Below are 242998 nucleotides of genomic sequence, written 5' to 3'. Positions count from 1 at the left end.
CCTCCGCGGAGTTACAATACCTCCTGCCGCACTAAACACGCGCTCCGATGCCACGCTACTGGCCGGGCATGACAGCCTTTCAAGGGCAAATTCAGCTAGTTGGGGCCAAAGGTCAAGTTTCGTTGCCCAGTAGTCAAGGGGATTGTCTACCTCGGTTGGCAGGGTGCTGTCCAAGTAGGCCTAAGCCTGTTGTTTGAGGTCCTGCTCCAGGTCCACCTGATGCTGCTGCTGCTGCTGCTGCTGCGGCTGGTTAGTAGTATCCTCACTGCGCTGGTGAAGAAAGCTACTCATCATCGACTGCAGACTGAGGCAGCCGCTGCTGGTGGAGCTGCCACTGCTCCTACCACCCCACCCCTCCCCTGCTGCCATGGCAGCGGAACGCGAGCGCACAGGGCCCACAGTGTCTGAGGATGGACGTTGGCGCAGACAGGCAGAGACCAGCTGACTACATAGGTGGTTTTTATAGTACGTTATTTTGGCCTCCCTCTCAGCAGGTGTGAAAAATGCCACCATTTTTGAACGGTAGCGAGGGTCCAACAAGGTGGACAGCCAAAAGTCATCCCTCTGTCTGATGGTTATTATTCGGCTGTCGCTACGCAAGCAAGCGAGCATGCTATGGGCCATTTGTGCCAAGGAATGCGAGGGACTCCCTGCCTCCATCTCCACAGCATACTGCCACGGTGCGTCTGGGTCCTCTGTCTCCTCTTCCTCCTCCTCTACCAGATGCTCCTGCTCCTCCACTCCTGTCCGCTGAGTGGAAAAACCACCCATTTCACTCAATAATTCCTGAGCACCAATGTCCTCCTCTACCTCCTCCTCTTCTTCCTGTCCTGCCCCCACAGGGGTCATGTGGCGTTGAGATCTGTGCGCCATGTCTACCGCACCCTGACCAGCCATTGTTAACAGCATTTGTTCCAGGACGTGCAACAGAGGAATGACGTCGTTCATCCCATAGTCCTGCCGACTCACGAATAGCGTGGCCTCCTCAAAGGGCCTGAGCAAGCGCAGGTGTCACACATGAGCTGCCAATGGCTGACATCTAAGTTACACAGGGAGCACCTTTATCCGCTTTTAACATCAGGAAATCTGTGATGGCCTTTCGCTGTTCGTAAAGGCGGTCTAACATATGTAGGGTTGAATTCCACCTTGTTGCAACGTCACAGCATGAGGAGTCGGTACGGGGGCCCATGGCAGATTACGTGCCTGGCAGCAGCAATGGGAGGCCCGTAATCTGCCAGCACCCTATGTCAAAAAATTCAACACACCAGCAGTGTGAGGAGACCTGAAAGTGGCACATGGCAGAGTGTGGCTATGGAGACAGCAGCAATGGGAGGTCGTACAGGGACCCATGACACACTCTGGACTTGGCAGCAGCATGAGGAGGCGGTATAGGGGCCCATGGCAGATTAGGGGCCTGGCAGCAGCTATGGGAGGCCCGTAATCTGCCAGCACCCTATGTCAAAAAATTCAACACACCAGCAGTGTGAGGAGACCTGAAAGTGGCACATGGCATGAGAGACTGTGGACCTGGCAGCAGCATGAGGAGGCGGTATATAGGGGCCCATGGCAGATTACGGGCCTGGCAGCAGCAATGGGAGGCCCGTAATCTGCCAGCACCCTATGTCAAAAAATTCTACACACCAGCAGTGTGTGAGGAGACCTGAAAGTGGCACATGGCAGAGTGTGGCGATGGAGACAGCAGCAATGGGAGGCCGTACAGGGACCCATGAGAGACTCTGGACCTGGCAGCAGCATGAGGAGGTGGTATATAGGGGCCTATGGCAGATTAGGGGCCTGGCAGCAGCTATGGGAGGCCCGTAATATGCCAGCACCCTATGTCAAAAAATTCTACACACCAGCAGTGTGTGAGGAGACCTGAAAGTGGCACATGGCAGAGTGTGGCGATGGAGACAGCAGCAATGGGAGGCCGTACAGGGACCCATGAGAGACTCTGGACTTGGCAGCAGCATGAGGAGGCGGTATATAGGGGCCCATGGCAGATTAGGGGCCTGGCAGCAGCTATGGGAGGCCCGTAATCTGCCAGCACCCTATGTCAAAAAATTCAACACACCAGCAGTGTGAGGAGACCTGAAAGTGGCACATGGCATGAGAGACTGTGGACCTGGCAGCAGCATGAGGAGGCGGTATAGGGGCCCATGGCAGATTAGGGGCCTGGCAGCAGCTATGGGAGGCCCGTAATCTGCCAGCACCCTATGTCAAAAAATTGAACACACCAGCAGTGTGAGGAGACCTGAAAGTGGCACATGGCAGAGTGTGGCGATGGAGACAGCAGCAATGGGAGGCCGTACAGGGACCCATGAGAGACTCTGGACCTGGCAGCAGCATGAGGAGGCGGTATATAGGGGCCCATGGCAGATTAGGGGCCTGGCAGCAGCTATGGGAGGCCCGTAATCTGCCAGCACCCTATGTCAAAAAATTCTACACACCAGCAGTGTGTGAGGAGACCTGAAAGTGGCACATGGCAGAGTGTGGCGATGGAGACAGCAGCAATGGGAGGCCGTACAGGGACCCATGAGAGACTCTGGACTTGGCAGCAGCATGAGGAGGCGGTATAGGGGCCCATGGCAGATTAGGGGCCTGGCAGCAGCAATGGGAGGCCCGTAATCTGCCAGCACCCTATGTCAAAAAATTCTACACACCAGCAGTGTGTGAGGAGACCTGAAAGTGGCACATGGCAGAGTGTGGCGATGGAGACAGCAGCAATGGGAGGCCGTACAGGGACCCATGAGAGACTCTGGACCTGGCAGCAGCATGAGGAGGCGGTATATAGGGGCCTATGGCAGATTAGGGGCCTGGCAGCAGCTATAGGAGGCCCATAATCTGCCAGCACCCTATGTCAAAAAATTCAACACACCAGCAGTGTGAGGAGACCTGAAAGTGGCACATGGCATGAGACACTGTGGACCTGGCAGCAGCATGAGGAGGCGGTATATAGGGGCCCATGGCAGATTAGGGGCCTGGCAGCAGCTATGGGATGCCCGTAATCTGCCAGCACCCTATGTCAAAAAATTCTACACACCAGCAGTGTGTGAGGAGACCTGAAAGTGGCACATGGCAGAGTGTGGCGATGGAGACAGCAGCAATGGGAGGCCGTACAGGGACCCATGAGAGACTCTGGACCTGGCAGCAGCATGAGGAGGCGGTATATAGGGGCCTATGGCAGATTAGGGGCCTGGCAGCAGCTATAGGAGGCCCGTAATCTGCCAGCACCCTATGTCAAAAAATTCTACACACCAGCAGTGTGTGAGGAGACCTGAAAGTGGCACATGGCAGAGTGTGGCGATGGAGACAGCAGCAATGGGAGGCCGTACAGGGACCCATGAGAGACTCTGGACTTGGCAGCAGCATGAGGAGGCGGTATAGGGGCCCATGGCAGATTAGGGGCCTGGCAGCAGCAATGGGAGGCCCGTAATCTGCCAGCACCCTATGTCAAAAAATTCTACACACCAGCAGTGTGTGAGGAGACCTGAAAGTGGCACATGGCAGAGTGTGGCGATGGAGACAGCAGCAATGGGAGGCCGTACAGGGACCCATGGGAGACTCTGGACCTGGCAGCAGCATGAGGAGGCGGTATATAGGGGCCTATGGCAGATTAGGGGCCTGGCAGCAGCTATAGGAGGCCCGTAATCTGCCAGCACCCTATGTCAAAAAATTCTACACACCAGCAGTGTGTGAGGAGACCTGAAAGTGGCACATGGCAGAGTGTGGCGATGGAGACAGCAGCAATGGGAGGCCGTACAGGGACCCATGAGAGACTCTGGACTTGGCAGCAGCATGAGGAGGCGGTATATAGGGGCCCATGGCAGATTAGGGGCCTGGCAGCAGCTATGGGAGGCCCGTAATCTGCCAGCACCCTATGTCAAAAAATTCTACACACCAGCAGTGTGTGAGGAGACCTGAAAGTGGCACATGGCAGAGTGTGGCGATGGAGACAGCAGCAATGGGAGGCCGTACAGGGACCCATGAGAGACTCTGGACTTGGCAGCAGCATGAGGAGGCGGTATAGGGGCCCATGGCAGATTAGGGGCCTGGCAGCAGCAATGGGAGGCCCGTAATCTGCCAGCACCCTATGTCAAAAAATTCTACACACCAGCAGTGTGTGAGGAGACCTGAAAGTGGCACATGGCAGAGTGTGGCGATGGAGACAGCAGCAATGGGAGGCCGTACAGGGACCCATGAGAGACTCTGGACCTGGCAGCAGCATGAGGAGGCGGTATATAGGGGCCTATGGCAGATTAGGGGCCTGGCAGCAGCTATGGGAGGCCCGTAATCTGCCAGCACCCTATGTCAAAAAATTCTACACACCAGCAGTGTGTGAGGAGACCTGAAAGTGGCACATGGCAGAGTGTGGCGATGGAGACAGCAGCAATGGGAGGCCGTACAGGGACCCATGACAGACTCTGGACCTGGCAGCAGCATGAGGAGGCGGTATATAGGGGCCCATGGCAGATTAGGGGCCTGGCAGCAGCTATGGGAGGCCCGTAATCTGCCAGCACCCTATGTCAAAAAATTCTACACACCAGCAGTGTGTGAGGAGACCTGAAAGTGGCACATGGCAGAGTGTGGCGATGGAGACAGCAGCAATGGGAGGCCGTACAGGGACCCATGAGAGACTCTGGACTTGGCAGCAGCATGAGGAGGCGGTATATAGGGGCCCATGGCAGATTAGGGGCCTGGCAGCAGCTATGGGAGGCCCGTAATCTGCCAGCACCCTATGTCAAAAAATTCTACACACCAGCAGTGTGTGAGGAGACCTGAAAGTGGCACATGGCAGAGTGTGGCGATGGAGACAGCAGCAATGGGAGGCCGTACAGGGACCCATGAGAGACTCTGGACCTGGCAGCAGCATGAGGAGGCGGTATATAGGGGCCTATGGCAGATTAGGGGCCTGGCAGCAGCTATAGGAGGCCCGTAATCTGCCAGCACCCTATGTCAAAAAATTCTACACACCAGCAGTGTGTGAGGAGACCTGAAAGTGGCACATGGCAGAGTGTGGCGATGGAGACAGCAGCAATGGGAGGCCGTACAGGGACCCATGAGAGACTCTGGACTTGGCAGCAGCATGAGGAGGCGGTATATAGGGGCCCATGGCAGATTAGGGGCCTGGCAGCAGCTATGAGAGGCCCGTAATCTGCCAGCACCCTATGTCAAAAAATTCAACACACCAGCAGTGTGAGGAGACCTGAAAGTGGCACATGGCATGAATACGCTGTAGTCCCAACATGGGCCCCCTGGCCACGCTTGACTTTCTGGCCACATAGTCGACATACGGCTACGTTTACTTCCTCGGGCGGCTTGACGAAAAATTGCCACACCGCCGAGTAGGAAACTTTGCCCCCGATACTCCTCACTGGCTGACTGCTGCTTCCTCCGTGCACACCGGCACCACTACTGGCCGTGGTGGTAGGCTGCAGTGGAGCTGGTGCTCTACTCCGTGGCCGTTTGGCTCCACTGACACTGCTTCCACTGACACTGCTGCGACCCTGCTGCTGTCTCCTGGGCAACCCACCGACTGTTTCGCTCACTGCCAAGCTGCCACCCTCTTCTCCTGATGATGCGGAAGAAATTGCCTGATGACGACGAGGCTGCCAAGTGCGATCAACCTCCTCATCATCAAGTAGGGTCTCCGCCTCACTACTAGCCCCCTCGGCTGCGTCTGGGTCAGGAGACAGACCTGTCTCTAGACCGGCTACCGGGCCACTCTCCTCGCCACTACTTCTTCGCCTGGCTGCTGAAAAGGCGGATGTCTCCCCCCGTTCCTGACCGCCCTCTGTTAGCTCTTCCTCACTGTACAGTGGGGCTGAGCCCACAGCATGCGATACTTCGCTTGGTGAGGGAACACCAAAGGACAGGGGCAGGTAGAGGACACGTGATTTCAGTGGGCTTGGTCCCGGGCCATGCCAACTAACGGTTGTGTCTGACGTACCCACCGACCGTTGGCTGTAGGTGTCAGAGGTGACCTGGGAAGAGGAAGACGACCGAGCCAACCAATCGATGACGGCAGGGTTGTCGGTGGAGACACGACCGCAGGATGACACCGGGAGCACTGGCCTCTGGCTGCGAATAGTGCTGCCTCGACCCCTTCCTCTGCTGCCACGTCTGCTCGCTCCTAAAACATTGCCTCCTCTGCCACTCCTCTGCATGTTGTCTGACATACTCTTTAATTAAACGATTCTGTGTCCCTGAGTAACAATTCTGTGTCCCTGAGTAACAATTCTGTGTCTGTGCGAGTAACAATTCTGTGGCCCTAAGTAACAGTTCTGTGGCCCTCAGTAACAATTCTGTGTCCCTGATTAACGTTTCTGTGGCCCCAAGTAACAGTTCTGTGGCCCTCAGTAACAATTCTGTGTCCCTGATTAACGTTTCTGTGGCCCCAAGTAACAGTTCTGTGGCCCTCAGTAACAATTCTGTGTCTGTGCGAGTAACAATTCTGTGTCTGTGCGAGTAACAATTCTGTGGCCCTAAGTAACAGTTCTGTGGCCCTCAGTAACAATTCTGTGTCCCTGATTAACGTTTCTGTGGCCCCAAGTAACAGTTCTGTGGCCCTCAGTAACAATTCTGTGTCTGTGCGAGTAACAATTCTGTGTCTGTGCGAGTAACAATTCTGTGGCCCTAAGTAACAGTTCTGTGGCCCTCAGTAACAGTTCTGTGTCCCTGAGTAACAATTCTGTGTCTGTGCGAGTAAGAATTCTGTGTCTGTGCGAGTAACAATTCTGTGGCCCTAAGTAACAGTTCTGTGGCCCTCAGTAACAGTTCTGTGTCCCTGAGTAACAATTCTGTGTCTGTGCGAGTAACAATTCTGTGTCTGTGCGAGTAACAATTCTGTGTCTGTGCGAGTAACAATTCTGTGGCCCTCAGTAACAGTTCTGTGTCCCTGTGTAACAATTCTGTGTCTGTGCGAGTAACAATTCTGTGGCCCTAAGTAACAGTTCTGTGGCCCTCAGTAACAATTCTGTGTCCCTGATTAACGTTTCTGTGGCCCCAAGTAACAGTTCTGTGGCCCTCAGTAACAATTCTGTGTCTGTGCGAGTAACAATTCTGTGTCTGTGCGAGTAACAATTCTGTGGCCCTAAGTAACAGTTCTGTGGCCCTCAGTAACAGTTCTGTGTCCCTGAGTAACAATTCTGTGTCTGTGCGAGTAAGAATTCTGTGTCTGTGCGAGTAACAATTCTGTGGCCCTAAGTAACAGTTCTGTGGCCCTCAGTAACAGTTCTGTGTCCCTGAGTAACAATTCTGTGTCTGTGCGAGTAACAATTCTGTGTCTGTGCGAGTAACAATTCTGTGGCCCTAAGTAACGGTTCTGTGGCCCTCAGTAACAGTTCTGTGTCCCTGTGTAACAATTCTGTGTCTGTGCGAGTAACAATTCTGTTGCCCTAAGTAACAGTTCTGTGGCCCTCAGTAACAATTCTGTGTCCCTGATTAACGTTTCTGTGGCCCCAAGTAACAGTTCTGTGGCCCTCAGTAACAATTCTGTTTCTGTGCGAGTAACAATTCTGTGGCCCTAAGTAACAGTTCTGTGGCCCTCAGTAACAATTCTGTGTCCCTGATTAACGTTTCTGTGGCCCCAAGTAACAGTTCTGTGGCCCTCAGTAACAATTCTGTGTCTGTGCGAGTAACAATTCTGTGTCTGTGCGAGTAACAATTCTGTGGCCCTAAGTAACAGTTCTGTGGCCCTCAGTAACAATTCTGTGTCCCTGATTAACGTTTCTGTGGCCCCAAGTAACAGTTCTGTGGCCCTCAGTAACAATTCTGTGTCTGTGCGAGTAACAATTCTGTGTCTGTGCGAGTAACAATTCTGTGGCCCTCAGTAACAGTTCTGTGTCCCTGAGTAACAATTCTGTGTCTGTGCGAGTAACAATTCTGTGGCCCTAAGTAACAGTTCTGTGGCCCTCAGTAACAGTTCTGTGTCCCTGAGTAACAATTCTGTGTCTGTGCGAGTAACAATTCTGTGTCTGTGCGAGTAACAATTCTGTGTCTGTGCGAGTAACAATTCTGTGGCCCTAAGTAACGGTTCTGTGGCCCTCAGTAACAGTTCTGTGTCCCTGTGTAACAATTCTGTGTCTGTGCGAGTAACAATTCTGTGGCCCTAAGTAACAGTTCTGTGGCCCTCAGTAACAATTCTGTGTCTGTCCCTGAGTAACAATTCTGTGGCCCTAACTAAAGTTTCTGTGGCCCTAAGTAACAATTCTCTGGCACTCAGTAACAATTCTGTCTGTCCCTGAGTAACAATTCTGTGGCCCTAATAACGTTTCTGTGGCCCTAAGTAACAATTCTCTGGCACTCAGTAACAATTCTGTCTGTCCCTGAGTATGAATTCTGTGGCCCTAACTAGCGTTTCTTTGTCCCTAAGTAACGATTCTGTGGCCCTAATTAACAATTCTGTGTCCCTGAGTAATAGTTCTCTGTCCCTAAGTATCGTTTCTCTGTCCCCAAGTATCGTTTCTGTGGCCCTAACTCTGTCCCTGTCCCTAATACAGAGCGGTCTGCCTCTGTTCAATGACTGCAGGCAAATGAAGAATTCCAAAATGGCCGCTATTTATAGCTCGACCATTACACAGTGCTCGCTGGCTGGCTGCTGATTGGCTGATGCGATCACATGTCGTTGAGGAATGCATTATGGGTCAGCGCGCCTTGTCTGCGCGCCTTCCCAGACATCCCCGCTCCGTCGCCGCACATGTCAGCCGCCATTTTCGGAAAAATTTCGATTCGCGCGTCCGAATTAGGCTATTTTTCGGATTCGGCGCGAATCGAAATTTTTCCGATATTCGACTCGAATTCCACTTCGGCTACTTCGATTCGCTCATCTCTAATTGGAATGATACTCCTTCCCCTGACACCAACAGTATTGCTTCCAAAGACACCAACGATGCAACATACTTCTTTCTTTAGTGTCCTTTCACTAATGCCAATGATGGGGCACTATTCCTCCCATTGACACCAATGATGGGGCACTATTCCTTTCACTGATGCCAATGATGGGGCACTATTCCATCCACTGGCACTAATGATGGGGCACTATTCCTCCCACTGATACCAATGATGGGGCACTACTCCTCCCACTGACACCAATGATGGGGCACTATTCCTTTCACTGACACCAATTATGGGGCACTATTCCTTTCACTGACACCAATTATGGGGCATTATTCCTTTCACTGACACCAATGATGGGGCACTATTCCTTTCACTGATGCCAATGATGGGGCACTATTCCATCCACTGGCACTAATACTGGGGCACTATTCCTCCCACCGGCACCAATGATGGGGTATGATTCTTCCCACCAGCATTAATGATGGGACACTATTCACCCACTGATGCCAATGATGTGGCACTATTCCTCCCACTGACACCAATGATAGGGTACTATTCCACCCACCAACATTAATGGTAGAGCACTATTCCTCTTACTGACACAGATGAATGGGCACTGTTCCTCCCACTGACAACAATGAATGGGAACTATTCCTTCCACTGACACCAATGATAGGGCACTATTCCTTTCAGTGATGCCAATGATGGGGCAATATTCACACTGACACCAATGATGGGGCACTATTCCTTCCACTGACACCAATGATAGGGCACTATTCCTTTCAGTGATGCCAATGATGGAGCACTATTCCTATCACTGATACCAATGATGGGGCACTATTCCTATCACTGATACCAATGATGGGGCACTACTCCTCCCACTGACACCAATGATGAGGCAATATTCCTCCCACTGACACCAATGATGGGGCACTATTCCTCCCACTGATACCAATGATGTGGCACTATTCCTCCTCCTATTGATCACAGGCACTATGTATTTTTTTTTTCATTTTTTTTTTTTCATTTTCACTGACCTCCAAGGCATGAGGCATTTTCAACTCTCACTATAGTCAGAAGGTCAATAAACTGGCCCTTTATTTAGAAAGTTTGGAGACCCCCTGCTCTAGAGGATTCTAGAAGTATAGTGGGAGGAAGAACAGAAAGACAACCTGAATAGTTATGGAGATGTAGCCAATCCCTGGGGAGGTGTGCCCAGTAGATGGCTGGAGAGTCCATAAATAGCCTGAGGTATAGGGCAGGGGATGTTGTATCCTGAGTCCAGTCCTACCAGAGGAGACCCCTGTCATGGGACTCTGCCCCTGAGGACAGGCTGCTATAACTGCTGCCTAGGAGTCATCAAGGTCCTAGCTAAAGCTTGAGCTGGGAGGCCTATTCTAAAAGTCTGGACTGGGAGTTTTCTGGGTCTGGAGAGCTCACCAAGGAGTACCTGCTGGAAACTGAGGGATTATTACCTAGCTGTCCTGTAATATTCTGAGTCTGTGGTTCCCTCAAGCCCGGTGGATAACAGAAGAAGGCAGCCAATAATCCTGTGGCATTGTGAGTAAATGACCCGGGTGTTGTGCCCCAGTTACTGTGTGTAGTTCTCAGTTCTTTAACCCCTTCACGCCTAAGGCTAAAACAATTCTAAATGCCTAAGCACAATTTTGCAACATTGACACGTGTTAGTAAAACTATCCATATCATTACAACTACTTTGTACATCCAGGTGGATTATACCGCGTTTTTTCAGGACAAATTGGGCTTTCATTTGGTGGTAAATGGTAATGGATATCATCTGTTTTTTTTTTTTATTATCAAAGGAAAACTGGCCCAAAATAGTAAAAAGAAATATTTTTTTTATTTAGCTGTGCGTTTCATGTTACTACCCTAACCTACCACCAAAGAACAACCCAAAATAAATTCTCCAGCTCTTGACGATCGCAGCGATACCATATATGTGTGTGTTATTTGTTGTTTGTACCCAGAGTACAGCCCAGACACAATAGTGCGCATTTTGTTTTTGTCTTTTTTTTTTTTTTACCTAAAACACACTGACACTAATGCCACATTTAAAAAAATAAATAAATCCTGACCTTTGACCCCGACCTTTTGACCTTGATCTTTGACCCTGACCTTGACCCAAACACTAACCCTGGCACTGAACTAGATCAAACCTTGATCTAGGTATTTTTTCTTTATTTTTTTATTTTATTTTTTATTATTTATTTATTTTTTACAAAAAATTTTCCCCTCTATGCCAGGAGTTAGAGAGATACAATGTATAATATGATGTATATGATGGTACAATGTATCTCTCACATCTCCATTCATAGAGAGAAAAAAAACAAGGGGGCAGGGCTGTACAGTGACTGATCACTGTGATAGCCAATCATAGGCTATCATAGTGATCATGTGACCCGGAATCGGGAGTCCCGGTTCCCGATCGGGGCTCTCAGTGACACCGCAGTCTTTGTGCTGTGAGCACGCTGTGCAGCTCGCTACCAGCACAAAGACAGGTACGCAAATATGCAGCCCCACGGAAAAATACCCAGTTCCGTGAGGCCGCATATTTGTGTTACGTTGGCGTCAAGGGGTTAAATGATGTCTGGCTCCATGTACAAATTGGGCTAACATTTAATAAACTCCATAACAAGGGGAAAAGGGTTAACAAAGGGATGCAGCAAAAAATTATACAAATTTTCAAAAATTCATATACTGTAATACATACACTACTACTGGCGGCTTGGTACCAGACACCACAGCATACCTGTAGAGGTCTAGTGGCATTCATGCCTTGACCTTGTGTCAAGGTCCTACCTTTTCCCTGAGGTTATGTTACTCCATGTGCTGGCATCCATCTTGGATTTCTGCTGAGCATGGTGGGAATCTTTTATGCCTTCAGGTCTCTGAGGTCCATCCCCCAGAGGGGTGTGGCTGAGTACATATAAGCCTGTGATCCGCACATGCTCTTTGCACTTGTGTCTTTGTCTTGCTACAGCTCTGTGTATACGCTCGTGACTCTTCTGGTATTCTGACTCGGCTTGTGACTAAGACCATTCTCTGTGTTTTCCTTCGATCTGACCTTCCGTTGCTGAACCCGGCCCGTGACCTGTGATTCTCTGTCTACTGTTCTGTACCGTTTTGTCCCGTTGTTGTCGACCCGGCTTGCCTGACTACGCTATTGTCATTCTCACCAGCTACACGCCATTGGTGGCAGCCATTACCGCAACTGGGGTGTCTCGGGGGCCGCGACCTGGTTCCTGGCTGCGTCAAGTCCATCCCCACCATCAGGGGCCCTGGTGAAGGGCAGCCTGGGACTTAGACTCCGCACCCTGAGGGACTTCAGTCTGTTGGTGGTGGTTGTCGTCAGCCAGTGCGTTACCCTGCCACTAGGCCTACCTGTCCGTTCCACAGCCCTGCCCTGACACCTTGATGGGTCAGAACTGTTTTGGTGGAAAAAAGGGGGATCTGCTTAATATTAGGTGGGTGATCATAAAGTTATGGCTGATTGGTGTAAGAGAGAAAAGAACATAAGAAGATAAGATAGTAAAGTTCAACAAACCTGTCCTCAGGAATGTTCTTCATGTCCATGCAGATAAAACAACGAATACTAAGAATCACATTGACGCTGTGCAGTGCCATCCACATAGAATATGTGTTGGCTTGATGTACTTGTCGTTATTCTCATTAAATGCCTCGTAATCTACCATCAAAAGTGCATTCTTGTAGACATCAGGCACTCCTTTTTTTCTATTATTCCAAATCCACATAGAATAAGAACATACTGTAAACCTAGAACCAATTACAACCAGTATACTATGCATTCATAAAGTATTCATACCCCCTTCACTTTTTTCAATGTTGTTATGTTGCAGCCTGATACTACAGTTGTTTAAATTCCTTTTTTTTCTCATTAATCTACACTCAGTACCCCATAATGACAGCTTCCAAGATGGCAGACAGCGCAATGACGTCAGAGGGAGGCTCCTCCAGACACGTTTCGTCATCAACAGATGTCTTCTGGGGCTCCCGCGCTGTCTGCCATCTTGGAAGTGTTTGAAAGTCATTGTGTATTTATAGCTGTCTGCACGATTATTATGTTTGTTTAACCATTAGCCGCCCGGCCAATGGCCATTTGGCGGCTTCAAAAGTGTTGCTGCATTCCGGGTGCACGCCATTTGGCGTGCTCCCGCACGTGCGCAGTTTGCGCTAATGCAGAGCGGCGCAGCAGCGCGGTCTGTCACCGGCCGTGCACCTCAGACACGGCCAATGACAGATCCGAGTACCGGCTCCCGTTGCTGGTACCATGTGACCTGCTGTGACCAATCACAGCAGGTCACATGACAGTTGTATACAATGGATGGCTTCATTCATGCCATCCATTGTATACTACTGCCTAGCTGTGAATGGTCCCAGCTAATCACATGCACATGTCATGTGATTAGCTGTGACCAAATCACAGCTAAGCACAAAAAAAAAAAAAAAGCTGAATGAATCGATTTCATTCAGGTAAATGCTTGCTTATAGCAAAGTAATACTTTGCTATAAGCAAATTGTGTAAAAAAAAAAAAAAAATACTGATCACTTCCCCAAAGTTGTACAATGTTACTATGGTAACATTGTACTACTTTGGTCATAGTAAAATATGAAAAAAAAACTTAAAAAAAATAAAAAAAAATGTAATAAAAAATTAAAAATAATAAAAAATTAAAAAAAAAATGTAAAAAAATATATATATATATTTTTTCATACTGTCACCAGTCAGTGTCCCTGTTCACCGCCATGCCAGTTATATGATGACGCTGTACTGCACTGATGACAGTATGTAAAAAAAAAAATAGTGAAAATAATTTTTTTAATTTTTTCATTTTCCGAAAAATTATGACAAAAAAAATACAACTTCAAAAAACTCGCCATTCCTCTTATGAAGTACGTCGGACTGTCTACTCTGCAAAAAGGGGTCATTTGGGGATATCTGTACTATTCTGACATTCTTGGACCTCAAGAAATTAGATTGGCTGTCAGTGCTTCAGGATTGATCAATAATCAGATCTATACCATAGTTTGTGAACTCTATAACTTTCCTACAAAAAATAATAAATAAATAATACATCCTAATTTGGATTATTTTCACCAAAGACATGTAGCAGAATACATCTCGGCCTAAATTTATGAAGAACAATTATTTATTTGTAAACTTTTATAACAGAAACAAAGAAAAATGTGTTTTTTTTCAAAATTTTTGGTCTTTTTTTGTTAATTTAGCAAAAAATAAAAACCCCAGCGGTGATTAAATACCACCAAAAGAAAGCTCTAGTTGTGTGAAGAAAATGATAAAATTTTAGTTTGGGTACAATGTTGTCTGACCGCGCAATTGTCATTCAAAGTGTGAGAGCGCTGAAACCTGAAAAATGGCCTGGGCAGGAAGGGGGAAAATTGCCCGGTATGGAAGAGGTTAAACAGAATTTTTTCTTTCACACATAGCGCAACATTTAATTGCTATTTAACTTTATTAAGAGAGGATGTCCTCTTAAAGTGTTTGCAGCTTTGTATATTGTGAAAGTGGGGAATTCGCACAGTTGAATTTATTTATTTATTTATTTTTTTCCTTCGCTGATGTGCGTTGATGAGGCTGCACTGATAGGCAATCATAGGCAGCACTGGAGGGCACTGATAGGCAACACTGATGAGCACTGATGATGCAAAATAGATAGGCAGCACCAGGGGCAGACTGACCATTCGAGCATTCGGGCACTGCCCGAGGGCCCATGGTCAGTAGGGGGCCCCATGAAATGCCCCTGGTACCTTTCATAGGCTTTTTTGGATGTGCTTTGAGTGTGGGCAAGGACACAGGGGCCCCATGATCCCCTATTGCCCGGGGGCCCCATGAGTTGTCAGTCCGCCCCTGGGCAGCACTGATGGACACTGATAGGCTGCACTGATGAGGCGGCACTGAAGGGCATTGATAAGAAGGCATTGATCTGCCTGCATTGATATGCGGCACTGATGGGCACAGATAGGCGGCACTGATGGGCACTAATAGGCAGCAGTGACTGGCGGCACTGGCGGGCACAGATTGGCAATGATAGGCAGCACTGGAGGGCACTGATAGGCAACACTGATGAGCACTGATGATGCGAAACAGATAGACAGCACTGATGGACACTGATAGGCTGCACTTATGAGGCGGCACTGGAGGGCATTGATAAGAAGGCACTGATATGCGGCACTGATGGGCACAGATAGCTGGCACTGATTGGCACTAATAGGCAGCAGTGACTGGCGGCTTTGACGGGCACAGATTGGCAATGATAGGCAGCACTGGAGGGCACTGATAGGCAACACTGATGAGCACTGATGATACGACATTGATAGGCAGCACTGATGGACACTGATAGGCTGCACTGATGAGGCAGCACTGGAGGGCATTAGTAAGAAGGCACTGATGTGCCTGCACTGATATGGGGCACTGATGGGCACAGATAGGTGGCACTGATGGGCACTAATAGGCAGCAGTGACTGGCGGCACTGACGGGCACAGATTGGCAGCACTGCTGGGCACAGATTGGCAGCACTGCGGGGCACAGATTGGGGCTGCATTGATAAGCAGGGCACTGATTATTAATGTAGATGAATCCTTTCACAGTTGCTGGTTACTGTGACACTGTGACAGCATGAGGAAAGTACTGCCGATACCCGGCAAGTGCATTTACATGGTGATCAGCCGTGATTGGACACAGCTGATCATGCGGTAAAAGGCCGCTGTGATTGGCCCTTTACCATGTCATGTGATCACAGCGATCACAGAGAGCACCGAGGGCGTGCGAGGAGCACGTGCTGGTAGGATGTCATATGACGCCCTCCCAGAACTGGACAACCGCCCTATAGCCGTCACTCAGCCATAGCACAGGCAAGAAGTGGTTTTGGAATGGAAAGGCCAACAAGTATCGGTGCAATGAACAGGTGTCCACAAGCCTCCCCCCTCCGTCCTCCACCCATTACAGGATACAGTGATGAGTGAAGTCATATGGGGGGAATCAGTGAGGGGTGCAAGGGGCCCAGGAGACTGAAACTTCTGGAAGAGTCCATTTCCATTCAGACTTCAGCAGAAACCTCCACCATCTACACTCTTCATTTCCATTGTTTTATGGTTGCCTAATTTACAGGCTAAAGTTATTTTTTAAACTCTCGCTTAGTCTAGAATCATACAGGGGCGGACTGACAACTCATGGGGACCCCGGGCAATAGGGGGATCATGAGGCCCCTGTGTCCTTGCCCAAACTCAAAAAAGCCTATGAAAAAGGTACCAGGGGCATCTCATGGGGCCCCCTACTGACCCCGGGCCCTCGGGCAGTGTCCGAGTTTCCAAATGGTCAGTCCGCCCCTGGAATCACACCTATGCAATTTGCGTTTGATCCGCTTTTACAGTGCTTTTTGCGATGCATTTTGTGTTTTTGCGCATGCATTTTTGATGCGTTTTGTGTTTTTTTTTTTCTTCTTGTTGCTAGGCAGATTAAAACGCATCAAAAACACACTATTTGCTTTTCTGCAGCATTTCCATTGAAGTCCATAGAACCAAAAACGCAACTTTTTGCATTTAACAAAGTCCCTGACCCTTTCCAAAAAAGGGACCGGGTGAAAACGCAGAGATGTGAACCTGTCCCACAGGAAATTATGTTAAATGGACTGTAGTGCGTTTCTGCAAAATGCAACGCGCTTTAGAAAATGCATAGGTGCATGGGCGGACTGACAACTCATGGGGCCCCCGGGCAATAGGGGATCATGGGGCCCCTTTGTCCTTGCCCAAACTCAAAAAAGCCTATGAAAAAGGTACCAGGGGCATCTCATGGGGCCCCCTACTGACCCCGGGCCCTCGGGCAGTGCCCGAGTTTCCTAATGGTGAGTCCACCCCTGCATAGGTGTGAACCTAGGGTCAGTTACTTTTCTTTCTCTTTTCTGTACATGGAATGTGGCAAGGGCTCACTGCTTGGTATTCGTTGAGGTATGTTGGAGCCACCTAGTGATAAAAATGAATATTGCGCATTGGTTGGATTGGATGTTGATTGTAATTACAAACTAAGTAAACCTTTTGGAAAAAAAAAATACATGCACACATACATGTTTTTTTCAATCTTTGTTTTTTGTTTTGTATATGTGCCTACAAGACAACGCCAGGCTCGCACCAAGGTATGAGCTTTAACCACTTCAAGTCCGGACACTTTCACCCCCTTCCAGTCCAGGCCAATTTTCAGCTTTCAGCGCTATCACACTTTGAATGACAATTGCGCTGTCATGCAACACTGTACCCATATGAATTTTTTTGAATTTTTTTGAGACAGATAAAGCTTTATTTTAATGGTATTTATTCACCGCTGGGATTTTTGTTTTGTTTACTATGTAAATTAAAATGTCCAAAAAATGTGAAATAAAGTGTTTTTCTTATACAATTTCATAAATCTTGGGCAAAATTTATTCCGTTATCTTTTTAGTAAAAAATAAATTACCCAAATTAGTTTATAACCAAAAATTATGATTTTTAAACTTTTTTTTTTACATTTTTATTTTATTTTTTTATATTATTTATTTATTTTACATACTGTCACCCTAGCAGTATAGTGTCACCATACTGACACTGTACTACTTGTGGGGGGTGACGAAGATTCTTTTTTCACACTTATTGCTTTTACACCATAAAGGCTGTAAAAGCAATAATTTCTCCTTCTCTGGCTGCATTCTTGCATCCATTGAGAACTACTGTGTGAGCTGTGATTGGTCACAGCTTGTCACATGGTACAAGGCTGTTGTGAATAGTCTTGTAGGATGTGACCTCTGTGATCATTCACAGATTTCACAGGTAGTAAGCAATGATGTCAGAAGTGACATCTTGCTTACTATTCTGCATGTGATCACTGATTGGCCAATCAGTGATCACATGATCGGGACCTCACACAGAGGTCCCGTCCGACTATCGGTGTTCCACTGTGTCCGGAGAACACAGCGGGCACTGGGTCGCGGTGCTGCGCACTCCCAGGGAGCGTGCACAAGCAGGGGGCGGGGAGGACATTTATAAACAGCCACCCGCCCCTGCACTGCCGAACGTTTATATACAATGGCCGGACGGGAGGTGGTTAAGTTGCAAACTTACAAACTTATGAAATGAAAAGACACCACCTCTACCACCACTACAAGAAAAAGAAAAGAAAAGGCAGGAATAAGCCACTCAACAACCACTTCTATCGTATTATTGTTATCAGGGGCAGACTGACAATTTGGAAACTCGGGCACTGCCCGAGGGCCTGGGGTCAGCAGGGGGCCCCATGAGATGCACGGTACATGGTACCTTTTTCATAGACTTTTTTGAGTGTGGGCGAGGACACAGGGGCCCCATGATCCCCTATTGCCCGGGGGCCCCATGAGTTGTCAGTCCGCCCCTGATTGTTATTATTATTATTCAGGACTTACTGTACTGTGCAAACGTTTTAAGCAGGTGCGAAGGAATGCTGTAAAGTAAGAATGCTTTCAAAAATATATATTTTAACAGGTTTTTTTATCAATTTCCAAAATGCAAAGTGAGCAAACAAAGAAAAATCAAAATCAAATCAAAATTCGGTGTGACTGCCCTTTGGCTTCAAAGCAGCATCAGTTCTTACCAGGGGCTGACTGACAACTCATGGGGCCCCTGGGCAATAGGGGATCATAGGACCCCTGTGTCCTTGCCCACACTCAAAGCACACCCAAAAAAAGCCTATGAAAAAGGTACCAGGGGCATTTCATGGGGCCCCCTACTGACCCCGTGCCCTCGGGCAGGGCCTGAATGCTCAAATGGCCAGTCCACCCCTGGTTCTTACCCTTGCACAAAGTCAGGGATTTTGTAGAAATAGAGTCAGGTGTATGATTAACCAATTATACCAAGAAGGTGCTAATGTCCATCAATTTCAAAGGGAGGTTGAAATTAACTGAAACAGAAACTGCTGTGTAAGAGGCTTAAAACTGGGTGAGGAACAGCCAAACCCTGCTACTAAGGTGAGGTTGTGGAAGACAGTTCATGTCACAGGTCATGGCAAGACGTCTACAAGACATGAGTTAGCTGTACTGCATCAGCAAGGCCTCTCCCAGGCAAAGATGTCAAAGCATACTGGGTTTTTAAGATGTGCTTTTCAAGCTCCTTTGAAGGAGCATAAAGAAACGGCCAACATTGAGGACCGTAGTCACAGTGGTCGGCCAAAGAAACTTAATGCAGCAGATGAAAGACACATCATGCTCACTACCCTTTCACACCAGAAGATGTCCAACAGTGCCATCAGCACAGAACTGGTGGAATCCAGTAAGACCCAGGTACACCCATCCACTGTCCGGAGAAGTCTGGCTGGAAATGGTCTTCATGAAAGAATTGCAGCCAAAAGACCAGACCTCCAACGTGGAGACAAGGCTAAGGGACTCAACTAGGCATGGGAACATAGAACCAGGGTTCAGAAAAATGGCAGCAGGTGCTCTGGACTCTAGAGTCACAATGTGAAATATTTGGCTGTAGCAGAAGGCAGTTTTTTGGCGAAGGGCTGGAGAGCGGCGCAATAATGAGTGTCTGCAGGCAACTGTGAAGCATGGTGGAGGCTCCTTGCAGGTTTGGGCCTGCATTTCTGGAAATGGAGTTGGAAATTTGGTTAGGATCAAAGGTGTCCTCAATGCTGAGAAATACAAGCAGATAGTTATCCATCATCCCATACCATCAGGGAGGCGTGTGATTGGCCCCAAATGTGTTCTGCAGCAACAACCACCCCAAACATTAAAAACTATCTGCCGTGTAAAAAAGAACAACTAGTCCTGGAAGCGATGGTTTGGTCAACACAGAGCCTTGATCTCTCAACAGTCTGTCTGGGATTATATGAAGGATCTGAGGCAGCCTACATCCTCAGAAGATCTGTGGTTGGTTTTCCAAGATGTATGGAACAACCAGAGGCTGACTGACAACTCATGGGCCCCCGAGCAATAGGGGATCATGGGGCCCCTGTGTCCTTGCCCAAACTCAAAAAAGCCTATGAAAAAGGTACCAGGGGCATCTCATGGGGCCCCCTACTGACCACGGGCCCTCGGGCAGTGCCCGAGTTTCCAAATGGTCAGTCCGCCCCTGGGAACAACCTACCTGCCGAGTTCCTTCAAAAACTGTGCGCTAGTCTACCCAGAAGAAATTATGCTGATTTGAGGGCAAAGGGTGGTCACACCAAATATTGATTTTCATCTTTCTTCTGTTCACTGACTTTCCATTTTGTTTATCGATAAAAAAATAAACTATTATCACTTCTATTTCTGAAAACATTCTTAATTTACAGCATTTTTTCACACCTGCCCAAAACATTTGCACAGTAGTGTCTATAGCACCAACAATGTGCGTAGTGCTTTACAATATAAAGGCAGGCAGTACAGTTATAATACAGGTCAATACAGAGGGCATAGGAGGGCCCGGCTCATGGAGCTTCCAATCTAAAGGGAGGGGGAAGTGGTACAAAAGGTAATAGCTGCGGGGGACGATCTGGTGGAGGTGACTCAGTTGGGCATTATTAACTGCCCGAGGGCCCGAAGTCAGTAGGGGGCCCTAGAGATGCCCCTGGTACCTTTCATAGGCTTTTTGGGTGTGGTTTGAGTGTGGGTGAGGACAAAGGGGCCCCATGAGTTGTCAGTCTGCCCCTGATTATTAACCACCAAAAGATGGCTACAGCGTGGTTCTCTAGTTGTGGGAGGGCTTCCATGGAGTTCCTCCCAGAACATCTGGCACGCTCTGTGACCACTGTGTCCTTTGGACACAGCTGATCACAGATTGAGGTAAAGGGCCAATCACAGCTGTCTTTTACCATGTTATAAGCTGTGTCCAATCACAACTGATCACGTGTAAACAAACTTGCTGGTTAGTGGCATTTCCTTTCCTCATACGCTGTGTCTGTGTGATGAATGGACAGCCGAAAACTGGCAAGGCTGACGTGGGACATTTACACTGATAACCAGGAGTATACTTCCCGGCCGCCCGGCCACCCGTTGTTTTATGGTTTGTTTTGGTGGTGGTTGTGCCAGTTGGTGCTGGGGGACGTCTGGCAGAGTGAAAGGTCCTCATTGGTTACTGTGGGCACAAGAAAAGCACTTTGTAGGAACCCATCTGAGGTACGGCTTCCAGTTGTTCTGGTGGGGGTGTGAGATGGGGAAACAGCTCTCATTGTTTGAACACTGTTCGTGTGGAAGTAAATTAATGTTTTAACTGACATTCTGCGGTTTAGCCACAAGATGTCACTGTTTTTCTAACACAGTGTCAGACTGCATAGATATTTGTATATTCATGAAGAGGTGGGGTTTTGCCCTCAGAGTTGAAGTTTAGTGAACAGGAAGAGGAGACTGCAGCCATGTTTTGGACGATGCTGAATGAAGGGGCCGTGTGAGCTGATGAGATTGCTGACAGGAATTCTGATGAGGTTGCTGCCAGGAAGCTGATGAGAGCAGAGGAACTAAGCAACATATACGACAAGACCGCATGCTTGTTGGAGAGACATTTGTTCTGTTCAGAGTCACCAGCGGATACAAAGCAGACCCGGGTCGGTAAGATCGTGCACGCACCTCATTTCAGTGTTGGCGCCCAGAGACTGAGTCCAGGCCTATAGTTAGTTAGTTAGGGTCTCTGTGTCAGGCCACAAGTGTTGTTACTGATTATTGGAAGGACTCCACAACTTATAGTGACATCTCACATTGGAGAGCTGATAAAATCCTACAAACTCAAGCCAGACTGGTGTTTTGCTCAGAAGGAATACTCAGGCACATGCTATAGGATCAGTTATGGGAAAGGGAATACTGTAGATTTGTGTAAGATTGTAAGCTGTTGTGCTGCACCGCAGGCTAGCCCATACCGTACACCCATACACTGATTCCTGCTCTGTAGGGTAATAACAGGTAAAGTGTGGCAGCTTAGCTGTGCCCGCCAGTAGGTAAATTACTACACTTTTTACCTTCATCCATCAGAATGCGCCATGCTGTGCAGCACAAGGGTCTCAGCCTTTGGGCTGGGTGGATGTAAATTTATTGTATGTTTCCAGCATTTGTGGTTGTGTTTATTTGCCACATCTAAGTAAAATTCTGTTGTGGAAAAAGCTGGTGTTGGGGTTGCTTTCCTCGTTCGTGACTTCACTGTATCCTGGGGGGCCCACCCCAGAACACGGCTTACAGGGGTATCTGCAGTGGTGTCTCCAAGTCGGTGGTGTTGCGGCTGGAGGCCTAGTTAACCACTTGCCATCCGGCCGCTGTATATAAATGGCCGGACGGTGGCAGTCCAGGGGCAGGTTGCCGTTCATAAACGGTGCCCGCCATTTTGAACTGTGCGAGCTCCCTGGGAACATGCAGCACTACGATCCGGTGCCCGCAGTGGAACACCAATCGTCGTTCGGGACCTCTGTGCAAGGTCCCGATCATGTGATCACTGATTGGCAAATCAGTGATCACATGCAGAGTAGTAAGCAAGATGTCACTTCTGACATCATTGCTTACTACGTGTGAAATCTGTGAATGATCACAGAGGTCACATGGTACAAGGCTATTCACAAAAGCCTTGTACCATGTGACAAGCTGTAACCAATCACAGATCACACAGTATTTCTCAATGGCTGCAAGAATGCAGCCAGAGAGAAGGAGAAATAATTGCTTTTACAGCCTTTATGGGTGTAAAAGCAATCAGTGTAAAAAATAAATCTTCATCACCCCCCACAAGTAGTACAGTGTTACTATGGTGACACTATACTACTAGGGTGACAGTATGTAAAATAAAACGCATTTTAAAAAAATCATAATATAAAAAAATAAAATAAAAATGTAAAATAATGTTTTTTAAAAATTATAATTTTTGGATATAAACTAATTTGGGTTATTATTTTTTTTACTAAAAAGATAACTGAATACATTTTGGCCAATATTTATGAATAAATATTATTTATTTGCAAGATTTTATAAGAAAAACACTTTTTTTCAAAATTGTTGGACTTTTTCATTTGTATAGCAAAAAAATTAAAATCCCAGTGGTGAATAAATACCACCAAAATAAAGTTTTATCTGTCTAAAAAAAATGCTAAAAAATTCTTATGGGTACAGTGTTGCATGACCGCGCAATTGTCATTCAAAGTGTGACAGCGCTGAAAGCTGAAAGTTGGCCTGGACAGGAAGGGGGTAAATGTGTTCGGACTTGAAGTGGATAATGGTTGTAATAAAAGGCCGTTTTGGGCCATTAACTCCATTTTTCTTGTCTGTGTGGTTACTTAGGTTTAAGGAGGGGGGTAGGTATTGGTTGAGTGGGACTGGATCAAGCCATCTTTGGTCCCCTGGTCATGGCTATTTTCCATCCAAGCAATGATGTATCCAACGTGATGGCCCCCGTCCCTTGTACTTCAGAGTATGAAGGGGCATGCCCATCACTGGTCAGGCAGAGCAGTAAGGCTGAAACAAAGGGAGGTCACACATGGATAAAATGTACCATTTCTGGACTAGATTTTATAATGATGATGAATATTATTATTATTATTATTAACCTCTTCGTGCCGACGCCTCCCGGCCCTTTAAGGTTTTCAGAAGCCAGTGTAAGGAAATATGTCTTATTAACTGGCATCCATTTTTGTATAATGCCTCCATTTCTAGATGTGTGAACAGTTAGTTTTGTTTTTGGAACTTCTCTCTCGTTTCCTTGGACTAGTTTCATTTCTGTAAACGAAACTACCTTATATGGTATCCCTCAACTATTTGCAGTTTCTGTTCTTCACGTAACTATATTGATAAGAATGGAATGTTTCATTGGTCATCCTGAGATTAAGCCACGCCTACTGAGTTCTGTATAACCGTTCTTGTTATGCATTAAACTTTCAGAGATTTAGCTTGCACACTTCGGTGTTGGAGCTTTATTTCTACCAGGCCTGAGGGTGAAAATAACGAGGACAAGGGGGCTACAGACATAGGTTGAATCCTTGCAATCTGGTGTCAGAAGCGGGATTAAAGGCATGGACGGTCAGGTAAGCTGAGCCAGTCTTAATTTTACCTGGATTGTCCCCCTTTATAGACCCAGGGACAGTAGCCCAAGTTTCAGTTTGAGATTGTTGGATCTCACAGAGAGTCTTTGAGGTGGGTCCTCAAAGGAAATTCAGAGGTTTTGGAAACCTCTGGGGAAAAATTGCCTAGGCAGGTATAATTGTGAATTCACAGGAGACCTCGCTTCGGCAGGACATATACTAAAATTGGAACGCTTCACGAATTTGCGTGTCATCCTTGCGCAGGGGCAATGCTAATCTTCTCTGTATTGTTCCAATTGCAGGCGGGGCGGGGTTTTAGGGTCATGTGACCGCCGTGATTCGCCATCACATGAACGGAAAAGGTCCCGATTGAAAGAGGAGATCGGTACCTTTCCTGGAGTCGTGGACATATGTGCTGGAAGCGTGCAGGGCGAGCGTTCTCAGCACATATGTATTTTCTAATTGCACGCAAATATGGCACTTAGTGATCTGGATTGAGACAAGTACACACTATAGAGGGATGTGCTTTGTTCATATTTCATGTCTGAGGTTTACAACCACTTTAATTAGACGCTAGATACAGTAGTTCTCCTCTATACCACACACTTATCAACTTAGTGGATCCAAAGTTGCTCCATGTACCAAGATCTGCAGTTAGAAAATTTAAAAAAAAAGAAAGAATTAAGGATGAGCAGACTTTATATTATTCTGCTTTTATCAGAGAAATCTCACACATAGGTGAACTTTTTTTTTTTTTTTGCTAATTTGATATTGGACCATCATTTTTTTTTCCTTGAGCTCACTAATGTTCTATGCAACTGAAGCCATAGCAGAGTCTGTTTTAATTTAGTGGTGCTGAGCTGCAGTCGTCTTAGCTAGATTGGCAGTTCAGCTTTTTTAAGTTTCTCTTAGACTCTGGTCACTTTCCATCTGCTTCCACTAGGTGTCACTGATGCCTCTGGCTATAGTATGAGAGCTGCACTACCCAGAGCTTGTACTGTATATAGTTATCAACATTTCAAAAAAAGTTTTTAGGGAAACCTTTTTATTCTGTGTCCGGAAAGCCACTTTAGGCAGAGCATGCACTTTAATTAGGGGCAGAGCATTCATTTAATATGGACGTGATTCTATTACAAGCATATCATTAACATATTAAAATATATATATATACAGACACACACTATATTGCCAAAAGTATTGGGTCAGCCCTCCAAATCATGTGATTCAGGTTTTCCAATCCCCTCCATGGACACAGGTGTATACAATCAAGCCCCCAGGCATGCAGACTGCTTCTACAAACATTGGTGAAAGAATGGGTCGCTCTCAGGAGCTCAGTGACTCCAAGCGTGGTCCCGTGATAGGTTGTCACCTGTACAATAAGTCCATCCGTGACATTTCCTGGCTACTAAATATTCCACGCTCAACTGTTAGTGGGATTATAACAAAGTGGAAGCAACTGGGAACAACAGCAACTCAGCCACCAAGTGGTAGGCCACGTCACATGACAGGGCGGGGTCAGCGCATGCTGAAGTGCACAGTGCGCAGAAGTCGCCAACTGTCTGCAGAGTCAATAGCTAAAGACGTCCACACTTGGTGTGGCCTTCAGATGAGCCCAACAACAGTGCGTAGAGAGCTTCATGGAATGGGTTTCCATGGCCGAGCAGCTGCATCCAAGCCTTACATCACCAAGTGCAATGCAAAGCATCAGATGCCGTGGTGTAAAGCACGCCGCCACTGGACTCTAGAGCAGGGGAGACGTGTTCTCTGGAGTGACCAATCACGCTTCTCTGCCTGGCAATCCAATGGACGTGTCTGGGTTTGGCGGTTGCCAGGAGAACGATACTTGCCTGACTGCATTGTGCTAAGTGTAAAGTTCGGGGGAGGGGGATTATGGTGGGGGGTTGTTTTTCAGGAGTTGGGCTTGGCCAACTCCTGAACATATGGTAACATTGTACTACTTTGGTCATAGTGAAATATGAAAAAAAAAAAAAAACTCGCCATGCCTCTTATGAAGTACGTTGGACTGTCTACTTTGCAAAAAGGGGTCATTTGGGGATATCTGTACTGTTCTGACATTTGGGGGATATCTGTACTGTTCTGACATTTGGGGGGATATCTGTACTGTCTGGGGGATATCTGTACTGTTCTGACATTTGTGGGATATCTGTCCTGTCCTGACATTTGGGGGATATCTGTACTGTTCTGACATTTGGGGGATATCTGTACCGTCCTGACATTTGGGGGATATCTGTACTGTCCTGACATTTGGGGGATATCTGTACCGTCCTGACATTTGGGGGATATCTGTACTGTCCTGACATTTGGGGGATATCTGTACTGTTCTGACGTTTGTGGGATATCTGACCTGTCCTGTCCTGGCAAGTACATTTGGGGGATATCTGTACCGTCCTGACATTTGGGGGATATCTGTACTGTCCTGACATTTGGGGGGTATCTGTACTGTCCTGACATTTGGGGATATCTGTACCGTCCTGACATTTGGGGGATATCTGTACTGTCCTGACATTTGGGGATATCTGTTCTGTCCTGACATTTGGGGATATCTGTACCGTCCTGACATTTGGGGGATATCTGTACCGTCCTGACATTTGGGGGATGTCTGTACTGTCCTGACATTTGGGGGATGTCTGTACCGTCCTGACATTTGGGGGATGTCTGCACTGTCCTGACATTTGGGGGATATCTGTACTGTTCTGACATTTGGGGGATGTCTGTACTGTCCTGACATTTGGGGGATATCTGCACTGTCCTGACATTTGGGGGATATCTGTCCTGTCCTGACATTTGGGGGGATATCTGTACCGTCCTGACATTTGGGGGGATATCTGTACTGTCCTGACATTTGGGGGATATCTGTACTATTCTGACATTCTTGGACCTCAAGAAATTAGATTGGCCGTCAGTACTTCAGGATTGATCAATATTCAGATCTATCCCATAGTTTGTGAACTCTATAACTTTCCTACAAACTAAATAATACATCCTAATTTGGGGTATTTTCACCAAAGACATGTAGCAGAATACATCTCGGCCTAAATTTATGAAGAACATTTATTTATTTGCAAACTTTTATAACAGAAACAAAGAAAAATGTGTGTTTTTTTCAAAATTTTTGATCTTTTTTTGTTAATTTAGCAAAAAATAAAATAATAATAATAATTGAATTTGTATTTTTTTTCAAATATTTCTATTTTTTTATTATTTTTTATTACATTTTTTCTTTTTTCTACTATTTTATTTTTCAGCACACTGTGACCAAAGCAATACAATGTTACGGGCAGCACAGCGGCTAAGTGGTTAGCACTTCCACCTGGCAGTACTAGTGTCGTTGGTTCGAATCCCAACCATGGCGCCATCTGCCTGGAGTTTGCATATTGTGCCTGTGTAGGTTTCCTCTGGGTGCTCCGGTTTTCTCCCACACTCCAAAGACATGCTGGTAGGTTAATTGGATCCTGTCTAAATTGTCCCTAGTATGTGTATGTATGAATGTGAGTTAGGGACCTTAGACTGTACGCCCCTTGAGGGTTAGGGACTGATGTGAATGTACAATATATATGTAAAGTGCTGCGTACATTGATGGCGATATATAAGTACCTGAAATAAATAAATGTTACCATAGTAACACTGAACTACTCTGGGCGAGTGATCAGGATTTTTTTTTTGACACATTATGATTCCTAATACTGATGTATTTCATTAATATCTGCAATCATTGTTAGTGAATGAAACGGATTCATTTAGTCTTTTGTTGTGATTAGCTGTGATTGGGCAAAGCTGATCACATGATACAGATGGCTGTAATTGGGCAAAGCTGATCACACGATACAGATGGCTGTGATTGGACAAAGCTGATCACACGATACAGATGGCTGTGATTGGGCAAAGCTGATCACACGATACAGATGGCTGTAATTGGGCAAAGCTGATCACACGATACAGATGGCTGTGATTGGGCAAAGCTGATCACGTGATACAGATGGGCTGTGATTGGCCCTATCTGTATCATGTGATTGCCTTGACCAGTCACAGCTAACAACATAATTGTATACAATGGATGGCATGATGTTGTATACAATTGACATGTGATTGGCTGTGATTGGTCACAGCCGGTCACATGACACTGGCAACAGGCTGGTGTAGTGATATGTCATCACCGGTGACAGATCGTGCCTCATAAACGACAAAATTGGGATCAGTGGCTCTGCCCGTCCAATGGACTTGAATGGGACTGCCTACATGAGGATGGAACACCATGTCACGTGGCCCTCACAATGGTGTCCGCTTAGCTATGCCCATGTGAACAAGGCCTAGCATACATGCATACACACACATGCAGGGGCGGACTGACCATTTGGAAACTCGGGCACTGCCCGAGGGCCCTGGGTCAGTAGGGGGCCCCATGAGATGCCCCTGGTACCTTTTTCATAGGCTTTTTTGAGTTTGGGCAAGGACACAGGGGCCCCATGATCCCCAATTGCCTGGGGGCCCCATGAGTTGTTAGTCCGCCTCTGCACACATGCATACGAAGTGGTATCAAAACGTTTCAAGACCAGTTGTGTAACACGCCAACAGATGGTAGCACAAGGCTGCACACACAGTCACAGGGAGCACCAACCTTCATAAGTCAGTGTGCCAAAAGACATTGTCCTGTGTACACCGGGAGCTGTGCAACTGGTGCTATTCTGGTGACGTGCGTTACCACGTCTGTCGTTTCATCACGGACAGCAAGTGAGAACAAAGAGCAAACGTGAAATTCTGTGTGAAAACTGGGCAAATCTGCCACAGAGACGTTTGACATGATTCGGCCAGTTTACGGCGATGCCGTAATGAGCCATTCGAGGTGTTTTGATCGGCACGCTATGCAAGTTGGAAAAAAGATCCGCACAACCGCCACTGCGCTAAAATCTTCCTCTTTATGGAAACGACCACAAAAAAAATGACATTCAAAGTACAATAGGGTGACACGTTTTGGCTAAAAAGCCTTAGTCATAATCCATGAGATGTGACCCCAAAATGTGAGATGTGACCCCGGAGTTTGTCCAGCAACCAGGCCAGGGATGGGGAATACCACCTTCCACTACCCTGCACCCCCCCCCCCCCACACACATATCACCACCCCCACATTTCACCATCCCCCTTACACACACACACACCCCCACATATCACCACCACCACCCCCCCACACACACACCACCCCCACATATCACCACCACCCCACACACATACACAAACCACCCCCGCATATCACCCCCCCACACACACACACAACACCCACATATCACCCCCCCACACACACACACACACACAACACCCCCACATATCACCCCCCCACACACACACACCACCCCCACATATCACCCCCCCCCACACACACACACACACCACCCCCACATATCACCCCCCCACACACACACACCACCCCCACATATCACCCCCACACACACCACCCCCACATATCACCCCCCCACACACACACCACCCCCACATATCACCCCCCCCACACACACACACCACCCCCACATATCACCCCCCCACACACACACACAACACCCCCACATATCACCCCCCCACACACACACACCACCCCCACATATCACCCCCCCACACACACACACCACCCCCACATATCACCCCCCCACACACACACACCACCCCCACATATCACCCCCCCCACACACACAACACCCCCACATATCACCCCCCCACACACACACACCACCCCCACATATCACCACCCCCCACACACACACCACCCCCACATATCACCCCCCCACACACACACACCACCCCCACATATCACCCCCCTCACACACACACACCACCCCCACATATCACCACCCCCCACACACACACCTCCCCCACATATGACCACCCCCCCCTTACACACACACACCACCCCCACATATCACCCCCCTCACACACACACACCACCCCCACATATCACCACCCCACACACACACACCACCCCCACATATCACCACCACCCCTTACACACACACACCACCCCCACATATCACCCCCCTTACACACACACACCACCCCCACATATCACCACCCCCCCCCCCCCCACACACACACACCACCCCCACATATCACCACCTCCCCACACACACACACCACCCCCACATATCACCACCCCCCACACACACACCACCCCCACATATCACCACCCCTCCCCCCACACACACACACCACCCCCACATATCACCACCCCCCCCCCCACACACACACACCACCCCCACATATCACCACCTCCCCACACACACACACCACCCCCACATATCACCACCCCCCACACACACACCACCCCCACATATCACCACCCCCCCTTACACACACACACCACCCCCACATATCACCACCCCCCTTACACACCACCCCCACATATCACCCCCCTCACACACACACACCACCCCCACATATCACCACCCCCCACACACACACACACACCACCCCCACATATCACCACCCCCCCCCCCACACACACACACCACCCCCACATATCACCACCTCCCCACACACACACACCACCCCCACATATCACCACCCCCCCCCCCCACACACACACACACCACCCCCACATATCACCACCTCCCCACACACACACACCACCCCCACATATCACCACCCCCCCTTACACACACACACCACCCCCACATATCACCCCCCTCACACACACACACCACCCCCACATATCACCACCCCCCCCACACACACACACCACCCCCACATATCACCACCACCCACACACACACCACCCCCACATATCACCACCACCCCCTTACACACACACCCCCCCCACACACACACCACCCCCACATATCACCACCCCCCACACACACACCACCCCCACATATTACCCCCCCCACACACACACACACACCACCCCCACATATCACCACCCCCCCCCCTTACACACACACACCACCCCCACATATGACCCCCCCACACACACACCACCCCCACATATCACCACCACCCCCCCACACACACACCACCCCCACATATCACCACCCCCCCCCCACACACACACACACACCACCCCCACATATCACCACCACCCCCTTACACACACACACAACCCCCACATATCACCCCCCTCACACACACACACCACCCCCACATATCACCACCCCCCACACACACACCACCCCCACATATCACCACCCCCCACACACACACCACCCCCACATATCACCACCACCCCCCCACACACACACACCACCCCCACATATCTCCACCCCCCCCACACACACACACCACCCCCACATATCACCACCCCCCACACACACACCACCCCCACATATTACCCCCCCCCACACACACACACACACCACCCCCACATATCACCACCCCCCCTTACACACACACCACCCCCACATATCACCCCCCCCCCCCACACACACACACCACCCCCACATATCACCACCACCCCCCCACACACACACACCACCCCCACATATCACCCCCCCCCACACACACACACCACCCCCACATATCACCATTGACCCCATTGCTAACGCATGAGGTTGAAATATAATCTATTTGCATTTTGCTTTTCTTATGATCAACATGACAATAAAATTCTTAAATAAAACATTTCCGCTTTCGTTGCATTCCTTATCTTAGTGACCAGTGATATCATCACTGGGTCTCTGTGCTTCCTTATGTAATGCAGGTAGATCACGGCTGGTGGGAGGAGCCAGCAGAGTGCTGTATATAGCTTCCTAAAAACATTTCCATTTTCAATACATACTTTATTTTAGTCCCAGTGATGTCATAACTGGGTCTCTGTGCTTCCCTATGTAATGCAGGTAAATTACAGCTGGTGGGAGGAGCCTGCAGAGTGCTGTACATAGCTACCTAAAAACATTTCCATTTCATACCTTATTTTAGTCTCAGTGATGTCATCACTGGGTCTCTGTGCTTCTCTATGTAATGCAGGCAGATCACGGCTGGTGTGAGGAGCCAGCAGAGTGCTGTACATAGCTACCTAAAAACATTTCCATTTCATACCTTATTTTATTCCCAGTGAGGTCATCACTGGGTCTCTGTGCTTCTCTATGTAATGCAGGTAGATCACGGCTGGTGTGAGGAGCCAGCAGAGTCCTGTATATAGCTTCCTTAAAAACATTTCCATTTTCAATACATACTTTATTTTAGTCTCAGTGATGTCATCACTGGGTCTCTGTGCTTCTCTTTGTAATGCAGCTTCCTATAAACATCACAGCACCCTGCCTCAGTACTCATCTCAGAGAGATGGGAGGAGTTATGCAAATATCAAAATTATATCAGGCTCTACTGTCACAATTCTGGTGGATGGCTAAAGTCGGCTCAGCCTCCTGTTTTTAACCCCCCCCCCAGGTGCCAGTGTGGAATTGCTATTACTGTTTTTCTTCTTATCATTATCATGGCGGACTGACAATTTGGGAACTCGGGCACTGCCAGAGGGCCCGGGGTCAGTAGGGGGCCCCATGAGATGCCCCTGGTACATTTTTCATAGGCTTTTTTGAGTATGATTTGAGTGTGGGCACAGACACAGGGGCCCCATGATCCCCTATTGCCCGGGGGCCCCATGAGTTGTCAGTCCGCCCCTGTTTAGCTCCCATTGATTTCAATGGGGTTCGGAGTCAGCACCCCAACGTTAGTAACTTGCGGCAGCAACAGGGTTAAAAGAAGGCCATTTATAAAGGAAAAAAGTGGCAGTTGGTCCAAAAGAAAAGGCAATCAAGAGTGCTGCCATAACAGGGGCGGACTGACCATTTGGAAACTTGGGCACTGCCCAAGGGCCCGGGGTCAGTAGGGGGCCCCATGAGATGCCCCTGGTACCTTTTTCATAGGCTTTTTTGAGTGTGATTTGAGTGTGGGCAAGGACACAGGGGCCCCATGATCTCCTATTGCCCAGGGGCCCCATGAGTTGTCAGCCCACCCCTGTTCAGCTCCCATTGACTTCAATGTGGTTCGGAGTCAGCACCCGAACGTTAGTAACTTGCGGCAGCGACAGGGTTAAAAGAAGGCCATTTATAAAGGAAGAAAGTGGCAGTTGGTCCAAAAGAAAAGGCAGTCAGGAGTCCTGCCTTAACATCGTCATCCGCTGCGAAAACAGAATCAACCTGAAAAAAAATAAATAAATAAAATCCGGCATTGCAGAGCAGGGAAGAGCAGAGTGGCGGGATGAGATGCAAAGCGCGCCGAAGTTCCTGGCAGCGCGGCGTCCTCAGGAGAATAGATGTAGATATTACTATAGTAACCGGAGTATCTGATTCTCCCGCCGTCACTCACAGGCCGAGCGCAGCGGATGGAGCCGAGCTCACGCTGAATTCAAATGCAAAACACCAATTCTCCTGAAACGCACGAAACGACTCGCAACGCAAATAATGGCTTCTCAGGAATTCGTGACGCCTTCTTCCCATCAGAGACGGAGCTGCTCATCTCATGGAAGTCTAATCGCGGCACGAGCGCTGCGCACGCCACAGACAAACAACCGACCTGTCCTGCCGAGAACAAAAAGAGAAGACGGGGAAGTAAAACAATGGAGACGGAGACAGGACGAACAATTCAACTCAACGAACGATCTGTCATCCAATGATTTGTGAGGATTGAATATGCAAATTAGCGTAGCGAGAAAAGGTGAACGAGGGAGAGCGAGATAAAGGCATCTTCTGCCAAAGAATGATTAGTTTACATTTTTGATTAAATTAAAATATGTATAAAAATATTTTAAAAAATTCAAAAAAAGCAAAAAATAAACAAACAAAAAAAAAAATATATATATATACAGTTGCAAGAAAAAGTATGTGAACCCCTTGGGATTACGTGGAGTTTTGCATGAATTGGGCATAAAATGTGCTCTGAACGTCATCTAAGTCACAACAATAGAAGAACACAGTCTGCTGAACATAATACTACACAAACATTAGATGTTGCCATGGTTTAATTGCACATAACATGTAAACATTCACAGTGCAGGGAGGAAAAAGTATGTGAACCTTTGGACTTAATAACTGGTTGACCCTCCTTTGGCAGCAATAACCTCAACCAAACATTTCCTGTAGTTGCAGATCAGACCTGCACAACGATCTGGAGTAATTTTTGGACCACTCCTCTTCACAAAACTGTTTCAGTGTAGCAATATTCTTGGGATGTCTGGTGTGAATCGCTCTCTTAAGGTCATGCCACAGCATTTCAATGGGGTTGAGGTCAGGACTCTGACTGGGCCACTCCAGAAGGCGTATTCTGTGCTGTTGCAGCCATTGTTTTGTTGAATGACTTGTCTGCTTTGGGTCATTGTCCTGTTGCATCACCCATCCTCTGCGGAGCTTCAGTTGGCGGACAGATGGTCGTACGTTTTCCTGCAAAATGACTTGATAAACTCTGGAATTCATTTTCCCATCAATGACAACAATCCGTCCAGGCCCTGAGGCAGCAAAGCAGCCCCAATCCATGATGCTCCCTCCGCCATGTTTCACAGTGGGGATGAGGTTTTGATGTTGGTGTGCTGTGCCTTTTTTTCTCCACACATAGTGTTGTGTGTTCTTCCCAAACAACTCAATCTTGGTTTCATCTGTCCACAGTATATTTTGCCAGTAGTGCTGTGGAACATCCAGGTGCTCTTTTGCAAACTTCAAACGTGCTGCAATCTTCTTTTTGGACAGCAATGGCTTCCTCCGTGGTGTCCTCCCATGTACTCCATTCTTGTTTAATGTTTTCCTTATTGTAGATGTGTCAACAAAAATGTTAGCATGTGCCAGAGATTTCTGTATGTCTTTAGCTGACACTCTGGGATTCTTCTTTACCTCATGCAGCATTCTGCGCTGTGCTCTTGCAGTCATTTTTACAGGACGACCACGTCTAGGGAGAGTAGCAACAGTGCTAAACTTTCTCCATTTGTAGACAGTCTGTCTTACCGTGGACACATGAACATCAAGGCTCAAGGAGATACTTTTGTAACCCTTTCCAGCTTCATGCAAGTCAACAATTCTTGATCGTAGGTCTTCTGAGAGCTCTTTTCTGCGAGGCATGGTTCACATCAGACAGTGCTTCTTGAAACCAGTAAACCCAAAACAGGTGTGTGTTTTTTAAGGGCAGGACAGCTGTCAGCAACACATCCAATATCATCACACTGATTGGAGTCAAGGTTGGCTCACTTCTGGCTCCAATTAGCTCTGGGAGAAGTCATTAAGCTAGGGCCTCACATACTTTTTCCTCCCTGCACTGTGAATGTTTACATGTTATGTGCAATTAAACCATGGCAACATCTAATGTTTGTGTAGTATTATGTTCAGCAGACCGTGTTCTTCTATTGTTGTGACTTAGATGACGTTCAGAGCACATTTTATGGCTAATTCATGCAAAACTCCACGTAATCCCAAGGGGTTCACATACTTTTTCTTGCAACTGTATATATATATAAACATACATTATATTGCCTAAATGTGCCTAACAACAAAAATACGCTGAACACAGTGAGCCAGAACTAATGCAGGCCATAGACGGGTCGCACCGTTAGTGGGTTAATTGGTCGGCTGTTTTCCGGGGGTTTGGCACATTTTTTTAATCGGTAAAGTTGGGAAATGCGCGGCCGATTTTGACGATCGCCCAATTTTCCCAGCAATGATGGGCAAATCGGCCTATCATTTTACCGATAAAAAATCTGCGCATGAGCCGTGACCTGCAAGAAGAAGAAAAAGAAGAAGAAACAGAAAAAAAAAAGAAGAAAAGAAGTAGAAACAGAAGAAGAAAAAGAAGACGAAAAGAAACAGAAGAAGAGGACGAAAAAGAAGCAGAAAAAGAAAAAAAGAAGAAGAAGAAAAGAAGAAAAAGAAGAAGAATTCCAGTCCGCTATTATATTTTATATAAAAAGTCTTGCGGTTGCAACAATGATGGGCAAATCGGCCGATCGTTTTACCGATAAAAAATCTGCGCATGAGCCGTGACCTGCAAGAAAAGGAAGAAACAGAAGAAGAAAAAGAAAAAGAAGAAGAAACAGAAGAAGAAACAGAAGAAGAAAAAGAAGAAGAAACAAAAGAAGAAGAAAAAGAAGTAGAAGAAACAAAAGAAGAAAAAGAATAATTCCAGTTCGCTATTATATTTTATATAAAAAGTCTTGCGGTTGCAACAATGATGGGCAAATCGGCCGATCGCTTTACCGATAAAAAATCTGCGCATGAGCCGTGACCTGCAAGCAGAAGCAGAAGAAGAAGAGGGAGAAGAGGAAGAAAAAGAAGCAGAAGAAGAAGAAAAAAAGAAAGAATTCCAGTCCGCTATTATATTTTATATAAAAAGTCTTATGGTTGCAACAATGTATCCATTTGTATCCAAATAAAAACACCTGTATCCGAAATGGATACAAATGGATACATTGTTGCAACCGCAAGACTGTTTCATGTCAAATATAATAGTGGAGCTCTCTGCAAGGGACAGAAGTAATTATGGGGTTAAATGCCGGCCGTAGACGGGATGAAAATCAGGCGTTTTTTTTACCGTTGGTGGTAACGTCGGTCGATCAGATGACCGATTTTTTCTTTTTTTTTTTTTGTTAAAATGACCGGTTTTCAACCCGTCTAATGCCTGCGTAAATCTACCCAATCCTAGCACCTCTCCTGGAGGGTGATACATAAATATACACTATGAATTTTAATGGCCCCCCAGTCCTAGTCCGTAGGGTTCAATATTGAGTTGGCCCCGCCCTTTCCACGCACATGACCTTTAATGGCCCCCCAGTCTTAGTCCGTAGGGTTCAATATTGAGTTGGCCCCGCCCTTTCCACGCACATGACCTTTAATGGCCCCCCAGTCTTAGTCCGTAGGGTTCAATATTGAGTTGGCCCCGCCCTTTGCAGCTATAACAACTTCAACTCTTCTGGGAAGGCCGTCCACAAGGTTTAGGAGGGTGTCTATGGGAAGGTTGGACCATTCTTCCAGAAGCACATTTGTCAGGTCAGGCACTGATGTCGGGGGAGGAGGCCTGGCTCACAGTCTCCGCTCTAATTCATCCCAAAGGTGTTCTATGGGGTTGAGGTCAGGACTCTGTGCAGGACAGTCAAGTTCCTCCACCCCAAACTGGCTCCTCCATGTCTTTATGGACCTTGCTTTGTGCACTGGTGCGCAGTCATGTTGGAACAGGAAGGGGCCATCCCCAAACTCTTCCCACAAAGTTGGGAGCATGAAATTGTCCAAAATGTCACCTTAAGAGTTGCCTTCACTGGAATTAGGGGGCCAAGCCCAACCCCTGAAAAACAACCCCACACCATAATCCCCCCTCCACCAAACTTTATACTTGGCACAATGCAGTCAGGCAAGTACTGTTCTCCTGGCAACCGCCAAACCCAGACACGTCCATCGAATTGCCAGACAGAGAAATGTGATTGGTCACTCCAGAGAGTCTTCACTGCTCTAGAGTTCAGTGGCAGCATGCTTTACACCACAGTATCCGACGCTTTGCATTGCACTTGGTGATGTAAGGCTTGGATGCAGCTGCTCGGCCATGGAAACCCATTCCATGAAGCTCTCTACGCACTGTTGTTGGGCTCATCTGAAGGCCACACCAAGTTTGGAGGTCTTTAGCTATTGACTCTGCAGACAGTTGGCGACTTCTGCGCACTGTGCGCTTCAGCATGTGCTGACCCCGCTCTGTCATGTGACGTGGCCTACCACTTGGTGGCTGAGTTGCTGTTGTTCCCAGTTGCTTCCACTTTGTTATAATCCCACTAACAGTTGAGCGTGGAATATTTAGTAGCCAGGAAATGTCATGGATGGACTTATTGCACAGGTGACAACCTATCACGGGACCACGCTTGGAGTCACTGAGCTCCTGAGAGCGACCCATTCTTTCACCAATGTTTGTAGAAGCAGTCTGCATGCCTAGGGGCTTGATTGTATACACCTGTGTCCATGGAGGGGATTGGAACACCTGAATCACATGATTTGGAGGGCGGAGCCAATACTTTTGGTAATATAGTGTACAGTATATGCCAGGGGCGGACTGACCATTCGGGTACTGCGGCACTATTCGAGGGCCCAGGGTCAGTAGGGGGCCCCATGTGATGCCCCTGGTATCTTTCATAGGCTATTTTGGGTGTGGTTTGAGTGTGGGCGAGGACACAGGGGCCCCATGATCCTCTATTGCCCGGGGGCCCCATGAGTTGTCAGTCCACCCCTGATTTATGCTGTATGTGTATATATATATATTTTTCAGGTACTTATATAGCGCCATCAATGTACGCAGTGCTTTACATATATATTGTACATTCACATCAGTCCCTAACCCTCAAGGGGCGTACAATCTAAGGGCCCTAACTCACATTCATACATACACATACTAGGGACAATGTAGACAGGAGCCAATTCACCTACCAGCATGTCTTTGGAGTGTGCGAGGAAACCGGAGTTTCCGGAGGAAACCCATGCAGGCACAGGGAGAACATGCAAACTCCAGGCAGGTGTGTGCATTATAATAACATTAACATTTTTTCATTCAAGCCTATCAAGTGGTAGTCCCCAAACTGCAGCCCAGGTTCCTTGCCTTTATCTGGCATTTCGGACACTATTCCTCCCACTGACACCTATGATGGGGCACTATTCCTCCCACTGACACCAATGATACGGCACTATTCCTTCCACTGATACCAATGATGGGGCACTATTCCTCCCACTGATACCAATGATGGGACACTATTCCTCCCACTGATACCAATGATGGGGCACTATTCCTCCCACTGACACCAATGATACTGCACTATTCTTCCCACTGACACCAATGATGGGACACTATTCCTCCCACTGACACCAATGATGGGGCACTATTCCTCCCACTGATACCAATGATGGGGCACTATTCCTCCCACTGACACCAATGATGGGGCACTATTCCTCCCACTGACACCAATGATGGGGCACTATTCCTCCCACTGATACCAATGACGGGGCACTATTCCTCCCACTGACACCAATGATACGGCACTATTCCTCCCACTGATACCAATGATGGGGCACTATTCCTCCCACTGACACCAATGATGGGGCACTATTCCTCCCACTGACACCAATGATACGGCACTATTCCTCCCACTGACATCAATGACGGGGCACTATTCCTCCCACTGATACCAATGATGGGGCACTATTCCTCCCACTGACACCAATGATGGGGCACTATTCCTCCCACTGATACCAATGACGGGGCACTATTCCTCCCACTGACACCAATGATGGGCACTATTCCTCCCACTGATACCAATGATGGGGCACTATTCCTCCCACTGACACCAATGATGGGGCACTATTCCTCCCACTGACACCAATGATGGGGCACTATTCCTCCCACTGATACCAATGATGGGGCACTATTCCTCCCACTGACACCAATGATGGGGCACTATTCCTCCCACTGACACCAATGATGGGGCACTATTGCAGTACATCCATATGCAGTGTACATGATGTCATTCCCCATCCCACCCTCTCCCAATCCACTAACTGCATTTAGAATGCTTTTGCAGACTCGATATGTGATATCACGACAAAACTGCAGGAAAACTCATGCAAGAACTACTTTAGAAATTGCGCTGCAGCAAATCGCACGTGTTAAGACCCTGACCAGGGGCGGACTGACAACTCATGGGGCCCCCGGGCAATAGGGGATCATCGGGCCCCTGTGTCCTCATCCACACCCAAAAAAGCCTATGAAAAAGCCAATGAAAGTTACCAGGGGCATCTCATGGGGCCCCCTACTGACCCCGGGCCCTCAGGCAGTGTCCGTGTGCTCGAATGGTCAGTCCGCCCCTGACCCTGACAGTCACATTCATTAGGTGCAGTTTCAGGTGCGATTTCAATTCGAGAATCACACCTGAAACCGCAACAGTGTGACTGGGCGTTTAGTCACCGGTCACACCGCCACCTTTTAAAAATCGCACGATTTGTGTGTGATTTCAGCATGATTTCAGGTGCGATTTCTGAAGACCTAATTGCTACTCGTGAAGATTTTCAATGATTTCTTGCAATTTGCAGTGCGGTTTCCATTACATTCTATGTATGTGATATTGCGTCAAAACTACAGAAAAAGTCACGCAAGAACTACTTTATAAAATGTGCTGCAGCAAATCGCACGTGTTAAGACACCGACAATTACATTCATTAGATGCGATTTCAATTCGTGAATTGCACCTGAAACCGCACCATGGTGACCGGGCACTAACAGGCATTGGACCTGCTATAGCTAGATAGTAACAGCGGGGGGCGCCAGTGTCTCAAGCCTAGCTCCGCAGAGCAGCCTTGCCCTTGTTCCATCTCACAAGTAGTAATATAGATAATGCGTCTTGCGCTGCTAAATGGAACCAATGGAAGAAGTCACTGCGACCGACAAGTCCGATCACCCAAGCCTTCTTTTTTATTTTTCCAAAGAAATACTTTATTATTAGAGTAAAGGGAGGTAAAAACCCTAACTGAACATTTATTTTGCTAAGACGCTGTGTACCATAAATGATCGCAGTGAAATGACTTCCAGTAAAGTCGCACGATTTCCAAGTCAGATTTTACTCTGACTTGAGGTGCGACTTCCAAGCAAGGGGTGGACTGACAACTCATGGGGCCCCCGGGCAATAAGGGATCATTGGGTTCCTGTGTCCTTGCCCAAACTCAAAAAAGCCTATGAAAAAGGTACCAGGGGCATCTCATGTTGGTGTCAGTGGCAGGAATAGTGCCTCATTGTTGGTGTCAGTGGCAGGAATAGTGCCTCATTGTTGGTGTCAGTGACAGGAATAGTGCCTCATTGTTGGTGTCAGTGGCAGGAATAGTGCCTCATTGTTGGTGTCAGTGACAGGAATAGTGCCTCATTGTTGGTGTCAGTGACAGGAATAGTGCCTCATTGTTGGTGTCAGTGGCAGGAATAGTGCCTCATTGTTGGTGTCAGTGACAGGAATAGTGCCTCATTGTTGGTGTCAGTGGCAGGAATAGTGCCTCATTGTTGGTGTCAGTGGCAGGAATAGTGCCTCATTGTTGGTGTCAGTGACAGGAATAGTGCCTCATTGTTGGTGTCAGTGACAGGAATAGTGCCTCATTGTTGGGGTCAGTGGCAGGAATAGTGCCTCATTGTTGGTGTCAGTGACAGGAATAGTGCCTCATTGTTGGTGTCAGTGGTAGGAATAGTGCCCCATTGTTGGTGTCAGTGACAGGAATAGTGCCTCATTGTTGGTGTCAGTGACAGGAATAGTGCCTCATTGTTGGTGTCAGTGGAAGGAATAGTGCCTCATTGTTGGTGTCAGAGGCAGGAATAGTGCCTCATTGTTGGTGTCAGTGGCAGGAATAGTGCCTCATTGTTGGTGTCAGAGGCAAGAATAGTGCCTCATTGTTGGTGTCAGTGACAGGAATAGTGCCTCATTGTTGGTGCCAGTGGCAGTGCCTCAAGGGCCAGATAAAGGCAAGCAAAGGGCTGAATCTGGCCCCAGGGCCGCAGTTTGGAGACCACTGCTTTACAGGTTGCTGCTTCTTCAGGCCATATAGGTGCCATGATGGATGTGGTATTTATGAGCAAATGGAATGGCTGCTGGACAACAAAGCCCAACGGACGCAATGTCCGAATCAGGGGCAGACTGACAACCCATGGGGCCCCCAGGCAATAGGGGATCATGGGGCCCCTGTGTCCTTGCCCAAACTCAAAAAAGCCTATGAAAAAGGTACCAGGGGCATCTCATGGGGCCCCCTACTGACCACGGGCCCTCGGGCAGCGCCCGAGTTTCCAAATGGTCAGTCCGCCCTGCTTCCAAGACATCTGCCTAGATGTCTATGCAAGTCGCACCTGAAGCAGTGCATGCGCTGCTCTAGAAATCGGCGCGGCTCCGACCAAGTCAGAATTGCACCGATATGACCGCTTTAATTGCTGACTTGCCGTGCGATTTTCAACTTGCATGGCATGTCAAATCGTAGGGCAAGTCGCACCCAGTATGACCGGGGTGTTAATGACATTTTTCAGGTTGTCGGTAAAAAACTGTGCTCCAGGACAGGGGCAGGCTGACCATTTGGAAACTCAGGCACTGCCCGAGGGCCCGGGGTCAGTAAGGGGCCCCATGAGATGCACCTGGTACCTTTTTCATAGGCTTTTTTGAGTTTGGGCAAGGACACAGGAGCCCCATGATCCCCTATTGCCCGGGGGCCCCATGATTTGTCAGTCTGCCACTGCTCCGGGCTAGTTCATATGAAAAAAAGTCCTCCAGATCCGTTCTGAAATGCGTTTCTGAATGCGCATTTTCACACTTTTTTTACACATTCCAGATGCTTTTTTCCCCCTTTTCTTCACTGTACTGGGGTCCGGTACATTTTTGACGCATTTAGGTGCATTTTTCACACATTTTTTATGTGTTCCAGATGTTGTGTTCTTCTTTTTTCACTATACTAGGGTCTGGTGCGTTTTTTACGAATTTTGATGTGGTTATGTGCATTTCGGAGCATTTTTGATGCGTTTTACCACGTTCCAGTACAGTTCGGTGCAGGAAAAATGCAGCCTGTTCTACTTTTTTGTTCTGGAACCGGAACGCACTGGAACTGCAAGCACTGATGTGAACTATGCCATTGACAACCATGTAACCTACTTTCTGTGCGTTTTGGATGCAGAAAAAGAAGCACCAGAACGCATGTGGTGTGAACTGGCCTTAAATATTGATTTTCTTAGTTTTTAATGTCATTTTTCAGGTTGTCAGTAAAAAAAACGTGCTGCGGGCTAGTTCTCAAGATCCGTTCTGAAATGCGTTCTGAAATGCGTTTCTGAATGCGCATTTTCACACTTTTTTAGCACATTCCAGATGCTTTTTTTCCCTTTTCTTCACTGTACTGGGGTCCGGTGCATTTGTGATGCATTTAGGTGCATTTTTCACACATTTTTTATGTGTTCCAGATGTTTTTTTCAGTTAATGTAAAGCAAAGCCGTAACGCAAAAAATGGCCTGGTCAGTAAGGGGGGGGGGGGGGAATCCTCTGGAGGGCAAGTAGCCAAATGTAATGCTGAGCCTTCGTGATTGAAAGAACTGAAATCTATTACTGAAAGGGGCGGGGCCAAGGACAGGCAGGCTGGGGAGGAAAGTGCTAAATGAAGCTGGACGTCCTCCAGCCAGGAAATGAGGCGGAGGTCTATCTGGCATACTGCAGCTTCTAATGCATATTATGAGAAGCTCACAGTGTGCAGTGAAATCAGAGGAAGCCATTTCAGTCCAGGAGAGGAGCCGCTACAACTGTGCAAGACTGAAGGGGAGGCCGGAGGGAGGATATAAATAAAGAGCACTATTTGTGTGAAGTTTTGTTTTATGGTAGGAAGCTGACTGTGGAATAAACAATGGAAGACATTGTGATGCTGGGAGGAGGAATTGTGGTTGTTTATATTGGATGGCGAAATGTCCAGCCTACACAATGAGACCGAGGAGGGAGAGGAGAGAGAGGCAAGGAGGGAGAGGAGAGAGAGGTGAGGAAGGAGGGGAGGGAGAGGCGAGGAGATAGAGGAGGGAGAGGCGAGGAAGGAGAGGTGAGAAGGGAGAGGAGAGAGAGGAGGGAGAGGCGGGGAGGGAGAGGAGAGGATGGAGAGGTGAGGAGGGACAGGTGAGGAGGAAGAGGAGAGGAGGGAGAGGCGATGAGGAAGAGGTGAGGAGGGAGAGGAGAGGAGGGAGAGGCGAGGAGGGAGAGGCGAGGAGGGAAAGGCGAGGAAGGAGAGGTGAGGAGGGAGAGGCGAGGAGGGAGAGGAGTGAGAGGCAAGGAGGAACAGGAGGCAGAAACAAGGAGGGAGAGGTGAGGAGGGAGAGGAGAGGAGGGAGAGGAGTGAGAGGCAAGGAGGAACAGGAGGCAGAGGCAAGGAGGGAGAGGTGAGGAGGGAGAGATGAGGAGGGAGAGGAAGGAGAGGTGAGGAGGGAGAGGCGAGAAGGGAGAGGAGTGAGAGGCAAGGAGGAACAGGAGGCAGAGGCAAGGAGGGAGAGGTGAGGAGGGAGAGGAGGGAGAGATGAGGAGGGAGAGGAAGGTGAGTTGAGGAGGGAGAGGTGAAGAGGGAGAGGTGAGGAGGGAGAGGAGAGGAGGGAGATGTGCAAAGGTGAGCTGCAGTAAGGTGTTGCAGAGGTAAATTGAGTCAGCTGAGTTGCAACCCACCCCTGCACCTCCCTGCCACAGCTCAGCTCTGCACCCCAGCCACAGCTCACCTCTGCATCCCCCGTCTGCAACTTACCCCTGCACCTCTCTGCCACAGCTCAGCTCTGCACTCCCCAGCCACAGCTCACCTCTGCATCCCCTGTCTGCAACTCACCCCTGCACTCTGTCTGCGGCTCATATCTGCACCCTGTCTGAAAGTCACCTGTCAATTAACCTCTGCAACACCTGTCTGCAGCTCACAACTGTCATCACCCGGCCCTCTCTGTAGTAACCCTCATCCACAACTGCCTGCAGCTCCCCTCTGCACCCCCTGTCCACACCTGGACATTTAGAAAATAAGACCTACCCCGAAAATAAGACCTAGTGTGTTTTTCTGAGCCAAAAAAAATATAAGACAGTGTCTTATTTTCGGGAAACACGGTAGCTTACTAATAGTACTACTGCTGTTGCAAGCACGGACTTTGTCATAGCTAATTCTAAAGTATATCTAAGTCCTTAAGTATCCCACCTAATTCCCTCAACCCTATCAAGGTTCTCCAAAAGTAAAAACAGAAAAAAGGACACCCCTAGACTGGTCATTGAAGAAATATTTGTATGAGCCTATGTGCCTTGCTGTGGGGCAAAGCTTTTGGGGAAGACCTGGACAGTATTCCTGCGGCTCCTATGGGAGTAGTGCTACATACAGTATAATATAATCTATGTTCTTCTGTAGAGTTCTAGGGTAGGTGTTAGCTGCTGTCAGTGTGGCTCTGATTCTAGGATGATTCTCAGGACAGAGCCATCACGGGACAACGAGCAGGAAGCGTGACTGTCCCAGCAGATCCTGAACTGTTGGCAAGTATGCAGAGGAAGAGGATGTGGATAGCTTGGACTGCTATGAATGTTGGAAGAAATTGAGGATTGTGGGAGACGTAGTCCCTATATACTGGAGCTATAGAAAAAAGGAAAGGAGGATTGTTTCCGGGCAGAGAGAGAGACATATGAGGAGGACACTCTGAGAGGCAGGCTGTGCATCAGGTTGCTTGCAGGCTGCTTACTGCCACATCTGGGACAGAGAGAGGGACAGCAGCACCAGGATGCACTATTGGAAGAAAGCAAACTGGCAGAGGCAGTGTGACGTAAAGGATCTGCTACTACTGGCTTGATGCCAGATACCACAGCATACCTTCAGAGATCTAGTGGAGTCCATGCCTCGGTAGGTCACGCTGTTTGGGTGGCAAAAGGGGGGTCTATACTATATATATAGTTAAAAGTACGTGGTCCCCCCTTCCAAATACGAAGACATTTAAGACAACTGTACTTCCAACATTTTGGTAACAGTTTGGAGAAGACCCTTTTCAGTTCCAGCATGACTGTGCCTCTGCACATAAGGCCATCTCCATAGAGACATGGTATGATGAGCCTGGTGTGGAGGAACTTACTGAACACCTTTGGATGAAGTGGAACATCATTTGTGAGCCAGGTCTTCTCATTGAACATCAGTACTTGACATCACGAATGCACTTGTGGTTGAATACTACTACAGCATACAAAGACATATTAGACATTTGTGCTCTTCCAACCTTCTGGAAACAGTTTGGTGAAGGCACTTTTCTGTTCCAGCATGACTGTGCCCATGTGTACAAAGCCAGCTCCATAAAGATATGGTTTGGTGAGTTTGGTATGAAGAAACTTGAATGGTCTGCACAGAGCCCTGACATCAACCCTACTAAATACCTTTGGGATGAACTGGAATGCTAATCGTGATCCAGGTCTTCTCATCCAACATCAGTATCCAACCTTACAAATGCTTTTGTGGTTCAATACTACAGCATACAAAGATATCTAGTAACCATTTGGGGTGGGCACTTTTCTGTTCTAACATGACTGTGCATCTATGTACAAAGTCAGCTCCATAATGACATGGTTTGATGGGTTTGGTATGAAGGAACTTAAATGGTCTACACAAAGCCCTGATGTCAACCCTACTGAAGACCTTAGGTTTGGAAACTGGAAAGCCAATTGTGATCCATGTCTTTTCCTCCAACACTAGTACCTGACCTTACAAATGGTCTTGTGGTTGAATACTACAGTATACAAAAACATATTAAACAATTTCGTAGGTTCAACTTTGGGGTAACAATTTGGGGTTAGTCCTTTTCTAATCCATCTAGCCTGTACAAAAAGCCAGCTCCATAAAGGCATGGTTTGATGCACAGACCCTTCAACCCTACTGAACACCTTTGGCATGAATTGTAATGTCAATTGTGAGCCAAGTCTTCAACATCAGAACCTGACCTCACAAATGCTATTGATGTGTAATTAACTTCAAATTCCTCCAGACATGCTCCAAAATTTGTAAAAAGCCTTTCCAGAAAAGTGGAGGCCATTATAGCCACATGGGAAAGGGAAGGTATTTCCATATTAATGCCCATGGTATTGAAACAAGATGTCCAGCAAGCTCATGAAGGAGTAATGGTCCACAAGCTTTCGATTAATTTTTTATTTAAGGTATGCAAAACAACATAGTAGCATGGCATGACAGACCATGTAGAACAACATCTGATAAAATAAATATGTGAATCCTAAACAAACAAAAGCAGAGGAAGTCTATTCCATAGTTGACAAGGCACCAAGGCAAAGACAGGCAATGTAATTAGCATTTTACAGTAAAGATCTTTGCTATTCGGACAAACATAACCAAAAGTGGGGTGAGAGGAATATTAGGAAACATAGCCAATGTGTACCTACCAGGGGCGGACTGACAACTCATGGGGCCCCCGGGCAATAGGGGATCATGGGGCCCCTGTGTCCTTGCCCACACTCAAAAAAGCCTATAAAAAAGGTACCAGGGGCATTTCATGGGGTCCCCTACTGACCCTGGGCCCTCGGGCAGTGCCGGAGTGCTCAAATGGTCATTCCGCCCCTGGTACCTACTGAGAAAATGGAACAAGCACATAGGTACAAGGTCGCTAGGAGGTGGATCGATTTGATAAGTTTTGATAAGGTTTGATACGTTTGATGCACAGAGCTCTGACCTCAACCCTACTAAAGACCTTTGAGATGAATTGGAGCGTCAAGAGTGAGCCAGGTCTTCTCATCCAACACCAGAACCTGACCTCACGAATGCTCTTGTGGTTTATTTAACCTCAAATTTCCTTAGTTACACTCCAGCCACATGGGGAATGGAGGGTAATTCCATCTTAATGCCCATGATATTGAAACAAGATGTCCAGCAAGCTCATGTAGCAGTGATGGTCAGGTGTCCACAAGCCTTCGGTTATGTAATATCTATTCATGCTGTAAACACATATCTGAAATCCTGTCTTTCTGTATAGGTGGCAGGCAATAATAAATTCTTTTGTTATACATCCTTTCCGCTTCTTATCTACCTAGAGCTGTGCGTATATCCTGTGTTAGTGTCACGCAGCTGTCTTTGTGGGCGGTGATGTAACTTAATGGAAGGCCTCGAAAAACACAATCCTGCCTAAAAGGTATTATTGATAAAATAACACACTGCTTCATGCGAAAAAAAAAGATGCTTTTGTTTCTTGTTTCAAGCAATGTGCATGTAAAATGTATCATCTGGAGAGTTGGCAATCTCGTAATCGGGGTTAGTAGACTGTGTTCTTACCAGACCTATTGAGATGTGTTGTGCCAATCTGTATATGTGAGGGGAGGGGGGTAGAGCCATATTTGAGGACTGAGGACTAAGGTGTCAAGGTTATAGGGGCTGGGAGACCACTTCTTGTTCCATCAATTTTTCAAACATATAGTGTAATCTTCATGCCCAACTCCCGCCAAAACTTTTATTTTTTTATAGAGTGTATTATATTATTACATGTATGTAGATGGTGATGATAATGTACACAACTCTTTACATACTGTACTGTCACATCAGTCCCTGCCCTCAAGGAGCTTACGATGTAAGGTCCCTATCAGGGGCGGACTGACAACTCATGGGGCCCCCAGGCAATAGGGGATCATGGGGCCCCTGTGTCCTTGCCCAAACTCAAAAAAGCCTATGAAAAAGATACCAGGGGCATCTCATGGGGCCCACTACTGACCCCGGGCCCTCGGGCAGTGCCCGAGTTTCCAAATGGTCAGTCCGTCCCTGGTCCCTATCTCACATACTAGGGGCAGCTTAGACAGAAGACAATTAACCTACCAACATGTCTTTGAGTGTGGGATGAAATCTATGCAGGCAAATGGAGAACATGCAAACCCCAGAATTTAACTAATGACCCCAGTGTTACAAGGAGAAGTCACTGTGCCATCACTGAAAACAGTTTTTTGCTTTTATTCCAGTTCTTGTCCTCATAAGGGAGAATTCCTCTCACCTCCTGTCCCAGTGGCTGTCAGAGGAACAGGAAATCATGGGAAATCTCCCAAGTGGAGACACAACAAAAAAAAAATTTTTTAATAGTGTAGCATCTCTCTAGTTAGCCAGAGGAAGTTAGCTAAGTTTTTAGTAGAGGCTGGATAGCAGCCTGGGTATGAGGCATAGGTCCGGACTGAGGGCTCTGCATGTCAGTTCTCTGATACCTCCCCCTGCTCTGGAAGTTTGAGAAGTTTCTAGAAGGCATTGGGTGGGGGTGAGGCGGGGCTGATCTGCATACTTGGGGGACTTTTGTCAATCCCAAAGCAGGAGGCTTGGAATGGGGCCAGGGTAGTCCTTAAGTGTGACTGAGCCTGCTCGGCAGCTGGAAAGTTGGGATGGATGATGGAGTGAGAAGCTGGGATGCAGGAGCCTGGGAGGGGGCCCTGTGGGAAGGGGCCTACCTACAGGCTGAATCTGGAAAAGAGGATCGCTGAACCTCATCGGTCCCCAGAGAGAGGACCGCCTGTAGGGCAGGGAAGGAACCAGCCCAGCAGAAGGCCTGAACACAACCACCTACCCAACAAACCTGCAGGAGAGGAATAGTAATACTGCACCCCCTGGGCCAGACAAGGGGAGAGGGCATTCTGGTGGGAAACCTAACTATCCCCCATCTGGGACTGTGCATTTAGAGCAACAGATTCTGGGACCCCTTGTCCAAGGATTCCCTCAGTATAGTTGGATGAGAAGAGGATTCATCTGGGGTCTGGGGTGGTACATCAGGTGGGCTGGAGAGCTCTTCAAGAAGAGATTTTGCTGTTCTGGACTTGTACATAGTTGTTAAGGAGTTGTTCTCAGTTGCAGTTCCCTTGGGCATCCCACACAAGTTATCAACCCCTCAATAAAATCACAAAAAACTAGCCCAATGACTGCTTACTGTCTCCAGTGTGCAAGGTCTGAAGAAAAATGTGTGTTGCCTGTCTGTGCTGGACCATAAGAGGACCAAAAACTCAGCGACTCCTAAGGGGGTAGTGCTACAGTAGAATGGAGAAGGTTTAGAACAGCCTTTTTAAACCTTTTTTAACACAGAGGAATCCTTAAAATAACTTTCTTGCCCAAGGAGACCCCTGCTGATAATTGTTATATCTACAGCTCAAGGCAAATGTGTCAACACACAGGTATGGTCCACCATTGTCACCATCAGGAAACCTCTCTAAAAATGCCATGCAGCCAGAGAGCATGTAGACAGAAGGTTACAGCAAAGAGGATTCCATTTTTTTATGGTCCTAAACTAACGTCATCTAGTTAGTGTTGACATCTACAGTACTTTTATAAGAGAGGTCAGAGAAGAATCTTTAAGCTTGTTCATAGCTACTCAAATAAGAGTTTGTTTCTCACCCAATCAGGGACACCGAAATTCCTGAACCTTCAAATTATACTGCCACCTACAGGAGGACTGGACACACAAACAAAACAAACCAAAAATAAAACTGTGGGCCAGCCAAGTGAATAATCCCTTCAACTATCAGCATGCCTCATGTTTTTTTTGTCTTAGGAGGACCTAGTAGTACCTTTAGCTCTGCTGCTGACTAACCCATTATTTTGGTAGCACTGTTTTCTTCTTTAATATTTTTCTTCAGTCAAGCCTTTTCTGTATACCACTACTGGAGATTCTCCCTCCAAATGGTAGCTATCTGGACCCCTCTGGACTGGAGATCGTAGGAATAGCCTGGAAGTAACCTTCAAGCACTGGCTTCTGTGTGGGACACTTTACAGACTCAGTTCTGGTAGATGTTGGCTGTGGAACACTTTCCAGGTCCAGAGCTTCCAGCATTGCCATAGTGCTTTCCCTGTCTCTGAAGACTCATTCAATTAGTAGGCTGGTTGGGCTGAGCACCGTCAGCTCACTGTCATCAACTTTTGAGCCCAATCGCCCTTCAAAGTCTGGCATTCCAAGCTTGATGAATACTCAAGCGCATCCTCCTCCACATGAAGGTGTGCCCCCATTTTCCAGATTGAAGAATGTTTGTTAATATTTGGGGAAGCTTGGGCCGATTGCATTCCTGGGTGCAGGAGATGGTGTCCCAGGGCTTCAAACTTGAGTTTTGCTTCCTTCTCCTTCCTCTTTTCCTCTACACAGACTTGCAGATCTTCATCAAGCCCTCTTGGGTCTTCTGGATCAAGATGTTATTGCCCCAGTTCCCGTGGAAGAATGGTTTCAAGGGTTTTACTCCAACCTGTTCACTGTTTCCAAACTGAAAGGGGGCACTAGTCCCATTTTGGACCTTGATTTTTATAGTGGAGTCCAAAAACTCCCAATGGAATCCACCAGAATTGTCATCACTATCTTCTATCAGGGAGACGTCTTTACCTATATGCAAGGCTTTTTTTCTTGTGCAGGTGCAGGTACTCCAACCTCCAAGCACAATCTCTTGTCTCCACCTCCTACCCATCTCCCAGTACCACCCCATTTAGAGAATATAGAACCCCTAACAGCAGCAATAGATCCACCAGAAATAATAGCTCCCAACAGTAACAATTGATCCCCCCAAGGAACAATCAACTCTCACCAGCAACAATAGATCCCCCAGTAGCCAGCACCAATAGGCCCTCCAGCACACCACAACACCCTTTGCCAACACATACATTCAGTGCTGGAGATGCCAGGACTGTGTTCCCCTTCCTTCCCACTGAAAAAAGCCCTGCCTCTATGTATATCAATGATGCTTACTTGCATGTTCCCATTTTTCCAGCACATCAGCAGTTTCTACACTTTGCCGTGGAGCCTTACACTACCAATTCATGGCCCTGCCCTTTGGCCTCTCCAATGCATCTCGAGTGTTCTCCCAGGTGTTGGCCCATTGCTAGCCCTTTCCAGAAGGAAGTGTTTTGTAGTCAATGGAGATAGCTTGCAACAATGCCAACTGATAACAGGCTAGAGGCGAAGAGCACAAAAAGGTATCAGCTCACAAGATTTTGGGATGGTTAAAAGAAGACAGATATAACAAAACACTTTCAATGGTATATTCAAAGCCATCTCCAGCCAAAATACATTTTACATTTGTAGTGTTCAGCCTGCCCTGCAAATGGCAGGACAGAGGTGGATCGAGTAGCCAGTGTGTAAGGGATTTCCGGCAAGAAGAATCGCGATCGGGAACGCGCATGTGCAAAAGAGATCCTGCAGAAGAATTGCCGGTTGTGCGCAGGCGTGCAGGGATGCGCGATCGCGCACATGCACGCACACGTGCACATGCACAGCAAAGATTGGCGCCAGACGGGCTATTTAAGGAGGGCCTCTGCTCAAGTTCAGTGCTGACTGGTCTTCAGCTCCCCCCCTGTGTCCTGCTTGCTTCTGTACGATTCCTTTGTTGCTGACCTGGCTTGTTGCTGATCCGGCTTGATCCTGACCCGACTCTGATTACTCTCCTGCTCCTGGTTCCTGACTTCGGCTCTGCTCCTGACTTTGGCTTTTCCTTCTGATTCTGTATCGCGCTGCTGATGACCCTGGCTATCCTATGACCCTGCTCCTGTCCTGTGTCCTGCTTGCTTCTGTACGATTCCTTTGTTGCTGACCTGGCTTGTTGCTGATCTGGCTTGTTCCTGACCCGAATCTGATTACTCTCCTGCTCCTGTTTCCTGACTTCGGCTCTGCTCCTGACTTTGGCTTTTCCTTCTGATTCTGTATCGCGCTGTTGATGACCCTGGCTATCCTATGACCCTGCTCCTGTCCTGTGTCCTGGCTACCTACCTTGCTCTGCTGCACATCGGGCACTACACAGAACCTGCTCTGTCTGCTATTAAGGTGCTCAAATCAGAGGATACACTGCCTACCAAGGTCACCACCTGCAAGAGCCGCAAGCAACAACCACTGGCGCTCTTGTCCCCCTGGTCCCTAGACTCCTTCTCTTCCAACCTCTTCCAACCTCAGCGGGGTCAGGGCTAGTGACACAAGTGAGGCCGACCTCGTTGATTCAGTCTCCCATCAGGTACGTGACACAATGGTTTTTGTGGAGAGGTCCCCCCCCAACATCTGCATGTGTAATGGGAGCAGGTGCACCATTTAAAACAGAAGGAACATAGGTATGTACAATTCAGAATCTACAGAACCGCAGAGGGGGATTTTTGGAAAATGTTGGGGAAGGGGAACTTACACTTTAAGGTAAGTGAAAACAGGGACTTGTTGAGCTTTTTTTTTTTTACAGTGATCAGATATAGAGGGTGGGAGCAGGGTTACCACGGGGTCCCTTCCAGCCACCCTGACAGGGCCTCCCAAACCATGGGGCTCCATACAGCCAACCTAACCGGGCCCCCCCCCCCCCATCCCCACAAAAAAAACACAGTTTGTTATGCTTCAGTTATGAATGAACACAGTGAGTGATCGATACCGTGTGTTTGTTCAGGAAAGGAAGGGGCTGGTAAATTACTGGAACCGATCCCCTGTATGTCTCTCTGCAACAGATGAAAGCCAGTGGAGGGGGTAAAGGAGAAGAAGCCAGCTTTCAGTTGCTGCAGAGAGAGCCACACAGGGGATTGGTTCCAGTAATTGACCCCTCCCCCCCACCATGCCACTAACCCTACCTTCCCACATCTGATTCACCCAGCTGCCTGGGCCCCACTGCTGGCCTGGGCCCCGTATAGGAGGACTGGTGGTACCCCCTTATCCACGGCCCTGGATGGGAGCAAGGTGATTTCTACCCTGGAGTTAGGCTTTAACAGTCCATAAGGGAGCAAATAGGAGAAATTTATTGTGACCATACCAGATGCCGCTTTAGTCATGCATCCGGTGACTCCTACTACCGGGGTGAAGGTGGAAGAAATAGCTCCTCCAGGCGTTATACAACTTCTAGAAAGAAAAACTCCAACCGCCATGCACCAGTACAGTCCAAGTGCAAGATAGTAAACACGGCTTCAGCCGAGCTCCATCCAGGCTATGCCCCCGACGCGTTTCGCCCTGGTATCAGTCTCCTGCAGTCCCTGTTATACAGCAGAGTCAATCTGTTCATGTGCTGACAAGAAGTATGCTGATAGGAGGAGAGAGCAGAGTGACAGAGAGATGAGTTCATTTCTGTTCTGCTTCTTCTTTCACTATGCAATCATAGGCTGAGGGGCGGGTGCAGGACAACCTTGGCTCAGAGTAAGTGGGTTGAATGATGCTGGCCATCAGACTGAGGACATCTAGTGGCAGAAAAAAATGTAGGGAAAGTCTCTGGATTGCCAGTGAATATTGAAATAAAAGCTCTTAATTTTCATCTTGATATTGGCTAGGGTTCAGCTTTAAGTATATATACACCTTGCATTGCTCAATATCCAATGTCGCGTTCTCTGCCTGAATAAAATACATTCAAAAGAAGAGCTACAATGTTTTCTTCTGATCAATGAAACATTTGATCCCCTCCCAAGATGCAGTTTGTTTGGAATTTTGGGTGTCTGGGGTCTGTTCTCTTCGCCCAGGGCCCAGTTCAATCTTAAAGCAGCCTTGATCTATATATAAACCTTTTATTCTCTCATGATCACCTTGTGAATAGGTGTGACCCCCACTGATTTGCTGCTGTGGAACAAGTGTCCTTGAGGAAGAGGCAGCTAGCGCGATGTTGATTGTGGCTGACGGTCTGAAATAAAAAAAAATGGAAAATTACTGAAATGTTCTCAGCTCGTCTGCAGGGAAGTCAACCGAGGCTCGGTTTGGTCGTGCTCAGAAAACGCCGGTGAAATACGCCACACTTTCGTCATAAGGGGGTCAGTTGATTGAAGTGTCTGAAAGTATATCTAGCACCAAAATATTTTCCTGGCGCCAACTTGGCAGCAAACATGTGGTAGTATGGTGCCTTGAATTGGTGGCAAGAAAGGAAAATTAAATTAATAATTTGATACAATTTTGGGTTTTCTCGGAGCCAACATAGCAGCATACTACCAATGGTATGCTGACACGGATTGGTGTCAAGAAAAGAAAATTACAGTAAGTATTTGATACAATTTTCTGTTTTTATGGTGCCAGCATAACATTATACTACCAAATGAATGCTGCTATGTACTGGTGCCATGGAAGGAAAATTATGGTAAGTATTTGATACAATTTTTGGTATTACTGGCGCCAACATAGCTGCATACTACCATTGGTGACATGGATTGGTGACATGAAAGCTAAATTATAGTAAGTATAAAATGAAAGGAATATTACGATAAGTATTTGATACAATTTTCCCTTTCCCCGGTGCCAACATGGCAGCATACTACCATTGGCAAACTGAAACGGATTGATGTCAAGAAAGGAAAATTACCACCCCACTACAACCACCACACCCAAGCCCCCCCGAAAGAAACCACCAATAAAATTACAAAAAAACCAAGAAAAAAAATTATGGTAAGTATTTGACACAATTTTCCATTTTCCTGGTGCCAACATGGCGGCATACTACCACATGTATGCACATGTATGCTGCTATCAATAGGTGCCAAAAAAGGAATATTACGGTAAGTATTTGATACAATTTTCTGTTTTCTATGGCACTAACATGGCAGCATAAAATCATATGTATGCTACCATGGATTGATGCCAAGAAAATAAAATTATGGTAAATATTTTATACAATTTTCAGTTTTCCTGGTGCCCACATAGCAGCATACTACCATTGGTAAGCTGACATAGATTGGCAACATGAAAGCTAAATTATGGTAAGTATTTGATACAATTCTCTCTATCCCTGGTGCCAACATGGAAGCATACTACCATATGTATGCTGCTATGTATTGGCATTTGATACAACATTTGGTTTTACTGGCGCCAACCTAGCAGTATACTACCATTGGTATGCTGACATAGATTGGTGACATGAAAGGAATATTACGATAAGTATTTGATACAATTTTCCCTTTCCCTGGTGCCAACATGGCAGCATACTACCATTGGTAAGCTGACATGGATTGGCGACAAGAAAGGAAAATTGCCACCCCACCACAACCACCACACCCTAGCCCCCTCCCCCCAATGTGTTTCGTCCTGGTATCAGTCTCCTGCAGTCCCTGTTATACAGCAGAGCCGGAGTATGAGAGTACAAAGCATCACAAGGAGTCAATCTGTTCATGTGCTGACAAGAAGTATGCTGATAGGAGAGAGCATAGTGACAAAGAGATGAGTCCATCACTGTTTTGCTTCTTCTTTCACTATGCAATCACAGGCTGAGGGGCGGGTGTCGGACAACCTGAGGACAGACTGAGGACATCTAGTGGCAGGAAAAATGTAGGGAAAGTCTCTGGATTGCCAGTGAATATTGAAACAAAAGCTCTTAATTTTTATCCTGATACACATCTTGACTACAACCACCACACCCTAGCCCCCCCCCCCGACGTGTTTCGTCCTGGTATCAGTCTCCTGCAGTCCCTGTTATACAGCAGAGCCGGAGTATGAGAGTACAAAGCATCACAAGGAGTCAATCTGTTCATGTGCTGACAAGAAGTATGCTGATAGGAGAGGGCAGGGTGACAAAGAGATAAGTTCATCACTGTTCTGCTTCCTCTTTCACTATGCAATCACAGGCTGAGGGGCGGGTGCAGGACAATCTTGGCTCAGCATAAGTGGGTTGAATGATGTTGGCCATCAGACTGAGGACATCTACTGGCAGGAGAAATGTAGGGAAAGTCTCCGGATTGCCAGTGAATATTGAAACAAAAGCTCTTAATTTGTCTCTTGATACACATCTTGACCACAACCACCACACCCTAGCCCCCCCCCCCCCGAAGAGAACGCTAGCATACACTTGATATGCTGACATGGATTGGCGACATGAAAGCAAAATTATGGTAAGTATTTGATACAATTCTCTCTATCCCTGGTGCCACCGTGGCAGCATACTACCATATGTTTGCTGCTATGTATTGGCAGCAAGGAAAGAAAATTATGGTAAGCATTTGATACAACATTTTACTGGCGCCAACCTAGCAGCTTACTACCATTGGTATGCTGACACGGATTGGCAACATGAAAGGAATATTACGATAAGTATTTGATACAATTTTCCCTTTCCTTGGTGCCAACATGGCGGCATACTACCACATGTATGCTGCTATCGATAGGCACAAAAAAAAAAGAAATATTATGGTAAGTATTTGATACCATTTTCTGTGTTCCATGGTACTAACATGGCAGCACAAAATCATATGTATGCTGTCATGGGTTGGTGCCAAGAAAATAAAATTATGGTAAATATTTGATACAATTTTCAGTTTTCCTGGTGCCCACATAGCAGCATACTACCATTGGTAAGCTGACATAGATTGGCATCAAGAAAGGAAAATTACTACCCCACCACCTCACAACCAAAAACCCCCAAGAAAACCACCAATACATTTAAAAAAAAAAAAACAAGAAAGAAAAATTATAGTAAGTATTTGATACATTTTTCTGTTTTCCTGATGTGAACATCGCAGTATACTACCACATGCACTGTATGCTGCTATGGATTGGCCCCAAGAAAGGAAAATTAAGGTAAGTATTTGGTACAATTTTCCCTTTTCCTGGTGCCAATATGGCAACATACTACCAGATATATGCTGCTATCTATTGGAGCTAAAAAATGAATATTACAGTAAGTATTTGATACAATTTATTGTTTTCCCGGCAATTACATGGCAGCATAAAATCATATGTCATGGATTGGTGCCAGGAAAATAAAATTATGGTACCAAAATCAAAATTTGAACAAGAAAATTATAGTAAGTATTTGATACATTTTTCTGTTTTCCTGAAGTGAACATCGCAGTATACTTCCACATGCACTGTATGCTGCTATGGATTGGCCCCAAGAAAGGAAAATTAAGGTAAGTATTTGGTACAATTTTCCCTTTTCCTGGTGCCAACATGGCAACATACTACCACATATATGCTGCTATCTATTGGTGCTAAAAAATTAATATTACAGTAAGTATTTGATACAATTTATTGTTTTCCCGGCAATTACATGGCAGCATAAAATCATATGTCATGGATTGGCGCCAGGAAAATAAAATTATGGTACCAAAATCTTTTCCTGGCGCCAGCTTGGCAGCAAACATGTGATAGTAGGCTGCCATGGATTGGAGGAAAGAAAGGAAAATTAGAATATTTGATACAATTTTCAGCTTTTTTTGTGCCAGCATAGCAGCATACTACCATTGGTAAGCTGAAAGGCTAACATTGGGGGGTATTTAGAGGTAGAAAAGAAAATGACAATCGCCTGTAAGGGCTCGTTCCCACTTGACTCATTTCTAACGCTTGCCAAACACCCCTACAGAGTTTGACAGGTGTTAGACAGGCGATTGGGAAGCTTTTTTAACGCTTCTCAGATGCTCCCCAAATGCCCTATGTGCGTTTTTGAGGCATTTGATAGGCGTTTTCCAAGCGTTAAAACCCCAGCACAAATGCCTATAATGAAGTTTAATGGTATTAACGCTCTGCAAATGCATCGCAAATGCCTGCCAGGCGTTTGAGTAGCGTCACCGTAGACTTGATTGGGAGGCTTCAACGACTCCTGACTCGACATGAGGCGTCAATTTTGCCGTGACGCAACACTAATGCTTCAGTGTGAACAGCACTGTGTGCTGCCATGTACAGAATTTTCAAAGGCATTTGAGAAGCATTAAAAATGCTTCCCAAATGCCTGTCTGACACCTGCTGAGAAAGCTAGTGTGAACGTAGCCTAAGGCTCAGTTCACACTAGCGTTAAAAGCAGGCGTCTGAGGGGTGTTTTTAATGCTCCTCAAATACCTATGTAAATGATACACATGGCAGCACACAGTGCTGTTCACACTGAAGCGTCAGCGTCACGTCAAAAATGACGCCTCATATCCAGTCAGGAGGAATTGAAGCCTTTCAACGCCTCCCATTCAAGTCTATGGCGACGCTCCTCAAATGCCCTGGCAGGCGTTTGCGGGGCGTTAATACTGTTAAGTTTAATATAGACGTTTGTTGTGTGGTTTTAATGCTTGTAAAACACTTGTGTAACGCTATGGGGGCATTTGGGAAGAAGTCAAGTGTGAACAAGCCCTAATGCAGGCCATAGACGGGTTGCAAATCAGCCGATTTTTGCACCGTTAGTGGGTTAATTGGTCGGCCGTTTTTGGGGCTTTTTGCAAAATTTTTTTATCGGGAATGTTGGAAAATTCACGGACGATTTTGACGATCGGCCGCTTTTCCCGGCAATGATGGGCAAATCGGCCAATCGTTTTACCGATAAAAAATCTGCGCATGAGCCGTGACCTGCAAGAAGAAGAAGAAAAAAAGAAGAAGATGAAAAAGAAGAAGTAGTAGAAGAAGAAGAAGAAAAAGAAGAGGAAGGGGTAAAAGAAGAAGTAGAAGAAGAAAAGAAGAAGAAAAAGAAGAAGAAGCAGAGAAGTAGAAGAAGAAGAAGAAAAGAAGAGGTAGAAGAAAAAAAAGTAGAAGAGGAAGAAAAAGAAGAAGAAGAAGAAGAAGAAAAATAAGAAGGAGAAGAAGAAAAAGAAGAAGTAGAAGAAAAAGAAGAAGCAGAAGAGGAAGGAAAAAGAAGGAGAAGAAGAAAAAGAAGAAGAAAAAAAGAAGATGAAAAAGAAGAAGTAGTAGAAGAAGAAGTAGAAAAAGAAGAAGAAGAGGTAAAAGAAGAAGTAGAAGAAGAAAAGAAGAAGAAAAAGAAGAAGAAGCAGAGAAGTAGAAGAAGAAGAAGAAAAGAAGAAGTAGAAGAAAAAAAAGTAGAAGAGGAAGAAAAAGAAGAAGAAGAAGAAGAAGAAGAAGAAAAATAAGAAGGAGAAGAAGAAAAAGAAGAAGTAGAAAAAAAAGAAGAAGCAGAAGAGGAAGGAAAAAGAAGGAGAAGAAGAAAAGAAGAAGCAGAAAAAGAAGAGGAAAACAAAGAAAAAGAAGAATTCCAGTCCGCTATTATATTTTACATGAAAGTATTGCAGTTGCAACAATGTATCCATTTGTATCCGAATAAAAACATCTGTATCTGAAATGGATACAAATGGATACATTGTTGCAACTGCAATACTTTCATGTAAAATATAATAGCGGAGCTCTCTGCAAGGGACAGAAGTAAGGGTTAAATGCCGACCATACGGGACGAAAGTCGGCTAATTTTTTTACTGTTGGTGGTAACATCGGCCGATTGAACGACTGATTTTTCGTTTTTTTTTTAAATGGCCGATTTTCGACCCATCTATGGCCTGCATTAGGCTGGCTATACATTATACAATTTTCTTGAAATTTTCTGTCCAATTTCTGCCAAACTTCCTTTAGATTTACCTTCAACTATGTAGTGTAAGGGCCGGCCTGATTGGATACAACTGAAAGTGTTGTTTAGGTTTGACCTCCTATTACATGGTTTTTGGTAAATCTAAAGCAAAAATCTCAAGTTGTATAATGTATGGCCAGCCTAAAAGTCCTGTTTTTGGAGTCCTGTGTGCATGAAGCCTAGGGCAAGGTACATTCAGGCGCTGCAAAAATGAAATTGGCCCTTATTGAGCGTTTCTTTTTTTAGTTTTATTTCTGACATCCATTTAAATGGTTGCTGATAAGGCAGAGCAGATCATGATGGATGGAAGCCGGAAGTATGTTAACGGGATAATTGTCCTCATTTAACGTGATTTGGGATCCCTGGTATAGAAATAAATGTTGTTAGATAATTATTATGCATACAGCAGACGCCTCACTGCCCAGGGTCTGGATGATCCCCGTACGAGACAAACCTAATATAACATCCCGCCATGACGGACAGAAGGCGTGCCCCTTCCTATTAGTCTCCCTGCCTCAGTCAAGCATTTAGCTGCAGCAAAAGGGATGTATAGACCCAAATCATATTCCTAATATCGGGTCATCCTTTGTTTTGTCTTTGTACGTGAATACATTATCACTGTTCATCTTGATATGCAGAAAACTACAGAAAAAATAAAGAATAAGCTGTACAGAAGGTGATTGAAGTCGCATGTTACATAGTTAGTTTGGCTGAAAAAAAGACAAAAGTCCATCCAGTTCAACCATTAAAAAAAAAAAAGTTATAATCCTACATCCACAGTCAGGGGTGGACTGACAACTCATGGGGCCCCCAGGCAATAGGGGATCATGGGGCCCCTGTGTCCTTGCCCAAACTCAAAAAAGCCTATGAAAAAGGTACCAGAGGCATCTCATGGGGCCCCCTACTGACCCCGGGCCCTCAATAGGGGATCATGGGGCCCCTGTGTCCTTGTCCAAACTCAAAAAAGCCTATGAAAAAGGTACCAGGGGAATCTCATGGGGCCCCCTACTGACCCCGGGCCCTTGGGCAGTGCCCGAGTTTCCAAATGGTCAGTCCGCCCCTGCCCACAGTTGATCCAGAGGAAGGCAAAAAAACCCAGCAAAGCACGATCCAATTTGCTCCTGCAGGGAAAAAAAATGTTTTTCCTGATCCCCCGAGAGGCAATCAGATATTCCCTGGATCAACGTTACGTATAAATGTTATATCCAGTTCAGGGGTGGACTGACCATTTGGAAACTCGGGCACTGCCCGAGGGCCCAGGGTCAGTAGGGGGCCCCATGAGATTCCCCTGGTACCTTTTTCATAGGCTTTTTTGAGTTTGGACAAGGACACAGGGGCCCCATGATCCCCTATTGAGGGCCCGGGGTCAGTAGGGGGCCCGATGAGATGCCTCTGGTACCTTTTTCATAGGCTTTTTTGAGTTCGGGCAAGGACAGGGCGGCCCCATGATCCCCTATTGCCCAGGGGCCCCATGAGTTGTCAGTCCGCCCCTGCGTATCCCAGAAAGAATCCAGGACTTTTTTAAAACAATCCACTGAGCTGGCCAGAACCAACTCGTGAGGGAGTCTATTCCATGTTGTCACAGCTCTTACTGTGAAGAAACCTTTCCATATTTGGATTTTAAATTTCTTTTCCTCCAGACATAAAGAGCGCCCCCTTGTCCTCTGTGATGACCTCAGGGTGAATAACTACACCGAGTTCACTATATGAACCACTGATGTATTTATACATGGAGATCATATCCCCCCTTATGTATTATACATGGAGATCATATCCCCCCTTATGTATTATACATGGAGATCATATCCCCCCTTATGTATTATACATGGAGATCATATCCCCCCTTATGTATTATACATGGAGATCATATCCCCCCTTATGTATTATACATGGAGATCATATCCCCCCTTATGTATTATACATGGAGATCATATCCCCCCTTATGTATTATACATGGAGATCATATCCCCCCCTTATGTATTATACATGGAGATCATATCCCCCCTTATATATTATACATGGAGATCATATCCCCCCTTATGTATTATACATGGAGATCATATCCCCCCTTATGTATTATACATGGAGATCATATCCCCCCTTATGTATTATACATGGAGATCATATCCCCCTTATGTATTATACATGGAGATCATATCCCCCCTTATGTAATATACATGGAGATCATATCCCCCCTTATGTATTATACATGGAGATCATATCCCCCCCTTATGTATTATACATGGTGATCATATCCCCCCTTATGTATTATACATGGAGATCATATCCCCCCTTATGTATTATACATGGAGATCATATCCCCCCTTATGTATTATACATGGAGATCATATCCCCCCTTATGTATTATACATGGAGATCATATCCCCCTATTATGTATTATACATGGTGATCATATCCCCCTTATGTATTATACATGGAGATCATATCCCTCCTTATGTATTATACATGGAGATCATATCCCCCCTTATGTATTATACATGGTGATCATATCCCCCCTTATGTATTATACATGGTGATCATATCCCCCCCTTATGTATTATACATGGAGATCATATCCCCCCTTATAAATTATACATGGAGATCATATCCCCCCTTATAAATTATACATGGAGATCATATCCCCCCTTATAAATTATACATGGAGATCATATCCCCCCTTATAAATTATACATGGAGATCATATCCCCCCTTATAAATTATACATGGTGATCATATCCCCCTTATGTATTATACATGGAGATCATATCCCCCCTTAATCTCCTCTTCTCAAGAGGAGCATGTAATTCTTATATATATATACACTATATTGCCAAGTATTGGGCCAGCCCTCCAAATCATGTGATTCAGGTGTTCCAATCCCCTCCATGGACACAGGTGTATACAATCAAGCCCCTAGGCATGCAGACTGCTTCTACAAACATTGGTGAAAGAATGGGTCGCTCTCAGGAGCTCAGTGACTCCAAGCGTGGTCCCGTGATAGGTGGTCACCTGTGTAATAAGTCCATCCGTGACATTTCCTGGCTACTAAATATTCCACGCTCAACTGTTAGTGGTATTATAACAAAGTGGAAGCAACTGGAAACAACAGCAACTCAGCCACCAAGTGGTAGGCCACGTCACATGACAGGGCGGGGTCAGCGCATGCTGAAGCGCACAGTGTGCAGAAGTGGCCAACTGTCTGCAGAGTCAATAGCTAAAGATCTCCAAACTTGGTGTGGCCTTCAGATGAGCCCAACTACAGTGCGTAGAGAGCTTCAGGGAATGGGTTTCCATGGCCGAGCAGCTGCATCCAAGCCTTACATCACCAAGTGCAATGCAAAGCGTCGGATGCTGTGGTGTAAAGCATGCCGCCACTGGACTCTAGAGTAGAGGAGATGTATTCTCTGGAGTGACCAATCGCTTCTCTGTCTGGCAATCCGATGGACATGTCTGGGTTTGGCGGTTGCCAGGAGAACAGTACTTGCCTGACTGCATTGTGCCAAGTGTAAAGTTTGGTGGAGGGGGGATTATGGTGTGGGGGTATTTTTCAGGGAGGTTTTTCATTTGGGAGCTATGCACCACCCACATGCAAATGCGTGCCAAACCTGGGAGCCAGGGCCTTCCATAGGCTCTGCCTGACCTAAAAAAGGACGCTAAAGTCACATGGGACAGCAGCATCCAATCGGATAGCTTCCCCAGTGACCCCGGAAGCAATAGAGCAACTATATTCCTCTTGAACTCCTTTCTCACTGCCATGCCGCTGCAGTTAAGTTGCACCTGCAGTGGAGAAAGTAGATTACACCCGCCTACAAGCCTACCCCCACCCCCCAAAGCCCCCTAAATACTTACCTAAGCCCGATCTCAATCCAGCAATGTGCATGAGAGCAGAGGCCCACTCTGTTCTATTCTCACTGAACAGAGAATCAGCAGTGGGAGCCATTGGTTCCTGCTCCTGTCAATCACAGCCAGTGAGGAAGGAGCGGGGGCGGGGCTGAGACACACTTTGTCAATGGACACACATACTCAGCTTGGGAGCAAGCACACAGTAGTGCCCCCAGAGCATGTGGCTTGCTAGGGAGGACACTGGGCAAGGGGGAGGGGCCAGGAACCAAAACCCGAGAAGCGGAGGATTGGGGCTGCTCTGTGCAAAACCATTGCAAATAAATATGTTTGGTTTTTAATTTTATTTATTTCAGTTTTCCATCCTGCTCATTCTCATCGACTGTTGATTTGACCCCACTAATGATTAGAAAATCAGACACCTTCTTAAAGCAAAGATTTTCAAATGAAATTCTACTAGTGTATGGCCAGCTTTAGCGTTCTTAGCCGCCTGGATAGGAGGTGCATTTCTCTTTTCCGCCCGGCCACCCCTTCTATCCATCTCCTGCATGCCCTGTGCTCCTGTATGCCCCCCCCCCCCCGCACGAGGGAGAGTAGAGGCATGGCTGGTTCTGCCCCTCCTCCTCCCGCCCTCTCCTCCTATGTCTGCCCCGCCCCCACACTCCCAGGCAGCCTTGTGTCTTCTCCTCCCCTTCTTCTTTCTTTCTTCCCTTCTTATGTTCTTTCTTTTCTTTTTCTTTTGTTCTTTTTCTCTCGTTCCTGTTTCTTTCTCTTTCTTTCTTTCTTTCTCTCTCTCTCTCTCTCTCTTTCTCTCCTGTCCCCCCCCCCCCCTCTCTCTCTCTCTCTCTCTTTTTCTTTCTCTCTTGTTTCTCTCTTTTTCTTTCTTTCTTTCTCCTCTTTCTCTCATTTTTTTTCTCTTTCTTTTTCTTTCTCTTTCTCTCTCTCTCTTTTTCTTTTTTTCTCCCCTCTCTCTCTCTCTCTTTCTTTCTTTCTTCTCTCTCTCTCTCTATCTTTCTTTCTTTTTTCTCTCTCTCTCCCTCTCTCTCTCTCTCTGTCTGTCTTTCTTTCTTTCTCTCTCTCTCTTTCTTTCCTTCTTTCTTTCTTCTATAAAATTTAATAAAATATAAAACTGTAATAAATTAAATATAAATAAAAACCCACTGACACTAGTGGCGAAACTACTAGGGTTGCAAAGGTCGCTCTTGCAATTGAGCCCTGGCGTTCAGCCACTGGGCTCCAAGGAAAGGGTCCCCGGCTTTGGGCTGTTCAGTCCAAAATGCCTGGGCCTATTTTTTGTCCCAGTCCGGGCCCTGTATCCAGGCGTGACATTAACAAAAAGTGAAATTTGCTATGACCACTTGCGGACCGCCCACCCACAATGTGCTGCGGATGGCAGGCCCATGCAGGTAAAGCGACGTATTGGTACATTGTTGCCTGCTTCTGGGTTTAGAACATGCTCCCCCTCCCGCACCTGCTGATCGGCTGTGTCCAATCACAGCCCAGAGCCCTGTGTTGATGATCAACACAGAACTCTGTACAGAGGGAACAATCTGCTTTGCAGGGAGGAGAAACAAAGAGATCTATTAGTAAAAGCAGCACATTATACACACATTGCTCATTGTTAGGCACACATTCAACACCTTTATCACCCTAGATGTTAACTTCTTCCCAGTCACTTAGTGTCAGATTCTCCGCCGCACTTCCAATCCCATTATAAATTTCTGATCGCTGTCATTGGAAGTATAAAAAAAAAAAAAAAATTTAAAAATCAATAACAAAGTTTGTAGATGCTATGACTTTCACACAAACCAATCAATATACACTTCTTAGGATTTTTTTTAATCAAAGATATGTAGCAGAATACAATTTGGCCAAAATTTATGAATATTTTTTTTTAATTTTTTATTAGATATGTTTTATAGCAGAAAGTAGAAAACATTTTTTTACTCAAAATGTTCTGTATTTTTTCAATTATATTGCACAAAATAAACAACCAAGTGGTGATCAAATACCAACAAAAGAAAGCTCTACTTTGAAATAAATTATACAAATTTCATTTAGGTACAGTGTTGCATGAACGCGCAATTACCAATTAAAGTAGCGCAGTGCTAAATAGGAAATTAATAGCCATGGTCATGAAGGGAGTAAGTCCTTCCAGAGCTGAAGTGGTTAAAAAAAACAAACTACTCTTCTTTATTTACAGGGTGTGATGTTCAGGGACTGTAATTAGCGTAGTTTAGTTTAATTCTTTAAAGGGTCTATTTATTAATGTTTTTACACAAGAATTACACAGCTTACTCCCAAGACTTAAACATTTTTCTAATTGAATACAATTGGAAAAAAAGTGTGAATCTTGGGTGAACATTGGGTGAATCTTGTTTAAAAAAAAAAAAAACATTTTTAACCACTTCCAGTCCAGGCCAATTTTTAGGTTTCAGCATTGTCACACTTTCGGTGGCAATTACTCAGTCATGCAACACTGTGCACTTCTTTATAAATTTAGGTCAAAATTACTTCTGTTACATATTTGGGGTAAAAATAACTCATAACAGTGTATATTATTTAGTCTGTGTGAAAGCTATAGAGTCTACAAACTATGAGATATATATCTGAAAATTGATCAGCTGAGACCCTAAAATGCCAGACGCTGGTATTACTTATGGCAGTAATCAGGACACTGGTGTGGCGGTGATCAGGGTGCTAGTATGGGGTATGGCGGTGATCAGGGTGCTGGTATGGGGTATGGCGGTGATCAGGGTGCTGGTATGGGGTATGGCTGTGATCAGGGTGCTGGTATGGAGTATGGCTGTGATCAGGGTGCTGGTATGGAGTATGGCTGTGATCAGGATGCTGGTATGGAGTATGGGCTGATCAGGACGCTGGTTTGGGGTATGGCGATAATCAGAACGCTGCTATGGGGTTTGGCGGTGATCAGGATGCTGGCATGGCATATGGTGGTGATTGGGGCACTGGTATGGGGTATAACGGTAAACAGGATGCTAGTATGGCATATGGAAGTGATCAGGACGCTGATATGGGGTATGGTGGTGATCAGGATGCTGATATGGGGTATGGTGGTGATCAGGATGTTGGTATGGGGTATGGCGGTGATCAGGATGCCGATATGGGGTATGGTGGTGATCAGGATGCTGATATGGGGTATGGTGGTGATCAGGATGCTGGTATGGGGTATGGCGGTGATCAGGACGCTGGTATGGGGTATGGCGGTGATCAGGACGCTGGTATGGGGTATGGCGGTGATCAGGACGCTGGTATGCCGGTGATCAGGATGCTGGTATGGGGTATGGCAGTGATCAGGACGCTGGTATTGTGGTGATCAGGATGCTGGTATGGGGTATGGCTCTGATCAGGATGCTGGTATGGGGTATGGCGGTGATCAGGATGCTGGTATGGGGTATGGCGGTGATCAGGATGCTGGTATGGAGTATGGTGGTGACCAGGACACTGGTATGGAGTATGGTGGTGATCAGGACACTGGTATGGAGTATGGTGGTGATCAGGATGCTGGTATGGAGTATGGTGGTGATCAGGACACTGGTATGGAGTATGGTGGTGATCAGGACGCTGGCATGGCATATGGCGGTGATCAGGATTCTGGAATGGGGTATGGCAGTGATCCGGATGCTGGTATGGGGTATGTAGGTAATCAGGACATTTGTATGGTGGTATTTTTGTCCACACTGGGACAGGTTACAGAAATGGCTTCATTGTTTATTGTCTCTACACAGGGTAGTGATCAGGGACACTGGGGTGGCTGGCACTGCCGTCTGTGAGTGTAAATGCACTCACTTACCCCACACCAATACCCTGATCATACGTCATACCAGCATCCTGATTACCAGCTTTGCACATCTAGAGAGGGACATTTTTGTCCATTCTTCTTTGTAAAATAGCTCAAGCTCTGTCAGATTGGATGGAGAGCATCTGTAAAAAGCAATTTTTAAGTCTTGCCTCAGATTCTCCATTGGATTTCGGTCTGGACTGTGACTGGGCCATTCTAACACCTGAATATGCTTTGATCTAAACCATTCCATTGTAGCTCTGGCTGGATGTTTCAGGTCGTTGTCCTGCTGGAAGGTGAACCTCCGCCCCGGTCTCAAGTCTTTTGCAGACTCTAACAGGTTTTCTTCTAAGATTGCCCTGTATTTGGCTCCATCCATCTTCCCATCAACTCTGACCAGCTTCCATATTCCTGCTGAAGAAAAGCATCCCCACAACATGATGCTGCCACCACCAAGTTTCATGGTGGTGATGGTGTGTTCAGGGTGATGTGCAGTGTTAGTTTTCCACCACACATAGTGTTTTACTTTCAGGCCAAAAAGTTAAATTTTGGTCTCATCTGACCAGAACCCCTTCTTCCACATGTTTGCTGTGTCGCCCACATGGCTTCTCGCAAACTACAAACAGGACTTCTTATGGCTTTCTTGCAACAATGGCTTTCTTCTTGCCACTCTTCCATAAAGGCCAGATTTGTGGAGCGCACGACTAATAGTTGTCCTGTGGACAGATTCTCCCACCTGAGCTGTGGATCTCTGCAGCTCCTCCAGAGTTCCCATGGGCCTCTTGGCTGCTTCTCTGATGAATGTTCTCCTTGCCCAGTCTGTCAGTTTAGGTGGATGTCCATGTCTTGGTAGGTTTGCCCTTGTGCCATGCTCCTTTTATTTTTGGATGATAGATTGAACAGTGCTCCGTGAGATGTTCAAAGCTTGGGGTATTTTTTTTAACCTAACCCTGCTTTAAACTTTTCCACAGCTTTATTCCTGACCTGTCTAGTGTGTTCACACAAGTGGACTCTATTTACTAATTAGGTAACTTCTGAAGGCAATTGGTTCCACTAGATTTTAGTTAGAGTTATTAGAGTAAAGGAAGCTGAATACAAATGCACATTTTTCAGATATTTATTACTAACATTTTAAAGCCATTTATCATTTTCCTATCACTTCACAATTATGTGCCACTTTGTGTTGGTCTATCACATAAAATCCCAATAAAATACATTTACGGGTTTGGATGTAACATGACAAAATGTGGAAAATTTCAAGGGGTATGAATACTTTTTCAAGGCATTGTAGTTCCAGGTTCAACACTACTTGGCAAACCCAACAGCATGACCCAGTTATCTTTTTTAGTTGTGCATTAGGGTGGTTTTAGCTGTCTTTTTTTTTTCTTTTAGTGAAGAAAACGTAAAACAATGCAGCTAATGAGGGACCATTTTTGACACAACATGTCCAGGACAGTTGAAAGGAGCTTCCATAACCTTCAAGAGTGGTTTAAAGGCCATTTCATTCATAAAAAACATCAAAAGATACCTTAATTTTGTCTTCCCTTTTGACTCCAACACATTCTCCTGATTTTGCAGAATTTGCAAGAAAAAAAAATTGGTAAGCAATGGGTTCAGAGTTCAAAGCTTCTTGTTAATGCTGGTAAAACATCTGGTCGGAAGTATTATTGAGTAGGAAACACTTGCCAATTAACAGTAGATGGGAAGAGTGTTTAGAATCCATTCTCAACTAAAGTTCCTCCAGAGGTTGCTAGGGGTCCTTTGAGCTGTGGCTGACTGACCTCCCATATGATGGTGCCTGCAAAGTTCAAGGGTCAATGCTACTTGGCAAAATCAGCAGCATGACCCAATTATCTTTTTAGCTGTCCATTAACGTGGTTTTAGGTAGGGGTTGCTTGAGCTGTGGCTGATTGACCTACAATACCTTCTGATGGTGCCTTCATAGTTCCAAGGTCAACACTACTTGGCAATCCCAGCAGCATGACCCATGTGCGGTTTTAGGGTATTTTAGCTGTCTTTCTTTTTCTTTCAGAGAAGAAAACGAAAAATAATGCAGCTACTGAGGGGGCATTTTTGACACAACACGTCCAGGAAGGTTGAAAGGAGCTTCCATAACCCTTTGGTTTAAAGGCCATTGCACTTATAAAACAAGCCAAAAGATACCTAAATTTTGTCTTCCCCTTTGAGTGCCAAAATGTCAAAACTTTGCCAAAATCTCCTGATTTTGCAGAAATTTCAGAGAAATGAAAACTCTCAATTTCGTTCACCCCAAGTAAACAAAGGTGGTACCTTCATAATTATCCTCAGCAGGTTAAATAGTGCTGTTACTGATATTCAAATGTCCTAGGCAATATTACTTCTGACTAGATGTTTTACCAGCAGTAACTAGAAGTAACCATTGCTCAGAGCTGGTGGTCTATTGGTGTTTGCAATAAGGGCTTGTCTGTTGACTTTTGGCAAAGCTTCTAGTTAGTGCTGGTAAAACATCTGGTCAGAAGTATTATTGAGTAGGACACACTTGCCACTTGCAGAGGGTAAGAGTGTATAGAATTCATTCTCAACTAGGGTTCCTCAGGAGGTTGCTAGGGGTTCCTTGAGCTGTGGCTGATTGACCTCCCAAACAATGGTACCTGCAAAGTTACCTGCAAAAAAACAAGCAGCATGACCCAGTTATCTTTTTAGCTGTCCACTAGGGTGGTGTTACCTCTACTCTCAGAAGTGGTTTAAAGTGATTCTAAAGGAAAGATTAAAAAAAAAAAATAATAATTATCATGTTGTACTTGTTTTTTGTGAACACAGGGCATCCTCGATCCTCTTCTTTTTGGGTCCCCCACCAGTGGTCCCGGCTCCCCACCCCTGCCGAGTGCCCCCAATAGCAAGCCTCTTGCTATGGGGACACTTGAGCAGGCTCGCACCTGAGTCACGCTCTGTGTCTCTATCCAGATACAGAGCATGTCTCTGCCCCACCCCCTCTCTCTCCTCATTGGCTCACCAGCTGTGATTGACAGCAGTGGAAGCCAATGGCTCCGGCTACTGTGTAAGCCAATGAGGAGAAAGAGACCCCAGGGAGCTGCTGGTCTCATGTGCATAGCTGGATTGAGGTGGGCTCAGGTAAGTATAAGGGGGGCTGGGGGGAAAGCTGCACCCAGAAGGTTTTTTACCTTAATGCATTGAATGCATTAAGGTAAAATAAAAAAATTTGAGCCTTTAGAACCACTTTAAAGCCCATGGAACCCATACAAAACACCATAAACCACACTACTTTTACCTTCCTCTTTGATTCCAACCCATTTTGCCAAAATGTTGACATTTTTCTGATATCTCCTTATTTGAAATTACAAAAAAATGAAAACTCTCATTACCTTCATAATTATCCCAAGAAGGTTAGACAGTGCTGTTACTGATATTCGAATGCAGGGGCGGATTGACCATTTGAAAACTCGGGCACTGCCCGAGGGCCTGGGGTCAGTAGGGGGCCCCATGAGATGCCCCTGGTACCTTTTTCATAGGCTTTTTTGAGTTTGGGCAAGGACACAGGGGCCCCATGATCCCCATTGCCCGGGGGCCCCATGAGTTGTCAGTCCGCCCCTGTTCGAATGTTGACTTTTTGCCAAAGGTCACCTGATAAGCCCTCATTTTCATCTTCATACCCACCCATGTGTGCAGACAGCAGTGACATATGGCTGTCACAGGAAGGGTTCCCCTTCTCTACGCTCTGCAAGATGGCAGTGCCCAGTGGGGCAATAACTGGCTCTCTGGGAACAGATCGGGAAAGAGGTTCAGTTCACTGTTATTGCACCATTGAGCTGCTTATCAGTTAAAAAGTTCACAATTGGTTTTGGTTTCTGTAAAAAACATAGTAAATTAAGGGATTTCTTCAGTGAGAAGAAAAGCGAGTACCTTCCACACACATCAATGCTTTTTGCATATAGAAATCTCATCAATCAGCTGTCCTGCAAACACTGCCAACCTTTTCTCAAGCATCACAGCTCAGCTGATGAGCAGGCTGTGATTGACAACCTGGCTTCACTTCTCTATGCTATGCAAGATGGCACCGTCCAGTAGGGGAATAATTGGTTCTCTGAGGACAGATTGGAGAGTAGTTTTCGTTCACTGTGAATGCGCCATTGAGCTGTTTAAAAGCTGTAAGGTTCATTTTTTGGCATTGGTGTCCAAAAACCTGGCAAATAAAGGGGTTTGTAAATAAGAATTAGAGTTTAGGGAGGGAGTCTAGATTTAAAAATGGCCTTGGAGTAAATTCACAAAACTGAAATCGACCATTTGGCTAAAAAAAAGGGTGCTGCAACAACTCCCATCTGGTCACACAGAATAACATGGACTAGATGTGTTTCCAGCGTACCAAAACACTGGTATAAAAGTGTAGAAGCTTCTCTATGTGATCAAGTAATTATAATAGCTTTTCATTTTGAATAAAACTTGTTGGTGTGCTGGCAACATATCTTATCCTACAGAGAAAAAAAAGTGAGTACATTTTACACTTGACTGCTATTTGTGCCTAGAACCCCTACTAATCAAGTGTGTTTTCAATGCCACCAATCTTGGGTATCAAGGCCCATCTCCATAAACCCAGAGCTGTCCCAGCCTGGCTTTGTAGAGCAGACATTGTCAAACACAATAGACCACCAACTCAGAGCAATGGCAGCTTCAGAGCTTCTTGTCGGTGCTAGTAAAACAGCTGGTTGGAAGCAATATTAAATAGGACACCCTTGCCAATTAACAGAAGGGTATAGGAACCATTTTCAAGCAGGGTTCCTCTGGAAGATGCTAGTATTTCCTTGAGTTGTGGCGGATCGACCTTCTATTTAATTGTGCCTGATCCAGGGCAGGGGCGGACTGACCATTTAGCCACTCGGCACTGCCCGAGGGCCCAGGGTCAGTAGGGGGCCCCATGAGATGCACCTGGTACCTTTCATAGGCTTTTTTGGGTGTGGTTTGAGTGTGGGCGAGCACACAGGGGCCCCATGATTTCCTATTGCCCGGGGGCCCCATGAGTTGTCAGTCCGCCCCTGATCCAGGGTCAACACTACTCTGCAAAACCAGCAGCATGACCCAACTATCTTTTTAACTGTCCATTAGGGTGTCATTCTGACCATCCCTGTACGGAAGGTGAGCATTTTTCCCAATGACCCCCCCAATAATCGGTTTGAACAGGGGTTCCCCAAGATATGAAAAATAAAGAGGAAGGATGAGCCTTCAAGCAAGCCATTTCAACCAGGGTTTTTCCAAAGGTTGCTAGGGGCTTCTGGAGCTATGGTATATTGACCTCCCATGTGAAGGTGCCTACATGGTTCTGGGGCCAATGCCAATTGGAAGAGCCAGGCTTCGGTAAGGGTTGCATTCTTCTTACTGTCCAGACATTTTAGCCATTGACCCCTTAGGAAATGGTTTTAGTAAGGATTCCCCAAGACCTGAAAATTATTTAAGAAGGCTAGTGTTTAAGTTCTCTACTCCATAACTGTACATAATATAAGTCTAATGTAAAAAACAAATTTGCAGTTATTCATTTAGCACTGCCAAAGACGGGTCTACACTACTCTGCAAAACCAGTAGCATGACCCAACTATCTTTTTAACTGTCCATTAGGGTGGCATTCTGACCATCCCTGTAAGGAAGGTGGGCATTTTTCCCAATGACCCCCCCCCCCAATAATTGGTTTTGACAGGGGTTCCCAAAGACATGAAAAATAAAGAGGGAGGCTGAGCCTTCAAGCATGCCATTTCAACCAGGGTTCTTCCAAAGGTTGCTAGGGGCTTCTGGAGCTATGACATATTGACCTCCCATGTGAAGGTGCCTACATGGTTCTGGACCCCATGCCAATTGGAAGAGCCAGGCTTCGGTAAGGGTTGCATTCTTGCTACTGCCCAGACATTTTCCCCATTGATCCCTTAGGAAATGGAATTAGTAAGGGTTCCCCAAGACCTGAAAATTATTTAAGAAAGCTAGTGTTTAAGTTCTCTACTCCATAACTGTACATAATATAAGTCTAATGTAAAAAAAACATTTGCAGTTATTCATTTAGCACTGCCAAAGACGGGTCTACACTACTCTGCAAAACCAGTAGCATGACCCAACTATCTTTTTAACTGTCCATTAGGGTGGCATTCTGACCATCCCTGTAAGGAAGGTGGGCATTTTTCCCAATGACTCCCCAATAATCGGTTTTGACAGGGGTTCCCGAAGACATGAAAAATAAAGAGGGAGGCTGAGCCTTCAAGCAAGCCATTTCAACCAGGGTTCTTCCAAAGGTTGCTAGGGGCTTCTGGAGCTATGGCATATTGACCTCCCATGTGAAGGTGCCTACATGGTTCTGGAGCCCATGCCAACTGGAAGAGCCAAGCTTTGGTAAGGGTTGCATTCTTTGTACTGCCCAGACATTTTTCCCATTGACCCCTTAGGAAATGGAATTAGTAAGGGTTCCCCACGACCTGAAAATTATTTAAGAAGGTAAATGTATAGGTTCTCTACTCCATACCTTTATATAATATAAGCCTGATGTAAAAAAAATTGCAGATTAGACAAAAAACACTGAAAAAGGCCTCTGTTGGTGATTCACAACGTTAATCCCTTCCTGACATTATATACGGCAATGTATCTCATTGAGAAAAACACACAGATGTCCATTGACCATTCCACCTGAGCCGCCTCTTCTCCCCTGCCCTTCCACCAAAGCTTTCAGTAGGAATCATTGTATTATTAAAACATCAACCCCCTTGGAATACCTTATTTTTACATCTAGGCTTCTGTTGCTCACTTGGGTCAAGTGTTACATTTTCATTGCATAGGTATATTAAAAGGATTTTTTTTTTTGTTTTTTGTTTTTTGTGGGAAGGCAGGGAAATACCACAATTCTGGAGCTGCCTGTGGCTAAGCTGTGCTTTGTCTGCATTGCCGGACTTTGCCTTTCATTCATGCTTCCTTCTCTCTCTCCCCCCTCCTCTCCTCTCTGTCTTTTTTTTTCCTATCTTCTATTCAGGAAAAAAAATGTGTGGGTGGGCACTGCAAGCTTACCTATCAATCAAGTTACTGATCTGAAAAAAAAAAAAAAGCAGCAAGGGGAATAGAAGGAGAGAGGGAGAGGGAGAGAGAGAGAGGGGGGGTTTGCAGCAAGGTAGGTGGGTGTACAGAGCCAGCGGTGGGGTAGGATGCTACCAAAGAGAGGGTGTAATAATATACAAGCCAGCATCCTTCCCAGCACAGCTTCAGAATCCGCAGCACTGATTCATAAAAGGATGAATCCCACTCCCAGCCCTGACATATGAGCTTGCTGCGGGAGGCTAGGAAAAGGAAAAATCTTTAGGATCAGAACGTACAACATAAACATTCAGTCTGATAAGGTAACATTGATATTTGTACATATATTTATATATATGAGATTTTTTATTTTTTTTTTGCATGATGTTATCTATGTAAAGGATGCAGCTGTGTATATGTTATAATAGCAACAATGTGTAGACTGCATAGGCGTCTATGGAAGGGGGGCTACTTCATGTAATGCATATTGCAATTATTTAAGTCCATGCAGATGTATTGTATATTGCTGGGAATAAATGTATGCTGGATGATCTATCAATCTATCATTCTATCTATCATTCTTTTTATCTATCCATAATTCTATCTATCCATAACCTAACTAATATATACCTGCCACATGCTCTTCTTTCTTCTACCTATAGCATGGATATGATGCATCTACCGGTCTACCTATCTACCCATCTATCTACCCATCTATCTATCTACCCATCTATCCATCTACCTATCTACCCATCTACCTATCTACCCATCTATCTATCTACCCATCTATCCATCTACCTATCTACCCATCTACCTAGCTATCCATCTATCTACCTACCTATCTATCTATGTAAGCCTCTCTCCTTAACTCATCTCTTTATTCTCCTAACACACATGATCTGCCTTGTTTCTCTCTCTCTCTCCCTATGTTGTGTCTGTTTATCCCTCTACCTATCTATTTTTCTACCTATCTATCTACAGCTCTTCTCTGATAGCTCATATCTACCAACCTCATCTCTCTCTCTCTTTAGTGTTTATTGAATGGTATCTATCATGGTCTCTCTTTATCTGCCATGCATACTGTATGTCTATCCTCTTTCTATCTGTCTTTCTGTTCCCCTCTTATCCTCTCCTGTATATATATATAACCCATTTTATTTTCCTCCCGCTCTCTTCTCCATTCTCTCTCTTTTTCTAATCCCTTTCTAATCTATATAATCCTATTTCTCTCTCCCTTTTTTCTCGCTCTCTCTTCTCCTCTATATTATCTTGCTCTCTTTCCTCTCCCTCTATTTATCTCTCTTCCTTTCCTTCTCTCTCCCTTCTTTATTTTTCTTTCCCTCTTTCTCCATGTATATATCTCTCCTTCCCTCTCTCTCTCTCTTTCCTCTCCCTATCTTTCTCCCTTCCTCTATCTCTCCCCTCTCTCTATCTCTCTCTCCCTTCCTCTCTCTCTCTTTCGCTCTCCTCTCTCTATCACTCTATTTCTCCCTTCCTCTCATTCTCTCATCTCTTTCTCTCTCACTCTTTTCCTCGCTCTCTCCTCTTTTTCTCTCTCTCTCTCTCTTCTCTTTCTATCCGTCTCTATCCCTCTCTTTCTCTCTTCCTTTCTCTCTCTCTCTCTTTCTTTCTCTCTCCATTCCTCTCTCTCTCTCTTTCTCTCTATGTATCTCTCCTCTCTCTCTCTATTCCTCTGTTTCTCCCTTCCTCTCATTCTCTCCTCTCTTTCTCCCTCTCTCACTCTCTCTCTCACTATTTTCCTCTCTCTCTCTCCCCTCTCGCTCTCTTTCTTTCTTTCTTTCTTTCTTTCTTTCTTTCTTTCTTTCTTTCTCTTTCTTTCTCTCTTTCTTTCTTTCTCTCTTTCTCTCTCCACCCCCCTCTCTCTCTTTATCTCTCCTCTCTCTCTATTTCTCCCTTCCTCTCATTCTCTCCTCTCTTTCTCTTTCTCTCCCTCTCACTCTTTTCCTCACTCTCTCCTCTTTCTACCTCTCTCTCTCCCTCCCCCCCCCCTCTCCTTCCTTTCCTCTCTCTCTCTCTCCTCCACTATTTCTCCCTTCCTCTCTTTCTCTCTCTCTTCTCCCTTCTCTCTCTCTTTCTCCTATTCCTCTATTTATCCCTTCCCCTCTCTCTCCTCTCTCTCTCTATTCCTCTATGTCTCCCTTCCTCTCATTCTCACCTCTCTTTCTCTCTCTCACTCTCTCTCGCACTCTTTTCTTTGCTCTCTCCTCTCTCTCTCTTCTCTTTCTATTTCTCTCTTTCCCTCTCTTTCTCTCTCTCTCTTTCTTTCTCTCCCCCCCTCTATCCCTCTTTCATCTCTCGCTCTCTCTCTCTCCTCCTCTCTCTCCTCTCTCTCTTTCCCTCTCTCTGTTTCCCTATCTTCTCCCCCCCCCTCTCTCTCTATTCCTCTATTTCTCCTTTCCTCTCATTCTCTCTCTCTCCCACTCTCTCTCACTCTTTTCCTCGCTCTCTCATCTCTTTCTCTCTCTTCTCTTTCTATCCCTCTATCCCTCTCTTTCCCTCTCTTTCCATCTCTTTCCCTCTCTTTCTCTCTTCCCCTCCCTCTCTCTCTCTCTCTCCTCTCTTTCTATCTCTTTTTTCCCTCTCTTTCCCCCTCTCTCTTGCTCTCTCTCTCTCTCTCTCTCTCTCTCTCTCTCTCTCTTTCTCTCTCTCCCCCCTCCCCCCCTCTCTCTCTTTTACCAATCACCCAAACATACATAAACACACACACATCCATACACCTAGAATCTGACCTCAGTGGATTTCTCAATGGTAATCAAAGGTTGTGAATTATTGATATCAGCCATTTATATTACGGCCCATCTCAGTGCTGTGCATACAGTGAAGTCTTTTTTTTCTCTATATTTGAATGATTTGTTGCTGCCCATCTTCCATTAACATAACAACTAACTCATAAATGACATAATGCATAAAACACAATGGCTGAGATATACGAGATGTACTTCACCAGGCGCTAAATGTGAAGATTGAAGCCGTTGTACCTTGTTGAAGGTTTGTTGCTTGCTCCCCATAGATGAGATGTAACAAGGAGCTAGCAATTGGAAGTGATCAGAATGTGATTTATATAGGTGTTTGTGTATCTCTGTGTATATATATATATATGTATGTTTAGTATATAGAGCTTTAGCTAGCCTATCTCCAGCTACCCACTGAGTATTCTAAACACAGTGTCACCGCAGTGCTCTTACTCGCTGACAAGTAACGCTTGCAGGATCAGAGCAATGATAAGACCAAGAAAAGAATCAATGTTAGTAAATGGACTGAGCGGGCTTTGCTGGTCTTGGTAAATTTGGGGTGCTTGGTATTTCTTTGTCACTTCTAGCTTTTCTGGGGCAGTGGTTCTCAACCACCAGGCCATGGCCTGCTGCTGGTCCGCAGCCTCCTTCCTATCAGGTCTCCAGCCAACTGCAGATCCCCTAACCTCCCATGGTACCTCCAACCTCCCACAGTGTCCCCCTGAACCCCTTAAGATCCGCTCACCCCCACAGTGCTCCCAATTTCTCACAGTGCCACCCTATTTCCTACAATGCCCCCAGCTTGCTGCAGAGCCCCCAACTTTCAACAGTTTTCCACAGTGCCCCTCAACTTCCCACACTGCCACCCAGTCTCCTACAGTGCCCCTCATCCTGCTGCAAATCCTTCAGGCCCCCAAACTCCAACAGTTTCCATCAGTGTCCCGCAACCTCCCACACTGCCACCCAGCCTCCCACAGTGCCTCTCATCCTGCTGAGAAGCCTTGAGGCCCCCCACAGTGCCCCCAATCTCCAACAATTTTCCACAGTTCCCCCCAACCACCCACACTGCCAACCAGCCTCCCACAGTGTCCCTCATCCTGCTCCAAATCCTTCAGTCCCCCAACCTCCAACAGTTTTCATCAATGCCCCCCAACCTCCCACACTGCCACCCAGCCTCCCACAGTGCCTCCCATCCTGCTGCAAATCCTTCAGGCCCTCAACCTCCAACAGTTTCCATCAGTGCCCCCCAACCTCCCACACTGCCACCCAACCTCCCACAGTGCCTCTCATCCTGCTGCAAATCCTTCAGGCCCCCAACCTCCAACAGTTTCCATCAGTGCCCCTCAACCTGCCACACTGCCACCCAGCCTCCCACAGTGCCCCCTATCCTGCTGAGGAGCCTTGAGGCCCCCCACAGTGCCCCCAACCTCCAACAATTTTCACAGTTCCCCCCAATCACCCACACTGCCACCCAGCCTCCCACAATGTCCCTCATCCTGCTGCAAATCCTTCAGGCCCCCAACCTCCAACAGTTTCCATCAGTGCCCCCCAACCTCCCACACTGCCACCCAGCCTCCCACAGTGTCCCTCATCCTGCTGCAAATCCTTCAGGCCCCCAACCTCCAACAGTTTCCATCAGTGCCCCCCAACCTCCCACACTGCCACCCAGCCTCCCACAGTGAGCCCCATCCTGCTGAGGAGCTTTGAGGCCCCTCACAGTACTTCCAAGCTCCAACAGTGTCCCACAGTGCTCCTCAACTCCCACAGTGCTTGCAGGCCATATGAGAGCCCTCAACCCCCCATTGTGTTCTCAACCTGCACCACTGTCCCCTCAAACCCAACAGATTTCCCTTCTATTCCTGTTCTGGTGACCACTCAAAATTTGGGATTTTCTCTTTCATTTTTGGTCATAATGGTAACAAAGGGAAATAGTGAGGGTGAACCACCCTTGTGCTTCCAGGGCTCTGCGCTCCTATTTGTGCACCCAGGACCGGCATGGCAGGTGCCTCCAGATAGAGGGGAGGGAGACCATCGAAAAAAAATAATGAAACGTGATCTGCGCTCCATTTGCTTCAATGGTGGTCAGGAGAGACATCATTTAAAGGACTCCTGATGTCTCATTAAAGGGAACCTGCTATAAGAAAAAAATAGTTTCACATGAGGGGCTTTACTCAGGCTTACCATACGGCGCAGCTCCGCGATCTGTTCTTCTCTTACCTTGTCCTGCGCACCCACGATGTCCCCCCTGCAGTGTCCCCAGCAATGTCCTCCAGCTGATGCCGGCATCTGTTTTCCAGGTTCCGTTCCCTGCGACGTCGGGACGTACGGGGGACGGAACTGGCGGGAAATTTAAAAATGACAAAAAGTGACATTCACTAAATATACTAAAATCACATAGTATAACATTCCTGTATCAAACCATTTCACATACATTTTGTCCCGAGTGCTTTGTCCGGCGCCCTGCCTGCATTTTTATTGTTCTTTCTGCCTGGAAACTGAGAAACGTCCAAAAAGCGTCCCTTTAGGTCAAAAGCGGTTTTAGACCGTCTAGAGAACAGCGATAGTAAATCAGAACCACTTGCAGAATTGAGTGATAATGATACGTGGGGGAAATTCATCATCAGACACTGAAAACGATTCTGCGACTTTGCTCAGCGATGTGCGAACTTGGCGCTCTATTTCACATTTCAGTGTTTTTGGTTTGATTATATTATTGAGTTAAATTTATTATTATATTATTATTTTTTATGGTTATTTATTAAATTATAATTTATGATTTCGTGTTTCAAATTTTATCATCCCCGGGATGTTTACTAGACTCTTGTTCGGACAGATTTCAGTGAGTTATTCCTAAGAATTACAGCCTACAATAAAAAAACGACATATTTCCATGCAAAAAAATGCGCTTTGAGCACAGAAATATGGACATAATCAGACCGCTAGGGAGGTTAAAGAGAATATGAAGGGCTTGATTGACTAAAGGCAAATAGACTGCAATTTGCAAAGTGCAGTTGCTCCAGAGTTTAGTAAATAAGATGAAGCTTCACTTTGCAAAGAATACCAAAGCATGCAAGGAAAATTTTAAAGAAAAAAACAGCATTTTTGCTCGCATTTGATTGGATGATGGAAGTCAGCAGAGCTTCTGCTCATTTACTCAGCTTTGAAGCAATTGCACTTGAAGAGTGCAACTGCACTTTGCAAAGTGCACAATCTAATTGCCTTTGGTGAATCAACCCCCAGAATGTCCAGCTGGGTTCAGATTCCAACATGGTGACCTAAGGCAAGTCTCAATGGAAAAATCATCCTCTATAACTCTCTGGGTGCTCACAGGGACAGGTACTCCTGAAGAGTAACATTTCTATCCTGTTGGTTCTCCAACATTAAGGTCCCATTCTTACCAGACCAATTTGTTGCTCGAAGCTCCAGAATGCTTGAGGAGAAAAAAAAATCAATTATTCTGGTTCACATCTCCACTCCAAGTCGCCTGAAGCCAAATGCCCGAAGCTCAAGAAAGTTCTGGATCAGGGGCAGACTGACCATTCAAGCACTCGGGCCCTGCCCAAGGGCCAGGGGTCAGTAGGGGGCCCCATAAAATACCTCTGGTACCTTTTATAGGCTTTTTTCAGTGTGTTTTGAGTGTAGGCAAGGACACAGGGGCCCCATGATCCCCAATTGCCCGGAGGCCCCATAAGTTGTCAGTCCGACCCTGTTCTGGAGCTTTTTTTTGTCGCTCAAATTGGGCAGATTTGAATGTTTGTGAGCATTTTTAATTCCATGGAAATGAATGGAAATGACCATTTGGCATGTTTTCTATTTGTTGCTTCTTTTTAGAGCGATATTCTGCACAAATGAAAAAAAAAATACGTTAATTAAAAGATTAAATAAATGTTAAATGAATTAAATAAATACACAAATAAATACAAATAATCACAAATTAATAAGAAATACATAAAATAAATACATAAATAATGTGTTATATTAAATAAATAAACAATTAACCCCTAACTTTAACACCCTACCCCTAAAAACAAATATTAAATAAATTAAAAATGATAATAAAATAATTTAAAAAAATAAATGAACACCCTAACAAAAAAAATAATTAATAATAATCTTAATGCTATTTTATATTATTATTATTAGTAGTAGTAGTAGTAATCTTAATGATATTATTAACTACAATAATAATATCATTAAGATTATTAATAATATTACTACTAATAATAATATAATTATTTATAATACTACTAATAATAATATAAAATAGCATTAAGATTATTAATAATAATAATACTACTACTAATAATAATATAATTAATAATAATACTACTACTAATAATAATATAATTAATAATAATACTACTACTAATAATAATATAATTAATAATAATACTACTAATAATAATACTATAAAATAGCATTAAGATTATTATTATTAAGAATAATAAGAATAATAATATTAATAATAATAAAACGTTAAATGAACATCCTAACCCTAACAAGAATACAATGAAATATTAGCCCCTAACTCAAACCCCTACTCCTAACCCTAACACCTAACCTTAACCCTATACCCTTCCCTTACCAAAAAAAAAAAAAAATAATAATAATAAAGGAAAAATAATCAAAAAATTTAATAAAATGGAAAAGCTAAAAATGCTGAAAAAACCTAGCAATAAATGATGAAACGGATGATATTTTTCCCTATTGGCTATTAAAAAACCGCCAAAGCTCAAAAATGCTTTAAAAATGCTGTACAAAAACGGTCACACAAACGCGAAACAAAACGGCAGAAAAAAACACGACGCTCAGGTGTGAATGCAGCCTAAGGATAAAAATCCTATAGAGTCCCATAAACATAAGGGAACCCATGCCCACTCTGCTCCCTAGAAGGGACGGCCAATGTTTCTTACTGTCACCTACATGTCAGATGCTGCCTTCTCTCTTTCTCTCTCCATATGCACAGACCCCTCGAAACAAAGTATGAGATAATTATATCAAATGGCCACCCAAATCTAGCAGGAATTCAGTGCCTATAATAGCCCCAAGCTTCCCCAAGATGGTAACCTGGAGTCCCCTGCAGAGGACAAGCAGTCCTCTGTAGGCTTTCCTCTAGAGCCCAGAGTACAGCAGGTGTCAAATGACCACTCTGTTGCTCTTTTAACAGAGGATCGCCAGGTTGTATCCACATATCCTCATATATAGATCTGTAGGTATATAAGGTATGTGTGTGTATATATATATACAGTTGTGGCCAAAATTATTCAACCCCCACTGAAATTGAGTGTTTTGGCCAGTTTGACATTGCTTTTGATCATTCAGTCATCTTGCTTACATTTACATTAAAGAGGCACTTGTAGGTCAGACAAATATAACATAACAGTTATAATGAAATAACCACAAATGTCTTTTCTGTGCTCACAGCATTATCAGTTTTATTCAACCCCCAAGTGACATTCAATCTTAGTACTTAGTACAGCATCCTTTTACAGTTATAACAGCTTTTAAACGTGAAGCATAGCTTGACACAAGTGTCTTGCAGCGATCTACGGGTATCTTCGCCCATTCTTCATGGGCAAAGGCCTCCAGTTCAGTCACATTCTTAGGCTTGCGCACTGCAACTGCTTTCTTTAAGTCCCACCAGAGGTTCTCAATCGGATTTAAGTCTGGTGACTGCGATGGCCACTCCAAAATGTTCCAGCCTTTCCTCTGCAACCATGCTCTAGTGGACTTGGAGGTATGCTTGGGATCATTGTCCTGTTGAAAGGTCCAACGTCTCCCAAGCCTCAGGTGTGTGACGGACTGCATCACGTTTCCATCCAATATCTCCTGGTACTGAAGAGAATTCATGGTACCTTGCACACGCTGAAGCTTCCCTGTACCTGCAGAAGCAAAACAGCCCCAAAGCATGATTGACCCTCCACCATGCTTCACAGTAGGCAAGGTGTTCTTTTCATCATAGGCCTTGTTCTTCCTCCTCCAAACATAGCGTTGATCCATGGGCCCAAACAGTTCTAATTTTGTTTCATCAGTCCACAGAACACTATCCCACAACTTTTGTGGTTTGTCCACATGGCTTTTGGCATACTGCAGTCGACTCTTCTTATTCTTTGGAGACAGCAAGGGGGTACGCCTGGGAGTTCTGGCACGGAGGCCTTCATTACGCAGTGTGCGTCTTATTGTCTGGGCTGAAACTTCTGTACCCACATCTGACAAATCTTTTCTCAGTTCCTCAGCAGTCACACGGGGACTTCTCTCCACTCTACGCTTCAGGTAGCGCACAGCAGTCGAAGTCAGCATCTTCTTTCTGCCACGACCAGGTAGCGTTTCAACAGTGCCCTTTGCCTTGAATTTGCGAATGATGCTTCCTAAGGTGTCTCTTGGTATGTTTAACATCTTTGCAATCTTCTTATAGCCATTGCCCTTCCTGTGAAGAGAAATCACCTCTTCTCTTGTCTTCCTGGACCATTCTCTTGCCTTCACCATGTTTGTAACCACACCAGTAAATGTCTAGAAGGAGCTGAGTATCACAGTCATTTTAAAGCTGCCTAATTGGTGCTTATTATGCTTGATTGCTGCTCGGTGACATCCACAGGTGTTTTCAATACCTGATGGAAAGCACCTGTATGAACCTCTGTTCTTCAGAGTGGTAGTCTTTAAGGGGTTGAATAATTGTGGCAATGAAGAAACCACATAAGAACCATTTACTACTGTATTACATAAACAATTGATGTCATTTTAGTTGCATTTGGGTAGTTACAACGTCCTTGTAGGATTTGATTCTGAATACAATTCCAAATGTACACTATAGTCCCTAAACCCCTTTACAGCATTGGGGGTTGAATAATTTTGGCCACAACTGTATATATATATATATATATTTTTTTTTTTTAATTAAATTATTTATTCACATGATATGGAACCCTTAATGTCTTCCTGAATTGTAAGTACACTCTCAGTAGTACCAAGACTGTGATTTACTGGTTTGTAATATTTATGGTACATTTATTATTTTTACAATTTTTTTTTTATCATGTCCCTGTACAGTATTTATGCCTTTAAAGTGCACTTTATAGAGTTTTGAACAGATAATAGACTTTTTTTTACTTTTTCTGACCTCCAGAACGGATTAATTGGTTTTCAATGCATTTACGATTTTTTTTTTTTTTAATCATGTTCCTGTACAGTATTTATGCCTTTAAGTGCACTTTATAAAGAGTTTTGACCCCAAAAAAAACTTAATTTTTTTGATCTCTGGAACAGATTAATTGGTTTTCAATGCATTCCTATGGGAAACAGCGTTTTGGTTTACGAATTTTTCGCAATATGAAAAGTTCAGGAGAACAAATTAAATTCTTCTTCTTCTTATTATTATTATTATTATTATTATTATACAGTATTTATAAAGCGCCAATAGTTCGCTCAGCGCTGTACATTACAAAGGGGGACAGAACATGTGACAGAACAATACCAATACAATGTGATACACAAGGGGTTCGAGGGCCCTGCTCTTTCGAGCTTACAATCTAGGAGGGAGGGGGTGGTGGCACAGGAGGAGATAGCTGTGGGGGATGGAGTGGTAGGAAGAGTGGAGGAGGTCGGCAAGTTAGCAGGGGGTGGGGTAGGCTTCCCTAAAGAGATGGGTTTTCAGGGTGCGCCTAAAGGAGAGGAGAGTAGGTGATAATCTGATGGGTTGGGGCAGGGAGTTCCAGAGGATGGGTGACACCCTGGAGAAGTCCTGGAGGCGGGCATGGAAGGAGGAGACCAGGGAACTAGAGAGAAGGAGGTCTTGTGAGGAGCGGAGTGTGCGTGCTGGGCGGTATTTGGATATTAGGTCAGTGATGTAGTGATGTTCTTAAACCGAGGTACGCCTGTATTTGTTTTCATTAATAACCTTCTGGTTTAGTTGCTGATTTATGTTTTTATGTAATTCTTATTGTTTACGAATATTCAGACATTGCGACCGTTGGGCTTTGTTGTCCGCCAGCAACCGTTCAATTTGCCCATAAATACCACATCCATCATGGCACCTATATGGCCTGAAGAAGGAGCAACCTGTAAAGCAGTGGTCTCCAAACTGCGGCCCTGGGGCCAGATTCAGCCCTTTGCTTGCCTTTATCTAGCCCTTGAGGCACTATTCCTGCCACTGACACCAACAATGAGGCACTATTCCTGCCACTGACACCAACAATGAGGCACTGACACCAAGTCAGTCCCCCCCCCCCCCCCAGTGTCAGAATGCCCGCCACAGTCCCGCAGTCTTGCTATAAGTCGCTGATCGCCACCATTACTATATAGAAAAAAAAAATTCCAGTATCTATACCGCCATTTGTAGATGCTATAACTTTCACATAAACCAATTAATTTACACGTACTGGGATTTTTTGTTTTTAGCAAGGACATGGAGCAGAATCCATTTTGGCCTAAATTTATGAGGAAATTAGATTTTTAACATTTTTTTACTGGACATGTTTCATAGCAAAAAGTCAAAAATATTGTTTTTATCTCAAAATTGTCGTCTTTTTTTTTTTTTATAGCGCTAGAAATAAAAAATGCATGAGGGCGATCAAATACCACCGAAAGAAAGTTCCATTTGTGGGAAAAAAAGGAAGTAAATTTAATTTGGGTGCAGAGTCGCATGACTGTGCAATTGTCAGTTAACGTAACGCAGCGCCGTAACGCAAAAAATGGCCTGGTCAGGAAGAAGGGGAAATCCTCTGGAGGGTGAGAGGTTAATGGACCCTAAGGGAAAAGTCTATCAGCAAGATTATGACCTGTAGGTGGGTGGAGCTGGGAACCCGCATGTAGACTTCTCATTAAATGAGCAGTTCTGGATGGACCAGGGGCGGACTGACAACTCATGGGGCCCCCGGGCAATAGGGGATCACGGGTCCCCTGTGTCCTTGCCCAAACTCAAATCACACCCAAAAAAGCCTATAAAAGGTACCAGGGGCATCTCATGGGGCCCCCTACTGACCCTGGGCCCTCGTGCAGTGCCTGAGTGCTCAAATGGTCAGTCCGCCCCTGGGATGGACCTACTGTACATAGAACGAAGGTTATATTTTAATGGATATTCCGATCCTGTTTTGCCCGATTAAACTTTTCTTCTATAATTTTTCCCTGGCAGGAGTATCTAGTTGAATCCAAAGCGCTCAGTTTATACTCTGTCAGGCCTGGTTTAGCTGCCTCCCTGACAAACCAATTTGCAGGTCTCCCCAGGGCAGCCCTGACGAAGTCTTCTTGAAACCTCTGGCCTCCGGCATGTCATCGTTATAGATGCGCTAACCATTGTCCATGTATTTCTGACGAGCAAAAGGGATGGTGACAGAGCGGGTGCAAAAATAAAATGTTGAGACCCGTCTTATAGAAGACCTTTAAAATGAGGCTGGGATATATTTTTTTGGGGGGGTGGCAGGGGTGGTGAGGTCAGGGGGTGGATTTTGATGTCAGCTGAGATAGTTTTTTTGGGGGGTGGGCATGGTGAGGTCGGGGGGCGGGTTTTGAGGTCGGCTGAGATATATTTTTTTGGGGGGTGTGGCGGGGGTGGTGAGGTCAGGGGGGCGTGTTTTGAGGTAGGCTGAGATAGTTTTTTTTGGGGGTGGGGATGGTGAGGTCGGGAGGGTGTGTTTCAAGGTCCGATGAGATTTTTTTTTGGGGTGGGGGGTTTGGGGCAGGGGTGGTGGGGTCGGGGGGGGCGGGTTTCGAGGTCGGCTGAGATATTTTTTTGCGGGGTAGGGCGTGTATCGAGGTCGGCTGAGATAGTTTATTTGGGGGGTGGTTGGGGCATGATTGGTGAAGTGGGGGGGGGGCAGGTTTCGAGGTCGGCTGAGATTTATTTTGGGGGGTGGGTATCGAGGTCGGCTGAGATAGTTTTTTTTGGGGGTGCGGGGGTTACACCTGGTTATCCTGCTAGTAACACTCTTCCTGTCCTAAGGTGACAACTCTCACCCAGCATACTGTACTTATGGGGGAGCAGTGTTGTCATCCTAGGACACCCTCTCCACATGTCCATAACCTGGTGGGAGTTGTTTTGTAATTCAAGAGCTGGGAACACGGTAACTGATAACAGGATCAACAGGTATTACATTGTACTGAGAATGAGGAGCCTGTACAGGTACAGAGATGTACCAGAGTTGCTGGTCTCCCGGGTATGGGGAGTGAGCGTGCGCACCCACCAACACCCGCTGTGATCGTACACAGTGGGAGTTTGTCAGCAGGACAATGATTCATAGCCAGGACTTGCTGATTGACAGCCCAGAGTCCTGTGTTGACAATCAATGCTGGGCTCTCTACAGAGGGAACGATCTCTCTGTTTCTTCCCCTGCAAAGCAGGGAGAAGAAACAAAGAGACTTTTAGTAAAAAACAGCACACATTAAAAAAAATTTACACTTGTTAGGCTCACATTTAACCCCTTGATTACCCGAGATGTTAACCCCTTCCCAGCCAGTGTCATTAGTACAGTGACAGTGTGTAGTATTAGCACTGATCACTTATTAGTGTCACTGGTGATGTCAGTGTCAGTTAGCCAGTTCCCACCCAGTGTCAGTTATTGTCAGATTGCCTATAGTATTATAAAAAAATAAATAAATAAAAATTCCAGTATATCCCACATGGAAGAAAAATATATTTGAAATATATTTTTAAAATATTCTTCCCAAATATATTGACATATATTTAAATGCCACAATTTTGGCCATATTCAATATATTTCAAAATATATTTCAATAAATAAATATTTATATATATATACACTGTATGTTGAATTGCGTTTTTATTACAAAATACATGAAAAATATTTTTTAAAATACATTTCAAATATACTGTATGTCTTTAAACATACATTTTCGGAATGCATTTACAAATATATGCAAAAATATATGTTGAAATTACTTTTTTTATATGTTAAAAAACATCTGAAGAATATATTTTAAAAAAATATATATACATATATATACAGTTGTGGCCAAAATTATTCAACCCCCACTGAAATTGAGTGTTTTGGCCAGTTTGACATTGCTTTTGATCATTCAGTCATCTTGCTTACATTTACATTAAAGAGGCACTTGTAGGTCAGACAAATATAACATAACAGTTATAATGAAATAACCACAAATGTCTTTTCTGTGCTCACAGCATTATCAGTTTTATTCAACCCCCAAGTGACATTCAATCTTAGTACTTAGTACAGCATCCTTTTACAGTTATAACAGCTTTTAAACGTGAAGCATAGCTTGACACAAGTGTCTTGCAGCGATCTACGGGTATCTTCGCCCATTCTTCATGGGCAAAGGCCTCCAGTTCAGTCACATTCTTAGGCTTGCGCACTGCAACTGCTTTCTTTAAGTCCCACCAGAGGTTCTCAATCGGATTTAAGTCTGGTGACTGCGATGGCCACTCCAAAATGTTCCAGCCTTTCCTCTGCAACCATGCTCTAGTGGACTTGGAGGTATGCTTGGGATCATTGTCCTGTTGAAAGGTCCAACGTCTCCCAAGCCTCAGGTGTGTGACGGACTGCATCACGTTTCCATCCAATATCTCCTGGTACTGAAGAGAATTCATGGTACCTTGCACACGCTGAAGCTTCCCTGTACCTGCAGAAGCAAAACAGCCCCAAAGCATGATTGACCCTCCACCATGCTTCACAGTAGGCAAGGTGTTCTTTTCATCATAGGCCTTGTTCTTCCTCCTCCAAACATAGCGTTGATCCATGGGCCCAAACAGTTCTAATTTTGTTTCATCAGTCCACAGAACACTATCCCACAACTTTTGTGGTTTGTCCACATGGCTTTTGGCATACTGCAGTCGACTCTTCTTATTCTTTGGAGACAGCAAGGGGGTACGCCTGGGAGTTCTGGCACGGAGGCCTTCATTACGCAGTGTGCGTCTTATTGTCTGGGCTGAAACTTCTGTACCCACATCTGACAAATCTTTTCTCAGTTCCTCAGCAGTCACACGGGGACTTCTCTCCACTCTACGCTTCAGGTAGCGCACAGCAGTCGAAGTCAGCATCTTCTTTCTGCCACGACCAGGTAGCGTTTCAACAGTGCCCTTTGCCTTGAATTTGCGAATGATGCTTCCTAAGGTGTCTCTTGGTATGTTTAACATCTTTGCAATCTTCTTATAGCCATTGCCCTTCCTGTGAAGAGAAATCACCTCTTCTCTTGTCTTCCTGGACCATTCTCTTGCCTTCACCATGTTTGTAACCACACCAGTAAATGTCTAGAAGGAGCTGAGTATCACAGTCATTTTAAAGCTGCCTAATTGGTGCTTATTATGCTTGATTGCTGCTCGGTGACATCCACAGGTGTTTTCAATACCTGATGGAAAGCACCTGTATGAACCTCTGTTCTTCAGAGTGGTAGTCTTTAAGGGGTTGAATAATTGTGGCAATGAAGAAACCACATAAGAACCATTTACTACTGTATTACATAAACAATTGATGTCATTTTAGTTGCATTTGGGTAGTTACAACGTCCTTGTAGGATTTGATTCTGAATACAATTCCAAATGTACACTATAGTCCCTAAACCCCTTTACAGCATTGGGGGTTGAATAATTTTGGCCACAACTGTATATATATAATTATTTTTTTTACATATAAAAAAGTAATTTTAACATATATAATTCAATATCTATCTATCTATCTAGTTATCTATCTTTTCTATCTATATACATACTGTATGTTGAAATGCCCGGGGGCCCCATGAGTTGTCAGTCCGCCCCTGTCCCTTACAGACCCAAGAGTCCAATCGCTGTGTAGGTGCAGTGTTGGATGGAGTTGGAGCTTACACAGGGTTAATAACTTCCTTTTCTCCCTCATGGTATTGACATTGGTGTATTTAGGTTTTGTGCTGCCCTAGGCAACACAAAAATCATCTGCCCCCACAGACCGGTCAACAACCCCCTCCCCCCCCTGGAGAGAGCCTGACATTGCATTAACCAACAACACCCCTGCCCCCCACCTGGGAAAGCCTTCCACTACCCACAGCCTCTCTCGGATCCCACCTGGTTCCCATGGAGCACGTGTCCCTTCTTTCCCTTCTTTCATCCCTTCTTCTGGTGGGAGGTGCTGCCCCCCTGAAAATTGCCTCCGAAGGCAAGTGCCTTGTTTGCCTTGTAGTAAATACGCCCCTGGCTCAGGGGCGGACTGACCATTTGGAAACTCGGGCCTGGGATTAGTAGGGGGCCCCATGAGATGCCCCTGGTACCTTTTTCATAGGCTTTTTTGAATTTGGGCAAGGACACAGGGGCCCCATGATCCCCTATTGCCCGGGGGCCCCATGACTTGTCAGTCTGCCCCTGCCCTGGCTATTGACCCAGGCCCAATTCCTGCACCCTGGTTGGAAGAAGCGGATGGAGCAATGGTGTGGTAGAGTATGGAAAAGGTGAATATGAGCAGTTGGGGGGTTGAGTGTCTGTTCCTTTAAAACAGTGGTTCTCAACCTGTGGGTCGCGACCCCTTTGGGGGTCGAACAACCCTTTCACAGGGGTCGCCTAAGACCATCGGAAAACACATATTTCCGATGTGTAAAGAGCAGCTACTGTGTAGAAAGCAGCTGCTGTGTTGAAAGCAACTACTCTGTTAAAAGCAGCTACTGTGTTGAAAGCAGCTGCTGTGTTGAAAGCAGCTACTCTGTTAAAAGCAGCTACTGTGTTGAAAGCAGCTACTGTGTTGAAAGCAGCAGTATTGGAGGTAAAACGACACTTCATGAATTATAATTACTGGATAAATAATTTTATGGTTGGGGGTCACCACAACATGAGGAACTGTATTAAAGGGTCGCGGCATTAGGAAGGTTGAGTACCACTGCTTTAAAAGAACCTGTCTCATTACACTGAATGTGCAAAAGTGACAGGCTCTCTTCAAATTGTTATAATATTGCATAAATTGGCATTTTTTGATACCTATGAATAGTTCTACCCACGGGGGCTGCGTGGGCCTGAGCAATCCCATTGAAACTCAGCCTAGGACTTCTACCAGTGGAGTTAGTACCCGGAAATGACTTGCCCATAACCATTGTAACATGTATGGTTGCTAGCCTCCTTGTTTTCTGATTCCATTGTTGACTGTTATATAAGCTGTAAGCCTTTTTTGGAATCTGCAAGCTTCTATATCTGCCTTCAGCTTTACCGCACGTTAAGTTCAGCAAACAAAGACCTCCATTTTTTGCAATCAGCCTCCTGTGCCGACACATTCACTGTCTCTGTTACAGTGCACAGCACATTAACCTCAGCCCGTACGAACATGTATTTTTATCCAAAATCTAACAATAAAAACAATAGTTCAAAGGGCCCCCTTACAGGTAGTTTTATTGTTGATAGCAAAGTGAAGGAAAAGAATATGCCAGCATGTTCTAGAAACTTTTTTAATGGCCTCTCCGGGAATGCTTCCTATATGTGTGGGGAGTTTACCAACTCTTTCCAGCCAATCACAAGGCTGACAGAAAAGAAAGCTATTTGAAGTACTGCTTTACCTGAGAGCTATTGTGCCGGAACTTCGATGCTGACCCAGCTACCATCGGAGCTGCACTTGAATTATCCTTATCTGCTCATAACTTCATAACTCCTGTTTTTTTTTTGGAATTTACTTTTTATTGATTTTCAAAAAGCTAACAGCCAACCAGGGGCGGACTGACAACTCATGGGGCCCCCAGGCAATAGGGGATCATGGGGCCCCTGTGTCCTTGCCCAAACTCAAAAAAGCCTATAAAAAAGGTACCAGGGGCATCTCATGGGGCCCCCTACTGACACCAGACCCTCGGGCAGCGCCAGAGTTTCCAAATAGTCAGTCCGCCCCTGCACTATAGTCACTTTATATTTATTGACTTTACCTGGTAGATACGTCACTACATGACGATTCCCTATTATACCGCTTTATAGCGCTGCATGAGCGCCCACTGCTTACAATTTATTAATATTGTTGCTGATCATTCTCTAGCGCTGCATTTGTTTTTGTATTGACGTAACTCAAATTGTATGACATCCAAGAGTTTGTGTTCTCATAACCAGACCTATTGCAAATCGGAATTCTAGAACACAGTTTTCTACCTCTTCTTGCCAGTACTCATGGGTGTTAGTTTCATACAAGTGCATTGGCAGTGTCTTACAACAAGGAATAATTAAGGAATCTAATGACTTGGTGTGAAGTGTTGCTCCTCACTGCATTACAGCTGCTAATTGCTTTCAAATAGAAAACTGTAAAGGAAAAAAAAAGATTAGCTGTGATAAAGCAGACTGTAAGCTTTAGAAAAGGCGCGGGCCCTGCCATACGGACACAGTAGAGATGTGCCAGAGTTTAAAGGTCCACTGGTGATCAGTGTAGCCAAGGGCGGAGTGACCATTCGAGCACTCAGGCACTGCCCGAGGGCCCGGGGTCAGTAGGGGGTCCCATGAGATGCCCCTGGTACCTTTCATAGGCTTTTTTGGGTGTGGTTTGAGTGTGGGTGAGGACACAGGGGCCCCATAATCCCATATTGTCCGGGGGCCCCATGAATTGTCAGCCCGCCCCTGGTGTAGCCCCATCAGTGTCACCTGCCAGTGCCCATCAATGCCACATATCAGTGCTTATCAGTGCACATCAATGCCACTTATCAGTGCCCATCAGAGCTGCCTTTCAGTGCCGCCTATCAGTGCCATCAATCAGTGCCACCTTTCATTCATTGCCAGTTAGTGCTGCCTATCAGTGCCTGTCAGTGCTGCCTATCAGTGCCCATCAGTACTGCCTATCAGTGTCTGTCAGTGCTGCCTAACAGTTCCAATCAGTGCCACCTAACAGTTCTAGTCAGTGCCACCTATCAGTGCCACCTATCAATGCCCATCAGTGCCATCTATCATTGCCATATATGAATGCTGACTTTCAGTGCCCATCAGTGATGCCTATCAATGCCCACAAGTGATGCCTGTCCATGCCCATCAGCACTGCCTTTCAGTGTCTGTCAGTGTTGCCTAACAGTTCCAAGCAGTGCCACCTAACAGTTTCAATCAGTGCCACCTATTAGTGCTAGTCAGTGCCACCTATCAATGCCCATCAGTGCCACCTATCAGTGCCATATATGAATGGTGCCCATCAGTACTGCCTATCAGTGTCTGTCAGTGCTGCCTAACAGTTCCAATCAGTGCCACCTAACAGTTCCAATCAGTGCCTCCACATCAGTGCCGCCTATCAGTGCCCATCAGTGCCGCCTATCAGTGCCCATCACTGCAGCCTCATTAGTGCACATCAGTGAAGGGGAAAAATTACTTATTTACAAAATTTTATAACAGAAACTAAGAAAAAAAAATTGTATTCAAAATTTTCAGTCTTTTTTATTTTGCTTAGCAAAAAATAAAAACCCCAGTGGTGATAATATGCCACCAAAAGAAAGCTCTGTCTGTCTCAAAAAAAATGATAAAAATTTTGTTTGGGTACAGTGTTGCATGACCGCGCAATTGTCATTCAAAGTGCGACAGCACTGAAATCTGAAAATTGGCCTGGGCAGGAAGGGGGTGGAAGTGCCCGGTAGGCGAGGGGTTAATGATCAAGCTGCAACACTGAAACGTTGTTGCAAGTAAGAAGGTGAGAGATCCTTTCTGTCTTGTAGCCAAAAGAAATGAAATTGAAGTGGGAGGGACCTCCCCCTCCCCTGGGTGAATATCTCTTGCCATCGCTTGTCTCAGGCAAGTTCTGGGAACTAGACACAAGCGCCGGTTACCAAGCAGCAATCTCCTTGCTAGCCATGTTGTCAGATGACCATAGGCGAGTGGAGGCATCCAGTCTGATCTCATAGGTAGTATTCCTCCCATCTCTCTTGCTTGTCTCAGGCAAGTGATTGGAGCCAGAGACAAGTTTCGGTTATCAAGCAGCCATCTCCTTGCTAGCTTAGTTGTCAGACGACCACAGAGGAATGGGGGTACCCTGCCTGACCTTGTAGCTAGGATTCCTCTCATTCACCAGCATTCTTCCATTCTTCTTCCAGTCGCTTGTTTCAGGCAAATGCTTGGTACCAGAGACAAGTGGCAGTTATCAAGCAGCCATCTCCTTGCCTGCTATGTTGTTGGATGATCGGGGAGGGCCTCTCCAATCTTGTGATCTTCCAGCTAGGCTTTCAAAGTATGTAGGATCATGGGACATGTTAATATATGTACTTAATCCTCCAGCGGACAGAGCACTGAAAAAAACTGCAGGGAGAGTTACCCCCCCCCCCCAACCTTGTATTCCTTGTCATTGCTTGTCTCAGGCAAGTGCTTGGAGCTAGATACAAGTGGAAGTTTTAAACAGTCATCTCCTTGCTAGCTATGTTGTTGGATGACCAGGGGGGGGGGGGCTCTCCGATCTTGTGGTCTTGTGGCTAAATACAGGTGGAAGTTATCAAGCAGTCATCTCCTTGCCAGCTATGTTGTTGAACTGCCGGGGGGGAATCGGGGTCCCTCTCCAATCTTGTGGTCTTGTAGCTAAATACAAGTGGAAGTTATCAAGCAGTCATCTCCTTGCCAACTATGTTGTTGGATGCCGGGGGGGGGGGGCCTCTCCGATCTTGTGGTCTTGTGGCTAGATACAAGTGGAAGTTATCAAGTAGTCATCTCCTTGCCAGCTATGTCATTGAACTACCGGGGGGGGGGGGAATTGGGGTCCCTCTCCGATCTTGAGGTATTGTGGCTAAATACAAGTGGAAGTTATCAAGCAGTCATCTCCTTGCCAGCTATGTCATTGAACTACCGGGGGGGGGGGGATTGGGGTCCCTCTCCGATCTTGAGGTATTGTGGCTAAATACAAGTGGAAGTTATCAAGCAGTCATCTCCTTGCCAGCTATGTTGTTGAACTGCCGGGGGGGAATCGGGGTCCCTCTCCAATCTTGTGGTCTTGTAGCTAAATACAAGTGGAAGTTATCAAGCAGTCATCTCCTTGCCAACTATGTTGTTGGATGCCGGGGGGGGGGGGCCTCTCCGATCTTGTGGTCTTGTGGCTAGATACAAGTGGAAGTTATCAAGTAGTCATCTCCTTGCCAGCTATGTCATTGAACTACCGGGGGGTGGGGAATTGGGGTCCCTCTCCGATCTTGAGGTATTGTGGCTAAATACAAGTGGAAGTTATCAAGTAGTCATCTCCTTGCCAGCTATGTTGTTGAACTACCAAGGGGGGGGGGGGAATTGGGGTCCCTCTCCGATCTTGTGGTCTTGTGGCTAGATACAAGTGGAAGTTATTAAGTAGTCATCTCCTTGCCAGCTATGTTGTTGAACTACCGGGTGGGGGGGAATTGGGGTCACTCTCCGATCTTGTGGTCTTGTGGCTAGATACAAATGGATGTTATCAAGCAGTCATCTCCTTGCCAGCTATGTTGTTGGATACGGGGGGGCCTCTCCGATCTTGTGGCTAGATACAAGTGGAAGTTATCAAACAGTCACCTCCTTGGCACCCTCTCTGAACCTGTAGTTAGCATTCCTCCCATCCCTCTGCATTTCTCTTACAGTCACTTTTCTTGGGCAAGTGCTTACAGCCAAAGACAACTGCTGTCCCCTTGCTTGCTACATTGTCGATTGACCACAGGGGAGAGGGGGCACCCTGTCCAACCTCGTAACTAGCATTCCTTCCAACCCTCTGCATTCGTCTTCTTATAGCTTGTCTCAGGCAAATGCTTAAATCCAGAGAAAAGGGCCAGTTATCAAGTAGCCATCTCCTTGCTAGCTAGGTTGTTGGATGGCTGCAATGGGGGGCACCCTCTCCAATCTTGTGGATAGGCTCACAAAGCCTGTAGGAACATGGGACAAATTTATACTGACCATGTACTTCTTCCTCTGGTGGACAGAACACTGAAAAAAATGGAAGTGAGAGTGACCCCTATCTGTCCCTCCACGCATTCCTCTTGCCATTGCTTGTCTCAGGCAAGTGCTTATAGCCAGATACAAGTGCTGGTTATCACTCAGCCAACTCTTTGGTAGCTATGTTTTTTCCCAACCATAGAGGAGAGGAAGCACCCCATCCTACCGCATAGCTATCATTCCTCTCATCCCGCTGCATTCTTCTTTCCATTGCAACTGCTTACATCCAAGGACTACTGCTGTTCATCAAGCATCCATCTCCTTGCTAGCTATGTTTTTGGATGACCACAGGGGAGAGAGGGCACCCTGTCCGACCTCATAACTAGCATTCCTTCCATCCCTCTGCATTCCTCTTCCCATACCTTGTCACAGGCAAGTGCATGTAGTAAATAGTCCTATGTCCCTACATGCTTTGTATGCCTAGCTATGAGGTTGGACAGGGCACCCCTTCTTCCCCTGTGATCTGACAACATAACCAGCAAGGAGATGGTTGCTTGATAACCGGCACTTTTCTCTGGTTGTAAGCACTTGGCTAAGAGAAACTACGGGAAGAGGAATGTAGAGGGATGGAAGGAATGCTGTCTACGAGATGCCCCCCCTACCCTGTGGTCAGCATAGTTAGCAAGGAGATGGCTTCTTGTTGACCATGCTTGTGCCTAGCCCGAAATAATTGAGACATGCCTGAGACAAGCAACGGCAAGAGAAATTTTCTCCAGGAGAAGGTGGTGGTGGTGGTGGTGAGGGGGAGTTAATGCATGTAGTAATTAGTCCTATGTCCCTACATGCTTTGTAAGCCTAGCTATGAGGTTGGACAGGGCACCCCCTCTTCCCATGTGATCGGACAACGTAGCCAGCAAGGAGATAGTTGCTTGATAACCGGCACTTTTCTCTGGTTGTAAGCACTTGGCTAAGAGAAGCTACGGGAAGAGGAATGGGAGGAATGCTGTCTACGAGATGCCTCCTCTACCCTGTGGTCAGCATAGCTAGCAAGGAGATGGCTTCTTGTTGACCATGCTTGTGCCTAGCCTGAAATAATTGAAACATGCCTGAGACAAGCAACGGCAAGAGAAATTTTCTCCAGGAGACAGGGGCGGACTGACAACTCATGGAGCCCCCGGGCAATAAGGGATCATGGGGCCCCTGTGTCCTTGCCCAAACTCAAAAAACCCTATGAAAAAGGTACCAGGGGCATCTCAAGGGGCCCCCTAATGACCCTGGGCCCTCGGACAGTGCCCGAGTTTCCAAATGGTCAGTGCGCCCCTGCCAGGAGAAGGTGATGGTGGTAGTGGTGAGGGGGAGTTAATGCATGTAGTAATTAGTCCTATTTATTTATTTATTTATCGAGTTTATATAGCGCCAAAGGGTTTGCTCAGCGCTGTACAATAGGGGGGGACAATACATGAAACAGTACAGTAACATCAAACAGCACACAAGGGGTAAGAGGGCCCTACTCTTTTGAGCTTACAATCTAGGAGGGAGGGGGTAGAGGTACAGGAGGAAATGGCTGTGGGGGATGGAGTGGTAGGAGGAGGGAAGGGCAGCGGCTGTTAGGTGAGGGTGGGGTAGGCTTCCCTGAAGAGGTGGGTTTTCAGGGAGCGCCTGAAGGTGAGGAGGGAAGGTGACAGTCTGATGGATTGGGGTAGTGAGTTCCAGAGGATGGGGGAGGACCTGGAGAAGTCTTGCAGTCGTGCGTGGGAGGAGGAGACCAGGGAGCAAGATAGAAGGAGGTCCTGTGAAGAGCGAAGGGTACAGGTAGGGTGGTACTTGGGAATCAGGTCGGTGAGGTAGTTAGGGGCAGTGTTGTGAATGGCTTTATAGGTCAGAGTGAGCAGTTTGAATTTAATGCGTTGGGCAATGGGGAGCCAGTGGAGGGAGAGGCAGAGGGGGGTGGCAGAGGTGGAGCGGCTGGTGAGGTGGATGAGTCTGGCAGCTGAGTTCAGGATGGTCTGAAGCGGGGAGAGTTTGCACTGGGGTAGGCCGATGAGGAGGGAGTTGCAGTAGTCCAGGCGTGAGATAATCAGGGAGTGAACGAGTAGTTTAGTGGTGTCTGGGGTAAGGAAGGAGCGTATTTTGGCGATGTTGCGAAGGTGGAGCCTGCATGTATTTGTGAGTGATTTGACATGAGGTTGGAAGGAAAGGTTTGAGTCCAGAATGACGCCAAGGACCTTGGCTTGCGGGGCGGGATTGATGGTGGTGTTGTTGGTAGTGATGGAAAGGATGGGGGGGGGGCACGGGAAGGGGGAAAGACGAGAAGCTCGGTTTTGGAGAGGTTGAGTTTGAGGAAATGGAGCGACATCCAGTCAGAGATGTCGTTTAGGAGGTGAGTGATGCGGGCGGAGAATGTGGGGGTGAGGTGAGGGGTGGATAGGTAGATTTGAGTATCATCAGCATAGAGGTGGTAGTTGAAGCCGTGGGAGTGTATGAGTTTGCCAAGGGAGGAGGTGTAGATGGAGAAGAGAAGGGGTCCAAGGACAGAGCCCTGGGGGACCCCAACAGAGAGGGGGAGGGAAGAGGAGGTGGCGCCGTTGTAGGAAACGCTGAAGGAGCGTTGGGATAGATAGGACGAGAACCAAGAGAGAGCGGAGTCTCTGATGCCAAGGGAGAGTAGTTTATTAAGGAGGAGGGGGTGGTCGACTGTGTCAAAAGCCGCAGAGAGGTCTAGGAGGAGGAGGACAGAGTAGTCGCCTTTGGCTTTGGCGGTTAGTAGATCGTTGGTGATTTTGAGGAGGGCAGTTTCGGTGGAGTGTAGGGGACGGAAGCCGGACTGTAGTGGGTCAAGGAGGTTGTTGTCAGTTAGGTGGGCGCTTAGGCGATCGTAGACCAAGCGCTCAAGGAGCTTGGACATGAGTGGCAGCAGGGAAATTGGTCTGAGGTTGTTGAGGTCAGTGGGGTCCAGGGAGGGCTTTTTGAGTATGGGGGTGATGTGCGCATGTTTTAGGGGGGAGGGGAAGACGCCAGTAGCGAGGGAGAGATTGAAGATGTGGGTAAGGGAGCGGATGAGGGAAGAGGGGGGTGACCGGAGGAGTTGAGAGGGGATAGGGTCCAGGGGGCAGGTAGTGAGGCGGGCTTCTGAGAAGACTCTGGTGACTTCCTCAGTGGTAGTAGGGCTGAAGGAGTGCAGTGATGGGGGGGTTACGGTAGGCAGGGCCTTGGGTGTGGTGGGGGGCAGTGCCGTTGCAAGGTCAGAGGAGGGGAGAGATGAGAGGGTGATGGAAGGGGGGAGGCTAGATGGGGAGGTAGACTGCAAGTTGACTATGTCCTTGCGGATTGCGTCAATTTTGCTATGGAGATGAGTGGCAATCTCGTGGGCGGTAAGTGAGGTACTGAGTGGAGGAGGGGGGGGAGAGAGCAGGGAGTTGAAGGTGGAGAAGAGTCGGCGAGGGCAGTTTGAGAGGGTGCCTACATGCTTTGTAAGCCTAGCTATGAGGTTGGACAGGGCATCTGACAACGTAGCCAGCAAGGAGAGATCTGACAACGTAGCCAGCAAGGAGATGGTTGCTTGATAACCGGCACTTTTCTCTGGTTGTAAGCACTTTGCTAAGACATTCTACTGGATGAGGGATGGAAGGAATGCTGTCTACGAGATACCCCTCATAGCTAGGCTTACAAAGCATGTAGAGACATAGGACTAACTACTACATGCACTAACCCCCCTCCCCTCAAAAAAAATAGAAAAACTGAAGTGCGAGTTCTTCTTTAAGCATTGCCTTGGACCTGCGCTTGCTTTCCGTCACCCCATAGTACAGATGTTTCCACGCTGAAAATATGTGTAGTTTAGCCATCTTCTGTCTTCTAGCCAAAAAGCGTCGTACATGCCTGCCAAGCACAGGCCCTTGTGACAGAAGGCTGCAAAAGACATCATGAGCCCCGGGAAGGAGGCAGCGCAAGCTGCTGATTATACGCTGTGTATGTAAAACACACTAAATTGGGGACTGTCTCCTCCGCTGACAAGAACGACTAAATTCGCTCTGTCAATCACACATGCCCATTAGATGACTAACTCAGCTCCCACACATGACGTGTAGGCAGTGAATGCTCTCATCATTCCATGCCGCTCAGAGCACATACCATCTTCTATTTACCTAGTCGCTGATAAAAATACCCGGGTTATGTCACGCACGCATCCGCTGTTATGTCAAGAGCTGCTGGGATGCTCTTTGCATTCAGAGGGCAGGTGGAATGTGAGCAAGGCTGGACACGGTGCCCATAGCACGCCGCGAAGTCCCCAGACAGCAGGGCGAGCGGTATAGATGACCGCAGCTGTTACCGGAACGGCCGGCCAAGTTTCACACTCAGATGCCTAAAGTGGGACTACGCTGCATCTCAGCACCACAAGCCAAAAACAGGGGCGGACTGACAACTCATGAGGCCCCCCCGGGCAATAGGGGATCATGGGGCCCCTGTGTCCTTGGCCAAACTCAAAAAAAACTGTGAAAAAGGTACCAGGGGCATCTCATGGGGCCCCCTACTGACCCCGGGCCCTCGAGCAGTGCCTGAGTTTCCAAATGGTCAGTCTGCCCCTGGCCAAAAACACTATATAATTCATTTGTAATATTCAAAGCAACCCCCCTCCCCATTCATCCATGTCTACATGCTTTATTTTGTTGAGAAATCACTTTGAACCCCCCAGCATTTCTGGCTGTAACCATCCTGAGTAAGGGCAGGTGCTTCATGTAGCATTTACTTCCTAGAATCCATCTATCCTTGGCTCAGGTATGCGGGCAGGAGTGTGTGCTTAGGCAGAAATGCTAGGGGGGTTCAAAGTGGTTTCTCAACAAAATAAAGCATGGAGACATGGATGCATGGGGGGAGTTTGCTTTGAATATTACAAATGAATTATATAGTGTAGTGGAATCCATCTGTCCTTAGCTCAGGCATGCAGGCAGGAGGGTGTGCTTAGGTAAGAAAACCCCTCATGAAAATGAAGTGGGATGTGTGACATAATTTTGACCTAGGCCAGAAGCCAGGAAGTAACTGAAAAATGGAAAATAAAAAAAAAAGTTAAAACAAGTAAATAGGATATATGTTCCTATATGCACCACTCAAAAACATTAAAGGAACACTTTGCAAACCCATCAGAAAATCTCCCGTTGGGTATCTATGCTGATTGCATTTAAAAAAAAGTCCTGGATTCTTTCTTAGATACACAGAATATAACTGGATATAACATTTATAGGTAACGTTGATCCAGGGAATATCCGATTGCCTCTCGGGGGATCAGGAAGGAATTTTTTTTCCCTGCACGAGTAAATTGGATCGTGCTTTGCTGGGGTTTTTTTTGCCTTCCTCTGGATCAACTGTGGGTGTAGGATTATAACTTTTTTTTTTTTTTAATGGTTGAACTGGATGGACTTTTGTCTTTTTTTCAGCCAGACTAACTATGTAACTATGTAACTGATATGAACGGGATAATGTGTTAGGAACGTAAGGATGCCCCATCGTTTGATGGAAATGAAAATGATTGACCTACAGAGGACTGAATTCAAAGACACCCCGAAAATCAAAGGGAAAAAATTATGCAGCAGGCGAGTTCATTGTGCTGAAATGTCATTGCAGCAACTCAGAATGGTCCTCAGTAGTCTGTGTTGCCCCCACATGCTTGTATGCATGCCTGACAACATCGGAGGAGGCTCCTAATGAGACCACGGATGGTGTCCTGGGGGATTTCTTTCCAGATCTGGACCAGGGCATCACTGAGCTCCTGGACAGTCTGAGGTGCAACCTGGCGGCGTCGGATTGGACTTAAACATGATATCCCAGAGGGGTTCTACTAGATTTAGGACAGGTGAGTGTGGGGGCCATTCAATGGTATCAATGCTGAACCATGTTACAGGCAGCAGAACGTTCTCCACGGCTTCTCCAGACCCTTTCATGTCTGTCACATGTGCTCAGGGTGAACCTGCTCTCATCTGTGAAAAGCACAGGGCGCCAGTGGTGGACCTGCCAATTCCGGTGTTCAATGGCAAATGTCAATCCAGCTCTATGGTGCCGGGCAGTGAGCACAGGGCCCACTAGAGGATATCGGGCCCTAAGGCCACCCTCATGAAGTCTGTTTCTGATTGTTTGGTCAGAGAGATTCACACCAGTGGCCTGCTGGAGGTCATTTTGTAGGGCTCTGGCAGTGCTCATCCTGTTCCTCCTTGCACAAAGGAGCAGATACCGGTCCTGCTGATGGGTTAAGGACCTTCTACGGCCCTGTCCAGCTCTCCTACAGTAACTACCTGTCTCCTGGAACCTCCTCCATGCTCTTGAGACTGTGCTGGGAGACACAGCAAACCTTCTGGTAATGGGACGTATTGATGTGCCATCCTGGAGGAGTTGGACTGCCTGTGCAACCTCTGTAGGGTCCAGTTATGGCCTCATGCTACCAGTAGTGACACTGACCCTAGCCAAATGAAAAACTAGTGAAAAACAGTCAGAAAAAAATCACGCAGAATTTCACTTTTGCTCTTTTGTTCTAACTTGCTGTCCAAGATGAAATAGCAAACGTGGTAACGCACGTGGTCAGCATAGCACCAGTTGTACAGCTCTCAATGTACACAGGACAATGTCTTTTGGCACACTGACTTATGAAAGTCGGTGCTCCCTGTGACTGTACGTGCACCCATGTGCTGCCATCTGTTGGTGTGTTATAACTAGTCCTGAAACTTTTTTGATACCACCTTGTATGTGTATGTATGAATGTGAGATAAGGACCTTAGATTGTAAGCTCCTTGAGAGCAGGGACTGATGTGAATGTACAATATATATATGTAAAGCGCTGTGTAAATTGATGGCGCTATATAAGTACCTGTAATAAATAAAAAAATAAATAAAAATTAGTGTGTTCAGAGTTCAACTTTCTCAGAATTACTGATGGCACTGATGAGGCTGCACTTATGGGCACTGATGAGGCTGCACTGATGACCCCTTATAGGTTCCACTGATGGGCACTGATGAGGCTCCACTGATGGGCATTGATGAGGCTGCACTGATGAGCCCTGATAGGCTCCTCTGATGGGCACTGATGAGGCTGCACTGATGAGCCCTGATAGGCTCCACTAATGGGCACTGATGAGGCTTCACTGATGGGCACTGATGAGGCTCCACTGATGGGCACTGATGAGGCTCCACTGATGGGCATTGATGAGGCTGCACTGAAGGGCGCTGATAAAGCTGTGCTGAAGGGCACTTATGAGGCTGCACTGAAGGGCACTGATGAGGCTCCACTGATGGGCATTGATGAGGCTGCACTGATGAGCCCTGATAGGCTCCACTGATGGGCACTGATGAGGCTCCACTGATAAGCACTGATGAGGCTCCACTGATGGGCATTGATGAGGCTGCACTGATGAGCCCTGATGAGGCTCCACTGATGGGCATTGATGAGGCTGCACTGATGAGCCCTGATAGGCTCCTCTGATGGGCACTGATGAGGCTGCACTGATGAGCCCTGATAAGCTCCACTGATAGCCCTGACATGCTCCACTGATGGGCACTGATGAGGCTGCACAGATGAGCCCTGATAGGCTCCACTTATGGGCACTGATGAGGCGGCACTGATGAGGCTCCTCTGATTCAGGGTTGTACAGAAAATAAGAATACTGGCATCGGTTGCTATTTAGGATGACTGTGAAAGATCGATGACATCATTACTCGTCTCTCCTGTCTAATCCGACCCGTAACTCTCTTTGCATCACCTCTGTTTCCAGGTTTCGGAGGACGGTGTGGAAGCTGTGACTGGCTGGAAGGAGAATCATTCTAAGATATGGGGTTGTGATAAAGATTCTCTTTTCTTCTTCATGGTAAGTGAATGTGTTTTCTTTAACCTCTTAGTGCCTGCGGGTCAAACAAATGTTAACGCCTGAACACAATTTTGCAACTTTGACATGTGTCAGTAAAACCGCACAGATCATCGCAGCCACTTTGTGCATCCAGGTGGATTATACTTTGGTTTTTTTCGGGACAAATTGGGCTTATTTTGGTGATAAATGGTAATAGATATCTCCTGTTTCATTGTTAGGATCAAAGGAAAACTGGCCTAAAACAGTAAAAAAAAAAAAATAGTTGTTTTTTTTTAGCCCCATGCCGCCCAGCCACTGTAGAAATACGGCGGCATGGCGGCACGGCTGGGCAAAAGCACGTTTTAAAACGTGTGTTTTGAAAACAGGTAGGGGGCCCGCGCGAGGCATGCCGCCGCCCTACCTGTCCCCCGGATCACAGCCGCGGATGTCAGTCGCCGGGTCACAGCCAGTCGTTACCGGCTATGTCCCAGCGATCGGCGGCAATCCCTGACAGAGAGCACAGCTGCAGTAGCTGTGCTTTCTGTCAGTTCCCTGACAGCTCCAGGACAAGCTGATCGGGACAGAAGATTTTCTATCTCCCGATCAGCGGTGTTCCCTGCAGTACACCCCCCCCCCCGCCCCCTAGTAAAACACTCCCCTCACACAGTTAACCCTTTCCCTGAATAATAAACTTAACCCCTTCCTCCCCAGTGCCATTAGTACAGTGTCAGTGTATTTTTTTTTGCACTGATCACTGTATTGGTGTTACTGGGGATGTCAGTGACCCCAAGTCAGTACCCCTCAATGTCAGAATGTCCGCCGCAATCCCACCATAAGTCGCTGATCGCCACCATAATTCGCTGATCGCCGCCATTAGTATAAAAAAAAAAAACCTAAAAATCCCAGTATCTTTCCCGCCATTTGTAAACGCTATAACTTCCACGTAAACCAATTATTTTACACATATTTTTTTTTTTCAGCAAAGACATGTCGCAGAATGCATTTTGGCAGAAATTTATGACTAAATTTGATTTTAAAAAATTTTTTTACTGGACATGTTTTATAGAAAAAAGTCCAAAATATTGTTTTTTTTCCTCAAAATTGTCAGCCTTTTTTTTAATAGCGCAAAAAATAAAAACCGCACAGGCGATCAAATACCACCAATAAAAAGCTCAATTTGTGGGGAAAAAAAGGATGTAAATTTCATTTATGTACCGTATTGCATGACCGCGCAATTGTCCGTTAAACTAGCGCAGTGCTGTATAGCAAAAAAATGGCGTAAATTGCAGTATCTATACCATAGTTTGTAGACGCTATAACTTCCACACAAAGCAATCAATATACTTATTGGGATTTTTTTTCCCAAAAACATGGAGCAGAATACATTTTGGCTTAAATTTATAACCAACTTTGAGTTTACTATATATTTTTTATAGCTGAAATTAAAAAATATTGTTTTTCTTCAAAATTTTTGGCCTTTTTTTGTTTATAGCGTGAAAAATAAAAAGCGCACAGGTGATCAAATACCACCGAAAGAAAGCTCTATTTGTGTGAAAAAAAGGACGTAAATTTCGTTTGGGTGCAGCATTGCATGACCGCGCAATTATCAGTTGAATTAGTGCAGCGCCGAGTAGCAAAAAGAGGCCTGGTCATTAAGGGGGGTAAATCCTCAGGAGGGCAAGTGGTTAGGTGTAGCTGTATATTTCATGCTACTACCATAACCTACCTTCAAAGGACAACCCAAAATTCTGCTTTCCTGACGATCGCAGCGATACCATATCAGGGGTGGACTGACAACTCATGGGGCCCCCGGGCAATAGGGGATCATGGGGCCCCTGTGTCCTTGCCCAAACTTAAAAAAGCCTATGAAAAAGGTACCAGGGCCATCTCATGGGGCCCCCTACTGACCCCGGGCCCTCGGGCAGTGCTCGAGTTTCCAAATGGTCAGTCCGCCCCTGTACCATATATGTGTATGTTATTTGTAACTGTAGTAAGGCCCAGAAACAATAGTGCGCATTTTTGTTATCCTACCTACAGCACGCTGACACTAAGACCCCTTTCACATGAGCAAAACGATGGGGTCCGCCAGTCCATTTTCAGGTGGACCTGATCGGTCCATCCATGGACTTTTATGGACCAGGCAATAGTCCGCTGACACCTGCCAGCATCCGATCCGATCCTGTACGCCAAAAACAGACGGATGAGGATACGTTCCCTATCCATTCAGCAGATCGGATGCCAGTCGAGTGGCAGGCAGTCCGTTTTCACCCGACCGTCCCATTGAAATCAGCGGGCAGTGTCTGTGTCTGCTCTCCAGAGACCTGTCATCCGCCTGCTCAGCGGGATCAGCGGAGAGGTTCCCGCTGAACAGGTGGATCACGCTGACAGATCCACCCCGTGTGAAAGGGGTGTTACTGACACTGAAATAAATTTAAAAAAAGCTTTTTTAAAAAAAAAATAATCCTGCCCAAAAATATACTGACTGTGACCTTTGACCCTTACTGGACCCTAACACTAACACTGACTGACCCTAACACTGACCTAGATCCATCCTTGAGCTAGCTATTTTTTCTTTATTTTTTAGTGTTTGCTTTTTTTGTTTTTTGGGGGAGTTTTTGCATACGCTTTTGCTTATTTACATTTTTCTCTGCAATGAGAGAGATACATAGCTACATAGTTTGTCTGCAGAAAAAAAAAGACAAAAGTCCATCCAGTTCAACCAAAAAAACAAAAAGTTATAATCCTACACCCACAGTTGATCCAGGGAAAACCAAAAACCCAGCAAAGCACGATCCAATTTGCTCCTGCAGGGAAACAATTCCTTCCTGATCCCCCGAGAGGCAATCGGATATTCCCTGGATCAACGTTACCTATAAATGTTATATCCAGTTATATTCTGTGTATCCAAGAAAGAATCCAGGACTTTCCTACAGCAATCCACTGAGCTGACCACAACCAACTCTTGAGGGAGTCTATTCCACATTCTCACAGCTCTTACTGTGAAGAAACCTTTCCGTGTTTGGAGATTAAATTTCTTTTCCTCCAGACGTAAAGAGCGCCCCCTTGTCCTCTGTGATGACCTCAGGGGGAATAACTACACCGAGTATATGAACCACTCATGTATTATACATGGAGATCATATCCCCCCTTATGTATTATACATGGAGATCATATCCCCCCTTATGTATTATACATGGAGATCATATCCCCCCTTATGTACAGTGCTAAGTAGGAAAAAAAATGCCCCGGTCATGAAGGAGGTAAAACCTTCCGGAACTGGAGTGATTATGGTCTCTAGTTGGAGTTGATCCAGATAACAGGAAATACATAGTTATTTACTATGATCATCATCTCAATCTAGTGGCCAAAATGCCAGTGATCAGACTGCAACTTTGTAGCAATTTTTAGGATGGGAGGCTGTAGCAGGGGGCTGATCTGTGTCTGACATTTGTGAACACAGCCAACAACTGCATGGGCATTGGAATTTACGTGGCTGTGTCATCAATGAGCATCTCAGTCCGGGAAGTAGATGGGGACCCTGGGTGATGCCCAAATAAAGATGGAACCATCCTTCAGGAAAAAAAATGAAGACATTGTACTGTGATCAGGGGCATTCCTAGGGTTGGTGTCACCCGGTGCGGTAACACTTGGTGACACCCCCTCCGACGATCCCCGAAGAATGGATCGGATCTGCAGATTGAGCATAATGGATCTGAGTCCGATCCATTACGCTCCCCAATCCGCAGATTCGATCCATCCTGCGGGGATCGTCGGCTTTCTTTACAACTTACCTTTTCGTGGAGCGGGTCCGGTGTCACCCCATATAGGTTGCATGCCGACGATCCCCGCAGGGTGGATGGGATCTTCAGATTGAGCATAATGGATTGGACTCCGATCCATTACGCTCCCCAATCCGCAGATCCGGTCCATCCTGCGGGGATCGTCGGCTTTCTTTACAACTTACCTTTTCGTGGAGCGGGTTCGGTGTCACCCCATATAGGTTGCATGCCGACGATCCCCGCAGGATGGATGGGATCTTCAGATTGAGCATAATGGATTGGACTCCGATCCATTACGCTCCCCAATCCGCAGATCCGGTCCATCCTGCGGGGATCGTCGGCTTTCTTTACAACTTACCTTTCCGTGGAGCGGGTCCGGTGTCACCCCGTATAGGTTGCATGCCGACGATCCCCGCAGGATGGATCGGATCTGCGGATTGGGGAGCGTAATGGATCGGAGTCCAATCCGCTATGCTCAATCTGAAGATCCCATCCATCCTGCGGGGATGGTCGGCATGCAACCTATACGGGGTGACACTGGACCCGCTCCACGGAAAGGTAAGTTGTAAAGAAAGCCAATGATCCCCGCAGGATGGACCAGATCTGCGGATTGGGGAGCGTAATGGATCGGACTCAGATCCATTATGCTCAATCTCCAGATTCGATCCATCCTGCGGGGATCGTCGGCTTTCTTTACAATTTACCTTTTCGTGGAGCGGGTCCGGTGTCACCCCGTGCGGTAGGTGTCACCCCCTCACCTGCCTCGGGATGCCATTGACTGTGATCTCTGTGAAAGGTAATAAATACCTGGAAGGGTTACTGATGCAAGATCCACTTTATAGAGGGCAGGGAAATGGGGAATGGGGGGGGCTAGTTAATACCTCTAGAAGCCAATACCGTATTTGCCAACAATATCTCCTCCAGCGATTGTGAGCTCCTCGTTCTACAATTAGCAGACGGAGTGGAAATGAGCCGTAAGTCATGTTACAAAAAAAAAAAAAAGTGTTATAATTATACCTTCCTCTATAGACTGTTAATTTAATGTCATGAAATCTCACATTACTCAGATCACCTCGAAAGCTTTTATTACTTCCAAGTGAGCCTAATGTGAGATTTCAACAGAAAAAAAAAAAACCGAGGGGGATATTTATCCAATATTTATTATTCTTTGTGTAGCACTTTGCGGTGAGACATTCGGGGCTGAACTGGATTTGTCTGTTAAAGTGATTATAAAGCAGGGGCGGACTGACCATTTGGAAACTCGGGCACTGCCCGAGGGCCTGGGGTCAGTAGGGGGCACCATGATATGCCCCTGGTACCTTTTTCATAGGCTTTTTGGGTGTGGTTTGAGTGTGAGCAAGGACACAGGGGCTCCATGGTCCCCTATTACCCGGGGGCCCCATGAGTTGTCAGTCCGCCCCTGCTCGGGTGTGCACTTACCAGTGCTTTATTGTCCTCTGCTTGGGCAGATAAAAAAACAGAAGAGGGCTTTAACTGGTAAGCGTTGATATAAGAAATGAAGGGAGTCCCCATAATTGACTTATTCAGCAACCATGCACCGGGATTTCCCAAAGGTATCCAATCTGATATCACTCCATGCCCAACCATATCATGTGATGAAAAGAAGGAACAAGGCCGGCTCCAATGGTGTAGCACAAATATATTGATTGCTTAAAAAGATGCCCTTACAATGTGTACAACAATATCAAGGCCAAAAAGTAGTATGGAAACAGCGGGGACCGCTTAGGTGCTCTCACCACCTCCGGAACTACCAAGCTCGGATGCCGTTGTGTCACTTCCGGTTACAGACCCGCGTCACTTCCGGTTTGCTGCACCGTCAATGCCTGACGCGTTTCGTCATTTCCTGACTTACTCATAGGGGTCGACCCCTATGAGTATGTTCACCAAAGTTCCCAAATGGTCAGTCCGTCCCTGCACCCGAGTGGGGGCGCACTGTGACCATTATGTTTTTCATCACTGGATTTTTTTTCTATTATTATCACTGGATGTTTCTCTATCACTGAACTTTTTGATTTTTTTCACTGGAAGTTGATTTCAGTACATGGCGGATTTAGATAAGTGACGTTATAGTTAGAGTTACATTTATCATTTAGTTTTTCATATATATATATATCAGGGGCGGACTGACAACTCATGGGGCCCCGGGGCAATAGGGGATCATGGGGCCCCTGTGTCCTTGCCCAAACTCAAAAAAGCCTATGAAAAAGGTACCAGGGGCATCTCATGGGGCCCTCTACTGACCGCGAGCCCTCGGGCAGTGCCTTAGTTTCCAAATGATCAGTCCGCCCGCCCACCCCGATATATATATATATTATTTTTTTATTTTTTTTTTCACACATTATTGTTTTTGGATTATTATGTTTTATTATGTTTGCTATTTTCTATGATTAGTTTAGCACTGTTAAGTGTGTGCCCAACTTTTCACATTATCAATGTGGGTTTAAAATTATTGTTGGATTTATTTATATAGAGGCAGCAAGGGATGTTTAATACCAATATTTCATATATGAATTGATATATTTTATTGAATTCATTTTTTACATCTAGCGCGATTTGGTGTTTTTCACTGTTTTACACTGGGTTTTGATACAGTATATATATATATTCCCTAGTATGTGTATGAATGAATGTGAGTTAGGGACCTTAGATTGTACACCCCTTGAGGGTCAGGGACTGATGTGAATGTACAATATATATGTAAAGCGCAGCGTAAATTGACAGCGCTATATAAGTACCTGAAATAAATAAATATTTATTGAAATATATTTTTAAATATTGAATACGGACAAAATTTTTGTATTTCAAATATATGTCAATATATTTGGGAAGAATATTTTAAAAATATATTTCAAATATATGTCAATATATTTGGGAAGAATATTTTAAAAATATATTTCAGATATATTTTTCCTCCATGTGGGAATATTAGTATTTCAAAGATATGTCAATATATTTGGGAAGAATATTTTAAAAATATATTTCAAATATATTTTTCCTCCATGTGGGTATTTTAGTATTTCAAACATATGTCAATATATTTGGGAAGAATATTTTAAAAATATATTTCAAATATATTTTTCCTCCATGTGGGAATTTTAGTATTTCAAACATATGTCAATATACTTGGGAAGAATATTTAAAAAATATATTTCAAATATATTTTTCCTCCATGTGGGAATTTTAGTATTTCAAAGATATGTCAATATATTTGGGAAGAATATTTTTAATATATATTTTTCTTCCATGTGGGCAGTGCCCCAACCCCTCTATTTTTACAAGTTTTATTAGCAATAAATCACAAAACCCCTCAGACTGTTTATTGGAGCTGGAGAGAATGGACTGTGGCTTGAGTGGACAGGCAGCCTCTACACATTTGGGAAAGAACCAGTTAATATCTGCAGCCCCTGCGGGGGTAGTGCTACGGTAGATTGGCTTTTAATTTTAAGAAGTGCCTTTAGATTTCATTTCCAGTTATCAACATGTCCTGCTCCCAACCCCATCCACTCATCCACACTGCATTGTCACAGAGTGTCCTTGTCCCGGGAAGGTGGAAAATGAGCGTTGTGTCAACACGACACACAAAGCCTCCGAAAGCGTTGTGTGTGCTGAGAAGTGATGGCAAATGACAGGGGTTGTGCCAGGATAAATGCCAAGAAGTGCAGCTTACACTGTGATATTACAAACAGAATATGATGGAGCCAGGTACATGGTCAGAAACAGGGGCGGACTGACCATTTGGGAACTCGGACACTGCCCGAGGTCAGTAGGGGGCCCCATGAGATGCCCCTGGTACCTTTTTCATAGGCTTTTTTGAGTTTTGGCAAGGACACAGGGGCCCCATGATCCCCTATTGCCCGGGGGCCCCATGAGTTGTCAGTCCGCCCCTGCTCAGAAACCTTCAAATCTCACCTTTGCAACTTTGAGGAAATTTTAAGATAAAGTGGATTTTTTTTAATTTTCAAGGGTGCAATACCATGCTGTGCTGACACATGGGAGTCCATTTATTATCTATTTATTTCAGGTACTTATATAGCGCCATCAATGTACGCAGCGCTTTACATATATATTGTACATTCACATCAGTCCCTAACCCTCAAGGGGTGTACAATCTAAGGTCCCTAACTCACATTCATACATACACATATTAGGGCCAATTTAGGCAGGAACCAATTCACCTACCAGCATGTCTTTGGAGTGTGGGAGGAAACTGGAGCACCCAGAGGAAACCCACACAAGCACAGGGAGAACATGCAAACTCCATGCAGGAGGCGCCATGGTTGGGAATTGAACCCATGACCCATTTACTGCAAGGCAGATGTGCTAACCACTAAGCCATTGTGCCACCCCAATAATTTCTTATTATTATACAGGATTTATATATTATTATTATACAGGATTTATGACATCAACAGTTTGCTCAGCGCTTTACAATATAAAGGGAGACAAAACAGCAACAATACAGTTCAATACAAGAAGGTTAGGAGGGCCTGATCCTTGGAGCTTACAATCCAAGAGGGAGGGGCTAGTGGTACAAAAGGTAATAACTGTGGGGGATGGATTGGTAGGAGGAATAGAAGATTCCATTATTAGCTGAGGGATAGGCTTCCCTGAAGAGATAGGTTTTCAGAGATCGCCTAAAAGTGGGCAGAATAGGCGATAGTCTGATAGATTGGGGTAGAAAGTTCCAGAGGATGGGGTAGGCTCCGGAGAAGTCCTGGAGAAGAGCATGGGAGGAGGAGACAAGGGAGCTAGAAGTCATGCGAAGAGCGGAGAGGACAGTTTGGGTGATATTTGGAGACAAGATCGGTGATGTAATTTGGGGCAGAGTTATAAATGGTTTTATATGTGAGTGTTAATGTTTTGAATTTTATTTGTTGGGCAATGGGAAGCCAGTGGAGGGATTGGCAGAGAGCGATGGAGGACACTGATTGGAGGTCAGTGGAGGGATTGGCAGAGAGGGATGGAGGACACTGATTGGAGGTCATTGGAGGGATTGGCAGAGAGGGATGGAGGACACTGAGTGGACGCCAGTGGAGGGATTGGCATAGAGGGGTGGAGGACACTGATTGGAGTTCAGTGGAGGGATTGGCAGAGAGGGATGGAGGACACTGAGTGGAAGCCAGTGGAGGGATTGGCAGAGAGAAACGTGGAGGACACTGAGTTGAGGTCAGTGGAGGGATTGGCAGAGAGGGATGGAGGACACTGATTGGAGGTCAGTGGAGGGATTGGCAGAAAGGGTTGGAGGACACTGAGTGGAGGTCAGTGGAGGGATTGGCAGAGAGGGATGGCAGATATGGAAAGGTTAGTAAAGTGGATGAGTCTGGCAACAGCATTCATGATAGACTGAAGAGGGGATAGCCTGCGATTAGGTCGGCCAATGAGGAGGGAGTTACAACAGTCAATGCGAGAGATAACCAGGGAGGGAAAAAGTTGCTTAGTGGTTTCAGAGGTTAAGAACGGGCGTATCTTGGAGATGTTGCGGAGGTGAAGTCTACAAGATTTGGGGGTGAAAGGACAGATGGGAGTCTAGGATTACACCTAGTACCCTGGCATGAGGGGAGGGACTGATTTACTGTGAGAATGTATCATGGTCAGGGGTTGGGCTTGGAGACCTGTAGCTATAACAATAGAGAGACTCCCACCGACCAGCAGGATATGTACACAAGCAGGTCACTCTGGTAGATGACGGGGGCTTACCCGAGGTACGGGGTCTAAGCACTAATCGGTATTTGTAATGGAACCAACCCCAGACTGCACTTGGGTATTTTCGTTAGACTACCGTTTCCCTGTCCGAACACCGACAACAGGCACTACAGCAGACCATACAAGACTAGATGACATCAGTCTATCTGAACATGGAACTCTTTATTTGAAACTCGAACTGGCTTTTTATACACTCAGGGAACAATCCCCCCTCCCTGCATAATGACACAGGGTGGAGCAATCTACACTTAGCAACGAGAGACACACCAACAGACAGTCCCATCAGGAGGGAGGGCTGCTGGAGACCCCCCCCCCCCACTAAGCTAATACACGTAAACACATAATCCCAGAATAGTTTGCTCCCAAGCAAGACACACGATAGAAAAATGGGATGCAACCACATTGCATTAAACAATCAGCAACCCCCCACCCCACCTATACATGTCTACACAATATTAGGACAGATCACCATGTACCCCTAACAGGCACAGGGTGACTTACACATAAGAGGGATATGGGGAGCTGAGACAGGGGTCTCCCTACCTCTCCAAAGTGACTCCCATTACAGTATTCATCAGAGCTTCTTATGATGGAGGTGGTTTTGCTGCCTGTTAGGACCAGGTTATGGTCCTCAGGATCACCCTACCAATCAAGTGGGATCAAGTGGAAGTGTTGTCAAGGAACAAGCCGGAGGTCGGTAACAAGTGGTTGCAGGTTGGGATCAAGCAGAAGTGTTGTCAAGGAACAAGTCAAAGGTCAGTAATGAGTGGTTGCAGGTTGGGATCGAGTAACACAGTTCTGTGTGGCCAATCATCTTGGTGGATGCAGCTGTTGGTTCTTTTGTCATATGTGTTGGGCTGGCAGAGGTATGCCTTTTGATGTTATGAAGTGTAGACATTAGTTGGGTAATTTCTTTTGAAGAAGTTTCTAGTATGGTTGGATTTATATCGCTCTGCATTTATCAGGGTGGAGCTCCTGTAAGCCAGGACTTCCTGTTTTGTGGTAGGACCTTTGTCACTACAACTTAGAACAGGGTATTTAAGGGAGGAGTGGCTGGGGTTCAAGGTCGAATGAGGAGAACCTGCAAAAAAAAGGATGTAGGACAAGGAGTGTGCACCTACATTTCCCCTTCACGGAAGAATTGAGCCCAGTCATACTGATAGACAGAGTGGAGAACTACGACAGTATGTCCAGAATAGACAGTTGTAGGGTAATGGTTTGGGATGCTGCCATAAGTGATGGCCTCCTCATGTAATCTTTCTAAGGAGTTACATCCAATACTTGGGTAGTGAGGACATTACAACTAGTTCTGCTCAGGATTGTTCTAGTGGTGTTCTAGTAGAGAAGGGATCACCTGCCTGGTGGTGAAAGGAAAGGTCCCCCTAGGTGCACGCACCTCATAACCTGGGCACTCATGACTCATGGGCCTTGGCTGCCCAACGGGACTACTCAAAGACTAAGCCTAAACCACTGCAATGGAGCGGCCTCTCAAAAGTGTGAGAGCATATGATTCCCGACATAGCCCAAAGGCTGACTTGAGTGTGGAACCTGAACAGTGCAGTGAACCAGAGGGATAGTTGCTGGAGTCTCAAACCCATCTTTACAGAGAGTTTCTACTGTAGACCAAGGCCTAGGCATGGGAAGTGGCATGTACATGCATCCAACCAGGGGCGGACTGACAACTCATGGGTCCCCCGGGCAACAGGGGATCATGGGGCCCCTGTGTCTTTGCCCACACTCAAATCACACCCAAAAAAGCCTATGAAAGGTACCACGGACATCTCATGGGGCCCCCTACTGACCCTAGGCCCTCGGGCAGCGCCCGAGTTCCCCAATGGTCAGTCCGCCCCTGCATCCAACTTTTCTTAGTAAAGGAGAACTTTTTTGTAATTTGTTGCTTTTGCTATGGTAGGAGCAGTATTGGATGTCCGTTTCCAACTTATGGAGTGGCAAGTGATCAGTAGACAGTTGTGAGCCCAATTCAAACCTTTTTTACCCCTTTCCATCCCCTCTTTCCTTGACACCTACCATGCAGGTCCTGGTTCTGCAGGTGGGACAGTGGAGCCCAGCAAGCATGGTTAGAGGGGGGCACAATTCTGGGGGTCAGTGAAAGCGTGCAGCCTCTCACTCGCTTTAATCAGAAAGTCGACCTTCAGCTTGTAAAAGTTACGCAATGGACAAGGTTACTAAAACTGTAGAGCGCAAAATCTGGTAGAGCTGTGCATGGGAGCCAATCAGCTTCTAACTTCAGCTTGTTCAATTAAGCTTTGATGAAAAAACCTGGAAGCTGATTGGTTCCTACGCAGAGATGGTCCAGATTTTGCCCTGTGCAGTTTTAGTAAATCAACCCTAATGAGTGCAATGCCCTGCAGGCTTCAGTGCAAAGAATTAGTAAATGCATTCGATTAATGTTAGAGGATTTACTACTTTTTGCAAACAGTAGACTATTGTACATTTGGACTTATAAATTTGAAATATGGTATTTATATATATATATATATCTGGTCTTCCCCCCACCCCGTGCCCCCCCATCCTCTTCATCACTACTAACAACGCCACCATTTCTCCCACACGCCAAAGTCCTGGGTGTCACCCTGGACTCCCACCTCTCCTTTCTACCCCACATCCAACTGCTATCTAGAACTTGCAGGCTCCACCTCCGCAACATCTCCAAGATACGCACATTCCTCACCCCAGACACCAGCAAACAACTCGTACACTCCCTCATCATCTCACGCCTGGACTACTGCAACTCCCTTCTCGCTGGCCTACCCAAACGAATGCTCTCCCCACTCCAGTCGATCCTAAACTCAGCGGCTAGACTCATCCACCTCACCAACCGCTCCACATCTGCCTCCCCCCTCTGCCAATCCCTTCATTGGCTCTGGATTGCCCAACGCATCAAATTCAAACTGCTAACTCTGACCTACAAAGCCATTCACAATGCCGCCCCGAACTACATAACTGACCTGATACCCAAATACTACCTTACCCGTGCCGTTCGCTCCTCACAGGACCTCCTACTCTCTAGCTCCCTGGTCTCCTCCTCCCACGCCCCATTGCAGGACTTCTCCAGGACTTCCCCCATCCTCTGGAACTCCCTACCCCAATCAATCAGACTGTCACCTACCCTCCTCACCTTCAGGCGCACCCTGAAAACCCTCCTCTTCAGGGAAGCCTACCCCAACCTCACCTAACACCCGATCTCACCTAACAACTAACCTCCTCCACTCCTCCCGCTACTCCATCCCCCACAGCCATCTCCTCCTGTGCCACCTTCCCCTCCCTCCTAGATTGTAAGCTCCAAAGAGCAGGGCCCTCGAACCCCTCGTGTATTGTATTGTTACTGTCTTGTCGCATGTTATGTCCCCCTCGCTACTGTACAGTGCTGAGCATACCCTTTGGCGCTATATAAATACTGTATAATAATAATAATTATATATATATATATATATGAAGTGAGTTAATATACAGGCAGTGTCTATCAAGTTTTCAATACTTCCCGGGGTCCAAGGATGAGGTTGCAGTTCAAATGCTGGTTTTCAGAAAATGGAATACGGATGGCGATGGGAATGTGTAGCAGCGATGGAGTGATTCATAGTTTCACCACCGGCATGACTAATTGTGTCTAATTAAGCAGGTGACTGCAGCATTACACATCGGATACATGCGGGGAGCTGCGTGCCGAACACTTACCTGATCTCCACACAAATTGCGTAACTAGAGAGCTAGTTACTTGTGGAAGGAAGGCTATTGGGGGCGTGAAGAATTTTTCAGCAGTTCACAGCCTAATGAAGACAGAGAAATATACAAGTGATAAATATATATACCGTATATACTCGAGTATAAGCCGAGTTTTTCAGCACATTTTTTGTGCTGAAAAACGGCCCCCTCGGCTTATACTCGAGTCAACGTCTGCAGATGACATGCCGTCCCTGTCATCTGGACACACCCCCGGGATCAATCCTCGCCGGTGATTGGCCGCCAGAACTGTAGCTCAGGAGAGGCACACAGGCGCCCAATCACCGGCGAGGAGGTGGAGCTTGGAGAGGAGGAGCCGAGCGGCACCGCGAAGATCGAGCGAGTGAAGAGGAGGAGAGCGGCCGGAGAAGGAAGACATCTGACCGGTAAGTGTGTACCATGGGAGAGGGATGGAGCGAGCGATGGGGCACTATTCCTCCCCCCACTGACACCAATGATGGGGCACTATTCCTCCCCCCACTGACACCAACGATGGGGCACTATTCCTCCCCCCACTGACACCAACGATGGGGCACTATTCCTCCCCCCACTGACACCAACGATGGGGCACTATTCCTCCCCCCACTGACACCAACGATGGGGCACTATTCCTCCCCCCACTGACACCAACGATGGGGCACTATTCCTCCCCCCACTGACACCAACGATGGGGCACTATTCCTCCCCCCACTGACACCAACGATGGGGCACTATTCCTCCCCCCACTGACACCAACGATGGGGCACTATTCCTCCCCCCTCGGCTTATACTCGAGTCAATAGTTTTTCCCAGTTTTTTGTGGTAAAATTAGGTACCTCAGCTTATATTCGGGTCGGCTTATACTCGAGTATATACGGTATATATATATTGCCTAGACAGGGGCGGACAGACCATTAGAGCACTCGGCCACTGCCCGAGGGCCCAGGGTCAGTAGAGAGCCCCATGAAATACCCTTGGCACCTTTTATAGGCTTTTTTGGGTGTGCTTTGAGTGTGGTCAAGGACACAGGGGCCCCATGATCCCCTATTGCCCGGGGGCCCCATGAGCTGTCAGTCCTCCCCTGTGCCTAGAAAAAGTATTCACCTTGGAGGCATTAATGCTTTACTGTCATAGAATGGAAACTATAATCAACAGAAACAAGCTCCTCAACGTTTTCAATTCAAAGCGATAACAGATCTATGTAAAGGAATAAAAAGTAATTACAATAACAAATAAAAATAATACACAGCTGCCTAAAGAGGAACTTCAGCCCCCTTTTGTTTGGCTCTACCACCCCCTCCATTTTCGTCTTTTCTGGCACATGCGCAAATGTGCTGAAGGACTGTCTCTGGCCTCCGGGTTCTGGCAGAAACCTTCGACGCATGTGGGGGAAATTTTCCGTGCATGCGGTTTTGGAACTTCCATAACAGCCCATCTTTGCGCATGCACAGGGAAGCCCAGATATGGATGAAGGTCCACATTAAACTGCAACTGCACTGTATCTGAGCACCACAAACCAAAAATGCTATTTAATTCATTGGTCAAGGCAAACTCCCCCCTTCTATCCATGTCTCCGTAGTTACATAGTTAGTCTGGCTGAAAAAAGACAAAAATCCATCCAGTTCAACCATTATTAAAACAAAAAGTTATGATCCTAAACCCACAGTTGATCCAGAGGAAGACAAAAAAAAACAGCAAAGCACGATCCAATTTGCTCCTGCTGGGAAAAGAATTCCTTCCTGATCCCCCGAGAGGCAATCAGATATTCCCTGGATCAACTTTCCCTATAAATGTTATATCCAGTTATATTCTGTGTATCCAAGAAAGAATCCAGGACTTTCCTACAGCAATCCACTGAGCTGGCCACAACCAACTCTTGAGGGAGTCTAGTCCACATTTTCACAGCTCACACTGTGAAGAAACCTTTCCATGTTTGGAGATTGAATTTATTTTCCTCCAGATGTAGAGAGTTCCCTCATGTCCTCTGTGATGACCTCATATCCCCCCTTAATCTCCTCTTCTCTTCTCTTAAGCTCCATGCTTTAGTTTGCTAATAAAACATTTTGAAAAACACCCCTCTGGCATTTCATCTTGAGTAGATGATACATGTAGCATTTACTTCCTGGAATTCCATCTGCCCTTAGCTCAGGCATTGGCTGAGCTGAGAACCCTCCCTACCCTCCTGAAGACTCCTGGGATGTATGACATCATTTGCCTAGGCATGGAAACCAGGAAGTAACTGAAGAAATGTAAAAAAAAAGGTTAAAACAAGTAAATGTAATGTGCTTTCCTATCTATTTACTAATGCTAGCAGCATAAGGATTAAAAATATTCCATGTTGATTGAGAGAGTGAGGTTCCACTTTAAACATATGCTCCCTTTGTGCCGGTATTTACTAAAAAAGACAGCCTCAGGTCTATACGCATAGGTCTGTATCTGCTGTTCACACCTGGATACTGGGATACTTCCCCTTTCCTCTATACCAGGGGTCTCCAAACTATTCAAACAAAGGGCCTGTATACTGTCCTTCAGACTTTAGGAGGGCTGGCTTAAGGCCAGTGAGGATAGAAAATGTCCTGGCCCCAGCCTCAGTGAGAATAAACATGGCAGCAGGGTTGTTAGTCAGTAGGAATAGTGCCCCATCATTGGTGTCAGTGGGAGGAATAGTGCCCCATCATTGGTGTCAGTGGGAGGAATAGTGCCCCATCATTGGTATCAGTGGGAGGAATAGTGCCCCATCATTGGTATCAGTGGGAGGAATAGTGCCCCATCATTGGTGTCAGTGGGAGGAATAGTGCCCCATCATTGGTGTCAGTGGGAGGAATAGTGCCCCATCATTGGTGTCAGTGGGCGGAATAGTGCTCCCTAATTGGTGTCAGTGGGAGGAATAGTGTCCCATCATTGGCGTCAGTGGGAGGAATAGTGCCCCATCATTGGTGTCAGTGGGAGGAATAGTGCTCCATCATTGGTATCAGTGGGAGGAATAGTGCCCCATCATTGGTGTCAGTGGGAGGAATAGTGCCCCATCATTGGTATCAGTGGGAGGAATAGTGCCCCATCATTGGTATCAGTGGGAGGAATAGTGCCCCATCATTGGTATCAGTGGGAGGAATAGTGCCCCATCATTGGTGTCAGTGGGAGGAATAGAGTCCCATCATTGGTATCAGTGGGAGGAATAGTGTCCCATCATTGGCGTCAGTGGGAGGAATAGTGCCCCATCATTGGCGTCAGTGGGAGGAATAGTGCCCCATCATTGGCGTCAGTGGGAGGAATAGTGCCCCATCATTGGCATCAGTGGGAGGAATAGTGCCCCATCATTGGTGTCAGTGGGAGAAGTAGTGCCCCATCATTGGTATCAGTGGGAGAAGTAGTGCCCCATCACTGGTGTCAGTGGGAGGAATAGTGCCCCATCATTGGTGTCAGTGGGAGGAGTAGTGCCCCATCATTGATATCAGTGGGAGGAATAGTGCCCCATCATTGGTATCAGTGGGAGGAATAGTGCCCCATCATTGGTGTCAGTGGGATGAATAGTGCCCCATCATTGGTGTCAGTGGGAGGAGTAGTGCCCCATCATTGGTATTAGTGGGAGGAGTAGTGCCCCATCATTGGTATCAGTGGGAGGAATAGTGCCCCATCATTGGTATCAGTAGGAGGAATAGTGCCCCATCATTGGTGTCAGTGGGAGGAATAGTGCCCCATCATTGGTATCAGTGGGAAGAATAGTGCCCCATCATTGGTGTCAATGGGAGGAATAGTGCCCCATCATTGATGTCAGTGGGAGGAGTAGTGCCCCATCATTGGTATCAGTGGGAGGAGTAGTGCCCCATCATTGGTGTCAGTGGGAGGAATAGTGCCCCATCATTGATGTCAGTGGGAGGAATAGTGTCCCATCATTGATGTCAGTGGGAGGAGTAGTGCCCCATCATTGGTGTCAGTGGGAGGAATAGTGTCCCATCATTGATGTCAGTGGGAGGAATAGTGCCCCATCATTGGTATCAGTGGGAAGAAGTACTGCCCCATTGTTGGTGTCAGTGGGAGGAATAGTGCTCCAAGGGCCGGATAAAGGGTAGCAAAGGGCCAAATCCAGCCCTCGTGCTGCAGTTTGGAGACTCTTGCTCTATACCGCTGGTTTCCAATCTCAGTCTTCAAGTACCCCCAACAGGTCATGTTTAGAGGATTTCCTTCATCATGCATAGCATCTTTAAATCAATGTCAATGGCTTGATATTTATGATTTTATCTAAGGGATAATCCCAAAACATGACCTGTACTTGAGGACTGAGGTTGGAAACCTCTACTCTATGTAAGGCTAGGCTCACACCTATGCAGGTTGTGTTTGATGCGTTTCTGCATTGCATTTTGCGTTGTGTTTTTGCCAAGTTTTGGATGCATTTTGCGGGGTTTTTTTTTATTTTTTTAATTTTCTTGTTGCTAGGCAGATTTTAAACTCAAAACGCAGCAAAAAGGCAATACATGCTTTACTGCAGCATTCCCATCGAAGTCTATAGAACCAAAAATGCAACTTTTTGTATTAAAAAAAGTCCCTGACCCAAAAAACGCACCGGGTGAAAACGCACAGATGTGAACCTGTCCCATAGGAAGTCATGTGAAATGGACTGTACTGCGTTTCTGCAAAAACATTACAGAAAACGCTTAGGTGTGACCCTGGGGTTAAACTCCTTCGGCTCAGAGACCATGGAGATCGAGTGTGAACATTCTTTTTCGTCCTGATGCACACTGGACGGTTTTGGCTTTTGGCATTTTTTTCCTACAGCTAGTAAACCCCCCAGCATGTTGTCCTATGTGTCCATACAGGCACATATAGGCTTTAACCACTTCCAGTCCGGACACTCTCACCCCCTTCCAGTCCAGGGCAATTTTCAGCTTTCAGCGCTATCAAACTTTGAATGACAATTGCGCGGTCATGCAACACTGTACCCATATGAATTTCTTAGCATTTTTTTGAGACAGATAAAACTTTATTTTGGTGGCATTTATTCACCACTGGGATTTTTATTTTATTTTTTTGCTATATAAATGAAAAAGTTCAAATATTTTGAAAAAAAAAAAGTGTTTTTCTTATAAAATTTTGCAAATAAATACATTTTCTTCATAAATCTTGGCCAAAATGTATTCAGCTATCTTTTTAGTAAAAAAAATAAAATAACCCAAATTAGTTTATAACCAAAAATTATAATTAAAAAAATAATAATAATTTTTTTTTTTTTATATTATTATTTATGTTTTGTTTTCTTAACATACTGTCACCCTAGCAGTACAGTGTCACCATAGTGACACTGTACTACTTGTGGGGGGAGATGAAGATTTTTTTTTTTCTTACACTGATTGCTTTTACCCCCATAAAGGCTGTAAAAGCAATAATTTCTCTTCCTCTCTAGCTGCATTCCTGCATCCATTGAGAAATACTGAGAGCTATGATTGGTCACAGCTTGTCACATGGTACAAGGCTGTTGTGAATAGCCTTGTACCATGTGACCTCTGTGATCATTCACAGATTTCACTTGTAGTAAGCAATGATGTCAGGAAGTGACATCTTGCTTGTTACTATTCATGTGATCACTGATTGGCCAATCAGTGATCACATGATCGGGACCTCACAAGGAGGTCCCTCTGGATACAGCGGTGCCACTCGCTCCCAGGGAGCGCGCACAGGCAGTGAATGCAGAGACTGTTTATGAATGGCAATCCGCTCCTGCACTGCTCCCGTCCGGCCGTTTATGTACATGGGGGGACGGGAAGTGGTTAAATAAGACCCTAACCAAGAATAACTAATTGCGATTTGGGGGTACCAAACCATATAAATCTACATTGGTCATACCAGTATAACCCCGTTCACAAGGATATGAAGAGTAAATTTGTCTCCATCTCCCACTCTTTGTATGTCTCATGCTGGCAGGGAACAGGCTTTTTTTTTCAAGCTGTGGCTGCTTCATAAGGAAAACAAACTGTAAGAATGTATACACCTTTTTGTTCTGATATACCTGGGTGATTAAATGGGTTGTGTTCAGTGGTGGTCCAGGGGCCGACTGACAACTCATGGGGCCCCCGGGCAATAAGGGATCATGGGGCCCCTGTGTCCTTGCCCAAACTCAAAAAAGCCTATGAAAAAGGTACCAGGGGCATCTCATGGGGCCCCCTACTGACCCCGGACCCTCGGGCAGTGCCCGAGTTTCCAAATAGTCAGTCCGCCCCTGGGTGGTACTGTTTCATTTTTGCCGCAGCACATGTACGACTCAGAGTGGATGCATACCCTGGTTCAGGCTGGTGGCTGGTGGTTGGAACAATGGTGTATTTAGGTTTCGTGCTGCCCTAGGCACCACAAAAATTGGCTCCCCCCCCCAAGGAGAGACCCTGACAGAGACCAACACCCCCCTCCCCCACGAAAAGAGGCTGACATTGACCAACAACACCCCAGGCACCCCCCCCCACCCGAGATTGTCTTCCACTACCACCACCCCCTATACACTGGCAATGCCCCCCCCCCCCAGACGCTGTGAGAGAGGAGACACTCGCCTTCACAGCTCTGGACATCCCAAGGAACAAGAGTCAGGCTCTGCATACACCATCAAGCAGCCCGCAGCTTCTCTCAGATCCCACCTGTTCCCCATGCTGCATGTGTCCCTTCTTCCATCCCTTCCTTTGGGGGGCGGTGCTGCGCCCCTGAAAAATGCAGCTGCCCCCCTGAACGATGCTGCTGCCCCCTGAAAAATGCTGCCCTAGGCAAATGCCTTGTTTGCCTTGTGCTAAATACGCCCCTGGGTTGGAAGAAGGTAAAACCGTGACTCAACCGCATGGTTTTACAACCCCCGCCCTGGGGGGGGGTACAAGCAGGGGCGGACTGACCATTCAAGTACTCGGGCACTGCCCGAGGGCCCGGGATCAGTAGGGGGCCCCATGAAATGCCCCTGGCACCTTTTTCATAGGCAAAGACGCAATACACGCTTTTCTGCAGCATGCCCATTGAAGTCTATAGAACCCAAAACGCAACGGTTTGCGTTCAAGAAAGTCCCTGACCCTTTCCAAAAAACATACCGGGTGAAAACGCAGAGATGTGTGACGTGTCCTATAGGAAATCATGTTAAATGGATTGTACTGCAAACAGGGGCGGACTGACCATTCAGGCACTAGGGCACTGCCTGAGGGCCCTGGGTCAGTAGGGGGCCCCATGAGATGCCCCTAGTACCTTTCAAAGGATTTTTTGGGCATGCTTTTTAGTGTGGGCAAGGACACAGGGACCCTATGATCCCCTATTGACCGGGGGCCCCATGAGTTGTCAGTACGCCCTTGGGTACAAGGTCACAGTAATAGGAGATTTGGACCCGTGCGTGTATTACAATGACAGTATTAATCAGAAGTGTCTTTTTTCCGTCTCGGAAAGTTAGGAGGTATGGCTTCTGCGGAAGCAGCTTTTAGATGGAGGATGGGTGGTGTGTGTGGGGGCATATGGTGCCAACGTTTCCGAAACCTCCAGACTCCAGTGATGCAGATCCGGTCCTGCTGTACGGGGTGCAAAAAAAAAAAAAAAGGATGCATACATTATTAGGAGCGGCGTATCTTTCCGTGGTTGGATGCAGTTACACACAATTCTCCAGCCCACACTCCATCTTCCCCACGCAGACTGCGCACATGTCCAGAATTCAAATATATTCCTATGAGTCACCGTGCAGAGGAGAAGGCACAGACAGAGAGAGAAGCATCTCCTGCCTTCCTGTGTGTACGCCGTGAATAGTCCACCACTATGTGAGCATCGTCCTGAACACAGGAAAAGAACATTTATTTTAATCCTCCCATTCATGCCTCCAGCTTGCCATTGTTAGGGATCGTCACCTTCTGCCTATAAAGTTGGCTTTTAAAGACCGCAGAGGCTAGAGAGTGCTGAGCACTGCCACGTCAATCTGTTGTTTTTTTAGTTTTTCTATTTAAAACACGTTTTATTGAAATTTTAAAGGAAAATCTCTAGGTCTATTTTTTTTTAAATATTTTGCTCAGCTATGCATAGATAGCAGCAATAGTCACCTGTTCTTCAGCGCTGCCCCCCCCCCCCCACAGAAACTCCATTGGGGAAGGCACTTTCGTCAACAACAACATACAAAGCCATCCACAACTCTTCCCCAAGCCATCACTAAGCTCATCTCAACATATTACCCAAAGCATCCACTGCGCTCCTCCCAAGACCTCTATCTCTCCATCCCCCTTCTTACTTGCTCACCTCCAGGACTTTTCCTCATCCACCTTCCACTGCGCTCCGCCCAAGACCTCTATCTCTCTATCCCCTTCTTACTTGCTCACCTCCAGGACTTTTCCAGAGCCTTTCTCATCCACCTTAGGCGCACCCTGAAAACCCATCTCTTCAGGGAAGCCTACCCCACCCCCTGCTAACTTGCCGACCTCCTCCACTCCTCCTACCACTCCATCCCCCACAGCTATCTCCTCCTGTGCTACCATCCCCCCCCTCCTAGATTGTAAGCTCGAAAGAGCAGGGCCCTGGATCCCCTCATGTTTTGCATTGTATTGGTATTGTTCTGTCACATGTTCTGTCCCCCTCTGTAATGTACAGCGCTGAGCGAACTATTGGTGCTTTATAAATACTGTATAATAATAATAATATATAGATATACAGTAAATATAGCAATAGCAATATAACTCAACCCGCAACATCTCCAAGATACGCCCGTTCTTAACCTCTGAAACTACTAAGCAACTTATTCCCTCCCTGGTTATCTCTCGCCTTGCCTATTGTAACTCCCTCCTCATTGGCCTACCTAATCGCAGGCTATCCCCTCTTCAGTCTATCATGAATGCTGCTGCCAGACTCATCCACCTTACTAACCGTTCCATATCTGCCATCCCTCTCTGCCAATCCCTCCACTGGCCTCCACTCAGTGTCCTCCACCCCTCTCTGCCAATCCCTCCACTGGCCTCCACTCAGTGTCCTCCACCCCTCTCTGCCAATCCCTCCACTGGCCTCCACTCAGTGTCCTCCACCCCTCTCTGCCAATCCCTCCACTGGCCTCCACTCAGTGTCCTCCACCCTCTCTGCCAATCCCTCCACTGGCCTCCACTCAGTGTCCTCCACCCCTCTCTGCCAATCCCTCCACTGGCCTCCACTCAGTGTCCTCCACCCCTCTCTGCCAATCCCTCCACTGGCTTCCACTCAGTGTCCTCCATCCCTCTCTGCCAATCCTTCCACTGGCCTCCACTCAGTGTCCTCCACCCTCTCTGCCAATCCCTCCACTGGCTTCCACTCAGTGTCCTCCATCCCTCTCTGCCAATCCCTCCACTGTCTTCCACTTCCCATTGCCCAATGGATAAAATTCAAAACATTAACAATCACATATAAAGCCATTTATAACTCTGCCCCAAATTACGTCACCAATCTTGTCTCTAAATATCACCCAAACGATCCTCTCCGCTCCTCCCACGACTTCCTGCTCTCCAGCTCCCTTGTCTCCTCCTCCCATGCTCCTCCTACCAGTCCATCCCCCACAGTTACTACCTTTTGTACCACCAGCCCTTCCCTCTTAGATTGTAAGCTCCAAGGAGCAGGGCCGTCCTATCCCTCTTGTATTGATCTGTATTGTTGCTGTATTGTCTCCTGTTATATTGTAAAGCACTGAGCAAACTGTTGGCGCCATAAATCCTGTATAATAATAATAATAATCCACCTTCCACTTCACTCCTCCCAAGACCTCCTGCTCTCTAGTTCTGTCATCTTCTCCTCCCATGCTTGCCTCCAGGACTTCTCCAGAGCCTGTCTCATCTGCTGTCCACTTCACTCCTCCCAAGACCTCCTGCTCTCTAGTTCTGTCATCTTCTCCTCCCATGCTTGCCTCCAGGACTTCTCCATAGCCTGTCTCATCTGCTGTCCACTTCACTCCTCCCAAGACCTCCTGCTCTCTACCTGTCATCACCTCCTCCCATGCTTGCCTCCAGGACTTCTCCAGAGCCTGTCTCATCTGCCTTCCACTTCACTCCTCCCAAGACCTCCTGCTCTCTAGCTCTGTATCACCTCCTCCTATGCTTGCCTCCAGGATTTCTCCAGAGTCTGTCACATCCACCTTCCACTTCACTCCTCCCAAGACCTCCTGTTCTCTTGGTCCATTGTCACCTCCTCACATGCTTGCTTCCAGGACTTCTCCAGAGCCTCCACTGCTCACTTTCACTTTGCTCCTCTCAAGACCTCCTGCTCTGTAACCTCCTCCTTGTTGCACGCTCACCTCCAGGACTTTTCCAGAGCCTTTCCCATCCACCTTCCACTTTGCTCCTCCCAAGACCTCCTGCTCTCTAGCTCTGTTGTCACCTCCTCACATGTTTGCCTCCAGGACTTCTTCAGAGCCTCCACCATTCACCCTCCACTTTGTTCCTCTCAAGACCTCCTGCTCTGTAACCTCCTCCTTGTTGCACGCTCACCTCCAGGACTTTTCCATAGCCTTTGTTACTTTCAGGACCTCCTGCTCTGCAACCTCCTCCTTGTCGCATGTTTGCCTCCAGGACTTCTCCATAGCCTTTGTTCTTCTCTAGACTTCAAGCTGTCTAGCCTCCTTATCACACACTCACCTCCAGGAGTTCTCCAAAACCTTTCCCATCCAACTTCCACTTTCCTCCTCCCAAGACCTCCTGCTCTCTAGCTCTGTTGTCACCGCTTCCCATGCTTACCTCCAGGACTTCTCCAGAGTCTCTACCATCCACTCTCCACTTTGCTCCTCTCAAGACTTCCTTCTCTCTAGCTCCTTCATCTTCTCATCCCGTGCTTGCCTTCAAGACTTCTCCAGAGCCCTCACCATCCACCCTCCACTTTGCTCTTCTCAAGACCTCCTGCTCTCTAGCTCCCTCGTCACTTCTTTCCATGTTTGCCTTCAGGGCTTTTCCCATCCTCTAGAACTCCCTACCCCAATCTTAAATAGTTACAGTCAGGTTAAAAAAGACACAAATCCATCTATTTTAACCAATACAAAAACAATGCATAAATGGTGTAGTGCAGATCCGGAACTGGTCTGGCTGTTGGGTCCCAGGTTCCATTCCATGCCTGATCTGATGAGTCTCGATTTCCCTAGAAATGGTTGTGCGTGAAAATCCCAGTAGATCAGCAGCTTATGAAATACTCAGACCAGCCCGCCTGGCACCAACAACCATGCCACGTTCAAAGTCACTTAAACCCTCTTTCTTCCCCTGATGCTCGGTTTGAACTTCAGCAAGTCATCTTCACCACGTCTAGATGCCCAAATGCGTTGAGTTGCTGCCATGTGATTGGCTGATTGCAATTTGTGTTAAACAATTGAACAGGTATACCTAATAAAGCGGCCAGTGTGTATGGAAGGTACTTACACAAGTATTAAGAAATTATAATGTGGGGAAGTGAAAACGTTTGGTTTAATTCTGCTTTAAGGACCCTTCCACACTAGACCACGGTGTGACCACTAGGTGTTCGATCTGCTGTGCTTGTCAGTGTATTTTTAGCTAAAACCCTACACTACGCAGTGCATTTGCCTGCACCGAATCGCATGGTGTAACGGAACCGGACCCAGACTGCACTTGGGTATTTCAGTTAGACTCCAGCTTCCCTGTCCGAACACGGATCCCCAGACACCACCGCTGACCAAACAGGATGAGACACACCAGACTTGTATGAAAGACAGGAAATGGACTGCTTTATTTTAACATAGACCAAGATATATACACAGGGCGGGAAAATACAAACAGTAACAGGAAACACATCAGCAAGCCGTCCCACCAGGGGGAAGGGCTGCTGGAAACACCCCCCACCAAGCCAGTACAAACACATTAGAACAATGGGATACACCATGTGGCAGTAGACAATACGCAAACCCATACATCGCATAATAGTTTGCTCTCAAGCAGGCCACACAATAGAAAAATGGGATGCAGCAACCGCACACCAATATTAGAACATTTCACCCTGTACCCAGGGGTGGACTGACAACTCATGGGGCCCCCGGGCAATAGGGGATCATGGGGCCCCTGTGCCCTTACCCAAACTCAAAAAAGCCTATGAAAAAGGTACCAGGGGCATCTCATGGGGCCCCCTACTGACCCCGGGCCCTCGAGCAGTGCCCGAGTTTCCAAATGGTCAGTCCGCCCCTGCCTGTACCCCTAACAGGCACAGGGTGACTTACACATAATGGGAACATGGGGAGCTGAGACAGGGGTCCCCCACCCCCAAAAGTCACTCCCATCACACAATCCAGTTGCAGTGTGCTTTTAAGCATGCAATACGTTTGGTGCAATCCAGTGCGATTTCACCCCATTCATATGATTATCAGGAGTTAGTTTCCTAAACCCCCCCCCCCTTTTGTTGTTCCTATGTGGAAATGTGCAAATTGAGAGTTGATACATGATAAAGATTAATGAGGTGTCCCCAAATGGAAGATTTTCCCTCACCTTCTGTTCTGTTGGCCACTGTAACATTTTGGTTTCTCCATCACTTTCCAACACACAATGATCTGTGGATTCACAATCATATAAAGATCTGAAAAAAAATGGGATTGTGAGGTCTGGGTAAGTAAAAAAGGGATGAGAGTGGCAATGACTTTATGAAATGTATGACCTGGGGCTCAAACATGGGCTTCCACTTTAATGGTCTTTCTGTGTGATTCTAATCGATGTATTCCCCCTTTAGGTCCATCCATGACAGGTCCTTCCCAGCAGATATGGGCTCCGTGGATGAGGCAGATGACCAGCAGAACCTGCAGGCCGGGATGGAGCATTCCCAGGATGTGGCGGGTGATGGGCAGTACAGCTGGGCAGCGCTCTGGAATATATTGACCATCGGGGGCAGTATCTGCCTCCTTGTACTTTCGCAGATACTGGTGAGTCAGCATTGCTCGGGGGCCAATGTCAAATCATAATCAATACAGCCAGAACTATTTTGTTTTGTTTTGTTTTGTTAAAGCAAGGAAGGTCTAGGCCCTCTGTGGGGTTTTCATTGCTGTCTTTGCTTCTAGGTTCCAACCCATCTCCTGCAATTCCCCAAATTATTGTTCCATGACAACCTGGTGTCGGAGGCAGGGCTGCTGTTAGAAACCATGGGGCCCCATACAGCCAACCTGACAGGGCGCCGCTCCCCCCCCCCCCCCCCAAAAAGCAGTTTACAACGCTTTAGTTATGAACGAACACAGTGAGTGATCAGTACCGATCACTCGTTGTGTTCATTCAGGAAAGGAAGGGGGCTGGTAAATGTTACACGCTTACCAGATCCTTCCCCGACTCTCTCCATTCTGAAGCATCTTATTGTGTGTTTGCAGCTACCGGTGGGAAGGAGAGAAGGGAAGGGCGGCAACACCGTGGGGGCACACAGAGGGGCCTGGGCAGTAGGAGGGAAAGGTATGATGCACAGGGAGGGTGATGGGTGAGGTGGGGGAAATTATTGGAACCGATCCCCTGTATGTCTCTCTCTGCAGCAGCTGAAAGCCAATGGGAGGGAAGAGAGAAAGCCAGCTCTAGGCACTGGTACAGTGCACAGGGAGGGTGATGGGTGCGGTGGGGGGGGGGGGGCATTACTGGAATTGATCCCCTGTATAGCTCTCTCTGCGGCAGCTGAAAGCCAGAGGGAGGGAGAGGAGAAGAAGCCAGCTTTCAGCTACTGCAGAGATAGCATTAAGGGTCTGTTCCAGTAACTGCCTCCCCCCACCTCCCATCCCACCCCCTGTGCCGATCACCCTCCCTGCCCACATCTGATTCACCCAGCTGCCTCGGCCCCCCTGCTGGCCTGGGCCCCATGCAGGCGGACCGGTGGTACCCCCTTATCCACGGCCCTGGTCGGAGATGCTGGCTGTCATTCAAGACTGAGGACACCTTGTGGCAGAACAGAATCACTGCATAGACAGCTCAAAGCAATTTGAAAGGTTCCATTGTCGAAAATAGGGTGCGACTTGTCATGCAATTTTGAACTGTCAAATCGCATGACAAATCACTTGGTGTGAAGTAAGGGCTCGTTCACAAGGGCGTCCAAGCAGGGCTGTGCTAATGCATGGGCACGCCTGAGCACTACACAGGGGCTCCAGGTGCGTGGGGGCCCCCATAACAATTTTGTATTACATCAAACTTGTCAACTGTCCTGGATTTGCCAGGACAGTCATGATTTTTACATAGCTGTCCCGGGACGGAACCTGTACTGTGCCCTCCTGATCCCAGTATTGTGCCCTGCTGACCACCCTGTACTGTGCCCTCCTGATCCCAGTATTGTGCCCTCCTGATCCCTGCACTGTGCCCTCCTGATCCCTGCACTGTGCTCTCCTGATCCCAGTATTGTGCCCTCCTGATCCCCCTGTACTGTGCACTCCTGATCCCAGTATTGTGCCCTCCTGATCCCCTGTACTGTGCTCTCCTGATCCCAGTATTGTGCCCTCCTGATCCCCCTGTACTGTGCCCTCCTGATCCCAGTATTGTGTCCTCCTGATCCCCCTGTACTGTACCCTCCTGATCCCAGTATTGTGCCCTCCTGATCCCCCTGTACTGTGCTCTCCTGATCCCAGTATTGTGCCCTCCTGATCCCCCTGTACTGTGCTCTCCTGATCCCAGTATTGTGCCCTCCTGAACCCCCTGTACTGTGCTCTCCTGATCCCAGTATTGTGCCCTCCTGATCCCCCTGTACTGTACCCTCCTGATCCCAGTATTGTGCCCTCCTGATCCCAGTATTGTGCCCTCCTGATCCCAGTACTGTGCCCTCCTGATCCCCCTGTACTGTGTCCTCCTGATCCCAGTATTGTGCCCTCCTGACTCCTCCTGTACTGTGCCCTCCTGATCTCAGTATTATTCCCTCCTGATCCCAGTATTATGCCCTCCTGATCCCAGTATTATGCCCTCCTGATCCCAGTATTATGCTCTCCTGATCCCAGTATTGTGCCCTCCTGACTCCCCCTGTACTGTGCCCTCCTGATCCCAGTATTGTGCCCTCCTGATCCCCCCCTCCCGTACTGTGCACCTTTCACCTTGAGAATAGGTGTATAAATTTGGAGTGGCTGGTACGGGCCCCAGGGCATTACTTTGCCTATGGCCCCATGATGCTGTTAAGACGGCCCTGAACAAGTTGGTGGTAAAACCAGGCAGTTGAGCCTGTTATACCGCCCCTGACTGACCGCCTAAAGAAGGGCATGCAGGGCTGTACATATACTGCGGCAATGATGGTTTGCTTCATTGTCGTATTCGGCAGGCAGTACCGCCACCAAATGAAATCCATTTAAGGGCTCATGTACACTGCAGCTGCTAAACTGAAGTTTTGGAGCAGTTGTGCGTTTTTTTCAGCAGCCCCTGAACTCTCCTTTATGTTTTCCTATGTGCCCATGTACACACAGTCGTTTTCAGTAGTTACAGGCAGTTGAGGTTACAAGCATTTTTTGAAAGCACAAAAATCACGTTCAGGAGTAGAATTTAGTGGCGTTTCAAACGTTTGTAACTGCGTGTGAATGCTTGAAAACACGTGTAAATGGATTTATGCGCATTTGCGTTTAGAAGTGTTTTTGGGCTGGTCCATATCCAGATGCTCCCCGGAGCCTTTTTTCTCCATCAAAAACGCACGCAAAGCATTTTCCATGTATTCGAATGGACCCGGTACACCAGCGCAGTCAGTTCCAGGTTTTGCGTGAAGGAAACAATGGTAGAACGCGCCGCATTATGCTCATGATGGGATCCATAGTGAATACAACCAGAAAACACAGGTCATCTCATCACATACTGCTCTCTCTGCTTCTGCTCTCTCTATTCCTCTCAAAATGTCTGAATAGTTAATAATTTACTATTTTTGGCATTTGGGAGGGTCTCCTGAGGTTATCTTTTAAAAATGCTTCTAAATGCAAACACGCATCACGTGGTAGGTAAAGGTGTTCATGCGCGTCTGCGATTAGAGGCGTTTTTTGACAGGTCCATATCCAGACGCTGCCCAGAGGCTTTTTTCTTCACCAAAAATGCATGCACAGCATGGACCCGTTTTTTTTGTTTTTACGTACTGTCACCCTAGCAGTACAGTGTCACCATGGTGACACTGTACTACTTGTGGGGGGTGATGAAGATTTTTTTTTTTTACACTGATTGCTTTTACACCCATAAAGGCTGTAAAAGCAATCATTTCTCCTTCTCTCTGGCTGCATTCTTGCAGCCATTGAGAACTACTGAGTGAGCTGTGATTGGTCACAGCTTGTCACATGGTACAAGGCTGTTGTGAATAGCCCTGCACCATGTGATCTCTGTGATCATTCACAGATTTCACTAGTAGTAAGCAATGATGTCAGAAGTGACATCTTGCTTACTACTCTGCATGTGATCACTGATTGGCCAATCAGTGATCACATGATCGGGACCTCGCACATCCCGTCCGATGATCGGTGTTTCACTGTGTCCGGAGGACACAGCGGGCACTGAATTGCGGTGCTGCGTGCTCCCAGGGAGCGCACAAGCAGGGGGCGGGGAGGCCGTTTATAAATGGCCACCCACCCCTGCACTGCCACCGTCCGGCCGTTTATATACATGGGCCAGACGGGAGGTGGTTAATGTGCGGCAAATGCACACAGGGCACTTGGGGAGCTTTCCTAACGTACGCGCATCAAATGCAATGAACAACGCGCATTAAAGCTATAGGCGCAATTGTTCAGTATTTTGAGCAAGTGTGAACAAGGCCAAAAAAAAGGAGAAAAAGAAGTACAGGTGTACCTCGGTTTACGAATTTAGTGCGTCCTCCGGGACATTTGGATCGTGCTTTGCTGGGTTTTTTTGCCTTCCTCTGGATCAACTCTGGGTGTAGGATTATAACTTTTTTTTTAATGGTTGCACTGGATGGACTTTTGTCTTTTTTTAGCCAGACTAACTATGTCACCATGTTTCGTATTGCGAAAAATTTGTAAACCGAAACGCGGTTTCCCATAGGAATGCATTGAAAACCAATTAATCCATTCGGGAGGTTAGAAAAAAGTTTTAAAAAGTCGCTGTCACCATAGGTGAATTAAATGTAATTACCGGATTTTTTTTGTTTCTTCACTATAGCTCAGAGAATCAGCTGTCACTTTCCCCTCAGATAAAAGAAACAAAGTTTCCTTTTAGTTTATTTCTCTGAGTTAAAAGAAACAATGTTTCCTTTTAGTTTGTTTCACTGAGTTAAAAGAAACAAAGTTTCCTTTTAGTTTATTTCCCGGAGTTAAAAAGAAACAAAGTTTCCTTTTAGTTTATTTCCTCTAGCTAAAAGAAACAATGTTTCTTTTTAGTTTGTTTCCCCGAGTTGAAAGAAACAAATTTCCTTTTAGTTTGTTTCCTCAAGTTAAAAGAAACAAAGTTTCCTTTTAGTTTATTTCCCCGAGTTAAAAAGAAACAAAGTTTCCTTTTAGTTTATTTCCTCAAGCTAAAAGAAACAATGTTTCTTTTTAGTTTGTTTCCCCGAGTTGAAAGAAACAAAGTTTCCTTTTAGTTTGTTTCCCAAGTTAAAAGAATCCTTTCAATTTATTTCCCCGAGTTAAAAGAAACAATATTTCCTTTTAGTTTATTTCCCCGAGTTAAAAGAAACAATGTTTCCTTTTATTTTATTTCCCCGAGTTAAAAGAAACAATGTTTCCTTTTATTTTACTTCCCCGAGTTAAAAGAAAAAAATTTTCCTTTTAGTTTATTTCCCCGAGTTAAAAGAAACAAAGTTTCATTTTCATTTATTTCCCCGAGTTAATCAACTGTGAGTGTAGGATTATAACTTTTTTTTTTTAATGGTTGCACTGGATGGACTTTTGTCTTTTTTCAGCCAGACTAACTATGTCACCATGTCACTATGTCACCAAACCGAAACCCATCGGAATGCATTGAAAACCAATTAATCCGTTCCGGAGGTTAGAAAAAAGTTTTAAAAAGTTGCTGTCACCATAGGTCAGTGCTGGTTTTTAAATGTAATTACCGGATTTTTTTTGTTTCTTCACTATAGCTTAGAGAATCAGCTGTCATTTTCCCCTCAGTTTAAAGAAACAAAGTTTCCTTTTAGTTTATTTCCTGGAGTTAAAAGAAACAATGTTTCCTTTTAGTTCATTTCCCCGAGTTAAAAGAAACAAAGTTTCATTTTAATTTATTTCCCCGAGTTAAAAAGAAACAAAGTTTCCTTTTAGTTTATTTCCTCGAGCTAAAAGAAACAATGTTTCTTTTAAGTTTGTTTCCCCGAGTTGAAAGAAACAAAGTTTCCTTTTAGTTTATTTCCCTGAGTTAAAAGAAACAAAGTTTCCTTTTAGTTTGTTTCCCCGAGTTAAAAGAAACAAAGTTTCCTTTTAGTATATTCCCAACAAAGTTTCCTTTTAGTTTGTTTCCCTGAGTTAAAAGAAACAAGGTTTCCTTTTAGTATATTCCCCGAGTTAAAAGAAGCAAAGTTTCCTTTTAGTTTATTTCCCAAGTTAAAAGAATCCTTTTAGTTTATTTCCCTGAGTTAAAAGAAACAATGTGTCCTTTTAGTTTATTTCCCCGACTTAAAAGAAACAAAGTTTCATTTTCATTTATTTCCCCGAGTTAAAAGAAACAAAGTTTCCTTTTAGTTTGTTTCCCCGAGTTGAAAGAAACAAAGTTTCCTTTTAGTTTATTTCCCTGAGCTAAAAGAAACAATGTTTCTTTTTAGTTTGTTTCCCCGAGTTGAAAGAAACAAAGTTTCCTTTTAGTTTGTTTCCCCGAGTTAAAAGAAACAAAGTTTCCTTTAGCTAATTCTGTGAGCTAGAGTGAAGAAAAAAAAAAGTCAGCAATTGCATTTAAAAATTGGCACCGACATACACTTCATATTGCGAAAAAAATTCGTAAAAATTTGTAACCCGAGGCATTATTTTCAATGAATTTTCCTTCATAAACCGAAAATGACGTCAACCGAGGCATCCGTAAACCGAGGTACGCCTGCAAATGCTGCGATTCGCTGTAACAACCCACCGCGTTCCCCAACGCGCACGCGTCGTATGACCCATGACGCGCACCTGCTGGCGCGGGCGATCCCCTTCGTCTCCACCACGCTGCGGTCTCTTCTACTATGACTGCGTGTCTGTAATGAAACAATGTCATTTAGTCCAGACTTCTGGGAAATCAGCCCAACAGCTGTGCTGCACGTGAGCGAAGCCCGGCTCTGCCGCCATGTAATTCACTTACGGGAATGTAAGACTACGCCGCCATTAGCAGCGGTGGAGAGATTCCGCGGTGAAATGGGGGGGAGGGGGGGGCAGAAAAGCCGTATCATTTTCCAGAAGATTCGAAATGAGATTTACAAATAGACCATCTGGAGCCTCTAAGGCAACCTGAGATTCAAACAAGATCAGATCCTGACCTGCGAGGGCTGATTGATGTCATTTGTGTGGAGCCGTCCACCTCTCGCCCCAGGTAATACATTGTTCCAGGTCAGCTTCAATTATCAATTATGCGCTGTACATCGGGGGAGGGGGTAATCGTGGAGAGGACTATGTTGTGCTTTCATCTGGGCAGTATAGCCGGGGCCGTGGATAAAGCAAAGTGATAGTGCTTACTTGAACATAAAAAAGCTCAGTTGTCACAATCTCTGGTGGTATCAGTTTCAGAGAACCTTGCAGGACCCGGCTCAGAACCTACAACCTCTGCTGTGTCTGCTGATGTCTCTTCTTGTAGAGAAACCTGGGCTGCTGGACAGCTCCCTGGATAATTCCTTGAATGATCCTGCCTTCAACCTTGTTTGTCTGGAACCCAGGGCTGTGGATAAGAGGGTACCGCCAGTCCTCTTGTATGGGGCCCAGGCCAGCAGGAGGGCCCTGGGTGAATCAGATGTGGGCAGAGAGGGTGACTGGGGGCAATTACTGCATCCAATCCACTGTATGGCTCTCTCTGCAGCAGCTGAAAGCCGGCTTCTTCTCCTCTCCCTCCCACTGGCTTTCAGCCGCTACAGGGGATCGGTTCCAGTAATTGCCCCCCCCCCCCCGCCTGCCACACCCATGATCCTCCCTGTGCACCATACATTTCCCACTCCTACCGAGAATCTGCTGTGTACCCACCACCCACACAGTACTTCCGGCTTCCCTCCGAGGGTGATCGGCACCGCGAGGGAGGATTACTGGAACCAATCCCCTGTATGGCTCTCTCTGCAGCAGCTGAAAGCTGGCTTCTTCTCTTCTCCCTCTCGCTGGCTTTCAGCCGCTGCAGAGGAAGCCATACAGGGGATCGGTTCCACTAATTGCCCCCGCCACACCCAGGATCCTCCCTGTACACCATACATTTCCCCCTCTTACCCAGAATCTGCTGTGTGCCCCCACCCCCACAGTACTTTTGGCTTCCCTCTGAGGGTGATCAGCACAGCGAGGGAGGATTACTGGAACCGATCCCCTGTATAGCTCTCTCTGCAGCAGCTGAATGCTGGCTTCTTCTCCTCTCCCTCCCGCTGGCTTTCAGCCACTGCAGAGGAAGGCAATGCAGGGGATCGGGTACAGTAATTGCCCATCCCCCGACACACCCACGACCCTCCCTGTGCAGCATACATTTCCCCCTCCTACCCAGAATCTGCTGTGTGCCCCCACCCCCACAGTACTTTCGGCTTCCCTCCGAGGGTGATCAGCACCGCAAGGGAGGATTACTGGAACCGATTCCCTGTATGGCTCTCTCTGCAGCAGCTGAAAGCCAGCTTCTTCTCCTCTCCCTCTCGCTGGCTTTCAGCTGCTGCAGAGAAGGCCATAAAGAGGATCGGTTACAGTAATTGCCCACCCCCCGCCACACCCATGACCTTACCTGTGCACTATACATTTCCCCCTTCTACCCAGAATCTGCTGTGTGCCCCCACCCCCACAGTACTTTTGGCTTCCCTCCGAGGGTGATCAGCACCGCAAGGGAGGATTACTGGAACCGATTCCCTGTATGGCTCTCTCTGCAGCAGCTGAAAGACGGCTTCTTCTCCTTTCCCTCTCGCTGTCTTTCAGCCGCTGCAGAGGAAGCCATACAGGGGATCGGTTCCAGTAATTCCCCCCCCCCCACACACCACATCCATGATCCTCCCTGTACACCATACATTTCCCCCTCCTACCCAGAATCTGCTGCGTGCCCCCACCCCCACAGTACTTTCGGCTTCCTTCTGAGGGTGATCGGCACCGCGAGGGAGGATCACTGAAACCGATCGCCTGTATGGCTCTCTCTGCAGCAGCTGAAAGCCGGATTCTTCTCCTCTCCCTCCCGCTGGCTTTCAGCCGCTGCAGAGGAAACCATACAGGGGATCGGTTCCAGTAATGTGTATTATACATACTGCATGTTGAAATATTTATATATGTAATATATGTAGATTTTGAAATAGATTTTGAAATATATTGAATATGGCCCAAATTGTAGTATTTCAAATATATGTCAATATATTTGGGAAGAATATTCTTAAAATATATTTAAAATATATTTTTCTCCCATGTGGGCACCTAGGAAGTTTCCTTTTTGTCCATTTTGCAGTTCGTTTTGCGGTTTTCTACACGCATTTTTGACACGTTTTTACAGCATTTTGCATTTTGTTCAGCTCTTTCTTTTTTTTTTAATGGAATTTTTTTTTTTTGCTGGGCAGAATAAAAATGGAAAATGCAAAATGTGCCAAAAATGCACCACCATGCATTTCAGCAGATTCTCCATTGAAACGCTGCTTTTTGGTTTTAAAGAAGTCCCTGATCCGTTCCAAAAACGCAGCGGCTCAAAAAAGCATCGATGTGAACATGTTCCATAGGAAACTGTGTTTAATGGACTGTAGTGCATTTATGTAAAAAGCAAAAAGCACTAAAAAACGTATTGGTGTGAATGGAGCCTTACCCTTGGTTCACACCTAAGTGTTTTCTGCAGCGTTTTGCTTTTTGCAGTCAGGGGCGGACTGACAACTCATGGGGCCCCTGGGCAATAAGGGATCATGGGGCCCCTGTGTCCTCACCCACACTCAAAACCACGCCCAAAAAATCCTATGAAAGGTACTAGGGGCATCTCATGGGGCCCCCTACTGACCCAGGTCCCTCGGGCAGTGCCTTAGTGCCTGAATGGTCAGTCCGCCCCTGTTTGCAGTACAATCCATTTAACATGATTTCCTATGGGACACGTCACACATCTCTGCGTTTTCACCCGGTATGTTTTTTGGAAAGGGTCAGGGACTTTCTTGAACGCAAAACGTTGCGTTTTGGGTTCTATAGACTTCAATGGGCACGCTGCAGAAAAGCGTGTATTGCGTTTTTGCTACATTTTTGCTGCATTTTTGCCACGTTTTTGATGCCTTTTGCATTTAAAATCTGCCTAGCAACAAGAAACATTTTTAAAAATGAAAAACGCATTAAAAACGTGGCAAAAACACATCAAAAATGCAACGCAGAAATGCCTCAAACGCAACCTGCCTAGGTGTGAACCTAGACTAAGTCAGGAAATGTGTTATTGGCCGATCACCACATGAAAGTAAAGTAATAAAACCTTGAAAAAAAAAAAATGCAGCCGCCGCGTCCACTGATGGTAAGCTATAATTTTTTGGGTTTAGTTATGCTTTAATTTTTTTATTTTTTGTTATTTATTTTCTTAGGATCTAACAACCTTGCAAAATGGATTTTGGAAAATCGAGATGTCTGGTTTTGTGTTGGTGATCATCTTCTTTGTGGCGGCCCTCATCGGTACCATGGTGAGCCATAAATGTATTCTAGTGTCAAGGCCATCGGCACCAGATACACCCACACACGGTCATACTGTCATCACGATGGATAGAAAGACTCAGACCTTGAAAACTTGGTCGGCCAACCAAAATTTTCCCAACACTTCCAAAAACCTTTAATGGCCAACATCGATTGAGTTGCTGCCATGTGATTGGCTGATTAGCAATTTGTGTTGCCAAGCAGTTGAACACATGGACCTAATAAAGTGGCCGGTGAGCGTAGGTGTGATGGCCAGGTGCCTACGAACCTTTTAGTGCCCCTGTTCTTTCTAAACATTGAACCCTCTAACTGGGTTAGGTTTTTTGGTCGGCCAACCAAAACTTTCCAAACACGTCCAAAAACCTTTAATGGCCAATATCGAGAACAGAGGGATATTATTAAAAATGTAAATCACTGTACCTTTAACCACTTGAGCTCCTGAGGATTTACCCCCCTTAATGACCACGCCTCTTTTTGCTACTCGGCGCTGCACTAATTCAACTGATAATTGCGCGGTCATGCAATGCTCCACCCAAACAAAATTTACGTCCTTTTTTTCACACAAATAGAGCTTTCTTTCGGTGTAATTTGATCACCTGTGCGCTTTTTATTTTTCACGCTATAAACAAAAAAAGGCCAAAAATTTTGAAGAAAAACAATATTTTTTACTTTCAGCTTTTAAAAATAAGTAGTAAACTCAAAGTTGGTTATTAATTTAGGCCAAAATGTATTCTGCTCCATGTTTTTGGTAAAAAAAATCCCAATAAGTGTATATTGATTGCTTTGTGTGGAAGTTATAGCGTCTACAAACTATGGTATAAATACTGCAATTTACACCATTTTTCTGCTATACAGCGCTGCGCTAGTTTAACGGACAATTGCGCGGTCATGCAATATGGTACATAAATGAAATTTACATCCTTTTTTTATCACAAATTGAGCTTTCTTTCGGTGGTATTTGATCACCTGTACGGTTTTTATTTTTTGCTCTATAAAAAACAAAAGGCTGATAATTTTGAGGAAAAAAAAACAATATTTTGGACTTTTTGCTATGAAACATGTCCAGTAAAAAAAAAATGCAAAAATCAAATTTAGTCATAAATTTCTGCCAAAATGCATTCTGCGACATGTCTTTGCTAAAAAAAAAAACAATATTTGTAAATTAATTGGTTTACGTGAAAGTTATAGCGTTTACAAATGGCGGGAAAGATACTGGGATTTTTAGGGGTTTTTTTATACTAATAATGGCGGCGATCAGCGAATAATGGCGGCGATCAGTGACTTATGGCAGCGACCAGCAACTTATGGAGGGACTGCGGGACTGCGGCGGACATTCTGAAATTGGGGGGTACTGACTTGGGGTCACTGACATCCCCAAAAACGCTAATACAGTGATTAGTGCAAAAAAAAAAAACACTGACACTGTACTAATGGCAATGGGGAGGAAGGGGTTAACTTTATTTAGCAGGGAAGGGTTATAGGAGTGAGGGGAGTGTTTTACTAGGGGGCGGGGTGTGTACTGGGCGGGACAAGGCTGATCGAGAAAGAGAAACTATTCTTTCTCGATCAGCTCATCCTCGAGCTGACAGGGAACTGAGAGACAGCACAGCTACTGCAGCTGTGCTGTCTGTCACTGTTTGCCGCCGATCGCCGGGACATAGCCGCTAAGGAGCGGCTGTGAGCCGGCAACTGACATCTGCGGCGGTGATCCGCGGGACAGATAGGGCAGCGGCGCGCCTCGCGCGCGCCCCCTATTTGTTTACAAAACACAAGTTTTAAAACGTGGTTTTGCCTGCGAGTGCCGCCCTGCCGCCGTATATGTACAGTGGCTGGGCGGCAAGTGGTTAAAAATGATAAAAAAGTTGGAGTTGCCCGCATATACAATATACGGCCATACATGACAACCCTTTCACATGATGGAGTTCAGTTGTTTCCAGTGATGGGTACGGTTAATACCCCAACATACAAGGAGATTATAGACAATTGAGCTCTTCCTTCCTTGTGGTAACCATTTGGTGAAGACCCTTTTTGGTATCCACCATGACTTGTGTGCCTGGTGTGCAAAGCCAGCTCCATAAAGACACTGATTGATGAATTTGGTGTGGAGGAGCTTGAGTGGCCTGTAGACATTTTCTCGCCAGAAATTCGAATTTAATTTCGGATGCAGTCATTCATTGAAGAATTTCATTTTGGATGTATTCGTTTTGTTGACCCGATTTGTTTTCTGAATTCTTTTTGTATTGTATATTTGTTGGTCCAGGTGGATTAAAACAATTAAAAACCAACAACCATGCCATGTTCAAAGTCACTTTTCTTCCCCATTCTGATGCTCAGTTTGAACTTCAGCAAGTCATCTTAAAAATCCCTTTTTTTCCCCATTCTGATGCTCTTTTGAACTTCAGCAAATCGTCTGAAGAATCCCTTTTCTTCCCCATTCTGATGCTCTTTTGAACTTCAGCAAATCGTCTGAAGAATCCCTTTTCTTCCCCATTCTGATGCTCGGTTTGAACTTCAGCAAGTCGTCTGAAGAATCCCTTTTCTTCCCCATTCTGATGCTCGGTTTGAACTTCAGCAAATCGTCTGAAGAATCCCTTTTCTTCCCCATTCTGATGCTCAGTTTGAACTTCAGCAAGTCGTCTGAAGAATCCCTTTTCTTCCCCATTCTGATGCTCGGTTTGAACTTCAGCAAATCGTCTGAAGAATCGCTTTTCTTCCCCATTCTGTTGCTCTTTTGAACTTCAGCAAATCGTCTGAAGAATCCCTTTTCTTCCCCATTCTGATGCTCGGTTTGAACTTCAGCAAGTTGTCTGAAGAATCCCTTTTCTTCCCCATTCTGATACTCTTTTGAACTTCAGCAAATCGTCTGAAGAATCCCTTTTCTTCCCCATTCTGATACTCTTTTGAACTTCAGCAAATCGTCTGAAGAATCCCTTTTCTTCCCCATTCTGATACTCTTTTGAACTTCAGCAAATCGTCTGAAGAATCCCTTTTCTTCCCCATTCTGATGCTCGGTTTGAACTTCAGCAAGTCGTCTGAAGAATCCCTTTTCTTCCCCATTCTGATGCTCGGTTTGAACTTCAGCAAGTCGTCTGAAGAATCCCTTTTCTTCCCCATTCTGATGCTCGGTTTGAACTTCAGCAAGTCGTCTGAAGAATCCCTTTTCTTCCCCATTCTGATGCTCTTTTGAACTTCAGCAAATCGTCTGAAGAATCCCTTTTCTTCCCCATTCTGATGCTCGGTTTGAACTTCAGCAAGTTGTCTGAAGAATCCCTTTTCTTCCCCATTCTGATGCTCGGTTTGAACTTCAGCAAGTCGTCTTCACCACATCTAGATGCCTAAATACATTGAGTTGCTGCCATGTGATTTGCTGATTAGCAATTTGTGCTGCCAAGGAATTGAACAGGTGAACCTAATAAAGTGGCCGGTGAGTGTAGGTGTGATGGCCAGGTGCCTACGAACCTTTTAGTGCCCCTGTTCTTTCTAAACATTGAACCCTCTAACTGGGCTAGGTTTTAACACTGCCCACATGGAAAAAAAATCTATTTAAAATATATTTCATGGCATTATCTTTTCCTGTCTTCTGGTGAGACTGGCCATCATGCTGGTGGGCTAATATGAGTTTATAGGGTGGGGTCATGGGATAGCATGCAAGTACCAACAATACCACCCACATGGAAGAAAAATATATTTGAAATATATTTTAAAAATATTCTTCCCAAATATATTGACATATATTTAAATGCCACAATTTTGGCAGAGAAGCGTGATTGGTTGCTCCAGAGAACACGTCGTCCATCACAGAAGTCACCCACACAGATAGCACAGAGCAGGGAGCTGAGTGTAATCTGAGACCTGAGCGCAGGGAATGCACCCATTCCCCTCTACAAAATCTCATAGGGAAACACGCACAGCTGAGGCTGTCAATCACAGAAGTCACTCATGCAGATAGCACAGAGCAGGAAGCTGAGTGTAATCTGAGACCTGAGCAGAGGGAATGGACCCATTCCCCTCTACAAAATCTCATAGGGAAACATGCACAGCTGAGGCACAGAAGTCACTCATGCAGATAGCACAGAGCAGGGAGCTGAGAGTAATCTGAGACCTGAGCAGAGGGAAAGCACCTGTTCCCCTCTACAAAATCTCATAGGGAAACACGCACAGCTGAGACTGTCAGTCACAGAAGGCACTCATGCAGATAGCACAGAGCAGGGAGCTGAGTGTAATCTGAGACCTGAGCAGAGGGAATGCACCTGTTCCCCTCTACAAAATCTCATAGGGAAACATGCACAGCTGAGGCTGTCAGTCACAGAAGGCACTCATGCAGATAGCACAGAGCAGGAAGCTGAGTGTAATCTGAGACCTGAGCGGAGGGAATGCACCCATTCCCCTCTACAAAATCTCATAGGGAAACATGCACAGCTGAGGCTGTCCATCACAGAAGTCACTCATGCAGATAGCACAGAGCAGGGAGCTGAGTGTAATCTGAGACCTGAGCGGAGGGAATGCACCCATTCCCCTCTACAAAATCTCATAAGGAAACACGCACAGCTGAGGCTGTCAATCACAGAAGTCACTCATGCAGATAGCAGAGAGAAGGGAGAGCAGGTAGGAACCACACTTTGTAGGGGAGCACTCAAGTGCTTTGGATTGAGGCTAGTGCACACTATAGAGGAATCTGCTTTGTTCATTTTTATTTCAGAGGTTTACAATGACTTTAAGGTAGCTCATTAAAATAAATGGGCTAACAGTGCATCAAACAATGGACACGCAACCATTTTTTGGCAATGCAGCACCCCAAAATGCAACATTGGATCTGCATTGCCATCAGTGCATTGGGGTGCCATTCAAAATAATTGTCACCGTAATGCGCTAACGCATGTAAGCACACAGCAAAGGTGCGATTGGCCCCCAAGCCTTAGATTTGGTCTTTTTTTTAACAGGCTGGGACTTTTAGTTCCTCATCATCAAGATAAACCCAGGTTGCTTGTAGGATAGAGGTACACCGCTGCTGGAAAACAATTCAAGGACACCTTATTATCAGCGGCACATTTTTCTCTCACTCTCGCTCAACAAAGGGACTTGACATCACAGTGTCACAATACTGAGCACTGACTGTTTCCACACTGTTCCCCTGCAATCGCTTTCACCAGCTGAAACATGTCAGACCTCACAAGGCTAAAACACAATCAGACAATAGGCATGTGAACACACGGGAAAACACTGGCTGTTCCGGGCCAAAGATTCTTCCTGCCGCATCCACAAGCGCATCAACAATCACCGCTTTGCCTGCTAACAAAAGGGGCGATACAAGGGGGTTTCTTTACGGTTTGATACATTTTTTTATTTTTTTTGTTTCCTTTTTATGGTTTAAGGTATGGTATCTGAAGTCGCACAGTGAACCGGTCCTTTCGGACGATCGGCGTCAATCCGTGAGCCGGCAGCCCTCCTTCACTTACTCCGAGTGGACGGATGACAAAATCGAGGACTTCATGGATTTTGAGCCCATCCCGGACACCCCCGTTTTCGATTGTCTGATGGATATTAGGGGTGATATGGACCAAGGCACGCTCAGCGTCAAACCTGTGGGCCTCCAGGAAAGGTGATATCTTTATTTTGGATAGGAGATAGAGATTGTTTAGTTTTTTCAACAAGAGACGTTCAACCGGAAAACGATCATTATTTATTATTATTTATTTCAGGTACTTATATAGCGCCGTCAATTTACACAGCGCTTTACAATAAGGGGTGACTTGGAATTTACGCAGCATTCACATCAGTCCCCGCCCCTGAGGAGCGTACAATCTAAGGTCCCTAACCCTCAAGGGGCGTACAATCTAAGATCATTCAGATTTGTGCACTAGGATATTTGGAATAAATTCAATCCTGCAATTACAATACTGCAGTTGGATGAGGGGTAGAATCCCTGGTAGGGAAACCTAACCCTTAATATTTGCCCCAGTAACTATTGTCTACAGGGCAGAAAGTGATGGGCAATGACAAAATCTAGGTATTGCAGGTCCCTTAACCACATGCTGACTGACATATGTACTCACATGGAAGAAAAATATATTTTAAATATATTTTTAAAATACTCTTCCCAAATATATTGCCATATATGTGAAATACTACAATTTTGTCCATATTCAATATATATATATAAATATATACTCACATACATATATATATATATATATACACACATATATATATATATATATATATATATATATATATATATACACATATATATATATATACATATTATATATAAATATATATATATGTGTGTGTGTGTGTATATATATATGTATGTGTGTGTATGTGTATATTTATTTATTTATTTCAGGTACTTATATAGCGCCGTCAATTTACGCAGCGCTTTACATATATATTGTACATTCACATCAGTCCCCGCCCCTGAGGAGCGTACAATCTAAGGTCCCTAACCCTCAAGGGGCATATAATCTAAGATCATTCAGATTTGTGCACTACGATATTTGGAATAAATTCAATCCTGCAATTACAATACTGCAGTTGGATGAGGGTTAGAATCCCTGGTGGGGAAACCTAACCCTTAATATCTGCCCCAGTAACTATTGACTCCAGGGCAGAAAGTGATGGGCAATGACAAAATCTAGGTATTGCAGGTCCCTTAACCACATGCTGACCGACTTATGTACTCACATGGAAGAAAAATATATTTTTAAAATATTCTTCCCAAATATATTGCCATATATGTGAAATACTACAATTTTGTCTGTATTCAATATATATATATATATATATATATATATAAATATATACTCACATACATATATATATATATATATATATATATATACACATACATATATATATATGTGTGTATGTGTATATTTATTCATTTATTTCAGGTACTTATATAGCTCTGTCAATTTACGCATCGCTTTACATGTATATTGTACATTCACATCAGTCCCTAAGTATATATATATATATATATATATGTGTGTGTGTATATATATATATATATATATATATCATTTTTTTAAAATGTATACAATTATTTTTATTTGATATAAATGTATTTTTTACACTTTTTTAATTTAACTTATATACTTATATAGCTTCGTCAATTTACGCATCGCATTACATGTATATTGTACACTCACATCAGTCCCTAAGTATATATATATATATATATATATATACACTGTATATATATGTGTGTGTATATATATATATATATATATATATTTTATTTTTTTTTTATTTTTTTTTTTTATACAATTATTTTTATTTAATTTAAATGTATTTTTTACACTTTTTTAATCTAACTTTATTGCTACCACAACAAGTCTCCTGCTCATACACCTAAATGCAAACACACACATATGAGGTATCACCACAAATGTCTGAGTGCGAGCAATCATTCTCAGGCCATAATTCGCAATTAACTCCAAACTGATAACCGGTAAAGGCTTTTAAAGTGTCACCTATAGGCCATTTTAGGTACTGTAGCTTGTCGCCATTTCATGGATTTGCACACACATTTTAAATCTTGACACGTTTGGTATCTATTTACTTGATGCAACATCATCTTTTATATTGTACCAAAAAAATGTATTGTTTTATGTTGCACTAAAATTCACGTGAATGTACTTTTATACTAAAAACTTCCGTTTGATAAATGGCTGCAGATACATCCTAGATTGTAAGCTCCAAGGATCAGGCCCTCCTAACCAGGGGCGGACTGACCATTTGGAAACTCGGGCACTGCCCGAGGGCCCAGGGTCAGTAGGGGGCCCCATGAGATGCCCCTGGTACCTTTGATAGGCTTTTTTGGGTGTGGTTTGAGTGTGGGTGAGGACACAGGGGCCCCATGATCCCCTATTGCCCGGGGGCCCCATGAGTTGTCAGTCCGCCCCTGCTCCTAACCCTCTTGTATTGAACTGTATTGTTGCTGTATTGTCTCCCGTTATATTGTAAAGTGCTGAGCAAACTGTTGGCGCGATATAAATCCTGTATAATAATAATATCATGTGACATACAAAATTGCAACAGCAATTTTATTCTCTGGGGCTTCTGCTTTTAGAAAATAAATAATGTTTGGGGTTATTAGTAATTGTCTAGCAAATAAATGCGAAAATGTGAAAAATATAAAAATTGCCACCAGGTGGTCAAACCAGGTTTGGATTTGATGCAAACTCAGCGATAGCTTCTTCTACCATCATGCCTATTTTTTATGGAAACTGTGAAACAACTGAAAATATTAGTAATAAGGTCATGAGAATCCTGGAAATGACAATTTGGTTTAGATCTAAGACTAGCTGAGCCTCTTCTAGCCTACAATTGTTGGTGCCACATAGCAGCAGTCCGTATAGCAAATGTGCATGTTGGTGATAGTGACGTACAATAAGTACATAAATGTAATGTTCAATATTTATTATACAGTCGGGTGTCCCTAGGGTTGGTGTCACCCGGTACGGTAACACTTGGTGACACCCCCTCCGACGATCCCTGCAGAATGGATCGGATCTGTGGATTGAGCATAATGGATCGGACTCCGATCTATTATGCACAATCCGCAGATCCGATCCATCCTGTGGGGATCGTCGGCTTGCTTTACTACTTACCTTTTCGTGGAGCGGGTCCGGTGTCACCCCGTGCGGTAGGTGTCACCCGGTGCGGCGCGCACCCCCCGCACCTGCCTAGGGACGCCACTGTATACAGTATAGTATTGTATGTGATGTAGGCTATTGGGTCTTTAGGTATTGTGTTCTTTATGTATTCTGCAGGCGTGGCTCCAACGTGTCCCTGACCCTAGACATGTGCACACCCGGGTGCACAGAGCCCTACGGACATATCATGTCACCCAGGGAGCAGTCCACCCGGGAATATCTCCAAACTGCCGGGAGCATCCTCACCCCCGATGACCTACACGAGAAAGCCCTGGACTCTTTTACTCTTCAGAAGGAGTTCTTTGTAAGTCCATTCATAGAATATCAACAGTAATGCTGAAATGTTTGTCCACGCCAAAATATGTCCTTTCCATCTCTCCTCTTCTCCCTCTGTTCTGCTTTCCTCCCCTCTTCATTTCTGTCCTCCCCCACCTCTGCTCCCTTCTTTTCTTCTTTCCTCTTCAACTCTACCCTGCCCTACCTTCCTCTCCTACTGTCTGTTCTTCTTCCCTGCCCTCCTCTTCTCTGCCCTCCTCTACCCTATTCTATATTCTGCCCTCTTCTACTGTCCTCCCATTTCCTGCCTTCTTTTCCCTTCTTCTCTTCCCCACTCTCCCTACTTCTTCTGCCTTCCTCTCTTTCCCTCCCCTCTTCTCCCCGCTCTCCTCTACCATCCTCCCGTTTCCTGCCTTCTTTCCCCTCTTCCATGATCCCCCCTCCTCTCCTACCTTCCTCTCATTTGTCTCTCCTCTGCCCTTCTTGACCCTCCCATCTCTTCCACCCTCCTGTCTTGCCATCCCATGTTCTGACCTGTTCTCCTGCTTTACCTGCTCTTCTCTGCTCTCTTCTGCCCTTCTCCCCTTTCATTTCCTGCCATATCCTCCAATCTTCCCTGCACTCCCCTGTTCTGCCCCCTCCTGTCCTACCCGTCTCCTCTCTACTTCCCACTCCATCCCTTGTCTCTGCCCACCTTTCTTCTGTCCATCTTCCTTCCTTCCCTCTTCTCTCCTCACTACCTTTACTCTATTCTCCTGTTCCCTTTTTTCTGTCCCTTCTCTTTCTCCCCTCATTCTTCCTTTCTCCTCTCTTCTCATCTTCTCTCTCCCTCTCTCCTCTCTTCCCCTCTTCTCTCTTCCCCTCTTCTCTCTTCCCCTCCTCTCTCTTCCCCTCTTCTCTCTTCCTCTCTCCTCTTCCCTTCTTCTCTCTTCCCCTCTTCTCTCTTCCCCTCTTCTCTCTTCCCCCCTTCTCTCCTCTCTTCCCCACTTCTCTCTCCTCTCTTCCCTCTCCTCTCTTCCCCTCGCCTCTACGCAATTCCCTCTCCTCTTTTTCACCACTAACCTTCCCCCCTTATTCATCCCCCATCCCACCCTCTTCTATCCTCTCCTCGCCTTCCCCTCTTTTATCCTTTCCCCTTCCATCTGGTTCCCCAACCACTCATCCCCACTCCTCTGCTCTCCTTTCAATTCTCTTCTCTCCCATCATTTCTTCCCCCCTCCTTTCTTGTTCCTCCTCTCTCCCCAACCCTCCCCTTTCCTAATTCCTCTCCCTTCCCCTTCATCCACTCCCTCTCCTTCTTCTCTCCACAGCCCTACTATGCCCTCTCTTCTCTCCCCTCCTATCTTCTCTCTTTCTTTCTCCTCCCCTCTTCCTTACCCTTCTATTCACTGACCGTCTTCCCTCCCCATCTCACCTCTCTCTTCCCCTTCAACTGCTCCCTCTTCTTCCTCTCTCCCCAGCCCTCCCCTTCCCTCTTTTCTCTTCTCTTCTCTGCTCTCTTCTCTCCTCTTCTCTGCTCTCTTATCTCCTCTTCTCCTCTCTTCTCTCTTTTCTCTTTTCTTTTCTCTTCTCCAAGGGCGGACTGACAACTCATGGGGCCCCTGGGCAATAGGGGATCATGGGGCCCCTGTGTCCTTGCCCAAACTCAAAAAATCCTATGAAAAAGGTACCAGGGGCATCTCATGGGGCCCCCTACTGACCCCGAGCCCTCAGGCCGTGCCCGAGTTTCCAAATGGTCAGTCCACCCCTTCTCTTCTCTTCTCTCATCTCTCATCTCTCTTCTCTCTTTTCTCTTCTCTCTTTTCTCTTTTCTTTTCTCTTCTCCTTTCCTCTTCTCTTCTCTTCTCCTTTCCTCTTCTCTTCTCCTCTTCTCTTCTCTTCTCCTCTTCTCTTCTCCTCTTCTCTTCTCTTCTCTTCTCTCCTCTCTTCTCTTCTCTTCTCTCCTCCTCTCTTCTTTCTTTTCTCTTTTCTTTTCTCTTCTCTCTTCTGCCAGGGGCAGACTGACAACTCATGGGGCCCCAGGGCAATAGGGGATCATAGGGCCCCTGTGTCCTTGCCCAAACTCAAAAAAGCCTATGAAAAAGGTACCAGGGGCATCTCATGGGACCCCCTACTGACCCCGGGCCCTCGGGCCGTGCCCGAGTTTCCAAATGATCAGTCTGCCCCTTCTCTTCTCTTCTCTCATCTCTCTTCTCTCTTCTCTCTTTTCTCTTCTCTCTTCTCTCTTTTCTCTTCTCTCTTTTCTCTCTCTTCTCTTCTCTTTTCTTCTCTTCTCCTCTCCTCTCCTCTTCTCTTCTCTTCTTCTCTTCTTCTCTTCTCCTTCTCTCTTCTCTACTCTTCTCTCTTCTCTTCTCTTCTCTTTTCTCTTCTCTTCTCCTCTCCCATTCTTCCGAATCCCCCACACATCTTCCATACCTCATTAAAATCACAGGACATCAGGGCTGCCTTGGAGTGTCACGATTTTTGTATCCTGAGATTTTACGTTTTATATGTGAATATTAATTACCTTCTGCTATGAAATGTGTCTGTTTGACAGACAAGTTGCTGGAAAAGAATAGATGAGTGCGATCCTTCTATGGGCTTTTAGGACGTGTTTCGTTTCAGAGGCTCCAAACAATTCCATCATTGTATTTATCGGTGATGAGTTTCTCATCCCAAAGCTGTTCAGATTTTAATTTCTAACATTCCATCATTTTGCAGGAGATCCCCATGAACTTTGTTGACCCAAAGGAATACGAAATTCTCGGCTTAGTCCGAAAAAACAGATACAAAACCATACTCCCAAGTAAGTTCTGACCAGCTGAAGAATGTATTAAAATTGTCAGTTGTTGCTGGTGGGGGAAAATTAGGGGAAATTTATTTTGGTACAAAATAGCCAATTTTGTAAAATTTCAAAAACTTAAAATTTCTCTCATTGGGTTACCTAAAAAAAATATTTTTAATAATTTACTTTATTAAAAAAAAAAATTTTTAAGCGGAGGGTACTTTAATTTCATTGATTTATTTCTCTTTTTTATTCTTTGCTTTTGTTTTGTTTGTTTTTTTTTGTGTGTGTGTGTTTGACGTGCTTATTTTTTGAATACTGTCACTTTTTTTCACTTTCTGTTTTTTTTATTTTCTATAAAATACCATAAAATTTGGAGACTAACAAAGGGCCATATTTTGGCACAAGAACAGGTCCAGGATAGTTGAAAGAAGCTTCAGAAGCCCTTTAAAGCCCCATTGTGCGTTCACTTCAATGAAAAATGGTGATAATTTACTGAAATCTCCTGATTTATACCAGAATTGTGGGGAAATGAAAACTCATTTGATCGATTGCTGTTGAACAAGGACTGCCAAACACTGATCAAAATTCGTCCAGTGCCCGTTGAACCAGCCAGATTTTGATCAGTGTAGGGCCAGGTTTGAATAGTTCCCTACTTAAAGTGTTACTAAACCCACAACAGTAAAATCAGCCTGTATATGCAGTAAAGCACTGTGGAACCTAAGGGGTTAATCATCAGCATTGTGTAAAAAGCCTGTTTGATCCTGTCTTCTCTGATCCCCTTCCCTCTACAGTCCCCAATTCATCTGCTGATATTACAGAGCTCTAGGAGACACTCTGCACATGCTCAGTTTGGTGTGTATTGCTAGAAAGTTTTTTTTGTTTTTTTTTCTTGGGAGGGTGCATGTGATCAGCACAGGGCCAATCAGCACTTTCCAGACAGAGGGTTAGGGGTCCTGAAGCCTCATAGGACAAGCAGAGGAGAATGAAAACTCCTCCTACACGCTTTAACCAGTGCTCTGCTGGGCACTGATAGAAGTCACAAGACTGCTATATGCTGCTGATGAGAAAAGGTATTTAGCAGTTTTACTTACTAAAATAATTGCATCTCCACGTTCTGTGTGCCGTAGGAGACCGGATATAGTGAATGCAGGGTCCGGGGAGACCGGATATAATGAATGCAGGGTCCAGGGAGAGCAGATATAGTGAATCCAGGGTCCGGGGAGACCAGATATAGTGAATGCAGGGTCCGGGGAGACCGGATATAGTGAATGCGGGGTCCGGGGAGACCAGATATAGTGAATGCAGGGTTCAGGGAGACCAGGTATAGTGAATGCAGGGTCTGAGGAGAGCGGATATAGTGAATGCAGGGTCCGGGGAGAGTGGATATAGTGAATGCAGGGTCCTGGGAGACCAGATATAGTGAATGCAGGGTCTGGAGAGACCAGATATAGTGAATGCAGGGTCCTGGGAGAGCAGATATAGTGATTGCAGGGTCCAGGGAGAGCGGATATAGTGAATGCAGGGTCCGGCGAGAGCAGATATAGTGAATGCAGGGTCCGGGGAAACCGGATATAGTGAATGCAGGGTCCGGGGAGAGCGGATATAGTGAATGCAGGGTCTGGGGAGACCAGATATAGTGAATGAGAGGTCCGGGGAGACCAGATATAGTGAATGCGGCGTCTGGGGAGAGCGGATATAGTGAATGCAGGATCCGGGGAGACCAGATGTAGTGAATGCAGGGTTTGGGGAGACCAGATATAGTGAATGCGGGGTCCAGGGAGACCAGATATAGTGAATGCAGGATCCGGGGAGACCAGATATAGTGAATGCAGGATCCGGGGAGACCAGATGTAGTGAATGCAGGGTCCGGGGAGACCAGATATAGTGAATGCAGGGTCCGGGGAGACCGGATATAGTGAATGCAGGGTCCAGGGAGAGCGGATATAGTGAATGCAGGGTCCAGGGAGAGTGGATATAGTGAATGCAGGGTCCAGGGAGACCAGATATGGTGAATGCAGGGTCCGGGGGGACCGGATATAGTGAATGCAGGGTCCGGGGAGACCAGATATAGTGAATGCATGGTCCGGGGAGACCAGATATAGTGAATGCAGGGTCCGGGGAGACCGGATATAGTGAATGCAGAGTCCGGGGAGACCGGATATAGTGAATGCGGGGTCCGTGGAGAGCGGATATAGTGAATGCAGGGTCCAGGGAGAGCGGATACAGTGAATGCAGGGTCCAGGGAGAGCGGATATAGTGAATGCAGGGTCCAGGGAGAGTGGATATAGTGAATGCAGGGTCTGGGGAGACCGGATATAGTGAATGCAGGGTCCGGGGAGACCAGATATAGTGAATGCGGGGTCTGGGGAGACCGGATATAGTGAATGCAGGGTCCAGAGGGAGCGGATATAGTGAATGCAGGGTCCGGGGAGACCGGATATAGTGAATGCAGGGTCCAGGGAGAGCGGATATAGTGAATGCAGGGTCCAGGGAGAGCGGATATAGTGAATGCAGGGTCCAGGGAGAGTGGATATAGTGAATGCAGGGTCTGGGGAGACCAGATATAGCGAATGCAGGGTCCAGGGAGACCAGATATAGTGAATGCAGGGTCCGGGGAGACCAGATATAGTGAATGCAGGGTCCAGGGAGACCAGATATAGTGAATGCAGGGTCCGGGGAGACCGGATATAGTGAATGCAGGGTCTGGAGTTTGGCAACTTTTATCCTAATCAACCCTAATTAACTTCTTACTCCCGTTAGCTATTTTCCTCAATTTATTTTTTAAATTTTTATTTCTGTATATTACTGTTTTTCTGTTTGATATTTCATTTTTTTTTTTTAATTTCCTTCATTTTGTTTGTTATTTTTTTCAGTGTCACATAAAAAGAAAATGTGCAGAATTCAAGAAACAAAGGTTTTTTTTTTTCCTTTACCAGAAACATCATTTAGTGTCATTTCAAATGATAGAATAAAATGTATACTTTTACTGTAAAACTACTTTTTTTTGCAATAAGTCTTATTAAGAATGCATTTTTTCACAATTTTTTTTTACGTCTTTATATTATTTAGATAGTATGCCTATAGATTACATAGAAAATAAAATCTTTTTGGCAGGGCTTTTTTTCTCAGAGAATAGGTGCAGGTACTTCTCCCTTCCAAGTCACCCCTTATCTCCGCCCCTACCCACCTCTGAGCACCATCCTTTGGTTCCATCCCGTACTTACCTTTGGGCACCATCCTTTGGTTCCACCCTCTACCCACTTTTGAGCACCGTCCTTTGATTCTGCCCCCTACCCACCTTTGAGCACCGTCCTTTGGTTCCACCCCCTACCCACCTCCGTGCACTGTCCTTTGGTTCCACCCTCTTCCCACCTCCGAGCACTGTCCTTTGGTTCCATCCTGTACCCACCTTTGAGCACCATCCTTTGGTTCCACCCCCTACCCACCTCCGAGCACTGTCCTTTGGTTCCACCCCCTACCCACCTCCGAGCACCATCCTTTGGTTCCACCCCGTACCCACCTTTGAGCACCATCCTTTCGTTCCACCCCCTACCCACCTCCGAGCACTGTCCTTTGGTTCCACCCCCTACCCACCTCTGAGCACCGTCCTTTGGTTCCACCCCGTACCCACCTTTGAGCACCATCCTTTCGTTCCACCCTCTACCCACCTTTGAGCACCGTCCTTTGGTTTCACCCCCTACCCACCTCCGAGCACTGTCCTTTGGTTCCACCCCCTACCCACCTCTGAGCACCATCCTTTGGTTCCACCTCCTACCCACCTTTGAACACCGTCCTTTGGTTCCACCTCCTACCCAACTTTGAGCACCGTCCTTTGGTTACACCCCCTACCCACATCTGAGCGCAGTTCTTTGGTTACACCCTCTACCCACCTCCGATCACTGTCCTTTGGTTCCACCCCCTACCCACCTCCGATCACTGTCCTTTTTTCCACCCCCTACCCACCTCCGATCACTGTCCTTTGGTTCCACCCCCTACCCACCTTTGAGCACCGTCCTTCGGTTCCACTCCCTACCCACCTCCGAGCACCATCCTTTTGTTACACCCCCTACCCACCTCCGAGCACCGTCCTTTGGTTGCACCTAACTCTCAGTACCACCCTTTTTAGAGAATACAGAACCAAAATATAATTTTGTGGTGCTAAGTAATTTCTTCGGAATTTGTTAATGATAAAAAGAAAAGAAGTAAAATAGATTCCCTGCAGCCAGCAACAATAGACCCTCACCACAACAAAATACACCCCCCAATATCAATAGATCCACCCCAGCAACAATAGACCCTCACCACAACAAAATACCCCCCCCATATCAATAGATCCACCCCAGCAACAATAGACCCCCACCAGCAACAATCGATCTCCCAGCAGCCAGCATCAACAGACCCTCCAGCAGCCAGCAACAATAGACCTCACCCTCAACAGTAGATCCCTCCCAGCAACAAATGACCCCCCCCTCCCCCAGCAACATAAGACCCACAGCAAAAACAATAGATCTCCCAGCAGCCAACAATAGACTCCACCACCCCTCACGACTACATGCGTTCTGGTTCTGGAGGTGCCAAAACTGCATTCCCCTGCGTTCCCGCTGAAAAAAAGCCCTACTTTTCGGCAAGACAAGATTGCAGAAGAAAATCTAGGATATCTCTCCAAAAAACAATGTACAGTATGGATTACTTTGTTATCTAAAGTAATAGCAAAGTTATCACCGATTAAACAGGCCCAAGGCAGAAATGTACAAATTGCTCTGGTCCATTGGGGGGTGTACAGGTACAGCAGCTGACATCGTTGGTGGTGGGGAACCAGAGCATTCAAAGGCTTCCCCATCAAACACAAGACTCCATTCACCTAATGGGATTTGAAACCAGCACCACAGCGCTGAAAAAGTACAGTGCTAAAAAAAAATACACCACAGTGTTTTTGTTTTGTTTTGTTTTTTTACTTTTTTCAGATCCACAAACCAGAGTGTGCCTTATATCACCAGACCAAGAGGACGACCCTCTGAGTTCCTACATAAATGCCAATTACATTCGAGTGAGTACCATCCAGATCTTTTTGTTTTAAGAAAGCAGTGAATGTTTTCAATGATATGTCTGGGAGAAAGTTAACCTCTTCAATACTGGCCACTTTTGCTCCCCCTTTCAGATTATCCTCAGCTTCCATCCCCCAACCTGGAAGCAGAACCTCCTTTCTGCTGCTCCCTCCCAGGCTACACAGCAACACCTCTCAGCAATCCATCTTCCACCCAACTCCCCTGCTAGCATAGCTCTCTCATATTTATGGGCTAGTCTACCACACTACCAGTGCCTCTTAGCCTGGGATTGATCAGACACTCATGAATATGCACCCTTCTGCCTACTGGCTTCTGGAAGTTTCCATGGACCTCCAGAGCATGGTGGAGGCAAAAGAGCCCCAACCTGATGAGTCATCCACTTTGACTTCAAACTGAACCCACAGTATTTGAGGCTCGTTCACTACCATGAGCCAAAAATAAATTTACACTAGCACCACCTAGTGGGTGCTACATTTCCTTCCTTCCTTCCTTCCTTCCTTCCTTCCTTCCTTTCCTTTCCTTTCTTTTCTTTTCTTTCTTTCCTTTCTTTTCTTTCCTTTCTTTTCTTTCCTTTCTTTTCTTTCCTTTCATTTCCTTTCTTTCTTTTCTTTCCTTTCTTTTCTTTCCTTTCTTTCCTTTATTTTCTTTCCTTTCTTTCCTTTCTTTTCTTTCCTTTCTTTCCTTTTTTTCCTTTCTTTTCTTTTCTTTCCTTTCTTTCCTTTCCTTTTTTCCCTTTCTTTTCTTTCCTTTCCTTTCCTTTCTTTTCTTTCCTTTCTTTCCTTTCCTTTCTTTTCTTTCCTTTCTTTTCTTTCCTTTCTTTCCTTTTTTTTCCTTTCTTTCCTTTCTTTTCTTTTCTTTCCTTTCTTTCCTTTCCTTTTTTCCCTTTCTTTTCTTTCCTTTCCTTTCCTTTCTTTTCTTTCCTTTCTTTCCTTTCTTTTCTTTCCTTTCTTTCCTTTCTTTTCTTTCTTTTCTTTCTTTTCTTTCCTTTCTTTTCTTTCTTTTCTTTCCTTTATTTTCTTTCCTTTCTTTCTTTCCTTTCTTTCCTTTCCTTTCTTTCCTTTCTTTCCTTTCTTTTCTTTCTTTCTTCCTTTCTTTCTTTCTCCCTCCTCAGCTCCAGCCTGGAAGTAGAACCCCCTTTCCCCGTGATCCCCACGTCTCACAACTCCATCTTCCACCCAATCACCATACATCCCTGCTGGCCAGGCTCTCTCATATTTTTGGGTCTGTCTGCCACATGTCCAGGCCTCCTGCCTGGGATTGGTCAGACTCCCATAAATATGTGGATTTTAGTCTCTACCCCTCTGCTCACTAACTTCCAGATTCTTCTGGAAGACTCCAGAACCAGGGAGAAGTACCAGAGACCTGACCTGAGAGCCCTCCAGCCTGGACGAAAGTAACCAAAACAGACATGCTCACTTCACTACTGTGAGCCAAACTAAATGAAACTCTCTGGCACCCCTAGAGGGCAACACACACAGTTACATTGGTCCAGCTTAATCCCAGTGCCAGCTGGAAATCACTGTATTAGGCACCACTACTGCAGTGATTGCCGCTAGCTTCTAGATCAAGTACTGGGGGGCAGCCCTGCTGCATTGTGAACACAGGAGACTGCCCACTCGGCATGGGGAACATTTTGCTTTTTCTCAGTATGTGCAAAACATTCTCTGATTTGAAAAAAGTAAAGGTTGTGATGTCTCTCTCCTCCCTCTCTGCCTCATCCAATCATAATTTGACCTGGTATCAACTTTTGCAGTCCTTGTACAGCAGAACTCTTACTGAGGGAGGAAGAAGCAGCACACGCAGACGTGCTGTAGTGCTCGTGTGCTAGCAAAGGGCTTGCTAATAGCAGGAGAGAGTAGAGAGACAGAGGGATGAGCTCATCAGCCTGCTGCTCCTCCTTTCACTGTCCAGTTACTTTCTGGGGGGAAGTCCTGTAAGTGTTAGTTAAAGGATAAGTTCAGCTTTTGACAAAAATAATAAATGTATATTTTTTGCAGGTAAAAAAATTTGCATTTATAATTTTTTTGTTGCAGGACCCTGTAAAGCAGGGGTCCTCAAACATGCGGCCCACCGTGGACATTTATCCGGCCCGCCGGGCAGGGGCGTATCTGCTGCGAGGCAAGGGACTAGGGTTTGGCAGGTCGGGAGAGCTCGGCAGGGCTCGGGCGGGAGGCAGGAGGGCGGGATCAGCAATTCTAGAACAGGGGGAAGGTGGGCTCAGCTTATGAACCCGCACCACTCCCCTGGCCTCTCTGCAGCCAGCCGGAGGGCGGAGCCTAGAGCTGACCATGAAGAAGGGGAGCAAGAGACGAGACTCCATTGCTGAATGTCGGGTATCATGGCCACGGACCCTAGATAAGTGCAATAGATGATCGATCTCCTCCCTCTCTCTGTCCCCCCTCTCTCCTCTCTCCCTCCCCCCTCATCTCTCCCCCCCTTCCTCTCTCTCTCTCCCCTTTCTCTCCTCTCTCCCTCCCCCCTCCTCTCTCTCCCCCCTTCCTTTCTCTCTCTCCCCCCTCCTCTCTCTCCCCCCCCCTCCTCTCTCTCTCCCCCCTACCCCCCTCCTCTCTCTCCCCCCTCCTCTCACCCCCCTCTCGCCCCCCTCCTCTCTCTCCCCCCCTCCTCTCTCCCCCCTCCTCTCTCTCTCCCCCTCCCCCTCTCTCTCCCCCCCCTCCTCTCTCTCTATCCCCCCCTCCTCTCTCTCTCTCTTCCCTCCTTATCTCTCCCCCCCCCCCCTCTCTCTTTATATTGTACACAGATCTGACCCAACAAGGTGTCCTGCATTTACCATATATTTCGCTCCATAAGACACACTTGGGGGGAAATGTCTGTGCGTCTTATGGAGCGGCCGGCCCAGTATTCCCACCGCCGTTGTATGTCCGCAGTCTCTGGTAATTCCCTGTACTGTGTCTGCAGTCTCTGGTCATCTCCTGTACTATGTCCGCAGTCTCTGGTCATCTCCTGTACTGTGTCCGCAGTCTCTGGTCATCTCCTGTACTATATCCGCAGTCTCTGGTCATCCCCTGTACTGTGTCTGCAGTCTCTGGTCATCTCCTGTACTGTCCGCAGTCTCTGGTCATCTCCTGTACTGTGTCCGCAATCTCTGGTCATCTCCTGTTCTATGTCCGCAGTCTCTGGTCATCTCCTGTACTGTGTCTGCAGTCTCTGGTCATCTCCTGTACTATGTCTGCAGTCTCTGGTCATCTCCTGTACTGTGTCCGCAGTCTCTGGTCATCTCCTGTACTATGTCTGCAGTCTCTGGTCATCTCCTGTACTGTGTCCGCAGTCTCTGGTCATCTCCTGTACTGTGTCCGCAGTCTCTGGTCATCTCCTGTACTGTGTCCGCAGTCTCTGGTCATCTCCTGTACTGTGTCCGCAGTCTCTGGTCATCTCCTGTACTGTGTCCGCAGTCTCTGGTCATCTCCTGTACTGTGTCCGCAGTCTCTGGTCATCTCCTGTACTGTGTCCGCAGTCTCTGGTCATCTCCTGTACTATGTCTGCAGTCTCTGGTCATCTCCTGTACTGTGTCCGCAGTCTCTGGTCATCTCCTGTACTGTGTCCGCAGTCTCTGGTCATCTCCTGTACTGTGTCCGCAGTCTCTGGTCATCTCCTGTACTGTGTCCGCAGTCTCTGGTCATCTCCTGTACTGTGTCCGCAGTCTCTGGTCATCTCCTGTACTGTGTCCGCAGTCTCTGGTCATCTCCTGTACTGTGTCCGCAGTCTCTGGTCATCTCCTGTACTGTGTCCGCAGTCTCTGGTCATCTCCTGTACTATGTCCGCAGTCTCTGGTCATCTCCTGTACTATGTCCGCAGTCTCTGGTCATCTCCTGTACTGTGTCCGCAGTCTCTGGTCATCTCCTGTATTGTGTCTGCAGTCTCTGGTCATCTCCTGTACTGTGTCTGCAGTCTCTGGTCATCTCCTGTACTATGTCAGCAGTCTCTGGTCATCACCTGTACTGTGTCCGCAGTCTCTGGTCATCTCCTGTACTGTGTCCGCAGTCTCTGGTCATCTCCTGTACTGTGTCTGCAGTCTCTGGTCATCTCCTGTACTGTGTCCGCAGTCTCTGGTCATCTCCTGTACTGTGTCTGCAGTCTCTGGTCATCTCCTGTACTATGTCCGCAGTCTCTGGTCATCACCTGTACTGTGTCCGCATTTGTTCATAGTTTTTTTTTTTTAAACTATAGTCCGGCCCTCCAACGGTCTGAGGGACAGTGAACTGGCCCCCTGTTTAAAAAGTTTGAGGACCCCTGCTGTAAAGCATTGCACCAGAGATCAGCAGGCTACGTATGTATAATTACCACCCTACCCGTAATCTTCGCTCCTCACAAGACCTCCTACTTTCTAGCTCCCTGGTCTCCACCTCCCACGCCCGACTGCAAGACTTCTCCAGGACTTCCCCCATCCTCTGGAACTCACTCCCCCAATCCATCAGACTGTCACCTACCCTCCTCACCTTTAGGCGCTCCCTGAAAACCCATCTCTTCAGGGAAGCCTACCCGCACTCACCTAACAGCCGATCCCCACCACTCCATCCCCCACAGCCACTTCCTCCTGTACCACTATCCCCTCCCTCCTAGATTGTAAGCTCGAAAGAGCAGGGCCCTTGAATCCCTCATGTTCTGTTTTGTTACTGTATTATCTCATGTACTGTCCCCCACTATAATGTACAGTGCTGAGCAAACCTTTTAGCGCTATATAAACACTATATAATAATAATAATAATAATTATGTATTTAGATGTTTGCCTTGAGTTTATTACAATGCTGCCCGGATGAAAAGCATCTCATGTTCCACCTGCTGGTGACAAATGTTATTGCATTTTTCAGCATTGCCTTTAGAACTCTTGGTCCTTGACTTTCTCTTTATTGCTGTGGACAATGTTACTAATGGTTCTGCTTTGTGTCATAGGGTTACGACGAAGAGGAGAAGGTTTACATTGCCACTCAGGGACCCACAGTGAACACTGTTGGAGATTTCTGGAAGATGGTCTGGCAGGAACGTTCCCCCATTATCGTCATGATCACCAACATCGAGGAAGTCAATGAGGTGCCTCATTTTCTTATTTTCTTCTACTTATAATTCTGCTTTTTTTGCTTTTGTGAGCCATAAAGTGACTTCTAGTGTAAACCAGCCATTCTCATCCAGGGTTCTGTAGACCCTTAGGGTTCCTCAAGAGGTTGCTAGGAGCACCTTGAGCAGTTGAGGATCATTTTCCTGCCTGACAGCTGTTGTGTGGTTCCGACACCAATGTTACTTGGCACAGCCAGAAAGTTTAAATTGCCACTTAGGGACCCACAGTGAACACCATTGGAGATTTCTGGAAGGTGGTCTGGCAGGAACATTCCCCCATTATAGTCATGATCACCAACATTGAGAAAGTCAACGAGGTGCCTCATTTTCGTATTTTCTTCTACTTTCGACAATCCAGCTTTTTTCGCTTTCGTGAGCCATAAAATGACTTCTAGCGTAAACCAGCCGTTCTCATTCAGGGTTTTGTAGACTCTTAGGGTTCCTCTAGAGCAGGGGTAGGCAACCTGCGGCTCTCTAGCTGTTGTGGAACTACATTTCCCATGAGGCATTGCAACATTACAAAACTTACAGTTACAGCTATGACTTGCAGAGGCATGATGGAACTTGTAGTCCTGCAACAGCTGGAGAGCCACAGGTTGCCTACCCCTGCTCTAGAGGTTGCTAGGATCGCCTTGAACAGCAGAGGATCATTTTCCTGCCTGACAGCTCTTGTGTGGTTTTGACACCAATGTTACTTGGCACAGCCAGAAAGTTTAAATTGCCACTCAGGGACCCACAGTGAACACCGTTGGTGATTTCTGGAAGATGGTGTGGCGGTTATGTTCCCCGATTATTTTCATGATCACCAACATTGAGAAAGTCAACGAGGTACCTCATTTTCGTATTTTCTTCTACTTTCGACAATCCAGTTTTTTTCGCTTTCGTGAGCCATAAAATGACTTCTAGCGTAAACCAGCCGTTCTCATTCAGGGTTTTGTAGACTCTTAGGGTTCCTCTAGAGCAGTGATGGCGAACCTTTTTGAGCCCGAGTGCCCAAACTGCAACCCAAAACCAACTTATTTCTTTCAAAGTGCCAACACTGCAATGAAACCTGAATATCGAGCTTTTGGTTTAGAAAAAACAACTCGTACAGTAGTGCAAACTAATTAACAGTACAGGGATGACCAGAGACTGCGGACACAGTACAGGGATGACCAGAGACTGCGGACACAGTACAGGGATGACCAGAGACTGCGGACACAGTACAGGGATGACCAGAGACTGCGGACAGTACAGGGATGACCAGAGACTGTGGACAGTACAGGGATGACCAGAGACTGCGGACACAGTACAGGGATGACCAGAGACTGCGGACACAGTACAGGGATGACCAGAGACTGCGGACACAGTACAGGGATGACCAGAGACTGCGGACAGTACAGGGATGACCAGAGACTGCGGACAGTACAGGAGATGACCAGAGACTGCGGACACAGTACAGGAGATGACCAGAGACTGCGGACACAGTACAGGGGATGACCAGAGACTGCGGACACAGTACAGGAGATGACCAGAGACTGCGGACACAGTACAGGAGATGACCAGAGACTGCGAACAGTACAGGGATGACCAGAGACTGCGGACAGTACAGGGATGACCAGAGACTGCGGACACAGTACAGGGATGACCAGAGACTGCAGACACAGTATAGGGATGACCAGAGACTGCAGACACAGTACAGGGATGACCAGAGACTGCAGACACAGTACAGGAGATGACCAGAGACTGCGGACAGTACAGGGATGACCAGAGACTGCGGACACAGTACAGGAGATGACCAGAGACTGCAGACACAGTACAGGGATGACCAGAGACTGCGGACACAGTACAGGGATGACCAGAGACTGCGGACAGTACAGGAGATGACCAGAGACTGCGGACAGTACAGGAAATGACCAGAGACTGCGGACACAGTACAGGAGATGACCAGAGACTGCAGACACAGTACAGGAGATGACCAGAGACTGCGAACAGTACAGGAGATGACCAGAGACTGCGGACAGTACAGGGATGACCAGAGACTGCAGACACAGTACAGGGATGACCAGAGACTGCGGACAGTACAGGGATGACCAGAGACTGCGGACACAGTACAGGAGATGACCAGAGACTGCGGACACAGTACAGGGATGACCAGTGACTGCGGACACAGTACAGGGATGACCAGAGACTGCGGAAAGTACAGGAGATGACCAGAGACTGCGGACAGTACAGGGATGACCAGAGACTGCGGACAGTACAGGAGATGACCAGTGACTGCGGACAGTACAGGGATGACCAGTGACTGCGGACAGTACAGGGATGACCAGAGACTGCAGACACAGTACAGGGATGACCAGAGACTGCGGACACAGTACAGGGATGACCAGAGACTGCGGACACAGTACAGGAGATGACCAGAGACTGCGGACACAGTACAGGAATGACCAGAGACTGCGGACACAGTACAGGAGATGACCAAAGACTGCGGACAGCACAGGGATGACCAGAGACTGCGGACAGTACAGGAGATGACCAGAGACTGCGGACAGTACAGGGGATGACCAGAGACTGCGGACAGCACAGGGATGACCAGAGACTGCGGACAGCACAGGGATGACCAGAGACTGCGGACAGTACAGGAGATGACCAGAGACTGCGGACAGCACAGGGATGACCAGAGACTGCGGACAGCACAGGGATGACCAGAGACTGCGGACAGTACAGAGATGACTGCTGACCTTTGGGGAGGGAGGGGGAGCGGGTACCTGAATTTGACAGGTACCCGCTCTTACTTCCGCAGAGTTTTTTTTTTATCTTACCTGTTCCTTTATCCAGCCGCGCGCTGTCTTCCCGGCTTCTGTAGTGTGGGCGCTCGTCGGACAGCCGGATGCCCAGTGCGCATGCGCGAGAAGCGCTGCGCTTTGTGATTGGTCCGGCGGCTTCTTGTGCATGTGCACTTGGGACCCGGCTGTCACGCACACTACAGCCGGGAAGACAGCGCGCCGCTGGATTCTCCTGGCATGCCCACAGATAAGGCTCGGCGTGCCGGCTGTGGCACGCGTGCCACGGGTTCGCCATCACTGCTCTAGAGGTTGCTAGGATCGCCTTGAGCAGCAGAGGATCATTTTCCTGCCTGACAGCTCTTGTGTGGTTTTGACACCAATGTTACTTGGCACAGCCAGAAAGTTTAAATTGCCACTCAGGGACCCACAGTGAACACCGTTGGTGAGTTCTGGAAGATGGTGTGGCGGTTATGTTCCCCGATTATTTTCATGATCACCAACATTGAGAAAGTCAATGAGGTACCTCATTTTCTTCTACGTCTGATAATCCACATTTCATTTTGTGAGCCATAGTGGTGAACTATGAGTATAAATTGACTTCTAGCGTAAACCAGTCTTTCTGTACCAGGGTTCTATAGACCCTTATGGTTCCTCCAGAGGTTGCTAGGAGCTTGCAGTAGGGGATTACTTTCCTTCCTGACAGCTCTTGTATGGTTCTGATACCATTGATACTTGGCACAGCCAGAAACTTAGAACCAGTGATTATCAAGATAAAGGGAAGCCACACTGACCACCAACTTCCAGTGTAAAAGCGAATACATGCAACTGCTATCCCTAACAGCCGGGAGGGCAGACCATCTGGGAGGGGTGATGCGGGTAGTGCAGGAAGGCCTAGACAGATGGTGGTAGTAGGGGATTCAATGATCAGAAAGACTGATAGAATAATTTGTCACCAGGATCACCTCAACTGAATGGTTTACTGTCTCCCTGGTGCCAGGGTTCGGCATGTGGTGGACCAGGTTGATAAATTACTGGGACGGGTTGGGCATGACCCAGCTGTCTTGGTTCATGTTGGTACCAATGACAGAATACATGGAAAGTAGAGGCTCCTTAAGACTCAATTTAAAGAACTAGGCTGCGAGTTGAAGGGAAGGACCTCCAAGGTGATATTCTGTGAAATATTACCTGTGCCATGCGCAACTCAGGAGAGACGGGGAGGTTAGAGGATTCAATGCATGGCTGAAGACCTAAGAGGGAAGGATTTGAGTTTCTAGAGCACTGGGCTGACTTTCATTGGGTTGCAACCTATATACTAGAGATGGTCTGCGCCTAAATGGATCCATATCCCCTATTAGGAGACTGGGAGGTCTGATCCAGGAGAGCCTGTTGCTGGTCATCAACACTTATGATAACAAAGTGTATCTGACCGCCTTAACCGGGGTCAATCTTTTCTGGTGAGTAAGCAATTCACCTATTGTCTGCACGTGGTAAAAGAGCACATTTTTTTTGGTCTACGGGTTTACATCTTCATGGGACTGTCATTATAATGTTCACTATATATTGTTTTCTGTATAGGAACATCACTTGATAGATGATATTGAGAGTCCACTGTATTATTCATATGTTTTTATCTTTTGATACACAATCATTATAGCGCCTACCTATTCACGTATTCATTTGGTCAAGTGCATTTCACTTTTTAGGGGCATCTTTTACTTCTTTTTGCCTGGCTCAATGCGTGCAAACACTTATTTTTATTTGGTTATTTAGCTATTTGAGCACCACGATAATTCAACTACTTATATTACTCTAAAGGAACTGCTTTAGGCCTCCATAAGTGCTGCTTTCCCTTAGGAATGAATCGGGTCTAGGTGCACATGTGTAGTATGAAGTGGAATCAGCCAGGAACTTATTGGAGGAACCTTCTCATTTATCCAGGTCATGGTATGGCTAGTAGTAGTCACAACTGGACTTGTTCTGTAAAGTTGATTACACTTCGTAGCTTCTTCAAGTCATTTCTTGGAACTAAAGTGGCTTGTAGAGACTAGAAAATGTCTTCAACATTTTAGAATAAGTTCATCTCGGTGTGACTAACTACCGCTAACTATTATCTCAGGTGGGCTGCACTCTGGGGCTGGGGGAATGGAATACAGGAATACTTCCTGCACTATCTTTGTTGCTTGTTTCTGGACTCACTCTATCTTATCAATATCACTTTGTAAGTTAGGTCTCCAAAACTGAACACTATATTCTCAATTGGGACTAATGCTCTATTAAGTGGAATGAGGATGTCCATACACTTTGGCTCCAATATCTTTATGGTCTCCCAAAGGTACACATTTGAGCTGGGTAAAATAAACACAATGGTTTCATTTCTTCTTGTTAGGCCATAGTTATACTGGTCTGAATAGCAAGGGAGTACTTACTGCAAGGCCTTGGGTGGCATTTTCCAGGGGGGCCGACCCCCTTAAAAAGGGATGCCGGTTCTCCTGGATTCCGGAGCTGGGCAGAGCGGAGTGATGGGAGCTGTGGAAGCAGCCATGAGCCACTGTTATGGTCAGTCTATCTCCAGGAGGGGTCACAGGGGCCCACGGTGTGAGGTGGCGGGTCGCCGGTGATGGGTCTGGTGGGCAACGGAGGATTTTTTTGTGTTGTTGAGTGCAGAACAAATTCTGCTGGACAGCCTTTTGGCTAGTTATGTAATCCTCTACCTAGCATCCTGGTGTCTTCAACCTTGGCTTAGCCTTAGTTTCAGGAGTAAAAAGGTAAATGAACCCAACAGCTAAAATTGTTTCCTAGAATCTTGTCAACCAACTTTTATATTTCTGCATTGGCTGCTGACCTATTGTCTTCTATTTTGTGCCATCTCCCCTAGAAATGTACAGAATACTGGCCAGAGAAACAGGCTATATATGAAGGAATAGAAGTGATAGTGAAAGACATCATCCCAGAAGATGACTATGTACTAAGAATCATGACTTTAAAGGTGAGGAAAACGCATTGGGTAGGACAACATCAACAGAGGTCAACAAAGCCAGGAAAAAGAAGAGAAGTAATATTTGATAGGATGAGTCAATTTATCAGTGGTGGCTTCTTCTGCAAATTCTCTCCACTAGTGTTTGGAAATAGCACCTTCGCTACTTTTGCAAGGCAAAAACAGGATTACTTTTATGGCATACACCTACTCATATTCCCTTGACTCCCTCACTAGAGGTTAGGCCACCAGAAGACAAGAGAAGAAATCCTATATAAGCCCCAAGTTGCTGAGGACTCTTCCCACCCATGTACCTGGAAGTATGCTGTATTTTTCTTGATGGCATTAGGTTGCCTGAAAGTCTGTCTTTTGAGTCTAGGGTGCCTAGAACAGTCACGTGGCTTGAAGATTAGTGTAGTGCCAACCCGCTTTGGTTGCGAAAGCCTCCCCCTTTTTCATGCCTTCAAATCTATGGAGTGTATGTAAAATTGGAAGGTGTTCATTAGACTGGGGTGTCAGCGTATCCTCTTGGAGAAGGACATGGCAGCCATAGTCATCCATACTCTCCTCCACAAAGATACATTGATACCTCAGTTTCATTTAACCCCAAAACAGGAGAATTAATGAACATTGTCTGGTTTTCATTATACTCCATAAACCCTACACAAAGGGAATGTCCTTTTTTCCTGAAACACGGTATTCTTAATAAATACTTTATACTAACTAATCAAGTTACATGAACATTCTTGCTTGGCGTTCCTAGTTCTGTGCTTTAAAATGGATTATCTAGTTGTGGGCGAGGTCAACTCACACAGGGTCTTTTCTTTCTCTCCTCCTTCTCTGGCTTATGCACTCACTAATACCCTGGACAAGGAGGGTCCAGTTCATGTGAATTCGACATTAAAGAGGCACACTGAGTTAGAAGTGAGCCATACACCCAGCACAACTGTATCACAATGTGAGGCCCTGCTAAGAGAGCCACACTGTCCCATGATAGATACACCTGTATGCAGGGGCGGACTGACAACTCATGGGGCCCCCGGGCAATAGGGGATCATGGGGCCCCTGTGTCCTTGCCCAAGCTCAAAAAAACCTTTGAAAAAGGTACCAGGGGCATCTCATGGGGCCCCCTACTGACCCCGGGCCCTCGGGCAGTTGCCGAGTTTCCAAATGGTCAGTCCGCCCCTGCCTGTATGGAATGTGACATTTATGGAAGGTGACACCGTGGAGCCTATGTCCTAAGTCTAGCTTCCCTATCACCTCACGCCCAGTGATAGCCTGTGGTTTTCCTTGTACTTGAATGAACCCTCTTGCATACACAACTTGTTCTGTATAACTCCTCCTGTACCTGCAGCTAGACCCCTAAGGCCTCCGCCGCATAGATTTGGTCCCGGTCCACTGGGGCTCTGGCCGCTGGGGAGGGAGGCAGGAAAGTGCTTCCCTCGCTATGCAGAAGATCCATCACCCCTGCCAGTACTGTACTCATAACATTCTCTTGGGGCTGGTTTCCCTTAGCAATGGCATGTTCTCCACGTCACCTCATGTGTGTATGTGTGCAACAGGCTCTGCATATGCCATGTACCACCATGCACCCCTTTGTAGTGACTTCAGACCATGCATTTAAATGATTAACGACATTACTGAAATACTGCAACATTACAGTCCAAGGTGCACATCAGTCCCACTCTGACTAGCTACTCCCAAACTGCTCAGGTATACCTTTCCAGGTAGTAATCCATGTATGGGAGAGTCCTTAGTAGGTAGATTCTCTTGGAGGGTGCTTTTGGATTGCTCTTTCTTACATCCTTATGGCGGGCCTCTTGTTCCTCTTCCCATGTGGCCAATTGGATGTCTCCCTGAGCAGAGCCTTCCCCCCTATCAGTCCCACTCTGACTAGCCACTCCCAGGCTGCCCAAGTATACCTTTCCAGGTAGTATTCCATGTATGAGAGAGCCCTTAGTAGGTAGTTTCCCTTGGAGGGTGTTTCCGGGTTGCCCTTGGTTACATCCTTAAGCCAGGCTTCTTGTTTCTTTTCCCATGCAACCACCCGGATGGCTCCCTGAGCAGAGCCTTCCTCCTATCAGTCCCACTCTGACTAGCCACTCCCAGGCTGCCCAGGTATACCTTTCCAGGTAGTATTCCATGTATGGGAGAGTCCTTAGTAGGTAGATTCCCTTGGAGGGTGTTTCTGGGTTGCTCTTGGTTACATCTTTATGGCGGGCCTCTTGTTTCTCTTCCCATGCGGCCACACGGATGGCTGGCTCCCTCAGCAGAGCCTTCCCCCCTATCAGTCCCACTCTGACTAGCCACTCCCAGGCTGCCCAGGTATACCTTTCCAGGTAGTATTCCATGTATGGGAGAGTCCTTAGTAGGTAGATTCCCTTGGAGGGTGTTTCTGGGTTGCTCTTGGTTACATCCTTATGGTGGGCCTCTTGTTTCTCTTCCCATGCTGTGACACAGACGGCTCCCTAAGCAGAGCCTTCCCCCTATCAGTCCCACTCTGACTAGCCACTCCCAGGCTGCCCAGGTATACCTTTCCAGGTAGTATTCCATGTATGGGAGAGTCGTTAGTAGGTAGAATCCCTTGGAGGGTGTTTTTGGGTTGCTCTTGGTTACATCCTTATGGCTGGCCTCTTGTTTCTCTTCCCATGCGGCGACACAGACGGCTCCCTATGCAGAGCCTTCCCCCTATCAGTCCCACTCTGACTACCCACTCCCAGGCTGCCCAGGTATACCTTTCCAGATAGTATTCCACGTATGGGAGAGTCCTTAGTAGGTAGTTTCCCTTGGAGGGTGTTTCCGGGTTGCTCTTGGTTACATCCTTAAGCCGGGCTTCTTGTTTCTTTTCCCATGCAACCACCCGGATAACTCCCTGAGCAGAGCCTTCCTCCTATCAGTCCCACTCTGACTAGCCACTCCCAGGCTGCCCAGGTATACCTTTCCAGGAAGAATTCCATGTATGGGAGAGTCCTTAGTAGGTAGATTCCCTTGGAGGGTGTTTCTGGGTTGCTCTTGGTTACATCCTTATGGCAGGCCTCTTGTTTCTCTTCCCATGCGGCCACATGGACGGCTCCCTGAGCAGAGCCTTTCCTCTATATATATATATATATATGCAACACAGGGAACATGGTAAAGTCCAGAAAACCCGGGGAAATTGCAGAACCTGAGTTAACCCCATCCTGCACATCCTAGAATCCCTGTCAAACAGTAGCAGCACTTGTAAGCACCTCCTTACATGTTGTATGGTGCACTTACCAGTGCCAAAGAGGTAGCAGTTAAAGACTTAAAGCAGGTGTCTATACATTGAACCTCCACTGCAGGGTGGTCTCCTCAAAAGAAGACCACCTCTCTATGCAAATGAATAAAATTTCAACCTTCCCCGGTTCAGCACCAGCTTATATCCATTAGATTTCCTCACTAGTCTGGAAAAGAGGGAGTTATTAAAACACAAAGAGAATCTAATTGTCCTACATAGGCAGTATAATCTAAGGTGACAAGAACAAAGTGTAAAGGAAAAGGAAATATTACCACAACACATGTAAGCAGGGGCGGACTGACAACTCATGGGGCCCCCGGGCAATAGGGGATCATGGGGCCCCTGTCTCCTTGCCCACACTCAAAAAAGCTTATGAAAAAGGTACCAGGGGCATCTCATGGGGCCCCCTACTGACCCCGGGCCCTCGGGTAGTGCCCGAGTTTCCAAATGGTCAGTCCGCCTCTGCATGTAAGGTTAGGTTACATATGTTATTTTTGTGATGCTCTTTACCAAAATGTAACATCTTTATTATTGCCATTGGCCTAGAGTGGTGAGGAAGAACGGACCCTAAAGCATTTCTGGTACACCTCATGGCCAGATCAGAAGACACCAGATCAGGCTCCACCTCTCTTGAAACTGGTGCAGGATGTGGAGGAGGCCAGGCAGAAGGCAGATTATGATGTCGGACCTGTCATTGTACACTGCAGGTATGTAGGTAAAGGTAGGCCCCATATTCTGCATGCTGTGCTGATTCTAGGAAATGCCGTAAAATACCTTTTTCTCTGAAAGAAAGTACTGCTTGCTGCTCTCACCCTGAAGTGTTCTGTTCTGGCAGAGCAGAGTAACAGCCACACCCCTCAGCAGAGGAAGGAAGGGGAAGTGTGTGACCTAATATGTTACTGATTGGTGGGTGTCAGTCTGGAGGAATGAGCTTTCCTAAGCAGGCTGTATTTTCATGTAGACCATCCTAGGTAACACCCACATGTGAAGCTGAGCCTGAATAATTGAATGAAATCAAATCCATTGAATAAAAGGGGAGGGCCTAGGACCACCAGGCTGAAGAGGAAGGAGCTAGATGATACTGGAAATTCTTCAACCAGAAAATGAAGCGTGCTCTGCCTGACTTGCCGAAGCTTCTAATGCACATTGTGAGAAGCTCACAGTGTGCAGTGAAATCAGAGTAAGCAATCTTAGGCTGGCCATACACTATACAATTTTCTGTCCAATGTCTGCCCAATTTCTTTTCGGTTTACCTTCAACAGTGTAGTGCAAGGGCCTGCCTAATTGGATACAATTGAAAGTGTTGTTTAGGTTTGACCTCATATTGTATGTTTTTTTGTAAGTCTTAAGCAAAATGCTCTAGAAAATTGTATAATGTATGGCCAGCCTTAGTCCTGTAGAGGGGCCGGTACAACTGTGCAAGACTGAAGGGAAGGCTGGAGGTCAACTTTAAGGCCCCATGTACACTGCAGCTGATAAACTCACGTTCAGGAGCTGTTCAGCATTTTTTTCAGCCCCTGAACTCCCCCTAATGTTCTCCTATGTATCCATGTACACATCTTCGTTTACAGCCGTTTACAGGCAGTTGAGTTTACAGTAATTTTTTTGAATACAGAAAACTTGCGTTCAGCAGTCGATTTTATCAGCGTTTCAAAAGCAAAACGCTTGTAAATGCGGCTAAACGCAGCAAATTGCGTTTATAAGCGTTTGTGTTTGAATTTTTTTTTTTAACTCTTCCAGTTCCCGATGCTGTCCAGAGCCTTTTTTCATCATGAAAAATGCTTGCAAAGCGTTTTCAAGGTACTCAAATAGACAAAACACTGAACACAGGATGTTCCTACCAAGCTTGTCACACATTGTAATGACCAATTCACACCGTAGACCTCTCCCACCTTTGGAAACAAAAGATATGTTAAGGACCATTCACACCTCAGACCTCTCCCACCTTTGGAAACAAAAGATATGTTAATGACCATTCACACCTCAAATTCCTCATGAAGACCCCCTACCAGGTGGCCTTAGTGACTCCCTCCACCAGACACCTTTCCCACCCTTGGAAACAAAAGAAATGTTAATGACCAATTCACACCTCAGACCTCTCCCACCTTTGGAAACAAAAGATATGTTAATGACCATTCACACCTTAGACCTCTCCCACCTTTGGAAACAAAAGATATGTTAATAACCATTCACACCTCAGACCTCTCCCACCCTTGGAAACAAAAGATATGTTAATGACCATTCACACCTCAAATTCCTCATGAAGACCCCCTGCCAGGTGGCCTTAGTGACTCCCTCCACCAGACACCTTTCCCACCCTTGGAAACAAAATAAATGTTAATGAGCAACTCACACCTAATTATCTCAACACATACTGCCATCTCTGCTTCTACTCTCTGTATTTCTCTGAAACAGTCTGAAATAGTTAATAATTTACCACTTTTCAGTGCGTTCGTGAATGCAAACGTTTTTTAACCTATATTTTCCAGCATAAATATAAATATAAAAAAACAGCGCAAATTTAGATCATTAATCAATATAATAAATCATATAAAATAAGTGCATAAATTATTCGTGTTTCCCCTTAATATTAAACAAAAACACCCAAAAGTCCATGTGCTAAAGACATAATTGAATTGTAGAAGTAAAAATGCAAATAAAAATAAAAATAAAAGTGCCAACTTCTTTTCTTCAGAAAATACTTTCACCTTCCACCAGTGCACACACCAACATCGAATACACTCACCAGAACTTGGTGAGTAAAAGACCTTTTAGGGAATTTTTAGGGATCCTAAACCCTTTGGTGCCACGCTAGGGAAAATCTTCACCCTCCGAATAGACTCCACCATCCAACCAAAAGAAAAAAACTCACATAGCATAATATTGTCACACAATAGTAACTTTTACCAAATGGAGATTAAGGCCACTCACATGTTAAACACTTGCTAAAGGCATGTTTATTATGTATAACAGGCTTCAGTTCCAGCAGATATACAAACTTTTCCTTCCAGGACTCTCACATCCACAATGGAACAAAGACAGAACTCCTCTTAGACCAAACAGTGAACCAAGATGGCCGCTGGAACGCACCGCTCAGCGTGCGTTCCACTCACCGGAAATTACGTCAGGCGCATGGAGTGTGGACCGGAAATGCGTCAACGCGTTTCGCCCCTCCCATAGGGCGTTATCAAGACACCCATCTTCCGTCCTCACTCACTTAAATATCAATGTAATACCCTCCCCTCCGATTTAATTGGTCAGACCACCTCCCAGGATAATTTCAGAGGCTGCTCCTCCCACTACAAGACGTGAGAGACCTTTACAAGATGCCAATCCACATAACAACAACATGAATTCTAACAATTGATATAAACAATTCAAATAAAAACAATATCTTTATAATTTAATATAATTCATATTAACAAATGTATATCTATCTAAAAACAAATTACAAAATAAAATAAATTAAAATAAAAATGAAAATAAAAATAAAAATAAATAAAAATAAAAATAAAAATAAATAAAAATAAAAATGAAAATAAAAATAAAAATAATAATAAAATAAAATAAAAATAAAAATAAATATAAATAAAAATAATAATAAAAAGTAATAAAAATATAAAAATATAAAATAGTTTTTAAACACTAACTATCATGTGATAGCTCGTTTGTTACCTATTTGTTAGAATGTCCATGTCATCTTCAATACGTAGGGAGAACATCGAGAAAACTGTCAGTGAGACTAGGGGAACATATTAGAAATATTAAAAAAGGTTATAAGTATCATAGTCTTTCCCACCGTTTTAGAATTTATCATAATAGGGATCCATCTTGTTTGAAATTCTGTGGGATTGATCGAGTTTTAGCACCTTGGAGGGGAGGAGATAGGGTCAAGTCCATCTCACAGAATGAAACGAGATGGATCCTAAAATTGGGTTCCTTGTCGCCCAGGGGGTTGAACTCAGATATAGATATCAACTGTTTCCTGTCAGATTGGTAAGAGTAGAGGAGTTAGTGTTTAAAAACTATTTTATATTTTTATTTTTATTACTTTTTATTATTATTTTTATTTATATTTATTTTTATTTTTATTTATTTTTATTTTTATTTTATTTTATTATTATTTTTATTTTTATTTTTATTTTCATTTTTATTTATTTTTATTTATATTTATTTTTATTTTTATTTTCATTTTTATTTTAATTTATTTTATTTTGTAATTTGTTTTTAGATAGATATACATTTGTTAATATGAATTATATTAAATTATAAAGATATTGTTTTTATTTGAATTGTTTATATCAGTTGTTAGAATTCATGTTGTTGTTATGTGGATTGGCATCTTGTAAAGGTCTCTCACGTCTTGTAGTGGGAGGAGCAGCCTCTGAAATTATCCTGGGAGGTGGTCTGACCAATTAAATCGGAGGGGAGGGTATTACATTGATATTTAAGTGAGTGAGGACGGGAGATGGGTGTCTTGATAACGCCCTATGGGAGGGGCGAAACGCGTTGACGCATTTCCGGTCCACACTCCATGCGCCTGACGTCATTTCCGGTGAGTGGAACGCACGCTGAGCGGTGCGTTCCAGCGGCCATCTTGGTTCACTGTTTGGTCTAAGAGGAGTTCTGTCTTTGTTCCATTGTGGATGTGAGAGTCCTGGAAGGAAAAGTTTGTATATCTGCTGGAACTGAAGCCTGTTATACATAATAAACATGCCTTTAGCAAGTGTTTAACATGTGAGTGGCCTTAATCTCCATGTGGTAAAAGTTACTATTGTGTGACAATATTATGCTATGTGAGTTTTTTTCTTTTGGTTGGATGGTGGAGTCTATTCGGAGGGTGAAGATTTTCCCTAGCGTGGCACCAAAGGGTTTAGGATCCCTAAAAATTCCCTAAAAGGTCTTTTACTCACCAAGTTCTGGTGAGTGTATTCGATGTTGGTGTGTGCACTGGTGGAAGGTGAAAGTATTTTCTGAAGAAAAGAAGTTTGCACTTTTATTTTTATTTTTGTTTTTATTTGCATTTTTACTTCTACAATTCAATTATGTCTTTAGCACATGGACTTTTGGGTGTTTTTGTTTAATATTAAGGGGAAACACGAATAATTTATTCACTTATTTTATATGATTTATTATATTGATTAATGATCTAAATTTGCGCTGTTTTTTTATATTTATATTGTTTGTGTTTTCACGATTGGCACAGCAGCATTTTTAGAGTGTTATTTGGAAAGTTTTGGCGCAGGAATAAGTTTTCTTGTATATATATTTTCCAGCAGTCAGTTTCCATCGTTCAGAAGTGTCCCGTGTACATGGGGCCTAAGCAGAATTTTAGCCAACATTTATTGAGTGGCGGGCCGACTGGGGGAAGGGTTAGAATCTTTCTCAAGCTTTATATTGCTTTCTGTGTCAGGTAATAACTATCAGGGATTTTAACTTTTTCCCCAATTCATCTTAACTGGAAATAATTTGCTTTACGTTGGGCTTTAATTGTGTATTATAGATGATTAAAGATGATTTTATCCAGTGCTCTCTTTATTATTTTAATACATCTAGAAAATTGCCTTTGGCTATCTGTGTTCTAAGCAGCCTAAAAAGCGTTCTCCATCTACGGCTGGAGCTCTGTACTTTCTATAGATTATTATGCCCTAATAGGCTTCACTCCAATCGCCACTAAATTGTAGATCATCTTATCATTTCTCTGCACTGGAAACGTAAAGGAGATGTTCCCATTCCTGGTTCAAACAGGCAGTAAATTTTGTTCTACCTTCACACACTTTTAGACTGAATTCAGACTGTCGTGGTGCATTAGCGCACATTCATTAACATGCGAAGCAGTAAGGCAGCCCATTGAATTTGAATAGGTCCGCAAAGCAGCACAATGCACAGTGGTGTCCCTAGGTGGGTGCTAGGGGGTGCGGGCCGCACAAGGTGACACCTATCACACCATCATAGGGGTGTGACACCAAAATTAAAAAAATGTAATTTCAACAGAGCAGAAATTATATTTGGGCCGGACCTCTCCACGCGCTTTGCAAGGCGGTGGCGCCAAATTCTATATTGATTAGACTAAACAAATAATAAGCGGGATTAAGGAACAGGAAGGAACTTCACATGTGATCGAATCTAACGTCCAGACAACAAATCGCAAGGAACATAAATGCCCAAGTCATGTGATTATGTCATCAGAGGCCTGGAGCCAATCAGCTTCAGTGAAGAACTTCGACCTCGAACAAGCGCGTGACCAGAATTGAAATTCGTAGGATCTAAGCGATGAGTTTTTAATAAAAAAGGGCTTTTGCTGTTTGGATGCTTTTCGATTGGAGATTGGACAATTGTTGGTATTATTATGGTCTGGTAGACTCAGGTACAGGAGGACTTGGAGGAGGTCCATGGAGAAGTCTGGAGGGGTGACACCATAGTTTTACCGCACTGGGTGTCACCAACCCTAGGGATGCCACTGACAATGCAGGATTTCATTTGGAATATTTTGTTCAATGTATTGTACCTCACTGATCAGACGGTTCATAACTTTGCGCTGTGGAAAGCTAACATGCACGTGCGTTGTGCACTGGGTACGTTCAGAATTATTGGTACTGCAATCAATCACACTTTGTTTTTTGTCCTACCGCAATGTAACAAATTTAAATCAGAATATATGGTTCTGTCTCCGTCGGGTCAGGCTTGGACACCAGTGGCTATAGCAGTAAAGAGACTCCCACCAACCAGCAAGATAGGTTGTCTGAACCTGGGCCTTCTGCGGTGAGTGGCAATGTTTCTTCTTGCTGAGCCACCTGGAATGCTGGACAGTTCCCTTGACAATTATTTGAATGATCCTACCTTGACCTTGTTTGTCATGAACCTTGAACCCCTTGTTCCTCCCATGAACTTCCTGATATAAGCCATGTCTCTGCACTTCCTGTTTGCCAAATTATTGTGCTCTCCAGCCAGTATCTTGCTTTTTGCCTTCTCAGCTGTTATCCATATTTTATTACCATTCGTTATTGACCCTTAGCTTGTTCTCGACTACTCTTCTGCCTGATCCCAACCTGCGACTGCTCCTTACCGACCTTGGCTTGTTCTCGACTACTCTTCTGCCTGATCCCAACCTGCGACTGCTCCTTACCGACCTTGGCTTGTTCTCGACTACGCTTCTGCCTGATCCCAACCTGCGACTGCTCCTTACCGACCTTGGCTTGTTCTCGACTACGCTTCTGCCTGATCCCAACCTGCGACCGCTCCTTACCGACCTTGGCTTGTTCTCGACTATGCTTCTGCCTGATCCCAACCTGCGACCGCTCCTTACCGACCTTGGCTTGTTCCCGACTACGCTTCTGCCTGATCCCAACCTGCGACCGCTCCTTACCGACCTTGGCTTGTTCCCGACTACGCTTCTGCCTGATACCAACCTGTGACCGCTCCTTACCGACCTTGGCATGTTCTCGACTACTCTTCTGCCTGATCCCAACCTGCGACCGCTCCTTACCGACCTTGGCTTGTTCTCGACTACTCTTCTGCCTGATCCCAACCTGCGACCGCTCCTTACCGACCTTGGCTTGTTCTCGACTACTCTTCTGCCTGATCCCAACCTGCGACCGCTCCTTACCGACCTTGGCTTGTTCTCCACTACTCTTCTGCCTGATCCCAACCTGCGACCGCTCCTTACCGACCTTGGCTTGTTCTCGACTACTCTTCTGCCTGATCTAAACATGTGACTGCTCCTTACCGACCTTGGCTTGTTCTCCACTACTCTTCTGCCTGATCCCAACATGTGACTGCTCCTTACCGACCTTGGCTTGTTCTCCACTACACTTCTGCCTGATCCCAACCTGTGACTGCTCCGTACCGACCTTGGCTTGTTCTCGACTACTCTTCTGCCTGATCCCAACCTGCGACTGCTCCTTACAGACCTTGGCTTGTTCTCCACTACACTTCTGCCTGATCCCAACCTGCGACTGCTCCTTACCAGCCCTGGCTTGTTTACCGACCACTCTTCTGTTTGATCCTTACCTGCTTATACGCTACTGGACCTCCGCTTGCTCACATCCTGGTGGGGTGATTCTGAGGACCACAACCTGGTGCTAACATGCAGCGAAATCCATCTCCACCATCAGGAGCTCTGGTGAGCACTGGTTAGTACTTAGACCCTGCACCTCAGACGAACCCACCTTCTGCCACGGTGTCCTGCCTGTGTACCTATCCTGCTAGTTTCAGTGTGATCCTCTCCACTGCTATAGCAACTGGTCTTCAAGCCTGACCCCTGATCGTGACATAGATATATAAGCAGTTCACCCCGGCCAATGAGAAGGGCTCATCAATGGTGTAGAGTCTATGAACTAACGGTATTCACCAGAGCTCCTGTTGGTGGAGATGGATTTTGCTGTGTGTCAGTACCAGGTCACGGTCCTAAGGATCGCCCCACCAGAAGGTGAGCAAGCCGGGGTCCAGTAGCAGATATAGCAGGAGCGTAGTCGGTAAACAAGCCAAAGGTCAGTAACAAGTGCTTGCAGGTTGGGATCAGACAGAAGCTAAGTCGATAAACAAACCAAAGGTCGGTAACGAGAGGTAGCAAAGATATGGATGGCAACAGGAGAGACAAGAGCAGGATATTGACTGGAGAGATCACTTTCTTCTGGCAAACAGGAAGTGCAAAGGAATGGCTTTAATAGGAAGTTCAGGGGAGGAGCAAAATGGTTCAAGCAGGCTGCTGTTAGAAACCATGGGGCCCCATACAGCCAACCTGACAGGCCTCCCCCCCAAAAAAAACACCATGATTCAGTTATAAATGAACACAGTGAGCGGTCAGTACTGATCACTCATTGTGTTCATTCATGAATTGAAGGAACTGGTAAATGTGACATATTTACTGGACCCTTCCCCCACTCTCCAGCCTGAAGGATCCTATTGTGTGCTTGCATCTGCCAGTGGGAAGGAGAAGAGAAAAGCCGACAGCACTGTGTGAGTGGGGGTACAAAGGGGGGCCTGGGGGGAAACATATGATCCACAGGGAGGGTGATGGGTGAGGTTGGGATATTACTTTAACTGATCCCCTGTATGTCTCTCTCTGCAGCAGCTGAAAGCCAATGGGAGGGAGAGGAGAAAAAGCCAGCTCTAGGCTGCTGCAGAGAGAGCCATACAGGGGATCGGTTCTAGTAATCCTCCCTCATGGTGCCAATCATCCTCTGTAAGGGACCGCCCGGCGGTACCACTAGCACTCCACTGGTCGGATGTTCCCAGCGCACGGAGTCTAAGCCCCAGGGTACTTGTTCACCAGGGCCCCTGATGGTGGGGATGGACTTGGAGCACCCTAGGACCAGGTCGTGACTACTGAGGACACCCGTCAGTGGTAGGGGTATTCGCCAGGGGCTCCCACGGGAGAGAGCCAGGTATGAGGAGGTCTGGAGACCCCGTAGAGAGGGACGGATGGATGGATGGATGGATGGCTGAGCAGGAGCAGGGTCATACAAGCCGGGTCGGTAACTATGAGGACGGTGCGGTACAGAACAGCGGGCAGAGAATAGTCGGGTCACACGCCAGGTCAGCAACAGCAGGTCAGATCCAATAGGGGGCATTCAGGAGAGAGGTCAGGCAAGCAAGGGTCAAAACAGGAGAAAACAGCAAGGTCAGGGCACAATCCGGGTCAGCAACTTACTTCAGACAGGTTCACAGGTTCACAGGATACAAAAGACCAAAAGGCACTGAATGACAGCTCAGGGCCGTTTAAATATCCCGCCCTGCGCTGTCATTGGTGCCAGGCGCGCGCCCGCGGTCACCACTGCGCATGCGCAAACCTGATTGCCGCGGTCGGCCAAGTCCCGGCGCTCGCGTACAGGGAGGTGTACTGCGCCTGCGCCGGGACCAGCGGCGCGGCGATCTCCGACATTGCCCCCCCCCTACGGGCAACCTCCGGATGCCCACCCGATCTCTCCACCACGGGTGATCACGAAGAAACTCCCGGACTAGTCTAGGTGCGTGGACATTATGAGCCGGTTCCCAGGAATTGTCCTCAGGACCATAGCCCTTCCACTTAATTAGGAATTGGGTCTGGCCCCCCCTTCTTCGGCACTTAAGGATCGTTTCCACCTCAAATTCCTCTTGTCCTTCGACCGTTATGGCCTCAGGGGGTCTGGATTCTCGTTCTGGGAAGGCATCTGGGATCACTGGCTTCAGCAGAGATACATGGAAAACTGGATGAATTCTGAACGTGGCCGGAAGGATCAGCTCATATGCCACTTCGTTGACCATCCGCTTTACCTGAAAAGGCCCCACAAATTTAGGTCCCAATTTTTTCGAGGGACAAAGCATCTTTAAGTTGGTTGTGGCCAACCACACCTTCTGCCCAGGCCGCAACGCCAAATCCCCTCTTCGTTTCTTGTTAAACTCCTTCTTATTGTCCTCTTGGGCCCGAGCGATGGCTTCCTGGAGTAATTTGTTATTGACGGAGAAGAAGGTCAACGCATCCTGCGTGGCTGGAACTGGGCATTCAGAGACCAAGTCAGGGAGAAAGACAGGGTGAAACCCATAATTCGAAAAGAATGGGGACTGCCCCGTTGCCGAATGGCTTGCGTTGTTATAAGCGAACTCCGCCAGGGGTAAAAGAGACAGCCAATCATCCTGCAGGAAAGACGTGTAGCAACGCAAGTATTGCTCCAGGGTCTGGTTCGTCCTCTCGGTCTGACCGTTGGTCTGAGGGTGGAACGCGGAGGAGAGGGACAACTTGATGTCCAGGGCCTTGCACAGAGCCCTCCAAAACTTAGATGTAAACTGGACCCCTCGATCAGAGACGATGTCCTTGGGTACTCCATGAAGTCTAACGATCTCCCGGATAAATATTCGCGCCGTCTCAGTTGCTGACGGAGTCTTCCTTAGTGGCACGAAGTGAGCCATCTTGGATAGGCGATCAATAACCACCAGAATTGCTGTGTGGTCTTGTGACGGTGGGAGCTCGACTATGAAGTCCATCGCGATCTTCTGCCAAGGCCGTTCGGGAATCGGCAAAGGTCGCAACAGCCCCCAGGCTTTGCTCCTTGACGGTTTGCTCTTCTGGCAGATGGTACAGGATCTCACGTAGCGCTTGCAATCCTTAGCCATGTTTGGCCACCAAAACGAGCGCCGGAGAAGCTCCAGAGTCTTGACTGGGCCAAAGTGACCCGCCAGCGGGTGATCGTGGCAATGCCCCAAAACCAGGGTCCGGACTTCCTCAGGTACCACGATAGAATCCTCCTTCCACAGGAGTCCCCCTTTGTTCTGGAGGGATACCCCAACTGGGGTTGGTGTGGCCGTAGATGCTTCTATTAACTTGGAGCGAAGGTCCGTCTGGAGCGCCAAGAAGTTCCCTGAGGACAAGATAGTGTCGGGTACCAGTTCTTCTTCGGAGTCCTCAAACATACGAGATAGCGCGTCAGGCTTCGTATTTTTAGATCCGGGCCTGTAAGTAATATGAAAATTGAATCTGGAAAAGAACAGGGCCCATCTTGCCTGCCGTGGGCGTAGACGCTTGGCAGTCCTCAGATATTCCAGATTCTTGTGGTCTGTGAAAATCAATATAGGGTGTGAGGCACCTTCCAGCAGGTATCTCCATTCTTCTAGCGCTGCTTTGATAGCCAGCAGCTCTCGATCCCCGATATCGTAATTCTTTTCTGCTGGGGTGAGTTTCCTCGAGAAGAATGCTACGGGATGGAGTAACTCTTTGGTGCCTTTCCGCTGAGACAGGATGGATCCTACCGCATTCTCCGATGCATCTACCTCCAAGATGTAGGGCAGGGCCGCGTCCGGGTGGCCCAGGATGGGTGCCGAGGTAAACAGCTTTTTCAGAGCTTCGAAAGCTTTTTGAGCCTCTGGTGTCCATTTGAACCGGGTTCCAAGTTTGGTTAGTTGGGTAATGGGGGAGACCAGACCCGAGAAGTTCTTGATGAACTTCCGATAAAAGTTCGCGAACCCTATAAACCGTTGGACACCTTTCTTGTCCGTGGGTTCAGGCCAATCTAAAATTGCAGAGACCTTCTGGGGGTCCATCGCGACCCCCGCAGTGGAGATAATCAGGCCTAGAAACGTGATGCTAGTTTGCTCAAAGCAACATTTCTCCGCTTTAGCATATAACCCATGCTGCCGCAATCGCCCCAAAACTTTCGCCACATGTATCCTATGATCCTCTAGAGAGGGTGAAAAAATTAGTATGTCGTCCAAGTAGACGATAACGAAGACATCCAAAAAATCCCTGAAGATGTCGTTCACAAAGTGTTGGAAGGTGGCTGGTGCATTGCACAGCCCAAATGGCATGACCAAGTATTCAAAGTGGCCAAACCGGGTACGGAAAGCCGTTTTCCACTCGTCCCCCTCTCTTATGCGTACCAGGTTATAGGCCCCCCTTAAATCAAGCTTTGTGAAAATAGCCGCAGCCTTTAGGCTCTGAAACAGTTCTGGTACCAATGGCAATGGGTAACGATTTTTTATCGTGACCCTGTTCAACTCCCGGTAGTCAATACAAGGCCTCAGGGTTTTGTCTTTTTTCTCCACGAAGAAGATTCCCGCTCCTGCTGGAGAAGTGGAGGGGCGGATGAACCCCTTCTGGAGGCTGTCCTCGATATATTCCTTCAGGGCCCCCAATTCAAGCTCAGATAGGGGGAAAATACGCCCAAAAGGGATTTCAGAGCCTGGTAACAGGTCGATTGGACAGTCATACGGGCGGTGGGGGGGCAGAGTGTCGGCTCCCCACTTACTGAACACATCCAGGAACCCATGATAGGCTGTGGGAATAACCTGTTTCAAGTCGGAGTCTCCTTCGGAGCAAAGGAGAACTCGGGGCCCCACGGGGCCCGAAGTGCGACAATGTTCCCGACAGTATGGGGAAGGGAACGAGATTGACCCGGTCTCCCAGTCAATCTGGGGGTTATGGGCCCGTAACCATGGGAGCCCCAGAATGACTGGGAAAAGAGGTGATGCAATAGCGTCCAGGCGGAGGAACTCCTGGTGCTGGTTGGCAATGATAGTGGCAATGGGGGGAGTTTCCTGATTAACCACCCCCGATTTTATCTGGGAACCATCAGCCAAAAAGATGTTGAAGCCCTTCTGTCTGTGTTGGAGAGGGATGCCCTGTTGGTGAGCAAACTCTAGATCCAGGAAACAGCTGCATGCCCCCGAATCAACTATGGCTGTCACCTCCACGATCTTTCCTGGAAGCTGAAAGGAGAGGGGCACTACTAAGTATTGCGAAGGACAGGTATTGCTAATAGACAAGGAAGAAAAACGGGTGCACTTACTCATTTTTTGAGGGCAGGATCGCACCATATGACCAGCTTCACCGCAGTAAAAGCAGAGGTTCTGGGCTCGTCTGCGCTGGCGTTCCTCCGGTGATAATTTAGGCCGTGCCAGACCTAGCTGCATAGGTTCCGGAACATCTCCTGGAGGTGGGTTCTGGATGCTTTGTCGGGTTGGTGGGCTGGGGCCTAGGAATGGACCCCAGGTATTTCCGCGACCCTGGCCGGACCTCTCAAGCCTGCGTTCCCGCAGTCTTCGGTCAATCTTAATTGTCAGGGCAATAAGGTCTTCTAGAGACTCGGGAACCTCCACCCGGGCCAGCTCATCTTTCAAGGGATCGGAGAGTCCCATACGGAACTGGTGCAATAGAGCGAACTCATTCCAGCGTGTGTCCCCCATCCACCGCCTGAAATCAGAGGCGTATTCCTCTGCCGCCCGCCGGCCCTGTCGGAGCGCATATAAGGTCGCTTCGGCAGAGGCTGCCCGCTGTGGGTCATCATACAAGATGGCCATTGCTTCAAAGAAACTATTGACCGATCCCAGGTGAGGATCATTGTTTCCCCTTAGCCGGTGGGCCCAATCCTGGGGTTCCCCCTGTAGGAGTGAAATAATGAATCCTACCTTCACGTTTTCGGTCAGGAAGGTACGGGGTTGTAGCTCAAAGAACAAGAGACAGGAGTCGCGGAATGACCGAAAGCGTGTGCGGTCCCCGTGAAAACGCTCCGGTAGGGGTACTCGGGGTTCTACCATAGGGAGCGGGGCGGAAGCCCCTGAGACTGGCTCCTGAGCTACCAGGGCCGGGGGTGCAGTAACCGGGGCCTGTGGGGCAGGATCAGAAATAGAGCCAGTCTGGATGCGATTCTCCAGCTGCATGCATCTGTCCTGCAGGACCGTTACGGCCTGCGTCAAATTAGCTAGGTGCCTGCAAATTTCCTCTAACGGGGAGGGCCCTCCTCTAGGCTCAGTCATGGCCTTTTGGTACTGTAAGGGACCGCCCGGCAGTACCACTAGCACTCCACTGGTCGGATGTTCCCAGCGCACGGAGTCTAAGCCCCAGGGTACTTGTTCACCAGGGCCCCTGATGGTGGGGATGGACTTGGAGCACCCTAGGACCAGGTCGTGACTACTGAGGACACCCGTCAGTGGTAGGGGTATTCGCCAGGGGCTCCCACGGGAGAGAGCCAGGTATGAGGAGGTCTGGAGACCCCGTAGAGAGGGACGGATGGATGGATGGATGGCTGAGCAGGAGCAGGGTCATACAAGCCGGGTCGGTAACTATGAGGACGGTGCGGTACAGAACAGCGGGCAGAGAATAGTCGGGTCACACGCCAGGTCAGCAACAGCAGGTCAGATCCAATAGGGGGCATTCAGGAGAGAGGTCAGGCAAGCAAGGGTCAAAACAGGAGAAAACAGCAAGGTCAGGGCACAATCCGGGTCAGCAACTTACTTCAGACAGGTTCACAGGTTCACAGGATACAAAAGACCAAAAGGCACTGAATGACAGCTCAGGGCCGTTTAAATATCCCGCCCTGCGCTGTCATTGGTGCCAGGCGCGCGCCCGCGGTCACCACTGCGCATGCGCAAACCTGATTGCCGCGGTCGGCCAAGTCCCGGCGCTCGCGTACAGGGAGGTGTACTGCGCCTGCGCCGGGACCAGCGGCGCGGCGATCTCCGACATCCTCCCTGCCCACATCTCATTCACCCAACTGCCTGAGCCCCCCTGATGGCCTGGGCCCCATACAGGAGGGCTGGTGGTACCCACTTATCCACAGTTCTGGGTTCAAGACAAGCAAGGCAGGATCATTCAAGGAATTATCCAGGGAGCTGTCCAGCAGCCCAGGTTTCTCAACAAGAAGAGACATCACCAGAAACAGCAGAGGTTGCAGGTTCTGAGCCGGGTCCTGCAAGGTTCTGTTGAACATAAAAAAGCTCAGTTGTCACAAGCTCTTGTGGTTTCAGTTTAAGTAAGCACTATCACTTTTCCTATACAAGACAAAGTAAAAGTGTCCCTTTAATGCCAACTCACACCAACCACCTCACCATGGCACTCCCACCATTCCTTTCCTTTTGAAAACAACACCAAAATACCCAGTGTTGGATGGTGTCAGAGTTGAGGGGAAGCAGGGCCATCACCCCTTCTGTCACGATGTAGAGCTTTGGTCTATCTGTCCCATGGGAGAAGGTCAAGTGTTTCCCTCATACCTAGAAATACCAGGTATTTGTCACAGAGAAGAGTGGTTGCGTATCACTAAAACGTTGAGTATCAGTGGGCAGGGGTTAGTCTTTTGACAGGCAAAGTCACTTTGCCCTGAATAGCAGCGCTGTGCAGGAGGCCATCTCTGATTACACATTATGAGGAACCCTAAAGAGATGAGCTGTATCAGTAGAAGACCATGCTAGGCTTCAGAAAATGTAGCTCCAGTTGGCACAGAATCTCCAGCATTAGAATTGACTGAAGACTGGAAAACCTTAGACTGATCTAATGAATCTTGATTTGCTGTAACATACACCATACAGAGGTGAGAATCTGGAAGATGGCAAGGTCAGAATTTGTCAGATAGCATGTTCAGAACTTGGTGGTTGGCAGGATCGAAATCTGGCAGTTCCAGTTTTTCCAATTCACCAGGTCAGAGTCTGGCAAATGGTGGGATCAGAGTCTGGGGTATCACTGGGTCCAAATTTAATAAATTAACAAGGTCAAAATCTGGCAGTTGGCAGGATCAGAGTTTGGCGGGTGCAGGGTCAGAATGTAGTGCTTATACATAGTTGTATAGTTAGTCTGGCTGAAAAAAGACAAAAGTCCATCCAGTTCAACCAAAACAGGATAGAGTTGAAATCTGGCAGATGGGAGGTTGACAATTTGGTGGATAAAAGGGTCAGAATTTGGTCAATAAAAGGATCAAAATCTGGTCAATAAAAGGTCAGTGTCAGTAGTTGGTGTACACAGCAGGAACCCCTTGGATGAGGTAAAATACGAAGCTGCACCATGAACGTGTGGTCAACAAATCTAGGGGAACTAGACTGCTTAGGTAATACTAGTTCTGTACCTAAGCACCTTGTTTGGTCCATCTCTAGAACAATTTAGGCCAAAATGAGGTCCTACCTGGCACCATATAGGTGTATCCTATAAAGTTGGTTCTGAGTATATATGGCTTTGTATACATTCAACCCAACAATCTGGTTTATCTTTGCAGCAACAACACACAATTCCATTCTAGCCTCTTTCATCTGGTAAACTAGTCAAATCCAACCGGAACATGACGAGTTTCCACTAACGGGTATGTTGTGTCTTGCAGTGCGGGGATTGGAAGAACCGGCTGTTTTATCGCTACCACAATCCTGTGTAAGCAGCTGAAGAACGAGGGAACGGTGGACATTCTGCGGACCACCTGCCAGCTACGGTTAGACAGGTAAGAAAATCTTCTTCAATTCATTTCTTATCAAAGGATACTCTAATTCCGTGGTTCTCAACCTGTGGGTCGTGACCCCTTTGGGGGTGGAATGACCCTTTCACAGGGGTCCCCTAAGACCATCAGAAAACATATATTTCCGATGTGTAAAGATCCAGCTACTGTGTAGAAAGCAGCTGCTGTGTTGAAAGCGGCTACTCTGTTAAAAGCAGCTACTGTGTTGAAAGCAGCAGTATTGGAGGTAAAACGACACTCATGAATTATAATTACTGGGTAAATAATTTTATGGTTGGGGGTCACCACAACATGAGGAACTGTATTAAAGGGTCACGGCATTAGGAAGGTTGGGAACCACTGCTCTAATTAGAAAAAAGGTCATCATGAGTCCTGCTCCCAACAGTTTATGTAACCATTGTTCTTTTTCCGCCGTCCAGCACCCAATCTCACCTTCATATTTTTTACATTTTAATATTATTACGTCCGTAAAAATATTATTGAAAGTTGTGATATCAGCTTGTTCTATAAAATAGATTGGTTAGCATAAAACTATTAAGGCAGGGCTTAACATTTCAAGTCTAGACCTACTAGCCAGGCACAAACCTTACTCTCCACCAGTTGCCCCACCCAACCTTTCCCAGGTCTGCCTCCAACCCTACCCCGGCCCGTCCCCCAACCCCGCCCCCAGCCCTGCCCCCAAACCACGCCCCCTTAAAGTTTATGAAATTAAATTTTTCTTTAGAATAAAGAGTCCAAAATATAAAACTGTACACAGTAATGTATATCCCCCCTCCCCTGTACTCCATTATAGTGATAGGACATGTATACAGTAATGTATATCCCCCCTCCCCTGTACTCCATTATAGTGATAGGACATGTATACAGTAATGTATATCCCCCCTCCCCTGTACTCCATTATAGTGATAGGACATGTACACAGTAATGTATATCCCCCCTCCCCTGTACTCCATTATAGTGATAGGACATGTACACAGTAATGTATATCCCCCCTCCCCTGTACTCCATTATAGTGATAGGACATGTACACAGTAATGTATATCCCCCCTCCCCTGTACTCCATTATAGTGATAGGACATGTATACAGTAATGTATATCCCCCCTCCCCTGTACTCCATTATAGTGATATGACCTGTATACAGTAATGTATATCCCCCCTCCCCTGTACTCCATTATAGTGATAGGACATGTACACAGTAATGTATATCCCCCCTCCCCTGTACTCCATTATAGTGATAGGACATGTATACAGTAATGTATATCCCCCCTCCCCTGTACTCCATTATAGTGATAGGACATGTACACAGTAATGTATATCCCCCCTCCCCTGTACTCCATTATAGTGATAGGACATGTATACAGTAATGTATATCCCCCCTCCCCTGTACTCCATTATAGTGATAGGACATGTACACAGTAATGTATATCCCCCCTCCCCTGTACTCCATTATAGTGATAGGACATGTATACAGTACTTACTCCTCGAGTTCCCCCCGGTGGTGGAAAGGGTGTCTCCTCTCAGCGGAGGAGAGCAGACCTCTCCTGCACCTGTCCCCTGCTGAAGAAGCCGGAAACCGGAAGTTGGAAACCAAAACTCGGCTTCACAATGAGGCTTGGAGCGCAGTCGCTCCATCATCTGTGCACGCCGCTAGAGAATTTCTCCTCGCATTTGGCGAGCGGTCGAGCAGCTTTTTCAAGCCCTGTATTAAGGCATATTTAAAATAAAAATGATACTGCTTAAAAAAAAAAAAAAACTTTTTAATTCTTCTGTTGACAATAATATACAAAGTGGTATCAAAAAGGTTCGAGAATAGTTTTGTAACATGCAACAGATGACAGCACAAGGTTGCTGCTCGCACAGTCACAGGGAGCACCAACCTTCATAAATTAGTATGCCAAAAGACATTGTCCTATGTACATTGGGAGCTGCGCAACTGGTGCTATTCTGACTACGTGCGTTACCACGTCTGCTATTTCATCATGAACAGCAAGTTAGAACAAAGAGCAAATGTGAAATTCTGCATGAAACCCGTACACCCAATGTTGTGGATTGTTCTCTGACAATCACCGTGCACAAGTTGCTGAATGTTTTTGACATTTTTGAGGGCTGAGCTCGTTGAAGGTCTTCCTGATCTCTCAATGATGTTGTTCCACTCTTGAAGCGAGCATGCCACTCAAAACACCTCGAACGATTCATTGCAGCATCGCCGCAAACTTGACGAATCATGTCAAACATCTGTGTGGCAGATTTTCCCAGTTTCACGCAGAATTTCACGTTTGCGCTTTGTTCTAACTTGCTGTCCATGATGAAACAGTAGGTGTGGTAACGTATGTGGTCAGAATCAGGGGCGGACTGACCATTTGGAAACTCAGGCACTGCCTGAGAGCCCGGGGTCAGTAGGGGGCCCCATGAGATGCCCCTGGTACCTTTTTCATAGGCTTTTTTGAGTTTGGGCAACGACACAGGGGTCCCATGATCCCCTATTGCCCGGGGGTCCCATGAGTTGTCATTCCGCCCCTGGTCAGAATAGCACCAGTTGCACAGCTTCCGGTGTACACAGGACAATGTCTTTTGGCACACTTACTTATGAAGGTTGGTGCTCCCTGTGACTGTGTGTACAGTCTTGTGCTGCCATCTGTTGGCATGTTATAAAAACCGTTCTCAAAATTTTTCGATACCACCCTATATTATGTCAGCTTTAGATTGATGTATATTCTACAGTAAAAATGTTAATGGAAACACAGACAATAGCAGGGGCGGACTGACCATTTGGAAACTCGGGCACTGCCCAAGGGCCCGGGGTCAGTAGGGGACCCCATGAGATGCCCCTGGTACCTTTTTCATAGGCCTTTTTGAGTTTGGGCAAGGACACAGGGGCTCATGATCCCCTATTGCCCGGGGGCCCCATGAGTTGTCAGTCCGCCACTGGTCAGAATAGCACCAGTTGCACAGCTCCCGGTGTACACAGGACAATGTCTTTTGGCACACTTACTTATGAAGGTTGGTGCTCCCTGTGACTGTGTGTACAGTCTTGTGCTGCCATCTGTTGGCATGTTATAAAAACCGGTCTCAAAATTTTTTGATACCACCCTATATTATGTCAGCTTTAGATTGATGTATATTCTACAGTAAAAATGTTAATGTAAACACAGACAATAGCAGGGGCGGACTGACCATTTGGAAACTTGGGCACTGCCCAAGGGCCCGGGGTCAGTAGGGGACCCCATGAGATGCCCCTGGTACCTTTTTCATAGGCTTTTTTGAGTTTGGGCAAGGACACAGGGGCTCATGATCCCCTATTGCCCGGGGGCCCCATGAGTTGTCAGTCCGCCACTGGACAATAGTATTGGTTCATTAATGTTTGAAAGCACAATATTGATTGAGAGGCCACCTTAAGCACACCCTCAAGGGAACCATATTGGTACTTGGTCTTCACCAAAATGGTTCTCTTGAAACTGTTCTAAAATGATTGTCTGAATACCTGAACAGTGCATCTGGTAGGATGCAGTCTTGGCAATATTCCACCTAGTTCCCTCAATTTTTCACTCAACTTCCGTGTTGCCAGCAAGACTATCACAGCTTTAATTTCATCCAATCTAGCAGAAATCACCCAAAATTAGAATAGTTTATGAACAGCTTTAGTTTACATTCATTCTAAGGAGGAAGAGCTTTACAGGTGTTTTACCTCCTGTCAAGAACCTCTGACCACTGAGCCTGAAAGGGTGAGAGTTCTCCGTTCCTGATGAAGCAGTCAGCCGACCATGCAGTGTATGGAGCCTTGGGTGTCTAATCCCACCTCTCCTGCCACAATATAACTTCCTGTGGCAAACACTCTTCTTTTGATCCAAAATGTTTTTTTGTTGGCCTGGTGTCACGTCTCAGTTGTCCTACCATGTTCCTACCACCAATTGGTGGCTCTTTGGTTTGTTCATTCACATGGAATGCCCATACGTTTCAGCTGTGATGGACACGACACAACATATCGATAGTCCTTATCTTTTCTTTCTTCCTTTCTTTAATTTTTTTCTTCCTTCCTTCTTTTTTTTTGAAAAAAAAATATATGAATGATATGTTGTAATTATGTGAAGCACCAAAACACTGTACAGTATACCTTGTAGGCACCTGCAAGCACTTAGTATTTCTATGTTCAAATCTGGGTCTGGTTTACTTGGAAGGATGAATATTTTTCCTTTAATGAGAAGCCATCTACCATATTCATAGCATGATCTTGATAATATAACATGCAGGCTTATGTTTTCTTGTGCTATACATTATCTTTAATATAATATTGATCTTTTGGCATTTAGTGGGTGATGCTGTTGTCATGAAGGGGTATCTGAACGGGCCAGTGGGCATAGCATGGTGCCATGCTGACCCAACGTTGGAAGCAATGGTTGAGTTGACCACAGCCATTCACTCCAGGAGCTTATGTGTCCACCAGGGGTGGAATGACAACTCATGGGGCTCCCGGGCAATAAGGGATCATGGGGCCCCTGTGTCCTTGCCCAAACTCAAAAAAGCCTATGAAAAAGGTACCAGGGGCATGTCATGGGGCCCCCTAGTGACCCCAGGCCTTCGGGCAGTGCCCAAGTTTCCAAATGGTCAGTCCGCCCCTGGTGTCCACTAACCATGTGAACATAGACTAGAACTACTGCTCTGGGCTCCCACTGCCAAAAGTATACCATACTTGGCATCAGGGGCGGACTGACAACTCATAGGGCCCCCAGGCAATAGGGGATCATGAGGCCCCTGTGTCCTTGCCCACACTCGAAGCACACCCAAAAAAGCCTATAAAAGGTACCAGGGGCATTTCATGGGGCCCCCTACTGACCCCGGGCCCTCGGGCAATGCCCAAGTGCTCGAATGGTCAGTCGGCCCCTGCTTGGCATATTCACTTAACAAAGGGAAAAATCAGGGAGTCAATCATGGTTTACAAAGTCATTTGTGAATAATGAACCCTCAGAACTCCAAGTTTTCTGACGCTCTAACGAGTTAAAAAAAGGTGATGTCTACGTAAAGGCAAAACTTTTTTTTTTCTTAGTTTTGGATAGAATGTGGAAGACTTAGACCTTCTACCAGGTTTTTATTGTGGCCAATGTCCCCATTGGGAAGACCCACCCCCCTGTTTGTCTTGATGAATGAGTAAAATGTGTATCTGCTCAACCCCATTGCTCTGCCTTTTCCAAAAAGGGAAACGCTGGTTCAAAAAAATATTTAGTTCATTCACACTTCGAATAACGCAAATCTAGCGCCCGGTTCAGAGTTCCAATCCTTTATTGTATATAGGCTGTTGTGGGATTCTTTGGAGCTACAGTTATAGCTACCTGTCCAGTTCAAAAGCACATATGGCAGTATAGGAGATCAGACACCAGGTGTATGCCGGAACTGTCTCGATTTTATTGGATGATTGACATGTAGACATGTGTGATTCGTTTTGTCTTGATTCGTTTTTTTGGAGATTCGAATGTAGCCAAATTTCCTAATGGACATAGAAATGAATAGCAAGGAATCTGAAAAGTTATAACGAAAATACCGAATGCATTTGTTTCATTTGTTTCATTCAGATGAAGTCACATTTTCTAATTCATTGTAAAGAATAGCTCGATGTTAAGGAGCGGGCGGCCGCCGTGTTCTTAACAACCATGACTTATCTCCTGTCAGCGGGATTCCCCACTGACAGCAGAATGTAAACAAACAAGTGACGGCATTAAAACATTTTGTCTGAATGACACTGATGCTGAGTGGCCAACCTCCTGTATTCACAATGCAGCCACTCGGCATGAGACCCAAAGACTAGCGGAGATCACTGAAGTAGCGGCTTAGAAAGTGATTTCTATCTTATAAAACATAAACTTCAGCCCATGGGCTTGATGTGGCCCTTTGATTGCCTTTATCCATCCCTTGAGGCACCATTCATCCACTAACACCAATGATGGGGCACCATTCCTCCCACAGATACCAATGATGGGGCACCTTTCTTTCCATAGACACCAATGATGAGGCACCATTCCTCCCACTGACACCAATGATGAGGCACCATTCCTCCCACTAACACCAATGATGGGACATTATTTCTTCCAATGACATCAATGATGAGGCACCATTACTCCCACAGACACCAATGATGGGGCACCATTCCTCCCGCTGATACCAATGATAAGGCACCATTCCTCCCACTGATACCAATGATGGGGCACTATTCCTCCCGCTGATACCAATGATGGGGCACTATTCCTCCCACTGATACCAATAATAGGGCACTACTCCTCCCACTAATACCAATGATGGGGCACTATTCCTCCCACTGATACCAATGATGGGGCACAACTCCTCCCACTGATACCAATGATGGGGCACTACTCCTCCCACTGATACCAATGATGGGGCACAACTCCTCCCACTGATACCAATGATGGGGCACTATTCCTCCCACTGATACCAATGATGGGGCACTATTCCTCCCACTGATACCAATGATGGGGCACTACTCCTCCCACTGATACCAATGATGGGGCACTATTCCTCCCACTGATACCAATGATGGGGCACAACTCCTCCCACTGATACCAATGATGGGGCACAACTCCTCCCACTGATACCAATGATGGGGCACTACTCCTCCCACTGATACCAATGATGGGGCACTATTCCTCCCACTGATACCAATGATGGGGCACAACTCCTCCCACTGATACCAATGATGGGGCACTACTCCTCCCACTGATACCAATGATGGGGCACAACTCCTCCCACTGATACCAATGATGGGGCACTATTCCTCCCACTGATACCAATGATGGTGCACTACTCCACCCACTGATACCAATGATGGTGCACTACTCCACCCACTGATACCAATGATGGTGCACCACTCCTCCCACTGATACCAATGATGGGGCACCACTCCTCCCACTGATACCAATGATAGGGCACTACTCCTCCCACTGATACCAATGATGGGGCACTACTCCTCTTACTGATACCAATGATGGGGCACAACTCCTCCCACTGATACCAATGATGGGGCACCACTCCTCCCACTGATATCAATGATGGGGGCACTATTCCTCCCACTGATATCAATGATAGGGCACCACTCCTCGCACTGATACCAATGATGGGGCCCTATTCCTCCCACTGATACCAATGATAGGGCACTACTCCTCCCACTGATACCAATGATGGGGCACAACTCCTCCCACTGATACCAATAATGGGGCACTATTCCTCCCACTGATACCAATGATGGGGCACCACTCCTCCCACTGATACCAATGATAGGGCACTACTCCTCCCACTGATACCAATGATGGGGCACTACTCCTCTTACTGATACCAATGATGGGGCACAACTCCTCCCACTGATACCAATGATGGGGCACCACTCCTCCCACTGATATCAATGATAGGGCACCACTCCTCGCACTGATACCAATGATGGGGCACTATTCCTCCCACTGATACCAATGATGGGGCACTATTCCTCCCACTGATACCAATGATGGGGCACTATTCCTCCCACTGATACCAATGATGGAGCACTATTCCACCCACTGATACCAATGATGGACACTATTCCTCCCACTGACACCAATGATGGACACTATTCCTCCCACTGACACCAATGATGAAGCACCATTCCTCCCACAGACACCAATGATAAGGCACCATTCCTCTCAATGACACCAACGATGGGGCACCACTCATCCCACTGATACCACATTCCTCTCAATGACACCAACAATGTGGCACCACTCATCCCACTGATACCAATGATGAGGCACTATTCCTCCCCTAACTACTAACAATAGAGCACAATCTCTCCCACTGATATCAATGATAGGGCACTACTCCTCCCACTAATACCAATGATGGGGCACTACTCCTCCCACTCATACCAGTGATGAGGCACTATTCCTCCCCTAACTAACAACAATAGAGCACAATCTCTCCCACCAATACCACCAAATGAGCACGATTCCTCCCACTAAAACCAATGATGAGGCATTGTTTACTTCCACTGATGCCAAGGTGTTTTCTAATCCCTTTGGCCATAGTCTGACCTCCTAAAGCCTGAAGAACATCTAATTGGCTTATAACGTTTGGAAACCCCTGTTCTAGAGGGATCCCACAGGTATGGTATATACATAGTTCCATTGGTCCAAGCTGTACCAATGTAAATATGTAAAAATATAACATACCTGGAATTCTTCTGGAAACATTTGCCGGTTAGATAGAGTTCCCCAAATACCGCAGGAAATATGGGACATATTTTACTTACCGTGTTACCTATTTGTTTTCCTTTCTAGGGGAGGAATGATTCAAACCAGCGAACAGTATCAGTTTGTCCACCATGTCCTGAGCTTGTTTGTCAAACAAAACTGCTGCAACGTAGAGGAATAGGCCTGGACTTTCTACGTGATCCCACTTGGAAAACAAAACTTCAAATGCGTCCAGTGTAGCTATACAACGAACGGTAACTCTACGGCCTAAACAGAGACTTTTTATGTTCTATTTTAAGGGCAGGTCTGAAAGACCATCTTTATCTCACTGACGTCAACGTTTTGGACCCGACAAACGCCTTTGAGTTTCGACGTTATTTCATGACATGGGACATTAGCTCACCAAAAACTATTTCTACTGTAAATAGAAAATCAGATCCGTTTGTAAAAAGACACTATAGAGAAATGAAAAAAAAAAACAAAAAAAAAAAACATTTTGTGCATTTAAGTTTTACTATTTTTCTGGGAGTAAGAAAAAAAAAAGAATAATTATAACTTGCTTTTGTCTGCAGTGTTGAACTTTCCAACATTGAGCAGTCACGTAACGTCTTTATGCCGATAAAGTACTTTTTTGCCTTTTTCTGAACCGTTTTTACATTTTTAACTACCGAATACTGTGTCACATGATTCACCGACAATTCAAACCTCCGTATCAAGAGTTCAGTTGTCTCATGCGGCGTTGCGCTTATTACCTCATCTTGTAAAGGAAGGATAATGTTTTGGCGGGGGTCCTTTTAGGGAGATACGCCCTTAATCCTCTCAAATGTTGGAGGTTTGTGTTTATACAGCAAAAAAAAAATGAAAAAGTAAAAAAAAAAAGCATTATTCTATACTAAGTGTTGTTTACAAAATATTATATGAGCTTTTTTAAAAAAAACTTTCGGTTGAGGCGTGACAGACAAAAGTGGTCAGTGAAATGGCATTAATCTTCGTCAAGGATTTTAACGCACTACACTATATGGCCAAAGGTATGTGGTTACCCCCCTCCCAATTATTGAGTTCCGGTGTTTCCAGTGAAGGGTACGATTTATGCTACAGCATACAAAGACATTTTACCTTGTGGGAACAGTTTTGGGGAAGGTCGATTCTCTGTTCCAACATGACTGTGCCCTTGTGCGCAAAGTTCCAGAAAGACATGGTTTGGCCAGTTTGGTGTGGAGGAACTGAAGTGACCTGCACAAAGCCCTGACCTCAACATCACTGAACACCAAGTATGAGCCAGGGTCTTCCTGTCCATTATCAGTACCCGACCTAACAAATATTGAGCACAAATTCCCAAGGACACACTCCAAAATCTTGTGGAAAGCCTGCCCAGAAGGGTAGAGGCTGTTATAGCCGTAACGAGGGGCCAACTCATAATTCACGCCCATGATTTTGGAATAGGATGTGCAACAAGCTCATTGGGTTCATAAAGGTATGATGGTCAGGTGTCCATGTTTGGCTGTATAGTGTACGTTTATAACTAAAGAAATGCACAAAATGTTAGTAACCAATATTAACAGTTCCACTACTAATCACGAGTTCTTTCTTTGGTTGGGTAGTCTCAATTTTCCAGTACTAACTGGGACTTTTCAAAGTGGGTGTGTTTTGTGCCAATAATGGCAAGTTGAGGTTGAGCCTTCAACATGCTAAATGTTTGTCGTAAACATTTAGCATAGTAAGCAGCTTCTGAATTATGAAAACTGATTGCCATGAGCCAGGGGTGGACTGACAACTCATGGGGACCCGGGCAATAGAGGATCATGGAGCTCCTGTGTCCTTGCCCAAACTCAAAAAAGCCTATGAAAAAGGTACCAGGGGCATCTCATGGGGCCCCCTACTGACCCCGGGCCCTCGGGCAGTGCCAGAGTTTCCAAATGGTCAGTCCACCCCTGGCCATGAGCCTACATGCCATGATGGGCTCAAGGTAAAATGTTGTTGTTTGATCAGATGGAACTTTATGGAGGATCTGGTCAGTGTTTGGAGGACTTGGGGAGAAGCTTGCAGTAGAACTTGGTCAGGCAATGAATATTTACATATTCTTAACAAGCAGTAAATTATTATTATTATTATTATTATACAGTATTTATAAAGCACCAATAGTTCACTCAGCACTGTACATTACAGAGGGGGACAGAACATGTGACAGAACAATACCAATACAACGCAAAACATGAGGGGATTGAGGGCCCTGCTCTTTCGAGCTGACAATCTAGGAGGGAGGGGGTGGTGGCACAGGAGGAGATAGCTGTGGGGGATGAGGTGGTAGGAAGAGTGGAGGAGGTCGGCAAGTTAGCAGGGGGTGGGGTAGGCTTCCCTGAAGAGATGGGTTTTCAGTAAATAAGCCTTAAAATAATTCCTCACTGACCTCTGTCATTTCAGCCACTGTGAAGCAATTTATCCTCAAATTTCACAGCAGAAAAAATGAAACATGGGCTCCTGTTCCCGCTCCTCCACACTGCCTTCCCCCTCTTCCTGTGAATTGTGTTTACAAAAGGTATTGACTGAGAGGGGAGAACTAAACTACATTGAGAAAATGAGATGTTCTAGATTCAAACTTTGAGGATGAATTACTTTAGAGTGCCTGCAGCTTCAGAGGTCAGTGATAGTGTGAGGGACCGCCGAGCGGCACCACTAGCACTCCACTGGTCAGGCGTGCCCAGAGCGCGGAGTCTAAGCCCCAGGGTACTTGTTCACCAGGGCCCCTGATGGTGGGGATGGACTTGTAGTACCCCGAGACCAGGTCGCCTCTACTGAGCACACCTGTCAGTGGTAGGGGTGTTCGCCAGGGGCTCCAACCAGGGAGAGCCAGATGTGAGGAGGTCGGGTGACCCCGATGGGATGGATGGATGGATGGCTGAGCAAGTGCGTAGTCAGACAGGCCGAGTCGGTAAAGTAGAGGACGGTAAGGTACAAGGGAGCAGGCAGAGAATCGTCGGGTCACACGCCAAGTCAGCAACAGGAGGTCAGATCTAATGGGGGGCATCCAGGGAGAGAGGTCAGGCAAGCAAGGGTCTGGGCAGGAGAAATCAGCAGGTCAATAAACAATCCGGGTCAATAAACTTACTAGGCACAGGTGCAGGATCACAGGGAGCAGGTAAGACCAGAAGGCAAAGAAATGACAGCTCAGGGACCTTTAAATATCCCGCCCTGCACTGCCATTGGTGCCCAGCGTAGTGCCCGTGTACAGGGCGGAGCAGTGCGCCTGCGCCGGGACCATCGCGGCAGGGATCGAGGAGATCCCTGACATTGCCCCCCCCTATGGGCAACCTCCGGATGCCCACCCGATCTCTCCACCACGGGTGATCACAAAGAAACCTCCGGACAAGTCTAGGTGCATGGACATTATGGGCTGGTTCCCACGAATTGTCCTCAGGGCCGTAGCCCTTCCACTTGATGAGAAATTGGGTCTGGCCCCCCCTTCGTCGGCACTTCAAGATTGCCTCCACCTCGAATTCTTTTTCCTCTTCAACCGTTACGGCCTCCGGGGGCCTGGATTCCCGTTCCGGGAAGGCATCAGGGGCTACTGGTTTCAACAGGGACACGTGGAAGACAGGGTGGATCTTGAGTGTCTCAGGGAGAACAAGTTCATAGGCCACTTCACTGACCATCCGCTTGATGCAAAAAGGGCCTATAAATTTAGGTCCCAACTTTTTTGACGGGCAGAGCATCTTCAAGTTTGACGTAGCCAGCCAAACCTTCTCTCCGGGCTGCAACACCAGGTCCCCTCTTCGCTTCCTATTAAACGCCCTCTTATAGTCTTCTTGGGCCTGACGGATGGCTTCCTGTAGTTTCTTATTGTTGGAGGTGAAGAAGGTCAGTGCATCCTGTGTCGCTGGAATCGGGCATTCCGGGACTAAGTCCGGGAGGAAGACAGGATGAAACCCATAGTTGGCGAAGAACGGGGACTGCCCAGTTGCTGAATGGCAAGCGTTGTTGTACGCGAATTCTGCCAAAGGGAGCAGTGGCACCCAGTCGTCCTGAGAGAATGATGTGTAGCATCGCAGGTATTGTTCCAGGGTCTGATTGGTCCTTTCGGTCTGACCATTGGTCTGAGGGTGAAATGCCGAGGAAAGGGACAGCTTGATATCCAGGGCTTTGCACAACGCCCTCCAAAACCGCGAGGTAAACTGCACCCCTCGGTCTGAGACGATGTCTTCGGGAACCCCATGCAGTCTAACGATCTCTCGAATAAAGACTTGCGCCGTCTCGGCTGCTGATGGAGTCTTCCGTAAAGGGATGAAATGGGCCATCTTGGATAAGCGGTCCACGACCACGAGAATTGCTGTGTGGTCCAGTGAGGGTGGAAGCTCGACTATGAAGTCCATAGAGATTTTCTGCCAGGGCCGTTCAGGGATGGGCAATGGACGTAGCAGGCCCCACGCCTTATTTCTTGAAGGCTTGTTCCGCTGGCAGATGGCACAGGAGCCCACGTAGTTCTTACAATCCTTGGCCATGTCCGGCCACCAGAAGGAACGTCGGAGAAGTTCCAGGGTCTTGACCGGCCCAAAATGTCCTGCCAGTGGATGGTCATGGCAATGTCCCAAGACTAAGGTTCGGGCATCCTCCGGCACCACAATCCGGTCCTCCCTCCATAGGAGTCCCTCCTTGTTCTGGAGGGGGGCCCCATCGGAGGTAGACATCGCTGTGGACGCTCTCAGGATCTCGGAGCGAAGGTTCGTCTGGAGAGCCAAGAAATTTCCTGCAGGAAGAATAGTGTCGGGTACTGGGATCTCCTTGGTGTCCTCGTACATGCGCGACAACGCGTCAGGCTTCGTGTTTTTCGAGCCGGGCCTGTATGTGATGTGGAACTGGAACCTCGAGAAAAACAATGCCCATCTTGCTTGTCGTGGGCGTAGACGTTTGGCCGTCCTCAGATATTCCAGGTTCTTGTGGTCTGTGAATATCAGGATGGGATGGGAGGCACCTTCCAGCAGGTACCTCCATTCTTCTAAAGCGGTTTTGATAGCCAGTAGTTCGCGATCCCCAATGTCGTAGTTCCTCTCCGCAGGGGTAAGTTTCCGTGAGAAGAATGCTACTGGGTGAAGTAATTCCTTGGCGCCCTTCCGCTGGGAAAGGATGGAATTAACCGCGTTTTCTGATGCATCTACTTCTAAGATGTAGGGCAGGGAGGCGTCGGGATGACCCAGAATGGGTGCCGAGGTAAATAACCTTTTTAGTGCTTCAAAAGCTTCCTGTGCCTCGGGCGTCCATCTGAATCGCGTCCCAAGCTTAGTTAACTGAGTGATGGGGGAGACTAGACCCGAGAAGTTATTGATGAACTTCCGGTAGAAATTTGCGAACCCAATAAAACGTTGGACGCTTTTCCTGTCCGTGGGTTCAGGCCAATCTAGGATCGCTGAGACCTTCTGAGGGTCCATTGCGACCCCCGTGGTGGAGATAATCAGACCCAGAAATGTAACGCTAGCCTGTTCAAAGCAGCATTTCTCTGCTTTAGCGTACAACCCGTGCTGCCGCAACCGCCCCAACACCTTTGTTACATGTACCCTGTGCTCCCCCAGGAAGGATGAGAAAATCAAAATGTCATCTAGGTAGACGATGACAAAGATGTCCAGGAAGTCCCTAAAGATGTCGTTTACAAAGTGCTGGAAGGTGACTGGCGCATTGCACAACCCGAAAGGCATGACCAGGTATTCAAAGTGGCCGAAACGGGTGCGGAAGGCCGTCTTCCACTCATCCCCCTCCCTTATGCGAACCAAATTGTAGGCTCCCCTTAAGTCCAGCTTGGTAAATACTACTGCAGCTTTTAAGCTCTGGAATAATTCAGGTACCAGTGGTAACGGGTAACGATTTTTAATGGTGACCCTATTCAGCTCCTGATAGTCAATACATGGCCTCAAAGTCTTGTCCTTCTTTTCTACAAAGAAGATCCCTGCACCTGCTGGGGAAGTGGAGGGACGGATGAATCCCTTTCGGAGGCTGTCCTCAATATAGTCCTTCAGGGCCCCTAATTCTAGCTCAGAAAGGGGAAAAATTCGCCCGAACGGAATTTCAGAACCGGGCAACAGATCAATAGGACAGTCATATGGGCGGTGGGGGGGTAGAGCATCTGCTCCCCGTTCACTGAACACATCAAGAAACTTATGATAGGCTGCAGGAATCACTTGTTTTAGACTGTCATCCCCTTCAGAGCACAGGAGGACCTGGGGGACCTCCGGGCCTGAAGTTCGACACAGTTCCCGACAATATGGGGAAGGGAACGAGACAACCCCAGTTTCCCAGTCAATTCGGGGGTTATGGGCCCGCAACCAAGGGAGCCCCAGAATGACTGGGAAAAGGGGTGATGCAATAGCATCCAGGCGGAGGAGTTCCCGGTGCTGACCGGCAATGGAAGTCACAATGGAAGGGGTCTCCTGGTTAACTACTCCTGACTTTATCCGGGAACCATCAGCCAAAAAGATGTGAAACCCCTTCTCCTTTGGGCGGAGGGGGATACCCTGCTGGTGAGCAAAATTGATATCCACAAAACAGCTGCATGCCCCCGAATCAACTATGGCCGTCACCTCCACGGTCCTTTCTGAAAGCTGAAAGGAGAGGGGAACAACTAAGTACTGGGACGGATTCGTATTGCCAACAGATAAAGAAGATGAGGTGAACTTACTCAATTTCTGCGGGCAGGAACGCACCATGTGACCAGCTTCGCCGCAGTACAGACACAGATTCTGGGAGCGTCTGCGCTGGCGTTCCTCAGGCGATAGTTTAGGCCGTGCCAGGCCTAGCTGCATGGGTTCGGGAGCATCTTCAAACGGCAGGTTCTGGATGCTTGGCCTAGTATGTTGACCGGATCCCTGAAATGACCCCCAGGGATTTCCGCGACCCTGACCAGACCTCTCCAATCTGCGCTCCCGTAGCCTACGGTCAATTTTAATGGTGAGTGCAATCAAGTCCTCTAATGTCTCGGGCACCTCCACCCGGGCGAGCTCGTCTTTCAGAGCCTCAGAAAGGCCCATACGAAACTGGTGCACAAGTGCGAACTCGTTCCAACGAGTGTCACCCATCCAGCGCCTAAAGTCAGAGGCGTATTCCTCAGCCGCCCGCCGACCTTGTCGGAGTGCGTATAATGTGGCCTCGGCCGAGGCCGCCCGTTGTGGGTCATCATATAAGATGGCCATGGCGTTAAAGAAGCTGTCGACCGTAACCAGGTGAGGGTCATTGTTTCCCATTAGTCGGTGGGCCCAGTCTTGGGGTTCACCCTGCAACAGGGAGACAACAAACCCCACTTTCACCGATTCTGTCAAAAAGGTCCGTGGCTGCAGTTCAAAATAGAGCAGACAGGAGTCACGGAATGACCGAAAGCGTGTGCGATCCCCATGGAAGCGCTCGGGTAAGGGTACTCGGGGTTCCGCCATAGGGAGTGATGTGGGAGGCCCAGGAGCCGGCTCGTGGGCTGCTGCGACTGGTGGTGCAGGAGCCGGGGCCTGTGAAACAGGAACAGATATGGTGCAGGCCTGAAACCGATTCTCGATCTGCAGACATCTGTCCTGTAATGTGTTTACTGCTTGCGTCAGGGTAGCCAGGTGCCTGCAAACCTCGTCCAACGGGGAGAGTCCTCCTCGAGGCTCAGTCATGGCCTTCTGGTACTGTGAGGGACCGCCGAGCGGCACCACTAGCACTCCACTGGTCAGGCGTGCCCAGAGCGCGGAGTCTAAGCCCCAGGGTACTTGTTCAGCAGGGCCCCTGATGGTGGGGATGGACTTGTAGTACCCCGAGACCAGGTCGCCTCTACTGAGCACACCTGTCAGTGGTAGGGGTGTTCGCCAGGGGCTCCAACCAGGGAGAGCCAGATGTGAGGAGGTTGGGTGACCCCGATGGGATGGATGGATGGATGGATGGCTGAGCAAGTGCGTAGTCAGACAGGCCGAGTCGGTAAAGTAGAGGACGGTAAGGTACAAGGGAGCAGGCAGAGAATCGTCAGGTCACACGCCAGGTCAGCAACAGGAGGTCAGATCTAATGGGGGGCATCCAGGGAGAGAGGTCAGGCAAGCAAGGGTCTGGGCAGGAGAAATCAGCAGGTCAATAAACAATCCGGGTCAATAAACTTACTAGGCACAGGTGCAGGATCACAGGGAGCAGGTAAGACCAGAAGACAAAGAAATGACAGCTCAGGGACCTTTAAATATCCCGCCCTGCGCTGCCATTGGTGCCCAGCGGGCGGCCGCGGCTTCTACTGCGCATGCGCGAACTCGAACGCCGCGGCCGGCCCGGACCTAGTGCCCGTGTACAGGGCGGAGCAGTGCGCCTGCGCCGGGACCATCGCGGCAGGGATCGAGGAGATCCCTGACAGATAGCTTATTTAAAGTTAATTTTTGCTTCTTAGGATCTGTAAATATGTGATTGTCCATAGCCTGGCCACAGTTCTACTTTAGCAGTGTTCTGATTTTAAATGTAAACCTTGTGAACCACAATTCTCAAAGCCTTATGAATATAGAATATATGACTCACAGGTATATCCAGGGCTGTCTAAATGATAAAGGTGTCAGTTCCTCAATGGCTCAAGTGTTATCACTCATCCTCAATGTCCACACATCCTTAAGGTCCACAAAACAGGTCTGCTGATAGACATGCCTCCCACTGCTCACTGAATAATTGAACAGCTGCTTTAGATGACCTTTATGAGGTCAATAGCTGGTTCCAAGGCTTCAGGCAATGAAAAATTGGTTCCTGACAAGCAGTCCTTATATCTTATGATGACATTATTTTGCCAGCATATACAATACAAAAGGGTAGTTTTGCACATTTTTCTTTGTCTGAAAGCAGCTGAATTTATCAGCTCATCATCAGTCATCAGCTGAACCTCTCTGTAAAGAGCACCTGTAGTATTGGAAAATAGTCTGTGCCGCAAGGAAGTGGGTAAAAAATTATAGGAACCATCTATTCAATTTTTTTTTAAGGTTTACAGAGTGTTTTAAAAAGTTGATGTTAAGCCCAAACTACTGGTCCAATTGACCTAGCGTCGGTACTACCTAAGCCCCCTCCATACACTCCATTTGCAAGTAATTAAAAAAACACACAAGAGGGTGCCCCCTCCTTGAGCATTACCGTGACAAACGAGTTTTATTATATACAGTCAGGTCCATAAATATTGGGACATCGACACAATTCTAACATTTTTGGCTCTATACACCACCACAATGGATTTGAAATGAAACGAACAAGATGTGCTTTAACTGCAGACTGTCAGCTTTAATTTGAGGGTATTTACATCCAAATCAGGTGAACGGTGTAGGAATTACAACAGTTTGCATATGTGCCTCCCACTTGTTAAGGGACCAAAAGTAATGGGACAATTGGCTTCTCAGCTGTTCCATGGCCAGGTGTGTGTTATTCCCTCATTATCCCAATTACAATGAGCAGATAAAAAGGTCCAGAGTTCATTTGCATTTGGAATCTGTTGCTGTCAACTCTCAAGATGAGATCCAAAGAGCTGTCACTATCAGTGAAGCAAGCCATCATTAGGCTGAAAAAAAAAAAAAAACCCATCAGAGAGATAGCAAAAACATTAGGCGTGGCCAAAACAACTGTTTGGAACATTCTTAAAAAGAAGGAACGCACCGGTGAGCTCAGCAACACCAAAAGACCCGGAAGACCACGGAAAACAACTGTTGTTGTGGATGACCGAAGAATTCTTTCCCTGGTGAAGAAAACACCCTTCATAACAGTTGGCCAGATCAAGAACACTCTCCAGGAGGTAGGTGTATGAGTGTCAAAGTCAACAATCAAGAGAAGACTTCACCAGAGTGAATACAGAGGGTTCACCACAAGATGGAAACCATTGGTGAGCCTCAAAAACAGGAAGGCCAGATTAGAGTTTGCCAAACGACATGTAAAAAAGCCTTCACAGTTCTGGAACAACATCCTATGGACAGATGAGACCGATATCAACTTGTACCAGAGTGATGGGAAGAGAAGAGTATGGAGAAGGAAAGGAACTGCTCATGATCCTAAGCATACCACCTCATCAGTGAAGCATGGTGGTGGTAGTGTCATGGCGTGGGCATGTATGGCTGCCAATGGAACTGGTTCTCTTGTATTTATTGATGATGTGACTGCTGACAAAAGCAGCTGGATGAATTCTGAAGTGTTTCGGGAATATTATCTGCTCATATTCAGCCAAATGCTTCACAACTCATTGGACGCTTCACAGTGCAGATGGACAATGACCCAAAGCAGACTGCAAAAGCAACCAAAGAGTTTTTTAAGGGAAAGAAGTGGAATGTTATGCAATGGCCAAGTCAATCACCTGACCTGAATCCGATTGAGCATGCATTTCACTTGGTGAAGACAAAACTGAAGGGAAAATGCCCCAAGAACAAGCAGGAACTGAAGACAGTTGCAGTAGAGGCCTGGCAGAGCATCACCAGGGATGAAACCCAGCGTATGGTGATGTCTATGCGTTCCAGACTTCAGGCTGTAATTGACTGCAAAGGATTTGCAACCAAGTATTAAAAAGTGAAAGTTTGATTTATGATTATTATTCTGTCCCATTACTTTTGGTCCCTTAACAAGTGGGAGGCACATATGCAAACTGTTGTAATTCCTACACCGTTCACCTGATTTGGATGTAAATACCCTCAAATTAAAGCTGACAATCTGCAGTTAAAGCACATCTTGTTCATTTCATTTCAAATCCATTGTGGTGGTGTATAGAGCCAAAAATGTTAGAATTGTGTCGATGTCCCAATATTTATGGACCTGACTGTACAAAAGACTCTATGGAAGGGAGCAAGGCTCCTGAAACACGTCAGCGTCTATATCAGCAGGTTCCAGGATGGGATCCCATGATCCGACACTGTTACATGCCTGATTGCACAGTTGGTTTGTGAGTACCCATTTGTCTTTTGTATATAATAAAACTTGTTTTTTATTATTATTATTATACAGGATTTATATAGCGCCAACAGTTTTCTTAGCACTTTACAATATAACAGGAGACAATACAGCAACAATACAGTTCAATACAAGAGGGAAAGGAGGGCCCTACTCCTTGGAGCTTACAATCTAGGAGATCACAGTAATTGCTCGAGCAGTGTGTGCCCTTGTGTGTTTTTTTTAGTGTTTTGAGGATTTCCCGATCTGAGGAGGGCTACACCGACCAGAGAAACTTTCGCCATGAATTTGTACCCAGCATCCTGATTTGAGCGCTGATGTGATTTGCATGGTTTGACTACTCCATTTGCAAGTGGCTGCTGTTAAAGATGGGTATGGAGTCATATTCTAAGTTTGAAGGATTATTAAAGCTTTGCATCTTTGTCCACAGGCTGTTCTACTATTGCTTCCAGAGCAACAGGGAAATGGTTTAGATGCAAACTGAGTTATCCTTAAAGGGAAAAGCACACCCATTTTGTTAAGCCCTACCATCTATCCTGCCAAAAAAAGAAAGTTGGATAATATGTGTGGTAGTGGTTAGTCACCTTAAACTACTTATTCTGTAATGTTGCCTCTTTAGTTCTGAGGCTGGTCTGAAGGTTCCCATTTACCCAGATCATGGTATATCTAGTAGTAGTCGATCACATTCAACTGAACTTGAGCTGTAATGTTGGAGATGTTTTGTAGCCTATCTAAGCCACATCATCATTTCTGTTGAGTTTCGGGAACATATCCCAACATTTATATCCACACAGATTTGGCTGTCACCTAAATCCAATCACCATGTGTCCAGGCAGATTGTCCAAGAACATGATGAAAGGTGTCAAAGTTTGTGAAGCCACCCTGCTTGATTTCCTGTAATTATTTGAGCTGTAATGTTGGAGATGTTTTGTAGCCTATCTCAGCCACTTCATCATTTCTGTTGAGTTTCGGGAACATATCCCAACATTTATATCCTCACAGATTTGGCTGTCACCTAAATCCAATCACCATGTGTCCAGGCAGATTGTCCAAGAACATGATGAAAGGTGTCAAAGTTTGTGAAGCCACCCTGCTTTAGTTCCTGTAATTATTTGAGCTGTAATGTTGGAGATGTTTTGTAGCCTATCTCAGCCACTTCATCATTTCTGTTGAGTTTCGGGAACATATCGCAACATTTATATCCACACAGATTTGGCTGTCACCTAAATCCAATCACCATGTGTCCAGGCAGATTGTCCAAGAACATGATGAAAGGTGTCAAAGTTTGTGAAGCCACCCTGCTTTAGTTCCTGTAATTATTTGAGCTGTAATGTTGGAGATGTTTTGTAGCCTATCTCAACCACTTCATCATTTCTGTTGAGTTTCGGGAACATATCCCAACATTTATATCCACACAGATTTGGCTGTCACCTAAATCCAATCACCGTGTGTCCAGGCAGATTGTCCAAGAACATGATGAAAGGTGTCAAAGTTTGTGAAGCCACCCTGCTTTAGTTCCTGTAATTATTTGAGCTGTAATGTTGGAGATGTTTTGTAGCCTATCTAAGCCACTTCATCATTTCTGTTGAGTTTCGGGAACATATCCCAACATTTATATCCACACAGATTTGGCTGTCACCTAAATCCAATCACCATGTGTCCAGGCCAATTGTCCAAGAACATGATGAGAGGTGTCAACGTTTGTGAAGCCACCCTGCTTTAGTTCCATAAAATCTAGGACAGGTGTTCATTGTTTCTGCCATATGGATGAAGGTGTGAAGTTTCACCATATCGCCAGGATAAAGATCCTCAAATATTATTATATGTGGGTGACAAATGGTGTTGAAAGAGTTCCAGTTTGATGTAGATGGTCTCCTTGACACTTTTTGCCAACTAGTTGTCCTATATTGACCAAAATATCAAGGTATGTTGTCCACATACTGAGGAAGCTACTTAAATGAGTGGGAAAATGTCAACATTCCAGTTGAAAGTGCTAAGTTCTATTAGCTATACCATGACCCAAATGAATGAGAACCTTCACAGACATTGGATGGTGTGATCAGGAAGCATTATTTAGCATATAGAGTCATATATATAGGTTATTGTGAAACCCAGTCTTGGGACCTGTTCAGACCTTTGCATTACAGTCATGGCCGAAATTGTTGGCACCCTTGATATTTTTCCTGAAAATCAAGTATTTCACACAAAAAAGGTATTGCATTAACACATGTTTTGCTATACACATGTTTATTCCCTTTGTATGTATTGGAACAAATATAAAACAGAGGCAGAAAAGCAAATATGACATAATGTCACACAAAACCCCAAAAATGGGCTGGACAAAAGTATTGGCACCCTTAACTTAATATTTGGTTGCACACCCTTTGGAAAACATAACTGAAATCAGTCGCTTCCTATAACCATCAATAAGCTTCTGACACCTCTCACCCGGAATTTTGGACCACTCTTCCTTTGCAAACAGCTCCAGGTCTCTCTTATTGGAAGGACACCTTTTCCCAACAGCAATTTTAAGATCTCTCCACAGGTGTTCAATGGGATTTAGATCTGGGCTCATTGCTGGCCACTTCAGAACTCTCCAGCGCTTCTTTGCCATCCATTTCTGAGTGCTTTTTGACGTATGTTTGGGGTCATTGTCCTGCTGGAAGACCCAGGATCTTGGACGCAAACCCAGCTTTCTGACACTGGGCCCTACAGTGCGACCCAAAATCCTTTGGTAATCCTCAGATTTCATGATGCCTTGCACACAGTCAAGGCACCCAGTGCCAGAGGCAGCAAAACAACCCCAAAACATCATTGAACCTCCACCATATTTTACCGTAGGTACTGTGTTTTGTTCTTTGTAGGCCTCATTCCGTTTTCGGTAAACAGTAGAATGATGTGCTTTACCGAAAAGCTCTATCTTGGTCTCATCTGTCCACAAGACGTTTTCCCAGAAGGCTTTTGGCTTACTCAAGTACATTTTGGCAAACTGTAGTCTTGCTTTTTTATGTCTCTGTGTCAGCAGTGGGGTCCTCCTGGGTCTCCTGCCATAGCGTTTCATTTCATTTAAATGTCGACGGATAGTTCGCGCTGACACTGATGCTCCCTGAGCCTGCAGGACAGCTTGAATGTCTTTGGAACATGTTTGGGGCTGCTTATCCACCATCCGGACTATTCTGCGTTGCAATCTTTCATCAATTTTCCTCATCCGTCCACGACCAGGGAGATTAGCTACAGTGCCATGGGTTGCAAACTTCTTGATAATGTTGCGCACTGTGGACAAAGGCAAATCTAGTTCTCTGGAGATGGACTTGTAACCTTGAGATTGTTGATATTTTGCCACAATTTTGGTTCTCAGGTCCTCAGACAGTTCTCGTCTCCTCTTTCTGTTGTCCATGCTTAGTGTGGCACAGACAGACACACAATGCAAAGGTTAAGTGAACGTCTCTCCTTTTTATCTGCTTTCAGGTGTGATTTCTATATTGCCCACACCTGTTACTTGCCCCAGGTGAGTTTACAGGAGCATCACATGCTTGTAACATTCTTATTTATCCGCAGTTGTGAAAGGGTGCCAATACTTTTGTCCAGCCCATTTTTGGAGGTTTGTGTGACATTATGTCGAATTTGCTTTCTTTCCTCCCTTTTTTTGTTTTGTCCCAATACACACAAAGGGAATAAACATGTGTATAGCAAAACATGTGTTAATGCAATACGTTTCGTGAGAAATACATGATTTCCTGGAGAAATATCAAGGGTGCCAACAATTTCGGCCATGACTGTATATCTTTCTGGAAAAATGTAAAAATGTAAATGTACCTATTTTTGCCTATTTTTTAAAAGAGTCTCGGCACTGCAGAAATGTAGCTGAAGAGCATATGGCCCAAGTGTGCCTGCAGCAGTGTGAGACTCTTTGATCTTGTGCGAAGCCGTGGTGTCACTTCATTAAAGTGAAACTATGGGCAAAATTAAAAATTGCAATCTGTCAGTAGCAATAACATGGCGGAGTTTGTGCTTTGTATGCCCCAATGTGACAAAGTTGATCCTGCTAGTAGTTCTGTTCGTTTTTTACTTCCTGTAACAGGCTTAACAGTTCAGCAAAATTGGCAGTTACAGGGGTTGGGACAAACCATATAACAATGGCAGGGGTGCTTACAGCAGTCAGGTTTTATTCACATGGCTTAATGGACAACTTAAAGGGGAACTTCACCTTAAAAGGGTCCTCCTTCCCCCCTGCTCTACTGTTGTAAACTTTTTTTTGGGAAATGGGGGGAGGGCGGGTACCAGGTTTGACAGGTACCCATTCCCTTTTCTGGTTGGATCTCTGTGGTGGATCCACTGGAAATTCTCCCTCCCTTCCTTCCTGCAACCTTCTGAGACACCTCCCAAAAGAAAGCGGGACCATTCAGGCATGTGTAGTGGGAAGCCGAGGACCAGGGGCGAACTGACCATTTGGAATCTCGGGCACTGCCCGAGGGCCCGGCGTCAGTAGGGGGCCCCATGAGATGCCCCTGGTACCTTTTTCATAGGCTTTTTTGAGTTTGGGGGCAAGGACACAGGGGCCCCATGATCCCCTATTGCCCGAGGGCCCCATGAGTTGTCAGTCCGCCCCTGCTGAGGACCCGAATATCGGTGAAGATCTGGCTCAGGTGAGAATGGCACTGGATCCCTGGCCAGGTAAGTTAGGTTTTACTATAGGTCAGCCCCTACTGTATTTTTAGCTGCTGACTTTTAAGTTTTTGGGGGGGAAACCGAAGGTTCTCTTTACTTTTCTGTGAATTTTTCTTTATTAAATCCTCTCACCCCCCTGAGAGCAGACAGCCTTACCTTCAGCCCAAATCCAGCAATCTGTGTCCTTGCCCAAACTCAAAAAAGCCTATGAAAAAGGTACCAGGGGCATCTCATGGGGCCCCCTACTGACCACGGGCCCTCGGGCAGTGCCCAAGTTTCCAAATGGTCAGTCCTCCCCTGCTTACCGCTGACCTGGCTCCTGTTCGTTCTTCATATGTGTGCCACAGCCTGTTAATTTCCATGGGGAGAGCTATATTCTGAGCCAGTTCTGGGGGCTTCCACAAGCACAGGGCACACATGCACTGAATGAGGAGGAACTAGCCAGCTCTGTGTCATTGGTAAGCAGGGATGAGCTTGGGTTCATTCATGGGTTTGGTCCAAACCCAAAAGCTAGCTGTCATTGTTGGGCCAACTGGTGGTGGGAGATGGCCACATGGACATACAAGGCTTTATTGAAGGACTTCATCAAAGGAGAAGTTGCCTTTAAAACCTTTTTAACAAAAGTTAGGCCGCATTCAACAAACATGAGTGTTTTGTAGCTCCAAGCTTCAAAACACCCAACATCCAGAATCCCATGTAATTCAATGGTGACTGTTCACAGCTGAGTGTGGTGTCTCTTGAAAGTGGACCTTCACCCTCCCACGGCACTCTCCTCCTCTCCGTCCAGCGCTGTTTTTTTGGCTTCAAAGACTCAGCCCACCCCTCCAACTTCCGCAATTCGCCTAGGCGAATGACACAGTGACTCCTGGGCTGCACGACGTGCAGTCCCTTTTAGTAAGGAGGTGGGGGTGGACCCGGAAGAGCTGTCAGCTGTCACAGGCAACATGGCGGCGCCAAACCCGTGCAGCGGCTGCAGAGATCTCAGCAGCTCAACGCCGGATCTGCTGGCTAGGTGAGTATGATTACTGTGCAGAAGACAGTAAAAGGTAAACTGGGGGAGGGGAAAGGGTGAAGTTCCTCTTGAAACTAAAGGCTTGTAGCTTGAAAAAATACATGAGCTTCTTTCAGCTACAAGGTTTAAGTGTTTGTGGTATGGCCGGATCTAGGGGGGTGCTGAGGTGGGCTTTGCCCCCCCAGAATTTAGTTGTGCCCTCCCAAAGCCAACTCTAACCTGCCACTATGCTGCTCTAAATTGACACAATACCACCCTAATCTGACACTATACTGATCTCAGTTATGCATTGTGTGGGAAGGAAGAGATCTGCTACCTGTGCCCAGGTCGTGTGCAGTGCAGGGATGGGAGAAGGAGCTGTGTCCCTGTCCTTTGCCCCACCAGCACTGACCCCCCTCCTCTGCCCCACCAGCACTGACCCCCCTCCTCTGCCCCGCCTGCGCTGACCCCCCTCCTCTGCCCTGCCAGCGGTGACCCCTGTCTTCTGCCCTGCCAGCGGGGACCCCTGTCTTCTGGTCTGCCAGCAGTGAACTCCGTCCTCTACCCTGCCAGAAGTGACCCCTGTCCTCTGCGCCGCCTGCGCTGACCCCCATCCTCTGCCCTGCCAGCAGTGACCCCTGTCCTCTGCCCTGCCAGCAGTGATCCCTGTCCTCTGCGCCGCCTGCGCTGACCCCCATCCTCTGCCCTGCCAGCAGTGACCCCTGTCCTCTGCCCTGCCAGCAGTGACCCCTGTCCTCTGCCCTGCCAGCGGTAACCCCTGTCTTCTGCCCTGCCAGCAGTAACCCCTGTCCTCTGCCCTGCCATTGGTGACCCCTGTCCTCTACCCTGCCAGCAATGACCACTGTCCTCTGCCCTGCCAGCGGTGACCCCCGTCCTCTGCCCTGCCAGCGGTGACCCCCGTCCTCTGCCCTGCCAGCGGTGACTCCTGTCCTCTGCCCTGCCAGCGGTAACCCGTCTTCTGCCCTGCCAGCGGTGACCCCTGTCCTCTGCCCTGCCAGCGGTGACCCCTGTCCTCTGCCCTGCCAGCGGTGACCCCTGCCCTCTGCCCTGCCATCGGTGACCCCTGTCCTCTGCCCTGCCAGCGGTGACCCCTGCCCTCTGCCCTGCCATCGGTGACCCCTGTCCTCTGCCCTGCCAGCGGTGACCCCTGTCCTCTGCCCTGCCAGCGGTGACCCCTGTCCTCTGCCCTGCCAGCGGTGACCCCTGTCCTCTGCCCTGCCAGCGGTGACCCCTGCCCTCTGCCCTGCCAGCGGTGACTCCTGTCCTCTGCCCTGCCAGCAGTGACCCCCGTCCTCTGCCCCGCCTGCGCTGACCCCCATCCTCTGCCCTGCCAGCAGTGACCCCTGTCCTCTGCCCTGCCAGCAGTGACCCCTGTCCTCTGCTCCACCAGCAGTGACCCCTGTCCTCTGTCCTGCTAGCAATGAACCCTGTCCTCTACCCTGTAAATCCAACTAGGAAATGGGGGGAAGTTCAAGCAGAAAGTTTACAGTCCCCTAAAAAACATATGCCAGTCTAAGACTACCCTGGGGTGACAATGCTACTGTGTGATTCCACTGCAGCGTTGTCACTCTATTACAGGAAGTGGAAAAATAAAGGATGTACTGGCGGGATCAACAGATAACAAAACTATATGACAGGCTCACGAAAGCAAAACTCTGTGTTCATGCTAATGACTGACTCAGGCCCCATGCACACTGGGCCTTTTCTGCTCCGAGCGCCAGAACTCCTGGCAGGAGAAAAGCTGCTTAAAAACATGCATGTGCATTTAGGCAAGCATTTGAGTTACAGGATTTCATTGTCCAGAATATTGATTTATTCTGGCTATGGGAACACATTAACAATCAAACGGGCCATTAAGGCTACGTTCACACTGATCCGTATTTGCCTTTTTGCCTCGTTTTTACTGCTCTTTGAGCATTTTTTAAAGGACACGTGACTTAGCCCGGGTTCACATACATGCGGTGCGGTATATCACATGCGATTTGTGTGCGGTGCGATCAGAGCTGTACATTTTGTACGGCTCGAATCGCACCGCATCCGCACCAAAAACATGCAACACCCTTTTTTTGGTCCGCACTAGAATCTGATCACATGGGTATTCACACCTCTGCTATCCGATTCTGCACATCGCACCGCATTTTGCGGACCAATTTCAGGGTTTTGCTAACTTAACATACACACCCGCAGCGGTTTGCATGAACGAGGTGCGGTTCTGATGCGGTGCGGGATTCGCACTGAAAATGCTGCAAATTCCACATTGCATCAGTGTGAACCAGGGCTCAAAAACTGCACCAAAAATGCTTCTCGGAGGTGTTTTTCAGGCGTTTTCCAATTATTTCAATGGGAAGAGACATTTTTGGGGCATTTTTTTTTTTCACTGAACAAGCATGGTCCAAAGATGCTGCAAGCTGGAGTTTTTACACCGCAACATAAGCACAACCAGAGGCGTCCCTAGGGTTGGTGTCACCCGGTGCGATAACACTTGGTGACACCCCCTCCGACGATCCCCGCAGAATGGATTGGATCTGCGGATTGAGCATAATGGATCCGACTCTGATCCATCCTGCTCCCCTATCCGCGGATCCGATCCATCCTGCGGGGATCGTCGGCTTTCTTTACAACTTACCTTTTCATGGAGCGGGTCCGGTGTCACCCCGTATAGGTTGCATGCCGACGATCCCCGCAGGATGGATGGGATCAGGGGCGGACTGACAACTCATGGGGCCCCCGGGCAATAGGGGATCATGGGGCCTCTGTGTCCTTGCCCACGCTCAAAGCACACCTAAAAAAGCCTACAAAAAGGTACCAGGGGCATTTCATGGGGCCCCCTACTGACCCCGGGCCCTCGGGCAGTGCCCGAATGCTCAAATGATCAGTCCGCCCCTGGATGGGATCTAAGGATTGGGGAGCATAATGGATCGGAGTCCGATCCATTGTGCTCATTCCGCAGATCCAATCCATCCTGCGGGGATCGTCAAAGGGGATGTCACCAAGTGTTGGCACCGGGTGACACCAACCCTAGGGACGCCCCTGGAATTAATTATTCTTGGACCCAGTTCTAGGCACCTGGCTGTTGCTGCTCAGACCAGGGTAGTCCATTAGTTACAAAAAATGGCCACTGCCCCAGTCTATAACTGGCCTTCACAGCAGAGGCGTCCCTAGGGTTGGTGTCACCCGGTGCGGTAACACTTGGTGACACCCCCTCCGACGATCCCTGCAGAATGGATCGGATCTGCGGATTGAGCATAATGGATAGGACTCCGATCCATTATGCTCCCCAATCCGCAGATCCCATCCATCCTGTGGGGATCGTCGGCATGCAACCTATATGGGGTGAAACCTACCACACGGGGTGACACTGGACCCTCTCCACGAAAAGGTAAGTTGTAAAGAAGGCCGACAATCCCCGCAGGATGGATTGGATCTGCGGATTGGGGAGCATAATGGATCGCACTCCAATCCAATATGCTCAATCTGCAGATCCGATCCATCCTGCGGGGATTGTCGGCCTTCTTTACAACTTACCTTTTCGTGGAGCGGGTCCAGTGTCACCCCGTGTGGTAGGTGTCACCCGGTGTGGGCCGCACCCCCCGCACCTGCCTCGGGACGCCACTGAGCACAATGCCCCATTTTAGAAACATACATAGAAACACATAGGGAAGCATTTTTCTTGAGCTTTTCCAGGGGCTTTTTTAATGCAAAAGCGCTTCAAACACTCCTCAGTGTGAAAGTAACCTTAGGCTCCTGTTTTGTTTGTTTTTATCAGCCTATAAATGATCCTCTTGGAAAGTACGTTTAAAAAAACAAAAAAGAAACCGCATGTAGAAGCGGCATTTTTTTGAAGTCCTGTGTGCATGAGCCTTGAATCTTAGATGCCATGTTTTACTTTGCCCAGAGTTCCACTTTAACCCGGGATATCTATGTCACAGCCCTCTGTCCTGCATTTAGCCTCAAGAAGGATCTCGAATACATAAACTGCCATGGTGTGCCTCCCTCTTCTCTCATTGTTAGCATCTGTTTTACTTGAACTAAATGTGATTCTTCATATGATAAATACTAGAGATGTATTAGATGATGAAGCTTTTTATGATACGCGGAGCTCATCCACTTCCATTTCCATCCGCTCTCAGCTTCCATCTCCCTTTAAATGCACTATATTGCCCAACGTATTGGGCCCGCCCTCCAAATCATGTGATTCAGGTGTTCCAATCCCCTCCATGGCCCCAGGTGTATACAATCAAGCCCCTAGGCATGCAGGCTGCTTCTACAAACATTGGTGAAAGAATGGGTCGCTCTCAGGAGCTCAGTGACTCCAAGCGTGGTCCCGTGATAGGTGGTCACCTGGGCAATAAGTCCATCCGTGACATTTCCTGGCTACTAAATATTCCACGCTCAACTGTTAGTGGGATTATAACAAAGTGGAAGCAACTGGGAACAACAGCAACTCAGCCACCAAGTGGTAGGCCACGTCACATGACAGGGCGGGGTCAGCGCATGCTGAAGCGCACAGTGCGCAGAAGTCGCCAACTGTCTGCAGAGTCAATAGCTAAAGACCTCCAAGCTTGGTGTGGCCTTCAGATTAGCACAACAACAGTGTGTAGAGAGCTTCATGGAATGGGTTTCCATGGCCGAGCAGCTGCATCCAAGCCTTCCATCACCAAGTGCAATGCAAAGCGTTGGATGCCGTGGTGTAAAGCACGCCGCCACTGGGCTCTAGAGAAGGGGAGACGTGTTCTCTGGAGGGACCAATCATGCTTCTCTGTCTGGCAATCCGATGGACATGTCTGGGTTTGGCGGTTGCCCGGAGAACAGTACTTGCCTGACTGCATTGTGCCAAGTGTATAGTTTGGTGGAGGGGGGATTATGGTGTGGGGGTGTTTTTCAGGGGTTGGTCTTGGCCCCCTAGTTCCAGTGAAGGGAACTCTTAAGGCGACATTTTAGACAATTTCTTGCCCCCAACTTTGTGGGAGGAGTTTGGGGATGGCCCCTTCCTGTTCCAACATGACTGCGCACCAGTGCACAAAGCAAGGTCCATAAAGACATTGAGGAGCCAGTTTGGGGTGGAGGAACTTGACTGGCCTGCACAGAGTCCTGACCTCAACCCCATAGAACACCTTTGGGATGAATTAGAGCGGAGACTGTGAGCCAGGCCTCCTCCCCCGACATCAGTGCCTGACCTGACAAATGTGCTTCTGGAAGAATGGTCCAACCTTCCCATAGACCCCCTCCTAAACCTTGTGGACGGCCTTCCCAGAAGAGTTGAAGCTGTTATAGCTGCAAAGGGCGGGGCCAACTCAATATTGAACCCTACGGACCAAGACTGGGAGGCCATTACAGGTCATGTGTGTGGAAAGGGCGGGGCCAACTCAATATTGAACCCTACGGACTAAGACTGGGGGGCCATTAAAGGTCATGTGCGTGGAAAGGCCAGCAGCCCAATACGTTTGGCAATATAGTGTATTATTTCATTGAAGTCATTGTGGACAAATTGCAGGTGGCAGCTACTTAAAGGATCATTTTTTTAAATGCAATGTAATAAAGAATGATTTCACCTCTATATTAATACATTATAATAAATATAATAATACAATTGCCTATTTTTATTTCATTGTATCCCGAATCTCTGAGGGAAATTCCCACTCTTCTGTTTCTAAAAAGGAAAAAAAAATTTGTTGCCAAATTGCTACTTTTTTACCTAACTAACTTTAAAGTGGAACTCCTCTTCAGGGGAATCCTTTACAATCCGAAGAATCTTTTCTGTGTTCCTAAAGTAATATTAGGGCCGGTTCACACTCCATGCGGTCTAGTGCGCTTTATTTCTGCATCCATAATTCACAGAAAGTAGGTTATATTATAATTATACAGTATTTATAAAGCGCCAATAGTTCACTCAGCGCTGTACATTACAAAGGGAGACAATACATGCGACCAGGGGCGGACTGACCATTTGGAAACTCGGGCACTGCCTGAGGGCCCGGGGTCAGTAGGGGGCCCCATGAGTTGCCCCTGGTACCTTTTTCATAGGCTTTTTTGAGTTTGGGCAAGGACACAGGGGCCCCATGATCCCCTATTGCCCGGGGGCCCCATGAGTTGTCAGTCCGCCCCTGCATGCGACAGAACAATAACAATACAATGTGACACACGAGGGGTTCGAGGGCCCTGCTCCTTCGAGCTTACAATCTAGGAGATGGTTGCCAATGGCATAGTTCACACCAGTGATTGCGGTTCCAGTGCTTTCCGGGTGCAGAGAAAAAAATAGAACATGCTGCATTTTTTCTGCACAGAACTGTACTGGAATGTGGTAAAATGCATCAAAAATGTACCAAAAATGCAAAAGACCCCAGTACAGTGAAAAAAAAAAACAGGAAGAGGAAGAAATATGTATTTTATTTCCTCTCATGATCTTCCCATGATCCTCTTCTGGTCACACGCATCATAAATGCATCAAAAACACATCAAAAACACACCAGAATGTGTCAAAAACACACCAAAATGCATCAAAAATGCTGCATTTTTCCTGCACAGAACTGTACTGAAACGCTGTAAAATACATAAAAAAACACATCAAAACACACTAAAGACACACCGGACTCCAGTACAGTGAACAAAAAAACGGGAAGAGGAAGAAATATGTATTTTATTTTCTCCCATGATCTTCCCATAATCCTCTTCTGGTCACACGCAGCAAAAACGCATCAAAAACACACCAGAACACGTCAAAAACACACCAAAATGCATAAAAAAATGCTGGATATTTCCTGCACAGAACTGTACTGGAATGTTATAAAATACCTAAAAAACGCATCAAAACACACAAAAGACACACCGGACCCCAGTACAGTGGAAAAAAAACAGGAAGAGGAAGAAATATGTATTTTATTTCCTCCCATGATCTTCCCATGATCCTCTTCTGGTCACACGTGTCAAAAACGCATAAAAAACACACCAGAATGCGTCAAAAACACACCAAAATGCATAAAAAATGCAATATTTTTCCTGCACAGAACTGTACTGGAACGTGATAAAATGCATCAAAAACGCAAAGGACCCCAGTACAGTGAAAAAAACGGGAAGGTGAAGGAATATGTAGTTTAATTCTTCCCATGATCTTCTTCTGGTCACACGCATCAAAAACACATCAAAAACACATTAAAAAACCACCAGAACATGTCAAAAATGCTGCATTTTTCCTGCACAGAACTGTACTGGAACAATGTAAAATACATCAAAAATGCATCAAAACACACAAAAGACACACCGGACCCCAGTACAGTGAAAAAAAAACAGGAAGAGGAAGAAATATGTATTTTATTTCTTCCCATGATCCTCTTCTGGTCACATGTGTCAAAAACACATAAAAAACACAATAGAATGTGTCAAAAAAACACCAAAATGCATAAAAAATGTACCAAAAAACGCAGAAGACCCCAGTGCAGTGAAAGAAAAAACACAGGAAGAAGAAGTATTATATATTGTATTTCCTCCCATGATCTTCCCATGATCCTCTTCTGGTCACATACATCAAAAATGCACCAAAAACACACCAGAACGCGTCAAAAACACACCAAAATGCATAAAAAATGCTGCATTTTTCCTGCACAGAACTGTACTGGAACATTGTAAAATACATCAAAAACGCATCAAAACACATCAAGGACACAGAAGACCCCAGTACAGTGAAAAAAAAAACGGAAGAGGAAAAAATATGTATTTTATTTCTTCCCATGATTCTCTTCTGGTCATATGCATCAAAAACGCATCAGAAACACCAGAATGCGTCAAAAACACACCAAAATGCATAAAAAATGCTGCATTTTTCCTGCACAGAACTGTACTGGAACGTGGTAAAATGCACCAAAAATGCAGAGGACCCCAGTACAGTGAAAAAAACAGGAAGATGAAGGAATATGTAGTTTATTTCCTCCCATGATCTTCCCATGATCCTCTTCTGGTCACAGGCGTCAAAATCACATGAAAAACACACCAGAATGCGTAAAATATGCTGCATTTTTCCTGCACAGAACTGTACTGGAACGCTGTAAAATATGTCAAAAACGCATCAAAAACACCAGAATGCTTCAAAAACGCACCGGAAAGCATCAAAAACACACCGGAAAGTGTCAAAAACACGTATGCACCCGGAGTGCATATTGTAGTGTGAACCGGCCCTAATTTTTTTTTGGTTCGTTTGTTTGCTTTTTAATAATCTACATGTTATACTTACCAATAATTTTGCACAGAGCAGTCCCGATCCTCCTCTTCTTGAGTCCCCCACCGGCTCTCCTGGCTCCTTGACCAGTGCCCCCAACAGCAAGCTACTTGCTGAGGGTACACCGGTGCATGCTCACTCCTGAGTCCCGCTATATGCATCCATACGACACATAGAGCAGCGGATCCCCCTGCTGTGTCCCAGCCAATGAGGAAGAAGAGACCCGGGAAAGCCGACGCTCCCATGCACATGGCTGGATTGCGACGAGGCTCAGGTAAGTGTTGGAGGGGGGATGGGGGGGGCGCTGTACACAGAAAGTGTTTTTATTCATAGGATGCATGAAGATAAAAAAAAAACCTTTCAGCCTTCACAACCAAATTTAAAGCCCATGAGACTCAGTTTAGAGCTGAAGTGTCATATTTTGTCTTCCTTGGTTCAGCCCTCTTCCCTTTTATCAATGTGATAATGATTATTGATTCTTTCATGACATACCTTATTTTAGACCCAGTGATATTACCACTGGGTCACCGTGCTTCTCTATGCAATGCAACTCGTTAGGGTGGCGGACCACACTGGACTGGCTCGATCGGTCACTGGCCAATGATGGGCGGTAGAGTGGGCAAGGAGAGAAGGTTTCACTTCCAATGAATTGTGCCCAACTTGGGAGAAGGGGACGGCTAGCCCTTTTTGGGGCCTGGGCTGCTACCTCTGGGTACGGCCTTAAGGTGGTTTCCACATGTGAACTAGGAAGAGTAGGCAATAAGGAGCGCCCGGGTCCAGTGAATAGATGTTGGAAGGTAAGCTTGAAGGCGTTTATTGGGAATTGTAACAAGTTTGACCAGCCAACGTGTTTCAGGAGGGGGAACAAAGACTCCTCCTTATTCAGGGATATTTAACAAACACAGAGTGTACAAATTACAGTCAGGTCCATAAATATTGGGACATCGACACAATTCTAACATTTTTGGCTCTATACACCACCACAATGGATTTGAAATGAAATGAACAAGATGTGCTTTAACTGCAGACTGGCAGCGTTAATGTGAGGGTATTTACATCCAAATCAAGTGAACGGTGTAGGAATTACAACAGTTTGCATATGTGCCTCCCACTTGTTAAGGGACCAAAAGTAATGGGACAACTGGCTTCTCAGCTGTTCCATGGCCAGGTGTGTGTTATTCCCTCATTATCACAATTACAATGAGCAGATAAAGGTCCAGAGTTCATTTCAAGTGTGCTATTTGCATTTGGAATCTGTTGCTGTCAACTCTCAAGATGAGATCCAAAGAGCTGTCACTATCAGTGAAGCAAGCCATCATTAGGCTGAAAAAACAAAACAAACCCATCAGAGAGATAGCAAAAACATTAGGTGTGGCCAAAACAACTGTTTGGAACATTCTTAAAAAGAAGGAACGCACCGGTGAGCTCAGCAACACCAAAAGACCCGGAAGACCACGGAAAACAACTGTGGTGGATGAGCGAAGAATTCTTCCCCTGGTGAAGAAAACACCCTTCACAACAGTTGGCCAGATCAAGAACACTCTCCAGGAGGTAGGTGTATGTGTGTCAAAGTCAACAATCAAGAGAAGACTTCACCAGAGTGAATACAGAGGGTTCACCACAAGATGGAAACCATTGGTGAGCCTCAAAAACAGGAAGGCCAGATTAGAGTTTGCCAAACGACATGTAAAAAAGCCTTCACAGTTCTGGAACAACATCCTATGGACAGATGAGACCAACATCAACTTGTACCAGAGTGATGGGAAGAGAAGAGTATGGAGAAGGAAAGGAACTGCTCATGATCCTAAGCATACCACCTCATCAGTGATCATGGTGGTGGTAGTGTCATGGCGTGGGCATGTATGGCTGCCAATGGAACTGCTTCTCTTGTATTTATTGATGATGTGACTGCTGACAGAAGCAGCCGGATGAATTCTGAAGTGTTTCGGGAATATTATCGGCTCATATTCAGCCAAATGCTTCACAACTCATTGGACGCTTCACAGTGCAGATGGACAATGACCCAAAGCAGACTGCAAAAGCAACCAAAGAGTTTTCTAAGGGAAAGAAGTGGAATGTTCTGCAATGGCCAAGTCAATCACCTGACCTGAATCCGATTGAGCATTTCACTTGCTGAAGACAAAACTGAAGGGAAAATGCCCCAAGAACAAGCAGGAACTGAAGACAGTTGCAGTAGAGGCCTGGCAGAGCATCACCAGGGATGAAACCCAGCGTCTGGTGATGTCTATGCGCTCCACACTTCAGGCTGTCATTGACTGCAAAGGATTTGCAACCAAGTATTAAAAAGTGATAGTTTGATTTATGATTATTATTCTGTCCCATTACTTTTGGTCCCTTAACAAGTGGGAGGCACATATGCAAACTGTTGTAATTCCTACACCGTTCACCTGATTTGGATGTAAATACCCTCAAATAAAAGCTGACAGTCTGCAGTTAAAGCACATCTTGTTCGTTTCATTTCAAATCCATTGTGGTGGTGTATAGAGCCAAAAATGTTAGAATTGTGTCTATGTCCCAATATTTATGGACCTGACTGTATATAAAAATATACAGAAATGAAAAGAAGGTATCCCATTGAAAGAAGGAGGAGTCTTTGTACCCCGAAACGCATTGGATTGTCCAGTAAATATAAGTTGGAAGGTAAGCTTGAAGGCGTTTATTGGAAATTGTAAAAAGTTTGACAAGCCAACGCGTTTCAGGAGCACAAAGGCTCCTCCTTTTTCAAGGCTAGTTACCAAACATACAGGTGTACAAATTTAAAAAATATATATAGAAATGGAAAAAAGATAACCTTTTGAAAGAAGGAGGAGTCTTTGTACCCCGAAACGCATTGGCTTGTCCTTGTCCAGAAATAGAAGTTGTAAGGTAAGTTTAAAGGCGTTTATTGGGAATTGTAACAAGTTTGATCAACCAACGCGTTTCGGGAGGGGGAACAAAGACTCCTCCTTCTTCAGGGCTATTTAACAAACACAAAGTGTACAAATTATATAAAAATATACAGAAATGAAAAGAAGGTATCCCATTGAAAGAAGGAGGAGTCTTTGTACCCCAAAACGCGTTGGCTTGTCCAGTGAATAGAAGTTGGAAGCTAAGCTTGAAGGCGTTTATTGGGAATTGTTTGACAATCCAACACATTTCGGGAGGGGGCACAAAGGCTCCTCTTCCTTCAGGGCTATATAACAAACACAGAGTGTACAAATGTAAAAAATATATACAGAAATGAAAAAAAAGATAACCATTTGAGAGAAGGGGGAGTCTTTGTACCCCGAAACGCATTGGCTTGTCCTTGTTCAGAAATAAGGAGCGCCTGGTGTCCAGCAAGTAGAAGTTGGACGGTAAGCGTGAAGGCGTTTATTGGGAATTGTAACAAGTTTTACCAACCAATGCGTTTCGGGAGGGGGAACAAAGACTCCTCCTTATTCAGGGCTATTTACCAAACACAGAGGTGTACAAATTATATAAAAATATATAGAAAGGTAACATTTTGAAAGAAGGAGGAATCTTTGTACCCCGAAACGCATTGGCTTGTCCAGTGAGTAGAAGTTGGAAGGTAAGCTTGAAGGCGTTTATTGGAAATTGTAACAAGCTTGACCAGCCAATGCATTTCAGGAGGGGGAACAAAGACTCCTCCTTCTTCAGGGCTATTTAACAAACACAGAGTGTACAAATTATATAAAAATATATATAAATGAAAAGAAAATAACGCTTTAAAAGAAGGAGGGAGTCTTTGTACCCCGAAACGCATTGGCTTGTCTAGTGAATAGAAGTTGGAAGGTTAACTTTGAAGGCATTTATTGGGAATTGTAACAAGTTTGATCAACCAACACGTTTGGGGAGGGGGAACAAAGACTTCTCCTTCTTCAGGGCTATTTAACAAACACAGAGGTGTACAAATTATATAAAAATATATAGAAAAGAAGGTAACCTTTTGAAAGAAGGGGGAGTCTTTTTACCCCCAAAACGCATTGGCTTGTTCTTGTCCAGAAATAGGAGTTATAAGGTAAGTTTAAAGGCGTTTATTGGGAATTTTAATCCAACGCGTTTCAGATGGAACAAAGACTCCTCCTTCTTCAGACAAACACAGAGGTGCACAAATTATATAAAACTAGATAAAAATGGAAAAAGATAACCTTTTGAAAGAAGGAGGAGTCTTTGTACCCCGAAATGCATTGGCTTGTCCAGTGAATAGAAGTTGGAAGGTTAACTTTGAAGGCGTTTATTGGGAATTGTAACAAGTTTGACCAACCGACACGTTTCGGGAGGGGAAACAAAGACTCCTCCTTCTTCAGGGCTATATCACAAACACAGAGTGAACAAATTTAAAAAAAAATACAGAAATGGAAAAAAGATAACCTTTTGAAAGAAGGGGGAGACTTTGTACCCCGAAACGCATTGGCTTGCCCTTGTCCAGAAATAGGAGTTATAAGGTAAGTTTAAAGGCGTTTATTGGGAATTGTTTTCCAACGCGTTTCGGATGGAACAAAGATTCCGCCTTCTTCATTCAAACACAGAGGTGTACAAATTATATAAAACCAGATAAAAATGGAAAAAAGATAACCTTCGAAAGAAGGAGGGAGTCTTTGTACCCCGAAAAGCATTGGCTTGTCCAGTGAATAGAAGTTGGAAGATTAACTTTGAAGGCGTTTATTGGGAATTGTAACAAGTTTGACCAACCGACACGTTTCGGGAGGGGGAACAAAGACTCCTCCTTCTTCAGGGCTATTTGACAAACACAGAGTGTACAAACTTTAAAAAAATATACAGAAATGGAAAAAGGATAACCTTTTGAAAGAAGGAGGAGTCTTTGTACCCTGAAACGCATTGGCTTGCCCTTGTCCAGAAATAGGAGTTGTAAGGTAAGTATAAAGGCTTTTATTGGGAATTGCCTCCAACGCGTTTCGGATGGCACAAAGACTCCTTCTTCAGAGCTATTTGACGAACACAGAGGTGTAAAAATTATATAAAACTAGATAAAAATGGAAAAAAGATAACCTTTTGAAAGAAGGAGGGAGTCTTTGTACCCCGAAACGCATTGGCTTGTCCAGTGAATAGAAGTTGGAAGGTAAGCTTGAAGGCGTTTATTGGGAATTGTAACAAGTTTGACCCTCCAACGCATTTCAGGAACACCTATTCACCTTCGCCATTACCCGGATTTGCGCTTCAACCCGATCAAGTGAGGTTTGCCATTTCTCGCCATTTATTGGGAATATCATAAAAACGATGAAATGGTCTTGAATTCTGAATATTTGTCCGCCATCTATTACCACCATCCACGCCTGGCCCATCGCCAACTACAAGACCCGCGTTGGTTTTCTAGCCAATGATTTTCCTCCGTACAGGTAAGACCTGTGTGTAAATAACATCATCCATGTGACCTGAGGGGGGGGGGGGGAGGAGTATTCTCATGGTTTTTTTAAATGATTTAAAGGACAATCCCAGCCGTAGAAATGACACAACATGGCACAGCATGGACATTTATAGCATTTTTATGACTCTGGTCGATCGATCATCTCCGAGATGTTTTCATTGTCATTTTTAACGCTGTACGTTGATGTGGATTTTGCATCAAATAAAGGCAGATTTTGGAAACTTGCGTTTTTGATGTGTTCTGTATTTGACAGATGACAGGGAAAAAAATGCTAATTTTCAGCTGGATTTTGGCCATTGTTTAAAAATTATGGCATAGGGGTTCCCCTCAAAATCCATACCAGACCTGAAGGGCTTGGTAAGGATGGGGAGGGGACCTCACGCATTTTCTTAACTTCCACTTTACTCTTCTACTCTACAGTGACCAAAATTCCAGTCTAGACTTTGAAATACCACCCCCCCCTTCCATCGCCACCCAGCTATGCTACCGCTGGGACCTTGATGACCCTCCAGCAACAGTACGATAACCCCCCTCAGGCCGGGGTTCCTCTTGCAGGATGGTACCCACGTCTATCTCCACTTCTGCTTCAGGCTTCAGACTATTTATGGGCTCTCCAACCACCTACTGGGCACCTTCCCCAGGGATTGGCTGGGCCCCCCATGAATATTCAGACTGCCCTTCTGCTACGGTTGTGGGGAAGAGGCCCTTGTCCCCATCATAACGGGGACAAGGTGCTGTGGGGGGGGGGGGGCCCTGCCCCAAGCACCCCCCCCATGTGGAGGGCATTTGGCCTGGTATGATTCGGGGGGCGCTTGCTCATCTCCCCCTTTTCTTTCCCTATCAAGCGTCAAGCTCAGATAAAGGTCTGGTATAGCTTTTAGGGGGGATCCCCACGCCATTTTTTGTTTAAATTTTGGCATGGGGGTTCCCCTCAAAATCCATACCAGACCCGAAGGGCTTGATATAGATGGGGACCCCTCGCGGTTTCTTAAAAACATTTTTTAATTGTTGGGCAATGCGTGGTGCACCTTTAATCCTTTTAATTTTTTTTTGATTCCCCACCTGTTATAAAATGACATCCAATCCATAATTAATAAGGCGCTTACATTCAGCGAGCGAGAAACTGTTGAGAAGAGGGAGCGAGCTTGTTGTGTGTCGCTGTCACATGTCGGCGTACGCAGGAGATGGGCAGATGGTGTTTGAATTGTGACTCATTTTTCCAGCAAAACTGACAGCAGTAGAATCTGGAATGCGCGCCGTGTTTGGAAGCAGATGATGATCTCTCGACTCCCAATCCTGCCCTCCGCATGTTCTATTAAAGGGGACCTGACATCAGATATACACCGATCAGCCATAACATTACGACCACCCACCATGGACTCCTACTAGACCTCTGAAGGTCCACGGTGGTGTCTGACACCAAGACATCAGTAGAACACCCTTTAAGTCCTGGGAGGTGGGGCCTCCACATCCCACATGGAAAAAATATATATTTGAAATATATTTTAAAAATATTCTTCCCAAATATATTGACATATATTTGAAATACTACAATTTTGGCCGTATTCAATATATTTCAAGAAATATATATATATATATTGCATGTTGAAATGCATTTTTATTACAAAATATATGAAAAATATTCTTAAAAATACATTTCAAATATACTGCATGTCTTTAAAAATACAAATCTACATTTTTGGAATGTATTTACAAATATTTGTTAAAATATATGTTAAAATTACTTTTTTACATGTTAAAAAAAAAATCGGTGCGACTTTGGCTTTAACCAAGGATGATTTTTTGTGCTGTACAAAGTCGCATTCGAGTCGCACGCAAGTCGTATTTATAAAATTCAGGTGTGACTTTCATGCAACTCGGAAGGGTTTTATATTGAAGTCTACGGCCCTCAAGTCTCATGAAAGTTGGACCAAAGTAGTGCAGGAACTGCAAAGTGAAGATATGAATGGTACTCATTGGAAAACATGGGGTGTGACTTGTCATGGACCCCAAAGTCACATGACAAGTCGCACAAGTGTGAAGGGGCTCTAAATCCCACCCACTTTCAGGCGCCATTGTAACGAGATCATCAATATTATTTGCGTTACCTGTCAGTGGTCATAATGTTCTGGCCGGTCGGTGTGTATTCCATGTGTCAGTGCATGCATAGTAGGTAACATGTCGGTGGTCATAATGTTCTGGCCGGTCGGTGTGTATTCCATGTGTCAGTGCATGCATAGTAGGTAACATGTCGGTGGTCATAATGTTCTGGCCGGTCGCTGTGTATTCCATGTGTCAGTGCATGCACAGTAGGTAACATGTCGGTGGTCATAATGTTCTGGCCGGTCGCTGTGTATTCCCTGCGTCAGTGCATGCACAGTAGCGAACATGTCGGTGGTCATAATGTTCTGGCCGGTCGCTGTGTATTCCATGCGTCAGTGCATGCATAGTAGCTAACATGTCGGTGGTCATAATGTTCTGGCCGCTCGGTGTGTATTCCATGCGTCAGTGCATGCACAGTAGCTAACATGTCGGTGGTCATAATGTTCTGGCCGCTCGGTGTGTATTCCATGCGTCAGTGCATGCACAGTAGCTAACATGTCGGTGGACATAATGTTCTGGCCGCTCGGTGTGTATTCCATGCGTCAGTGCATGCACAGTAGGTAACATGTCGGTGGTCATAATGTTCTGGCCGCTCGGTGTGTATTCCATGCGTCAGTGCATGCACAGTAGGTAACATGTCGGTGGTCATAATGTTCTGGCCGCTCGGTGTGTATTCCATGCGTCAGTGCATGCACAGTAGGTAACATGTCGGTGGTCATAATGTTCTGGCCGCTCGGTGTGTACTCCATGCGTCAGTGCATGCACAGAAGGTAACATGTCAGTGGTCATAATGTTCTGGCCGCTCGGTGTGTATTCCATGCGTCAGTGCATGCACAGTAGGTAACATGTCAGTGGTCATAATGTTCTGGCCGCTCGGTGTGTACTCCATGCGTCAGTGCATGCACAGAAGGTAACATGTCAGTGATCATAATGTTCTGGCCGGTCGCTGTGTACTCCATGCGTCAGTGCATGCACAGTAGGTAACATGTCAGTGGTCATAATGTTCTGGCCGGTCGCTGTGTACTCCATGCGTCAGTGCATGCACAGTAGGTAACATGTCAGTGGTCATAATGTTCTGGCCGCTCGGTGTGTATTCCATGCGTCAGTGCATGCACAGTAGGTAACATGTCAGTGGTCATAATGTTCTGGCCGCTCGGTGTGTATTCCATGCGTCAGTGCATGCATAGTAGGTAACATGTCAGTGGTCATAATGTTCTGGCCGCTCGGTGTGTATTCCATGCGTCAGTGCATGCACAGTAGGTAACATGTCAGTGATCATAATGTTCTGGCCGGTCGCTCTGTACTCCATGCGTCAGTGCATGCACAGTAGGTAACATGTCAGTGGTCATAATGTTCTGGCCGTTCGGTTTCTGTACTACTTCAAGGCGACTTCTAAGGGTTGGATTAAAGTGGTATTATACCCATTACATTTAACTGTACAATCAGTCTGTAGATGCAGTAAAGCATGCTTGTTCTACTCACTGTGGACCTTAAGGGGTTAATCCTCTACATTGTGTAAAAAGGCTGTTTGATCCTGTCTTCTCTGATCCTCCCATTCTTCTACTGTCCCCAATCCATCTGCTGATAGAACAGGGTCCTAGGAGGCACTCTGCACATGCTCAGTTTGGTGTGTATTGTTAGAAAGTTGTTTTTTTCTTTGGGAGGGTGCATGTGATCAGCACAGGGCCAATCAGCACTGTCCAGACAGAGGCTCAGGGGTCCTGCAGCCTCATAGGACAGTCAGAGGTGAATGAAAACTGCAGGGTATGGGTAGAGCGGATATAGTGAATGCGGGGTCCGGGGAGAGCAGATATAGTGAATGCAGGGTCTGGGGAGAGCAGATATAGTGAATGTGGGGTCCGGGGAGACCAGATATAGTGAATGCAGGGTCCGGGGAGACCAGATATAGTGAATGCGGGGTCCGGGGAGAGCGGATATAGTGAATGCAGGGTCTGGGCAGATCAGATATAGTGAATGCAGGGTCCGGGGAGAGCGGATATAGTGAATGCAGGATCCGGGGAGAGCGGATATAGTGAATGCGGGGTCTGGGGAGACCAGATATAGTGAATGCAGGGTCCGGGGAGAGCGGATATAGTGAATGCGGGGTCCGGGGAGACCAGATATAGTGAATGCAGGGTCCGGGGAGAGCGGATATAGTGAATGCAGGATCCGGGGAGAGCGGATATAGTGAATGCGGGGTCTGGGGAGACCAGATATAGTGAATGCAGGGTCCGGGGAGAGCGGATATAGTGAATGCGGGGTCCGGGGAGACCAGATATAGTGAATGCAGGGTCCGGGGAGAGCGGATATAGTGAATGCAGGGTCCGGGGAGACCGGATATAGTGAATGCGGGGTCCGGGGAGAGCGGATATAGTGAATGCGGGGTCCGGGGAGAGCGGATATAGTGAATGCAGGGTCCGGGGAGAGCGGATATAGTGAATGCGGGGTCCGGGGAGAGCGGATATAGTGAATGCAGGATCCGGGGAGAGCGGATATAGTGAATGCGGGGTTCGGGGAGACCGGATATAGTGAATGCGGGGTCCGGGGAGAGCGGATATAGTGAATGCGGGGTCCGGGGAGAGCGGATATAGTGAATGCAGGGTCCGGGGAGAGCGGATATAGTGAATGCGGGGTCCGGGGAGAGCGGATATAGTGAATGCGGGGTCCGGGGAGAGCGGATATAGTGAATGCGGGGTCCGGGGAGAGCGGATATAGTGAATGCAGGGTCCGGGGAGAGCGGATGTAGGGAATGCAGGGTCCGGGGAGACCGGATAAAGTGAATGCAGGGTCCGGGGAGAGCGGATATAGTGAATGCGGGGTCCGGGGAGAGCAGATATAGTGAATGCAGGGTCCGGGGAGAGCGGATATAGTGAATGCAGGGTCCGGGGAGAGCGGATATAGTGAATGCGGGGTCCGGGGAGAGCGGATATAGTGAATGCGGGGTCCGGGGAGAGCAGATATAGGGAATGCAGGGTCCGGGGAGAGCGGATATAGTGAATGCGGGGTCCGGGGAGAGCAGATATAGGGAATGCAGGGTCCGGGGAGAGCGGATATAGTGAATGCAGGGTCCGGGGAGAGCAGATATAGTGAATGCAGGGTCCGGGGAGAGCAGATATAGGGAATGCAGGGTCCGGGGAGAGCGGATATAGTGAATGCGGGGTCCGGGGAGACCAGATATAGTGAATGCAGGGTCTGGGGAGACCAGATATAGTGAATGCAGGGTCCGGGGAGAGCGGATATAGTGAATGCGGGGTCCGGGGAGACCAGATATAGTGAATGCAGGGTCCGGGGAGAGCGGATATAGTGAATGCAGGGTCCGGGGAGACCGGATATAGTGAATGCGGGGTCCGGGGAGAGCGGATATAGTGAATGCGGGGTCCGGGGAGAGCGGATATAGTGAATGCAGGGTCCGGGGAGAGCGGATATAGTGAATGCGGGGTCCGGGGAGAGCGGATATAGTGAATGCAGGATCCGGGGAGAGCGGATATAGTGAATGCAGGGTCCGGGGAGACCGGATATAGTGAATGCGGGGTCCGGGGAGAGCGGATATAGTGAATGCGGGGTCCGGGGAGAGCGGATATAGTGAATGCAGGGTCCGGGGAGAGCGGATATAGTGAATGCGGGGTCCGGGGAGAGCGGATATAGTGAATGCGGGGTCCGGGGAGAGCAGATATAGTGAATGCGGGGTCCGGGGAGAGCGGATATAGTGAATGCAGGGTCCGGGGAGAGCGGATGTAGGGAATGCAGGGTCCGGGGAGACCGGATAAAGTGAATGCAGGGTCCGGGGAGAGCGGATATAGTGAATGCGGGGTCCGGGGAGAGCAGATATAGTGAATGCAGGGTCCGGGGAGAGCGGATATAGTGAATGCAGGGTCCGGGGAGAGCGGATATAGTGAATGCGGGGTCCGGGGAGAGCGGATATAGTGAATGCGGGGTCCGGGGAGAGCAGATATAGGGAATGCAGGGTCCGGGGAGAGCGGATATAGTGAATGCGGGGTCCGGGGAGAGCAGATATAGGGAATGCAGGGTCCGGGGAGAGCGGATATAGTGAATGCAGGGTCCGGGGAGAGCAGATATAGTGAATGCAGGGTCCGGGGAGAGCAGATATAGGGAATGCAGGGTCCGGGGAGAGCGGATATAGTGAATGCGGGGTCCGGGGAGACCAGATATAGTGAATGCAGGGTCCGGGGAGAGCGGATATAGTGAATGCAGGGTCCGGGGAGACCGGATATAGTGAATGCGGGGTCCGGGGAGAGCGGATATAGTGAATGCGGGGTCCGGGGAGAGCGGATATAGTGAATGCAGGGTCCGGGGAGAGCGGATATAGTGAATGCGGGGTCCGGGGAGAGCGGATATAGTGAATGCAGGATCCGGGGAGAGCGGATATAGTGAATGCAGGGTCCGGGGAGACCGGATATAGTGAATGCGGGGTCCGGGGAGAGCGGATATAGTGAATGCGGGGTCCGGGGAGAGCGGATATAGTGAATGCAGGGTCCGGGGAGAGCGGATATAGTGAATGCGGGGTCCGGGGAGAGCGGATATAGTGAATGCGGGGTCCGGGGAGAGCAGATATAGTGAATGCGGGGTCCGGGGAGAGCGGATATAGTGAATGCAGGGTCCGGGGAGAGCGGATGTAGGGAATGCAGGGTCCGGGGAGACCGGATAAAGTGAATGCAGGGTCCGGGGAGAGCGGATATAGTGAATGCGGGGTCCGGGGAGAGCAGATATAGTGAATGCAGAGTCCGGGGAGAGCGGATATAGTGAATGCAGGGTCCGGGGAGAGCGGATATAGTGAATGCGGGGTCCGGGGAGAGCGGATATAGTGAATGCGGGGTCCGGGGAGAGCAGATATAGGGAATGCAGGGTCCGGGGAGAGCGGATATAGTGAATGCGGGGTCCGGGGAGAGCAGATATAGGGAATGCAGGGTCCGGGGAGAGCGGATATAGTGAATGCAGGGTCCGGGGAGAGCAGATATAGTGAATGCAGGGTCCGGGGAGAGCAGATATAGGGAATGCAGGGTCCGGGGAGAGCGGATATAGTGAATGCGGGGTCCGGGGAGAGCAGATATAGTGAATGCAGGGTCCGGGGAGAGCGGATATAGGGCATGCAGGGTCCGGGGAGAGCTGATATAGGGAATGCGGGGTCCGGGGAGAGCAGATATAGTGAATGCGGGGTCCGGGGAGAGCGGATATAGTGAATGCAGGGTCCGGGGAGAGCGGATATAGTGAATGCAGGGTCCGGGGAGAGCGGATATAGTGAATGCAGGGTCCGGGGAGAGCAGATATAGGGAATGCAGGGTCCGGGGAGAGCGGATATAGTGAATGCAGGGTCCGGGGAGAGCAGATATAGTGAATGCAGGGTCCGGGGAGAGCAGATATAGGGAATGCAGGGTCCGGGGAGAGCGGATATAGTGAATGCGGGGTCCGGGGAGAGCAGATATAGTGAATGCGGGGTCCGGGGAGAGCAGATATAGTGAATGCAGGGTCCGGGGAGAGCGGATATAGGGAATGCGGGGTCCGGGGAGAGCAGATATAGTGAATGCAGGGTCCGGGGAGAGCGGATATAGGGAATGCAGGGTCCGGGGAGAGCGGATATAGGGAATGCGGGGTCCGGGGAGAGCGGATATAGTGAATGCGGGGTCCGGGGAGAGCGGATATAGTGAATGCAGGGTCCGGGGAGAGCGGATATAGTGAATGCAGGGTCCGGGGAGAGCGGATATAGTGAATGCAGGGTCCGGAGTTTAGGAACACTTTAAATCACTAGACTAATCCCATGTGATGACACCATGATCCACACTGGATGTTTGACAGGTGGCAAGGAGGTGAAGTGTTGCCTGCTTACCATCTAAATGAAACCCCCAAGGTTCCATTCACATTAGGGCGATTCAAATCGAAGGGGGAATCGCCACAATTCTTCCCACGATTTGAAAACCAGCTGTGGAAATGTGAAAACGCGCGTGTTCAGGTGCCATTCATTTCAATGGCACCTGAAAATGCAAGGTGTTTTTCCACGCGACAAACATGCCATGATTGCACAAAATCGCGATTTTGTTTGCAAAATCGCAACTGAAAAACATGCCACGCGCGCTGCAAAAACGCCCTCCGTTTTCAGGTGCCATTGAAATTTTTACTACGTGTTTTCAAATCGCGGACAGAATCGCGACAATTCCGCCTGCGATTTGAAACGCCCTAGCGCACAGGTGTCAAACTGGTGGCCCTCCAGCTGTTGCCAAACTACAATTCCCATGAAGCATTGCAAGATTTACAGCTACAAGTATGACTCCCAAAGGCAGAGGCATGATGGGATTTGTAGTTTTGCAACAGCTGGAGGGCCACCAGTTTGACACCCGTGCCCTAGCGTGAATGGAGCCTAAAAGCCCGCACCACCTTGCCACAACCAGGTTCACTGCACGCAATTGTGGGGCGGTCGCAGCCTGGCCCCATTTGCCTAACTATGTCACATTTGGGGCTCGGTACCATGAATGCAATAAGGGCAGAGTATCGCAGGCCACAGCACGTGTATACCCCTGTACAGCTGCATTCCAGGTGCAAAAAGTGCGCAAAGCCTTACCATTTGTTTTCCTTCAAAAAGCAGCCTCAGCTTTGTAGAAAAGCCTGTCCCCTGCCAGTATGCTACAGAGACGAACCCATGTTCTGTGCGCAAGCTCAACACGCCCCTATGTTGAGTCTGATCTAGAGTCCTCCAGTTGGCAGGGAGCATGAGCATTGTTGATGGTAGATCTGTAGGGCTGACATAGGAAGGAGTGTCAAACCTCTGCAGAGGAACCACACAGAGAACACAGAGCATGCTGGCAGGGGACAGGCTTTTCTGTTTAGGCTGTGGCTGCTTTATAAAGAAAACGACTTTGCACACCTTTTCTTTTGATAATCCAATCGCTGTCCAAATCTTGTAGACTTCACCACCGCAACATCTCCAAGATACGCCCGTTCCTAACCTCGGAAACCACTTAGCAACTTATTCCCTCCCTTGTTATCTCTCGCCTCGACTACTGTAACTCCCTCCTCATTGGCCTACCGAATCGCAGGCTATCCCCTCTTCAGTCTATCATGAATGCTGCTGCCAGACTCATCCACCTTACTAACCGTTCTGTATCTGCCATCCCTCTCTGCTAATCCCTCCACTGGCCTCCACTCAGCGTCCTCCATCCCTCTCTGCCAATCCCTCCACTGGCCTCCATTCAGTGTCCTCCATCCCTCTCTGCCAATCCCTCCACTGGCCTCCATTCAGTGTCCTCCATCCCTCTCTGCTAATCCCTCCACTGGCCTCCACTCAGCGTCCTCCATCCCTCTCTGCCAATCCCTCCACTGGCCTCCATTCAGTGTCCTCCATCCCTCTCTGCCAATCCCTCCACTGGCCTCCATTCAGTGTCCTCCATCCCTCTCTGCCAATCCCTCCACTGGCCTCCATTCAGTGTCCTCCATCCCTCTCTGCCAATCCCTCCACTGACCTCCACTCAGTGTCCTCCATCCCTCTCTGCCAATCCCTCCACTGGCCTCCATTCAGTGTCCTCCATCCCTCTCTGCCAATCCCTCCACTGACCTCCATTCAGTGTCCTCCACTCCTCTCTGCCAATCCCTCCACTGGCCTCCACTCAGTGTCCTCCATCCCTCTCTGCCAATCCCTCCACTGGCCTCCATTCAGTGTCTTCCACCCCTCTCTGCCAATCCCTCCACTGGCTTCCATTCAGTGTCCTCCACCCCTCTCTGCCAATCCCTCCACTGGCCTCCATTCAGTGTCCTCCACCCCTCTCTGCCAATCCCTCCACTGGCCTCCATTCAGTGTCCTCCATCCCTCTCTGCCAATCCCTCCACTGGTCTCCATTCAGTGTCCTCCACCCCTCTCTGCCAATCCCCCCACTGGCTTCCCATTGCCCAACGGATAAAATTCAAAACACTCTGCCCCAAATTACATCACCGATCTTGTCTCTAAATATCACCCAAACCGTCCTCTCCGCTCCTCGCACGACATTCTGCTCTCTAGCTCCCTTGTCTCCTCCTCCCATTCTCGTCTCCAAGACTTTTCCAGAGCTTCCCCCATCCTCTGGAATTCTATACCCCAATTTATCAGACTATCACCTACTCTGCTCACTTTTAGGCGATCTCTGAAAACCTATCTCTTCAGGGAAGCCTATCCTGCCCTCAGCTAATAATGGAATCTTCTACTCTTCCAACCAGTCCATCCCCCACAGTTACTACCTTTTGTACCACTAGCCCCTCCCTCCTAGATTGTAAGCTCCCGGGATCAGGGCCCTCCTATCCCTCTTGTATTGAACTGTATTGTTGCTGTATTGTCTCCCGTTATATTGTAAAGCGCTGAGCAAACTGATGGCGCCATATAAATCCTGTATAATAATAATAATGCACCCGGTGGCCTGAACTGAAATTTTAACCCCTTGGCGTCGGTGCCCCCCGGCCCTTTAAGGGGTTTTAGATGTGGGGCGGGGTTTGTGATCATGTGACCACCATGATTGGCAGTCACTGCGATCATATGATTGGAAAGCTCCCGATCCCAAGGAGTTTTCTGTTAGCCGTCGGTAACTGTGCCGGTGCACGCTCTCATCACAGTTGGGGGTTTTTTGGGTACACATATATGCAGCCTTTCGGTGTTAAGGGACACCTGCATACCTGATGGTGGGAAGGAATTAATTGGACTTTTAAAAATTACCAGCCGAAAATTGAACCAAACAGCCACAAAAACCACAAATCAGACACAGAACGATAGGTATCCACAAGACAGGTTTATTACTCTTTTTCACTGGAGTTCCTCCCGAAAGCCCAGTAGAAGCTTTTTTCAGTGGCAACAACCATACAGTTTTTTTTTGTTTTTTTTGCAATTATAAAATAAAAGGTGAAAGGATCACATGACAGAATAGATAATGCCATCAAACTGTAATAAATGACCTTCAAATAATCGTCATATAAAAAAAATAATACAAATGAACACATGAAAAGAAAAGCAAGGAAGTAGTAAAAAAAAAATTGATTGGTTCAGACCTGCAGTTAAAGGAATGTTCCACACGTAGGATTCTTGTGACCAGAGGTGGACTGACCATTTGGAAACTCGGGCACTGCCCGAGGGCCGGGGTCAGTAGGGGCCCCATGAGATGCCCCTGGTACCTTTTTCATAGGCTTTTTTGATTTTGGGCAAGGACACAGGGGCCCCATGATCCCCTATTGGCCGGGGGCCACATGAGTTGTCAGTCCGCCCCTGCCTGTGACTGGCCAGTAGGTTGGTGGGGTTGGGTTCTCCTCTGGGTTTCCTGGCTCCGGGGGCCGATGCTGTAGTGGTGATGTTTTTATTTGGCTTCAAGGCTGAGTAAAGGCGACCATACATGGGTCCAATTCTGAAAGAATTTTCTTTCAAAAATACTAGGAATGTTTGTTCGAATTTTGCACCATTAGTGGGGCCGCAGCAACAGACGATTTTCGTGTGGCCATTGAACTTGAGTGATCGGACATGTTTTTGAAAAACGAACAGATTTCCAATTAATGATGGGAGAATTGTGCTATTACCTGGAAAGAAAAGAATATTCCTAGCCTTGAACTTTCTTTTCTGTAGTAACATGAGCTTGGTTGGTCGAATTTTTGAAATCAACGGTGGCACCATCGGACTACAAAAAGCACAAAACCTCCGATTTTCTAAAGAAAATTCATTCGGAATTTGACCCATGTATGGCCTGGATTTGTTAGAGTTGATGTATTTCAGATCTACAAGGAAGAGAAAGAGGAGGCTATCTGGTCAGGTCCTAAAGAGACTCTGTCACCTAGAAAAATGAGCTTGGTTGGTCAAATTTTGAAATCAATGGTGGCACCATCGGACTACAAAAAGCATGAAACTTCTAATTTTCTAAACAAAATTAATTCAGAATTTGACCCATGTATGGCCTACATTAGTTAGAGTTGATATATTTCAGATCTACAAGGAAGAGAAGGAGGAGGCTATCTGGTCAGGTCCTAAAGAGATTCTGTCACCTAGCAACATGAGCTTGGTTGGTCGAATTTCGAAATCAATGGTGGCACCATCGGATTACAAAAAGCACAAAAATTCCGATTTTCTAAAGAAAATTAATTCGGAATTCGACCCATGTATGGCCTGCATTAGTTAGAGTTGATGTATTTCAGATCTACAAGGAAGAGAAGGAGGAGGCTATCTGGTCAGGTCCCTATGAGACTCTGTCACCTAGCAACATGAGCTTGGTTGGTCAAATTTCGAAATCAATGGTGGCACCATCGGATTACAAAAAGTACAAAACCTCAGATTTTCTAAAGAAAATTCATTCAGAATTCGACCCGTGTATTGCCTGGATTAGTTAGAGTTGATGTATTTCAGATCTACAAGGAAGAGAATGAAGAGGCTATCTGGTCAGGTCCTAAAGAGACTCTCTCACCTTGCCCATTCCTTGACCGCCTTCAACTCACTTTCACAGTTCTACCCCTCCAAATCTTCCTCCATCCTGCAAGGTATTTGCGCAAGGGGGAACGTGTGGCCTCCTCCCATGATGCTCAGCAGTAATTGGCTGGAAGGAGTAACGGAGGAAGATGAGCATTAGGTGGTCGGGTAGGGAGATTTAAAGAGTCCCCGCCATTTTGCCTTCAATGGGCAAGGGTTCGACATTAGACATGTTGGTAGAGCACTGGATCCAGAAGTGGGAAGGTTAGACAACTTTCTGTCAACTGTGGTGTCTTTGGGGCTCCCTGGAGTATTCTAAAGAATATAAAAGGGATGGGTTTGCTGAGTCCAGTGAACAGCATGGGCAGGGCCACAGGGGCATTTGCCCTGGGCACAAAGTTCATAGGGGTGACAAATTAGGATTCAAGGTGAGGAGAGGCGGGAGATCGATCTGTGCATGCTCCCGTTCTAATCCTGTCAGTGTTACACTCCTTCTTCTTTCTCTCATAGGCTGCGTGAGTGGATCCAGCCAGGTGGTTCTAGGTCAGAGTGGGCGGAGTTGATGCCAGGGAGCAGTGTGCTCCCCCTGAGCGGTGCAGCTGAGGGTGGCCCCAGGCTATGACAACCCATGCCACTGAATATACAAGGGATCAGAAAACAAAATCGATGCATTTTGAGGGCTCAATACTACCTTTCTTCATGGCTTAGATTCTAAGACCCCTACATTCCTCAGCTTGCAGGTGTTCACTCCTCCGAGGTCCATTCCTCCCATAGTTCAGGAAATTCTGGAGCCCCGCACCACTTCCAACAGATAAACTCAACACTATTGGTCAACACAAGCACAGGCACTTCACCCAAGAGACTCTCTCCAATACATTTTACCCCCTACTGGGGCTTAACTGTAGAACATCTATGAATAAGCCCCAATAGGTGCAAAATGTGTTAAAACGAGGATCCTGGATAGAGTGTTGACCAATAAAGTTGATTTTCCCACTTTTTTTATTCCAAAGGATAAAATTAACTTTATTAGTCAACACAAGCACAGACGCATCACCCATGATCCACCTGCTAACACATTTCACCCCCTACTGGGGCTTAACTGTAGAATATCTATGATTAAGCCCCAGTAGGGTGCAAAACGTCTTATAGATGGGATCCTGGATGGAGTTTGTGCGTCCGTTGAGCCCAAAAAAGTTGATTTTACCATTTGGCAGTGGTGTTGAGCTCCAGAACGTTGAATTTTCTTTAGTCTAGCCATAGATGGATCAAAATTTGGCCAGTTCAGCAGGAACCGTCCGAATTTCAATCCATCTATGAGCAGTTTGATTGTATTGAAGTTGATCTACCGATCGACTTCAGTACAACCAGCCATGTTGGATTTTGTTCATGCGATAACTGGCCGCAGTAATCATTGTGTTCTGCCAGCACCAGCAAGGAAGGCTCCCCACCGGCAGAACATGATAGTGCTGTGGGAGGGATTGTGTTAATGGGGGAATTGAGTGATTTCCTTTCCTTCGATCACGGGTGGAAAATTACATAATCTGTGGGCTGCTTTACTGCCAAAATCTAAGCCTTGATGAAAGGCCCCCTGAAATGTGTCGGATTTCTCTACTGACTTCTTCTGCGCAATAAAGATTAACCGGACTACTTATAGATCTGTGGCGCTCTCGTCCTTTCTTACAATTGGGCAAGGAGACAGGGTCTCTTTAGGACATGAGGCTAAAAAAAGAGGGCGGAGCCAGGAGACACCAGTAGTGAAGTCCCCTCCCTAGAGCACCAGCCAGCGAATAAAAGCTGGCAGATGCATCCGTCCCCTGATAGGTTGGTTTTGGGTGGACTTAGCATTTAAAGAGATACAGCAGTGGTCTATTTTTGGATATACATGTAAAACGTTGTCCGTGTTGTATGTATGTTGTATGTATGTTCACAATATAACATACACCTGTGGAGAATCCCTTTTCCAGCATTCTTAATATACCCGGCTCTTCCAATCTGGATTAAAACCTATGAACAACTCTGCCAATAGAGTTTCAGTGATAGAGGACATATCCTTGAACCAGGGGTGGACTGACCATTTGGAAATGGTAAGTAGGGGGCCCCATGAGATGCCCCTGGTACCTTTTTCATAGGCTTTTTTGAGTTTGGGCAAGGACACAGGGGCCCCATGATCCCTTATTGCCCGGGGGGCCCCATGAGTTGTCAGTCCGCCCCTGCCTTGAACATAACTTCTTCTGCTCAGGCTACACACACAGCCTCCTACGTCAGCAGCTGCAATCAGAACCGTCTCTAGGACCCAAATGCAATCAGATTTTGGTCTCATATTTAAAAATGATTGGCTGCCCTGGGGCAATACAGACAGTTCTGGAGCATGAAGCCAAGAGCCTACAATGCAACACAATTACCAGGTGGAGTATTTTAGTTAATTTTCTTGCAGCAGTCTTTTCTCAAGGATGCTAAAGCTGGCCATACACAATAAAATCTGATTGTATAGTGTACCTTAGGTTGAGCATACAATCTGATTGTACAATCCCCTTGAGGTTTACCAACAAGTATGTAGTGTTAGGTTTAGACCTGCGTCCAGGGCGTAGATAAGGGGGTACCACCAGTCCACCTGTACAGGACCCAGGCCAGCAGGGGGGCCCAGGCAGCTGGGTGAATCGGATGTGGGCAGGGAGGGTGATCAGTACGGTGTGGGGGGCAGTTACTGGAACTGATCCCCTGTATGGCTCTCTCTGCAGCATCTGAAAGCCGGATTCTCCTCTCCCTCCCGTTGGTTTTCAGCTGCATCAGAGAGATCCATACAGGGGACCGGTTCCAGTAATTGCCCCACCCCCGCCTGCTATGCCGATCATCCTCCCTGTGCACATCTGATTCACCCATCTGCCGGGCCCCAACAGTACCGGCTTCCCATCGGCAGCGGCAAGCACAATAGGATCCTTCAGGATGGAGAGACGGGGAAGGGACCGATAATTGTCATATTAACCAACCCCTTCCTTTCCTGAATCAACACAATGAGTGATCAGTACTGATCACTCATGGTGTTCATTCATAACTGAAGCCTAGTAAACTGTGTGTTTTTTTTTAAGGGGGGTCTTTCAGGTTGGTTGTATGGGGCCCCATGGTTTCCAGCAGCAGCCCTGCTTGCGTCTAAACCTATTGCTCCTGTGATCAGAGTTCATATTTTTTTGGAGGCCATTAACAGGCGGCGAGGTGGTGGTCTGACACCTTCCCCATTTTTGCCAAACACGCCACAACCGAATGCATTGCATGCACTTGCAGGGTATTTGCAGCACTTTCCTATTTGCTTGAATGGGTCGCATTTGGTGGGTTTTCAACCCGCTGATCGCAATATGTTGGATAGTTTTTGCCATGGGTGTGAAATTAAATATTGCAGGTGTGACATGTTGACCACCCCCATCCTCTGCCATTGCAGCTTAAAGGAGAAGTATGGTCAAAGCTTGGTTGGCCCTTTGTCTCCTATGGATCACAGGTGTGCACACTTTATTCTGCACTCCTGTGACCCATTTTTAGCGGGCTAAAGCCCTCCATTGTGTGATGTCACTGAGCCAGTCAAGGCTCTGGAAAGATCCCAAATCCACCAAGCCACTGAGAGCCTGAGCCAACCTCTTCCACCACGTTAACAACCCGGAGCTCCAGTGAGTGCTGGAGGGCCAGAGCAAAAATTCACAGGCTCTCTGCTCAATGAAGACGGAGAACTGAGAGATCAACGGTCTTTGATCGCTCAGTTCTCAGTCTTAAAAGCAGTGGAGGACCAATACTACATCCACTTAAGTAAATATAATTTTTTCATTAATCCCATATTTCTTTTTAAAGGAGGAATAGGTGGGGAGCGCTAAAAATACAGTTCACCTGCCCATTTTTAATACCCTCCAAACAAATGCAGAATAGCAGGCTTTCCCGACGTGCACAGAAACGCGTCGCCCTTTAACACATTTAATTTTTCATGGAACCCCCACACATCTGCTAACTCGCGAGTTTCCCCATGCTCCAAACCGCAAGGTGCCGCAGGTTCTTGTATGTATGGAAGCTTCTTGAAATTAATGGGTTGCCCTACTTGTGACACACAGGAATGAGTGCGCACTTTGTCGCACCTGTACGGTGTGAACGTAGCCCAAAGGAGATCGTACAATCTGATTGTAAGTTGGGGCCAGATTAACAGCAAGTTCAGCTACTCAATGATCCCTAAGGCCAGGTTCCCACTATTGTGGTTGTGTACCCCATGTTTGCGCAGACACAGCGGCCGATTGGTTTAAATGCGTTTCATGCAGGATAAAGGTTCCAACAGCATTTTGAAAACACAGTGTCCAAGAAATGGCATAATCCCAAAGCACCACTCCGCGCCCGCAAACGTGCTGCGTTTTTAGATGCATGGGGGTGCCATTAAGAATGAATGGCAGCCCCGTGTGTTTATAAAGAGCAGCAGGATTTGCATGCAGGTGCGGGAACAGGTGTGAACCTAGGTTGTGGGTGCGGGAATTGCATCTGTTTTGCACCCACAAACACCCGCAGCCAAATCGTGCTGCTCTTATGAGATGCGTGGGGCTGCCATTCATTCTGAATAGCACCCCCGTGTATCTCATCCCATGGCACATTTGCGGTTGCAGAAATTGTATGGTCTTTTGGTCTTGTTTTTTGCAGCAAACACAGGCACGGCATCCCATACAAATGAACAGGCTGCCGTGCCCGTGCAAGCACGGGCCGCACGGGCCGCACAAGTGTGAAGCAGGGCTTAATCATGATACTTACTGACAACGCAAAGGGGTTGATTTGCTAAAGGCCATTAAACTGTGTACTTTGCAAAGTCTTTAGTAAATCAAACCTCATACGATTTGATTTACTAAAGGCAATTAGACTGTGCACTTTTTTTTTGCAGCGAACGCAGGCACGGCATCCAATACAAATGAACAGGCTGCCTTGCTGGCGCAAACACGGGCCGCACGGGTCGCACAAGTGTGAAGCAGGGCTTAATCATGATACTTACAGACAACGCAAAGGGGTTGATTTGCTAAAGGCCAAAAGGCCATTAAACAGTGCACTTTGCAAAGTCTTTAGTAAATCAAACCTCATATGATTTGATTTACTAAAGGCAATTAGACTGTGCACTTTTTTTTGCAGCAAACGCAGGCACGGCATCCAATACAAATGAACAGGCTGCCTTGCCAGCGCAAACACGAGCCGCACGGGCCGCACAAGTGTGAAGCAGGGCTTAAT

At 46.6% G+C, this 242998-nt stretch overlaps 1 protein-coding gene and 1 pseudogene across 2 annotated transcripts; one reads left to right on the top strand and one right to left on the bottom strand.

The window, feature by feature from the left end:
* Nucleotides 1–24077: 24077 nt before the first annotated feature.
* LOC149443706 (U6 spliceosomal RNA) lies at nucleotides 24078–24191 on the bottom strand (annotated as a pseudogene).
* Nucleotides 24192–74306: 50115 nt separating this feature from the next.
* On the top strand, nucleotides 74307–195733 carry PTPN5 (protein tyrosine phosphatase non-receptor type 5). 2 transcript variants are annotated; one of them, XM_089655373.1, is made up of 13 exons: nucleotides 74307–74523; nucleotides 103441–103533; nucleotides 129393–129582; nucleotides 139242–139337; nucleotides 144720–144946; nucleotides 148125–148311; nucleotides 150984–151068; nucleotides 156015–156097; nucleotides 161026–161163; nucleotides 166828–166938; nucleotides 170729–170889; nucleotides 186736–186849; nucleotides 195175–195733. In XM_089655373.1, exons 3-13 carry the CDS (start codon nucleotides 129424–129426, stop codon nucleotides 195266–195268), a joined length of 1455 nt encoding a protein of 484 aa, XP_089511499.1. In that variant the 5' UTR covers nucleotides 74307–74523; nucleotides 103441–103533; nucleotides 129393–129423; the 3' UTR covers nucleotides 195269–195733. The 2 variants fall into 2 exon arrangements, with proteins under 2 accessions (XP_089511499.1, XP_089511500.1); XM_089655374.1 differs by lacking the exons at nucleotides 74307–74523; nucleotides 103441–103533; nucleotides 129393–129582 and adding an exon at nucleotides 135930–136078.
* The last annotated feature ends 47265 nt before the right edge of the window (nucleotides 195734–242998 follow it).

The sequence above is a fragment of the Staurois parvus genome, unplaced genomic scaffold (assembly GCF_062004578.1).
Source record: "Staurois parvus isolate SC_StPar_1 unplaced genomic scaffold, SC_StPar_1.0 ptg000838l, whole genome shotgun sequence".
NCBI classification, from domain to species: Eukaryota; Metazoa; Chordata; class Amphibia; order Anura; family Ranidae; genus Staurois; species Staurois parvus.
This window is presented reverse-complemented; position numbering and strand designations above follow the sequence as displayed.

Bases quoted from the DNA above. Each gene is read 5' to 3' on its own strand.
- PTPN5 (XM_089655373.1), top strand. From the start codon at position 129,424: ATGGGCTCCGTGGATGAGGCAGATGACCAGCAGAACCTGCAGGCCGGG. The intron at 129,583-139,241 runs GTGAGTCAGCAT...TTATTTTCTTAG, and splicing joins TTGTACTTTCGCAGATACTG to GATCTAACAACCTTGCAAAA. The intron at 148,312-150,983 runs GTAAGTCCATTC...ATCATTTTGCAG, and splicing joins CTCTTCAGAAGGAGTTCTTT to GAGATCCCCATGAACTTTGT.